This window comes from Trichogramma pretiosum, unplaced genomic scaffold (genome assembly GCF_000599845.2).
Source record: "Trichogramma pretiosum strain Unisexual culture from Peru unplaced genomic scaffold, Tpre_2.0 scaffold39, whole genome shotgun sequence".
In the NCBI taxonomy this organism is placed as follows: domain Eukaryota; kingdom Metazoa; phylum Arthropoda; class Insecta; order Hymenoptera; family Trichogrammatidae; genus Trichogramma; species Trichogramma pretiosum.
The window spans coordinates 1,027,046-1,315,403 of record NW_019640828.1 but is presented as its reverse complement, the minus strand read 5'-3'; the positions used below and the strand labels follow the sequence as shown (position 1 = coordinate 1,315,403).

General features: G+C 40.2%; 14 protein-coding genes, 1 long non-coding RNA gene and 2 other non-coding genes across 21 annotated transcripts; 7 read left to right on the top strand and 10 right to left on the bottom strand.

Moving 5' to 3' along the window:
- Nucleotides 1-1,530: 1,530 nt before the first annotated feature.
- Nucleotides 1,531-2,602, bottom strand: LOC106659506 (ES1 protein homolog, mitochondrial-like). The gene is made up of 3 exons (XM_014382081.1): nt 2,582-2,602; nt 2,236-2,518; nt 1,531-1,769 (listed from the first exon to the last, which is right to left on the bottom strand). Exons 1-3 carry the CDS (start codon nt 2,600-2,602, stop codon nt 1,531-1,533), a joined length of 543 nt encoding a protein of 180 aa, XP_014237567.1.
- A 37,926-nt stretch (nt 2,603-40,528) lies between these two features.
- On the bottom strand, nt 40,529-42,963 carry LOC106659505 (ankyrin-2-like). Its single transcript, XM_014382080.2, has one exon. The coding sequence runs from the start codon at nt 42,961-42,963 to the stop codon at nt 40,819-40,821; it is 2,145 nt and encodes a 714-aa protein (XP_014237566.1). The 3' UTR covers nt 40,529-40,818.
- Nucleotides 42,964-44,159: 1,196 nt separating this feature from the next.
- LOC106659589 lies at nt 44,160-45,064 on the top strand. The gene is made up of 3 exons (XR_001339563.1): nt 44,160-44,247; nt 44,516-44,608; nt 44,701-45,064. It is a non-coding gene; the product is annotated as an uncharacterized LOC106659589 (long non-coding RNA).
- Nucleotides 45,065-71,852: 26,788 nt separating this feature from the next.
- LOC106659631 lies at nt 71,853-89,209 on the bottom strand. 2 transcript variants are annotated; one of them, XR_002763668.1, is made up of 3 exons: nt 89,170-89,209; nt 85,833-86,541; nt 71,853-72,306 (listed from the first exon to the last, which is right to left on the bottom strand). XR_002763668.1 is itself a non-coding variant. In XM_014382271.2 (2 exons), the coding sequence occupies exons 1-2, from the start codon at nt 89,193-89,195 to the stop codon at nt 86,106-86,108; spliced, it is 462 nt and encodes a 153-aa protein (XP_014237757.1). In that variant the 5' UTR covers nt 89,196-89,209; the 3' UTR covers nt 84,836-86,105. The 2 variants fall into 2 exon arrangements, 1 of the variants encoding a protein (XP_014237757.1); XM_014382271.2 differs by lacking the exon at nt 71,853-72,306 and having other exon boundaries at nt 84,836-86,541.
- LOC106659630 (transcription factor jun-D) lies at nt 80,216-84,720 on the bottom strand. The gene has a single exon (XM_014382270.2). The coding sequence runs from the start codon at nt 84,049-84,051 to the stop codon at nt 83,101-83,103; it is 951 nt and encodes a 316-aa protein (XP_014237756.1). The 5' UTR covers nt 84,052-84,720; the 3' UTR covers nt 80,216-83,100.
- Nucleotides 89,210-89,824: 615 nt separating the features above from the next.
- On the top strand, nt 89,825-92,045 carry LOC106659557. Its single transcript, XM_014382155.1, has 3 exons — nt 89,825-90,187; nt 90,263-90,419; nt 90,489-92,045. The coding sequence occupies exons 1-3, from the start codon at nt 89,947-89,949 to the stop codon at nt 91,822-91,824; spliced, it is 1,734 nt and encodes a 577-aa protein (XP_014237641.1). The 5' UTR covers nt 89,825-89,946; the 3' UTR covers nt 91,825-92,045.
- A 3,016-nt stretch (nt 92,046-95,061) lies between these two features.
- LOC106659611 (myb-like protein Q) lies at nt 95,062-98,265 on the bottom strand. Its single transcript, XM_014382226.2, has one exon. It carries the CDS (start codon nt 98,247-98,249, stop codon nt 95,325-95,327), a length of 2,925 nt encoding a protein of 974 aa, XP_014237712.1. The 5' UTR covers nt 98,250-98,265; the 3' UTR covers nt 95,062-95,324.
- Nucleotides 98,266-98,573: 308 nt separating this feature from the next.
- LOC106659613 (receptor-type tyrosine-protein phosphatase kappa) lies at nt 98,574-194,175 on the bottom strand. 3 transcript variants are annotated; one of them, XM_014382229.2, is made up of 15 exons: nt 193,535-194,175; nt 177,212-177,629; nt 163,981-163,995; nt 114,741-114,856; nt 106,390-106,477; nt 105,860-105,936; nt 105,625-105,759; nt 103,173-103,316; nt 102,845-103,002; nt 102,628-102,763; nt 102,295-102,544; nt 101,057-101,133; nt 100,726-100,971; nt 99,995-100,339; nt 98,574-98,675 (listed from the first exon to the last, which is right to left on the bottom strand). In XM_014382229.2, exons 2-15 carry the CDS (start codon nt 177,549-177,551, stop codon nt 98,595-98,597), a joined length of 2,208 nt encoding a protein of 735 aa, XP_014237715.1. In that variant the 5' UTR covers nt 177,552-177,629; nt 193,535-194,175; the 3' UTR covers nt 98,574-98,594. The 3 variants fall into 3 exon arrangements, with proteins under 3 accessions (XP_014237715.1, XP_023319121.1, XP_023319122.1); XM_023463353.1 differs by lacking the exon at nt 163,981-163,995 and having other exon boundaries at nt 98,595-98,675; nt 114,741-114,859; XM_023463354.1 differs by lacking the exon at nt 163,981-163,995 and having other exon boundaries at nt 98,595-98,675.
- On the top strand, nt 130,409-131,591 carry LOC106659614. The gene is made up of 2 exons (XM_014382230.1): nt 130,409-130,478; nt 130,557-131,591. The coding sequence occupies exon 2, from the start codon at nt 130,570-130,572 to the stop codon at nt 131,452-131,454; it is 885 nt and encodes a 294-aa protein (XP_014237716.1). The 5' UTR covers nt 130,409-130,478; nt 130,557-130,569; the 3' UTR covers nt 131,455-131,591.
- Trnah-gug lies at nt 160,340-160,411 on the top strand. The gene has a single exon. It is a non-coding gene; the product is annotated as a tRNA-His (tRNA).
- Nucleotides 160,562-160,633, top strand: Trnah-gug. Its single transcript has one exon. It is a non-coding gene; the product is annotated as a tRNA-His (tRNA).
- An 8,023-nt stretch (nt 194,176-202,198) lies between the features above and the next one.
- LOC106659503 lies at nt 202,199-203,362 on the bottom strand. Its single transcript, XM_014382079.2, has one exon. It carries the CDS (start codon nt 203,360-203,362, stop codon nt 202,199-202,201), a length of 1,164 nt encoding a protein of 387 aa, XP_014237565.1.
- A 10,868-nt stretch (nt 203,363-214,230) lies between these two features.
- On the bottom strand, nt 214,231-215,100 carry LOC106659501 (26S proteasome non-ATPase regulatory subunit 10-like). The gene has a single exon (XM_014382077.1). The coding sequence runs from the start codon at nt 215,098-215,100 to the stop codon at nt 214,231-214,233; it is 870 nt and encodes a 289-aa protein (XP_014237563.1).
- Nucleotides 215,101-222,132: 7,032 nt separating this feature from the next.
- LOC106659645 (GILT-like protein 1) lies at nt 222,133-223,824 on the bottom strand. 2 transcript variants are annotated; one of them, XM_023463349.1, is made up of 2 exons: nt 223,573-223,824; nt 222,133-223,488 (listed from the first exon to the last, which is right to left on the bottom strand). In XM_023463349.1, the coding sequence occupies exon 2, from the start codon at nt 223,178-223,180 to the stop codon at nt 222,497-222,499; it is 684 nt and encodes a 227-aa protein (XP_023319117.1). In that variant the 5' UTR covers nt 223,181-223,488; nt 223,573-223,824; the 3' UTR covers nt 222,133-222,496. The 2 variants fall into 2 exon arrangements, with proteins under 2 accessions (XP_023319117.1, XP_014237794.1); XM_014382308.2 differs by having other exon boundaries at nt 223,603-223,824.
- A 1,979-nt stretch (nt 223,825-225,803) lies between these two features.
- On the bottom strand, nt 225,804-232,082 carry LOC106659500 (protein bicaudal D). Its single transcript, XM_014382076.2, has 9 exons — nt 231,207-232,082; nt 230,722-230,862; nt 230,070-230,645; nt 229,736-229,990; nt 229,519-229,665; nt 228,478-228,657; nt 228,163-228,412; nt 227,819-228,070; nt 225,804-227,225 (listed from the first exon to the last, which is right to left on the bottom strand). Exons 1-9 carry the CDS (start codon nt 231,408-231,410, stop codon nt 226,846-226,848), a joined length of 2,385 nt encoding a protein of 794 aa, XP_014237562.1. The 5' UTR covers nt 231,411-232,082; the 3' UTR covers nt 225,804-226,845.
- A 21,698-nt stretch (nt 232,083-253,780) lies between these two features.
- LOC106659616 (peroxisomal multifunctional enzyme type 2-like) lies at nt 253,781-258,484 on the top strand. Its single transcript, XM_014382231.2, has 14 exons — nt 253,781-254,282; nt 254,351-254,488; nt 254,564-254,716; nt 254,795-255,067; nt 255,140-255,256; nt 255,318-255,448; nt 255,515-255,583; nt 255,667-255,724; nt 255,793-255,956; nt 256,026-256,149; nt 256,218-256,393; nt 256,466-256,642; nt 257,589-257,904; nt 258,002-258,484. The coding sequence occupies exons 1-14, from the start codon at nt 254,225-254,227 to the stop codon at nt 258,214-258,216; spliced, it is 2,169 nt and encodes a 722-aa protein (XP_014237717.1). The 5' UTR covers nt 253,781-254,224; the 3' UTR covers nt 258,217-258,484.
- Nucleotides 258,485-262,359: 3,875 nt separating this feature from the next.
- LOC106659499 (transcription factor SOX-21-like) lies at nt 262,360-264,327 on the top strand. The gene has a single exon (XM_023463363.1). It carries the CDS (start codon nt 262,635-262,637, stop codon nt 263,736-263,738), a length of 1,104 nt encoding a protein of 367 aa, XP_023319131.1. The 5' UTR covers nt 262,360-262,634; the 3' UTR covers nt 263,739-264,327.
- The last annotated feature ends 24,031 nt before the right edge of the window (nt 264,328-288,358 follow it).

Sequence of the window (288,358 nt, the reverse complement as noted above, 5' to 3'; positions counted from 1 at the left end):
CAAAGTGGCAGAAAAGCAACACTCAGATTCGCGTCGGACAGTTATGCGTGATTCGATCGGAATTGGCACCGTCGTGCAAATGGGCCCTAACTCAAAGTGGGCATAACTCAAGTTCACCCTGGAAAAGATGGCCTGATACGAGTGGTATCAGTGAAAACTGCCACGTCTGTATTCAAAAGACCCGTCACCAAACTAAGCATTCTACCACCAGCAGATGATGATTCGCCCAATATCGGAGAAGGCGGGCGGAATGTTCCGGAATGTAAATAAATCTAAGCGACAAACACCGTTGAAATTGTGAATATTGTAGATAGTTTTCTTAGCTTTAAGTCTTGTTATTGTACTGTGTAAATTAGTCTTGAAAAGCACGCTCAGCGGGCAACATTCAAAGCCTAGCAATACTCTCTTGCTCAAATCTCAATAAAGTTTAAACTGACTTATCCTCAACACAGAGTTGTTCAAATTTGGGATTCATTCTCTCCTCATCTCCTCTCATCATCTCGGACATGATTGAAAGTACTTTCCCGTGAAATATCTTAATTATTTACGATAAAAAGTAAGGGAGATATGCATTTTCGAAAGATTATGGTTTTTTTTCGGTTTTTCGTGAATAGCTCGATAAAAATGGTTTTTTTAACTACATTATTTTAAAGATCTTGCTATTACCTACAACTTGCTCATTGCACTCACAACGGTCCATCGACTACGTTTCGCTAAAAACCAAAAACCACATTTTTTTTGTTTTTTTTTTTCAGTTTCCCGGACTCCATTTTTTTGTTAACAATAATCAGTTGGTACATTTTCACCACAATGGAACAATTTCATTACTTTATACATCTACCGAGTTCGCTTGCAGCAATTTTCTTAGTCACCATAAAAAATCTCTATTCCCTGGACTAGAGAGTACGGTAGACGGACGAATTAATTCAAAGAGCGGATAACTTTTATTCATTTTTATGTCTAGGAACCAAATATTATTCATGAAGATTGATATAGGGTACTTATACCAGTGATTGACCGCTTTCGACCAGTAAATGACCACTTTTGGATGTGCAATAATTATCGTTTTTCCTTATTAAATTATGATCAAACATAGAAAACAAGATGCATCGTTCACTAAAGAATTGAATTACGTGCATAGAAATATATTTTTAATTGTTTTTCATATGATATTTTCTAAAATGGTCATTCACTGGTACCCGGTCATTGATTGGTCTGACTACCCTAATGAACGTAACGTATTGGACATGAGTAATACGGATGCTAAAATTGGAGTTTCCACGTGTGACACTCGTAAACCGCGGGTCTTTTCTTCCATTAGTTCCGATGGCTAGCTGCGTACTTGTCTTATTATTTATCTTTTTGATTGCACAACAAACAAGTTCAAACCACGAGTTTATATCATTTTTATTTACCATTACGAGCGACATCTGGACAAGCTTCGAGTTAGCGCGTGGCGATTGCGAAAAATCGGACGCGCATCGTTGCGAATTCGTGCAAAGGTGAGAAAAAAAAAGCGAATACATATCATCACTCATTATCACCGAGTGACTGTACCATTTGGTCGACGAGATTGCCGATGCCCTGACTTATGTTGTAATAGATTCTTTCGGGCGGAGATGCCATTGTCAGGACGCTGGGTGAACTGTAAATGTGGTAATTCGTGTCGTGCAAGACTCGGAAAATGTTCTGATACACAAGTGTCGCTCCCATTCTCTCCCCAGCAACTAAAAAGCGATTCATGCGTACCAGATCGCTTTGCCTTTTAGCTGTAAAAAAATATTCATGTCAAATTGTCACGATTTACGATTGTTATTTATAAGATTATTATTGAATTTTTAGATTTTGTCATTTTTATGACTATGCCAAATTGTAATTTTTTCTCACAACGAAGCAAAAACATTCATACAAAAACTAGACAATCCTAAAATTCTTACCTTCGTCACAACAAGTAATACGTACTCCCTGAAATACTCTAGCCGCCAAAAGAGAAGCGAGACTTAAAAAACCCATCGGCTTTCTATGCTGATAGAATCTAAGCAGCGTACGGTTCAGCGTCTCGTCCATCCTAAACGCGTGCATATCATCCTCTGCTCTTGTCATCAAATCGGTACTACGCATTGAGACGCAGTAAAAAAAGGAAAGAGAGAAATATCGATTTCAATCAACAAAACAAAAAGCTCGAATTATAATCCTGTAAAGTTGTTAGGGGGCGAAATAAAAAGTACAGATTACGAAATATGCCGATGCCACCGGGAATGATAAGTCCCTGGTGATCTTCGACTCTCAGATTGTCGAAAGGTTGGACTCGATCCCAGGTCAAGCGCGCGGACTCGTTTAGCATGAAGCGAGGAGCAACATTTTCCAATTCCCATCCCGTCATAGCATCGTACAATCGCTCTATTCTGGCAGCGGGCGCGAATAACGAAGCATTCGTATTACGCCTGTGTAAATGCATCATCGTGTGGACGGCTTCGTGTACTTGGGCCCCGTCTCGCCGTCCGCAGCCGGTCAATATCTGTGCGGGATACAACATTACACAGATCAAGAGATTACATTATTTTAGAGCTATGCGCGCGACCTGACGTTGAAATGTCGCCATTGTCAAAGGTTGAATTGAAATTTGTATTTTTGAGTATTTAGTAACGTTACCACTGCTATTGACGGTACAGCGTCTGGATTATTACGACACGAGTCGTTCGGATTCCTTTCCGGCGGCGGGTTTGTGTTAAAATTGACGACTTCAGGCTCAACCAGATTTACCCCCAATGCTTGGCCGAGAGAGAAGTGCCGCACCAGGTTAGACCCTGATCCCGTTGCCGCTGCTGCTCTTATTCTTGTTACAGCTCGTGATTTGGACCCGTCGATCGCGAGCACTTTTAACGATAAAAAACGCGACATTTTCGTGCAGTCGATGGAAAAACTATCGAGTCGACGACTGGGTTATCCCTGATTAAATCCGACCGAGACAAGTGTACGAAGTTGGCTGCGCTTTGATCGCGGCTCGCAACGATCATTTGCGAGTTGATCGTTCAAAATCAACTGGGAAAATTTTCTATATATTTTTGATTGAATTTTTGCTTTGGTGGTAGGAAATCTCGACATTTAGGGCTAAAACATAAGAGGGTCTTGTTAGAATTGGACACGTTTTTAATAACTCATTGGAATGTTCCAAGTTTTTTCAGTAACCATTTTTCGACTGTATGAAATTCGGAAGAATCACCATTTCAACACACTTTCAGTGGTTATTTTTATTTTGACACATTTGTAATGAATTATCTTAGTTCGTGTAAATTTGATATTACGGTTACTAGCTTTTTTTGTACAATTGAAATAGAAAACCTTACTTACTTTGACACTTGCACACGTCTAGATAAAGTTACTCCTCATCCAGTGGCAGAGGCTTAAATTGGTATTATTGTATAAAAGAGGTTGAAAACTGGTTTAAATTTTTTGAAACGGTTAAATTGTCATTTCCAAATAATTCAAAATGCACTTGATATTTCTAACATAATTTTATCGGCAATATGCCGAAAAACAAGCCATTCAATGACAATATAGTTTAAAACATTTCTAAATTTCAATTTGTTTTTAATTAATCCATCATTAATGTCAACTAATTCTACCAGGAATCTGAAATTTATTCTAGCATTTTCGGATTTTTCAATGTTTTTAATTAAATTTTTATTTTTTAATACAACAGTTTTAATTTTTTTTGTGGAAATTTCGTGAATTGTTTACTTTCCACTGCTGTTATCGAACCATTCATTGATTGAATAATTGAATTAGAATGTACTTGAAATTGAATTTATTTCTTCATTTTAATACATTGCAATCGCAACAATCGGTAATAAAAAGCCAAAGTCAAACGAAGTACGCGCGTGCACCACTTCTTACTATGTATATAAAAAAAACAAAAACCAAATGAAACACAAAAATGTTTATGCATCGCGAATCTATCTGTAATAATAAAATGTCCAACGTATACAGCACATAATAGTCCTTGGAAGATCCCCTCGTAGCGATAGCTCATGCAGTACGTATACATACAGAGCCAGAGCTTAATTGGTCGCTTACCTATCCGCCCTCGATTCTTTATCACAACATTTGGGTAATGTCAGCGCGCACTTTGATTGCCGAGAGGGCAGCGCAACGCCGTCGTTCCTCGTCCGCGGCCCATTTGGCATTATTAACGCGCCGATGAAAAGGGGGATGTAGCACGGAGACAGCCGAGTAAAGCTCGATGAGACGCGAAATTTTGCGCTCGTGGCTGCACTATACATCATAGTCGTCGATCCCATAGATATCGCGCGCTTTTTCGAGTATATCACATTGGAGGGGGCTCGTGGTATGGAAACGAAACAAAAAAAAAAGAAAAGAGCCGTATGCATTTATATAAATAAATAAATAAATGAACGACCGAAGCGAAAAGCCGCGCCCACGAGCTTGCTCTAGTGTGCATAACGGACGTGGGACCGTGTCGCGCGTGGAGACTGTCAATGCGCGCTTCGACGGTGCGATGCATGGCGTTATACTATTAATATACATATATATCGAACCCGCGATCGGACGTCGTCGGGCGAAGCGAGAGATGAAATGAAATGAATAAAAATTCAAAAATAAAGCAAAAAAAAAAAAAAAAAAAGAATGCGCAACGCGTCTCTCCGCGATACAGTCTATATATCGATCCAAGCCGCGCGTGGGTCGATCTCTCCGCCGTCGCCGCGTGTTCTCCAATATATATATGTACGATACACGCTGCGGCCGCCTGCGATGCACAGAGACAGCGCACCAGGGCGGGGGTGGGCGCGCGCGCTCGCCAGGTGCGCCTCATGGTGAACCCCCTCGCTCGTGCAAATATCGCACGCATGGCGGCAGTTGGTCCGATAACGCGCCCTTGCGTTTACAAACGCGCGCCGCACGACAATATAAACATACGACGCGTATTATAAGACACGAGGGCCCAACATACGTACGCTTGTGTGTGTTTGTGTATGTGTATACTGTATAATGTAAGGTACGGGCTACATCGCATATGTATGCGGGGTGTTGTTGGCACCGTTGCTTTTTCGCTTTTATGTGTGTGTGTGTGTATTAATGCGGCTCGGGGATAGAGAGAAACAGGGCATTTCGACCGATCGCAGCCGCTATATACAATACGCATATGATAATATAATATACGTACTATTTATTCTTGTACACGATTGTCCGCCCGTCCGTAATGGGCTGTTTGGGTGAGCGTGTGCGTGTTTATACGTGTACGATACAGCGCTGACCCATTACTTTTGTATGATTGATTTTTCCTTTATATGCACGTTGTTGAAAAAAAAGCTTGAAATCGATGCAGATTTAATGTAAAATTGAACATCAAAATTTAAGAATCTGATACGGATTTTTATTCTAAGGTACTTTTATGTGAAACTGAGGTTGAAAATTCTAGTACACCTACTGATTTATATTTTTACAGTGACCAAAGAAAATAAAGAAATATTTCACGATAAGCCTTATTTTTAATGCACAGTTAATGAAAACAAGTAACTTTGTACTACGTTACAAATCCTTTAATTGAAATTTAGCTTTTCACATCACACGTGAAGTGTATAAAAAGTCAATCATAATTAAAGTCACTTACACGTAAAGCTGCAAGTGGCAAAGTCAAAATGAATTTGCAAGTAATAGTAATAATCAAATAAATGGTTAGGTTTTGTTCAAATTATTGATCTTGGAGCACTTGCAGTGGCAATAATGTCATTCAATTCGAATTCGTCAATTCTCCTTTTACATTATAGAAATGTAAAGAATTGAAAAAAATAAAAAAGCAACCCGCAAAATTAAATTTACAAGTACTTCGCGTTAAATTCAATTTCAATACGATTCACGGAAAAATCTTTGATTATATTCATATACGTTTTTCGCGGTACATCGTATAATATTGAGAATCGCTCGTGTTCATTTCACATCTAAATCGGTAAATATACTGGCAACAGCTATCGAACTCAACGAGCGAAATAAAAAAAAAATAAACGGCTCGTGCAGTAAATTATACATAAATTCAAATCGAACCTCCATATGAAATTCAATCGTTATACCGACTACATAGAGGCGTGTGTGTATTGTTGATAAAAAGCACACTCGGACAAAAAAAAAATTGAAGCGGGCGCACACATCAAACATCGCGCACTCGGTATAATACCCATATCTATCTAGCCGATATATATTGTAATAACTCTGTGTGTGCCCCCTCGAAGCGCGACAAATCCGTGCGTACATACATGGATAAATCGATGTACTTTTTTTTCGTTGTTGTTGTCCAACTGAATTACCCAGATACATCCCACTCGAATGCCGAGAACGAGCGATAATCCCGTGTATACGCGTAACGGCGCATAAATACGCGCGTACACGCATTTGTACACCAAATGGATGAGAATCGAGTCTCCAGTCGGATTCCCGCGCTCATGTATAGATTGAACCCCCCTCTTACTTCTTCTCCGTCGTCGTCGTTAGATCGATTGATCGACTCGTTCACGTCCTGCAACGGAGTGGAAGTGGACTGCCATTGCTACAACTACTGCCTACTATATAGCCGCGCGTGAAAAATGACGTTTTAATTGGCACGTGGCAGCGGCGTAACGCGCGCGAGGGATGAATTGCTCATTGATTTTCATTCGCGCTGGCACGACGCTCGTCGGAGATCGACAATTATTCAGCCCCTAAGTAGTATTCGAGCGCATTCGCGTGTACGTATTTATGTACGGGGAGCTATTAGCTTCGCCTGTGTACTATATATAACGCGATGTACGCAGTGATTTATAATACACGAAGCGTTTGAGTTATAAGTGAAGACGCTTCGCTTTTCTTCTCTCCGTGCAAAAAAAAATAAGTTCAAGCTCGCCTTGTTATTCGTTTCGGATCGAGACTAAATATTGACATTGGACGGATATGCCTCTTTTCGCGCGCTTTTGTATAAATATAGTACGTCGCGCGCGCGCGCTCCAGACACGACTCCGAAAGAGTATCGAAGGCCGCTCTGCGTGTTTCACAATTGCGCGCTCGTAGATTGCAATTATATATGAGCGTGAAGATTTCAAACCACCGAAGGAAAAAGGTTCAAACATCGATACATGTAAAAAAAAGTAGAGCAAGTAAATCCAAAAGTAAAAAAAATCCAAAATTAAAGTTCAATTGAAAAAGTAAGTAATAAATAAGTAAAAGTAAGGATTTACTTACTTTACTTTTTTTTGATTTGTTCAGACTTTTTTGAATTTACTTACTTTTTCAATTGAACTTTAATTTTGGATTTTTTTTTTTTTTACTTTTTAAAGTAGGGTCAACAGCTGGGCCTGTTCTATTGGTCTTATTGCCACGTATGTAAAACCCATACGAAAGGCCCCGACTTCGCTAGACATACAGATTTCCCTCTCTCATTGTAGATATTTTTTCAAAGCCCCCACTGTGTATGTAATTTTTTTCCCGGGGGATTTTGTCTCCGGAGATTTTGTCTTGCGGAGATTTTGTCTCCGGAAATTTTGTCTCCGGAGATTTTGTCGCGGAGATTGTGTCGCGGAGATTTTGGCAGCGGAGATTATGTCGGTAACCCATGTAAATGGTAGCGCGAGTACAAGTCAATACACTTTGAGAAACCAAAGCGACCACATCTTCAAATAGCAGATTTATCTCGTTAAGTGATTTTTCGAAAAAAGTAAAGTTCGACCACGTGTTCTATATAGTCTCTATATAAATTGTAGTGCATTTACAGTAAATACACTTTAAATCACCGAAGTGAGAACATCTTTCAATTCCGGATTTATATCATCAAGTGATTTTCCAGAAAAAGTGAAAGTATAATAGCTTCCTCCACATGTTCTATACAGTTTCTGTATATAGATCGTACTGCATTCAAAGTCCGTAGCAGTTGTGACGTCGTAGTGAGAGAACATCTTCCAGCATCGCATCAACCACGCCACGTGTTTTTCGTGAGAAGGAAAAATATCTTCAATTAGGAGTGATTGTGAATTGCGTTTGAGTGCACAAAAAAATGATCACCTCCGTCCATTTGCGTATTATATTGAAGAGATTACGAAATAATGTAAAATGGAACGTCGAACAAGAGCGATGTGAATTTATCCGTCGACTCGACGGTGTCATCGAAAACTGGAGGCAAAACCTTCCTAACCTTCAGAACATTTTTCGACCAGTAGAAATTGAGTGTCTTATCATGGATTCCGTCAATTTTTCGGACCCGCCCAAATTTGAAGGGGCAAACTTCATTGCCATCAATGCGTCGTACCACACCTCTACATCACGCGACTCGCAAGAATCGAGGATACTTGATTCCTGACCTTTTTAAAATCATGACATTTTTAAAATTGACGACAGATATGACGTGAGCTATGCCGACGATGATGGCTTGACGCATTTCCACGTGGCCTGTAGGCATGGCTGTGCCGACGTCGCCAAACTTCTCTTGCCAAAAACAGGTGACTCACCGCTGCTTTTGGCCTATGGGAGGGAAGTGATCGAATTACTATTGAAAAAAAGGCCTCGATCCGAATTGGGCTAACAAGGAAAGATTGACACCTCTACATAGTATTTGCCAGAAGGAAAACGCTGGTGAATTGGCGATAATATTCTTAGAAATCAACGACGAAATTGGGCAGACGGTGCAGATCGATGTCCGCGACAAGGTGATAGAATCACTGCTGTCAGTGCTGTCACGCTGACAGTGCCTATCAATGCCAAGAATAAGTTCGGCAACTACTCTCCATTACATTTGGCCGTAGCATTCCAAAACCAAAAGGCAGTCCAATACTAGGTCAACTTCGGTAAAATTTTCCATCCAGTTTTCGACCACCAGTTTGTATATAAATTTACGACTGTTCTCGCGCTGGCAGTTATATATTATTGTCTCTGCAGTCGGTGGCAAAATTTGAATTCCACGAATTTTCAAAAATTGTATCAAAAAAAGATTTAATTTCTGCAAAATACATAATCTTACATTTTTTAACAGCTTGCTTTCCACAAAAAAATAATATTGTTATAAATTGAAAAAAAATATATTTTTTTAATTAAGACAAGAGTCTTTTCGACGAAAAAACAACAAAGTATTATTATAATATTATAAATTTATTCGTTTCTGTTAGGTACACGGCGAACCATTTGTGATCGTGTAGGTCTACGCACCATGGGCGCACCCTCTTTATAAAGTACATTTTGTCTCTCTTCTATTTCCCTTCTCTAAAATACATGAAAATCGATCAACAAAATTCTAAACAATGATAAAATAAAAAGTCTCATATTACCTGTTCTTCTCGTTCTCTGAATCTTTTATCGCATTGCTCTGTGTTTTCCACAAATTGTTGCAAAGAAGATGTTAACTCCGATCTCAATTAAGTTAAATTTGAAAAATTTTCATCTTCAACTGAAAAATATTATAAATTTATAGCAAAAAAGTTCGTGGAACCGTGTACAATGTATTGTTGTATGTATTGTAGTGAGCCGCGTCGCCGCTAGGTGGCACAAAGTGAAAGTGCGGTTCACGCGAATGAGTTTGTCAAGTCTGGGCGTTAAATATCGAATATCGTGTTAATCGCTGCCTCTTTCCGACTCCTTTCTCCCCTTTTGATCATCGATAATTCAGTAATAATATTTTAATTGAGAAAATTTATCGACAAAAGAATTCTTCTTAAAACTCACCCACGCATAGAAGATTTAATAATGCAAAAGGATCTTTTCTCATATCATCTTGGGGATAACAGTTAACTACACTGATAGAAATTTACGAACTCCCCCAGTTGAAAAAAATTGCATGGATATCCGCGTTGATTATCCACGTGGATTAGCTATTTACAAGAATTAGACATGGATACCACGCAGATCTGACAACGATTTCACGTGGATCATACATAGATACCACGTGCATCATACATGGATGGAAAAAAATTTTAAGTTGGTGGTTTTTCAACTCTTCGAGGATCTTGGACTTATTTCTCGAGCTCGCTGCAAGTATCCACGAGGTTTTGTCGGTGAATCGTTGTGGATTTTAACTTCTCCACGTTGATAATAGATTAATCCACGAGGATTTTTCGAGAAATCTTCGCGGATTTTTCTACTTCTACGAGGATTTCAGCGAAAATCGTCGTGGGTTGATCAAAAATCTGCGTAGATTTCTAGCCAATTCACGAGGGGTTTCGTGGAAATCCACGCTGATTGTTTAAAAATCATCGCGGAGGTTCAAAAGTCTACAAGGATTTTAGCAAAAATTGTCGTGGGTTGATCGAAAATATGCGTAAGTATTATGTCAATCCACGCGACTTAGTTACGTAGAAAATTTCATAAGCTTTTGCCATATAAAAAAGTGAAAATAGCATAACAGTCAAAAAATAAATGTGTTCGTATCCATCGATCTGGCCAATATTGTAATATGTTCATCGATACATCAAAATACAACTTCTGATCAATTTTGGTCATCGGTTAAAAATCAAAACTAATTTTTTAGCTGTCGGAAGACCTAAAAACATAGTTTTTTATGAATCTTACATGTTTTTAGGTCTTTCGACAGCTGAAAAATTAGTTCTGGTTATCAACCTATGGTCAACAGCGCCCCAACGCTGCAAACACACCTCGACTGTATCCACACCGCTATCAGCCCTTGATGTGTAAATAACTAATATTCCCGCGATTATCGCGCTCGATCTCCACTCGCTCGTACGCTCGGTTTTTACAGTATTACCCCTCATACCTAACACGACTAAAATCGTTTCACTTCAATAACGGCGAATTTATATTTTAGAAATTATTCATGCAGTTAGTTTTACAATTACACGCGAGCTAACGAGAAGACACGAGAGCGAATGTAACATATAATTGCCGCGAGAGAATTTTTCATACGAGAGAAAAAGAAAAAAGCGAAACATTCCACAGTAGTCGTCATGATATCTTCCTTTCGATAGGTCGTGATTATTATTTTATATTATAAGAGTGGACGATTCAATCAGGAACCGCTATTTTTGACCCTTCTTCCTACCCCCGTGATAAGTTTGTAGAATTTCGTTGCAGTTTCGCTCTTAACAATAATTCTCATGCAACTGATTATTAATTGAAAAATCGAGTTATACTTATTTAGAAGAACGTAAGGATTGATATTCACAAAGATGTCACACTTGATTATGAACTTTTCGATTCCACCAATAGATGGAGCATTATCAATCCACAAGTGGTAAAAACATTTTCAATCATTATATATACCGTCGCGGCAGTTGACCCAGCCAATCCGTGTGGGGCCGTATTTCAGCGCCCTGGCGGCCAGATCATCCGGCAGCGCTGCGACAGCCGTCTGCGTTCCCGCGTACGCTTTTCTCGGCGTCTTGACTACCTCTTCGTTGAGGTGTGGTGCACCCAGCGATTTGACCAGCTCTTCGGTGATCTCCGTCTTGGTGGCACACTCGTCGAGGTCCCTAATCTCGATCATGGTTATGTGCTGTATGGCACTGGCAGTGGCCACGTCACCGAGAATCTTGCCCACCTCCGCGACGAGGGAGGGGGCGTTTTCTACGCCTTTTTGAAAAGTTGCAGCACCAGGGCACCAGCTGGTAGAATAGCAAAACATCATTTTTCCATTTTTGGCGCGTGGTAGAGTGAAAAAAGGCGAATTTGAGCAAAAAACAGCGGAAAAAATATTAATCGACGTTGAGAAGACAGAAAGAATCATTTGTACGCACCTGCCTTGAACGAGCTTTCATTTTATACATGAAACTAACAGAAAATCACTATTACAAATTGATTCTTGAAAAAAGCCTAAAAACGGCCCACCCTACTACACATTTATATACAAACAAATGTACAAAGACATATGTAATACACATATGTACAAACTATTTTATTTCGAACTTGATTCGTTGGCATTATCAAGGTACCGATACACCTCATGCACTCGAAAGTATACAGGCGTAATATTGGCGCAGAATCGTTTGTACCACTGTATATACGGCGCACGTTCCTATAATATAATATACAATACCTGTACATACACACACGCGTGCCGCAGACCGAGAGAGAGACTGTGTCAAGGCAACCTCTCCGGCTTATACACACACATATATAGGCCAGCCCGAAGGATGTGTATCTTATATGTACGTGTGTATTCGCCGCGACTGCGACTCACACACGTGTGTGCGCCGCATGTGTGTAATGCACGTTCGATCGCGATAATGAATCAATTTATCGCGCGCTCGTAAAAAAAAAGAAGAAGAGGGAGAGAAAAAAAGCGCGGAGGAAAAATATCTCGGCTCCTTTTCCTCACGACAGCGGCGGAATGGAAGTTGCGAAAAAATCCTCGCACGGCGAATATACAATTCCTTATTATTTTTTTTCTTCATAAGAGTATATCAATGCGCGCTCGAGATTGAATAAGGCATTGTTTGCAAAACGAGTCGTGGCTTGTATATATGAAGGATGACATTTCACGGCGTCAAAAATCATTAAATATATGTAATATCGCCGATGATCGATGAAGCTTTTGTTTGTTACATATATTATTGTAATAATATACGAAAGAAAGAAAAAAAATTGCGTCGAGACGAGTCGTCGCAAGCTCGCATGGCTGATTCTTATATATAATATACATTGCATTCCTCAATGACATCCATCGCGACTCGTTATTATCATAATACACATCGTATCGTAAGTTGGAGAGGCGATTGGAAGATTTAGCGCCTCTAAATCATATCACACAAACACTCACACACACATACGACCTCGACGAGTGCATAATATAATATAATAACGTTCGAGTTATTATTCCCACTTCTCGACTTAGTTCGTCTGTATACGTGTGTGTCTGTGGCGCTATATTATATTTTTTTCGGGCGCTCGAGTCGACTATTGTTACATTCGTAATTGATTACGTCGCTGGCGTTTATATCTTACGAGGCTTATAACAATGGCTGCTCGCACGCGCGCTAAATCATCGTACAAAGTGTGTGTATAGATCGTTGGTACATTATACGTTCGAAAGACGACGAGATGAATCACGGAAATTATTGCAATGAAAATTTCGATTTTTATCGAAAATGAGATTTTTCGCCGCAAACGTACGTATATACAAGCACTTATAATTAGCACTCAGCTAAGACGACGACGACGACGACAAAACAACGCAACCCGGAAAGTCAAGAAGTGTACGTTGCACAATCGCGACCAAACTTGGACTTGTAATGTATAATAACGCTTGGAGCGACTCTTCGACCGCGCGATTTGTGTAGCAGCTGCGCGCGCGCGATGATATTTATTTTTGCGATTGTATATCGATATTGTTAACAAAAGGCAATATACACTTACACTTTCTAATGCGTCTTGGTATATCATTGTTCAACTTTCGCCACATACACACACATCGAGCAGCCCTTCGAGATCCATGAAAAAAAAAAATATATCGATACGATTTTACCGGCGTACATGCGAGCACGTGCGCGAGCAATTAGCATAGTCTATGTAAAGGAAAAAAAGGCGCGTCTCGCGCGAGTTTACACGTGTATAATACACCAAACCTTATACGATGTTTGAGTGGGTGCAATTTTTTTTGTACATGCATATATGCCCTTTTGTTCGGCATAATAACCGTTAAAATTTCTCGTGCTCGAAATTCAAGAATAATAAAAAAAAGCACGAGTACGAGAGACAACGCGAACGATAAATTTTATGCAACGCCGGCATAATATTATATTTTGTACACTTTATAATGTATAATAAAAGGTCGAGCTGCGCCTCAAAGGGTTAACTCTCTTGTAACACGCTTATATAGTGCACCAAAGGAGGGGTGGGTGGCAACAAAAAATAAGCTCTTCGGCTTTGAGCGTATTACTTTTTTCGTTTTTTCTTTTTTTATTCTCCGCTGGCTGTTTGTTCCGAGAACCCGGCTTTTAGCCGCATTTCGCTGGAAGTACATAAGTAACGTTTCGAAGACGATAAATTTACACTCTTTATGGATATTAATTTTTCGTGCCCGTATATATATACAACTATATAGGGACGCGACTCTCGAGGGTCGACGACTGTACGCGTGTAAGACGGCGGCACGCAGCAGCAGCAGCAGCGCAACGAGATTCCTTTTGCCGCTGCACAGAATCGATTAGAATAAATTCAAACCTTCTCCGTCTGTCTGTCTCGTGATTTTTATCCTTCCTATGCACGCGGCGACGATACGATATATATTATTAATAACGCACGGAGCAGCAGCTGAATTGATTTGCATAAGAAAAAAAAAGACTACGTACGTATATCGTATGTATACGTATACATAAGTACGCATTTCGCTCCGAGCGACTCTTGCAGCGCAGCGACGGCGGCGGCGGCGGCGCGAGCCCGCAAAAGAACAATCGAGTTGGTTAATACGGTATGCAGGTATCGCACGTAGAGAGAGAGAGAGAGTTTATAACTTGAGTTAATACGGCGGTACGGAATTTGTTGTACTGCCGCTGCCGCTGCGTTATGTGTGTTACATAGCTGCGCCGCAGCAGTACCCGAGGTTAAATGACTTCATGCGCGCAGCGCGGCATCGAGCTCGAGCGATCGAAAGATCGGAATAAGTAATTGCCGTTTTATTTATTTATTTATTTTTTAGCTGTATATACAGACATTATATTTTCAATTATTATATTATACGTTTATATCGTAGCGGCGATTCCGAGTATCGGGAGAGAACGCGTGGTATAGCGGCAAAACCGTCTTGATTTTTTTTTTATTTTCACGAGTCGAGCTATCGTTGAGAATAATTATATTCGCACGAGCATAAAAAACTTTTGTCGTCGTCCGGGGCCAATAAAAAATTGGAGTAGTTATAGTGACACCCTCGAACTGCATAATACGCGCGCGAGATAATATTTCATAATTTTAATGGGCTCGTCGACGACGATACGACCGCGCGTCGTACAATCCCCACAATACTCGTTACGTCTGTATTACATACACACACACACACACAAACGACGCGGACGAACGTCCTCGTGTCGTTTAACCGAAGCGATCCGGCAATTAAAACCCCTTGAACTTGACACTGGGCTTGCATCCGTCCCGTGAATGTACATGGCCCCGCGTCACAATCGTCCGTCGCGTTTTTTTCTTTTATCTTTTTCGTAAACGAGCCTATGTATACGCGCAAAGAGTTATGTCAACCGAGCAGCAGCGACTCAATCGCGCGAAATAGATAATGGGCCGCAAGGGTGACATATCACGATGGCGTGGATCGGCATCATTGCCCGCGGCTTTTGGAGAAAATTTAAATGCTCGCACCCTCCCGTAAGTATAATGGATGCGCGTATAGCGACAATTAAAAGCCATGTGCGCGCGGAATTGAGAGATCGTGTGGGGGCCTCCATCACCCATACCGGTGTTATGCCGAATTTTTCCGAAACCTGTGCTCTGTCTTATACAAATATTATTACTTTGACACTTTCAGTTTTGGAAATAAAGGTACTCGACATCTAGTGGCGAAAGGTCGAAGCAATATTATGATATTCAAATTGATTTGAGGCTGATCTAAATTTTGTCAAACAATTGAATTATCTTTTTCAGGTCATTTAAAATGTGTTTAATATTTGATAAATAATTGTAACCATTTCTAAAAATTTTAAAGAGTGTAGAAAACACTTATTGGTTTCCCATGGCACAAATAATTAGCGTCTATCTGCAATTTCATCGAAATCTTTCACTACAGCGTGTTCGATCAATTCAGGATCGCTTATCTGTATATGACGCTTGTGAAAATTCCGGTAGTCAAAAAAACCCGTTGTGAGAAAAATTGGCGACTAATCGTCGCATGAGCCAAAAAATAAAAGTAGTTAGAAGTTTGGTTAAAAAATAAAGCAACAGTCACCGTAGTTAACAAAGGTGCAATGATAATTGACAGCACTAGGTTTAGGTAAGACACGATCATTTAATAAGTAACACTTTTTTAAGGAACTATTCCATGTAATTCATAAAAGTAATAAATTGTACATACGAACGGATTATCGTCTTTCGTAATATTGAATGCAATTGTGTACATTTTCGAACACATAGGTCGTCAAACTATGTAAATTAAAATTAGTTCCAATAAAAATTGCCTGAACTTGATCCAGAATATTCCGGAGTCAGTATATTCTAGAAATTACTATCAGTACTCACTAATTGAGAAACCTCGTACTTTTCGATAAGTTTGAGTCTCACAATCTTCTGAAATTTTTGCATGACAAATCTCAGTAATTATTATGGACTGTTATTTGGTGCCTAAACAGATGCCCTTTTCGTCCGAATACTTTCTCGCACTTATCGCATGCGAAATCATTGCGACCTTCTTGTGCTATTGTTTGGTGGGAGAGCAAATTCGATTGTTGTCCAAATTTTTTCTCGCATTTTTCGTTTGCGTAATCTTTGCGATCCTCGTGGACTGTCATTTGGTGCATGAGCAAATACACTTTTTGACCAAATAGTTTCTCGCACTTGTCGCATGCGAAATCTTTGCGATGGTCGTGTACTGCCTTTTGGTGTCTAATTAATTTTGACTTATCTGCAAATTTCTTTTCGCATTTTTCGCATTGGAAATCTTTACGACCTTCGTGTACAAACCTTTGGTGTTTCAACAACTCTGGTTTAGTTACAAATGTCCTCTTGCACTCAATGCATGCATAATCTTTGCGACCTTCGTGTACTGCTATTTGGTGTCTGAGCAACTGCAGTTTTTGTCCAAATTTTTTCTCGCACTCGTCGCATACATGATCTTTACGACCTTCGTGAACTGTCCTTTGGTGCTGAATCATAATCCATTTTTTTCCAAATCTCTTCTCGCACTTGTCGCATGCGTAATCCTTGCGACCTTCGTGCACTGTCTTTTTGTGTAAGAGCAAACTTACTTTCTGTCCAAACTTCTTTTCGCACTTGTCGCATGCGTAGTCTTTGTGACCTTCGTGAACTGTCCTTTGATGCCTCAACAAATCTGCTTTTATTCCAAATTTCTGCTGGCACTTGTCGCATTCGTAATCTTTACGACCTTCGTGGACCTTCATCTGGTGTTTTATCAAATTGCCTCGTTCCCCGAATTTCTTTTGGCATTTTTCACATGCGTAATCCTTGCGACCTTCGTGAACCGTCTTCTGATGTATGACCAATTGATATTTTTGTCCAAATTTGCTCTCGCAATTGTCGCATGCGTAATCTTTGCGACCTTCGTGTACGGTCCTTTGGTGCTGAATCATAATCCATTTATTGGCAAATTTTTTCTCACAGTTGTCGCATACGTGATCTTTGCGATCTTCATGTACTATTCTTTGATGCCTCAACAACTCTGATTTTTGTCCAAATTTCTTGTCGCACTTGTCGCATGCGTAATCCTTGCGACCTTCGTGCACTGTCTTTTGGTGAAAAAGCAAATGCCCTCTTCGACCAAATGTCCTCTCACACTTGTCGCATGCGAAATCTTTGCGATGGTCGTGTACTGCCTTTTGGTGTCTAATCGGGTCGTAATCTTTGCGACCCTCATGGCTTTCTTTTTGGTTTTTAATCACATTTCTTTGATCACTAATTTCTTTTTGGCATTGGCCCCATGCGAATTTTTTTTTACCTTCATGAACTGCCTTTATGTGCAAGAGTAAATTCCGCTTATTTCCAAATCTTTTTGCACACTTTTCACATAGGTAATCTTTGAAAACTTCGTGGAATATTCTTTTGTGCTTGAGTAAAATTGATTTGTTTTCAAAATTTTTCTCGCATTTGTTGCACTTGAAATCTTCACGATCCTTGTGTACTAATTTTTGGTGCGTAAGCAAACTCGATTTTTTCACAAATTTTTTCTCACATTGGTCGCATGGAAAATTTTTATGGATTCTGTGTACCGATATTTGGTGTCTACTCAGATGACTTCGGAATTCAAATTTCTTCTCGCACTTGTCACATGCGTAATCTTTTCGTTCATTTTGAATTATGTCGCGGTGTGCTATCATGCTTGATTCTAGTGTAAATGTCTCTTGATAAATATCACTAACGTACTTTTTGTCGTCTGAAACAACAACGTCTTGTTCACTTGAATTATTTTCCAAGACATCATCCTCGGATTCCTTATTATTTTTATCCATGCTGGTGCCTAAATTAAACGTTGAATTCTTCCAATTAGTGCCACGAAAATTAAATGAGTGATATGTATCTTTTTGGTATAATTGCTTGCTTCGATGAGAAAGACAACATTCAAACTAGTTTGTTTTTACTCTAAGCATAATCAGTGTGTCGAGAGTCGATGGCGAAGTCGTTTCATGATCGTATTGTTTACAGTTATACATTCTCCTTCCAAATTTCAGCTAGTTTAAAATTTTCACTTGGCGACGCTTTCTTTGGGAAATTTTATCAGCCTTCTAAAACTAAGTACCTGAAAATACCCTCTCTGTAACATCGAGAGAATAGATCTTATTTTACAAATTATCATAAAAGATTTTCACATTCATTCTCTTTTTACAGATCGTTTCTATGCTCGTTTCGTGCAGGACACAACACAAATGAATACAATACTTGGGAGTTATCTTTGCGTATTCGCAAAGTTTGGCCAAAAATATCGCAATAGCTGCGATATACAAAAAAGTTTCAACCGCAACTCGTGTTCCTTAAATTATAAAGCACGCATACGATGCTCGAGTAGACGAGTCTAGAATTATGGTGCTACACACAAAACATATGCGTCGCAGAAAGAGTATATCGTAGATAATGATAAAGGCAAATGAACGTACGCTATAATCTTTTCACACTGCAGCACACGCACACACTTACGCATCTCGAAGCTGCGCACAGTGCACCAACATGTGCAACGAGGGTTAAAGTGGCCGAGGTATAACACATAGGTACACGCGGGGGGCATACATATACAAGGGGGAAGAGAGAGAAAGAGAAACAGAGGTGTTACTGCCCCGCTCTCCAATATACTATCGCCTAAATACAAAGACACAACCGTGTTTGAAAGGCTGGAAAGAAAGAGTATACAAATGCGCGTGTATACTGCATATATAGTATATAGAGGGGCCGAGGCTTGCGCGCGCTAATGCAGGTTCAACGGCACGCGTGTACACAGCTCGTGTGTGTGCTTTCGGATACAATTTTAGAATCGGCCGCGCGCTCCCTAATACACTTATACGCTCACGCCTCGACATTATGTGCGTGTGTGTATGTGTGCACACAAGCTGCAGCTGAGCCGAGAGATAATGAAAGTAAAAAAAGGAAGAAAAAAAAAGACAAGCACTCGGCGCACGTGCACGAGACGCTATTTACGATGCACGCGTAGTAGTAGGTATCGCGGGGCACCACCGAGGAACCGAGTGCTCGCGCGTGTCGACACATATAGCATATAGCATATATATATGTAGCTGCTTTTAAAACCTTGACCATATCGTCCGTCTGTCTGTCCATCCTATACACATGCGTTTGAAGAGAAAAAAAAATTAAGATCATCGCATGAATAAAAAATTCGCGCGATGCGAAGAAAAAAATCATCGATCCATCGTATAACGAGTCTCGCGAGTACAGTTAACAACTATATAGACACGATAAAATACCAGAGAGCAGAGTAGAGCTCGTTATGTAGTACGTTTATAATCCAGACGATGGAGTCAAGTCGAGGCACGCACGGGGGGCGGGCGGGGGGGGGGGGTATGATACACACAACACACCCCGCATATTATAAACGACGACGACGACCGTCGTTATTATTATTATCATAGGCACGCGGTAATTTTCGTCGCTTTATTAAAGCGTAATTTAATGTCGCTCTCGCGAGTTATATGTTCTGTCTCTCCATTGTCGGTGCGATTCAAACGTGGAGACGAATCATGAGGGCAGCTCGCTTCTATATAAAAAAAAAAGTCTCTCGATTTGTATATACGTGTGTTATATAGGCCTGCGGGATATGTGTTTCAAAGACGTTGACGTATATATTACATAAACGTTTTTCTTGTAAAATCGGACACACGCTACACACGATATTACGTAAAAATACACATATATCGCCGGCTTAACTTCGATCTCCGCATCGGATCTTTTTCTCTCTCTCGCTCTCTCTGTCTCTCGGAAACAGAGAAACGGAGAATTTCGTTTTTGCTATTCTCGTCTCGCTGTGCGACGAGCGGCGCGCGAGCTTTTTGCCGAGCCGTGAAAATTCGGCCTGATAAATATATCAACGCGCGCGCGCGGGCTCGCGGGGCAGGGCGAGGTGACGTTGTTATATTTAGCGCGATATATTTCATAACGCAATTATAAAAAAGCGCAACGAATTTTTTGGCGCGCCACCGAGTTGATTTCCTTCCGATATTTATTCCTCGTCTTTGTCTTCGTAAAATTAAGCACGCATATAATATAAACGAATTACAAGCTCGACACAACTGGTCAGATCGAAAATGTATGCATTGTGCTTATGCGCGCGAGTATATAATGCTCGTGTACCGTTTCAAGCCCACGCTTTATAACGCGCAGCAAGTGAAATATAAGCCTTCGACAACATCACGCAATTCCTTCTTCCTTTTATTTAATTTTTTTTTTTTTCACGCTCCCTACGTATATATACAACGCACCAGCCCGAGGGTAAAATTGCGTGTGCTACTAGGTATTGTACGTGTTTTTGGGTCGAGGCGAGAGAGAGAGAGAGAATTCGGCGTATGCGCGAGGCGCGCAAGTCCACCCACACACACACGCACACACACACAAACTGGAAAGAGCTGCGCAGAGGCTCAAATTTAATAATAGACGGATAATAGGCACCATTTACCCGGTGGACGTTTCGGGCCATCTGCGTTTTGTGTATATGTGTGTGTGTGTGTTAAAACACCGGCGGCCCCCGAGTGAAAAGCTCCTACCCAAATGAATTTTTGACGTACCGTTTCAATTTTCCGTTTTATTGCTGCGTGTGAGCGCGCATAATTCACTCTCGGACTCGTTTTATCAAAGGAAAACCCGAAAAATTGATATGCGCGCGGATGATTTGTTTTTTATTCGCTCTTTTCTCTCTTTTTTACTGTCTTCTTCTTCTTCTCCTTCGTCTGGAAGAAGAAAGACGGGGGAGAGAGAATATATGTGGCGATAACGAGCGGCGATTTTGAAGACTCATAAAGTAAAAGCGGAGGCAAAACGAAGTGCTTTTAACGCAAAAATGGTTCGCTTCGGTTTTATATCGCTCTCTCTCTCTCTCGCGTAATTGACTCGTCTCTTCTAGAAGCCGAAGAAGAAGAAGCTTTTTTCTCTCTCTCCGCTTTTGGCAATGAACTGGTCTCTCTCTCTGCGAGGAGATTTTTCTTACTCCCGGGATAATAAATGTGCGCTATATACCTCGGAGCTTTTACTCGATGAGCTGATAAATATCTTCGGCTCTCATTTGTACTTGGGCTCACATGTATAGCACATTGATTTTTATTCGACAAAAAAGTTTGCCTAAATGCTCTCGGTCACTGCGCTGCGTTTATATAAATGAATATGGAACAAAAAAAAAAGAAGAAGAAGCAGAGGAAGGGGATTTCATCACGGAGAAAGGCCAGCGCAAAACAATGAGCGGAGAAGAATTCCTGTATATGTGTGTGTGTGTGCACGCGAGTGTGGCAGCAGCAGTAGCAATTTGATTAGATTCGTTTCACGCGCAGCGTTTATGCATCCGGCCGGTCGCGCGCTTGCAAACGCGACGCGATCGTGTCTTGTCTTTCCTGCGCGGCCTCTCTGCAAGCTCATACAGCAGCTGTCCTCCCTTTCTATTTAATGAATTTCGACGCGGAATTTTTTCAATCTTATATAAATATACGACTTTGTGTAATGGATCGGGGGGTGACTTTGAGGTAAACTCGTCCGAGAGTAGACACACGCGCGTGCTCTCGTCGCGATTTTTCAAAAAGTAAATTCTAATGATCTTTGGACTGGTCGAAGGATAATAGTTATAGGTGGGATTAGATTTGCTGTAAACATTTTCTTCTTTGCAATCCTAGCAAAATACCGGAAGAATTTTCAAAACTTGAAAATAATGAGATTTTCAGTAAATCTTGAATTTTACTGCTCTTCGTGAAATATTTATAATAATTAATCAGAAAGTTATTAAAGGAAACGACTTACGAGTGATTTTAATGCTGAAACTTTGCTTTTTCTCTTATGGGTTCCGAAAATTCGGCTATACGCCATCTCGTGATAACTATAATGAACAACTGCGTACTTGAGCACAAAAATGAACAAATGTGGAATTTGCAATACGCTTGCTTTAGTATAAAATGCTTTAGTTGAAAATTCGATTATTCGAGTTTTTTGGGATACCCGCTTTTTTTTCGAGCTTTTGAACTTTTTCAATCGCATAATGATATGATTTTTTCAATATATGCACATAGATAACTTGGTTCGCGATAAAAAAATAACAAATAAATCCAGACTTATTTTCTTCATTTATTTATTTAATTGATATAAAAAATATACAACTCTAACGAATAGCATCAGAAGCATTAAAAATACTGCCAAATGTGCCAATGACCATCACGAGTTTCGACCATCATCCGCTGCCAAGCATATCCGCAACAAATCTTCGTTCTTCAGCTGCTCGATGATCATTTCGCAGCAGAGAATCGGCAGTCGATAGCGTATCAACTCCAGGAAAGGATCCAGAGCCCATCGCCGGAAAAATCCTCTCGATAATCGTTCGCACAGATACACGGAGCAAGCCTCCCGATGCTTCTCGCGCAGATCCCGCAATTTACTCGAGCGCCCGAACTCGTAGTAGTCCTCGTATCTGAGTTCTTTCGCTCGTTCGGCTCGCGATCGGATCAGATCGTAGAGCGACAGACCCGCTTTTATCGTTATCTCTCTGGCTTCGCTGGCGAACTCCTCGTCGTCGATCCAAGATCCATGATCGAGATCCACCGACTTGGCCATCAATCCGTGATGGGCGAAAAATTTCATGATCGTCGTCGCGTCGCTTCGGGCCAGCTCGTAGCCTCTCTTCTCGAGGCGCTCGACGACCATCAGCGCCAGAGACGCCAGTCTCAGTTTCAGCCTCAGCCGATCCCCCTCGTCCCAGTCGCGCGGCGTCGCGATCGCCTCGGCGAAGTAGCTCTCGGTGGGAAAACGAAAGTCGGCGAGATCGGCGCCGTGCGCCAGTAGATCGTCCACCACGTCCGGCAGCAGATGCGCCACGGCCAGCTGCAGCGGTGTCCTGCCACGATTGTCCCGTGCGTCCACCCGCACCAGCTGATGTCTTTCCCGGTTGATCTCGAAGAACAGCGCCGACAGGCCGTTGTCGTGCTCGCTCTTGCATACGACGTGCAGCGGCGTCTCACCTTGGTCGTTGGCCAGATTCGGATTGGCGTTGCGTCTCAGCAGCAGCTCCGTCAGCCTCTTGTGCTCGTTGAACAGGGCCCAGTGTAGCGGGGTGTCGCCCTGCTCGTCCCGGGCGTCGATCTGCGCAAACCGATTCAATTCGTCGTTAACGCGAAAAAACGCCACCAGCAACTCGTCGTACTCCGCGTCGTCTACCTGGCACAGTACGTGCAGCGGCGTCTCGCCGTCGTTGTTGGCCGCGTTCGGGTCGGCGCCGCGTCTCAGCAGCGCCTTGGCCACCTCCTTGCGGCCGTTGTCCATGGCCATGTGCAGCGGCGTGTTGCCCCAGTTCGATCGGGCGTCGATCCGTAGCCGATGATCGAGCTCGTCGTTGATCTCGAAGAACGTCCTCAGCAGGTTGTCCTCGTCGTCGTCGCTGTCTCGGTGACAGACGAAGTGCAGACAGGTCCATCCTTCCGCGTTGGCGCAATTGGGATCGGCGCCTCTGCGCAGCAGCAGTCTGATCAAGTTCTTGTGGCCGTAGCTCATGGCCAAGTGCAACGGTGTATTGCCCTTGTTGTCCCGAGCGTCGACCTCGACCCTCCGACGTTGTTTGTCGGCGATCTTGAACAACATCCTCGCCGAGTCGTCGTCGTCGTTTTCCTTCTGGCAGATGACGTGCAGACAAGTCAATCCCATGTAATTGGCCAGATTCGGATTAGCGCCCCGCTTCAGCAGAAATTTGGCCACCGCCGCGTTATCCTCCATCAGGGCCAAGTGCAACGGCGTGTGGCCCAACCTATCCCGGGCATCGACTCGTACCGGCTGACTCAATTTCTCGTTGATCCGCAAGAATTTCTTCGCCAATTTTTCCGCGTCCCCTTGTCTCTGGCAAACGACGTGCAGCGGAGTCTGTCCCTGCTCGTTGGTCGAATTCGGATCCGCGCCTCGTTCGAGCAGCAACTTCGTCACCCTCTCGTTGTCGTTCAGCAGCGCCAAGTTCAACGCCGTCCGACCCGACTTGTCCCAAGCGTCGACTTGCACCGGCCGATACTTTTCGTCGCTCAGCTCGAGCAACGTCTTTGCCAATTTTCTCTCGTCGCTCTCCATCTGGCACACGGAGTGCAGAGGAGTCGATCCCTCTCTGTTGGCTAAATTTGGACTGGCGCCGCGTTCCAGCAGCAGTCTCGTCAACTGCCGGTTCTTGCTCGCCACCGCCAGATGCAACGGTGTGTTACCCACCCTGTCCTGCGCGTTGACCAGCACCGGCTGATTGTGCCTCTCGCAGATATCGAACAGGATCTTCGCTAAAACTTTGGCTCGGTCGCTTCCGAACCACGAAACGGACGACGGCTCCATGTGGCAAACGACGTGCAGAGGCGTCCATCCGATCGCGTTGGCCACGTTCGGGTCGGCGCCTCGGCTCAGCAGCATCTTGGCCACGCCCTTTCTGGCGTGCATCAGAGCCAGGTGCAGCGGCGAGTCGCCGGTCTTCGGCACGAGGCAATAGTTCGGATCCTGGCCGAGCTCGAGATACCTCTCGACGATCTCGTCGTAGCCGTGCTCGCAGGCCGCGTGGAAGTGCGTGTATCCGTCCTTGCGGTTGGCCGGGTGGAATCTGTCCACCACGTCCGGGACTCGGTGCAGTTCGGTGTCGGTTTCGGCCAAGAAGTCGAGCACGAAATCGATGTCCTCGCACTTGGCTAGGAGCCAATTCATCTCCTCGCGACGAAACATTTTACGAAGATCCGGATGGTCGAGGGCGAGCTCGACGACGAGCTCGCGTCGTTGCTGCTCGTCCCAATCCTTCAAGACCGCGGGATACTCGTGACGAGGATCGTCCGTTCGAGCGACGATTTCGCGCATCCGCATCAATTTTCGTAGGGTCGAGATTATGTTCAAGTAATTCGTACTTTTGGCATCGAAGTCGTACCGGCCTGTGGTTGCCCCAACTTTGAGATATACATCGAACGCATCGATGGGCATGTTGTTTTTTACGCACTCGCACATCACAAAACACTTTCTTCGCGAGAATCACTTGTCGCGATCGATACGATATATTTTTTTTTTTCTGGTCGATGTTCACGTCGGCGCGTCCTAACGCGTACTGATCGCCGATACACTAAAAATATACGTAGATGGTAATTAACGCATTATCGAAGCTACTCGAGTCCAGTTCTTTATCGTGTCGTAAAACTAAGTATAGCATACGTTGCAATAGCATAAGACAAAAGGTATCTCTCCCTACTTCGTTGGATCAAGACTTTCTAATCGTTTGTTTCTTTGTAAACACTGATAATTAGCATCGATTACGGAGCTTACTTACTTTCACCAAGGACAAGTGTGTATACACTATTTTTTTTATCGAATATACCATTAAAAAGAGTGACGACAAATTTTTATTTGATTGCGCGAGCATTTTATTTTTTCAATTTTGACTTTGCTTTAAACAATGATACAAATTATATTTTTAAGGGTCTGCTCTACAGATCAATGCATAAGTTAGTTTTGCATAATTCATTCTAAAGGGATCCCGGTATAAGAAAATAAAGTAAGTGTAAAAATATACTGAGTCATCGAATGTTATAAATTTAGTTTTCACCTGTGTGTGGAAATAATGTACGACGAAATTTCCAGAGGTAATTATCGTTAAATAATTACGTTAATTTTTGATTTATGGTTTTGGATAAAAAGATTATCGTGTAAGGTTGTTCGAATTGGTTTCGAATCGAGTAGAAGAAATTCGAGTACTGTTTCAGGTACCTAATTTTTTTCAATTGCATAGTAGTTTTTTTTATTTTTATTTATATTCTTGACGTGTGTATAGATAAGTTTGATGTCGATAAAGTAATGAATACATCGATATCTTTTACTTCAAAATGATCATGTGCCTATATCAATAGAAAAATTAAGACTCATTTCCTCAATTTATTTATTTGACTGATATGGGAAATATGCTACATAAATTAATAAAATATACAAGAGCTCAACAATCGATCTACACCGTTTGAACATAGTGCATCAGCTGATCGACTTGTTTGTTGATCTTGAAAAATAACTTCACCACGTCGTCGTCGACATGAAGTTGTTCTCTCTTCAAAATAATGTGCAAAAGACTTCATTCTTTGTCATCGGCTAAATTCGCATTGCTCCTCTTCTCAGTAGTAGTTCGGCTATATTTTTATTACCATTATCTAAGGACATCGAATTCAACCGTCTTTTTGAAAAGTAACTCCACCAAGCTCTTGTCATTGAATTTTTCTTCGTCTCTTTTAGCAAAGACGCAGAGATCGTGCATCCGATGTTGCCGATCAAGGTATCGAGTTCGTCGCAAAGATCGTCTCGGTCATTCTCGATTTTTCAAATGACGATTTGAGGAATCAAGGTCGTACTGGCCTTCGTCTCCGCCATCGCTGCGATGTACATCGAATTCGTCTTTGAGCATATTGTTTTTTGCGCCCTCACACATCACAACACAGCCGCTTATAATTTAAGATATTTTTTTCAATTTTTTTACAAGAGTCACTTGTTGCAGTCGATATGATATTTTTTCGTTGTTCACACCGCGGCGTCGTATCGTGGACTGACTTCTCACATCGTTGCAACCTAGAAAATATAAAAAAATATGTGGTTGCAGTTATCAGAGGAAGCCATCTGCTATGCATAACGTACCTAACAATATCATACAGCTAAGACCCTATTTCGCTAGATTTAGGCTTTCTAATTGGTACTGAATTAGGCGACTCCGATTGTACGCGACGTTTGACCGGGCAAATGAAAAAATTTGAAAACCCTCAAAGTATCCGACTTGAATGATTCGAGTTTTTTCGAGTAGTTATATCAATCGTATGAAAAACTTCAAACACCTACGGCGAAATTTTCTTAAGGCAAGAAGAGCTTTTTCGAATTTTCTTCCCACTCATTAAACATTCCATGTGCCAAGCGGGGCTTGATGCAGTACTTATTCATTTTCTCTATAATTATCTAAAATTTGTTATGCAGTGTACTACTAATGCTTGATTAATATTGAAATACTCAGATAAGCTGAATTATGTACGGCAGATTATGATCCAAAGTATATTTTCTTAATTATTTATAGACATTGATTAGTACGATTATAATATACAGTTTGAGCGATGTAGTAATATAATGGATTAGCGCTTTGACAATTGACTACACAGATTGATGAAGCAGTTGAGTAGTTAAAATTGAAAATATTTCACAATTGTGGATTAAAAATTTGAAGGACACTGTTTACAGAGCTTTCGACGTACCTCGCCTTAGCCTATCTCACAGTAAAAAATCGAATATCTAGCGAATTTTGTGCCTTAATTATTGAATAATGAATCTTCTACGTCTCTTCTTCTCCTTGATTCAATGACCCACACAATAAAGCTGAGCTTTTAATGAGAGATGTTTTAGAACTTTACAAGGCTGCTTATAATAAAATAAAACTTATTATCGCCATTTAATTCAATCACACATTATAATATGCATCGACTACAGTCACATTATGTACATTGAAATTGATGAAGCTTATTTCTAGAATTAACCGAGTAGATAAGTGACAATTGAAAAGACTTAACAGTTTATGGAAATTCGCAAGAAACAAGAAATTTTCATCGACAGACAGTCCAGACCATCGAAACTCCCTATGCTGTTAAATTGTTTGGCTCGTAATAAATCATTTGAAAGATAAAAGATGCTTGAATGAACAAAAATCCATCGTAACTGCTAGCAGAAAATTTCAAATGATCACCGACTTGTATCCTTAAAAGTGATTTCCCACTTGCGAGAGCGACCTTTCCGTGGTGCGCGCCACCTACCGGCGCAGTGACAAAGCTCGAAGTGTAAAAAGGCGTTTCGCTGTTATCCTACGCTTGATTTATGCTCTGGCTTTTGAGCGTTGGGTCACTTGTTTCTCAAAAATTCGCTTCGGTAGATGCGCGAGAGACGAATGCATTGCGTCGCTTCTCGGTAGAAATCCGGAAATCGACTGTCCCGGTGTAAGTGTCAAAGCTTCTACGCTCACCCGAAAAATGTTCTTCTTCCGTTCGTAACTAATGAATTACAGCTTGCGAGTAATACACATTTTTTATTTCGCATACACAAAGAAATTAAAAACGTCGTTGAACGGTCTTTTTTTACGGCCAGCGATCAGTAACTAATTTTTTTTCTGTACTTCGAAGTTTTCATAAATCCCCTTTGACGCGCGTTGGGCGTTTTTTATCGGTGTTTTAAGAGCGACGCGCAATAACGTTCGAAGATACAACGTGAGCCAATGTATTATATACATATATGCATGTGTATAGGTTAAAGTGTTAATGTCGTGTGATTGCCCTGATGGCTCCAGCCGGTCGCCGCCGCCGAGCTCGAGCTCCTACACATACGCCGTACTTACTTTACCATGTGTCCGTGTCCGTGTGTGTGTTCTGCAGCTCGCCGCCGCCGCCCACACGCAAACATCACACGGACAGCAGTTATAAAAGTGTAAAGTAGCTTTTATGCCGGAGGCGTAGGTGAAAAATATATAATATCGTATGGCGAGCGAGAGTCCATACGCAGCCCGGCAGCAGCAGCAGATGTCGAGAATTATTGTTTTAACTTTTAATATCCGACTGTTTATTATTATTATTATTATTTTTGTTACGTTTGTACGTGTAATTCAATCAAAAATCGTATTTCAACGTTTGTGCAATCCTTTATCAATTAACAAAAAAGTGTACATCATTTAAATGCAAAACGACGTTTGCACGCGCGATATAAATATATACCGAAACGGCGGCATAGATTACGTCGACTGCGCTCTGTATATACAATTTATATATTTACCGAGCGTGATTCCAAAAATAACTTTTTGAAGTTCACGGTAGATTAAGCCTCGACTCGATTCGACGCGAGGCTCGTCTTTCCCGATTAAAAATCACATAACGAAATGTAATTTCACGAAATAATTTCCAACCGGCGGCAGGTACAATTTTTTTTTTAACGAGCGGCAGTCCTCGTGTACATGTGCTTTATATATTTCTATTCTAGCGCATTGAAAAATTGATTCTCTCCCTCTCTCTAATTTGTTATCAGCGCGATCGAGTTTTGATTAATTTTTATATAATTTCGCGACGTTGGGATTGAAATCGAGCGAACACAAAGCTCGAGCGGAGATGTTTTCTTTTATTTCGTAATACGTTAGATTAAAAATAGATTTTCGCTGAATTTTTTCACGGCGCGCGATTGCGAATAATGGAGCGACCTTGAAACGAAATAGGCCTTTTTACGCGCCTCGGCATGAAAGTCGAACTAAGAAAAAGCAAAAAAAAAAAAACATTCGTACATATATTTTTCTCTCTTTACCTTTGTCTCGAGTTACTGCCTATTTTGTGTTATAACGACTGGCGCGTAAATCAGTCACGTTATAAGTTTGCGCGCGGCAATTAAAAAACGTATATATACTTGAGCTTTTGTGAAAATCAACTTTTTTTATTATTATCGACTCGACAAAATGCGCGCTGCGGTTTTTCCGTCGCATGCATAAACCTAATAGAGATTTTTAAGGAGTGCTTTCGATACCAGAGAGAGAGAGACGCATTTCGAAACGGTGCGGTTCAAAATGATTTAAGGTATAGGCGCGAGGTTATACGAGCTGGAACAAAAATAAGAAAATAAATTAATAGCGATTTCTTCTCTGTGTGTTTTTAAAAGCAACAACGACCGGCGCACAGATTGTTTATTTTTGTCGCCATCGTTTCTGCCGTTGCTTTTTGGCTGAGAGCGAAGAAAATAAAATCATGTATACATACACAGTGTGTCGGAGTGGCGTTGAACCAAAATATCAAATTTTCATAAATTAATTAATTAATTTTAATAGCCGAATGTGAAAACAAGTCTCAATTTTAGATGCTTTAATATATTAATTGTACATCAAAATAAAAACTTATCTTTATTCTCAAGGTGTTCAGATTTATGATATACGATGAATATTCAACTTTATTAAACGAGACAAGGAAAAGTGATTAACTAGCGCGATCATATTTTAGAAAAGTCTTATCAGTGCTCAATCGGTTTTTCTATCGACACACACATATGGCGCTCCGTTTATCTTGATCAATCTCGATAATAATATAATATCCGTACAATATACGAAAAAAAAAAAAAAATGGGAGATACTATGAGTGCGCCGCGACGAAGGTGTACGACGCAACGACGGCAAAAAAAGCTCGACTCGGCGCTTTAATCCTCTCCCCGACTCGAGCTAGAGTCCCTTTTTTTGCGCGCGAATCCCGAGGCCTTCCCCGCTGCGCGACGATATAGAGTGTAGTAGCGTCGAGGATTTGCCTCGGCGGACTAGAGAGGCGTCGTCGCGACGGCGACACCCCGACCCCGGGGTCCGCGCGACGACTTCGGCTTTTATTATACCTATATATCCGAGGGTAGTATACCTATAGGCGTCTCGCTGTCGGGACGTCCTGGCGCCATTTTTCGCTTTCCTACCTCGCCGAGGGTGTACAATCGTAAATCGCCATACGACGACGACGACGACGACGTAAAGGGGGAGGTTTGTTAGTTTACCTTATCGTTTGGCGCGTCGTCTACTATATACAGCTACGTACATGACAAGAAAGGTAGTTTTAGTAGTAGTATAGTTGGTTAGCTACAAGAAAGGCTGATGATATCCCCAATCGGTACATATAGGTATGGAAATTTTATACATCATTTAAAAATATATACACGACGGTAGTGGCACTTTCCAGACGAGGATCCTATCGCTAAATTTTGTTTTCCTGACTCTTGCATACGCGCGCGCGAGATCACACGCGCTCGAGCTTACATAAAAGCGAAGACAAAAAAAAAATTTCCATTCTCGATGCAGCAGCAAGAAGCACACACGCGCGAATCGTACAAAAGTACGTAAATCACGAAAGTTATCTCGAAAATATATCGAGAAAGAAGAGAGAGAAATTGAATGAAAATTTTATCACAACGCGGGGATTCGGTTATTATATTTCGGGATAGAGATAATAAAATTACGGCCGCGTGGCACGCGCTCACAAAAATGGAGAGAGAAAAAAAATTGTTACAATAACGTGACCGAGCGAAATCCGTGTGTGTCTCGCCCGCGTGTAATATGTGTATATATCGACGTATTTCCACCGAGAGATTACCATGTATACGAGTTCGTAATGCATTATATTAGTACGATATTTTGTGTTTGTCGTCGGATCAACGTTCGTAATTATCACGTACATTTATGCGTGGAAACGATTAAAATATTATTAAGGCTCTCCGAAAAACAAAGTTAAAGTCATCGTGTGCGCGCATCGATGAGCTCTACGCGAGTACAGTAGAATCAATTCATCATCCTATTCTACGCGAAGCTCCTTATACACCACTGCGGCACCCCTTTCATCCCCTCGAATGATAATCGTTCCTTGCGCTCGCGTATACGAAAAAAAACCTTCTCAATAAAATAACCATTAAGGAGAGCGATATCTCGTTCTCTCCTTTGCTCTTTCGAGCTCAAAAATCGCGCGCGCGTCGATCGTAAATCATCCTCGTCGCGGATAAGGGTCTCCCACGACTCGAATCCCGCGGAGTAATATATTATAATATACGAAACAAATTTTGTAGCAGTTCGGAATTCTGTATACACATCGGTTGGTTTATAGGTATACATACTCCATAAACGCATACAAAAGGAGAAGAAGTTTTTCGTATTATATATACGCGTGCTGTCGCAGATATATCTCTCTCTTTGCGCGCAGGGCGAAATAATGAAATCAAAGCACTAGTTTTCGGCCGTTCTCTATCTCTCTAACTTACTCGGGATAGTAGTAGGTATATAAGAAAAAACGTCGATGCAGAAAACTACTACTGCTACTACCAGGCGACGCGAACGTCGGACGCCACGTGTGGGTCACGTATGTACGCAGGGGGGAGATCTCCGGCAGGGTTGTGTGTGTGCGGGGCACGGATGGACGCAGCCTCGCCTCTCGCGTATCCCGCAGTGCGTCTTCTTTTCCGGGAAATATCCCAAAGTCGATCGTCGCTGCTGCTGCTGCTGCTGCTGCTGCTGCGATTGTACATAAGGCATTCTGCAGTTAAAGTGGCTGTATATGGAACTGATTCTGCGATAATTCGGAACGAGCCTCGTATAGTAGGGCAGAGGCGAGTGCGCAGATCGAATCCCGCCTATTACTTGGATAAATAAATCGAGCGTACGTAAAGTACGAAAATAAAGTAAGACTCGATTGCTTTGAAAAGCTTTCAATCATTTTTGCAGGACGATTGAAAAATTAGAAGTCTAAATCTTCGTCGAATCAACGCAAAATGTTCTGTAATCATATATACAAAATGGAAATTTTTTTGCCACTTACGAGTTTACAATACTCCATCTGTTGGTGAAATAAAAAAGGTCATCATCAAGTATGACACCTTGTATTCTGATAGATCTCATCGCTATACAAGCAACACGTAAATGTAACTTATTATTATTTTTCAAATTTAATCAACAACCATAAGTCAAAAGCATCAAATATAGAAATGAAAATTCAACAAAATTCTCAGTCGCAAAATTCTAGACAATCCAACGCGCGCAAAGTTCAAGTTTTGCTTTAAAGTAATCGATCCCAAGAATTTTTCATCGAGATTTCCACGCGCTCACACTTATATACACAAGAAATCTAATACGATTGACCGAGGGTCGTTTGGATACACGATAATTTTCGTATAGTTCGCGACGTGTGATGCGCGTGTGCGGCCTAGCTGGTACATTGACCCGCGCGCATCACACGTAACGATGTAGTCCGAGACGCACCCGGCTAAGAAGCTTTGTTAATAATCATAATACACACGGAGTAAGAAAGAGACAGATCGTCTTTCAAGAATTTATCGCTCGATATTTTCCTTGTGATATAGGACGTTGCGCGCATCGCACCGCCGAGAGTCATAATAATTAACCATCGTACTTTATAACGCGGAGTCGCGGTCATTTATAGGATTTGTAATTGCTGGTCATTCGAGGTGTAGATTCGGGGCTATCGTCCCAGCAGCAGCAGCAGCTTGCCTCTCTGTTTACTCGCGTATTATATATAAATAAAATTGGGGAAATACGATCGATGAGGGGGGGAGAGAAATCGTGCGAGGGGGAAAAGAAGGTAAGATACGCGAAGGGTTTCGTCCACGCAGATACACACAGACAGACGGAGAAATTAAGAATTCTCGTATACACACCGCGTGGAAAGTATAGCTCTTATCTCGACTCTCGCATCTCGATATATACTTGTTTTTCCCGTTTACAAAAGAAAAGTTTTATATACGCCCGAGACGGATAGATACGTGGAGTCGAGCTTAATTATCCGCTCTCGCTTCGATTCGGTCGAACGATATCGAGCTCTCCGATACATAATACGGTACGAATGTATACCTATATACAGCTGTAACTCCTGAAACACACGTGGCTCTCATTGTTGTCCATACATTTATATACATACATCGAAGTTCTGCATTATCATCGAATCGTATCTTTCCGCGCGTGCAGATAGATACACGCACACACACTTACATACCCTCGTTATAGGTCCAGCGTGGAAAAGTATATATAAAATATAATACAACGGTCGCAAGCTCGATCGTCGTCGCGGAAGTCAAGTTCACAAAAGGCCTGCTATGCGTATATACGGGATCCGGCGCGGCTTCTTCCGTATTGTACGCGGCCGTCGGTGGAAAACGATCGGTACTCATTGTGTACCGCTGCTGCGTATATAGACAGATACATCGTCGTATATATACACTTACTTACGGGCAAAGCACTGCGTGATTAATGAATTTTCTGCTGCTCGCTTCCTTTTTCTTCCCTGTGATGTGATCTTTCTCTGCGAGGCTCTCAAGGGATGATAATGATGATGACGATGTACCCTGCTCGTTGCTCTCTGGCTCTCTGTCTTTTGCGCGTATATGCACACGGACAACGGACGAAAAAAAAAATTAATTACCGAAATCGCTTGTAGAATATTTTTCGGCCCTGCGCAAGGAAATCATCGACTACGACGATGATTGATAATATTTTTGTATGTATGTACATGGCTTTTTGATTTACCGACTCGATATAGATGAGAGAGCTTGCGAGAGCTTTTTCGGCCCGTCTCGGTGCATTAAAGCTCGTTGGCGTCGAGTCATTGCTACGGTTGCACGCTCTTTTCGGCACGGAATATAGATTGATGTAGGCTGTCTGCGAGACTAGAGAGAGAGAGACGAAAAGAAAGAGGCAGAGAATCGTCGACGGACGCGGGCTTTTGTGTATATCATAATAATGCGCTTGAATACGTATTCCTCTAAGTTTCGCTGCACACGTTTTCAGGCCGCCACAGCCGACCGTCTATTTTTCCGCTATTATTAATTGTTTTACGAGCGACCTTGACGTACCGCAGCGCCTCGAGTAAAGTCTCTCTCTCTCTCTTTCATATACAAGCCCGCGCGTTTACTTAAGCGCACGATGTTCGTATATATATATAGTACAAGTGCCGGGCAGCAAAAGAGACGACGCGACTACACGACGACGTTTGACGAGTGAGCAAATATCGAGAGCGCGCGCGAACGAGCAATTGTTAAGCCGTTGATCTGCGAGTCTCGAGAAAGGAGAGAGAGAGAGAGAGAGAGAGAGAGGGATTAAAAACGGTGATTCAGGCATATTTTTTTTTTTTTTTTGCAAACAATTAGCGCGACGGTCTTGATAATAATTGAAAAAATTTTTTTTGTCTAAGAAACTCTAGACGCGCGCGGACAATGAGTCAATTTTACGGCACTACTAAATATGCGACAAAAACGTCTACGAGCCGTTTCAATTTTTTTTTCTACTCGAGGAGTTGTCTCGAGCTGGATGCGAGATATTTAGGGCGCGCCGCAAGTGGTATATGGAGTATAGACGAAGAGCTATATTATAATGTATACTCGCGAGCTCGTGTGTGCAGCAGCAGCAGCAGCAGCGACAGCGGCAGAAGGGCAGGGATTGAAATTTCATCTGTAGCGAATGGTCAATTACACACGCACGTAGAAGAACACCCTTCGGATCTACACATGCGTATGTGTGTGTGTGTGTGTGTGTGTGTGTACGGCGTTAACCTGCCGAGCATAAATCTTTGACCCCGGCGACGTTTACGAAATTTTGCGGTTGCACGCATACAAGCATATATTGACTTTTTTACTTATAATGTATGAAATATGTAACGTTGTTATATAGGGTACGAGCAAAAGTTCATGCGTAGATATATGGATTTTGTATGTTCGAACGTTATTAGATATACGCGGGTGTACACACACACATGTATGTATCGAGATGAATGATCGTGTGAACGTACCATCTAGACGATCGTTTTGTTTTTAGAGAGAGAGAGAGAGAGAAAAAAAATCGATAAAGCAGCTCTTTGTATGTAGAGTATAAAGTACGCACATTTACACACGCAGAGGCCAAATTACGTCTGTGTGCGAGCTTTGAAAAATGAACTCTCGAGATGTCCCGGCGCACATGCTCGTGTGGCCAGGCATGGCTCTACATATATATTTGAATAATAAAGAACAAGACGAAGAAGAGACAGAGAGAGAGAAAAGAAGAAGGAATAACTTTGAAAGCAGTTTTTCTGTCGTGTATCTATCGCGTTCGCTCTTTGCTCAAATATTTGCGAGCGAGGCAGGATGGACGTGTGCGTATGCGCGTGAACGACACGTTCGTCGTCGTTCGCGAAATGGCACACGCGTTTGAGAAAAAAAAAATTATACGATCGCGCTGTGCGATGGGCTGTGCGGGTGTCGTGAATTTTTATACTCGACACGAAAAAGAAGAGGACTTTACGAAGCTACCGATTTTTCAAATGCCTTTGTAAATTAATATAACGAACAAGTTGATTCTCCTTGATTTATTATTATTTGTAACACTCTAACCTAAAAATCGCAACTTTGCCGCTAGTTTTAGACTCTTATGCTGTAAAATATTAAGGAAGTTATTTCAACATATTTTGAGAAATGATACCAACCCTATTTGATAGATTAAATCACGCTGAATTCAATGGTATAATTATTTATGTGGCTTACGCTTCAAAATCTCAAGCTATTTTATCTCAAAGTATGGCATTTTTAATATTAGCCTTATGGAACGACCACATTCATCAATTATTTATAAACTAATAACTTTCAGGCACGCTTCGCGCGCGTACATTTTTCAGTCGGTTCCGAAAAAGTTGCTATTTTGACCGTAGATGTCACTTTATTACGTTTCGACTCGAGTCAAAAGTCAGTCGAATAATCAGAGGCCGAATAGATTGGCTTCACTTTTAGGATCATCATTATTTTAAGAGAGGAAAACATTAATTTGTTAGGGTATCGGAGTGTACAGGGTTTATAGAAAAAACCCTCATCTTTCTGCCTAGACATATAAACAGGGCTTACGCTGCAAAAAATCAAGATTTTTCTCGTCAAAGTGAAAACAACGATGTTTTTGTTGTGAATTGGCCGATGCCAGACTACGCAGTGCGTACTGCGCAAATAAAATTTACAGCTCTAGGCAAGAGGTCACTATAGAAAAAACTTGAACTGAAAGAACCTCCTTGAATTTAATTGAAAAAAATCATTACAAGACCAATAGTGCATGAAAAATGAGCATTTGTTCATCAATTAATGTAAACATTTTTTTTTTTCATTTGAGTGTATTTACCTCGTAAGAAGTATTTACACTAACTTTATTTAAATGAGAATTAACGATCACAGAAAATTACATACGTGTTTTACAATTATTAAAAGTACTTACAAGCCTAAAATATGATTATTTTTTACGTATACAACACGCATGAGTTGTTTTAAATTACAAAAAATTCGTTTGCCAATTAAGTTTTCATGGAACTGATTTTGTTTTTGTTTTTTAACTTTTCATTTCAGATTAAAATTTTCAATGTGCTTGAAATATATTAATTATTAATTGTATTATTCTTTTAAAACTTATATATTATTTTAAAAGTTATATAATACTTGCACAAATATGGTTATTGCCATCACTCAATTTTGGCTGACAGCCGCCAAGCAAATATTACATAAATCTTCGTTTTTTAAATTATCCAGAATCATATCACAGCATTCGATCGGCAGTCGATAGTGAATTAGTTTCCAGAAAGGATCCAGTGCCCATCGATAGAAAAATCGTCTCGTCGCTTTCTCGCACAGATGCATGACGCAGGCCTTTTGCTGCCTTTCGGGAAGCTCGCGAAAACCTTCGAAGGTATTCGCCACGTCGCAGTAGTTCGTGTGCTCGAGTCGTACCGCCGCCTCTCTGGGTGGTAACTGGATCGTGTCGTAGAAAGACAAGTCCGGTTTTACCATTATGTTCCTCGCCATGGCCAAAAACTCCTCGTCTTCGAGCCAATTGTATTCTTCGAAATCTCGCCACTTCTCGAACATTTCGTATTGGGCGAAAAATTTCATAATCATCAGGGCGTCTTCTCGATCCAGCTTGTATCCTCCTTTCTCGAGACGATTGATAATGGGCAGAAGACGAGTAACATCATCCAATTTAAATTGGAATTTAGTTTGTAAGCAATCGGCTGTTGAAATAGTTTCACCCAATTGCTTGCCAAAGTAGCTCTCGTTGGGGAAAACGAAGTTCGACAGATCGGCACCGTGATCCAAGAGTACATCAACGGCTTTTGGTCTGATATACGCCACAGCCAATTGAAGTGGAGTGAGGCCCTCGCTATTCTTTGCATCTATCAGCACCGGCCGATTGAATGCATTGCAAATATCGAAGTATAACTGCACCCTTTCCCCATCATTTTCGAAGTCATCCTTGGAAATAATGTGTAGAGGTGTAAATCCCTTCTTGTTGGCAAAATTTTGATTGGCACCTCGTTTTAGCAGACATTTGGCCACCTCCGGCCTGCCGTTCAACACAGCTAAGGTAAACGGAGCGTCACCCTCCCCGTTCTCAGCATCGATTTGCACCGGTCGATACTTGTCGTGGCAGGCCTCGAATATCATCTCCACCGAGTCAGGGTCGTCTTGTACCTGGCATAACAAGTGCAGAGCTGTCTCTCCTTTATCGTTGGCCGAGTTCGGGTCGGCGCCTTTTTGCAGCAACAGTCTGGCACATTCAATGTTGTCATTTTCTAGAGCCGAGAGCAGTGGTGTTTTACCCTCTATGTTCCGGGCGTCTACCTGCACTTCTACATGTTTTTCATCACTGATCTCGAACAACATCATGACCAAATCATCTTCGTCACCTTCCACTTCGCATATCGAGTGTAGAGGTGTGAATAATGCATTATCATAATGGGCAGAATTTGGATTTGCACCTCCTCTTAGCAATAATTCGAACACTTCGGTATGTTCGTTGTCCAAAGCTATATGTAGCGGCGAACGACCTGTACATGTGTGGAGAAGATTGGGATCCTGCCCAAGTTCGAGAAATTTCTTGACGATGTCTGTAGATTCATGCCGGCAAGCGACGTGAAAGTGTGTTGATCCATTGTCGGCAGTGTAATTCACATCAAATCGATCGTAAATTTTGAAAAGAGTAGGGATGACTGTATCTTCACCTCTTAAAAGAGCTTCATGTACTGCAGTGGTGCGACGCAAAATTGGCTTGCCGTCTTGGTCGAGGTCAGGCTCGTCTTTGTAGCCGCTGCGAGCCACGAATTCAATGAACCGTGGACTTTCATCGTCTTCGCAAATGTCAATTACAGACTGCCTCAGAAGCCAATCAATTTCTTCTTTCCGGAAAATATCTCGAAGGTTGGGAAGTTGGTCCTGCCAATCGCTGATTAAAGGATCAAGTTGGCGTAGAAATTTGTGTCGATCACTGGCAATCTCCCAATTGATCTTTGAGTACAAGCTCTTCAATATTTCCAATTTTTCTTGGTTAGTACCAGCCTCGTGTTTGCATTTAGAGTCGCTGTTGGACATTTTGATTTTTTTACACTGACGAACGCACGCACATACACACACAATATGTTATTTTTTCACTAAAATCACTTGCAACAGTCGACGCGATCTTCTCGCGTTTTTTTTTACGCTGCTGCGTGGTTAAATGTATAATGATACTCACAATGAGAGACAATTAGAGTCACTAGTAGTACGTCTAGTAAGTGTCCTTTTTAAGCATTGAAAAAACCAAACATTATACTATGAAAGATTGTGCACATAGGAGCGTCCGTCTATGATGTTAGTGGCTCCACCAATTTCAGGGCGTCTGTACGTAGGTCTTACGCGCCGCGACGCGTCGATCAGGGTTTCCACTGCGAAATAAAATATGAGCCCATCCGATTAATGTAGAGGAAATATTAACCTTTAAGTATTCGCATCGCATCGTTGAAACCCTGATTTACGCATCGACGCGTAAGAGCTATGCAGAGACGCCCTCAATGTATAGGTAACTCGTTGATCATTGTACGCACGGCGATTTCCAGTGCAGAGCACACACAGCACATCTGCGCGCGCATCTCTATAGATACAGTACGCAGTATGCCTGCGTGTAAACGCGTCTAAAAGGCGAGTGATTAACGCACGACTTTAACTCACGATTTTTCAGCTCGTTTTGAATACTTTGATTTAAATTTTTACGCATTTGACTTAAATTATTGAGCAAAAAAAGTCATTGCGAGCTCTCAATATTAATAATAAACAAAGTGGCGAATTTTTCGGAAAAAAACGTCTAGTACTGATTTTTTTCCGAATTAAAAAAATGTTTTATGAATTTTCAAATTTAATATTTTTAACTATACCATGTTGAAGAACAATATCTAAAAATGATTTGTGAATTTTTCAGATTTTTTTAATCAGCAAGTAAAAAGTTTAAACTACACTTATGCGACCCTCGTGCGCCCGCACCGGCTCGTGAAGTGTATTATCACGGCGAAACTGTATGAGTTTATTTATCCTTTTTTTTTTTTTACCCTTTTATGTTTTTATCTTATTTTTTTAATTTTGTATATTTCAGAATGCTTTTGATCATTATTAAGTTACAAAATGATGAATTTAAATAGTTCTGCTTAACTCTTTGAAGAAATAGTTGATCAATATAATGTTGAATCACCGGATAAGCATATAGAATTTTTTTTTAAAACACCCCACGAGTGCTGAGCAGCCAAGCTTTAATTTAGGATCAAAAACGTTAGGATTAATCAATTATTTCAAAAATTACACAGTAAAGAAAAAAAAGGTTTTTGTTTTTATTTTTTGAAAATTTTAGTTTCTTTCATAGGGTTAAATTTTTTATTGATTGTTTTTTAATTTGAGATGTGGTTTTGAACGATGAGTAGGCAAGCTTGAGTTTTAGATAGATAACGTTGGCATTCATAAATTATTTTAAAAATTACATCGCGAAGAAGAAATTTTCTTTTTTTTCAGATGGTTTCAGTGTGAATAATTGCTTCATTAGCATTTATAAATAAAATAGGAATAACACTTTTTGCATGAGGTTCAGTGGTTTTTTTATTTTAGATTGGATTTTTTAATTTTCTAGATTTTTTAAAATTTTTTATTTCATTTTCTTATTGACATCACTCAACTTTGGCCAACACCCGCTAAGAAAATATTACATAAATCTTCGTTTTTCAAATTATCCAGAATCATTTCACAGCATTCGATTGGCAATCTATGGTGAATTAGTTTCCAGAAAGGATCCAGTGCCCATCGCTGGAAAAGTCGTCTCATCGCTTTCTCGCACAGATGCATGACGCAGGCCTTTTGCTGCCTTTCGGGAAGCTCGCGAAAATCTTCGAAGGTATACTCCATGTAGTCGTAGTCCGCATGCTCGAGTCGTACCACTGCCTCTCTGGGTGGTAACTGGATCGTGTCGTAGAGAGACAAGTCCGCTTTTACCATTATGTTCCTCGCCATGGCCAAAAACTCCTCGTCGTCGAGCCAATTGTATTCTTCGAGATCCCGCGATTTCTCGAACACTTCGTACTTGGCGAAAAATGTCACAATCGTCAGCTTGCAGTTGTCCCAGTCCGGCTCGTATCCTGCTTCCACGAGTCGATCGATAATGGGCAGAAGTTGAGTAGCAGCTCTCAATTTAGCAACCAAAATATTTATAAAGTGATTCTTGCATGAGTCCATTCTCGATGCCTTGGCAAAGCAGCTCACGTTGGGGAAAACGAAGTTCGACGGATCGGCACCGTGATTCAAGAGTTCGTCGACCGCATCGAAAAAGAAACTCGCCACGGCCCAGTGAAGAGGAGTGAGGCCCTCGTTATCCTTTGCATCTACCAGCACCGGCAGATTCAATTCGTCGCACGTTTCGAAATATCCTTTCACCCTTTCCCTATCCCTTCCGAAGACATCCTTGGAAAGAATATGTAGAGGTGTAAATCCCTCCTTGTTGGCCAAATTTAGATTGGCTCCATTTTTCAGCAGCCAGTCGATCACGTTACAATCACCAGCCCACACAGCCAAGTGCAGCGGCGTGTCACCCTCCTTGTTCTGGGCATTGATTTGCAGCGGTCCATGCTCGTAACGGACCTCCATGAGAATCTCCATCAATTCAGGGTCGGCGGTGTCGTCGTCGTCGTAAATATTCATGCAAAACATGTGCAGAGATGTGTTATATTCATCATTCTCGGCCAAGTTTGGATTGGCGCCTTTGCGCAGTAACAGTCCGGCAATCTCGTAGTTCTCCTTTTCCATAGCCCAGTGCAACGCTGTCCTACCCGTCACGGGTGACCGGGCGTTGATCTCGACCGGTTTACCGAATCGATCACACATCTCGAACAACAAACTTATCGTGTCAATGTCGACGTCGTTCTCTCTCATGCATAAGATGTGCAGAGCTGTAACTTCTTTAAACCCGCCCAAGTTCGGATCGGCGCCTCTTTGCAGTAATAGTTTGGCAATTTCAATGTTGTAATTTGCTAGAGCCAAGTACAATGGTGTGTAGCCGAACACGTCCTGTACGTCGATCTGCAACTGACGTTGTTTTTCCTCACTGATCTCGAATAATATCTTTACAAAATCACCGTCATCGTCTACATCGTGGCATATCAAGTGCAGAAATGTTCTTCCATCTTCGTTGCGGGCCCAAGTCGGATCAGCCCCGTATTTCAGAAGCAGTAGCATAATTTCCCTCTCACCCATTCGCCAAGCAAAATACAGCGGCGAAAACTCTGGTCCTGTCCAGAGGCAATTGGGATCCTGTCCGAGCTCAAGAAATTTCTCGACGACGTACAAACAGCAGCGATGCTCGCAGGCGATGTGAAAGTGCGTCAATCCATCGTCATCGGTGTAATTCACATCAAATCGATCGTAAATTTTGAAAAGAGTAGGGATGACTTTATCCACATCTCTTGAAAAAGCTTCATGTACTGCAGTGGTGCGACGCAAAATTGGCTTGCCGTCTTGGTCGAGGTCGGGCTCGTCTTTGTAGCCGCTGCGAGCCACGAATTCAATGAACCGTGGACTTTCATCGTCTTCGCAAATGTCAATTACAGACTGCCTCAGAAGCCAATCAATTTCTTCTTTTCGGAAAATATCTCGCAGGTTGGGAAGTTGGTCCTGCCAATCGCTGATTAAAGGATCAAGTTGGTGTAGAAATTTGTATCGCTCAATGGCAATCTCCCAATTGATCTTTGAGTACAAGCTCTTCAATATTTCCAATTTTTCTTGGTTAATACCAGCCTCGTGTTTGCATTCAGAGTCGCTGCTGGACATTTTGATTTTTTTACACTGACGAACGCACACACATACACACACAATATGTTACTTTTTCACTAAAGTCACTTGCAACACTTGACGCGATCTTCTCGCGTTATTTTACACTGTGGCGTGGTAAACTGTATACTGGCTCTATAATATAGAATAATATATAATATAGAAATTATAGAACACATGGAAGGCACGATGAAAGCCACGAGTATCTATGTATAGTAACAGTAGGTATGTACAACTACGTTCAACTATGTACAGTAACAGTACGTGTCGTTTTTTTACAGCTGGACTCACGAGCATTCGCACATGCGCATGAAATAGAAAGAGAAAGAGAAAGTGAAAGAAAAAGAGAGAGAGAGACAGTTTCGAAAAGATATACGTACGGATAGATGGGTATCATCTACAAAGATGTTACGATTAATCTGCTTTCATCTACAACTTTGGTATTGGCCATGATTAAAAAAATAATACTGCAGTGTACTGCTGACGTCCCTTTAGAGGATATGTTTATCTTTCAAATTATGAGAGTTGATACGGTCGATGTTTAGTGTAGTAAAAACTATGTAGTAAAAAATGTAATAAGTAAAGTAAAAAAATATAATTAATCTATTATTTAGAGGAAATCAAAAATTTCTTTTTTTTACGCTGCTGCGTGGTTAAGTGTATACTGATATGTACGATGAGACACAATAAGATTCACGAGTAGCTAGGTCTAGTACGTGTTCTTTTTACGCACTGAAAAACTAAACATTATACTATGAAAGATCGTGCGGATAAGAACGTCCGTATATGATGTCAGTGGCTCCACTAATTTCAATGTACAACTCATTGATCATCGTGCTACGCACGCCTATTTCCAATGCGGAACACACGCAGCACATCTGCGCGCGCATCTTCATATAGTACGCGAGATACAGTCTTATGCCTACGATATAAACGTGTCTAATAGGCGAGTGATTAACGCAGGTCTTTATCTCACGATTTTTCAGCTCGTTTTGAATACTTTGATTTAAATTTTTAAATAATTGACTGAAAGTTATCGAGCGAAAATGTCATTGCACGGTGTTCACGTGTAACGGTTGAGGACATGAGGCGAGAGTGAGGGGAGAGCTTGGTGGGGCGACTACCGATTTCCGTGGCTTACGTGTAGTTGCTGTTGTTCAAATCAGTTCAGTAATTAGCCAGCTCAGAGCTAATAAGCACACATTTCCTCTGCTCAGAGTCGCCCTCGCAAGCTCTCGTCTCAGTCTCGGCTCACCGCTTTGGGGCCCAACTAGACGCAGACACGTAGTTATATTTTATTAGTTTCAATAAAGTTACAGTTGTTACAATAAAAGCTAATCACGAGTACGAAACTTGATTTTTACGCAACACCCAAGTCCGACTCGTCGAGTTAATTATAAACAAAAACACACGGTCTCTCAATATTAATAATAAACATAATGTACTGAATTTTTTCCGAATTAAAGAAATGTTTTATGAATTTCCGAATTTTATATTTTTAACTAAATCACGTTTAAGAACAATATCTAAAGAAGATTTGTGAATTTTTCAGATTTTTTTGATCAGCAAGTAAAAAGTTAAACGACATTTATGCGACACTTGGGCGACCGCTCCAGCTCGGAAAGTGTATTGTCGCGGCGAAATCGTATAAGTTTATTTTTATTTACCCTTTTTTAATCCTTTTACCCTTTTATGTTATAATTTTATCCTTATATTTTTTAACTTTGTATATTTCAGACAGTTTTAGATCATTATTAAGTTCCAAATGATGAATTTAAATAGTTGTGCTCAACTCTTAGAAGAAATAGTACAACCGATGATTGATGAGCAGCTAAGCTTCAATTTAGGATCAAAAACGCCAGGATTAATCAATTATTTTAAAAATTACATTATAAAGAAAAAAAAGGTTTTTGCTTTTATTTTTCTGAAATTTTAGTTTCTCTCATAGGGTTAAATTTTTTATTGATTGTTTTTTCATATGAGATGTGGTTTTGAACGATGAGTGGGCAAGCTTGAGTTTTAGATAGGTAACGTCAGCATTCATAAATTATTTTAAAAAAAAATAATCAGTATTATAATATTCATTCAAAAACAAAGTAATGTAAAATAATTTTACAAAAATGAATAATAATGCGCACTGATACCTTAAAAAAATTCAGAATTGATTCAATGAGAAATGCAGACATTAAAATTGAAAAATATTTTAAACAGTGTAATGAATAATACTTTTACGAATATCTTTCTGAAAATGTGTTTCTCTCTCCGCTTACTTTTTTCCAATCGAGCTCATTTCCAATCGATAATAAATCCAAGCGCAGTATATACGTGATATTTTATGCACACGTTGCTCGCACGTGAGACAGTCTCGCGGGGAAGGGAAGGGGGCGAACGAATATAAAAAAATAATCCAGTCAAATATGCCACGCGATTATCGATAAAAATTAAACGCTCTGCGATCGTCTGCTCTATCGACGATTGATATACGCTCTTTACCGCGTCTCCTTCGAATTCCGATTCCCATTTTTTTTACTACACTATATACTCTGCGCCTTTCTCTCGATGCAGAGAGACAAAAAAAAGGTGTCCACCGCAGCAGCAGCAGCGACGCGCGCGTGTCACTTATCACCGAGAGACAGCAGCAGTCAGCGCGCGTGATAATAAAAATGCTGCGACGTCGGGCGTTTTTTCGTTTCTTCGAACGGTGCAACAACCTCTCGCGGACGCGCGCGTGTGTGTGCTCGAGAAAGACACTCGAGAGCGAGAGAGAGAGAGGGTCGTATACATAAAGAAAGGAAGGAAGAGAAGAAGAGAGAGAGAGAAACGATTGTCGTTTAAAAGGTAAATTTGAAAAAATGTCAAAGCCTTTTAGATAAGCATCGATGTATACACACACACACACACACACATGAAAGTTTCCGGGCAGGTATTATAATTTCCTCGAACTTTATCAATAGAGGCGCGTATACCACAAGGCGCATGAAAAGCTGCCGCCCGACGTTAAATGTACATACACGCAGTTTCTGTTTTTCAAGCTACATATACGTACGTACACAGGCGCAAAGTCGCAGGAAGTGCTCTTAAAGGCTCTCTGGAAAGAAAAATAGCCCGATGCTGCTGCTGCTGCTGTGGCTTTTGCGCGTTGTGCTTTGTTTTCAAGCGTATATACGAGGCACGTGTGCGCATGGCAAGACGACGCATCGTCCTCTCTCTCTATTTGAACGTAATATAATATAATACACGGGTAGACACACGTGGTATTGTGTAATTATTTTACAAGTGAGAGCTAGTCTCAAGTATATTTGCTTTGTCGTGCGCGTCTCGCGAACTTTTCACCGGAATCGTCCTCTCTTTACGATAATTGAGCTTAAATCTCTATTATCGTTGTTGTTATTATTGTTATTATCGTTATTCTTGCGCAGGTGTGAAAAATCTTTATCCGTACTGCTGAGGGAAAACTTGACGAAACACGAGCAAAGCTCGTAAAATCATGAAAGACAAAGTAAAGAGAGACATTTTGTAAATACAGATACATTGTGTACTTTCGAGAGCTACGGACTACTCGAGTTGCATCACCGCCGCTGCAGTTTTTAGTCGCTATTGCCCGAAAATACGATGCCGCGATGCTTATTAACGATTCGTGAATCATCCGCCAAGTTTTATCAACGATCGCGACTACGTTACGCGCTACTTAATTAAAATATTTGCAATTAATAATAGATGGTTAAAAAAAAACACGCACAGAGAATAAAGAGAAAAAAAAATATTCTAGTGGAATTTTCTTTATTTTTAGATCGCAGCCGCGTGTGCTCTTTGCTGCCGGCGCTGCTTTGAATTCGAGATGACGTTCGGCCAAACGTGCAACGAACTAAAACACAGAGAGCGAGAGAGAGCGAAGCTTTTATAACAAAGTTCTATATTACGCGTCGCAGCGTATAATACACGCGCGCGTGGATACGTACGATGCATACGTAAAATATATCTTCGTTTTTTCTTCTAAAAACACGCGAGAAAAAAAAATCATCGCGAGTCGACTACTTGTACTTTTGTTTCTCGCTCTCGCAGCGCGACGACATTGTGCAATAATTATAAGCGTGTCGTATCGAACCGTGTGTGTGTGTGTGTGTGTGTCCGCGCTGCAGAAGACTAACGCGCGCGATCGTCCTAAATATTTGCCTCTTTTTCCTCGTCTTTTATGAAACCGCGAGAGTCGAGTCCGATCTCCTACATACACACACACACACAAATGCGCGATATATACAACACACGGCTGGAACGCTTCCAACTGGGCCGAGGCGGAAATCTTGTATGCATGGAATGCTACGTATATACATATACACAACTGCGCGGAGCTCGCTCGAGCATTTGCACGTACGCAGCGGCAGTGAGCTAGTTTTCTGAAACGCGACGTGCGATGCACACACAGCTATATACGATATATATGTAAACCTTTGCACTCTCGTTTTTCTTGATACACTCTTGTTTTTTTTCCGCGATGCATTATTATGAAGAAACGGAAAAAATAATAATAATCAATAGCCTTCGAGACGTCTGCGATCGTCTACGTCTATATTAGCCATTCGGAAATGACAAAAATCTCGATATTTTTCTCATCGTAGCGCCGACGGGCGAAAAATCGCAACGCAAACACCAATGCCGCGATGCTAATCGATCGATTAATAAATGCGCACGGAAGTCTAATAATACGATCATTGCAAAGCTCGAAATAGGAAAATCATTCGACGATCTTAACTCCGCCAGTGATTAGGAATTCACACGGTGCATTATTAATGTCTGTGCCGCGCGACACGCACCGAGTTGTAAAATAATAACCATATATGCTATGTACACACGATTCGCGGACGTGAGAACTCGCCGAGATCCGAAGGTCCTCCGCGACTGCATAATATACAACGAGCGGTACACTATATAATATACTTGTCGCGCGCACTGCTATACGCGTCTGCGTGTATTACACGTGTGTATTTGCGCGCGCGCGATATTACGATGTCGCTGGGCGTGTACTTATACGTATATGCGTGCGCTGATATAATAACATTACGCAGGCGCGCGCGACCGAGTTTGCGTTCGATATTTTTTTCTTTTTTTCTTTTTTAATTTTATTTAATAAATACACGTGTACAATATATGCCTGGGAACTCGTATAAATAAATCGACTATTTTTTTTTCCTTGCTTCTGTTATTCAGAACGCGCATTCACGGCTTGGTGGGGTTTGGAAAATTATTTTAAATAAAAATAAAAATACTGCGAACGCGTCGATCATTATTATCATTATTATTATTGCTATTTCGCTCGTGCTCGTTGCGGGATGGACATTCTCTCGACATCGAAATTAGCAAACAATAGGCGCTCGCGGCGGAAAAATCAACGGCACGGCCGAGAGGCGCACGTGTCGCGCGCGCGAGCGCCAGTAAGTCGATGTCTGTTTTTGCTTCGCATCGCGCACACATATATATCTAAGCTCTCCGTTGCTGCGATCGAAGCTCGAAGCGAGTGGAAAAGTGGGTAAAAAAAAAAGAAGACAATTTAGAGTCGATGTGTCTTATTGTACGCGGAACGCTCGGGGGATATTTATATACGCTGTAAAAAGGCACCTGAACCAACACGCGCGAGCCTACTTTTTTTTTTATTGCATTTCACTCCTTTCTTTGTGCGCGATCGGGCTCTCGACTTCGTCTCTATACATCTCCGTTTCAAAGCTGCGATTTATTATCGTGCGTATTTTTTCCCCTCGTAATCGCGCGAGCTTGCGCGCAAGCACGGTAAAGACGTAGATGTATAAAATAAAAAATTAACGATTGTTAAAAAAAAAAAATCTCGATCGCGCGATCACGTGTACGATCGCTGACAAATATAGCTCGCATGATCAAGGGGTGTGTGTGTGTATGTGCGTGCGTACGTGCGCAGACGCTAGCGCACACGTGCCTTACAAAGCACACACACCTGTTGCCGGTGTGTCGCGCGCGGATAATGATACAACGCGCGCACAAAAATCGTACTCGCAGGTACGATGTTTGATACGAGAGAAGCTTTCGAGGCGCATCGGAGCTTGGGCTATCGACTTTTTTTTCTGAATAAAAATTTGCAAAACAAGCGGGAGAGCTCGCGAGAAACGATCGTATATATATATTTTTGTAAACAAGATCCGACAAGTCAACGAAAGAAAGTGAGAGAGGGGAGAAAAAATTATCCGCGAGTATACTCGTGGCTGATTCGGATATGATATTATCGATCGGTGGCCGTCGAGGCTCAATGAAAGATTGGCTAGTTGAAACAACAGTACACACACACGGACACGCGCGTTATATATATCGAGCAGAGAGAAAGAACAAACATCAGCTGACGATCTGAAAATATCCGATTTCAGCTTCGCGAGGCTCTCTTTCTTTCTCTCCTTCGCAGTGGCTCGGTCTTGAAAAACGCACTCGCTCGCACACGCGGCTTATAAACAAATATTTCGAAAGTCGTCGTTCGTTGATCGCGAGGCGAAGAATAAAAAGGCCGCGAATGAATTATCTCTCGGCATAATGAAAGTCATCGTTTATTATTTTTTTTCTGTCGTTATTATTATATCCGATTACGCTTTTTTACGCGATAAGGACGTGGTCCGTCCGTATCAATTAGAACGCGAGCTTGCGTCGTCGTAGCTGTGGCGAAAAGCGTACAAAAAGCTCGACGTTTATGGAGTGGAGATAGATATAGTAAGAAGATCTACCAGAGAAAGTGTACCATTCAAAATAATCCACATTGTTCTTTTATATCCAAGTTGAACTTAACCGCTTGCGGGTTCGCGATGCGACATCTACCGGCGATCAGTGGCGGATTAGAAAAAGTGTCGTACTCGTTCTAATTATTATTTGCCGCACCGTTATAAGACAGTTGATTTTTGAAAACTTGAAAAATTAAAAACGAAGTATTGAAATAATAAGATGGCGGAATAGAAGTATTAAGTAAGAGGATTTATTAATTAGGAGAGCTTCTAAAAATTTTAAAGAATGTAGAAAACGCTTATTGGCTTCCCTTGGCAGAAAAAATTAGTGTCCATCTGCAATTTCATTAAAATCGTTCACTAACGCGTGTTCTATCAATTCGGGGTCACTTATCCTTATCCTGTGAAAATTCCAGTAGTCGAAAAAACGCTTGCCCTACTCACACTTATCCCAATTCACAGTTCCAAGCAAGACGTGAAAATAATTTTCAGCTGATCGTTGACACGACAGCCAAAGGTACAATGATAATTCATATCACAATCATATTGGCAAATATTTATTGAAATTTTAGAAAACATAAGTAGGGTACTTATACCAGTGATTGACCGCTTTCGACCAGTAAATGACCACTTTTGGATGAGCAATAATTATTGTTTTTCCTTGTTAAATTATGTTCGAACATAGAAAACCAGATGCATCATTCACTAAAGAATTATATAACGTCCATACAAATGTATTTTTAATTGTTTTTCATATGATTATTCTAAAATGGTCATTCACTGGTACCCGGTCATTGATTGGTGTGACTACCCGATTTCAGTATCCATACATATTTACAATTGTCAATCATCATTTCTTCTCGCAATTGTAACATGCTTAATCTTTGCAACCTTCGTGATTTTTTATTTGGTGCCTGAGCAATTGCACTTTTACTCCAAATTTTCTCTCGCATTTCTCGCACGTAAAATCTTTTCGACTGTCGTGTACTAATTTTTTATGTTTTAGCAAATTGCATTGAACCCCAAATGCCTGTTCGCATTTGTCACATGCATAATCTTTACGACCTTCATGTACTGTCTTTTGGTGAATTAGCAAACTTGATTTATGTCCAAATTTTTTCTGGCACTTGTCGCATGCATAATCTTTGCGACCTTCGTGGACCGTCTTGTGGTGCCTAATCAAATTACACTGATCCCAGAATTTTATTTTACACTCGTCGCACGCGTGATCTTTGATACCCTGATGGACTGTTCTTTTGTGTCTAATCAATTTCGATTTTTCACCAAAATTCTTTTCACATTTTTCGCAAGCATAATCCTTGCGACCTTCGTGGACTGTCTTTTGATGTCTAATCAAAAGGCTTTGATTTACAAATTTTTTTCCGCAATTGTCACATGCTGAATCCTCGCAACCTTCGTGTATTGTCCTTTGGTGACTGCGCAAATACGAGCTTCGTCCAAATTTCTTCTCGCACTTGTCGCATGCATAATCTTTGCGAACATCATGGACTGACCTTTGGTGCTTCATCAAATCTGATTTATATCCGAATTTCTTCTCGCATTTGTCACACGCGTAATCTTTGCGACCTTCGTGTACTATCTTTTGGTGTCTGATCAAATCTGATCTTTCTCCGAATTTTTCCTTGCACTTGTCGCATTCGTGATCTTTATGATCCCCGTGGACTGCCCTTTGGTGTCTAGTCAGTTTCGATTTTTCTCCAAACTTTCTCTCACAATTATTGCATGCGAAATGATTCCGATTTTCATGCACTACCTGACGGTGCCTGATCAAATTAAATTTTTTCCCAAATTTCTTTTCGCACCTGTCGCATCCGTAATCTTTGCGATTTTCGTGGACTATCTTTTGGTGTCGAAGCAATTGTTGTTTATCTCCGAATTTCTTCTCGCATTTGTCGCATGCATAATCTTTGCGATCTTCGCGTACTTTCTTTCGATAGGTGAGCAATTGATGCTGTTGTCCAAATTTCTTTTCGCACTTATCGTGTACAGTCTTTATGTGCAAGAGCAAACTCTGTTTATTTCCAAATCTCTTGGCACACTTTTCACATAAATAATCTTTGAAAACTTCGTGGAATATTTTGTTGTGCTTGAGTAAAGATGATTTATTTTCAAATTTCTTCTCGCACTTGTTGCAAGTGAAACCTTCAGGATCTTTATGCACTAATTTTTGGTGCGTAAGCAAACTCGATTTTTTCACAAATTTTCTCACGCACGTGTCGCATGCAAAATATTTACGGCTTTTGTGTTCTGATATTTGGTGTCTACTCAGATGACTTCGGAATTCAAATTTTTTCTCACATTTGTCACATCCATAATTCTTCTCTTCATTGTGAATTGTGTCGCGGTGTGCTATCATGCTTGATTCCAGTGTAAATGCCTCCTGAGAAATATCACAAACGTATTTTTTTCCGTCTGAAACAACATTATCGTGTCCACTTAAATTATCTTGTGCGACAACTTTCTCTTTTACTAGAGGTTTCTTATCACTTTCATCCATTTTAGTGTTAACAATTCGTCCTTCTATTTATTGCCACGTAAATTTAATGAGTAAAATTTATTTTTCGTTATTACGACTTATTTCGTTGGTAAAGACAAAATTCAAACTGATATTTCTTCACAGAAAACACGATCAATGTAACGAAGCAAAACGTCAAAATAGTTTATAGTCACATTGTTTACAATTGAATAACCAATTTATTCGTTTATACATTGATTTCTAAATAGAACCAGCTTAAATAATCCACATTGGTTTTATACCCAATTTGAACTTAATCGCTTGCGGGTTCGCGATGCGACATCTACCAGCGATCAGTGGCGGATTAGAAAAAGTGTCGTACTCGCTCTAATTATTATATGCCACACCGTTTTAAGACAGTTGATTTTTGAAAACTTGAAAATTTAAAATCGAAGCATTGAAACAATAAGATGGGGATCGATAAAAGTATTAAGTAGGAGGACTCATTAATGAGTAGAGCTTCTAAAAATTTTAAAGAATGTAGAAAACACTTATTGGCTTCCCTTGGCAGAAATAATTAGTGTCCATCTACAATTTCATCAAAATCGTTCACTAACTTGTGTTCGATGAGTTCGGGGTCGCGTATCATTACTCTGTAAGAATTCCAGGAGTCGAAAAAATGCTTGCCCTACTCACAGTTATCCCTATTCACAGTTCCAAGCAAGGCACGAAAAAAGTTTTCGACTGATCGGTGCTTGACCAGTGGCAGATAACTAAGTAGCCAGTAATAAAACACCGTCATGACAGCCAAAGTTACAATGATAGTTGATATTACAAACATATTGGCAAATTTTCATTAAAATTTCAAAAAATATGTGTTTCAGTATTTATATATATTTACAATTGTCAATCATCATTTCTTCTCGAAATTGTAGCATGCTTAATCTTTGCAACTTTCGTGATTTTTTATTTGGTGCCTGAGCAATTGCACTTTTACTCCAAATTTTCTCTCGCATTTCTCGCACGTAAAATCTTTTCGACCGTCGTGTACCAATTTTTTATGTTTTAGCAAATTGCTTTGAACCCCAAATGCCTTTTCGCATTTGTCACATGCATAATCTTTGCGACCCTCATGTACTGTCTTTTGGTGGATTAGCAAACTTGATTTATGTCCAAATTTTTTCTGGCACTTGCCGCATGCATAATCTTTGCGACCTTCGTGGACCGTCTTGCGGTGCTTAATCAAATTACATTGATCCCAGAATTTTATTTTACACTCGTCGCACGCGTAATCTTTGACACCCTGATGGACTGATCTTTTGTGCCTAATCAATTTCGATTTTTCACCAAAATTCTTTTCACACATTTCGCAAGCATAATCCTTGCGACCTTCGTGGACTGTCTTTTGATGTCTAATCAAAAGGCTTTGATTTACAAATCTTTTTCCGCAATTGTCGCATGCAGAATTCTTGCAACCTTCGTGTATTGTCCTTTGGTGTCTGCGCAAATACGAGCTTCGTCCAAATTTCTTCTCGCACTTGTCGCATGCATAATCTTTGCGACCATCATGGACTGACCTTTGGTGCTTCAACAAATCTGATTGATATCTGAATTTTTTCTCACATTTGTGACACGTATAATCTTTGCGACCTTCGTGTACCATCTCTTGGTGTCTGATCAAATCTGATTTTTGTCCGAATTTTTTCTTGCACTTCTCGCATTCGTGATCTTTATGATCCCTGTGCACTGTCCTTTGGTGTCTAGTCAGATTCGATTTTTCTCCAAATTTCCTCTCGCACTTGTCACATGTGAAATCTCTCCGACCTTGATGGACTACCTTTTGATGGTAGAACAAATGTGCTTTTTTCCCAAATTTCTTTTCGCACCTGTCGCATCCGTAATCTTTGCGATTTTCGTGGACTATCTTTTGGTGTCCAAGCAATTGTTGTTTATCTCCGAATTTCTTCTCGCAATTATCGCATGCGTAGTCTTTGCGACCTTCATGCACCATTTTTCGGTGTCTAGTCAAATTGCTTTTAATTCCGAATTTCTTCTCGCAATTGTCGCATGCGTAATATTTGTGACCCTCGTGAACTGTCTTTTGATGTATGAGCAAAGTCAATTTTCGTCCAAATTTCTTTTCGCACCTGTCACATCCGTAATCTATGCGATCTACGAGTACTTTCTTTTGATTGGTGAGCAATTGATGCTGTTGTCCAAATTTCTTCTCGCACTTATCGTGTACTGTCTTTATGTGCCAGAGCAAAGTAAATTTGTGTCCAAATCTCTTGGCGCACCTTTCGCATAAGTAATCTTTGAAAACTTCGTGGAATATTTTGGTGTGCTTGAGTAAAGTTGATTTATTTTCAAATTTCTTCTCGCACTTTTTGCATGCATAATCTTTACGATCTTTGTGTACCAATTTCTTGTGTGTAGTCAAACTTGATTTTTGCACAAATTTTCTCTCGCACATGTCGCATGCAAAATCTTTACGGCTTTTGTGTTCGGATATTTGGTGTCTACTCAAATGACTTCGGAATTCAAATTTTTTCTCGCACTTGTCACATGCATAATCTTTTCGTTCATTGTGAATTGTGTCGCGGTGTGTAATCATGCTTGATTCCAGTGTAAATGCCTCCTGAGAAATATCACAAACGTATTTTTTTTCGTCTGAAACAACATTATCGTGTCCACTTAAATTATCTTGTGCGACAACTTTCTCTTTTACTAGAGGTTTCTTATCACTTTCATCCATTTTAGTGTTAACAATTCGTCCTTCTATTTATTGCCACGTAAATTTAATGAGTAAAATTTATTTTTCGTTATTACGACTTATTTCGTTGGTAAAGACAAAATTCAAACTGATATTTATTCACAGAAAACACGATCAATGTAACGAAGCAAAACGTCAAAATAGTTTACAGTCTCATTGTTTACAATTGAATAACCAATTTATTCGTTTATACATTGACTTTCTAATTGGAACCAGCCTAAATAATCCACATTGCCTTTATATCTAAGTTGAACTTAATTTGATTAATTTGATAGTTTTTTATTGGGGTTACACAAATTTTACATAGCCACGTTGAACTTAATCGCTTGCGGGTTCGCGATGCGACATCTACCGGCGATCAGTGGCGGATTAGAAAAAGTGTCGTACTCGCTCTAATTATTATTTGCCGCACCGTTATAAGACAGTTGATTTTTGAAAACTTGAAAAATTAAAATCGAAGCATTGAAACAATAATATTTATTAATGAGTAGAGCTTCTAAAAATTTTAAAGAATGTAGAAAACACTTATTGGCTTCCCTTGGCAGAAATAATTAGTGTCAATCTGCAATTTCATCAAAATCGTTCACTAACTTGTGTTCGATGAGTTCGGGGTCGCGTATCATTACTCTGTAAGAATTCCAGGAGTCGAAAAAACGCTGGCCCTACTCACACTTATCCCTATTCACAGATCCAAGCAAAACATGAAAAAAATTTTCGGCTGACCGTTGCTTGTCCAGTTGCAGATAACCAAGTAGCCAATAATAAAACACCGTTATGACAGCCAAAGGTACAATAATAGTTGATATCACAATCATATTGACGAATTTTTATTAAAATTTTTAAAAATATGTGTTTAAGTATACATATATATTTACAATTGTCAATCATCATTTCTTCCCTAAAATGTGGTATGTTTAATCTTTGCTACCTTCATGAATTTTTATTCGGTGCCTGAGCAATTGTAGTTTTACTGCAAATTTTTTTTCGCAATTCTCGCACGTAAAATTTTTTTTTACCGTTGTGTACTAATTTTTTATGTTGTAGCAAATTGCTTCGAACCCCAAATGCCTTTTCGCATTTGTCGCATGCATAATTTTTGCGATCTACGCGTACTTTCTTTTGGTAGGTGAGCAATTGATGCTTTTGTCCAAATTTCTGTTCGCACATGTGTACTGTTTTTATGTGCAAGAGTAGACTTTTTTATTTCCAAATCTCTTCGCGTACTTTTCACATAAATAATCTTTGAAAGCTTCGTGGCATATTTTGTTGTGCTTGAGTAAAGTTGATTTATTTTCTTTCTTTCTTCTGACCTTCGTGTACTGTCTTTCGGTGAACAAACAAAGTCCGTTTATGTCTAAATTTCTTCTCGCACTTATTGCATGCGTAGTCTCTGTTACCTTCATGGATTGTTTCTTGGTGCTCGAGCAAACTTGATTTGTGCGCAAAGACCTTCTCGCACTGGTCACACGAGTAATCTTTTCGTCCTTCGTGAACTGTCCTTTGGTGCTTTAAGAAGTTTTGCTTAATTCCAAATTTTTTCTCGCAATTTTCGCATGCGTAATCTTTGCGACCTTGGTGAACAGTCGTTTGGTGCTTCAACATATCTGCTTTTAGTCCAAATTTTTTCTCGCAATTATCACATGAGTAATCTTTACGACCTTCATGGATTATCCTTTGGTGTTTCAACAAATTGGGTTTAGTTCCAAATTTCCTGTCGCATCGGTCGCATACGTGATCTTTATGACCTTCGTGGACTGTTTTTGTGTGCACGATCCAATAATTTTTACTTCCAAAATTCTTCCCGCAATCGTCGCATGCGTAATCTTTGCAACCTTCATGTACTGTCCTTTGATGCTTCAACAAATCCGATTTTTTTTTAAAGTTTTTCTCACACTCGTCGCATGCGTAATCTTTTCGACCTTCGTGGACGGTTTTTTTGTGTACGACCAAATTCGATTTTTGTCCAAATTTTTTCTCGCACTGATCACATGAGTAATCTTTTCGACCTTCGTGCACGTTCCTTTGGTGCGATAATAAGTTTCGGTTAGTTCCAAATTTTTTCTCGCAATGTTCGCATGCGTAATCTTTGCGACCTTCGTGGACAGTTCTTTGGTGCTTCAACAAATCAAATTTATCTCCAAATTTCTTTTGGCAACTGTCGCATGCGTAACCTTTACAACTTTCATGGATTATCCTTTGGTGCTTCAACAAATTTGATTTATTTCCAAATTTTCTGTCGCATCGATCGCATACGTGATCTTTATGGCCTTTGTGGTCTGTTTTTTTGTGCAAGAGCCAATAATTTTTACTTTCAAATTTCTTTCCGCAATTGTCGCATGAGTAATCATTACAACCGTCATGGACTGTTTTTTGATTCTTGATCAAATCTGATTTTATTCCAAATTTTTCTTCGCGCTTATTGCATGCATAATTTTTGCGATCCTCGTGGACTGACTTTATATGTATGAGCAAACTTTGTTTACTACCAAATCTCTTGGCACACCTTTCGCATAAGTAATCTTTGAAAACTTCGTGGAATATTTTGTTGTGCTTGAGTAAAGTTGATTTATTTTCAAATTTCTTCTCGCACTTGTTGCAAGTGAAACCTTCAGGATCTTTATGCACTAATTTTTGGTGCGCAAGCAAACTCGATTTTTTCACAAATTTTCTCTCGCACATGTCGCATGCAAAATCTTTACGGCTTTTGTGTTCGGATATTTGGTGTCTACTCAAATGACTCCGGAATTCAAATTTTTTCTCGCACTTGTCACATGCATAATCTTTTCGTTCATTGTGAATTGTGTCGCGGTGTGTAATCATGCTTGATTCCAGTGTAAATGCCTCCTGAGAAATATCACAAACGTATTTTTTTCCGTCTGAAACAACATTATCGTGTCCACTTAAATTATCTTGTGCGAAAACTTTCTCTTTTACTAGAGGTTTCTTATCACTTTCATCCATTTTAGTGTTAACAATTCGTCCTTTTATCTAGTGCCACGTAAATTTAATGAGTAAAATTTATTTTTCGTTATTACGACTTATTTCGTTGGTAAAGACAAAATTCAAACTGATATTTATTCACAGAAAACACGATCAATGTAACGAAGCAAAACGTCAAAATAGTTTATAGTCACATTGTTTACAATTGAATAACCAATTTATTCGTTTATACATTGATTTCTAAATAGAACCAGCTTAAATAATCTACATTGGTTTTATACCCAAGTTGAACTTAATCGCTTGCGGGTTCGCGATGCGACATCTACCGGCGATCAGTGGCGGATTAGAAAAAGTGTCGTACTCGTTCTAATTATTATAAGGCGCACCGTTATAAGACAGTTGATTTTTGAAAACTTGAAAAATTAAAATCGAAGCATTGAAAGAATAAGATGGCGGATCAATAGAAGTATTAAGTAAGAGGATTTATTAATTGGGAGAGCTTTTAAAAATTTTAAAGAATGTATAGAAAACGCTTATTGGCTCCCCTTGGCAGAAAAAATTAGTGTCCATCTGTAATTTCATTAAAATCGTTTACTAACGTGTGTTCTATCAATTCGGGGTCACTTATCCTTATCCTGTGAAAATTCCAGTAGTCGAAAAAACGCTTTCCCTACTCACAGTTATCCCAATTCACAGTTTCAAGCAAGACATGAAAAAAGTTTTCGACTGATCGGTGCTTGACCAGTTGCAGATAAGTAGCCAATAATAAAACACCGTTATGACAGCCAAAGGTACAATGATAGTTGATATCACGATGATATTGGCTAATTTTTATTAAAATTTAAAAAAATATGTGTTTCAGCATCCATATATATTTACAATTGTCAATCATCATTTCTTCCCTAAAATTTGGTACGTTTAATCTTTGCTACCTTCGTGAATTTTTATTTGGTGCCTGAGCAATTGCTGTTTTTGTCCAAATTTTTTCTCGCACTTCTCGCACGTAAAATCTTTTCGACCGTCGTGTACTACTTTTTTATGTTGTAGCAAATTGCTTTGAACCCCAAATGCCTTTTCGCATTTGTCACATACATAATCTTTGCGACCTTCATGTACTATCTTTTGGTGGATTAGCAAACTTGATTTATGTCCAAATTTTTTCTGGCACTTGTCGCATACATAGTCTTTGCGACCATCATGCATTATTTTTTTGTGTCTGATTAAAGTGCCTCGTTCCTCGAATTTCTTTTCGCACAAATCGCATACGGAGTCTTCGCCACCTTCGTGGACTATCTTTTGGTGTAAGAGCAAACTTACTTTTTGTCCAAACTTCTTTTCGCACTTGTCACATGTGAAATCTCTCCGACCTTCGTGTACAATTTTTTGATGGAAGAACAAACTCGTTTTTTGTCTGAAATTTTTCTCGCACTTATCACAAGCATAATCTTTTCGATTTCGGTGGACTGTCTTTAGGTGATTGAGCAAATTAAATTTATGTCCAAATTTCTTCTCGCACTTGTCGCATGCGTGGTCTTTGCGATTTTCGTGGATTGTTTTTTTGTGTCTGATCAAACTACTTGGATCTCCAAATTTCTTCTCGCACTTAACGCATACATACATTTTGTACGCTTTATGTACTCCCATTTGGTGTCTACGCAAATACGAGTTTAGTCCAAATTTCTTCTCGCATTTGTCGCATGCATAATCTTTGCGACCTTCATGGACTGATCTTTGGTGCTTCAACAAATCTGATTTATATCCGAATTTCTTCTCACATTTATCACACGCGTAATCTTTACGACCTTCGTGTACTATCTTTTGGTGTCTGATCAAATCTGATTTTTCTCCGAATTTTTTCTCGCACTTGTAGCATTCGTGATCTTTATGATCTCCATGGGTTGTCATTTGGTGTCTAGTCAGTTTCGATTTTTCTCCAAATTTCCTCTCGCACTTGTCACATGTGAAATCTTTCCGACCTTCGTGGACTATCTTTTGGTGGTAGAGCAACTGCCGTCTTTGGCCAAATTTCCTCTCACAGTTGTCGCATTCATAATCTTTACGACCTTCGTGGATTATCATCTGGTGTTTTATCAAATTGCCTCGTTCCCCGAATTTCTTTTGGCATTTTTCACATGCGTAATCCTTGCGACCTTCGTGAACCGTCTTCTGATGTATGAACAATTGATATTTTTGTCCAAATTTCTTCTCGCAATTGTCGCATGGATACTTTTTGCGATCTACGCATACTTTCTTTTGGTAGGTGAGCAATTGATGCTTTTGTTCAAATTTCTTTGCGCACTTGTGTACTGTTTTTATGTGCATGAGCAAACTCTTTTTATTTTCAAATCTTTTGGCGCACTTTTCACATAAATAATCTTTGAAAACTTCGTGGAATATTTTGTTGTGCTTGAGTAAAGTTGATTTATTCTCAAATTTCCTCTTGCATTTGTTGCATGAGAAATCGTCCCGATTTTTATGTGCCAATTTTTGGTGCGCAAGCAAACTCGATTTTTTCACAAATTTTCTCTCGCACATGTCGCATGCAAAATCTTTACGGCTTTTGTGTTCTGATATTTGGTGTCTACTCAAATGACTCCGGAATTCAAATTTTTTCTCACATTTGTCACATGCATAATCTTTTCGTTCATTGTGAATTGTGTCGCGGTGTGTAATCATGCTTGATTCTAGTGTAAATGCCTCCTGAGAAATATCACAAACTTTTTTTTTTCCGTCTGAAACAACATTATCGTGTCCACTTAAATTATCTTGTGCGACAACTTTCTCTTTTACTAGAGGTTTCTTATCACTTTCATCCATTTTAGTGTTAACAATTCGTCCTTTTATCTAGTGCCACGTAAATTTAATGAGTAAAATTTATTTTTCGTTATTATGACTTATTTCGTTGTTAAAGACAAAATTCAAACTGATGTTTATTTACAGAAAACACGATCAATGTAACAAAGCAGAAGGTCAAAATAATTTATAGTCACATTGTTTACAATTGAATAACCAGTTTATTCGTTTATACATTGCCTTTCTGATTGGAACATGCTTAGAATATCCACTTGCTGACTATTTCTTCGAGAAATTTTTTTTGGCTTTCTAATACTAACAAAAGCGTCCAGTAATACCGAGTCAATCGATCTGTATACAATATATTATAAATTATAATAAATCTAAATATTAATATTAATTTTAATATAGACCTTCTCCATAATCCGCTAACGGCCGCTCATGAGCTAACTACATAAAATTTTATGATTCAAGCAATCATCGAACACGACAAGCTGCACGCACACACGCGCGATTCCTCAAAACGCAACGGTTTTATCTTCCTATCGATTAAAATTCGAGCTTGCGTCGAGTAAGCTCGCTTTTTTTCTCGAACGAGATAGTGTATCATCAATTCTGGTCTGTCCGTAAGAGACAATTTTTGTTTATTATCATTTCGCAAACGCGCCTTGCAGTAAACACTCGGCCTCCTTCGACTCGTCGCATTGTTATCGGAGACGGGCAAGTATTATAGTTTATAAGCCAGAGAGAGACCACGAGTAAGCATCAAAGTGACATTAAAAAGACATTATTAGCGTGACGGCTTATTTTATGGGTCTCCGAAGTGCCCCGCAGCACGTATACAAACCCATACAATATACAAGAGAGAGAGAGAGCATCCCTGGAAAAAGGCGGGGGAGAATTCGCGCGCATAAATGGCACCCCTTTTTCTTAAATATATACACACACACACAGCAGACGCGAAGCTCGAGCAGTGAAATTCGAGCTATGGGTAAACCACCAGCGCAGCCCTTTATTTATATAAAAAAAAAAAAAAAAAACGCCGAGCTATACTACGTGCGATGAGTATGTATGTACAAGGATTGGCCCCTTTAAAAAAAAACACCTCGTGGCGCAAAAAGGCTGCAGCGCACACGCCGACGATCGCGTACACGACAAAAACCACACGTACGCACACGCTTTCACGCGATGTATATTTGTTAAAAAGAGCATTTTAAGCTTTCCGTGCCACAGAAAAGACGGTGCGCGCGCTCGGCAGAACTCGCACGTATACACGAAAAATACGAATATAATACATTTGAATGTACACGATATGTGTGTATGCGTGCGCGTGTGTGTGTGTAAGACAAAATTCTTCCAGAAGCTACTGAACCGGTTGGCCGATCGTTTCGAAATTTCGTGAATACGTGCGTGTGTATGTGTATCTCGAGTGGCCTGCGCATTGGCGCCTGGCCAAATTTCGCGCCGTTTCTCTGTGTGTCCGTGTTTGTCTGTTTTGTCGCAAAAGCTGAAATGTGCTGCTGCTGTTGCGCCCGAGTTTTCCCTACTTTGTGCTCTTTTTCTTTCTCTCTTGATGTAAGCTTTTATGCGTTATATTGTATTCTCATTCTTCTCTGTTTCTTTCTTTTTTTTCGACACGCGGTTAGAGGAAAGAACGAAATGCTGTTTTTCCCCGCGCCGAGAGGGAGCGCCGATCAAAAATCCCCAAGAAAATAAATACATCGTTTGTATTAATTGCGAAATAAGCGCGAAAAATAAAAAAAACACTTTCGCAACGAGACATTCTCACTATTATAATGTCGTTAAGAAAAAATTTAATAATTATATATAAATCGAGAGTGAGAGAGAGAGAAAAAAAGAACTAACGGACACAGAAGAGCGCGTGAAAAAAAAGCGTCTTTCTCTCGGGCTCTCGCGACCGCTCCACGTGCACTCGAGCCGGGCCACTGCTCTCTCTCTCTCTCTCTCTCTCTCTCTGTATAAGTACTCTGCGCGCGGCTCTCGACCTTGTAGGACTTTTAGCGTGTTCTCCTCTCCTCGAGTGAAAGACAGAGAGAGAGAGAGAGAAAGAAAAAAACCGCACACACACGCGCGCGCGAATATCATTATAATACGAGGAGTAGCGGACAATGAGCGCGATTCGAGCTACGTCTTGAACGTACTGCGTAGATTAATTTCGTGTATTTCTTTCGTATTGTTATAAACAACGGCCCGGTTTGCATAGAGTCGAATTGTCGAGATCGAGACTTTTTTTCGCGTGGGCCGCGCATCCTACGAGGCAAAAAAAAAGGAGCTTTCTTTCAAATGTTTTTTCGGTTTCTATACACGTTGGCTCGACGAATTAGCCGCGAGACGCGCGCTAATTTTGCGTAGGAGTCGAACGTGTATACCAGCGTTTACAATTATGATGATTATTATAATGTACAAGTTATAAAATACAGATAGATTTTTTTCTTTTTATTACACCGAGCGCTCGCGCCGCTGTCGGATGAATAAATTATTATAATTATTACACAGCGGCGCGACAATGTACAACAAACAAAAAAAGAAATAGTTACGCTCACGTATTTCCTCGCTAGATTATAATAATACGCGCGACGTTGTGTGTGTGTATAACGTACATAAACGTACGTGACTGGCGTACGCGACTCTTCTTTCTTTCTTCTTCTTTCTTTTCGCGGAGCTCTCTTCCTTTGCTTTGTTTTTCCTTCCTATACGTATCGCGGCGACGTTTATGATATTTCATTTTTTTTTTTTTTCACGCGGCCGCGCGATTTTCAAGTCTCTATATCTGTATCTCTCTGCGTGTACGCGAACCGATGTGAGCCAAGGTCAATTTTTTTGGGCGGAGGAGTGAAGGGAGGGGGGGATACAAATAATTATCATTATAAGTACAAGTGCGAACGACGTAATGTAACGACTCGGAGCGAAGCTCGTTTGATGTATGCTCGTCTGCAACGAGAGGATGTGTTACAAGAGTTTTGCAGGTGTGGCCTGAACCGCGTCGCCTATTGAAATGTGCTTTATTATTCGTAAATATTACTTTTAGGACAGCGTACGTGTCAAAATATATAATATATATGTTTACGCGAGATGCGCGGTTTTTATTACACACGGTACAACCTTCAATTGCAATTATTAATTGTAGAGAGAGAAAAAAACATTCTCGATCGCGCGTTGCCATGATTTATGAACGACACCGAAAGTTGGTACTGATTCGGTCTTGAATCCGCGGAAAAATAAAGATTCGTATTCCATAATAAACGAAATCACGATCGCTTTTAAAGGTGTGCTTTGACTTATTTGGACTTATATGTAATCATTTTCATTTTGTCACTAGCGCGATTCACAGATTATGGTACTCGCCATCTAGCGGTCGAGACTTTAAACAATTTTATGAATCGGTTAAATTGGCAATTTGAATGTCCATGTTTTTCCTGTTTATAATACCTTCTAAAAAATTAATCGATAAGCTTGAAATTTAAAGTTGTATGTTCATAAAAAAAAAAAAATAAATTTATAAGATTGCATCGTGCAAGCTTTTGTTATTATGCCAGAGTCTGACACTCCAGCGCAAAAAGTGTGTCTCTAACCAAAATTATTAGTAAATCCACTCTATTCAACTTGCAATTTTCAATTTTAAATATTATTTCCTAAAAATAAGTTGGCATTAATATAATTTGTTTCAGTTTTATTATAATAAGCTGGATATTGATATCATTATTAATATACCTTAAATCGTGAAGTAGCGATCACTTATGTACCGTTAGTCAATTCACGGATTGCGGATTCCAAATTGTCATTAAAAACCGCCTAGTGGTGAACATGAAAATTAATTGTCATCAATATTTTTCAACGTGAATTCCATAACTCAAAACGCAGACCAGACAAGAATACTTACAATTCATGTTGCGTTGAAAAAAAATCTTTATCAAACGCATTCTTTTCAGGTGATCAGAAATGTTTAAATTCATTCAATCCAACGAATCGCGCGCGTTAATTTTCGTCAGTCCGAATGCACGTCGGTCCGAAACGTTTTATAATCGTGAAATCAGGCATCGTCGTGCAAAAGAATCATCGCGTGCATCATTTTTCAATCAGCGGTCACGTACGTATCGGTGTCGGAATTTCATCTCGTCGTACATTATACACGGGGCGCAATGTTATTCGATATCTCCGAAACTGCCGCGAAGGGGGAGCTGTATACAACAAAAGGTGTGTACAGACAGCACATCTCGTTCTTGATAAATAGATACGCATTTAAAGTAACAATACGCATTATAGCACGAATTTAAAGAGCTCGTCGGAATGAAGCTGCGCCCGTCAAAAAAAAATAGTAATAATAATGATAGTAACGAAGAGAGCAACGGATGTGTTATAAACGCACAGACAGAGACACGATGGCAAAATGCTAAATGAAACGAACTTGTGTGTGTGTGTGTGTGTGCGGTGGCTATGGCCTGGCCTGTGTTTTGTGTTTAAGGAAAAAGAAAAGGAGCGGATGGCGTAGGTGGGTGTATAAGGTCGGAGAGGCAGAGAGACAGAGACATAGAGAGAGAGAGAGAGAGAGAGAGAGAGAGAAAGGGAAGGCACACACTAGCGCGAGACAGCTCGCAAACGCCAGGGAAACGCAACGAATTACTATACACTCGAACGAATTCCGTCTGAAATCTTCAAATTTAATTCCCAAATGAACGTGTAAAAACGGACGTACGAAAAAAAATGTTAATACGTTTTAGAAGAAGGTCGCGATTATTACGTACAATAATCGATGTGTGTAAAGTCGGAAGGAGAGCTTAGAAGAGGTGAAAGTGTGAGTGTATGTGTGTGTGTGTGTGTGTAAGGAGGAGGCGAGCGAAGGAGGTGTAAAGTGCTCCATAATAATAGCTCGCGTATATACATAGTGAAAGTGAGCAGCGACGAGCAGCACACATTATAACTGTACATTATGATATACCCGCGAATCGGAAATCAACGATACACGAGGAGGAGGATCGAGCGAAAGGGCGAGATTTGGAATCAAGGCTATAAGAGATGTTGCCAAATGTTTCAGCACAAAAAAAAAAACTCGTACACGCGCATATCTCAATAAATTATAGCTCGGATCGTCGCAGCGTCGTTAAGAAAAAAAAAATCTATGCATCTATCAACGTTAATATTATCGGGCGAATTTTTTCTTATTAATATTATGCAAAAGCGTATATCGTGCGCATTTATACATACTCTGCGGGGCTTTCAACGAAATATATTATACATCCATACAAACGTATAATATTCGCGCGTCCATTAGCGGGGACACACACACACACGAACACTTATTTATACGACTTGACCGTTAAAATACCTCCCGCGCAGTTCAAGAAGAAGAAGAAGAAGAGACACACACGCGCGGGGGCAGCGCGCAGGAAAGGGGCTGCTGCTGCTGATAACTGCGGCATGCGTATATTATATTATTATGCTCGCGCGCGAACGAGAATTGCTTTATGCAAAAATGAAGACGAGCAGCAGCAGAAGCAGCTCTCTCGAGGAGTTATAAGTGTGTGATCTTCTTTTTATACCTCCTGACTGACTGCGGCATTCCGAGCATTCCTCGAGATCCGATGGGCCGACTCTTCTTCTTCGTTCTTCGTCTCTTCGTTCATCGTATCATCGTGGGTTACAAAAGGGTCCTCTCCGGGCTCTTTCATATATACATTCTCAGGGGGGCTTGACCTTCGTCACACACATACTCATACACGCACAATATTATCATTGTATTACGGGCGGCGCTTTATGTAACGTTAATGCGTCGTCGCGCGCGTCCGGATGTATAAATAGAAAGTTTCGTATAGCAGCGCGAGTCGCGCATATTTACAGTGATTTATCGCGTAATGCGCCCTGTTAATTAACGACGTTCGAGCCCACCTGAAGGTCGCGCGAAAACGAGGAAGTAGTCGTTGTACCTGTCTTGAGTTGGTATCTTCGAAAAAATTAGAAAATTCGATCTCGAAAATCTTCCGAGCTTTACATACATATGATTTACGTACGTTACGACGTGTGCTATATCAAATTTGACCTTCTACGCGTTATATCGGAGATTAATGATCGATTCTCGTCCCGCGCAGTCCCCAGACGTTATTATCGTTAATTTTATAATTCGCTCTCCCGTTGTACATGTGTACAGGCGCGCACGAGTTCGCTAATTGCGTTAACGCGCGGCGCGGCGCGAAACAATGAAAACACAGCGCACGAGAGAACGTCGAGGACGCGACGACGATCGTCGAGACTCTCGTATATTTTACATAGTTTCGGCACATTATTTTACCCGCTAGTCGATAATCTTGCAATCACGTATATATGTACGATAAACAATTATATTATTGCGTCCGTCCTTGCACCGTACGAAGAAGTAAAAAAAAAAAAAAAAACTCCCACATACGTACACGATCTCTCGGTCGAGATAATGTACGTGTGCAATAATAATAAAAAGCGGAAACGAGCGCTAAGCGCGATTTATATATCCTTGGCCGGTTACAAATAGCAATACAACAAAACACAATATCGCGCGCGCGGCAAAGCAAAGTATATATATATATATATAATAATAATGAGTGCGCCCGCGACTAATGAGAACAAAGCGACTCGCGCGGAGAGTCACGTGGGTCCTTTTTCTCTCTCTCTCTCTCTTTATGCTGCCGCGGAGTTTGCAGTCCGGCATTGTCGCTGCTGCGAGAAAACTGCCTTATCTAACACTAACACATGCACACGTGCGCACGTCCATATGTGTATATATGCATCGCGTACATAGCTTAACTTTGTCTTTGTCGCGAGCGTTTTCTCGCTCGCAGTTTATTGTTTTTATATATATTATACACGATTGCGGCAAGACGCAAGAGAAAATGCGATCTTGCGCTGATTTTTTTCTCCTTCGGCTGTTGGCGATGAAAAACTATTTGTAGATCGATGAGTATATGCATACACACGAAGTAGAAGTGATTTTAGTACACTCCGGCCACAATGAGAGAGGCTTCAACGCACGAGATCGGTCACCCTTTATTCCGCTTAAAACAGAGCTGTTTCTCTCTCTCTCTCACTCGTCTATACCCCGTCTCCTCTCATTTTCCAGATCAGTGCGCGACTCTCTCTCTCGCTTCCAAGGGTGTCCCGTCCGTGTATCCATACATCCGCACCCACCCACCCAGCGAGAAACAGCATCGGTACCGTGACGAGCTTCTGCATCTTCTCTCTTTCTTTTGCTCGCTCGCTCGCTTCCCCCTTCGCTATGGGGTCGAGCGCGCTTAAGTGTCAACGATGTTGACGACAAATCGCCCCGCGCTCGCATATACAGATATCGTTTCGTCTCTTTACTCGGACCAAGGGTTGGTATAGCTTTTGTTTCTTTTTTGCTCGAGATTTTCCATACACACAGACGCACTTATAATGTATATAATATCGATCGAATTCCATCCTTCTCTACTCGCACTCTCAACTGTGGGAAAATAAACATCTTAAGGCGAGAAAGTTATTTCAATATGTATATTATGTACGGAGATCGCACCTCTTCAAACAAAACCCACTACCTATGTCTTTTTTATTTTAAAGGCACTCACCTCTCTCTCTATTCGAGCCCATTAAACCCGTACATTTTTGACTTTCTAATAATCATCCGCGCATTATCATAACACACGGTAAAAACTCCGTGTACAGTCCATATTCCAGGATCGTAGATCCTACATATTTCATCTTCTTTTTTTCCAACAAAACAAAAACAAAACCCAGACGCAGGACCTCATCCGTTCAAGTGTTTGTGTGTATGTGTGTTCAACTATATCATTATGAAGAACTCATCTCGCGCCCAACGAATATATAAACATCGAAATTATCGCTGCGCGCGCCACGTGCTGCCACACGCGCGGGATATAATTTTATTTTAAATGCGACGCGTTTACTGTATACGGGGGAACAACTCGACTCGATCGTTTAATATTATGCATAATGTAATAATTATCCAGGCAGGCGCGTCGGCGGCGGCGGCGATCGAAGGGTAGGATAAACGCGCGCGCGCGACGCTGATCCGAGGCGACGGCATGGAAAATCTCTGTACGTTGCTTGTGTTTTAGGCGGCGACTGCGGCGAACGAGCCTGAGTGGGGTCTTACAAGACCTTTGGTGCGAGCTTTTGAAAAAAAAGCTCATAAAGCAAGCGGCTCCTCGTTACGTATACGATATGAATAATAATTCGATCGGATAAGGAGATGAGATTTGAATGTGTCACTTGTGGGGCTGCTGCTGCTGGTGCTGCTTTATCGAGTGTCAACTACGACGTTTAATTGCTCTCGCAGACAGAGTTATATAGCTATATAAAGATACAACGATGCTAAAGCGTCGAGTCCAATAGTCTCTTGATATACACATTTTTCATTCGCTGGAAAAATTTTCGGCACCAAACCACAACAACGCGTGGCGCGAAATAATCGCGCGCGCGAGAGTAGCAGTGCGAGAGGGGCGTGTATATATTCATACGATTAATGTGTGTATGTGTGTTTGTGTGTGTGTGTTTGCGTACACACATTACTGCTACGAGCTGCGCGCGCGTGCGGTATGCCATGCTGCGCTAACTTTTTTCAATGCAGATAGCGCGCGGCGATCCTTTGTTTGAAAATTGCATACGTCTGTGGCTCTGTGTTTGTGTGTATTATGCATTCCAGCTCGAGATGTATATATGCGCGCGCGTGAACACACACACGTGTATCGTATAAATATACGCACGAAAAACAATGTGTAGTCGCGCGAGTGTGTATAGTGAATTACATCGCGAAGAAATAATGATGTTCTCTCTCTCTCTCTCACTCGTTCTTGGGTTTTTCAAATGCGATTTGTGTAGTAGTAGTAGTAGTAGTAGTGGTAGTAAGCGCTGCCGATTACATCGATCATTGAATAAATAAACTCTTGTATACATGCGGCCGTGCGCGATATCAAACGTAGAAAATATCTGAACGCGTATGAAAGAGAGAATGGATGATGCGTGCGATGCGTTCCTTTCGTTTCTAATGCTGCATTTTACGATGATAGTTCTATATTTATATAACTGCGAGAGATTCGCGTGAAAAGTCGTAATTATGGGCCACGATAACGAGAGAATATCGACAATCGCAGACTTGAAGGTACACGAATGGGTATACATTAAGAGCGTAACTTGAAAAATGTCTAAATGTGATAGAGACAAAATGCTATGAACAAAAGGTCCATTGAGAATTTATAATTTTTTAAAAATTATATATTCAATCATTGAACATCAATAAATTATGACTGCCTTATATATCTTGAGTGAATTTTGCCGTTTAGAGGTTACAGCGATGCGACATCTACAGTCAACGAGCTAACTATAAGAAATGTATGATTTCTATCAAGCATATGCGACAAGCTGCAAGCATACGAGGTTCTCGAAAATTTTTCATTTTTTTTGATTCTTTGATCCTATAAAATTGTGTCTATTAACTTTTTACTTACTAAGTTTGAAAAAAAATTAAAGGTCTTCGAAACAATGTTTTACAGTATTGGTCAAATTTTTGGACTTCTAATCATCGTTCAATAACATTTTCATCCTCAACCTCATAAAAGCCGACTAAAATTAATAAAACATAGATGCAACTACAAGCCTCTGTAGTACCTATCTGTAGGGAGAAATAGACCTCAAGGGCTAAGATCTTTCGCATTTTTATTCTGCAATGTACTCTTTAAGAGCACACCTAATTGGATTAAATAACACATACTTTTTGCTTCTATACTTCGCGCGTAATAATAATACATGAAACGTTCAAGAAGTTCGAGTGCAGATCACGAGAAAATACGCACGTATACACTATACCATATAGTACACAAGCCTGACCTATATATGCGTTTATATTCGCATTTTGTACACGCGCCACATGCAGCAGCAGCAGCAGCAGCAGTAGCGTATCTTTTTCTTATGCTACTACAACTATACTCTTGTGTGGCGCGCTGCAGCTGTAGCTCAAAGGCCAGAGAGACTCCGTAATACATAATCGGCGCGGATAATCGGCAGCTGCATACGCCCGGGCCTGCATACCACACCCACGCGTATTTATGCTATACACACACGCACGCAGCGCTATAATATGCGAGATGATCGCGCAAAACGCACGCGTAATAATGATCTCGAAGAGGGAAAATTGACCGCGATTACACGATTTTACCTGCCTTTTAAAATTCCCTCCGAGCTCTCGCGAGTACCGGCTTGCCATACTTACATATCGTGGCCGTTGTTGCTGTTGTTCTTACGCAATTTATATATATTATACACATATCGTGCGTCGGTTATTCATTATATGCACGCGCCGCGAGGCGCGCACGAAATAACGATGTATTTACATATATACGCATTTAAGACGGGGCGCGAGCACTGCGCACGTATATGGTTAGAAAAATAAATAAGTGATCGAATACCGATTTTGCTCGCAGAAAGAGTTTCGAACGGAAAAAGCGAGCAGAACTCGAGTATTTGTCGATCTACTTTTGCGGGAATGAGAATTTGGTGTATCACAGTTGAACTTGTCCCGTGGTTGCCGAAAGAAATTCGAGAATACAAGACCGATAAGAGAACATGGGATCGTCGGTCATTTATGCTCGTCTACTCGCTTCATCGATTGCAGATTTCATTATTGACGTCGGAAGCCACGTAGCGCCGAAAACGAAAACTAAACATCGTCGATATTGTCCAAGCACGAATTCGATAGTTTAAAACGCACAATAGGTATGGTATAGAAAATCATACAAGTCGTGATATGAAAAAAAAATCCTTATCGTGCCCATTATTATCAGTCGAACTGAAATCTCTCTGACAAACCTAACAATGTGAATTTCGTGTGTAATTGATCTCATTAACTTGTCGATGTCATTTACCATTTCTTCTCGTTTTGGGCACCTGAAACTTTTGGGAATAACTGCAGACTTGTGCGTAGTGTTGCACAACGCCTAATAATATTTTCAACTATCGGCCCGCGTTCGGTATAACGTTACTATATTGTACAACGCTCGTAGCAGCCATCGTATGATGTATTGTAAACGACTGTTTTTTCTCTGTTCGGTACATAAAACACGCCTATAATATGCACGATGCATAAAAAAAGCCACCGATAATTTTACTACTGTGTCGTTTTGACCTAGATTTGCTGGGGTAATACGGATTTTTATTTTGATCCCGCAAACTCATTACGAAAATCAATCTAAGATCGGGATGGTATTAAAAAAAGGTTTTTTTGAATGTTGTTAAATTTTTTCAAAATTTTTTATTGGTAGTACATCAAACTTTTTCCGGAAAGAGTAGCTCTCATTATAACGAATTGACTAAAAAATGTGAGACATAACTTAAAATATCTTCTAAACTAATATTAATTTTAAAATCTCTTAAACTACCAATTAAACTTATCTTTTATATACTAGTATTAAAGTATTACAAGGATTGAATAAATTATATTATAATTATAATCACAACAAAAGATTATGGCAGGAACATTTTCACCAGTTGGGTTAAAAAAAATCTAAAAAAAGTCTAAAAACGAACCTATTTACAGTATTCCATTGAATGACTAAAACACATCTACACTCTCACTGTCTTGATCACACATAGACGACCTGCAAAACAAATTACATACACATTAATAAAAATAATCTTGAATCTCGCTTTATGATATATTTTTGGCAAAAAATATTTGACAACCTAGTTATAATGATAAGAAAGTCGATTGATGAACTTGAAGAGGAAAAAAAAACTATACGGGAAAAGATTGGCAGTTAGTTTTGCGTATCTTGTAAAAAGATTTCAACGATAAGGGTATTTCGCCTTACTTGACATGGGTGTGCCCTTTGTATGCTTTATTCAGCACCGCGTGGATTATTTTCAATCTGTAAATAATAAACGGGTGTGCCTGTAAGATATATTTTTGAACCCAAAAACGTATTGCAAATATAAAAAAAAACATAATCGATAGTAATTTCTACCCTGAAACCCGAGGGGGTCGATGAGAATAAAGTAACAAATTTCTGAATTCTATCTCAAGCCGTTTCTTTGGTTTATTCGATGTGATTTCCATCGAAGGATATTTCGATCTCTACTTGTAACGGCCTCACGACGTCGTATTATACACACAAACACTCGAGAGCATCTCTCTGCATCGGACGCACGCGTCCTTGCGCATTTTTTCCTATACATGTATACATCGTATACACGCGCGGGATGACACTTTTGCGCAAATCGACGCGCGACCTTGGCTGTTGCTATTACTCGCTGAAATCGTCCTGAACGTGTATTATGCGGCTTATAAGATATAGAGAGAGAGAGAGAGAGAAAGAGACTCGTCGAGGTTGCACCGATCACTCGCCATTAGCTGATTATTTTTCGGAGAATCCATACACACACACACGTTTTTCCATTTTCTTTTTATGCCCACTACTACTCTTTCTCTCTATGTCTATCTCAAGGACACGTCGAGTCCGTAAAGAAATTATCTACTTTTTTTTCTCCTTCTAACGCTGCTTCTGTGCAGCGGCTTTTATATCTTTTTACGCCGCGCGGATGATAAATTTTAAATCCGATGCTTTTGGACTCGAGATGCGATTATAAAATGTTTTATGCTGTATGCACTTATATACGCGCTCGCGCGTCTGTGTCTCAGCTCCAATATCGTATATATCGAAGGATAAAAATAAACGTTTAACAATTTGCGCGATTCGGATTTGGAATTTTTATATATAATGTATAAAACGTATATAAACGCGAAGAAGATGTACAGCGGTCGTGTTGTGTGTGTACGCGCGAGCGTCGGTGATAATATTTTCATAATGGAAAACAGAGACGAAGGAATGTTAACGAGTATTATTATATATACGTGTGTGCAGCAGCGAGCTTCTTCTTCTTCTTCATCTTCGATGTGGCCTCGATTCTTCTCTCTCTTTCTTAACGCTTTAAAACCACGAGGATATCCAGCCGTTAATTAATACAAATCAAATGAAATATTAGATAAATCATCGTCGAGTTGATGCTGCTGCTGCTGCGTTGCCTCTTAGAGCAAATAAATGTCGTCTCAATGATAATTCAACCATAATTTTTCATCTCTCTCTGTCGAGCGCCGATCGTTGGCCATAAATTGCGATCGCGTAGACTTGGACGCGCAGCAAGCTGCACACGATCATTCCAGATTCGTAATTCGACGCTTCGATTTTGAATCGTTGCAAAATGCAGATGTACTCGGGACACTCGCGTATATATATATGATGTACGAGCGAATCGATGACAATCTTCGTACAAGCGAGACGACGAGGGGGAGATCTTGATTCGTTTCGGCGAAGGGTGCATATAGCGCCTCCTAAATACCCCGTCGAGAGATTTCTCTCGCTTTTTTTTTCTAATAACGTATAGATGGCACGGCACAGTAGCTGGAGTAGTCGTTGTACCAAGAGATGTTTTCGTTATCTTCGTTTCCTTTTTTTTCTCTCTCTCTCTCTCGTATTTCGTGAGAGAGACGGAGAAATATTGATTTTATTAAGTGCTGCCGATTTTGATTTATTTTTTTTTCATTTTATGGCCGAGACAATACGATCAATTGTATCAAGGACATCCCCCGTGCAAGGAATAAAAGCAAAACCGTATAACGTGTATAATCTAGTCGGTGATTCAAGTCTACGATGCACAAAGTAAAAAGTAGAAAATAAACTTTTCCTCGTCGACAGAGGAAAAAAGAAAGAAAGAACGGCTTATAGAACACGGCTGGCACACGCTGTTTGGACAAATCGCTTATTCTGCTTCTGTCACTCGATTCTTTCTCTCTCTCTTTTTTTTCAGGGTTCCAATTCGAATTCGTGTCCGCGAGTAAGTGTAGTATAATGTATGCGCGTTTGTGTGTGCGCGAGCATGTCTATACCTGCGAGCGATGTTGGAACATTACGACGTATTACGAGAGCTCTAGTCTTCTGTAAGAAAAAAAAAAAGGAGTCGAACAAAACAACTGGAGTGTGTGTGTGTGTGTGTGCACGTTGAGGCCGAATAGCCTTTCGCGGGCCATTTACAATATGTATAACAAGAATGCTTGACCTCTTCCGAGACAGCGAAGGAATGTTGCGCGATCGTTTTGAATTTTGACGCTGATTTTTTTTTTTTTCAATATTCATCGCCATAGAGAATCGATTGTTAATACAATCGGAACAAACAATTAATTGTTTAAACGAATTCGGCCAATTTTTTGTTTTTCGTTTCATCGTCGATCTGTGCAAAATATATCGACACAATGGGAGAGACGCAACGATACAATGTATCGGACGATATCTTCGCGCTAATTTATAATCGCAGATAATAAAAGAGCCGCAATTACAATCGGCGCTACTCTATTCGATCTCATTATACTCGTGCTTATCGACGAGGGTTTTTTTTGATTTTTTTTTGTTTTTTTATGGACCACTCGAGCGAGTAAGTTTGGAAAAAAACAAGTTAATTTTTTTTTTTGCAATAAAATCAATGTAAAAAAAAAATTCACTAAGGTCCGCAGAAGCCGTCTCGCTCGGCCAAAAGATTACAATCCCAACTCTGTTTGCAATATAGCGTGCAAGTAAAGGCATCGAAATTGGCACGAGGCCAGTGTTAGTAGTGCGGCTCGCGCGCGATAGCCGCCACTGCCGAAATTCCACGTGCATCGTCGTCGTCTCTTTCCGGTTATAATATCGGATGTTGTGTGTTCCCGAAAAAAACGGCCAGATAAAACGTTTCTTTTTTATTTTTGTTTGATCTATGGAGCTAGACATACCTTTGATAATGCAAAGTTCCATTTACGTTGCAAAACCTTTTTAATCTCTCGCGGGCGCAGGAGAGAAAAATACACATAAAGGCTTTGGCCGATATATCGCGGTTTATTCCTCGTATAGATTAGGGCTTTGGAAGTGTGTGTGTGTGTGTGTGTGTATGATGTTGTGAAACGCGTATTATAGTTGCACGAGCTCGAGTTAAACGAATCGCGTTCCCCCGGGTAAAAACCGGGGAGAGAGATACGTAATTTTCATAAACACTCGAATGCATTAACAGTTACGTTGTTTAACCATATATCGAAGATATAGAAAGAGAGAGAGAGAGAGAGAGGGAGATAATGTCAAGTACATTGTTCTCGGTGCGGCGCAACATTTGTAAACTAGGCTGATTATTGGAATGTTTCGCGATAAAAGAAGAAGAAGTAAAAAAGAGTACGTAAGAACAGCGAAATATTTGAAATTGCTTCTTTTTTTTTTGCTATCGTGTCGCGAGATGGAATTTAAATAATTGTACAATTATATTTGCAAGGTGTCGCACGGTTCACACTTGGTTCGCACGTATACACGGCTCGATTTTTCGTTCCCCTCTCGCTCGATGACAATCTATCGTCGACGATTTTCGAATCGATTCTTTTCTCCGTATAATATCTCGAAGTTTCAATTGGTATTTCGTAATTGATAGAGCGAGAGCGCGCGATAACGATTTTTCCTCATTGCATCGGGACAGACCACTACACTATGTTATACTACTATAATACTACGCGTGGCTTATCGCACGTTTCTTTTATGTTTTTTTCTTTTTTCTTTTGCAGAAAGAAAAATAAACGAAAGCAAAAAAAGATTAAACAGCGTTTTCGAGAACGAGACGTAGATGGTATATAATATTTTTTACGACAAAAAAAAAAGAAGAAGAAACTATCGATACACAAATTCGCCAAATCGTCGATTATTAATTTTTTTTCTCTTCGCTTTTATTTGTATTAGCAGCCTGTGCAGCGATACGCGGCCGCTCTCGAGGCCGCGCTCGTCGCCGCGGCGGAGTTTTGTTTTTCCATACCGACAAATAGTTGGAGCGTGATTCACCTATATATGCACAACGTCGACAACTGTTGCATCTTCGCGCGTTGCGCGAGCCATAATATTTCATCGGTTCAAAACACACACAATCGTAGTATATATGGCAGCGACGTGTCGTTTTTCTCCGCCATCAACAACGGAGCACGACTCCGGGTGTTTGGCTTTTTTTTTTAAATTATTATTATTATTATTGCAAATATAAAATATTCCGTTTACACTTTATACGTTCTACATACGTATGCATGTGTGTGTGACACTAAAAATAATTTGGCAATGAACTTGAGCTCTCGCTCGTGCATGTGCGTTATTATTATTGCTATTATATATAGAGAGGAGAGTCAACGCGGAGCTTTTAATTTATAATCCTGCGCGCGAGAAAATCCCGCCAAAAATAGACATCTCGGATTCGTGTGTACATCTCGATACATTCTTGAAAGTTCGTCGTAACTTTTTAACCCACCCTCGGAGTACCGACAGTGTGAAAATTCACTTATTGAAAAATCTATTACGTCGTTATATAGTTCCCGAAAAAGACGAATCGTAAAATTTTTTTCTTCAGTATCGACTCTCGGCTTCGCCGGACGTGAAAAGTGGAAGTAAATTCGAGAATATATTCATCGTTCGCATTCGCAGCGATTGCTCGGTATAGGAATGTGTATCACACATACGTACGGTAAACGAATTTATTTTCTAGATAGCGACTAATTACCCGTAAGTTTACACGATGTAATATTGTAATATTGTACTTTTTTGGAGAACGCGTCGTGTATACAGTGTACACACAACTGTACTATCATTCCATAAATTCCTTTTTGCATGAAAGAGCAATTGTGTGTTTATGCGACGACGGCGGAAACAAAACACAAACGCGAAGAATTAAATACCGCCGCACTATATATATTGTACCATCTATCGTAGCCACGCGCAGCACGTGTGCGTGTCAAAAAAAACCCGATCAGCGATCAGCTGAGAGGTACCGAGCGATAGACGACGAGTGTCCACGAGGTGTACACGTTTTGTGCTGCGCGAGTCGCGCGTGCCGAACTCGATCTATATACAGGTACGCACATACAAAATAAAGACGTTAGATACACATCGCGTACTAAAAAAATGAAAAAACGAAAAATTACAATCGGGTATGGGATCGATTGTAATACAGCACGTAGTATACAGAGGCGCCCGCGATACTTTAAATCACGATGATAAAACGCGATCGCACACGATATATTGCACGTGCGCGCCTATGTACTAACTTCGCCCAAAGTTTTTCTGCAATTTCGAGTCCACGCGAATTGCATAAACGCCGCTGTATTGTTACATTTCAAGTTCGTTGACTCGCGATGCTTCTCTCACTTCTTCCTCTTTTTTTTCTCGTCTCTCGATGGACGCACCGCGAACACCTATATAACACACATCGTACACAGTATGTGCGTGTGCGTGCCACTCGTCGCATGGCACATCGATAAAATTCGGGTTCAATCCGCTTTTTATCTCGTTCGTACATAAGCTCGACTACTGTACGTATTGAATGAATCTTTTCCAATGCTTCTCGTTCGATCGATCTCGAAGTTCCCGCGCTGTGTGTTTGTTGCACGAATCGCTCATCGAGCGGAATAATGTCGTATATGAATTCATAAAACGCCCTTCCTGTTATTATGATCGAAATGCAAAAGAGAAAAGACGATGATTACGATGCTGCTGCTGCGCGCCACACACATCGTTGACCAAAAGTAAAAGCGTTTGTATACGCGGGTACATGTAATAATAATACAAAACGTGTGCACACGCGCGCGCAGCCGGACGAAAGCCACCCATCATCAGTACTGCGTGTGTGTGTGTGTTTGTATCTACAAATCCTGATCTCAATTCCTACCGGGAACTTTTCTCTCAATTGAGTCAATTAACCAATTGCACAACGGGGGTAATTAACGACCCGAGAGAGGTCAGCTACATGAAATATATTTATATCCCTTTTGGAAGTACTCTCGAGCCTCCTCTCTCTCTACTTCTTCTTCTTCTTTCTTTTTTTCGCGAAATTCCACGAGTGGATAAAAATAAAATTTTATACACATTTGCGCGCGGTACGTGTACGTAACGAGAGTATAAGATACACAAACACACATACACACAGCGTCATTGTGTGCTTCTGCTGCCCGCAAATCAGCAGCTGTGCGTATCGCATCAACAGCTGAAAAATTTTTAGCGAGAGCTTTCAAAAGTGTGGTAATTAATATATACACACGAGGGGTGTGTGTGTGTGTGTACGCTACTCGGCGAATTGAACGAAGTGCGCGCGGCGCCGAATACTAAAAATAGCCACACTCGTTAAGGACAAGAGAGATGTGAGTTGATATAGGATATGGTTAAGTGAAAGAGTATTGAAGGTTTTGCGAAAGAACAAAATTGCAGATTTTAGCATATATAATACGTAGTAAATTTTATTTAGAATAAATTTTTCTCGCTTTTCATTTTTATTAAAAAATAAAACTATTTTGTATAAAAAAAAAAGACGAAGATGGTTAGCGCGTCCATCTTATATCTCTTCGCGGGCGGCTGTCTTGGCATACAATACACAATATATCCGTTGTATATAAATAATATATATATCGCTCTTCTGTACATATCATCATTGCAATAAAAGTTCAATGCTTCTGTGGTTTATCTATTACTGTTTTGTGTTTTTTTTTTAGTCGTTGTCAATATTCACAATTTTTTTTTCGTCTTTGTGTCACGTCAAAAAATGGATGGTATCGCAATTTATTACATCTGTGTTTTAAAAAAATATATAATATACGTTCGCACGCACACACGAGTGAGTGTTTATTACCACCTTCTTTGTATTTTTGTTTTCGGTTTCTTTTTTTTTTTTTTTTTCGTGACTTTGTTTGCGCATGTATATATCGACAAAGGTAACATTCAGTGGAACTTTACAAGATACCTCTTTGAATGTCCGAGACGCGCGAAGGCGTTTTTGGACGTACAGCGTTGTATATAGTAAATTATATTATTACATCTTATATTTTTTGCTTTCGGTTTAATTGATTTTTTTTTCTGTCTTCGTGAAATTTCGAAACTTCGCAATTTTATTTTCAGCGCTAAAAAATATATTTTTATACAATATTAAAAACACTTGTATATAAAAATGATTGATATTGTATATTATATATATTTTTATCGTAAATATTATCTATCGGTTTTTCGTTCTCTTACATGCTAAATCACATATTGTTTCAATTACTTTCGTACGTTTTATTTTTTTGTGCAGTCGCTTTTCACTTGCTCGGATTGATTTTTTTTTGTTGTTTTCGCTTTTTGAGTATAAAATTTTTTAGTAAAAAAAAAAGAGATAAATTTACATGATTACAAAGATTCTCGTCGCAATGTTTTTTAGCGTCCATATTCGGAGAAGAGTCTCGAATTGTACATTTAAAAAATCTTATCTATTCACAATAGAGTAAAGCTTTTTTTTCGCAGCTCGTGTAATTTACATCTCGTGCATACAAGCAGAGTCTAAAGTATTATAAATTTATAGGACGTTTATAGATAATTCATTATACAATTAATGCGTGATAATATTTTTACAAAGCCTTTCGAAAACGGTAGTACAAACAATAGGAAAGCAACTTTGTTATTCATTATTTATAAAAAGCATCTTGAGTTTTTGTTTCTCGTCTTATTTTTTTTTTTTCTGTTTCTTTACATGCACACGTTACTATACAGTTGGGATGCAAATGATATTGTAAAAAGAGAGAGATAGAGAGATTAGAGAGATAAAGAGAAACACGGCGGAGGACGAAAACGTCGAGCGATCGGTTGAGATCGTCGCTCGATGGATCCTTTTGCAACACCTCGCCCGAATTTTACACATTGTTACGTTTTTTTTCCATCAAAAAGGCACACTGTCCAGTGAATTGATTGCCCAGAAAGTCTGCACTTCGTAAGCACGCGTATAATATATAATACCACTACTTCGCAGACCTTCGTGAAAAAAAGGAAAAAAAGAAAATACTTTCACGTTTAAATATACGAATTTTTCTTTCTACACCGAAAATCGACGGAACGAAAATTATTTTTTCTTTTACTTTATTCTACGACTACTACGTTATACGTTTATGATTTATTTATATGCCGATTATTTGTTCCTCTTCGCGGGCACCACAACAAGCTTGTGGGCGCGCGCGTTTACTCTACGTTTATTGTTCTCGAGAATTAGCAGTTTTTTTTTTGTATCGTTATCAACTATCGATTTGCCAAGTATAATTCGTTAAAAGTACATTCGCATCTGTCTTGTACACACATGCACACGACGCAGCAGCGATCACATTACAGCGTGAACACGATGAGTTTTTTGTTGTTGTTGTTGTTGTTGTTGCAAATATGTCAGGAATTATTTTATTTTTCTTCTTTCTTTCTCATTATATACTTATTAGACTTCAGAACATCGTACACATATTACGTTTATATGGCGGAAAGCTTTGGACTGTCAAGTTGCAAGACATGGAAATTATGAGGCGAGATCAAAATGACTACTTTGCTCTCTCACGTTACACACTAGATGCTATTGCAATGGCTCATCATTTAATTAATATTATTGCTAGGCTATAATGTTAGTTTACTTTAAAACGTAGAAAAAGTTACACTTACGTGAGTTGTAATTCTGTTATTATTATTACTTTTTTTTTCATTTCGTTTAAACGTTTTTAATTAAAAGGCAATGCTGAATAGCCATGAGTTAACTTTGCGTATATAATAATGTAAACAATTGTGATTTGAAGCAACATTGAAATCAAATATTCCATTCGTTTTTTATAATATAATCTCTTTATACAATTTATTTATTTTATACTTTCATCATCGCAATAAATAAAATATATTTCATTTATGTATAATTTATATATAAGTTTATACTTTTTTTGTTACAATCGTATATATTTGGCTTGTTGGAGTAACGAAAAAATCATCAAATGAAAGAGAAAAAATGATCGCCGACGGCCTTTAACGGCTCGAGCGTCGTTTTTATTTATCTACAAATATATAATAATAATTCTTGAGTAGGTATGTATATATTACATATATATATGATTTTTTTGTCTTTAATACAAAATACGCAACGCGAATTCTCTGGAATGAGAGTTTTTTTGATTCTTCCTCTTCTTGTCTGAATTTTCAAGCGAGATTCTTTTTTTATTTCTTCAAAAAGAAAAAAAGGCAATCAAATGCAAAAGCAGCAAATATTTTACTTATATTCTTGTCTATAAAACCACGCGTTACAGCACAGAGATATAAATTTACAGCTTTTTTTTTCTTTCTTTCTTTTATTTATTCATAAATATAAACAAAGAAACATAATGCGTCGGGCTCGCTCTCGCTCTCGCGCAGAACAAGGAAAAAAAAAGCTTTTTCCTTTGTTCCTGGACTCCGGCCTGACTGACGACTGCCCCACTATTCCTACGCTCTCCGTCACTCTCTGTTTTCCGTTGCTCCTGCACTGTTTTTTTCATTATTATTTATGTACACTTATTCAATTTTTTTTTTTTTGTTTTTCATCATCATCAACAAGCAACCGACACGACCGATAGACACGCGCGCTGGACGGCAACGTATGTAAGACGACAAGAGAGACGCACACACGAGGATTACAAAAAATTTATACAATTTTCCGCTTATTTAGCGTGAAAGCACACACCATACATACACATCATGATCATACACAGCCACACGCATACGCAGAGAGAAAGAGAGACGAAACTCTCTCTCTCGCTCTCCTCTTCAAGACTAGACACGCGACACCTCGTTCAACTGTAAGGTCGATTCTTATTTTTATTTAATTTTTTTTGTCATCTTGTTTCTTTCAATTCAGCACAGCGATCGGTCATTTTGTATACGGCGGTTGTCGATAATGATAATGATAATTCGGAGCGAGTGCACGGAGAAAAACACAGAGAAAAAGAAGCGTATACAGTGGGCAGCCCCGGCTACCGGTCCTCGTTATACATAAAACTCGCTCTCTATGTACAAGCTAATATTTATTATATAGAACATAATTGTATATATGCAACGACGGCCTTCGGGAGAAAAGCACACACTCACACACGTAAGCACGAATTTTTTCCACATTGTTCGCACACACACGCACCCACGCAGCACGCAATCGTTCCACTCAGTCTCGAATTTGTATAATAAAATCCATGTTTTATAAGAGAGAAACTTATACACAGCGACGATCGGGGCCCCACGACACACGATGTATGGATGATAATACAATAAACAACAAACGGATGCGGCGGCGGCGGCGGCGACGACGACGACGTCGGGCGGTAGTTAGTTGCGTAGCTTACCGACAGCACACACGAGCACGACACGCCGTTGTTGTTGTTGTTGTTGTTGTCGTTGTCGCCGATGCTCCGTTGTCTCCGTCGTGGTATCTCGATTCGCAGCGGCAACCGGTCAGCTGATATCCTCGTGTTGCTGCTCATCCTGCTCCTCTTGCTTCAGTATAAATTGCTCGATGAGGTGCAGACAATCGTCGTCGTCGTCGTTGTCCGCCTCCTCCCAATCTCAGACGACCGTGCCCAACTGTCCCAGCTGGCCGATACCGCCGATGCCGCCGTTGTGCGTCGGCAGGTGGCAGCCCGAGTGCAGATGCGAGATCACTTGCTCCTTCAGCTTGCTCACCGTCTCCCTGAGCTTTAACAGGGCCGCGCTCAGCTCCGTGTTCTCGCCCTTCAACACCTTGACGCGCTCCTCGAGCTTGGATATGCGCTCGAGCTTGCGTTTGCGACATTTGGACGCGGCGACGCGATTCCTCTGCCTCTTGCGCTCCAGCTTGATCCTCTCCTGGTTCTCCATGTCGATGGGCGACACGGGCGGCGACGAGTTCACGCTTGGCACGGTCTGTGGCTCGTCCTTGATCGACACGGCCAGACCGTTGTTGCCGCAACCGCTGTTACCGGACGAGCCGCCGCCCAGCAGCGAGGAGGACTCGGTGCTCTGTACCGATCCGGGCGGCTCGAGGTTCGTGTAGGTCGCGCCGTGCATGGCGCCCGTCTCCTGCGAGCTGTCGCTGTGATGCAGCGCCTCCAAAGCGTCCACGAATCCACGCGCGTAATGCTCCTGCTCCTCCGTCACCAGGGACTTGTTCTCGAAGCTGTACATCTGCGAGGTGGGCGTGTTGATGTTGATGCCGCCCGCGTTCAGGGCGTTGAGATTGTCCGCGGTGATGCCCTGCGACAGCAGCAGCTTCTCGAACTCGGGCGAGGCGATCTTGAACATGTCCGGCGAGTTCAGGGTGATGTTGCTCAGCAGATTGGGCGTGAGCGGGACGATCTTTTGACGCTTGCCGCCGGACTGGTGGAGCTGGTGCTGCTGGTGCCGATTCAGATCGAGCGTGAGATTGCTGCGCTTCATGGCGGCGCCCACGAGGTTGCCGCCGTTGGACATGCGGCCGCCGTAGATCTGGGGCTGCTCCTCGTAGAACGTCGGCTCCATCGGAGTCAGGTTGCGCACCATCGGGCGTTCGGTTCGTATTATTTATTTATGCCAAAGAAAAAACTAATAAAGACGATCGCCGCACAAGCACGAGCTAGTGGAGGCGAGCCTTTATGTATGTATATTATATATAGCACTGAGACAGACACGTTAGGGTGCGCGCACACGACTCTCGACTACGATGTATAACAACACTTGTGCGCTCGGTGTATCGTATATATCTATAGATATAAAATAGCAGCAGCAGAAGAGAGACACACTCCACTATATATACTGCACAAGGCAGAATATATAACACACGACGACGATGTTTACGTGCAGCGGAGCACCACGGAATTTCTTTTTGCACACTGCACACTTGCACCAATTGATAATACAGTCGTGTATCGAATAGAACGAATTAACGATCACTTGTTTTTTTTTTATTATTGTAACGCACCTCGTTGTTTTTTTTTTTGTAACTAAAACCCACTCACTCGTCTCTCTCTCTCTCTCTCTCTCTATTATATTATCGCTTTTGCAACAAACGAGAGGTCTGTAAAATACATATATAGAATAAATTGTCTGCGCACACAACAGCACAGCACAGCACAACAACAGCACGAGAGAGATTATATATATATCAGATATATATATAATATCGTAAAAAGTCTAGCGCGCCGTACGATAAGATACAACCGCGCGAGCGAGCTGGCGTTCGTTAACTGAGTGCTCGACCGTAGCTCGCGCTGTGCCTTATATCCAGTGAGTCACGGCGCGGACTAAAAATAGCCGGTGGCGTCAGACCGGGACTCCGGGATTGGTCGACGCTGACGACAGCAGCGGCGCAGTACGCGGAGAACCGCTTCTGCGACGACGTCGGGAAGGTAGGTGGGGAGAAGAGAGCTTTTGGACGTGTGTGCTGCAAGCGTGTGTATATCATACATATCTCGCGAATAATAAAAGGCGAAAAACACAGCAGCAGCGAGCGGATCGGAGCGGAGTGTGGACTGACTGAGGAGAGACACTTGTGCGAGCTTGTGTGCTGCCGGTATGGACGTGCCCCGCGAGCATTGAGAGCCCGAAGCGCGCGGACTTTTTAACTCGTGGGTTTTACCCGCGTCGTATAAAGCGCGGCGGCTGCGGCAGCGGCAAAATATATATGTCGAAGAGAGCCGCTGTTCCAGCTACAACGCGTCTTTATTATTATTTTTCTTGCTTTTCGCGTTATTTCTCTCTTTTCCTCTCTCTGGTGAGCCGAACGAAGGTTTTAAACAACGATTTATCTAAATAAACGAGCTCCGAATATAATATCGCCCTCGTGTAATGATGTTGTTTGCGAGAAAATTTGTTGAGAAAACTCTTGCGCCTCCGCCGACACGGACGATCGGAGTTTCACCGCGTGTGTATACGCTTCACATGCATAAAATGTGCAATGCCGCGCGCGCGCGCGGTGGCTACTGCACATTGCAGCAGCTTGCATACATGAATGTACCTATGTGTGTGTATGCGCGAGTCGAGACTCGAGCGCGACAAGAAATTCTACGTGCTTTATCGGTCACGTTATCTTTTATTATTATTATAATTTTTTTTTTCTTCTTTTCATTTTAACGTTCTCGATTACTGCGTATAAACGTGCGAATGCGCGCCAAGTGCGTTGAATTTTTTTTTTCTGCTCTCTGTTCTTTTTTGTGTGCAATCGTTCTCGACCTTATCTTTTTCCATTAGCTTGGACACATATTAGCGGTTCATTGTATAAATTGTATATTTTCGATTGTTATATGTTTTACGTTTGTATCAAAAATGAAATTGTCGATGCTCACCTCAAGTATAATCTTGACTCCTACTCTTCGTCGGAACCTTCTGTTCCGAAACCTGGTTCCTCCTTGATTTGGACTGTAACCATCGATCCTAAGGAATGATTTTCGGAGAATTGAGATAGCCTAACCATATCATCTTGAAAATCATGACCCTAAAGTAGACAGTAATGTTTTATACTTAAAAATTGCTTAGACTAGATTTTAAAAATCCATGCTACAATACAAAGTAAAACTGTCTCGACATATCTATTATTTAAAATAATAAATATTTTATTCTTAAGTTAAAATGTAAAAAACTATGCTTACCTCGGTGTCCTCCTCGATATCAAACGGAGTGTTTAGCCTTCCCTTCTCGCCTTTATTTAACAAGTAATGCCGCAGGTACCGCATCGAAATATTAAACGCGGGCCACTCAGGACGAGTCTCATCGACCCACCTGGATCTCTTTAAACCGGTCAAGGCGATCCACGCCCTGAGCTCTCTCTTAGGTCGAAGGAGCTTTTGAGCACGAAGCTTCAGATCATTCCAATGGATCCTGGGTAGCAGCAAGAAATGTTCCTCTTTTAAACGTTCCCAGACTCGGTGTCCGCGGAGGCTTCCCTCCCAGTCCGGATTCATAATGAACTCCAAGATTTTTTTGTCGTCTTCGATGAAATAAAGACCATCCCTGGATCCTTTCAAACGCAAATATTTCGCCAATTTCTCCATCGGCCTGAAAAATAAAAAAAATAAATAAATATAAATTATCCTAGGTTTAAGACAGTTGCAACGCGTTATATCATAGAAACGCGCACACACACACACAAGCTCTCTCGATATTAAAGTTGCACTTTTACTTTTGTCTCATTCACGCACACAACAACGCGACACATCTTTATAAGGCAGAGACCGCATCGAGCAATAAAAAATACGTTTGTGCCTTGCACACACACAACAACAACAACAACTTTTAATGTATGTAAGTATATGTGTACGCGCGAGAGTGTATTATATGGGCCGCTGCTGCTATGCTGCGCTGTGCAGACGTGCTGCAACCTTGAAAATTGCACACATACACACACAAACACTCATACTGGTATACGAGCAGCGCGACCGACTCGCGAGCGCGATTATCGAGGCAAAGAGAAAAAACGTGTTCGTTCGTGTTGTTATATAGACATACACACACGCACGCACGATTTCCGATTTGTAGGTAGAGCAGCCAAGATTATATTATATATATTTCCAACGAATTCGCCGAGTTCTAATATTACAAAAGGTCATTTAAAATCTATAAATATACACACATTAGAGAAGCTGTAAGCCCCCCCGCGTAAAATTGCGTAACGCAGAACTCAGAGATTTTTTTCTCGCGAAAAGCAGCGCGAAATTTCCCCACGCGGCGGCGGCGTTAAAAGACCGGCGCATCGTCGCTGATCAGTATGTGCGCGCGTGCCTGCAGTATAGTGTACCGCAGCCGCACACAAATCGTTTTATTTCCTGTCTCGCGGATCTTATCGCAGGAAGGAGCAATTCGTACATATATAAACACACACATATAAGATGTGCAGCAAAAAACTAGCTGTCAGACATGCCGCTATAGTATTATTATAATATGGAAGTTGACGCCTGTTACGTAGTGATCGATTGATACGTTTTTTTCCGGACTTCCGAGAGAGAGACAGGCGCAAGTAAAAGAGCGTCACGAGTTCTCGCGCGCGAGCTTACGCGAGTTCGCAGATTATTGCGATATCATTACTTTTATACGATGATGATGATACGATTGATGTTTCTTACGCGCGCACATCGCGGCGATTCGATCGAGCGTATATAAAGTAAGTAAAGCGCGAGGCAAATATTAATTCGTGCCTCCAAAATCGCGACTCGTGCGTAACGCCTACTGATCTCGATTTAATTTTTTTTTTTGTACATCAATCGAGAGACGCGTGTATCGTACATATACGCAAATTACACTCGAAAATGTACAAGGAGAAAGAAAGAAAGAGAATGAGAAGTGTAGCGCGCGCGCGTCGAGTCTTATCGGAGTTCGCGATCGGGGATTTGCCCATATCCTCTTTTCTTAGAAACAAGAGAGAGAGAGACGCGCGCGACACGATGAGTAACTTTACGTATATCGCGCGCACTTGCACCAACACACACACACACACACGGACGCATCGGCAGTGTGCATATAATACGCATGTACGAATCTGTCTCTCTTTTTGTTCTCGAAAAATGAAAAATAATAACAAGGCGCGCGCAAGCGAGAAACGACGATAATGCTCGTCGTCGGGCTCGGTGTGCAGTCGCGGCGATAAACACACAGCAGCAGCAGCAGCAGCAGCAAGTTAGCTTCATGATCGATGACTCATCGCGACAACGTCCATCTCTCTCTCTCACTCTCTATGCAGTTTTTTGCTTCGTTCTTTTTTTAATTCGATAGATAAAAATCCAATGCCTAAGATGGCAGTTAAAGGATCGATGATTCCTTACGAACTTTGGATATATCTTTTCTCGCGCGAGCTGCGGCGATTAAAAAAAAAAAAAAAAACGAGACACGCATATACATTGCGTAATGAGACGACTGCTGCGTCTGGCAAAAGCCGCGCGCTAGCGAGAGAGGCGTGTGTGCGCGCGCGAAAAAAAAGTCTCGCGATTATTTGGCATTGAATTGGGCGTTTGCGTCAATGAGTGTGTTCCGAGAGTTCACGCGAGATCGACTCGTATGACCGTTAACACAGTTATTTAATATAATAATATTAAAAATCTAAGAGAGTGAGGAGTCGGGGTCTCTCGTCTCGTTTATTTACTTATAAAATTTCTCAGATAACTATTGGACATGCGTAAAGATGGAATACACACATGTACGTGGGATCATCGATTGCACAACGACAATTCGCGCGATTCGTAGGCTGAACCGTGCCGTATATCTGTATCTATCTATAAGACTTTTGGGTTCGTCGTGCCTTCTTGACGTAATTACATACGTGCGAGAGAAAAACACATCGAAACTAAATTATCCCGGCGCGCGCGCGAGCGTATTTACCCTAACCGGTAACCTTGACCTTATTCGCGATTTTTTTTCTCTTTCTCTAGATCTATTCGATCTCTCCGCTGAAATTGGCCGTGGAATGTCTCCTAACGTTCGTTATCTGATTTTTTTTCATATACAGCGTGCGTACAAGGCGTTTAGCGAGAGAGAGAGAAAAAAAAGGAATTGCGAACAACGACATCGAGAGCCGCCGAGACAAAAGAGACTAGTTTAAACACACGTTGCAACCTGCAAACACGACCGCATTGAACAACGGTTTTTGTTATAAGGCCATTTTCGATGACCAAAGAGAAAGCGAAATCGACTTACGAATTTGCACGTCTACGATCACCCATGATCGTCGTCGACAGATACACTCAATTATGGATGCGTCACTCGAAGATAGCTGCAGCGAATCGGCGAAAACCACGTTTCCAGTTGTTGGTTGGTTATAGGACAGTACGAAATTCGTTGGAGATGAACAACTAATGCGATCTTTCGAGCGAATTCGTCGTTACACACAGACAAAATGTAAAACTCTGGCACTCGATTTTAGAGAAATCTATCACACATCACACACAGTTACTGGCTACAGGCTATGTAGAGCACGCACTGCTGCGGGCACAGGCTGTAACGGTCGGTGAAGAGTTTTTTCGACGCGGCGGCACCGGGCAGCGACACAAGTAGAGCCATCTATCGATGAATCGACCAACGTTCCAGTTTCGAAATACGCGGAGCCGTTACGACGATAGTTTATTGAAAGAATCGTGTCGGATAGCATCGCTATTTCATTAGATACAGCGTATGTGACTGTAATTAAATTTTTCACGTTTTCTTCGCATAAATATACCAACGCGGAGACGTTTCGTTTTGCGAAAGTTCTTACGGGAAGTCCGCATTGAATTTATAGAGGGCGGCACGCGTCGATGAAATTACCCGCGAACAGAGAGCCGCGTCGTCGTTGTCGTCCGCTGCTAGTTGCTACTTCTTGGTAGCATCATAATATGGCATCGGATGTCATACACACAACAAATCGCTGCACGTAGGTTACGCGCAAGAATATAATAATTGACGTTTGATCAAACAGTTCAGAAAACCCCGTCGATCATGTACAATCAATGCTGCGTGCCCGGCTGCGACAGCAGCACGAGATTCAAAACGGATAATCTGTCGTTTCACAGCTTTCCCAAGCTCGACAGGTTCATCTTCGTGAAGACGAATCTCGGTAACATCAAGAAAATCAGTGCGCGCAAACTCTGGGCCAAGCGACTGAGGCTGTCGGCTGATGTAGCCAATTCCTGGCGTGTCTGCTCGAAGCACTTCAAGGCGGACGATTACTTATCCAGCAGTATGTTATGGAACTATTTTGACATCTTGTGGAATCAAGAATTTGTCTTTAATGAATGTTTTCGTTGTTGCACAGGTCTAGATAAAAAAGTCAAACGATTGAAGAATATTGCAATACCCTCGGTTGAACTGCCTGAACCAAGCGTTGCCAGAAAAGTACCACTAGCGAAGCAGAAAAAAAATAAAGCTAGAGCAGCCAGAGCTGCAGCGCGTTTGTCCAGAGTGACTCCAGCGTAAGTTGTGTTATCGTTGGTGATTTTGGTTTGTTTTTAAAATAAACTCTATGCTTATTTTCATTTTAGAATACTCAAAAAACCACAAGCTGTAAATGTGAAAGAAACAGAAAATGAGAAAGAAGATCAGCATAACTCTGATTCTGAAGTAAATGCACTTTTTGAAGAATGGATTCCAGACGGTGAAGAAACTTACGACCAAAGTGCTTCAGCACAGATTGACAGTAACATAGATCAAGTGGATCAAATTCCAGAATTGATATCTGTAGGCACCCAAACAGAATGTACTTGCTCAGAAAATAACACAAAGAATCTCAGTTATCAAGTTAAAGCTGCGCAATTACTCGTGGAAATGAATGAAATTCTAGGCAATGGTGTGGAAGATAAAGATGTAGATAATTACATGCATAATGTTATTTTAAAAGTAACAGAAGAATTTTATTCTGCAGCCCGTAGGTATTATAGAATAGTTATATTCAATCTCATAAAAAATGACGCTCAATTAAGAGCTTTTACTGGTATATGCTTCGATACCCTGGGAGCATTAGCTAAATCATTGGTTATAGATGAAAGTGAGCGGTTTCCTAGAATCGAAATAAGTGTTGAAGCTAGAATTGTTTTATGTTTGATTAAGATGAAATTAAATTTGTCTTTCAAGACGCTTTCATATTTATTTTATATAACTGAGCAAGAATGTAAAACTGCGTTTTTTTCATCCGTGACTGCTTTGAAAAATGTTCTTAAAGCTGCTATATTTTGGCCAACGATAAACAATGTTTCAGAGTCACTTGAGGACAATTTGAATGATATTTATAAACCTACTAGTGTTGTGGATAATGTAGAACTATTGGTACAAGTTAAACCAGTGTGTCTAAATTGTGAAAGATTAGTATCAGGCAGTTCCATTAAAAAAGGTAATTCTCTTGTTGGCTATTCGCAAGCATATGGGAGTCTGAAAAAAATGAAAATATTGCTTGGTTTCTCCACAAGTGGCCTTATTCGTTATGTTGGTAGAGTATTTACTGGTAAAGCTGCAGGAATTGTTGTAACTGATCAGAATCAAATTTCCAAATTACTAACAGTTCAAAAAAATGCAATAATGCAGAATGGCATATTGAGCATTAAAAACAGCACCAATAATTTTCTTGAATTCCTCACATCTTCAAAAGATATAAAATTTCCTTCTGAAAATGACATTAGTAGCAAAGGCAAAAAAACATCAAAAAAAGTAGAAAAGCCACTCGATGTAGTTATTAAAAAGTTTAGGCAGTTTAAAATCTTTCAAAATGAAATACCATCTGAAATAGTGCCCTATATAGATGATATAAGTGTAATAATTTGTGGAGTACTAAACTTGAGTAACTCTGTAATAGTCGATAAGACTAAGACAGCTCAAGTCAATTGATTCATTCCCTTGTTCCAGTTGTTATAGATAAGTTTGTAAATAGAAAGTGTCAAATAAAATTTCTGATTTTAGAAATATATTTTTCACGTAGACGCTTTTTACTCAAGTATATGTATAGAACTAAATATAAAAACTGGTTGTGATAACATGATACGCTTGTACAATGATGAAAATTTTATACAAAAAAAAAAATAATAAAATATTTTTTTACACAAGGATGTGAATAGTAAAAGTTAAAAAAGACGACACTTTGGCAATCTATGCATATTTTTATTTTATTTACAATATATACCAATTTGATTTATCATAACGTTCTTATTAAATTTGCAATGTTTATAAAAATTCACTTTTAAAATTTATAGGTACCAAATATACTGAAAATGATTTATTGATTTTTTTTTTATCAATTTGATTTACAAATCAGTACCAGATGTGCTGCACGTTTTGCACTACACGTCGAGAGATTAAATCACGCCCGGAGATTGACGCATAGTGGGTTATGTACATTTAAATTTTAAAAATTCAATATCTTTTCTTCAAAGCATATTATAATAATAAATCGGCACGCATCGGCAATCCAATCGAAAAATCAATAAGCTTCCTCCGAACGCAATAGACACTGTATTCGAGGAAATGATAACTCAACACAATGATTGAACAATGAAAAAAAAACAACAAAACTATAATAAAAATCAACGCGGCCAACTTTAATTTTTTTCAACGCACACACACATGCACCCACATAAATACGTAATCCGCAAACCATCATTGCGCATAATAAATAGATTTTTTTACCTTTTTCAAATAACATTTCATAGATTCACGTTCATAGAATAATCTGATAAATAATATAATAATGGTAATTGTTTATTTAGGTCAAACTTCAAATATATTTTTTTTTTATCATAGTTATCGTACTTTTTATACATATTATCACGATCAACGTGCGCGCACAGAGCCTCTCTTCGGAATTCCCACGAACAACGTCACACGTAAACTTTACTCTAGTTTTTTTTCGTGGGTTTAATCTATTAATTATATATTTATTATGTATATTTTTTAATCCACCTTAAGGTATTTTTTATGATTCTGCTTTTTTTTTATTATCTTTCGTGCGTAAACGTGGGCTTGGAAAACAACAAATTTACAGATATCACGTTTTATTCAGGAAGGTAAGGGATCGGAGAGAAACATCGTATTGTGTTATAATACTATAGTCGCCGTTTGTTGTACGTCAATGTCTTCTCGAAGGGAAAATAAGTAATAAAAACAAAAAACAACTGCACTTGATACGCATATTTATTACAAACAAACAAACGAAAGAAAACAAGGAAATTCGACAACGAGCAAAATTGACTCCACAGAACCATATATACGATATCTCGCCAGCGAGTAAAATAAAAGTGCCATCCACCTATATATAATACCACTCTGAAATTTTCTCTATAATGGACGCAAAAAAGAAACTCGCGCCTGTGTGCGTGTGTATACGGGACAGCCCGAAGATTTGAGCGATGGACGGATAGCTGTCGCGTAACATACAGATTCCACCCTTTCGATTTTTGAACTTTCGTTTCCAGTTTTTTTTTTTTTTTGTTTTTTTTACAATTAAATTAGAGTCGAGCGCGGCCCGAATATAATCTGCACTTATAATAAGTTGCACGAAAATTACGATACGGGAAAAACGACACGTTCTACGTATCTCCGATATAATATATTTGTGTACATAGATATCGCAATAATGTATATATCATTCATACAAACGTAACGCACAATATATAATAATAATAATAATAATATAATATTTTTGTATTCATTATACTCTCAGAGTTAACGTGGTATTTTTTTATTTTAATTTTACTTTAACACAGAGCAGAGCAGACCTTACACGCTAAGTACGGAGTTTTTTTTGTCTCACACTTTGGCACATCTCGTCCTAAATAATGAAAATACGTTGGAAATAAAAATCCTCACTCTATGTATATATTATTATAACGTGTATCGCCCTATTTACTTTTTTTTTTATAGTCCTGTATTCGCTGCTTCATTTTAATATATTATTTTCGTATATTCTTTATACGCGTATACCATTATTTTTTTAACACATTCAGAAATATGCTTTTTAGGCTCTCAGAGATTGACAAACAATAAAAGAAGAAAAAGAGTAAAATATCAAACGATGTGACACACGCACACGCGTCTCGTCAAACCTTTTCAATTACGTAACTATATCGTATAGAATATAAGTGACTATGTAGAATGTATATTTTTAATGTATATAATGTAGTAACTGTAGTATCAGTAACATTCGAGTTACAGTTTTGTTCATTCGTGACTCTCTTTTCTTTTTTCGTACAACAAAAAAAGAGCGTCGATCGGAGAAAATCACACATCGACTTTGTTGAGACGATCGACACACATTACAATTGTAAACGGCTAATCTCTACATGACGATGTATTATACCCTACGCATGACATGGAATTGTTTTTATTCATCTATTTTTTTTTTACAGTATACAACCGTTTAATTCTTTCTCTAATTAACGTTGACGCGTCGACTCGCGATACACACGTGTTTTTGCCGATCTTTCTTTTTTCCTCTCTCTTTCTTTTGTCGCCGTATACTCAAATACATTCAAAGGCACTGCGCAAGAAAATGTAGTTATAGTCGCCGAAACCACATACGTATATATAATATAATATATTTTGTTATAAACTCAAACGGCATTTAGTAAACGCATCGTCGTCGTCGTCGTCGCCGTCATCGTCGTTGCATATCGCACACACGTACAACACACACACGCACACATAACGAATGGAAATATTTTATTTTCTACATCGTCTCTTATAAATTTGATTTTTTTTCTTTTCACCCTTTTTTTACAAATATTTGACTAAAAAAAAACTATTCTCACGTTACATCGTACAGTTATGTAATATCCTGTTTTGGAAAACTTTGGAAACATTATCAAATTTTATTTTTTTTTGTCAGTATTAGAATCAACGCGCTCGTTATATCCTACGTAGTTGTTGTTTTGTATATAATAATAATAATAATTAATCAATTAATTGAAATTGAGAGTACAGCGCCACCATGAAATCGACAATTACATCATGTATAACAATAATAATGATAATATTTTTACTTTTTTTTGTTGTTTTAATTTTCTTCACCTTTATATTTTATATATTATATAATATATTATTATATAGATTAACGAGTTATTATGGTAAAATATAAAAAACTGGTCCGCAAGCTTATGCTTTCATTTTTCATTTTATGTTATTAATAGTATTATAGTAGTAGTACACTAGTAGTAATAGAGTGTATAACTTATGTACGTGTGTGTGCGTGGGACTTTCAATATACAATACATATCTACCATCCTAATAATAATAATAATAATAATATTCGCTCGTCATTTCTTGCTACCACCATCAGCCGCAGCAGCAGCAGCAGCAGCAGATGCAGCGCCACTGCTCGACTTGTTTCTCGTCTGTTATAACGGCAGACACTTGGCCCTCTTCTGTCCCCCGACGACGACGACGTTGGCAGCGACGGCGGCGGCGGCGGCGGCGACGTTGGTACTCGTGGTCGTGGTCGTGGTCGTGGTCATGGTCATGGTAGTCGTGGTCGTCGTTTGCTGCTGCTGCTGCTGCTGCTGCTGCTGTTCCTTATCGGCGTTAACGTCGGCTGCGAAGCTCTGCTCCTGCTTGAGGGTCTTGTCCTTGTCCTCGACCGAGACGCGGCCCAGCCGCTTCTTCACCCGGAAGGCGGTGGCCTTGGGCGAGGTGGACTCGCTCTGGTTGCGACGCTTCGGGCTCAATTGATTGTTGCCGTTTCCGTTGTTGTTGGTCGCGTCGCTATCGGAATGACGCTGCTGACGACGATTATTACTATTACTATTACTATTACTATTGTTACTAGGCGGCTTCGGTAGCAGCAGCTGATCCTTGGGCGGATCCGGGGCGCGATCCTTCTTGTGCTTGGCTTTGGCGGGTACCACAGTCGTCTTCTCCGTCGTCGGTGTCTCAAACACGTTCGACGGCGACGTCTCTTCCAGCAGCAGCAGCGGTTCCTCGGACTTTTTCGCTCTCCGCTCGTTGGCCGTCGAGGATTTGTCGTCGTCCGCGTAGTCCAGCGACAGGCATCGTTTCTCGAAAAACGACGTCGACGACGACGCATCGACAACCTCTTCTTTCTTCGGTGCCGGTCTTCTCACGCTGTTCTCGCGCTCGATCGACAGGCAGAATTCCTGATCGGTGAGCAGGACGCGCTTGGGAAAGGCCTTGAGCGGCGGCTCCGTCGTCGTCGGGTCGTTGGCGCCGCTGCCGTCCTCGATCGACTTCTCGTCCAACGAGCCGGGGCTCTTCAGCGAGCTCTTGACCTTCTGCAGCTCCTGCAGAAGGTTCAGGGTCTCCTGCGACGGCTCGTGCACCAATTTTCTCTTACCGGTCTGCTCCGGGTTGTCGTCGTCGTCCTCCAATTTTTTACCGTTATCCGGCTCGTAGTTGGCCTTCTCCACGCGCTTCTGCTTCCTCAGCACGGACTTGGTTCTCGTCTGTTGCTTGCTACTACTGCTACTGCTACCAACGCCATTATCCACGGGCTGCTGCTGCTTTTTGCGATCGTCCTTGAGCCTGTCCGTCTCCACCGACTTGGATCTGATCTTGGGCGAGTCCTCGGACGTCCGCTTCTCCAGCGCGGCCTCCTTCGACGAGAAGCCCATGTCGAACGAGGGCGGCATGTTGCTCTGCCTGGCCTGGTGGCTCATCATCAGTCTCCTCAGGGCGTGCTGGCCCTGCTGCGTCCTCAGCTTGTAATCCGCGTAGCTCTCCGTGAACTGATCCTGCCTGGTGATGCTCGAGCTCGAGAAGACCGAGCTGCAGCTGCCCTTGCTGTTGTTGTTGGCCTCGTTGCTGGTGCTCCTGACGCCGATCTCGGCGAACACGGGTGTGGCCACGCGCTCCCTGGCGCAGCTGCTGCTCCTTCCGCTCCAGTTATCGAAAGACGAAGAGGCACCACCCCAACGATCCATGCGACTCTTGCGCCTCTCCAGGGTGCCCTCGGCCGACGACGTAGTCGCCGTCGTCTTGGTCGTCTGCTTCGGCTCGTCCAGATCCTTGTAGACGGCGACGACGCGCTCGGGCGCCGCGCGCTTCGACGGCGAGCACGGGGTATTGGCGCCGGCGCGTCGTTTGGGCGACGCGCCCCAGCTGGCGATCTCCATGGGCGAGTTGAGACTCGCGCGACTCGACGAGGACAGCTGCAGGATGATCTCCTCGCTGGTGGTGACTTTGCAGCGCACCAGCTCGGGGGCAGCGGCAGCGTCGCGACTCGTGACAGGACTCGTCGATTCGCAGCCGGACTCGAGGACGTCGTCTAGCGAGGCGCCACGCAGAGGATCCCGACGCGGTGCCGGTGCCCTGTTATCGCCCTCCACTAGATCCTCCGTCTCGAACGAGTACATCTTCAGCAGGAAGTTCTTGCCGGACTTGCGACGCTCGCCCGTGCTGAATCCGCGAATCTCGTCGCGCCTCTCCCTAGCCATCTTCCTCTCCAGCTCCTCCTTGGCTGCTGCTGCTGCTGCTTTGCTGCTTTTGGATCTACTACTCGGCGTAGCGGCGTCGAAGGTGAACTTGTCCAGAGTCCCGGACGAGCCCGTATTGGTCTCCTCGATGAAGGACTTGTCCACCGCCCGACTGTGGCCGATCTTCTCCAGGTAGGGCTTACCGCCACCCCCTAAAATTCGCGGCGCTATCTTGGCCAGCAGCGGCCTGTCCTCCGTCATCGATATACCGATCTTCTTGAGGAAGGGACGGATGCGCTCCCTCGGCGTCTCGGCTTGGCCGGCCGACTTGTCGTTCAGCCTCTCGCTGCTGTAGTTGGACGAGTTGTCGCTGCTCTTGGATCGGGCCCTCTTGTTTCTCGAGTGCGGCGTCAGGGGTGTGCGGGGGGTGCGAGGCGTCATGACCGGACTGACGTCGGGATTGGGACAGGTCTCGTCGAGCAGGGCTATGGCGTCCTGGAGATCCATGCAGGCCTTGCGCGGCACCGAGGGCGGCCTCTGGTACACGTACTGATGGTGTTGGTGCTGTTGCTGCTGGGAATGAGGATGATGCTCGCTCTCCATGCTGCTGGTACGGGTCGAGCTGGCGGCGTCGTTGTTGTTACCTCCTCCTCCTCGATGATCGAGATTGTGATGATTGTTGTTGTTGGTGCCGCTGCTGGTGTTGCTGCCGTCCTGGTTCAGTGGGTCTGTGCCCAGCGGCTCGATCGTCGACACGGGACTGTCCTGGGAGGGCTCCTCGTACCAGGCACGCACGCGCAGATCCTCCGGGCGCGAGGGCAACGACTGCGAGCCGATCACCGTCTGGCTGCGCATCAACGCGCTGGACTTGGGACTACTGATACTCGTTGTCATTGTTGTTGCTGCTGCTGCTGCGGAAGACGTCGTCGTACTGTTGTGCTGCTGCTGCTGCTGATGCTTCTGTAGACCCACGAGCAAGGCCGCCTCCAACTCGCTGAACTGCTGCTGCTGCTGCTGCTGCTCCTGCTGGGGAGTCGAGGCCTCGCCACGAGGATGATAAGTCGAGCAGGTGGCGAAGGCCGGCTGGGGCGCGGGCCTGCAGGTCTCGGAGACGACGCGGCCCTGGGCGCAGGGCACGGCGGGCTCGCCGCCGTTGCTGGGCGCCTCCTCCGGGGTCAGCGGCAGCGCCGCGCCCCGGCCGAACTCGATGAACCACAGCTCGTCCCGCAACTCGTGTTCTCACTTCTTCTCCGACATGTCCTTGCTGAGGTAGTGCAGCACGTAATGTAGGACCAGATCGTAGCAATACTTGTACTCCGTCTGTGCATGAGAGAGGGAGAGAAAACGAAGAAAGAGGAAGAGATTAGATGCGATGCAGAAGATTCGATGTTTGAATGAAATGACATTTTCGATGAAAATTAATTATTAAATGACTGCACACAAGAACAAAGCGATTTATTTGTAGCGTTAAATATGTACAATACATGCATGACAATTCTAACAAAAATTAGTGCCAGCCTCCGCCGCTACGTGGCGTGGCGCCTTTATCGGTGAATCTGCAAGTGTCAAAGTATAAATAAGCGTATAAATCAAAGCGTATAAACAAAAACAATATGGAATCTTTATGTAAGGATGGCGTGTTTTTTCCTTAACCCGCATGAACCTAACATGCGAAAGAATTGAAATCGATGTGATCTGAATCAAGTTTAAAGAATTTTACATTGAACTCAATGAATTTTATGATTCATGAAAAAGTATTTATATTTATGCACTCAATTGAAATTATTCTACTATTGCTCCGTTTCTTTATTTTTTTTAATACAAATAGAAATCATTGGAAGAATTGTCATCAATTTTTCTATCGAACGAGTGAGTTTTAAAATCTGTTAATTTCAACTAGATAAAAGGTTAGTATTTAAAAAAAAAATCAATACACCGTTCCAAATTCGATCGGGCCAAAATAAAATTTTATCCTCGAATTCTACCATCGGCGAAGTCCTCTCTCGATCAAACGTAATAAGATATAGAAATACAAAAAAAGTAAAAATAAAAACAAAATACGAGTACAAGCGAGACAGTAATCGAGCTCTACGTATGAAACGTAATCTCTAATTTTCAAAAAAAAAAAAACAAAAACAGGCCGATTACTGTTTCGCCGCAAAAATACTCGTTTTCTCCAAAAATTACTGAAACGTTGCCGTATAATATCCCATCGGCTCTCATTACTTTTTCCATTTCGAAGCTTTTTTTGAGCTATTCGTAGCTGTTTGGGAGCTATTCGTAGTTCTTTGGGAGCTATTCCTGCTTTCCATGACGGGCCACGCGCTCATCGGCGGACTAGTGTAACTCACGTCGGGTTTCGGCACTTTGTGATTTGAACCGTCGATGGGGTAGGCCGCCAGGTAATGCGCTAAGACGTGATAAGTGTACGTGTACTCCAGCTACGAAAAAAAAAGAACAACGACGACAACGGCGACGACATGCAAATGAATATAATGATTACGATAAACATGCTGAAAAAAATTGCGTTATCCTCTCTTGCGATAATTGCGCAAGCGTGCCATTAATCAGCCATCGATCGCGCCGTGCAATTTTACATTATATATATATGCTAGTGTATCGGTCGACGCTTATCTTACCGGACTCTGTATGAGCTGGGGCCGATGCCTGCGCACCGTCTTGACGGCCTGGAACACGTCCACCTCGCCGTGCTGTATGACCTGCTCGATGCAGGCGTTGGCGGCGCAGTAGACGCCGCAGCGACTCCGGCCGTCGGGCGACACCACCGCGACGGGCCCGTACGAGGTGTGCTGTCGCCAGCGCTCCACCATGTTCATCATCTCGACGAGGCTGTTGGTCGACGTGGGCACCATCTGGCCCATCGGCCAGCAGATCAGCTGGAACAGCTGGACCGTCTTCGGGGGCGCCTTTATGCCTGCCATTAACTCGGTAAGAGAAACGATTTTCTTGTTTATCCGAAAGACCTTTTGATTCGGTTTGGTTGGTTGGTTGATTGGTTGGTTGTTGCAGCGCAGTAGTTGTTATCCAGTCGAAAGTTGGAAGAAGTTTTTATTGAAGCGAGGCAGCAGCGCCGGGCAGCCATGTATAAGGGTTGTCGACACCGCCGCCCACCACCAAACACACGCCAGCGCCAAGTGGTGGTAGTATTTTTTTTTTGGTTGGTTTTGGTTTGTTTTGGTTAGCGTAGAGCGGAGAAGAGCGTAGAGCGTAGAGAAGAAGACAGAGGAGGCGGAAGAAGGCGCGCAAATCCCAAAAAACAGAAGAGAAAAAAACCCAAGAGAGTTTTTTTTTTGTTCACGAATTCGATACTTACTTCGCCGTCAAGGAATTGTTTGTGTATGTTAACTACCCAAGTTTTGATGTTGGAGTAATGATTGTGGCTGATGTGCTCGATGGTGAATACGGGCCCGTACTTCTTGGTCTTGCAGTGGCGGCCGTCGGGCCAGAAGGACGGATAGCTGGTGGAGTCGGCGGGCGGCACGCAGAGCACGACGACCGCCGAGCACTCGTAGTCGTAGACGAGGGACCAGAACTCGCCGAGGCAGCGCGACATCGGCCACTCGGTCACGATGTACTCCCGGGGTTTCGTGTAGCCCTGAGGACATTGGAAAGAGCTTTGGTTTACGGAGAGAGATGGACAAAATTTAACCTGAATTAAATCGGGTTCGTGGTATAATTACGTCAACGAAGACGGCGTTGATGTAGTCCGTGAAGGTGTTGCCCTGGAAGCTCGTCAGGTAAGGTCGGAAGTTGTCCGCTGGACAGAAAAAAATGTCGGTGAGATAAATATGATATTTAATGAGATTTATACATTTTCAGAAAAAACTGCGTGAATTATTTCGTTGGATTTCAGACATTCACGTTGTTGTTGTTTTTATAGGATGACGATTAAAAAATTGCCATTCAAAGTTTTTTGAAATACATCACGATTGATTAGGTCTTTTATAAGGACTTTTCTATTACAATAATATCTATGGTTGAAAGGGAGAACCGACCAACTCCATTTATTTCGAAATCGCGTTTATGACATAAAAAAACTATGTTTAGTGTAAACTTTGATGTGCAAATGCCAGAAAGTCCGAAAATTTGATCTACAGCTTGGTACAGCAGAATGCCAAACCGACCAAGTCCACCTGTGCGAGCTCCAAAACGCGATATCTATTTAGTATTTTTTACTGAATATTTGATATTACTTGCTTGAACTTCGTACTTAGTTACTTCCAACTTGCTTGAAGCACAGTTTGAAGAAAAAGTTTTTTGCGACATATGTACACAACTTATACTTCAAACATATTTCTTAAAACGCTACAATAAAATTTTTTACTGAATATTTGATATTACTTGCTTGAACTTATAAATTGATTTTCGCCCTGTCACTTGCAGATTTCATCTGCAAGAGGTACCTGCCATCTAGATTTTGTTAGAAATCTTAATCCCGGATTCCGAAAGGGCATTAAATTTTACGTCAAATTATATATGTGCGAAGCATTTTCAATGTCTAAAACATAGAAAAAGTTGCATTTACAAGGGAAATTTCGTCATTCTGAAAAGTAATGGGTTAATGTTGCTGCATTTACTTAGGTTTAAACTTTCACCTCAAGATTCGTAAATATTATCAAATTCAAGTTAGTTAATTCAATGTGCAATATTATCAGATAGTCGCTAACGAAATTCCAAGTGAGTAAGATGGAGATTCTCTTTTGAGAAACCTTGGGTGTACTTATACAGATATGTTGACTTTGCCACTTGCAGATTTATAAATAATGGTACACTCGCCCTCTAGCGGTGGAGACTCAAACTGGTGTTCACGTATTCACAGTACTTACAGAAAAGTCAACATTTTCAATCCAAGAGTCACGTAAGTGTAACAAAACCAACATAAAAATCAACATAGAAGGTATTGGAATATGTCACTCACGCGGCACGACGAGGACGTCGCGATTCTTCTCGCGATTGTCGGCCCTGTGGCCGCCGGCGCAGTCGCCGATGGTGAAGCGCGGCGTCTGCTTGCAGACCTTGTTGTACTCGCGCACGTACTCGTTGTTGCGCGTGCGCGGATCCTTGATGCTCTTGCTCTTGAGGCGTTCCGAGAGCTCGCCCACCGGGAACCAGGTGATGCCGCAGCTGATGAACTCCTCGAGGGTGTCGTAGACGAATCTGTACTGGTCCTGTTTTCGGGCGCACACACATATAGATACACGTGTATGCGTAGACTTTTCTTTCGTTTGATTTAGTTTTTCACGCTGCTTACCATATTTTCAATGAGACCCCGCCTGGCGTCTCTCAGTTTGTTGAAGTAGCCGAATATGTCGAAGGCGTCCTGCTCCTCGCCGAGCTCGAGGTTCGCGTCGATCATCAGGAACACTCCCGTCCTGCCACCTCCGTCGCTGCAAATATTGGAAAAAAAAAAATAATTTATCATAACGATCGTTCACTCGATTTCTTGCGCCCCCGCGCGAAACACTCACTTGCAATGAACGACCATAGGTCCATCGTTGGTGGGCATCGAGTTGAGCATCGATCGGACGCGCCGGCGAAACTCCAGCACGGCGTTGCTGAAGGGATTCGTGTGGCAGTGCCACTCGGTGTAGTGGAACTGAAAAATCTTGCGCTCCTCCGTGATCGTCTGAAAAAGTTCATTTGGATACTTTAAATATTTTCTCTCTCGTGCGCGCGCCAAGTCGCTATCGGAGAGTGGCATTTACTCGCATTGAAAAACGATAAATTGAAAAGTTTCGCGTCGTAAAACATGTCGCATAATGCATCGGGTGTAATTTACGTGTATTAAGCACTTACGGTCCTCGTCGGGTCCATTTTGTACATCCTCAGCGTCCTGATGCGAAAGTTGGCCAGCTCCTCCTCGTCCAGGACGCGCACCGTGATCTCGCCGTAGGTCTCCTCCTTGTCGCGGTCCACCGGCCAATACTGCGTGCACATCACCTGCGTGACGTACAAAATCGATTAATTATCGTGTAGAGATGACACGTCGACTCGTTCATTTTTGAGAAAAAGAAAAAAAAACGATGACGATGAAAAATGTCCGGCACCAACTGTGCGCATCGCTGCTATACACTATACGTGTTTATTACTTATCAGCGCGTGAAAAATATTTCTTTTTTTTCTTTTGGCGCGCGAAAATTCATTAGTCAACTTCGCGAAAAGCGTTTACGCGTGTATCGACGAGAGAGAGAGAGACGTTGAAATATTACCACCCGTCGTCGGCGCCTCGCCTCGCCTCGCGGAACGTTTGATTCCCTTCGATTTGTCATACAGCGTTGAAATAACAGAAGCTGCGACGGCCCCAACGTCGGCAAAAGTAAATAGACAGTACTAAAAGCCGCTACGGAAGCTTTACTGTATACGTCTGACCTCTCGCTTTTATTTATATTATTATTATTATTATATATAGTTGGCCGTTGTAATAATATATAAGCGCGTCCAGAGAGAGGACGAGTGTCTGCGCCCGAGAGATATTAAACTCGTTACGTAACGTACCTTATATACTGCTGGGTCAGACTGCGCGGAGATACATATACGTATACGCATATATGCATAATACGTTACGACCCCTCGTGTAACATCAAGAGCTGGTGTAGCGGTAATTTCGCGCGTTCCAAGTTTCGCCCCCGCTACGGAGGCTATAAAAGGATATGCGCGCGCGCGATATGCAGATGTATGTAAAACTATATATCCACTGCAAAACATTTCCCGTTATCCATTGTATCGAAGTCCGAGATTTTTGAGACAAGAAAAACAGCTCTTACGATCCGAAGGAAATGTTTTGACAAAAAAGCCGCGCGTATACTGGATGAGAGAGAGAGAGAGACTTTTTAATATGTAGGTCAGCTCGAACCGATCTAGTCTCTTTTTTTTCTCTCTCTCTCTCTCCATCTCTCTCTCTCTCTCTCTCTCTCACGGACGAGTCGTGGAAAAAGATAGTTTACGACGAGCGAGCTTGCGGGGTCGGATAAGAGGCTTGAAAAATGTCAAAGTCTCTCTCTCTCTCTCTGTCTCTCTTTCTCATTAATGCCTTCAGCCGCACCGTTAATCGCGCCTGCTGCACTGCTGCTGCTTGACCTAATACTTAGCCATTGTAACATTTGCGCGACATTTTCGTCGTAGCTTCTCTTCTCTCTCTTTCTCTCTCCGCTTTTATTGTACATGGTAAATGAATTACTCCGAGCTCTCTGGACTGTCTCTCTCTCTCTCGGGCTAGTAAATTGAAATTCCTTGCGCACGATTCGACAATGCGTATATAATGCGCTCGCTGGGACGAGCTACGAGAGTATAAGAGAGGTCATTAATTTTCGACGGAGAAAAAGATGCTCTTTCCGCGCGCAAGCTCGCAAAATGCAATTTTACGTTGTGCGTCTCTTCTCTCGCGTACAGCTATATATACGTGCGTGGGTGTGTTCGCGCGCGTTGTAGTTTATATACCATGCTTTTACAACGATATACGTCGAGAGAGTAAAGTATAACGAAAGTAGAGGAAAAAAAAATAACAATAACGGCGATTGATCGATCGTTTCGAGTCTCGCGTTAGGACTGTGTATTTTTAAATATATTTGTTGTGAAATATATTTACATCGAATGTATACCTCTCTTACGAAAAAAGTGATGGATAGTAGAGTTAAAGAATACTTTGACAATTTCGAAACCGTGGCTTTACTTATGCAAGTATGTTTACTTCGTCAATTGCAGATTTTAACGGATAAAAGTACTCGCCATCTAGTGGCAGAGACCAGCTTAATTATGAGCGAATTTTACACTGCATCAGTATGTAACGTTAACCATTACTAAAACCGTACTTATACAATGACTTCTACTGTTCGACTCGCGGGTTTGTAGGTGATTATGTATTCGCCATCCAGCGGCGAAGACTGACATATAATACCGGTACTTTTACATTAAATTTTAACAAAGATTTGATTAAAGTTCGGTATCGTTTATTGCAATTTTTAACATCTGATTTTAAATAATAGTGTTCATTATGTACGAACGATTAGAATCATTATCGAAACGAAGAACTATTTTTCTTTTCGCCTCTCGCTCGCGACGTATATAAAACATTTCGATAAATTTTTTTTTCTACTTTCCGAAGCAGCCGGCTTTTCATTCGGCAAAGGGTAGATTGATTCGTCGCAACGTTCGGAAATCCGCGAGTGGATTCGTGATAAAAAAAACGGAAAATAGTGCGTGAACGAGTGATCCGAGGAAACTTATTTGTACTGCACTGTGCTATACGTACCTTGATGAAATCGAACGTTTTGGTGAGCATGACGATGCAGCTGGCGTTCTGCTCCCAGACGAGCCGCCAAAAATCGCAGACCGTATAGTCGTTGGGTCCCTGGGTTACGATGTAGGCATTCGGTTTCAGTATACTCTGCGAAGAGGGCCAACAAAAGATTAATTTTCCTTTCGTTCATAATAAAGAGATATCATTATACGAGATACGTATATGTAGAGTTGAGAGGAGCACTTACACTGACGTGCGAGGCATTTATGTAATCCGAGCCTGGTACACCTTCGATCGGCTTCAGCACCACTCGGTTGTAGTCGTCTGCGTAGGAAGAAGAAGAAGAAGAAGAAATTGAGAGCAGCTTCGCTATTAGCTTCCCTTATTTTATTTTATTTTTGTATCGACCGATATAGCATTTCTCTCGTCCCTTTTTTTACTCTATACATATATATATATTGCGCTCGATTGCGAGACGCTGCGCGCCGCGCGAAACTCATTGGCCCCGAGAGTAGAAACGGGGGCGAGTAATAAAATTGTTTTGCGCAAAGATTCAGTCAAGAGCTGCTGTTACGCTACGTCGTCCTAGTCGCGCGGACGTCTGCGCGACGCGGCGCGATGAGAAAATAAACCGACCGAGCGGTTAATTAAAGTAAGCGCGAGGATATATACTTTTTTTTTGTAATAGAGAGAAGTTCATCGACGACGAAGATTGACGGGGCGATAGAAATTTTAATTTTTTTGTTCAAACGGTGATAAATTCTTCAGAAAACTTACATGGAATACATTTTGAATTCGTATTCTTGTGCTTGTTTATCTCCTTGTTGGCGGCCTTGCTCGTGTGAGGCTTGGCCCTCGTTCCCTCCTGCAACAGATAAATACCGACGAAAAAAAAAAAAATGAAGAAAACGAATGATTTAGTGAGAATAAAACAAATTTGCGCGCGCCAGAGCGCGAAAAAAAGCCACGCGCGCGTGACACGTTCTATCCCACTTTTCTTTTATTCATCTCGGCGATGCAGAGGCGGCGACGACGACGACGGTGGCGGCGGCTCTTTCACGCACATGTCGCCCATGCGTTTCTTTCGTTTTCTCTCTACGCTTATATTTTTCATCATTATTATTATTATTTTCTTCCCTTTTTTTTTTTAACTCAAAGTTACAAAAATGACACGCCGATGATACGCTTGATATATACGTTAAAAAAAAAACCTGTCGTTTGCATTCGCTACACGTCCTTTGCAAGAAATATTTTGACGTGTATACGTATGCGCGACGCCGCTGCCCGCCGCCCGTTGCCGCCGCAGTGTCGCCAGCCATGAAGTTCAAGTGGAAAGTTCTGAACGTGACGCGGGGATGATTTTTTTTTCGCTCTATATTTTTTTTTCTATTTTATTTTATTTTTTACAAGATAATAACGCCATCGCATGAATGTATTGCTCATTTCTTTTATGAGAGAGGAAAAAACTTGAGGTAAAATAATAAACGTGGTTTTTTTGTTTGCCACAAAGCTGAATGCGACATGTATATAGCGAAAACGTGATATATTATACGTTGCATCTGTAAATGAATGCCCGCCGAATGAGAATTATTATGTAAGCGTACGCATTCTCATGGAAAAAATGTTTAATTTTAAAAAGTAGTAAATTACATGCGACTTAGCTATATAGGGGGTACCCTACTCGAAAATAAATATCCAAAAAACGGAAAACTCCAATCTCGCGCTGGGCTATAGGGCTCTTTCATAGAGCATAATAATATACCTCGACTCCAAATTTACAATAAAGAAGGAGCAACGAAAAAAAAAATGTTTAATTTCAAAATTTCGCCTCGGCTGTAAAGGCATCCCAACTGTAAGTAATTTATATATACAATATTTTGAATTTCGCCCCGGAGAGCTTATTACACGCGCGTGCCCCAGGAAAGCTCTGCCTCTCTCTCTCTCATATTTATATATATCTGTATAAAATACGTCAGCTTTTTGCAGGCGCGTGCGATTTTCGACCTTCTAATTGGTATATTTACCGGAGAGATCTCCGCAGAACTGGAATTCTCTCTCTCTCTCTCCTTTATATATTTTGCGATTTAATTAAATTCCCCTTTTCGTGTAACCGAAAAATTTCCGAGTACACAAGCGCGCGGCAGCAGAGAGATAGTTTACTTACACGCTTATATTGCCTTCGAAAAAAACCTCCGAAGCCGTACACTTTTCAATCTTGACATATCGGGGGGAAGAAAAAAAAATCAACATTTATGAGCTTTCTCTCATTTTTATTTTTTTTTTTTTTTGGTCCGTAACCGATTCGTATATAAAGAAGAGTAGTGCAGTAACGCAGAAAGATTTCTCTCTCTCTCTCTCTATTTTTGTACAATCTCGAATCTCGACATTAGACGAATGCGTTGCTAGTGCCGCTGCTGCTGCAACTCCCGCGGTACTTTATTAACTTTCTCTTTGGATCCGACTCTTTCTCCTCCTCCTCCTCCCGCGTCCTACGCCCTGACATCGCAGTTTGCTGCTGCTGCTGCTGCCTTTCTGCAGCAAAACTTTTCCCCCGACCACACGCACAGCTGAGCTATTGCTGCCCTCACACGTGTATAAGTGTGTACTACTACTCTCACTACTACTACTACAACGAAGGTATGTATCGGTGAATTTATTTACTCTCTCTCTCTCTCTCTCACGCTGCGCAGTAGCTATATAGTATAGCCCTCGTATATAGCTGTAGTTTTTATTTTTAAAAGCTAGTAAATACTTATTCTATTATCGTCTTGCGAAATAGTTTCGCTGTTTTCGTTAGTTTCTTTTTCCTTCTTCTTACTCTCTTATCCTTCAAAGAATGTATACAAACAAAAGTTAAGACGAAAGTTCACGTTCGTATGTATACAGTGGTGTAGCGTCGTCGTCTTCGCAGTCGAGCTTTCGCACCGAGTTCCATCTCGCCTCTGTGCGTTGTAGCAGAAATCTTTTTGCGGTGATTAAATTCCCGCGGCTAACGGGCAAACAGCATGTTTTTTTGCTTCCTCGCGCGCCACATCCCATGAATTTCCAAATCAGCGTTTCAAATATATATCATTATTATTATTATTATAAAATACGCAATCTCGTCGCCGAGTTTCCCTACTTATTATACCGTACGACTATCACAGCTCGTTTACTCTCCATTTCTAGAAGTACAAGACGCGAAGAAGAAAAGTTCGCGAGAGTCTCTTGAAAACGTATTTCTCCTTTTTTTTTTTAACTTGCACCAGCAGCAGACACTTCATCTCACCCACACACCTACACATACCTGTGTGCGCACTTATTACGCATACGCAGACGTGTAGTACACTGCAAACTGCTTCCGCGCGACGAGACTTGGGCTGCGTAAGAAACTTTACCGTCTTACATGCGGGGGGGGGGGGCGCCCAACCAACCAACCAACTCAACCAACACACAACCCGCCTACCCTGTATAAACTTGTCGGATGCATCTGTGTGACTCTGTGTCTGTGTGCATGACTCCGCTGCTTTGCATTACGCAGCTCTCTCTCTCTCTCTCCAAGCGCATGTAAATGTATTCAACGCGACTAACGTGTGTATAACTCGGCGCGCGCTGGGTGATACAAGCTCTGCGCACGGATGTGTAAAAGTGTGTGTTCGAGATGATTTATTTTGCCGGAGAGAGATTGAATTTTTGTCTTTTACGTTAAAAAAGAAAAAAAGAAAACCCTTTTGCATATATTTTCGATCGAACGAATGAACTCTATATCGTCGCACTGCAAAAGAGAACCGCGCGCGCACATCTGTTTGCTCGAAGAATAGAATTCGTATTATACCCTCTCATTTTTCATTGTCCTTTTGCATTCCGCATCGAGTATGCGCGTACGTACGAATCACAATTGAATGAGAAATATATAGGGCTTCGATGTGTTATTATTATTGTATATATAGCAAACCAGGATGAGACGCGTATAATAATATTCATTCTCGGTTCTCCTTTCACAGAGAGAGAGAGAGAGACTACCACCCGCCGCCGACGTCGCTGATGCGAATTCATTACAATGATCATTTGTACAGCTGCCAAATAATTAAAAGCCATCCATTCAGCGGCAGACGAAGAGAGTCTCGCTTGTGCATTTATAGAAGTCGAAAGGAAGAGAGAGAAGAGTTAAGCGGTAAAAAGTCATACCATATAAATAATGAGTGTCGCGATGAATAAGCGATGTTCTCTCTCTCTCTCTCTTTCTCTACACACTAAAAAGCCCTCGAGTGAGCGAAGAATCTCATTCAATTTGCACTAGGTTGCTGCTTCTCTACGACGAGAGTTCACCACGCTTTTTGTACACACACCAGCTAGAAACCAAGCTCGCTTAAATGGCACAAAACCTTAGCCCCTCTCGTACGTGGAGCGGAGCTACTCTACTGTGCATACACACGTATATGCGACCAAAGAAAGAAGAGACTCTCTTGCTAAAACGCCCGCGCGCTGAAAGAAGCCTTAAAAAGGGCTGGACCTGCTCTAAGCCCCGTTGCGCGGCGCACAGCAGCTCGGATGAATCGTGCAACGAATGGCACATATATTTTTTTCTTTTTCCTACTCGATCTTCTTTCTCTTCCTTGTTTTCTCTCTTTTTCACAGCGTGGAAGACGTAACAGCTATTGCGACCCTCCACTCGAATCCGATGTAATTTGCTCTTTATATCCTGCTGAATCATTGGAGCCTCGTTAAATTTTCATCGCCGGTGACTAATTTTGACCCTCCTTTCTTTTTCTCCTCCTCTCCTAATAGGCTCGTCAATTTCTCATTACGAGTCTAAGTGTATAATAATGCGTAACATACGAGCCTTGACCAAAAACCGGAGAGACAGCTCGGTATAGCGGTATAAAAATGTATATAACGACGCGATTCGTGCCAAGAATGCCCAACTCGAGCAATAATACCCGCTATATACCACTTCCTTTAACGAGAAAATCGATCGCCCTTTTTTTTCTTTTCCGATATGATGAAACGTCGCGCGCGAGAGAGAAGTGGGGTCATTCACGCGCTGCTGCAGCGACAAAAGTGCAGCTTTATAATATACACGTCCGACCGCACGTCGAGCTGAATCACTGGTTTTCGCTGCGTTGTACGTATATATAGCAATTCGAGAGTCTCGAAGTCGGTGTGTGTAATATTATGAATTGAACTTATTTTTATCATTTACCATGAATGAATGTTAAGATTAGCGATAACAACCTTTTTTTTTGTTTTTGAATAAGTCCATTTTTCTTTATAAAATATTCGTATACGAACGATACGAAAAATTTACAGAGTTTACATTTTTTTTAAATGTACGAAAATGTATACAAATCAGATATTAAAAGATATACATGCTAGTCGCTTTCATCCTCGTCTTGCGTGTAATATCCAAACTCTTCTTGCGAGTCGCTCTCATCCTCGTTCGGCGAGTCGTAATAAACATCCTCGTCTTGCGACAACGGCATCACGATATCCGTCCACAATGTTTCGAGGTCCGATTGCTCCACGATCATGGTGCAGGTGATCACCGTGTCCTCCGTCGGTCCCGACTTCCTCATATACAACTCCATCGTCCAATACTCCACGAAGGTTTTCATGCTGTTGGTCAGATACCACATCAGCGGGTCGTTCTCCGGCAAGTAGGATCTTCGGCCGATGAGTCGCATGGGAGCGACTCGCTGCTCGTTGAGCCTGAACGGGTCGGCGTCGTAATCCAGCAGCAGCTGCACGATCAGGTCCCGATTTCTGAGCAGCGCCATGTGCAGCGGCGTGTCCTTGGTCTGTGGCCAGCGACAATTCACGTCGTGACCGAGCTCGAGAAATCGCGCCACGGCGCCGAAACAGCCGGCCATGGTGGCCGCGTGCAGATGGGTCAGGCCGCTGGCGTCGCAGCAGTTCACCCCGAACTGCGTGTAGATCTTGAAGAGGTCCTCGACGAGGTCGTAGAAGCCGAGTTTGGCCGCGTGATGGATCGCCGTGGTGCGACGCAAGATTCGAGGTTCGACCACGTCTGGATTTGCGATATTTTCTGGATCCACGACCTCGTCTCTGTAGCCGGCTCTGATAAAAAATCGGATCAATCGTTTTCTTGCCTTGTGATCGTGGTGAGGGTCGTCGTCGCCGTAGTTGCAGTGTATGGAATCGATAAGAAGACGATCGATCTCCTCGTGACGAAAAATTAATCCGTGGCCGTGAATTTCGTCGGACGAGCCGTCGAATCGTTGAATCGAAAAGTCAAATTCACGGAGAAAACTGTGTCGAATTCCTTTGCTGAGCCCGTCGATGCGTCTCGGAATTTCCATTACATTTTCTGCTTGATCTTGGCCGTTCATCGTGGATATTTTTCTGTGTACCGTCTGTCGCGAAAATCACTCGCACGCGGGTTTACGTAACGTATACGTACTGACTGACTGAACAATAAAACTACGACGTTGAACGTGCGAGCGAGCTATGAGTTTTTGTTTACGTTTTAACTGCTCGAGTTAGGCAGAACGAGTACTCAGACATATTATAAATTCTGAGGTATCGGGGATACTGCCCGTAATTAAAGAATTTTGTATTCTTCGAGTGTAGCGTAAACTTATAAATTCGTTCAAAAATTTTTCTGGTTCACACTCTTGAGCACAAAAGTAATTTTTTACCCTCTTTACAACTTCATGCTTCATACTCGTTTTTAAGAAAGTGAGAGAGAGAAAGAGAGAGAAAGAGACATGGTTAACAATCTTCTTTGCACCTTCATGGTAACTGATCGTTTTTGAGAAAGAAAGAGAAAGAAAAAGACACAATTAGAAAAAAGATGAGATAAAATATAAAAAATTAGTCGATAAACGAAAATTTGAACCATCAAAGTTCGAGTGACCATCTCGTTTATCAAGTATAGAACGTGCAATGTGATTTCAGTTGGTTGGACAATTTTGAGAATGACATTTCCGCGTTAAAAAACTTTCATTTAGAAAAAATAATCAAGACTTTTCCAATCAGTTAGCAGCCGTGGAAGAATAGCTTCAAATTATAAAACTTCTTCATGATTTTTGTGAACGTAACTGAAATAAAATTGAAATCAAAGAATCAAAGGTCAAGCAAATTAATGAATTAATTTTTTCTGATTTATTCATATACAAACGATACGAAAAATTTACACAGTTTATTTACATCCGAACATTAAAAGTATAAGTCCGAGTGGAACGGTGTACTGTCCGTTTTCCCCCAAACACAATTTACTTCGTGGCGAAGAGCGAGGAATAAAAAAATTTCTCCCCGACGTCAACTAATCCGTCGATTAAGCCGTGCTGGCCGTGTGGAGCCGGTCGGGCTCATCCCCCGGTGCAATATATGCAATCGATGAGAAGACGATCGATCTGTCCGCGTCAAAAAATTGTTTTATAACAGTCAATTTCGTTGAAAGAATCGATCGAAGAGTCGAATTCGCAGAGAAATTTGTGTCGGCTTTCCTCGCTGTTCCAGTCGACGCGCCTCAACATTGCTTGTAAACTTTCCACCTGATTTTTGGCCATTGTGAATATTTTTCTGCGCCTTTTCGAACTCTGTACTCCACAAAAACTGTTCCAGAATTATGGTAGAATTTCGGGGACTGTCTTTTTACTCAGTACGAATATATTGAAAAAATGCTTCGCTCAGTATAGAGTGACAATTGAACAAAAAATCGTCCAAATGTTCAAAAAAAATATTCCGAAGTGATCCGAGTCCTTGACGATTCGCACCTTCTCCTATACGAAAATTTTTTCGATCTTTTTCTCAAAGCGTCAATTACTGTACCCCCCTAAATTTATGCAATTAAATAATACCAAACACGGAGCTTTTCGGGACTAATTCTCAAACCCTTAACCTTTGAGCTTAATCAATGTGTAAAAAAACAAGAAACATTAGCCGTACGCTTTTCTATCTCTCGAACTGCGAAAATCGTACTATACACACACATACACACACACTATATGCAGAGCTACGGGGATTAGACTCGAGATCATGCGCAGCAGCATCAGCAGCCCCACCCCTCCCCGAAGTAATTGGCTCTTTACATAGTTGAATGTAACCGATAATTTGTCCTACATAAATCCAATTAATTCCCCCCATCGAACGCAGAGCGAGCGTCTTATACGATTATAATCCGCAAGCATCTCATTACACACACACACATACACACACACAGATGCGTTCTTGATCAAACGGGCACAGTCCCATGCGCAGGAAAAGTTTTGTATATCATCCACCCCCCTTCTGCCGCGCGTTATATTAATTGCCTGCGCCGCATGAATATTATCCTTTAAACTCGCTAGTGCAGTGCGCGCAAGAGAGATAGAGAGAGAGAGAGAGAGAGAGAGAGAAAGCTCTCGTGTATGATTAACACGCTCTCTCCTATATATATAACGCAATGTATATATCATTTCAGCCATATACGAGAACTTTCCTAATCTCGAACTTTGAAGCCGGAGCAAATATAATAGTTGCGAGCCCCGTGTACGCTGCTGCTGCTGCTGCTGCTGCCGCTGCACTCAAAGCTAACGAACGGATAAATATTTCATTCTGTTTTTCAACCCCCGAACTTTTCGTGAGAGCGCATAGGTACACGTGTGTCGAATTGGAAAAAAAAGAGAGAAAAAAAACGATAGATAAAGACGACGACGTTGCAGCAGCAGCGGCTCCGAACTCGTGAAAATTTCAGACTATATAATGCAGCAGCAGCAGCGCAACAGAGGGTCTCTTGATGTGTATATACGTTAACTACGAGTTGCGCCGTGCGAAATATTCAATGCGCGGAAAATTATGATGCCGTAATATCGTGGATATATAAAGGGAATCGGGGTGCGCTTCGAGGGCTCGTTACAGAAAGAAATGTTTAATGTAGCGATTTTAATGTGCTTCCTCGTTTTGCGCATGATTATTAATGAAAATTTGAGATTGAAACGATCAAACGTTTACGACGATGATTATTAATATATTTACGTGTATCTTTGAAGATTTCTCGAGGACTCTCTATAATGTATACACCCTTCAGGGTGTACACATAATTATTATTATTATTATTATTAACAAAAATAATATATAAAACCGAGGATGTACTGAATGAGAAATGAAAGGAGCTTGCGATGACTTACCTTTCTCAAGCGACTAACCTGATATTCGACTCTGTAAAGTACGGGAAACTTTCTTCGAATATCACAGATCGTCAAGAAACTGTCCAGCGGTATGGGGGTCATCGGTAGCGTCGGTCCCAGCTTCATCTCCTCGACTGCTGAAACAAACGACACGATTGCATAAGATCACTGCTGAACGTTTTTTTTTTTTTTTTAATTGTTGTCTTTAAGTTATAAGGTTAAAAAACGATTTAAAATTAATGCACGTAAAATCATGAGGCATTAAAAATCAAGCAAGTTTATCGAGAATAGTTTTACATGAAATCTTTCTTAAAATTTACGTGTACGTATTTATTACCCACATGTATTGAAAAACATTAATTTTAATACAAATAAAAATTGAAAAAAAAGATTTTAATTCTATACTCAAATTTAAACATTTTGATTGAAAATTAATATTTTAATACTGATGTATTTTTCGTATTGGTGGCTCCAAACATGTATGAAAATTCAAGCATAATTAGTACCAGTCTCTGCCACGAGATGGCGAGTACCTCTATTTCTTTAAATCTGCAAGTGACAAAGTCAAAATAATTGTATAAATCAAGTTACAGTTTTCAGGCAAATTTATCAATTTCTTTTACCATCCGCCGTACGCGTAGCCTAGAAAAAGAAGGACTTTTGCCCACTTCTGCGCGCCCGGCAGATGCAGCGGTTGCTATGGCCAGTTCAGCCTAGCAACGTAATATTTATAATTTTATTGTTCATATTACTTGGCCAACAATTTGTCGAAGACACATCAATACGTAGAGACGTTATAATAATTACGCGATAAAAATTATGCACATGTTACTGATTGTATAAAAGTCAGTAATAACCAAAACCGCTTTGTTTTCTGCACAATCTAACGACAAGTCAGGACCTCGATGCGAAAGAAAAAACAAATGCAAGTCCTTATGTGCATTGAAATCTTGGATTTATTTTTTTATTTTTAATTTATTTGGATAATTTCATGAAAACTTTTGCTCGGGGATGGAAAAAAATATTATTTCTCACACGGGCGAAAAATGAAACACCCTCATATCACGTGCATGCGGAAGTTTCATTTCTCCCCCTTGTAAGAAAATCTACTATTATTGAACTATGATTCTAATACTTTTAAGTTTTAAGATTCAAATTTATAAATTTAAATTTGATCGATAATTTATTTTCAATGGTAGAAAGTTAATAATTACATATAAAAATTGATTTAACTTGAATTAATTTGAAAAATTTTCATGAAATTTATTTTAATACTATTAAAAACACTTTAAATCAAATCACGTTGATTGTAATGCTTTTACATGAATTTTTCTTCGTGTAGGAAAAAAACTCTTTTCACTTTTACATTAATTTAAAGGATATAATTTTGCCATTCCTTGCCATATGTAGTTATGGCGTAAAATCTTCCATTATTCTCAAACGACACATGCTAAATTATTCACAGCTACCTCGCGTCACAATTCGACGCGCCAATCGTAAATTGTTATCACTAATGCTCAAAACTATTAAGAAAGCTTTCGAATCACCGCTGAATAATTTGCTCGTGGCGCGCGTGACGCGTAAAAGCCCGTAGACACACGAGTGCTTAACTTGGTAATCGGGATAAAGGATTCGGGATTGTCGCGCGCACGCGACTGAATCAAGTCATTCGAATTCATAGGACAATCTGTTCGCATCGTCGAACTAGCTCAATCTTTCCCTCCTCCTCCTCCTCATCCTCCTTCCTCGAGCTGCGCTGCACAGTGCACTGTCGCACATGCACGTGCATATTCCGCGCGTGTATGCGAAAATACGAGCCGAGCTTTTAATGAGGGAGAAAAGAGGAGGCGGGGGGAGGATATAGCTGTGTGCCGCAGTAATTGTTCGCCGCCGCCAACGCCAACGCAGAGAATTTAATGGAGATGCCTCAGCGCGATTAACTCCCAAAATTCTCTCTCCGAGGATACGAGCATGTGTGTGTGTGTGTGTGTGCGTGATATAACGTACGCGCAGCTCGTATCGGGCGGCGAAGAGTGAGAATTTTCCAGCGACGAGGCCAATAATAATAATGCCTTCGCGAATAATACGATGTTGTCCCCTCGAAATGTGATCAACTTTATACGCGGCAATGAGTTTATCGTTACGATATATGGTGCAGCGGCACTGAAATAATGACCAAAAAGCGACCACCGTTTAATTGCTGGTTTTTGGGGGATTTTTTTCGTTACAATTATTGAGCGCATTTGAAATGACCTGAAAATGACGATTCAACGGTTTCAAAGAATTTAATTATTTGGAATACCACTTTGAGCATCCACCGTTAGATGGAGAGTAGCTTTGTTAGCAAATCTGCAAGTAGCAAAGTCAAAATATTTGTACAAGTCAATACGTCAATACGTCATCTCGTTGCTTATGGATTGACTTCGATTTCTTCTACTTTTGGGATCTCACTAGGATCAACGGTCAGGACCCTGAGTAGAGCAGTACCCAACGTCACCCATCCAGCGCATATCCACCATCCTACTTCGAGGGCTGACTACTTCGGGCCCGAGTTCAAATCAGGCGAGAAATCAGACGCCTTTGCTCGCTCGGCCAACGAGGGCTATACTTCAGTGGTTACTTTTGACGATGAATTTTAAGAGGACGGACGAAGCTTACGAATGAAGGACAACATAGTCAGTGTCGATGTATCAGAGATTTCTGACGAAGATGCCGATGAAATTGAAGGAATTATTCAATTGAAATTCAATTAAAAGCTATTGAATAAATTTCACTACAGTCAACGTAGTTGAATATAGCGTAATGAGTTTATTGTTACGATGTATCGTACGATAGTCCCGATAGAAATGCTCAACTTTAATAATAACAAAAAAATGACCACTTGAGTATATATGTTTTAAAATCAATAACCATTTATTGGCTCGTTTCGGGCGATATTTCTGTTACGTACGTTCACATCGAGCGCACTTTAAGTGACAATTAAACTGTTTGTAAAAATTGAGACCAGTTTTCAAACACTTCGAATACGATAATACCACTTCGAGCTCTCACCGCTAGATGGCGAGTACTATTTATCTATAAATCTGCAAGTGATAAAGCAAAAATTATTGTATAATTTAAAGCACAGTTTGACGAAATTTTCATGTCTAGTCCCATGTCTGATGTACTGAACAATTAAGCTCGACTTAACAATTAAGAGTATATACAGCATTACACAACTGGTCGCTTGAAAAATGTACAACAAAAAAAGAAAAATAATCGCGCAATTGCGTACAAAAGAATTTCGATGAAATAAAATCCAATAAATCGATCCCCGACAGCGAACAACGGCTTATTTCACCGGATACATAATCGTATTATTTGCGCGCGAATGAAAATGTGAATTTTCGCGTCTTGAAAATTTCAAGCTGTGAAAACACGCGCACACAAGCACACAGCAACAGCAGTAGCTCGCGCCCGTTGTTTCAATTTTAACTTTGAATTCCTTCTCTTTTTTTATCCTCGATCTACATTAATATAGCGACCTTTATTCTACGCCCCTTTTTTTCTCTCCCTCTCTCTCTCTCTCTCGGCGTTGAAAAATGTTTCGCATTCGCGCCGATGGGATATTGTACGTATTAAGCGCTTTATTCGCGCAAAATTGATTTTCGACGAGAGAAAATATTAAAAAAAAAAAAAAAAAAAAAAAGAAAGGAACACGTCGAAAATCATTATTTACATTGAAATTTCGATCGAGCCGAAGATTTTAATTTTTCGCTCGCCGACGAAGCTGACGTGCATTAAAATCGACGCGCACGCATCCCAATGTAATAATTTTCCGGCCGATGGAGTCGCTTTTGTTATCGTCAGCTCATCGCATATTCAAACGAAAACTTTGCCGGCTATTACACCCCGTGTGCAGGCTTGACCCCGCTCGGGTAGCCGCATGGTCCAGTATACGTGCTATTATATATACTACGACGGTGTCGGTCTGCGTGTAATGTGGAAGTTTGGCCTTTCTCCGTTCGGCCCCTCGATTGTATATAACACTGATAATGTGCCCGACAGGAGATGAAGTTCTCCTCGTTTACCTCGTGTGTATATATAGACGCGTCAAAGGATCAATTTCGATCCCATTACTTGTACGCCCTTCGTCACGATGCGAATCTCGTGCTCTCGAAATTTTCTAAGAGTATTCTTAATGGTCTTGGATTGAACAATTAGTAAAAACTATTACATATATCGTGGTTTCAATGATTCATTAATAGTAGATTTATACATAAAGTTTATTTTAAAAAGCATTTTACTGTTGGCCAAAGTGGACTTGAGTAAAATTTAAATAAACAAAACTCATACATATATTTAGAATAAATACACAATTTAAACATGTGTAAATTCGAGTGTTTCTGCAAATGATGGAAGTTGAAAAATCGCTCGCGTCTTTATTTATTTTTTTTTACGCCTCAGAGAATTCGCTTCACCTTCAATGATTCAACGCTAGATGGCTATATCCTTGTCCTCTAGAAACCTGCATAAGGATAAATGAGGATCGGTAATTATATGTCCCTAAAGCTGCTGAGACTGCCGTTTTAATTTTTTAAGTTGTTTAATATACAGTATACACAGTACGTATAAATAATGTATATATGTGCACAAGCGGTTCACACATACCATCGAGAGTAGCCCGAGTTCACGTTTATAAAGACACTCGAGGCGCGAGATTCAGCTATATACGCTGCAAATGCAATACTCTTGTCGTATATAGATTACGTATTATTCGCGTATATATACACTCACACACGTGTGCAGACGATGATCGTTTGTGTGTATAATACACACAAACACACACGTAGAAACGGAGCTTCTCATCGGTTATTATAATCTCGCTAGGCTACAGCTTCGGCACGTATTACCCCCTTTTCCACACACACACACACGCATACGTAGATATAGAAGTTCAGAAAATCCAAGTAGCGGCAATGGTATATGGAATAGCTCGACGATCATTTTTGGCTTATCGAAGCTGCTACTGCTGCTGCTGCTCTCCGAGCTTAATGTTTACTTTGGCTCTCGTCGCATCGACACCGCGTACGCGAGTGTACGCAAATATATATATATTTTTTTCTCTTCTCTTGTACGAACGAAAAATTTATATTATATATGTATGCGAACTTTTTTTACGACAGTTGCGGAATATAAAATGCGAAATCATGGCGATGATTTCCAGTGGGAAATCGGTTGCTTTGTTTCGTGCGCATCTTTTTCCGATGCATCTCTCTTTCTTTCTTCGTTATGGAGTTCTCCGCCATTGAAAATCGGGAAATTCCTCTTCTCAAAGAAGTCGACCGACGCTTTTATCGCGCGACTCGAGTATATTCGAGAGGTACTTCGAGAGAGGAATTATTATACACCCACCCGCATCTTATGTTATATCGGATTTCGGCGACATTGCCCCGTATTTATAATAAACGCGTACACGTATTATTACACCCTTCGAAAAATTCGATACTTCCTAAGCTCGTATAGCATACGAGCATTATGTTGATGCGCGTGTGCACATCTCTCTCTTTCTCTACGTTGACTTAACCTTAGCCCAAATACTAACGTCGTTTTTACGATGATCGTCGTTATTATGCGAGCGCCCAAAAGTCAAAATGCACCGACGACGATGTGCACACACACATGCGTGCGCGTCATTACGTCCAATTAGCGAAAATTTATATCCACCGCTGCCTCGTAATATTAACGCTGTACAAGAGGCGTGACGGATGATATTACCTACTACAATGCGACAAGGTTCAACAATCGATGTTTGCGTATGTAAATGTTCGCGTTATAGCGACGGTATTTTTTTTTTTTTTTAAGAAAATATCGTTAAAACTATCTCATGCGTGATCTCTCTCTTTCTCTGGTTTCCCGCTTGGTTGTGTACGCGCCCTGACCCACTTGGCACAGCTTATAGCGTACGTACGTGCATTGTGTGCGTGTGTTTGGTAAAAAACCTCCCGTACGCACACTATCGCATTATAAAACTCGAAGATCGCCTATCTTTGTGTACAATATACGCAATAATATTGCTACGATATAAGCGCCAAGAAAATTATGTATTTTATATACTGCACAGCCGCGTCGTCTTTCTCTATAGCGCATCCATCGGCTAATTTAGCGCGAGAGCCATAATAATAATTTCTCTCTCTCTCTCTCGGTATGTCTGTCTCTCGCGAAAGACACGTAACACGCGAGGAAAGAAGCGAATCGAGCGTGACGAGTTTTACGAGCTGCTTTAGCTCGTGCGCTATGACTGAGCCTTATTTTTCATGTTCTGTGCGTATTATTGTGGGAGGAGGGCAGATCGCTCGTTTTCGATGCTACGCGTGCGATTCGTGGATGATTCGATCCGAGAAACAAGTACCACGGCGTGAAAATCAATTTGAGCACCAGATTAGATTTATATGCCACTTTGACTTATACTCAAACTTTGCGTTTCGTTTATGGGTATTGCCACAGTCCCGTGCTCAAAACAGTCTTGCGCCACCCAACGGCCGATTGCGATACTTGTCGTATGTATACGTATTAGTTCGAGGATGATCGATATAATTCAGATTGACTTATGTAGTCCCCTCGCTAGTATATAATGTTTAGTAACTAGCCTCCACGAATGACTCGTTTTTCAACCTCAAATGAATAAATAAATTACATTCATAATTTTTGTTTGTAAATTTTTTTTTTCGTGTAAATAATTAACGCGCTAAATACTTTACACGGAGTTCTTATTAACTCCTACAACGTGTAACGTGTATACACTGCCGAGTACGTGTGCGTGTGTCATGTCTGTGACACATATACTTCAAAACGCGTCTTATGTACTCGAGGCAATAATAACGTATATAAAAGCTCGAGAGAAGAAAATTGAATAAATAAGTTAAACGATTCGGTCATTACGACTTTGCGTGCCCATAATCGAGTGGGGGAATTTTAATCAGTCCCGGTAGACTCGCCACCTCGCGACCCTCCCCTATCAAGTATATAACCCGCAAACCTTATATGTATGGTAGAGAATATGTGTCGCGATGATGCACACGTCGTTGTCTTCGCTGTACCCAGATAGTCCGTAACGAAGTTCAAAATCCAATTAAAGCAATTTCTCATCCTCTCTCTCCTCTTCTCTCGCCGTATCGTCTCATTAGTCGAACTAGTCGCTGCCGCTGCTGCGGCGACCGATAAGTGGCACATTTTTTTCGATTTTTTATTTCCACATCTTCGAGCTTTCGCTCGACCAGCCGCCATGACTTTGAAAAGGATTTTATACATTTCGTATATATTATATATGCCTTGACACGGTTGCCTGATGCGCCAATTGGGACGAATCCAACTTATACGCACACGCCCAGAGAGAGAGAGATATAACACATGTACATGAACGACGCGTATGCCGATATAAGGAATATCTTTTCCGGCCACGCCCGAAAGCTCGCGACAGCGCGAAAGCTTTATATTGGCTCACTCGTATACGATACGATGCAAATGACGTAGAGAAAAATCACTGCTCATCGAGCTACATTCATTCAATTTCGATAGTACGATGAGTATTCGTCGCGTCGTAATTGAGCGTCAGCCTCCCACCGCTAGATGGCGAGGTGCCTTTATCCGCTGAAATCTACAAGTGGTAAAGCCGAAATAATTGTACAAGTCAAAAGATCTCATCAAAAAAATTCCAGAGAATCCAATTTGCTATAATATTTCATCTATAGGCACATTACAACGAATCGAAAGCATACGGAATATTACAATAAATGTATACAACGCGAAGCTAGCTCGATGGCTAATCGCTCGCTAATGGCGCGTATCCCGTTCTTATTTCCCGCCGTGCCATTATCATCGTCTAGTTAGAGCTCATTTTATACCCGTACACTTAATCGACTGCACTGTGTGATATACGTATGTACGTACGTGTGTGCGTGTGCGTGGGTGTCCACGCAGCCATTATCACCGAATATACATGTACGAGGAAAATCAATACGGCCGACACGCCGTGTAATTAACGCGTGTGTGCGTGTGCCGTCATCGCATTAAGCACGAGGGAGGTAACGAAGAAAAAAAACAAACAAAAACAAACAGCGTGTACACTCGCATAATGACATTTTCAACTTTTCGCGAGGCTTTTATTCGATTGCCCGAGCGATGTCGTATAAACACGACAGTGCGTGTGTGTGTGTGAGAGAGAGAGGCAAAGCGTAAAAGTTTCACACAGCCCCCCCTCCGATAGGCGATTGAATTATCCGCGGCGATATAACGCAATATTGTTATTAAACGACTCGATGGAAGGATCCAGCTTGTTGTCGTCGTCGTCGTTGTTGTTGTTGTTGTTATGTATACATACGGATCCGATCTGTTAATAATTAACGCAACTTGATCGATCGAAATTGATTCTAAAAATTGAACTATCCGAGTCGTATACGTTCACATAAACAAGGAATAAACGATCGTATAATATCGAATTTATTATATCCCCGAGTCGAGCTGTCGATCAAATTTTTATTGTTATTATTATTATTTTTCATTCGCAACTGTAGACACGGCACGACGTCGTGAATTTGTCTCGACTCTCCAGTATATAATATGTACATTTCATCGAGAGATAGAATTGTATATAATACGCGAAGGCTCACGCGCGGCACAAAAGCTTTCGCAAGCTCTGATATTTTATGTACACGCTCTCGCGTATGGGCTGTATAAAGCGAAGCGTGTGACACATCGATATATAGTATTGCATCCGTAAAGATGTATGGAGATGCAATACGCGATGTATTTATAAATTGACAGCATAGTATATAACGTATTGAAAAAATTTGAGACTTCTAGGTGCGTCGTCGTCAAGCTCGTATTATATACATCCGCAAGCTCGCGACGAGATTTTTCATTTGCTAAATTTAGTCGCACGATTGGAAGATATATATCTTTTCTGCACTCGATAACTCAAACTAAGAGTCAATAGACTCTCGCAAATCGATAATCCGCTCGCATTCGAAGACCAAAAGTATACACAACTTTTTACCTTTACTCAAAGATAAGTCGGTAATATACGACGAATTCACACGTCATTTTACGAGCCGACTCGGTCGTGTAAACATACACAACGGTAGCCCATCGACGGCCGGCCGTTCGTTCGGCCGGTCGCGTATATATCCTCGTGAGCTCGCTTGCTTTATCTTGGTTTAATCAACACCACCGCCGCCGCCAACGCCATCGCCGTCGCGCGAACAGCTCTCGGGTCATTATGTATTACTCCCTGACCTGAATCCGTTGCCGCGTTAGTTCCTTCGTTCGCGCGCGCGCGCGCATATATACGAAGAGAGCAGCGGCAGCAACAGGACATTTGCATGTATTAATATACCTGGGCTGTATGGCAATCAACCGCTGCTGCTGTGTGTGCGGATACGACATTGCCCCGGCTATTGTGCCCATATGCGCCTCCCACGTATTCCATTATTTACCGTGTTATACACTTGTGCGCGGACAGTCCATGATGTGTGGGTACACATATTTACACCCACACACAAACGCATACTTGGAGTCGATGAAAGGAGAGCGAGAGAGGAAAAAAAGAATACGCCGAGAAGCTATGTTAATTTTTGTGATGGAAGAGTCGAAGCGAGTTTATGGATGCGCGAGGTTTTACGGCGTATGCCGTTATTGTTGTGGAGGAGAAGGTAATTCATGTATTAGCATTGTTGAATTCTATTCAAAATGAAAATCGAAATGAATACTTGCTCTTACTTAGAGAAATACAAAAACGATTTGCTAAGCATTTGAGAAATGAGAATAGTTGATACTAACGTTGATATTCCTTACAATTCTTTTACAGATTTATACAATTATTTTGACTTTGCCACTTGCGGATTTATTGATGACGGTACTCGCCATCTATTGTTAGAGTTTGGCATTAAATATCATTGAATTTTCATCAATTTTTCGAGCAATTAACGCAAACATTTAAAAAAACCAACAAAGCGACAATGCATTTACAATCTAAAAGTATAAATTTCCATAAAGAATTAAATTTCCATTAATATTTGCATCAAAATTAATGCGGGCTCTTGCAGTTTTAATGTTTTTTTTTGTTCAGTTTACACAAAAAAAATGAATCAATACCGATAAATTAATTTTCAACAAACATTTCAAGTGAAGGCACCTTCAATTTTAAAGTCCGACTTTACGTTAAATCCGCACTAAATTCAAGATTTCAGTATACGACACAAAGGAAAATGATTTCTTCCAAAGGCTACGCTCGTATATACGATACATAATTGGATTTTCATTCTGCAACGCGCATCGCGCATAAAAGACGCGCGCTGTATTTGAAATTGGAGCGGATATATGTACCAGAGAGCTAGCTTGAAAATTCGGCATTATTATCGCGTGTGTACAACATTATATGGCTCTGACAAAATAAGCTACTTTTGCCATTTGGAAATGTACATTTCCAGCAAAATTACCTTCTGCTTCTATCTGTGGCACTCTCACTCTCTTACCTGTCTCGCACTGTCTGTCGACCCCCGGCCGGCCGCAAGACATATTTAGTTACGTCGGAAGCTTAAATGAAAAAAATACTCGACTCTCGGGCTATATAGAGAAAAAAAAAAGTTGGACAGAGATAAACCGAGAGACAGACAGAACGGAGAGATCGCGGAGAAAATCCTCCGTCGCCGTAAGATTCAATTAAAAAATCTCTCGGATCCACCTTCGCCCGAGCGTGATATATATATAAGCTAATTCAAACATTGCCTCCCATGTATACACAGCTCTACACACGGCTTATCAAAACCTTCTCTGTGTATATAAATGTGTGTGTGTGTGCTACGTGTTCGTCTCGACCTCACCTTGACGACGAAACAGAACAACGCGTAAAAAAAAAAAACAAAATAGAAGAAGAAAAAGAAGAAAAACGAGATCTTTTATAAGAGCATAGATGTGGTGTAGGTGTAAGCACCAAGAGAAATGAAAGGAGTCCCGTACATCCTATATAGGTACTAGGGGCTCCTTATAATCTAGTTGATTGAAATTGCCACTGGTAATCCGAAACGTTAAGAGCTGCGAGCACGTACTACATATCTATATACGTGTAAGTCTCAATTTGATGCATAGGATCTAGCTGACATAATGATAATAACAATGACGTACAATAACGCGAATGCACGTATTACAGTAGATTTTAGTCCTGCCTGATTGAAACCAATACATGATACGTCTTATTTTGAGCCGTATAACCTCGCAAGCATCGACGAGTGAATTTTTTTTGAAACGAGACTTCTTTCTATATAGGGCGTTTTCAGATTGTCACGAAGTGGTCACTTTACCGACCAGCTGATTTGCCTGGAGGAATAACAAACCGCGCGCCCCTATACTTCCCGTGTTAAATTAGCTTGTTAAAAGTAGTTGTAATTAGTTTATAATCAAGTAAAAAAATAAAAACAAAAAATATCTGGAGAAAGCCGAAATCCTCGTGTATCGAAATATCGAAGCGGTTTTTAATTAAAGTCTTTAGTTTGTAAATGAAAAAATATTGAAATTTCAGTTTTTTTGTCTGAGATATTGTCAATAATCTGTATTAAAATGGTTATTAAATTTGCTTTTTCGGGTTGCAATACAAACTCTCAAGCAGGGAAATTTGATTCTTTAAAGTTACCGACGAAAAACTAAGAAACAATCGTATTTAAGAATATTATCTTTCCACCAACAGCAGATTTGGGTTGGAAGACGATTGCGAGATGATTTTCATAATTGTTGGTAATTTGAAAGAATAATAACTTCCCCGCTTGAGATTTTGTATTACAGCCTAAAAAACCACTTTTTAATAACTTTTTTATTAGAGTTTATTGACAATATCACAGACAAAAAAAAACTGAAATTTCAATATTTTTTCATTTACAAACTAAAGACTTTAATTAAAAACCGCTTCGATATTTCGATACACGAGGATTTCGGCTTTCTCCAGATATTTTTTGTTTTTATTTTTTTACTTGATTATAAACTAATTACAACTACTTTTAACAAGCTAATTTAACACGGGAAGTATAGGGGCGCGCGGTTTGTTATTCCTCCAGGCAAATCAGCTGGTCGGTAAAGTGACCACTTCGTGACAATCTGAAAACGCTTTATAGACACGTCGGGACTTGTACTCGCGTATTCGGACCGAGAGTTAGCATGGTGGGGGTATATGACGTCAGCGCTGCTTTCTCGTGGTGGCAGACTCAAGAAAAAAAAACAGGACGCTTTTACATGCTTATACATGCTTATACATGAGTTAAACAATACAAGTGATTTAAAAAATGTCTTCTCATGTAAATTGTTGCGTTATCAACTGCGGTAATACGTGGAGAAACACTGATATTAAATTTTATTAATTTCCTTATTCCCAAAATAGACTTAACACCGGAATGAGTGGATCAAAGCCGTTAGAAGGAATAAGTATGACATAACCTCATTTTCATAAGTTTGAGTGCTGTCAAATAGAATAGAGTAACTGTACCAATATCCGGCCACCCCCCAATACCCGGACACTTTTATTCAAGTCATATAAACATTTAAACAAATAATAAAATGATACGAATGGTATGATCGAGTTAAGTATTATTCATGAGGTGAAATTATCGTTTTATATAGTAATTTTCAATTAAATTAATGGAATCATATAGTATTAAAAAGTGGACCGATATTGGCGCAAAGTGATTTTTCTTAAGACCAATTACCGGCCACTTTTTAATTTAAATTTACGACGTTTACAGTTTTTTTTTTCAAACTCTCTTTGTGAATTTCGACATATTTGAGGGTAGAAAATGGTCGGCCAAAGAACATCACTTCTTAGCTGTCCGGGTATTGGTATAGTCACCCTATATGCAGACTTACGCTCACAGAAATCGTTCGTGCAGTTTCAAACTCAAGATTGACATAACCTTTTTCGAAAACTTTCAGCGCAACTTTTTCACAAAAGAAACGGCTGATACTGTTTTAAACTAAAATGTAGCTTCGAGTTTAATCATAAATAATTTGAAATGATGTTTTGTTTGTACGAAAAGATAATTTTATTTGTTTGTTACATAAAATTGAACTCATGTTCTACTTGACTCAATGTATAAGCGTCCTGTTTTTTCTGCTAGGTACCACGTGACCAATAATCATAATCGACGCTCGAGACGAATAGGCTCTTTTCGAGAGCTTTGGTTGGTCGGTGTTTGTAACGTCCGAAGTAGTCTCGCTCTTTCTTTCTCTCTATCTCGCTGGCAGTTATACACGTTGCCTCGCTGCTGCAGTGCGTGTTCGTTCGTGTTGCTCGATCGAACGTCCACGCGAGTAAACGGTCGGTTATACTCAGTACACGTTACGACGCTGCAACGTAAACAGCCAAGTGAAATCGCATATCGTATCGACTGTAGCGAGTGATTCTCGCCAAAATAGAGCGAAAAATATTCAATTTTGTGCTGTGTGTTTTTGTGAATAAGTAGAACAGTATGGCCCCATCCAAACAAGGAAAATTAGACGTATTGAAGAGCATGCGTGAAAAGGTCAATTGCGAGATAGAAGATGAACGACACGAATTCCTCTCTCAACTTGAGCCCTTGATCAAATACTGGAACCACCGACTACCCGATCTTAGAGACGTTTTTCGAAAGGAAGAAATCGATCTGCTTCTGAGGGATTCCGTCGATGTCAGCAAAAGCGATGAATGGCACCGACATTATTACGAAGGAGAACAATTCATCGATTTCGTGATCCGCTGCGGTTACAAGGACGAGCCCGACCTCGACGAAGACGGCGAGCCACTGCTGCGTCGCACCACAGCAGTTCATCGTGTGGCCAGACGCAAGGACCCGATTTACTCGAGAAACGTCAACGTCAACTACCGTGAGATTTTGGTTATAGGATCTGAACTGGTCCGTAAGCTTTTTAAAATATACGAAAGGTTCGATGTGAACTACAGCGACGAAGATGGATTGACGCATTTTCACGCGGCCTGTCTCTATGGTTGTTACGACGAGCTCGAGAAATTTCTCGAGCTCGGTCAGGATCCAAATTGCCTTCCCCGAGAATCTGACGCGAGCTCAGTCGATCCACCGTTACATACGGCTATAAAAAACGACAGCGAGATGTTCGAATTTCTGCTGAAAAATGGCGCCGATCCGACAGTGGTCAACGCAAGGGGTCTGCCGCTTCTGCACTCTTTGTGCACGTCAGACTGCAACATCCACTCATTAAGGAAATTTTTTGAGTTAACCGACGATGCTCAGAAGAAGGTGTCGATCGATCTCCTTGACAAATTCGGTCGGACCCCGTTGCAATGGGCCGTGTCGAACCTTGCCATGAAAATTGTCGATGTACTCTTGGATCGCGGTGCCGATCTGTCTAAACTCATTTTTCCCAGTGAAATTAACGTTGAAGTGAACCCGGAGTATAGAGTTTGGTCGCCAGAATCTAATAAATTAGGATTAGCATCTCGGGCCCTTATCGTCATTGAGCGCCTCGAGAAAAGAGGATACCAACTGAACCGAAGCGGTGTCCTGACAGTCATAAAATTTTTCTCCAAATACGAATTGTTTGAGAAGTCGACGGATCTCGAAAACTATAATTTGTTCGACGACGAGGAGTTTGTGATAATAGCGAAAAAGATGATGATAAATTCGAATCTGTCACTGTATGATCTGATCCGATTGCGACCCGAACAAGCGAAACAACTCAAATATGAGGACTACTACAAATTAGCACGGCCGTACCAATTGCGAATGCTCACCAAAGAGTATAAAATGGCTTGTTGTGTACATCTGAGCGAGAAAATATTCAGAGGATTTTTTCGCCAATGGGCACTCGATCTTTTCTTGGAGTTGACACGCTATCAACTTCCGATTCTTTGTTCTGAAATTATCATCAAGCAGCTAAACAATCAAGATCTATCCAATATGTGCTTGGCAGTTGTAGGTCAAAGCTAATGATGGTGATCAACATATTTGTACTTATTTTTCACTGTCTGATTTCATATAATTTTTGCTTATTTTCTATATCATTTGAATAAAATAGTTTTAAAATAAGCAGTTTTGATTTTATTCTTGTTACACACACACCCAATCATTTTAAGAAAAAAATCAAATTCAGTACGCGTTTACAAGGTACCTAAGTCTTTTATCTACATAATATTCATATAGAAGTTTCACACCACCGTGCAGCTTGTTCTTATACAGCTGCTTACTGCATTTAAAAATCAGTCATAATTTTTAAATTGAATTTTTTTTTTAACGAGGAAATGGCATCCTCAAAAGTTTCCAAGAAACAAAAATTATATTGCACGTTTTATACATTATAAACGCGACAGTCATACGAGCTTTGATAGTTTAAATTTTTCTTCGTCAACTAATTTTTGGTATTTTGTCTTATCTTTTTTGTAACTGTACCCTTTTTCTGTCTTAATTACTTTTGTGCGATAATAAAAGTATACACAAGCAAAACTAAGACCTCCCCAACTATTAGGCATATTCGATGTTGTATTCCAAGCGATGAATTTTTTATTACCGTCAAAAGATCTTTAATAAGTATCCCCGATATTTAGCACTCGTAATATGTCTATGTAATTGTGTCTCGTTCGAGCTGTATAAACATGTACGTTATAAACGTGTGAGCGAGCTATGAATTTTTGTTTATGTTAATATCGTAGTTCATGGTAGAGTCAGTTGCGTATACGTTACGCACGTCGCAGGCTCGAATCGAGAAGGATCGCACACATCGACCGAGGCAAGTGATTCTCGCGAAAAAAATCCATACGCCTTAAATTTTATAAACCGCTTGATACCACGTTATTTTTCACGTTAGAAAAATATTCACAATGGCCCAAAATCAGGTGGAAAGTTTACAAGCAATGTTGAGGCGCGTCGACTGGAAAAGCGAGGAAAGCCGACACGAATTTCTCTGCCAATTCGACTCTTCGATCGATTCGTTCAACGAAATTGACAGTTATAAAACAATTTTTCGACGCGGACAGATCGATCGTCTTCTCATCGATTGCATGTATTGCCCCTACGGAGGCACGGCTGTAGCTCCGTACGACGACGCTTACGAAGAAAGAGAACGATTCATCCAATTTGTGATCAGGATCGGCTACAGGGATGAGCCCGAAATTCAATTAGGCGGACCTCGAACGATGCGTCGCACCACGGCGATACATCACGCGGCCACGCGCGGCTACTACGACGACGTCGAGGAGCTGTTTAAAATATACGTACGGTTCGATGCGAACTACACGGACGATTCGGGCCTGACTCATCTGCACGCGGCCAGCATGGCAGGTGCCATGCTGGCCGTACGCGATTTTATTCTGCACAAGCACGACATCGAACGCGTCTGGCCGGAAACCGGCGAGACGCCGCTGCTCCTGGCTCTGAACAGGCGTCACGACGAGGCGGCCGTGTTACTGATACTGAACAAGGCCAAAATGCAGGAGCCCGTTGTGCGGGGAGTGTCAGCCGTGGAGCTCGTCGTTGCGAGAAACTACGAAGATCGCTTGGTGCAGTATCTATTCGATTACTCGAAGACGTTTATGCGGACATGGACTAGGGACGCACTCGAGTTCATGGCGAAATTCGAGCTATCGGAGGAAAGTTGCGAAATAGTCGTGCGGAATCTAAAACATGAGGATTGGTGGAATATTTGCGTGGCGGCTCATGGATTGTACGAAGAATTGTACGCTGAACTAGCCCGCTTAGTGAAGTAACATTAATTGAATAATGCGAAAAAATTCTGATATAATGAGCATATTTGTGATACTTTTTAATGTCTGGATGAAAATAAATTATGTCAATATTTCGTATCGTATTTATATGAAAAAAAAAAAACAAAACAAATAAATTCATTAATTAGCTTGGACTCTGGAAGTTATATTTTTTTCAATGTTATCATCAAATGTGAAAAGTTTTTATGCACACGGTCCATGTGAAAGCTGACAATGAGAAGTATTCAACACGAACGGATTGAAGAACTGCAAACAGCTCTTATGTGTAATTTAACAATAGCCCAATGTTGAAGGGCTTCAGTGCATAGTCCAACAACTTCTTTACGCCAACATGCATTGTTTTCAAGAAGCGGGTGTCCAGAAAATTTACCCAAATAGAACGAAGATAGATAATAAGTATTTAATACGCTTTATTGATTAATTTTCATTATTTTAACGTATTTACATTATCTATGCCTCATAGAACCTATTAACACTAACTAATGTAATAGAGCCTGATTTCTAAGTTGCCCAATAAATTTTTAGGAAAGATCTACGTGCATATAATTATGTCTCGCTCCGTGCGAAAACTTAAATTATGTCTCAAATTCTCATTCATCGACTGAATTGTTGGTATTTTATCTTATCTCTTTTTCAACAAAGTCTATTCCTCTCCCTCTTTCTTAAAAATTATTATTTATTGTGAAAATCCAATAAGATTTTTTCCGTCCCTTCAGCAAAATTGTTTTCTTTCGTCAGATGCAGGGATTACAAAGTAACGTTTAGCATTTTATCGTTTTAATTACTTAGCCTACAACTTTACAAAAAGTTTTCAATCAATAAATAATTAAGTTTCTCGAGCACGTGGTAATGACGGAAAACTCGATGCTTTCGGAAGTTTTATTTGTCAGCTTCGTAAGGAAATCTACCATAATACGAAGCTTCGTGTAATTCCGAGCTGTGCCAGTCGCTCGATCAAACGTAAACAAAAATTCATAGCTCGTCTCGCGCGCTCGACATCTCGCAACATCGTGCTTCGATGTACATTCAGTCGGTGCGTATCGAGAAGGATCGCAGCAGCACATCGACCGGTTCTCGCCCGAGCGATTTTCGCGAAAAATAAAGTGAGCGCGCGCGTGTAAAACTTTTCCCCCCCACGATGATGTACGAAGATCACCTGTCGTATCTGATGGGTATGCTGCATCCCGCCGACGAGGCGTGGGAGAGCGAAGAGTGGCGACACGGATTCCTCTGCAGATTCGACGCCTCGATGCCCGTGTACGCCGACCCGACGACGATCAAAATCTGTCCCACCGAATGGATCGATCGGCTTCTCATCGATTGCGTGCACTGCGCGTACGAGGGCAAGGCCGACGCTCACGAGGCGAGAAAGCGATTCATCCGATTCGCGATCGGGATCGATCACAGAAACCTCGCGCCGAACGACGACGACGACCATCGGCACGAGCCGCGAACTATCAAACGCGCCACGGCGGTGCATCACGCGGTCAGGCGCGGCTACCTCGACCTCGTCGACGACCTCTTTCGCGTCTACGACATCCGGCTGAACTACGTCGACGAGACGGGCCTGACTCATCTGCACGCGGCCAGCATGGCCGGCTGTCACCGGGTCGTGCGTTACCTGTGCATGTTCGGCCACGACGTCAATGCCGTCTGGCGGGAGACGGGCGACACCGCGCTGCACCTGGCGCTGGCCGCGGATCACGGCAGGACGGCGGCGCTGCTGCTGGAGGCCAAGGCCGACGTGACGAGAGCCAACAAGGAGGGAATCATTCCCGTGCAGCTCGTCGCCGCGAAAGAGTACGACAGAGCCGACGAGCTGGTGTGGTATCTGACGGAAATTCGGCAAGGATTTTTCCAGAATTGGACGAGGGAGTCGTTGATGCGCGTGTCGAGGAAACGCTTGTCCTTGGAGATCTGCGACATGATCTTGAGCAGTCTGAGCGAAGAAGATTTGTGGAATATGTGCGTGACGGCTACTCAATATATACGATGAGAATATTTGTGGTATTTTTTAATGTCTGATGTGTATAAATTCTGTAGATATTTTGTAAAAAAAAATTGACGAAAAAATATTTTACAATGTCCGGATGTAAATAAATTTAGTAAATTTTTCGTATCTTTCTTATGTACGAATATATTAAAAAATAAAATAAGATTCGTTGATTCGCTTGGACTTTAATTTTTTTGTGCTTCAATTTTCATTTTAGTTACATTCGCAAAAATGATAAAGAAGTTTCATAACTTGCAGCTATTCTTATACGGTTGCTCATACATTTAAAAAAGCAGTTAAAGTGCACGTTCTATACTTGATAAACGAGATGGTCACTCGAACTTTGACGGTTCCAATTTCCGTTCATCGACTAATTTTCCATATTTTATCTTATCTTTTTTCTAACTGTATCTTTTTCTTTCTCTCTCTTTCTCAAAAACGAGTAGTTCAGCTCAAGGTGAACAACAGCGAAGAGTCCGGCTTGACGCTTTTCTAAGCGGCCAGCTTTGTCGGATGCGAAGGAGTCTTTTTTGATTTTCAATTGCACGGCCATGACATTACCGCTGGTTAAAAACTGGCTATCTACTGGAAGACATTCAATTACTTTCGAAACTAGTTCAATTTTTTCAATATCATCGTAAGCAAAGATAAGTTTCAGTCGTCAGGCGTTATTTACTCGAAGCGATGGTATACGAAAAAATAACTCAATCATATATTATTATTGCACACGAGCTTTTAGGCCTCAAATTTTTTCTCCTCGACCAATCGCTGGTAACTTCTTTTTTCCATATCCGATGTCTTTATCTCTCTATCTCTCCCTCTCACTCGAAAAAAGAGCACAAGTAAGAAGAAGATGTAAAGAAGTGGAAAAAAATTACACTCGTGCCAAAAAGTTGCAAGAATGCTACCCAGCCATCGAAATTTTTTTTCCCCCTACAAATTGAAACGCTTATAAACTTACTACTGCTACACGTGCGCCAGCTCGGATGGATCGATCGACACGTGTGCGAGCAGCGCGCGTCAAACTTGGCTTTTATCCAATGATACATTGTTCACGTTTAATACCTACGGCTTCCGATTCTCAAATTTATTGTACATCGATACATTTAATATACAAATATTACATCATCCCCCACCGCGGACTTTTCCTCGCTTATAATCAACGCACACACAGGTACGCACCATTGAAAACGTAAAGCTTTTCCGCTTCGAACGCAATCAGCCAAAGTAATTACCGGCCCGTCGTCGCGACACGCGTCCACCGCACGCGCGCGGCGCAAACTACGGCTTCTCTCGAACGCTCTTGCAGGTGTTTCTCTCTCTCTCCGTCCTCCTCTGTTTGCATATACACCCATTCCTGTGTATACAGGACGACTGCAGCATCTCTCGGCGTACAAAGGGCACATAATTACTCGCCGAGCAAATATACACGCGGACAGAGAGAGAGAGAGAGAGAGAGAGAGATGAAGGATTTCCCCGGAGCGATCAACACGCGCACTTAGATACAGACGCTGTACGGAATTTGGTATACACGTTTTCGAGGACGAACTATAGGTTGATCGTTCGTCGACGATTCGATCAGTATACACGTGTGTGACCCAGTCCAGAGAGAGATAAATTTTTAATTTTCGGATTCATCTTATATACGCGCGGGCGCGCATGTAAAATGTAATAAAGAGAGGGAGAGAAACGCGTGTGCCAGCTGCTGCTGCTGCTTGTATGCACACATACACGAAGGGCGTCCGACCAAAGAGCCGCTTTTTCACTGCGAATCTCGCGCACGTGTGCAGCAGCGGATTTATTAATACGCGTATACGCGTGCATGTACCGTATACTTTTCATTCAAAATCAATCGTAGCAGGCGGCGCGACGCACGCGAGTCGATGCCATTGATGTTTTTGCGCCCGCGTGCATATGTAAATTGCGCGCCTGAGATTCTATTTATACATATTGTACGTATTTATAGGTACGGAAAATTTCGATTGTGCGCTGTACGGGATTATTGTTGTCGTTCGTCGGCGTTGTTGTTATTATTACGTAAAAGTCGAAGCGTGGAAACAAAACTTTGCGTCGATGATCGAAAATGACGGCGCTGAATCGCCCGTATTTAGCACGATGTTATTCAATCGGTACGTTATTGTGACGAAGAATTAAAAATACGTACGAATTCGTGAAAGAAATTGGGCAGTCCGCGCCGTTTAACGAATATAAAATTGAATTTAATGTATAGATTTTACATGAAATTCAGGCTTCAAAATTCAAGCGATCGATAATGAATTTTCATTCAAAGGAAAATTCAGTCGTGTACATTATTTTTGTTGAAAAAATTAACAAGAAAAAATTAATATCGAATGCTCAAATTCGATTGAAAACGAATGTTCTACTATCGATTTATTTTGGAAAAGAATTTATGAAAATACAATCATAATTAGTGCCAGCCTCTGCCGCTAGATAGCGAGTATACCTTTATTTGTAAATCTGCAAGTGGCAAAGGTAAAATAATTGTATAAGTCGAAAAAGCGAGGTTTACCAGATAGTCCAAGACTGTATTCTGGGTCTCTCATAAAAAAATGATTGTAAAATCTGAAAATCTTTTTACCCCTCTGCCTACGTGAATCTACTTCCGCGTAAAAGGATCAAATGCTATCCGAATCCGATTTACAAAGTTCTACATCAAATTCAAAAGCAAAAAAAAAATTTAATTTCAATTCGAATCGCATCGACTCATAATGCAAATATATATCCCGCCACGGTGTAGCGGTCCGTCGAAACAAAGGCGCCTCGATGAATGAGTGACTTATTAGCTTTTTTCATTGCTATTAGCCTGTCATCGAACGAGCGCGCCTTGCTCGTTCACGACGACGAGCTGCGAGAAAAGCGGAGAGAAAATGAAAGGCCGTGTCTACTTATATGCGATCGATAAATCGATCTCTCGATGTGCGGCGGCAGTTCTTATCGCGTTAACTCGATGATCTCGGCGCGTCGCGAGCTTTTAATATAGCTCATAGTATATAGCGAAGTAACTCCCTCTGGACCTCCCCGTTTACGTTTTGTAATTTTAAAATTTATCGATACGTAATATAAAGCTGAATTAACCGCGATGATGAGAGTCAGCCGCGAAGATTCATAAAGTATAACGATCAAAATTAAGCCTGACAAGTGTAAAAACAAGCCGCGAATCATGATTCATCTCTCTCTCGCACCGAGCCCGTAAATTTATCTTTATAAACGACGAGCGAGCGAGAGAAAGGCCACTCGACTGTATGCGCTCGCGAGAGAGAAAGAGAGACTATAAATTTACGGAACGTTCTCAAATCGTCGACGACATCAATTCGTTTCCTTTTTTTTTTTATTTTGGAGTTGATGTACTATACTGCGCATCGTGTGCTGCTGCTGACGAACGAGCGATGATATATCAGGTACACGAGCTCTCATTTGAAAATCACGATTACTCCGCTGTCGACTGTGCGGTCGATGAATTGTATAACTTACAAACACACACACTTCATCGGATATTCTCGTTGTCGCGTATTTTATCGAAGCTGCACCTGTGTATAGAAGCGCAGGGCGACAAATTTGCCTTTGTTCGCGTTCTGTGCGCTCCTTATCAGCTTACTTCGGACGTGGTATATAGTTTTATAACGTCCGACGTCGGTACGTGCCGCGTCCTCGATTTTCCCGCGCGCGCAGCTGCAGCTGCTCTTATCTGATATCTCGTTCGTCCGTATGTGTGCGAGTGTGTGTCTACTTTTATGTATACACCGCGACGCGATATATATACACTTAAGGCGATGTGTGTGCTCTATACAAAGGATCGTTATCGCGGCGAATTGAAAAAGAAAAACGTGCGGTTGGCTTTATCGAAGCATCGACACTTTTTCGGATTGACCAGCCCTCGCGGCGTATATGAGTATAAGATCGTCAGCGAGAAGTCGAAGAATTTTGGTGTCACATTGTCGATACCAAAAAACGGAAGATTCTCAACTAGAACTAATATACAATTTCCGAAACTATATACACTGTTTACATCAGACTTTGATATTTTAAAATAAAACCGTACGAAAAATTCATAAAAATTTAATCATCATTGATGTCGATCTTCACCGCTAGATGGCGAGTACTTGTATCTGTCGATCTGCAAGTGGCAAAGTAAAAATCACTGTATAAGTCACAGAACCTCAAAAGAGTAATCGATGTAGTTTAATTGTATTATTAAGCATCAATTTAAATGCCAAATTGAAATCCTCCTCGCAATGGAAAAATTTCCTCCATTCTTTCATTGATTTTAGTTCAGAAAATATTTTTAACGCTGGACATTGAATACACTGGAAAATAGTCGATCGAATTCGTACAAATTTTGCCAGGCTCGCGCAAAATATTTCGAGTGGCATACGCGCACACGTACCCACGCATTATCGTGCGCGCATTTTCGATCATACCCAAGGCAAAGTCAAGTGCGAATTCGCGCATGAGGTGTATCGTATCGTAGCGATATACAAGTGTATCGAGCTGCGCCGAGATTATAATTCGGTATATTTATCGAGGCTCCTGCCCGTATTATTTTATATTTTAATGAATTTCGAGAGCTCGCGAGCGAGCTATAACGGGGCGCAGTCAATGAGAAATCGAGTACTTTATGAAAATTATCGTGCGCTCTGGCCTACATTATGATATATCGAAGCGCGCGCATGTGTGTGTGTGTGCGTGTGAAAACGAATTGATACTCCTGCAACGGGAGAGGAGCTTTAAATCTTCGGATCCTGCGCGTAGAAAAAGGATCTCTTCCACTATCTTTCCAACTCCTTCAGACACAATGACTCGCTCTTTGCTACTACTACTATACGTAGCAAGTCCATTTCATTGGTAAAAGCGATGTGTACGATAAAATTTTATCCTATCTCTCCTTACCCTCGATTCTCCGTCGACGAGGCGCAGATATTTCTCCCTCTCTCTATTTACCCGATGGTTATTGGCCGATTGCCATTCGCCGCATTTTGCACACTCTGTGCTGTGCTCGTGTGTCTGCGATGCACACACGACAGCGGCTCCCCCGAAGTCGAAGAAGAAAAAAGAGCGAAGAATAAAAAACAAAAATGAAAAACTAGCTTATATGGCGTGTGGAGCCGAGAGAGAGAGAGAGAGAGAGAAAGAAGATCCATCACGAGTCGAGTAGAGTGCAAAAAAAAAAAAAAATTCAAAAAAGAAACGAGGTTGCCAGCCGCGACTATACTCGATCGACTATATGTGTGTGATAGAAACAAAGCGTTATATACAGTGCCGATGTCGGTACATTAATTATACATTCGTCTCGTCGTCGACGCGATGGGAGAAAAGAGAGGTTCATCACAAGGGAACTTGGGTCGCGCGATCGAGTCGTCGAAGCTATCTCGAGATCTATATAGATATTTTTTGGGGATAATATGTAATCGGGTCGAGCGCTCGAGAAAGCTCTTTAACGAAATGAAAGCGTCGAAGATTTTTGCCATATTTTTTTTTATATATAACCACCCTATATACATACGGATCATATATTACACGATAAAAATGAGGACTGCGTGCGATGCGCGACTGCGGACGCGTGGGTGGATGCACAGAGAGAGAGAGGGAGAGAGAGTACCAGCAGCATCAGCAGTAGCAGTAGCGGCGACCGAGAGGCGCCACTCCGACCATGAATCTCTCTATCTCTCTCTTTCTTTCTCGTACACACACATACACACACAGAGCCATGCATAGTCGTCCTGAACGAGGCAGCCGAGCTAGAGTGCGTGGCGCGTATATATATTTCGTTATCTTTCCTCTCGGTGGAAAATGCGAAAATTGATACTCGCCCGTTTCTGTATGTGTGTGTGCGCGCGCGTGTGCGAAAAGACAATGGATTCGACCAATTGATTTTGTTATATGTACCTTGTGTGTGCGTTTTTTTTGCTTCCTTTTTTATATCGAATATCGTAGGGTTCTTCCTGATCTTATTGATTTTCGTGAACAATTTTTCAATTAGGGAGGATAAAAGAGAAAAGGTTTTCCGTTGTAATTTTTTGATTAAATCGTGTGTAACTCTCCCTGTTGAGGATGCCTAACAATAATTATTGAGCCTAATGACCAAGGAATGATCACTATAGATAAATTTTTTCTTCTAATTGGTAAATTCAATACAAATGGAAAAACCCGATGTCGATACCTAAAGAAAGTAATAAACTAATGATGAACTTTTCGATTTGGATGATTCTGCGAAAAATTATGAATCTCACGTAGAATTTTGCATGATTTTTCCTCTCAATAGGTCGATTAAAATAATTTTTGGATTAAATTTTCTCACGATACTCTTGAAATCATGCCTTTTTGCATGTATTTTTCAGTAGTAAGTTAGTTCTTGCAGTAGTAAAATAAAATATTTAAAAAAATTGATAATCCTGAACCATACCTCTCCCCCCACCTTAAATGATATAATATAACACAGTCTTCGCCACCAGATGGCGAGTACCTTTTATTTGTAAATCTGCAAGTGGAAAAGTCAAAATGATTGTTATGTATACGGTTTGCAGATCGTACCGTGAAATAATTTTCGTGTGTTTCATTTCAATTTCATATACTTCCAAGGGAAAAATCGACCACTAATCTCGAAATTGTGATCTATCCAGCTACAAGCAGCCCTGCCATCGAATGATTTCGATTGATCTATCGCTACACAAAAAACGACGCAAAAAGCCTCCTTCCTTCCCTCCTTCCTCGCGCGTTTTATACTTTTCCGATTTTTTTATTTATGCTGCTGCTGCTGTTGCTGCTACTACTGCGCTACAAAAAAAAAGAAACATCGCAGCAACAACGGATAGCTCTCGCGAATACTTATGCACGCGTCGCGTATGTCAGCATCCATAAAATATTCAATAATCGTAAAAAAAAACGTACACACCTCGAGTCACGTATAAAAAAAATTTACAATCGTGCATGGCGTATATATATATCTGTTCGATGTTGTACATATAACATACACACTCGACGAACGCGCCTATATAACGCGGCAAAAAAAAACAAGATGCGCGCCTCGCGTGCAGCACACACACACACACAGTTTTATTATCGCGTTGACCGAGATAAAATGTATATTTTGCGCTAATAAAATACTCCCTCCCGTGTTCGATGTCCTCGATGAGGGGGCGAGACATGGTTTTCTTCGCACGCAGCTGCCTCGCCGCAGCACGAATTACATGCACGTTTGTATATTACCGCGTATAAAAACCGCGAACGCGTTGCGCGACTGCTGACAATAATTATTATAATTCGTCGAAAGTTTTCATCGACGAATATTAAAAGTTCGAAACTTTCCGCGACGATCGCTGGGGATAGGGTTGCCTTTTGTATCGATGCTTTCAATTAGTTTATTTGATAGATCCATTCGAGTCATCTTTATCGACGCTTCGTTTTACGTTCTTGCTTCCTTCATATGCGTTCGGATTTTATTTCAATCTTTTTATTTGGATTTTCGCATAATACCGTTTCAAGGCGACATTTTTATTAATCGTTTGATTGTCGTTGAACAACGATGTAGAGAATGTTATAGGAGCTTCTCGTTTCGTGCCTTTTTTAATGCCAGTAACCAAGGTCTATCGAACGGATTGAACAATTATCCAGTAAGCGTTGAATTTTCGTTTTTCGCTATTAACATTGATTAATTAACAACAACAAAAAAAGAAATAAACACCTCGGTAAAAATTCTTAACAGTAATAATTATTGCATGATAACTGCAAAATTAGCATCTAAAATGTTTTAAAATACGCGGCCATGGATTGGCTTATTCTTGACAATTTTTATGTTAAGATTATGTAAATAATATTGAGCGCACTCAAAAGACCTGAAAATGACTATGAACCATTTCAAAACCAGTTTTTAATCGATTTCAATACGATAATATTACTTTAAATTTCCACCACTAGATGGCGAGTACCTTTATCTGTAAGTCTGCAAGTGGTAAAGTAAAAAGAATGGCAAGGTATCATACTTACACATGAAACTTGTACACGGGCATTTCTGTACACAAGTAAAATGTGTACAAATATTGGACATATTTTACTTGTGTACAGAAATGCCCGCGAACAAATTTCATGCGTACGAATGATACCTTGCCAAAAGAATTGTATATAAGTTCGTGTAATTGTTGTTGTAGTTAGTTTCCTGGGGTCACAACGAAATCGTATTAATAAATCGTTGCCTTTTAGAGGTTAGAAGTTAGAATTTTAAACTGATTCAAACAATGTAAAACAATATATCAACAGATCCATCGATAGTATAATTGTAAACAATAATATCATAAACAATTTTGACATCGTCTCTCGTACAATGATCATGTTTAAAGTAAAATCAAATTAATTTGAAAATCAATCCATAATATCAAAAGATAAATTTTACTCATTCAAGTTCCGTGATACTAAATAGACTTAACCATCGTTTGATTTAGACATCAAAATGGATAAAGATGAGAAGAAACTCGAAGAAGTTGTCTTGGTAAATAATTTAAGTGAACACGGCATTACTGAATCAGACGACAAACAATACGTTTGTGATATTTGTCAGGAGTCATTTACACTGGAATCAAGCATGATAACACACCGAGACACAATTCACGATGTAAAAAAAGATTTTGCTTGTGACAGCTGCAAAAAGAAATTTAATTTCCGAAGTCATTTGAGTAGACACCAAATATTGGTACACAGAATCCATAAAGATTTTTCATGCGACCAGCGTAAAAAGATATTTTTAAAAGAAGCGAGTTTGAATACGCACCAAAAATTAGCACACAAAGATAGTAAAGATTTCACATGCAACAAGTGCAAGAGAAAATTTGAAAATGAATCAACTTTACATAAACACAAAAGAATATTTCACGAAGTCTTCAAAGATTATTTATGTGAAAAGTGCGCCAAGAGATTTGGAAATAAACGGAGTTTGCTCTTGCACATAAAAAAAATACATGATGGTCGCAAAGACTTCACATGGAATAAGCACGAAGAAAAAGATGGAACAAAATCAGACTTGATCAAGAATCAAAAAACAGTCCATGACGGTTGTAATAATTACTCATGTGACAATTGCGGGAAGAAATTTGGAAGTAAAAATTATTGGCTCTTGCACACAAAAACAGTCCACGAAGGTCATAAAGATCACATATGCGACCGGTGCGACAGAAAATTTGGAACTAAATCCAATTTGTTGAAGCACCAAAGGGTAATCCACGAAGGTCGTAAAGATCACGTATGCGACTGGTGCGACAGGAAATTTGGAACTAAATCCTATTTGTTGAGACATCGAAGGACCGTCCACGAAGGTCGCAAAGATCACGCATGCGACAATTGCGGGAAGAAATTTGGAAGTAAAAGTTCTTGGCTCTTGCACACAAATACAGTCCACAAAGGCCATAAAGATCACGTATGCGACCAGTGCGACAGGAAATTTGGAACTAAATTCAATTTGTTGAAGCACCAAAAGATAATCCATGAAGGTCGCAAAGACTACGCATGCGATAAGTGCGAAAAAAAATATGGAGATAAGTCAGATTTGTTGAAGCACCAAAAGACTGTCCACGAAGGACGCAAAGATTACGCATGCGAATATTGCGAGAAAAAATTTGGAATCAAGCAAAACTTGTTAACGCACCAAAGGAACGTACACGAAGGTCGAAAAGATTACTCATGTGACCAGTGCGAGAAAAAATTTGGACAAAAAACGAGTTTAGTCGTACACAAAAAAACCGTCCACGAAGGTCGAAAAGACTACGCATGCGACAAGTGTAAGAAGAAATTTGGAGAAAAATGGAAATTGATTAAACACCAAAGGCTAGTCCATGAGGGTCGCAAAGATTATGCATGCCACTATTGTGAGAAGAAATTTGGACAGAAACCGTATCTACGTTTGCACCAGAAGACAGTACACGAAGGTCGTAAAGATTACGCGTGTGACAAATGTGAGAAGAAATTCGGATATAAATCAGATTTGAATAAGCATCAGAAGATAGTCCACGAAGGTCGCAAAGATTTCGCATGTCACAAATGCGAGAGTAAATTTGGGCACAAATCGTCTCTACTATCACACTAAAAGACAGTACATGAAAGTCACAACGATTTTGTATGCAACAAATGCGAGAAGAAATTTGGAGATCGAAGAAATTTTTCAAAACACCAAAAGACAGTCCATGATGGTTATAAAGACCACGAATGCGACAAGTGTTAGAAGAAATTTGGACGAAAATCGCATTTGGTTAAGCATCAAATCACGGTCCATGAACGTCAAAAAGATCATGAAGGCGACAAGTGTAAAAAAATTCAAACTTAGAAATTATTTGCTTTTGCACACAAGAACAGTCCATGAAAATCGTAAAAATTACGCGTGTGACTAATGCCAGAAGAAATTCGAGGATTAAGGCAACTTAATAAAACACAAGAAGACGGTCCATGGAGGTTGCAAAAATTATGCATGCTACCTTTGGACCTTTGGAAATGAGATGGAAAAAGTGCAACTGCTTAGGACATCGAATAATAGTACGTAAAGGACCCAAAGTTTACGGATGCTATGAGTGTGAAGGAAAATTTAGACAAAATGCACATTTGCTCAATCACCAAAAAATAGTCCATGAAAGTTGCAAAGATTAATCGTGCCACAATTTTGAGAATAAATGATTATGTAAATATTTATTGTAGACATTTGTACATTTTTTTGAAAATTTCAATAAAAATTATACCGAATTGTTTTAACTGAACTTCGTGTGTATGAACTATAATTACACCTTTGTTCAATGCCACGGCGGTGTTTTTTTTTGGCTACTAAAAGTTTCGTGCAGTTGTTTAAGCAACGATCAGCCGAGAGTGTTTTTCACGTTTTTTTTTGGAATTATATTTTTGAAGAATCCTCACCTAATAATATCGCGACCCTGAATTAATAAATCATGCACTAATGAAAGATTTTGATGATTTCTTTTATTAGGGACGTAATCGGTATATAAAAATTCACTAAAAAATTTTACGCGAAGGTCATTCAATAATTTGAATAGATAAAAAAATTTTTTTATATTTCTGTAAGGGGCAACCTTAAGAACATCAAAATAAAAAAAAATTAAAAAAAAAAACCGTATCTTTGAATTTTGAACTGGTTGAAAAAATGTAGTACAATATATCTACAGATCCATCGGTAACACAGTTTTAAACAATAATAAACAATAATTCTAAACGATTTTGACATCGTCTCTCGTAACCTGATCATGTTTATATTAAAATCAAATTAATTTGAAAATCAAGCCATAATAACAAAAGATAAATTTTACTCATTCAAGTTCCGTGATACTAAATAGACTTAACCATCGTTTGATTTAGACATCAAAATGGATAAAAATGAGAAGAAACTCGAAGAAGCTGTGTCGGTAAATAATTTAAGTGAACACGGCATTACTGAATCAGACGACAAACAACACGTTTGTGATATTTATCAGGAGACATTTAAACTTGAATCAAGTATGATAAAACACCAAGGCACAATTCACAAACTTCAAAATGACTACGCTTGCGATAAGTGCGAAGAGAAATTTGAGTTCCGAAGTCATTTGAGTAGGCACCAAATATCAAAACACAAAGGCCACAAAGATTATGCATGTGACAGCTGCGAGAAGAAATTTGTGAAAAAATCGAGTTTGACTACGCACCAGAAATTAGTACACAAAAATCGCGAAGATTATGTATGCAACAAGTGCGAGAGGAAATTTGAAAATAAACCAACATTACTAAAACACAAAAAAATTTTCCACGAAGTCTTCAAAGATTTTTTATGTGAAAAGTGTGCGAAGAGATTTAGAAATAAACAAAGTTTGCTCATACATGTTAAGACAGTCCACGAGGGTCGCAAAAATTATGCATGTGATAAGAGCGAAGAAAAATTTAGAATAAAATCAGATTTGATCAGGCACCAAAAAACAGTCCATGAGGGTCGTAAGGATTTCGTATGCGACAAGTGCGAGAGAAAATTTGGCCAAAAATCGCATTTACTTTTTCATCAAAGGACAGTTCACGAAGGTCGCAAAGACTACGCATGCGCCGATTGCGGGAAGAAATTTGGAAGTAAAAATTATTGGCTTTTGCACACAAAAACAGTCCACGAAGGTCATAAAGATCACGTATGCGACCGGTGCGACAGGAAATTTGGAACTAAACCCAATTTGTTGAAGCACCAAAGAATTGTCCACGAAGGTCGCAAAGATTACTTGTGTGCAAATTGCGAGAAGAAATTTTGTAGTAAATCTGATTTGTTGAAGCATCGAATGACAGTTCACGAAGGTCGAAAAGACTACTCGTGTGACCAGTGCGAGAAGGTATTTGCGTACAAATCAAGTTTGCTCATGCATCAAGAATCAATCCATGAAGGTAACAGAGACTACGCATGCGACAAATGTGACAAGGCATATGTAAAAAAATCGTATTTAATCATACACCAAAACACAATCCACGATGGTCGGAAAGATTTCGCATGCGACAAGTGCGAAAAGAATTTTGGACAAAAAAGGCATTTGGTGAAGCATCAAAACATAGTCCATAAACCTCAAAAAAGTCATGAATGTGACAAGTGTAAAAAACAATTCAAACTTAGTAGTTATTTGCTTTGGCACAAAAGAATAGTCCATGAGGGCCGCAAAGATCACGCATGCGATAGGTGCGAGAGAAAATTTGGACAAAAATCAAGTTTGCTCGTACACCAAAAGACGGTTCACGAAGGTCGTAAGGATTACCGATGCGACAAATGCGAGAAGAAATTTGGGGATCGAAGCAATTTGATTAAACACCAGATGATAATCCACGAAGGTCGTAAAGATTACGTATGCGACAAATGCGAGAAAAAATTTGGACAAAAGATAACACTGCTCAGGCACCAAAGGACAGTCCACGAAGGTCGGAAAATTTCGCATGCGACAAGTGCGAGCAGAAATTTGGAGGAAAATCGAATTTGATCAGACACCAAAGGATAGTCCAAGAGGGTTGCAAAGATTACGCACGCGACAAATGCGAAAAAAAATTCGGGGATAAAAGTGATTTGACCAAGCATCAGAAGAGAGTCCACAAAAGAGCAAAGGTTACGGATGCGACGAAAACGATTTGAACAAAAAGCGCATTTACTCAATCGTCTAAAAACAGTCCATGAAGGTTGTACAGATTGATCATGCCACGATTTTGGGAAGAAATGATAGCTGAATTTTGTAAATGTGTATTACAGATATTTTGACATATGTTTTCCAAAAATTTTAATAAAAATTGTCTTGAAATGATTGTCAACCGTCTACTATCATTACACCTTTGTTCACTGCCACGGTAGTGTTTTATGATTGGCTACTAACCGTTCCCTGGAGTTGTTCAAGAAACGATCAACCAAGATTTTTTTTGCCTTTTTTGGAATTGTATTTTTGAATAAACCTCACCTAATAATATCGCGATCCTGTATTAATCAAACGAGCATTAATGAAAAATCTTGATAAATTTGCTGATAAAATGATTATTCCTGTCATGAGGGACGTGATCGCTAGTAAATGTAAGTTCACTCAAAATGCAATGCAAAAGTCATTCAACAATTTAAATTTGAATAAAAATTTTTTTATATTTCTTTAAAATCATTAAAAGCTCTCATAATTGGTAGCTAAGTGGCTGCTAGATGGCGCATATCCGATTTATCAGTAATCGAAAGTGAAAAATCAGTTTTTCGAATATATATCGAGCACACGCTGAATTTCCCAATCCCACTTTTTGCGTGAAAAATTTTCCTTCGATTCTTTCGATGATCCGGAGACTTGCTGCTGAAACGCTGTATCAAGATGAGTGATTTCGGCATACTATTCAAACTTCATTGGACACCATTCACAACACAGGTTGTTAACAACACACCTTATACGCATAGCAGCGAAGTGAAGAGAACATCTTTCATGCGAGAAGAGTCCGAAAAAATTTGGAACAAAAGTGTAATTGAAATCGGCACGGCCGCCGATATTATGATTTTTCGTCGTTGAGTAATTTGATTAATTCATCAATAGTATCACTATATTACATTGCATACTAATTTTTTTCTTCCGAGACTATCAGTTTATTTACAAGCTAGTACAAGTTTTATATATTTTAAAATTATTTAAAACACTGATTGAAATTTCCATCAATAAGTTTGCTTTTGATGATTTTTTTGTTACACTTACATTAAAAATATCGAGCGTATTTTAAAATGAACTGAAAGTGACAGTATGACTCTTTCAAAAAATTTAGACCAATATTACTTAATCATTGTAAATACGGTAGTTTGAGTCCTCGTCGCTAGATGGCGAGTATCTTTATCTGTAAATCTGCAAGTGAAAAAGTCAAAATAACAGTATAACCCGCGTGCTTGTTAAACCGCCACAAGCATTGTTGTTCATCACTACTCGCGTACGCACTGTACTACACTACGCGTATATCCCTCGGTACGTTTGTAATCTACGCATACCGACAGCGTACCGCTGGCTTACCAATATGTAGCGACGTACAGTCGCCGTCAGAGCGCCAAGAGCAAAGGTCCGCTCCTCTCTCAAATAAAGCCTATACTACTTTCACAACATATATCAACATAGTATACAAACAAAATATATACTTAGGTACCTTGATTGTAAACAATATGATCATAAACGATTTTGAAATAGTTACTCGAACACTAACCACGTTTATAGTAAAAACAAATCAGTTCGAATGTTGTGTTTTCCGACGAAACAAGTCATAGTAGTACTAAAAGATACATTTTACTTATTTAGGTTTCGTGGCACCAAATAGAAAGATTCAACGTTTATTTTAGGCACAGAAATGGATAAAAGTGACGAGAAATCCGAAGATGTTGTGTCTAAAGAAAATTTAGATGAATACAACGTTTTTGTCACAGGCGACAAAAAATACATTTGTGATAATTGTCACGAGACATTTAAATTAGAATCAAGCATGATAACACATCAAGACACATTTCACAATCAACAAAGAAATTACACATGTGACAAGTGCGAAGAGAAATTCGAGTTTCGTAGTCATTTGAGTAGACATCAAGTATTAGTACACAAAAGCAGCAAAGATTTTGCATGTGACCAATGTGAAAAGAAATTTGTGAAAAAATCGAGTTTGTTGACGCACCGAAAATTGGTTCACAAAGATCTTGAAAATTTCATGTGCAATAAGTGCGAGAAGAAATTTGAAAATAAATCAACTTTACTCAAACACAAAAAAATATTCCACGAAGTTTTCAAAGATTACTTATGCGAAAAGTGCGCGAAAAGATTTGTAAACAAAAAGAGTTTGCTCTTGCACATAAAGACAGTACACGATAAGAGCGAAAAGAAATTTGGACAAAAGCATCAATTGCTCAACCAACAAAAAACTGTTCACGAAGGTCGTAAAGATTACGCATGCGACAAGTGTGAGCAGAAATTTGGATATAAAAAGACTTTGCTTGTTCACCAAAAGACAGTACACGAAGGTCAGAAAGATTTCGCATGCGACAAGTGCGAACAGAAATTTGGAGAGAAAACGACATTGATTAGACACCGAAGGACAGTCCACGAAAGTCAAAAAGATTTCACATGCGACAAATGTGATAACAAATTTGGACTTAAACATCACTTGCTTGCTCACCAAATGGTAGTTCACGAAGGTCGCAAAGACTACGCATGCGATAAGTGTGAGAAAAAATTTGGACAAAAATCAAGTTTGCTTTTCCACCAAAAAGCAATCCATGAAGGTATCAGAGACTACGTATGCGACAAATGTGACAAGGCATTTGTAAAAAAATCGTATTTAAACGTACACCAAAACACCATCCACGAAGGTCGCAAGGGTATCGCGTGCGAAAAGTGCGAGAGAAACTTTGGAAAAAAATCAGATTTGTTGAAGCATCAAAGGACAGTACATGAAGGCCGCAAAGATTACGCATGCGACAAGTGTGAAAAGAAATTTGGTCAAAAATCGACTTTGTACTCACATCAGAGGACGATCCACGAAGGTCGTAAAAAGTTGTCATGCAATTATTGCGAAAAGAAATTAGGATGCCAATCAAAATTGATTAGACACCAAAAGATAGTGCACAACGGTGACCGAGATTTCGCATGCGACAAGTGCGAAAGAAAATTTGGACTAAAAGAGCATTTGCTCAGGCACCAAGAAACAATCCACGAGGGTCGCAAATATTTTGCGTGCGACAAGTGCGAGTATAAATTTGGAACTAAATTTGATTTGCTGAAGCACCAAAGGACTGTACATGAAGGTCGCAAAGATTTCTCATGTAACAACTGTGAGAGGAAATTTGGACACAAATGTAATTTGCTCAGACACCAAAAAATAGTTCATGATCTTAATAGAGATTCACAATCTTAAATATGTATAGATACTTGTATTGACATAAAGTTATCTGAAACTTCAATAAAAATTGTGCGAGTACAATTGTGTCTTACCTAAACTTTGCGTGCTATCGACTATCATTATACATTTGTTCACTGCCGTTGGTACCAATTAAAGATTAAACGTTTTACATTTGAAATGTAGACGATAAAAAGTGACTATCGAAAGTGTGCTTAAATTTTATTTTTTACGAATCTAATATTGACGAAGAATAATCATTAAATAGTCATAAAATTTTGAAAAAACTTGACACTTTTATGCATTTCTATCAGCTTCACCTATACAAACATAATCATTTCATCGATTTCGATATCTCTGCATTTCCGCGTGGTTGCATTTCTCTCTCTCTCACACACTTGGATCCGTGTTATCCAGTACCTCTACATACGCGCTTGTTGTTGCAACGATCACGCGTGGCTCGCATTATTAATACATCTCCCCGCGTATGCGCGCAACGCAACTTCAACATTAAACCGATATCACGTCCCATCCCCGCCCCACACCAAAGCCACGTTCGCGTATACTTATTATATAATATGTATATATCTACGCACATATATATACGCGTTATTATAGTACAGTCACGATCCTTCACGCGCGCGCCACCACCCGTAAAAGAGAGAGAGAGAGAGAGAGAGACGTGCGAGAAAATACGATATCATTGTAATGAGCACACTATACTCGCGGAGCATGCGAATTATACGCGTATCTCGCCTTTTTTTTTTAATATTATTTTTAAGTATTCGTAGCCGGATGTGTGCAGTAGTTTTTCATTTTTACGTCGATATACATTGTCGTCGTTTAATTTATTATATACACTATCGCCGACGCGTATATGAAAAAAAGGAACGAAGAATTTATACAATTAACGGGGGACACATGCCACAGTAGCCGCGGCGCCTAGAGCCTCGGGCGTAGTTCGCACGCGCGCTCGTTCGAGAGTGAGAGTCGCCGACGTTAATTGTAGTCTCTCTCTCTCTCCCTCTATCTTCTCCGGGGGGCAAGAACAAGAAAAAGAAGAAGAGATAGATAGAGAGAAAAAGTTATTGCGCTCGACAATACCACCACCACCACCAACGACGACGACGACGACAATAATTGCATCCTATATTCTCTCTTTATTTTTTAAATGATATAAAATAAGATAAGATATAAGCCCGAGAGATATGTATATAGTCGACGTTTAGAGAAAAAAAAACAATAAAATCGCGCGCGCGTGCTTACGAGAGAAAACGTCCTTTGTGTCAGAGACTTGACGAGCCAATCGGCAAAAATTGCCAAACTTTTTTAGCGAGAGAAACCTGAAATCGGTTGCCTCGCTAAACACAGCAAAGAGCAGCAGTTTTCTCGTGCGCGAAGAAGTAGGAGTAGCTGTAGAAGAAAAGAGAGAAAGAGAGAGAGAGAGAAACGGCGTACACACATGCACACACACTTTTCGTGCTTCCTCCTCCTCCTCGCGCTTCGTTTACTCATGAAAAATCCAAAGAGCAGCAGCAGCAGCAGCTTCCCTCGCGCGGAAAGTAGGGCAGAAACAGAAGAGAAGAGAGGTAAAAGCGAGGGCCACATAGATATACATACGCACACACGCGAAAGTCGGCCATCAACTTTTTCAACCCCCCCGCAGTGTGTGTGAGATATATAGCGTGTGTATATAAACCCATCTGCACCCCGCAGCCACCACCACCACCACCACTACTGCCCGCGACGCTTTTCCCTATTATAAATACGATCTAGGGAGTAGTCGCGCAACTATATACGAATTGTGTCCCTCCGCCTTCGCCGCGCGCAAATATGCAGTACGTGAGTTTATGAAGAGTTCGCCAATGCGCGAAGGGTGGATGATCTTTTTATTACTGCGCAAGTCGCCCAACTCTTTGCCGCTTTTCTCCGTCTCGTGTTTATTAAAATATCGTACGCGAACGGCAAGAGGATGTGTAATATAATACTTTTATCATCCGGAAAATGTGTAATTTGTCGCACGAATCCCCTTTATATATTAACAAAATCGGCCTCGCGGGATGAGCTTTTTGATGTCGTACTCCCTGTTATCGTGCAGAAAGATCCATGGATGAAAACTTTGAGTCTAGTTAATAAATGCATCGATGCAGCGGTGAAGAGAGAACTTGTTTAGAAGCCAACCTCCGACAAGATCGAAATGGAATTCGAGATCAAAGACATATCTCTCTCTCTCTCTCTCGATGTCAAGTTAAAGGCGATTCTTGACTAACGAACTCCATTCGAGAGCAGCGATCTGTGCGCAGCGCGAGCAGAGATCATCGTTATTATTATTATTATTATGATTTGTATACATCCAAGTTTGCTTACCGCAAGTTCGTCTCTCGAGTTTCTTTTTTTTTCCACTTTGTTGCTGATACGCAACAAGTGACGACGCATTATGATGCTTAATGTATAATGGGATTTGTACGTTTTCTAAAAAAAAAGTGACTGCGCGCGATGTTTGATTGAACAAAGAGAGAGAGAAGCCATAAAGGGATTTTGGTACACAAAAAGGAGGCCAGAAAATAAAGCATCCATCGAATCTGAATAAAACATGAAAGTTCTCCTTTATAAGCTCGACGCAGTGTGACCAACGTTGAGAAATAGTCATTTGAATACAAACTTGATAAGAGGAAATTGCGCTCGCCAACGATCTCGTCTAATATATGTCGCGCGTCGATACACCTCTATACACATTTTATACAAAAAAATTACTGCGACGCAGTTTTGACTTAACGAGGTCTGCTGCTGCCGCATGTGTGCGACCTACATCTAGATTTTCGCGCGCGCGTTAGAAACCGGAAAATTTCCAAAGTTCCGAAATTTTTTTAATTACAACGTCGGTTGAACATATTTTTGAGGGGGGAAATAAGTTGAAGACTCTGCGAGCGCGTGTTTCCGTACGAAGGCGGGTTAAAAAACTGTCGATATCTTAATGAAGCAAAGTTTAATCGAAAAGGAGCTTTTCTACGTTAATTTAAACAAACGTTAATAATTCCTCGATCATATTGAAAGTTACCGATTGTAAATAAATGTTTTGAACATGACGTCTATTTTATTTTTAAAATTAGCGGAAGGATGGCGAATGGTGAAATTCATAATGGGGTACTTGGGAACAACATTTCTAAGGAGACCATAAAAAATTGATTCAATATTCCAAACTTTAAATAGCTACTATGAATTTTATAAACATTTAGACATAAAAATAGAAATGATCAATTTTCACAAGGAAGCTTTTATCAATACATTATCGGTGTTTTTTTTTTTTGTTATTGACAAACATGACAAAACATGACAAACAAGACCTTCTTCATTTGTATAACTCGCTATTTTAAATTCATATGCATTAAAAACATTAAAATTTGAAAAAATCGTTTAGCACGAAACTTTTCTCTCCAGTCTAGAGATTTTGCATGAAAAATAGCCTAAACTACATCGACCTGCGTAACTTTTCGTTCCCACGCATCGCGTCAAATTTTTGCTGTTTTCCGCCTCGAGAATTTGAAAAACTCGCTTTAAAAAAAAAACTTTCGAGACGCTCAAAAACTTTCGAAACAAAATCCATTATATATCACTGCTCGCATCAAGTAGAGAGAAAGAGAGAGAGAAAATAAGTACATAATTCAAAACGAGATGAAAAAAAAAGAGAAAAAAGTCCATGCAAAATGTAACGCGACGAGAGAGAAGAAAATTTTCTTCAGTCACGTTCCTTTCGAGCTTACTACGCGCGCGCGAAAGCATCCAGAGGCAGATTATTTCACACCTTACTACTCCCTCTCTCGGAACTCGGAATATCCCGGTGCTCGCGCGCGGCGCGTTAAATTTTACGAGCCTAAATCGGCGCCTAGGTATATATCCGTAATACGTGGGGGAAAAAAAATTATCGCGCATTTTTTCCTCTTTACGATATCGCGCTGTGTGTGCGTTGATTCGCAATTACGCCGGCGTATACTGCCTCCGAAATAATAATATGCGTAAATCTTTCACGCGATAAACTGCCGCTGTCTCGGGAAATATAACAGCTTATATACATGCAGAAAAGCGACGCCTGATTAATTTCATTCGAATTCTCAAAACATATACGTTCAAAGTATTTTCAGAGCTCTCTCGGCTCCGCTGCTCGTTGCGCGCACACGCCATTGTGTATTCGCCCGATATAATAATTGCAGCGTGCGAAAATCTCGGCGCCGCTTTTAAAGCCGCGTAAGTGCCTCCTGTACCTGCGGTGGTGGCGCGCACGCAATTTCGTAACGAGAGAAAGAGAGAGAGAGAGAATATTGGTGTACGTCAGCTTTGCAGCAGCAGCAGCTAGCCTGATAATTGAATGTCATTGGAAAGTCATTAGGGTCCAATTGATTTCTGCGAATGCGGTTACACGCTGTACGTATATATATACGCGTGGCTTTTTGCACGAAACGAATTCGTTGCGCGCGGGATTGTTCGAAAGTCGTCATCCGCGAGATGTGCGCGTGGAGAAGGAGGGGATTGATTTTTTAAAAATTTTGAATAAAATCAAATTTGAGCAAATCACAGAGTTTCAATTTGTTACTTGTGCTTTTTTTACGCATTCGATTACGTACATTCAATATTAGAGAGATTTATGATGATTATCAAAAAGCCGTAAATGTTATATTTTCGACAATAAATGTGTCTAAGGGGCAAAATTACAAATTAATTCACAGACTTTTGATCGTGACGCGAGAATCACTTTTGGGATGTGAAAATATTCATAGGATTTAATCCATTAAGATCGCGTTTCGTGGCGGTGATTTTCCGGCTTTAATGGTCAGGAAAGAATTAAAAAATTATTTAAAAAGTATATACAATTAGAGAAAACCGAATGCACTGTACATAAGAAATGAACATTCGTAGTGAAAAATAGTCAATACAATAAAACTAATCTCGATTTTTATACTAATCGGAAGTTGTATTGTCACTTGCGAGTTTGTAGTACTCCATCTGTTAATGGAATTAAGAAGCTCATAATCAAATGATACCTTTGATTATCATAAATTTTGTCACAATTAAAAACGAATCTTTTCATATAATTTCTGACGCGTTCTTGCAAAAATACAACCTACGTTTAAAGTCCAAGAGTAGCCGTGTAAAAAACAGCGTTAAAAGTGAAACTTGAACAAAATTTTATATAAATAATGAAAGTTCACTCAAATCAATAAATTTAATTTAAAGCATTAAAATTAAAAAATGGGTCAAAAAAATCAAGTAACGGGTTACAGGACCATACATTTTTACTTATGGTTCACTTCTGAATTTGATAATTTAAAATCAATTGATTCAAATTAAATGTATTGATTTTTGTTTAAAATTTAATCACTAAGCGAACTTGCGTTAAAATTTACAAAGTTCCAACAGCTCTGAATGATTTTAAAAATGTGTACATTTTTCAAATTTAATTTTTATACAATACGAGTTTGAATTTAAGATGTTTGAATCGAATTTGTCGATATACCGAAATTTTTCTTCTGCTTCGTTCTCTAGGTAGTTCGCTGCCGATAGACTCGAAAACAAGTTTTTGAACCAGAGAGTAGAATAATTTTGTTTGCACACTCGTAAACTAGATCGAATTCTCGAAAAATCACTGTACGTCTGTAAAGCGTCACGAAAACTCCTCCGATCGATGAATAAATGCATACGAGATGCGCGACAGAGAGAGCTTGTACAGCGCTTTGCCAACCTTCGAATGTAATGCGCCGCCGCAGCCGCAGCGAGCCTCGTTACAGACAATACCTTAAGTAATTACTTTTGTATGCCCTGTGGCTTCTGCCGCGCGTCGGCGTGTAAAACTCCTCCTACGCGTATTAAATATTACATGCAATCCGCGCTCGAGAAACGTGCCGTTTACGTTTGCGCGGGGCCATTTGATCGTCGTTCCGCGAGCTGCAGCAGCAGCAGCACGCCGAGAGTAATTTCGTTCCGCGCGCGGATTGTTTATTCCGCTCTCGCGCGAGTGCCGCTAGAAGTTTTCGCAATTTTGACGAACGGTATCGCAAACGATTGTGCGAGTTTGCGTTTCGCGCGCAGCTTTCTGCTTTCGTTACGAGAGTAACGAAAATTCGAATTGCGCGATACGACGCCTGAAGTGCGTCCATAATGAGCGGATATGTATATGGTTATACGAATTTTTAACTAAGATATCGTCTGATTGTGCAAAAATGAATAAAAAACCGCTGCCAATTCATTGACAAAGAGCTTCCTCATAGAAAAACGCTCGTTTTATTTATGACCACAACTATTATTAACTAACTTAACTATTATTATTGATAAACTAATTATAAATTTTCAATTTAAGCTAATAAAAAGTGGGTATGAAAAGTGTATGAGAAAGCAAGAGTACAACTTTTCATTTTGAGTCTGTAAATTTCATAATATTCGGTGAATCTCTACGTTTTTGGTCTCGAATTAAAGCTTGACTGCTCTGCTTACACGATAAATGAAAAATTCTAAAAATTACTTTATTTATTAGAAAAAAAAAACATTTTGAAAACGATAAAAAAATTCATAACTTTGTAACTTTTCAATGGATTCTAAAATAAGAATTTGACGCTTCTTGTGACACACAAATCCTTCAAAACAAGCCTAATCATGTCTCGCTGTCCATGTCCCATGCCCATGTCCCATACCAGCGGACATACACACAGACAGACATCTACGAGGAAGCAAAAGTTTAATCGTTTACTCAAATTTAAACATTAAAACATTGAAATTGGTAAAAAAAATGTGCGTAATTAAAATATAATTAAAGCCAGCTTCCACCGCTGGATGGCGAGTACCTTAAAGTCTGTAAATCTGCAAGTAGCAAAGTAAAAATAGTTGTATATAAGTACAGCGGGGTAAACAATTTACCACCAGTGTCATGAAAAATACGGGGGGGGGGNGGGGGGGGGGGGGGGGGGGAAATATCCCAGGTACTCCATCTTAATTTCGGCATTGAGCTCTAAAATAATCACTGCCACCTCGACCTAGCTTTGCAGTGCAGCGGGGCCAAAATCAAACTCACTCGCGATTCGTTGGGATGAAAAACCAAAAACCTTCGTTCGTTCGCTTGGCTCGCAGAAATAAGAGAAAACATCGAAAGACGACGGGATTTTTCTTACACGCACGTAGGTATATGATAGCGCGAGAGCGCGGATTCCATTTCCGGATGCAGCAGCAGCAGCAGCAGCAGCAGCGGAGTCACGACTCGCGATCAGCTTCTCCGGCGCTGTAATAATACCGAGACGTCTCGCACCCCCCGAAGATCGATAGTCATCCCGTTTTCTTTTCTTGCTCTAGCTCGCTCACCCATTTGTTTTTATACTTCGAAAAAATTTTCATGAATTCGAGTGTCTTTATAGCCCAGCTTCGCGATATACACTTTTATATAATCGTACGAAAATCTTTGTCGGATCAAGCCGCTGTATTATATTACATATTACGAGCGCCGTTCAAGGGTCACCACCACCACCACCACCAACATCGGCAGGCACGAGCGCAGCTTATTTTCTTCTCAGCTGCCTCATGCGGTACCTATATACATAAAGGTAGAGATGGCTGTCAGTTTCGCCGCGCCCGCAGCTCTATATATATTCAGCAGGCTACACACCTCGGCTTGTTACTACAAGCTGCCTTAACTCGCTCATCCCTCTTTGCTCTGCTCTGCCTCTTCCTTTACGACTAAACCGCGCGTACCCTACATTTCACCTCTCTCTCTCGCGCGATAGGACGAACGCTGCGAAATTTCCTTCCGACGCGAGCGAGAAAAAGAATGAATCTCATTTTTGCCGGATAGGAACGGCCGCCTCGCAACTCTTCATTTATTTTCGTTGAAAGGAGGCGAACTTTGAGTGTAAATTTTCTTTTTAACTTCGACGAGAGACTCGAGTCCTCCTTTGAAGTTGTACGATAATAAAAAGAAGGAGAAGAAGTAGAAGAAGGAACAGATTGTCGAAGCTTAATTGGCTTACTTGACAAATACGAAGTTAATTGACCGCGAGCTACAAGACGGAGATTGAGAAACAAAAGGTCAATACTGCGGACGTTACACGTGCGAGACTGTGTTCAAGAAATAATGGGATTGGTTACAAGCGGCACAACTGCCCCAGCTTCGCCGTTAAAGGACGTACTTTAATAAGCTTAAGGGCCAACGCGGGTGAAATGGAATTTACAGTAGATTTGCTCTTTCTCCAAGTCTATATCGATCCAACGTCACACAACACGAAGTTTCGAAATTGTTTCGGGCTCGAAATTTCTGCAGACGAGATCAGATGTCGAGGAACTACAAACTTTTTCTTTTTCGATGATGAATCGCGCGAGCTTTTTAAAATCTTGTATATTATCGGGCATATAGCGGGCTGGTATTTTTCAATTTTTTTTTTCTCTCTCTCTCTCTCTCTCTCTCTCTCTCCTCTCTCTTAATAAACACAAGAGATTCATCGACGTTTTTTTTTCTGCAACGTGTAAAAAATTAATCATAAATTCCGATATTAATAAAGCGCCGTGGAAAATTTTTCCGCTTATTTATGGTCGATGGGAGGGCGATTTCCGGCCCGGGCGCACGATCTATATATCTCGCTGCACGGTAAAGACCTATAAATTCATAGACTTGTAGTTAAATTTCTTATGCATCATCGGAGCGTATCGCAGTTCATCATTCGTCTGATAATTTTTTTTACTTTTTTTTTTTGCTCGAGTTTTGTCGCTCAAAGGCTGGAAGCGGGAAAAAAATATGTACGTATATTATAATGCATGTAAAAAAAAAAGTAGAAAGAAGCCGTCGCGCGGGCCTCTATTGGTTATATATACTCGAGGAATTTTCTCCTTTGCAGTTTTCCGACGCTTGAGTAAATATATATATGTGTATGTGTGTGTATAAACCCTTGCGCGCGAACTTTCCTTGACGACTACGACGTCGGCGACTTTTTCTGCTACGGCAGACCCATAATTGAATAGCGCGCGCCGCCCGTCAAGTCACTGTCTCCCAAGAACCGAACTCCTCTTTCGCTCGCTCGCGCGGCGCTTGACCCAATTTTCAACGACGGTTTACTTCTCTCTCTCTCTCTTCTTTTGGTAGTAAGAGGCGAAGGGGCTGATTTTACGTTGAGAGAGAGAAAAAAAAACTTACTTATACGCGCGTGAACTTAGTCTATATCCTCTCTGTCTCTCTCTCTCTTTCTCTGAGACGTCGGACTCGAGTTTACCCGATTTTCGAGTTTTGATTCGCGAAAGCTTTTCGCTCGACTTTTTGAAGGAAATTGGAGAGTTTTAATTGTACGAAAGAAAAGAAAAAATTATTGAGTTTTGAGCAAGAACAATTCGTTGAAGAGGCGTCGTCGTGTGTGATGATTTTCAAGACTGTATATATACAATTATTTTCACATGCCACTTGCAGATTTACTTAAGAAAATACTTGGATAGATAGATACAATTTTTTAAGATCATACTTCGACTTATAGAATTATTTTTACTTTGTCAGTTGCAGATTAACAGTGATATAGGTACTCGCCATCTAGTAGTAGATCATTGAAATTATAATTTAATTTTCATATTTCTAGCAATTTCAATCAAAATGTTTACCTAAAATACCTAATTGGATCTCATTCATTTTCGCTTAAAAAATAATGTATGTGATTGCATTTGGATGACTTTCTGTAAAGTTAATACATATAAAAAATTCATCAGTACTGTTACAGTGATTTTCAGTATCAATTATTATTACAATTTTCATGTCAGATTTAATTTTTAATCATCGTTCAAATGAAGGATTTTTAACAGTTTATATTGTAAACAAACGCGTACAAACGAATAGACAATTTGTAGATAGTATTGTGCTTATATAATTAGTATTTTCAAAAAATTATTTCCGCAAACTCCGACCCAATGAAGACACGATAATGAATAAATAAAAAAAACGAAAAGTATAAGCAGCCACCGAAAAATAGATAAGCCGCTCTCACTCATTATCGAAGTAAAAAAGACGCTCAACGTATAATTCGTCAAAATTCTCCGCTATATCCAGGCTGTAAATTAAACCGCGCAATTTACATTAGCATCGTAAAAACGATCCACTTCTTGTTCTGTAATTCCGGCAAGTTACATATATACTGTAGTACATACAGCCGCGCGCGAGAACTCATTTCTTTTTTAAGCCTCGGCGCGCGCATGCCTATTCATTTCGTAATTATATACAATTACGGCTCTCGCTATAGTTTCGAGCAAAACCAGTCCCCTCCCTCCACTTCCCCCTGCTGCCCGGGCGATCGCGTAAACGGGCAGAAAACTGTTTTACCTTATTTTTTTTTTTTTTTTTTTTCGTCGCGTAAACTCGTTCTTACGCTCGCTCGCATTAATCGTACGCATATCGATAATCTCTCGGTGAAAGTACGTACGATTGAAACCGGTTTCGCGCGCTAAAAGCGTTCATATCGACTAGCTAAGCCATTGAAAGTATCTCCTCCAGTAGCCGTGATCGTCTAGTGGTTAGGACCCTACGTTGTGGCCGTAGTAACCCAGGTTCGAATCCTGGTCACGGCAACGTTCCCCAGTGGAACGTTGTCACGGTGGAGGACTTCTTTTTTTTTGTTTTTTTGACTTTGATATTTCTGTAATTGTTTCTTTTAACGCTACGCTTTACGTGGCCGATTGAGTCGAAAAATTTCGGCTTCCCCGGTATCTTCTCCAGTAGCCGTGATCGTCTAGTGGTTAGGACCCTACGTTGTGGCCGTAGTAACCCAGGTTCGAATCCTGGTCACGGCAACGTTCCCGCGGGAACGTTGTCACGGTGGAGGACTTCTTTTTTTTCTCGTTTTAGAATTTTTCTCATCGTTCGTTGGCAACTCTCATCGACTCGAGAGAATTTTTTTAATGTATATATATTTTTTTTTATAATTGTAAGTGCACTTCCGACAGCTTACTGATAATACTTTTTTCTGTATCGTTCTCTTGCGAGAGGGCCTATTTGCAAAATATTAATCAACATAAATGGCAAATTAGCAAATGAGCATTTCTTTCTCTCTCGTTTTTATTATGTATACCGTGCACAAACTCCGATTAAATGCCGCGTGTACGTCAAAATATGATAATCTTTCTAAGTAAATGTATACTATGTACGCCGCGTGAAAATCGATGAAAAAAAGCCATGACAGCTCGGCTGGTTTTACATTTATTAACTGCTCTCTCTCTCTCTACCTCTCTACATCGCTTACATTTTTTTGCCTCGAAGATAAGCTCACGGCGCGCTCGGAATACTTTTCTATATTTTTTTTTTCATCCGCCCTCTCTGAAACTCTCCCTCTGAAAATTAATTTCCCTCCATTTAACAAGTTCATTGGAGCGCCGGTTTTCACGTATTATTCACGGAGCAGCGGCGCATGTTTCAAAACGTACTGTAAGAGAGAGAAAGAGCGACACGCGGTACAGTTGTGCTGTATGTAGTGTTAGGTATGTTGGTAGACGTCAACGGCAGCCCTACCGCTGGCAGCGAATAGAGCTAATAAAGAGGGAATAATTCCCGTGCAACTCGTCGCTGCAAAAGATTACGACAGATCCGACGAGTTGGTGTGGTATCCAATGGAAATTCGGCAAGGATTTTTCCAGAATTGGACGAGGGAATCGTTGATGCGTTTGTCGACCAATAATCTCAAATCATCGATATCAATGACTTCAATAAATTCAGATAAGTATTTAGACAAACTAAAATCTTTCTTTTTCAAAAACTATAAATGCATCAAAAAGTTTCCAATAGTTCAAAAATTAATTACATGATTTTTAACTATCAATTGAAATACACATTGTTGAAATCGAAACGATTAGCGCGTACGATCGTGCAAAATTGTCTGTTGTTTAGATAGAAAAAAATCACGTCAAGTGTCACACAAGTCGAAAAAAGGAATACAATGTTGTATGCGCTCCTCGAAAGTACGCGCGTCAACTCCTTTTTGGAAAACACGTAAGCAACAAGAGGGGTCATATTCCAGGACGATCGCAGGGTCAAAAACCGCATAGAGACGTCGCTGGGGCTGGGTTCAAAGAACGTATTAACCCTCCTCCCACACTAAGCTTGTTAAGATAAAACTCGCGTACAGCGTGAACTATACGTGTATCGCGTGATATTTTAATTTTCATAAAAAATAAATATAATTTTCACGTGCAAGGACAGTCGCGCGCTATACGCGCGTGATAAATCGTTTTCACTCGATGCGCTATGTAGAGCCGGAGCTTTTCCAAAGCTCATATATGTGCGCGCGCATCCATGCGAAATTAATTACATACATATATATATATATATATATATATATATATATATATTCTATACGTAGTAGGTGTGCGTTTGGCAAAGAACGTCGATGATGCGCTAAAGGCGAGGGAGTGAGAGCAATTTGCTAAGTGCTCTCGCGCGAAATTCGTCGCTATTTTTTTTTTCTTTTTTTTTTTCGATACACGTGCGCGCGCTGCATATTATAAACGCGCAGCAGCAGCGGCTGATACGATTATTATAATAATGGAACTCGTGCGCGGGGGGTGAGGGAGGGAATTTCGTTTGATGTTGATAATTTTCCGTTCGCGCATTAATTCATCCGTTTGTGTGTGCGTGTGCCATGCTGTGCAGTGTATCAATCGAAGGATGCGTCCAGAAAATCGAGGGGCATTTTCTTCTCATAGGCTACGAATTAATTATACGAAAATTTGACGATCGAACTATGGCCAGCAATTATCGGTCAAATTGTTTCTTTGTATGCATACTTGCTGGCCGCTTTGGACTAAAGCTTACTTTGCACATAGAAACACACACACACATCCTTGCTACGCGCTCTATTCATCGAGTCGAGATAGATAGAGAAGATATATATATCGAGCTGCGAAATCCATTTCCTTTATATGCGTGTGTTTGTATGTAGCGATTTGAGCTTTGCGGTACACCACTCGGCTTGCGGTACATATATACAGGTAGGTAGATGTATACGTATGTACCGAGCGGGTCTTCAATCGAACTTTCTGGGTGGTTTTTTTCTTCTTTCTTTTTTTTTTCGGCACTTCTCTCTTTTAACGCTAAAAAGGGAGTCGAGCGCGGCGCCGTTAGAAAGAGGAGGATATAGATTTGTCAAGTCTGACGTCGGAGACAACTGATTTTCTTTCGTGTGAGCATGAATTAATTTTTTTAGTCCTCCTTACGGATTATGAAGATACATTACGAAATTTTTTATGGACAATTTTTTGTGCACAAAAGTTAACTTTTGATGTTGCGTCGCGTCGACGGTAAGGGATCTCGCAAACTTGATTTACATGCAAATGTTTTTTGAGGACGAAAAACAAATTAAGAGAGAGAAAGGATTTCTCGTTCTCGCACGCAAGAGTGAAATTGTCTTACACTGCGCGCGCGCGCACCGTTAATGATGAGGCTCATCAAATCCGGCTAATTAACGATGTTAATTAGACATTTGTATACGCGAAATGGTAGTATTTACGAAAAAAAATTATCTACCGAAATTACCATTGAAATTAACTTTCGCTGCGAGTAACGCAGAGAAATAAGTTTGAAACAAGTACTTACCGATAATTACAAGCATGTTTATTATAAAGAGTACATATAGTTGACTATTTTTGACAGACCCTAAATTTCTAGAATTGCTATCTAAAAGTGCACTATTGCAATGTTCGCTAATGCTAAGTAATCTTTATAATTTTACCTATCATTTCACACGACTTACCTGTACGTATTACATTTCATAATTATTATTCAACTAAATTAATTTCAACAAAACACACCTATAATGAATTCTAAGAATTAATATCTATGTCGATGATGCTATTCGAATCGAAACCACTGTTAATGATGATTACGAACTACGTAATGATTTAAAAATGGAAATAAATAACCTGATGCATTGGTTGTTAGTGTCACACGTAAAAACAGAAAAAAAACGAACCTACAGAACTATCTTTTTTAGTTTACACAAACGCACACGGATTAGAAAATTTATGGCCAACCTTATTTCTTTTTTTTCATAAAAATTGCGCGTTTTTGCTCGATATCAACATCGAAATGCTCTTCCGCAACGCAATTTACTCAAATACAAACTCGAGGGTCTCGCATTCGAACTCACCGTTTCTGTATTTATCTGGAAGAGAAAAAGTAAACAAATATCGATGAAAAATACAGAATGGTAAATTTTTGCACACATAGTTTTAGTTATCTCTAACGAAATTTTTTCTAATTATTTTCGCAATTCGTATATATGTATGTAAAATTCTACGCTATACGTGGTATACAGGGAGTTGAAAAAATTTTTTCTCTATCGAATAATGCTCGGAATGAAGTTCGCGCTAAAGGCAACCTGATATTCCTTTGTGTGTGTGCGTATATAGCTCGTAGCAAAACAAGCTCAACTCTGCTGCTACCGCTACTATATACCCCATGACTTTCATTCAAAATTGTCGCACGCAGCATATATAGCAACGAAACACACAGCTGCCGAGAGAGAATCGATAGACATCCGCGCGGATGAAAAGGACTGCGTCTCTCTTTCTGCGAAAAAGGATTATTCAAATGTTGCAACTCCGAATTAAACTAAAAGGGTTTTTACAAAGGGATCACACTCCGCGTTCCATACTATATACGAAATCCAATTAGATAAAACAACGTTGCTAGCGTAGCTGCGTTGAAAAATTGTCGAACACTCGAAGTCGCGCGAGGCTCGCATTTTTCAATTTAATTCGCATGACGTTGGTAATATTTTTCGAAACTTTTCAATACTATGAAAATCCGACGCTTTCGCGATGTAATACAAAACGACAAGTATTCATCGTAAATCCCAAAGAGGTGTGTAACGCATGCGAGCTCGAGAACAATTCGGTAAAAGTAAAAAAAAAGAGAGGGCTGGAGGGGAGGGCTTAGAGGGCGGGAAAAAACAGATGTACGCGACGGACGCACACGTGAGAAGGTCGTGCTGCAGCGGCCGCAGCAGCAGCAGCAACAGCAGTAGTCGAACGGCATAACAGGTCAGCCACCTCGAGCGGCGACATCGAAGCTAAAGAGGAAAATCAATGGGTATACATTTTTAATGAACGCGCCCCGCACGACTCGACGCTCGTTCTTACGCTTGCATCTTTGCGTTTTGTTTTTTTTTTTTCACCTCTTTTTCTCGGAAAAAGAACCGAGTCTCTTACAATTTTTCGCGAAAGAGTTCTTATTTTTTTATTTTTTTCACAAGGCGACACGCTGTGTAAATTGAATAAAATTCAGGTAGACTTTCAATTAAGCAACTAAATTATAGTCGACGTCGACTTTAATCACGAGTATCGGACGCAAATTAAATAGAACAAATTACTGTTTCGAAACAACTTCCGGGACTCGCGACGTTAACGAACGAAAGCGCGGCAAGATCGAAAATTGAAAAAAAAGAAGAAGAAGGTTTTACCGTCGTTGCTGCGCTAGGCGTGGTAAATTTTCTGGACGAGAGACTGCGAGGACGAAAAAAAAAAATCGTTTCCATCTTAGCCCTCGAGAAAAATAGCCGCCGTCGCCGCCGATCGCAACGAGGCGTGTGAAATACCGAGCCCTCCCGGCCGTGATTTCTCAAGAGACACTTTGTCAAGTATATAGCGGTGGTATTTTTTTTTTTTTTGCACCCTCGTTTTACGAGATAGCGAATGGCGCACACAGCCGTACAGATACAATTATTCAGAAACACATTTTTTTCTTGTTACGAGCGCCAGAGAGAGAGAGAGAGAGAGAGAGAGAGAAAGATGCATTATCCGCGCGACGGATCGTCAAATAATGCGGAATCTTTTGAAAATGACGAATATTCGATTTGAGGCAGCTGGAGGAGGGTAAAAAAGATTCGATATTGATGAATGGTAGTAATATATTTCTCGCTCTCTGAAAATACGAATTTGCTGGCCGAGTTCTCCATCCGTCGGCCATTTTTCTGGCAAAGATTTTATCATTTTTTGCTTCTTTTTTTCCGCGCCGAGATCGCGCGATTACATATATATAATTGTCATTGCTCTTATAGAAACGAATATCTTTTTGATCTTCCGCGAGGCATAAAGCATTAATAGATAAATTTATCTCTTACGAATGGACTTTAGTTTTTAAATATTCCAAAAGCCAGCGGCTCAACGATTTAAAATTTTTAAATGTGATTTTTAAGGATATTTAAAATATCACAATGCATGAACTCGTGGAAATTACGAACCGTATACCCGCTCGCGTTGTAAATATCGCGCTTATCTCGAATCGCGCGCGCAACGCGTAATCGTTTAATTCACGTTCGAACGGGTTTGCTCTCGGGCACGGATCCTCTTTTTAACCTTGATGCAAAGTAATTCCACATTCTCCCCTCCTTTTTTTCTTCATTATCTCGCGTGTAAAGTCGCGAAACAAAAAGGGGATATTCCTCTCGGTGCAAATCGTTGCAAATCCTCGGGAAACTGCTTGCTTAGCACGTGCGAGAGAGAGAGAGAGAGAGATAGAGATAATTATAATGGGAACGTAGCCACAAACGGTGGCAGGTGCGTTTCGCGAACGTGGGCGTGTATACGTAACATTATCAAAGAAGACACGCGTGTAAAGCGTTAACTCGGTTTAAAGCTTTAATTAAGAAAAAGGCGCTTTTGCCCCGAAAAGTCTTTGTTTGCGGGCAGAGCAAAAGCACACGCGCGCGCGAGAGAAGTCGAGAAAATTCGTTATTTTATCGTTCAGCGCGATCAAAGGAGCTTTCTTCGTATTAGTGTAAGATGAAAGATTCGCGAGGTTTACTGGTGTTTTGTGGTTTTTGGCGTTGAAATGGCGTCTCTGGTGCCTGATCAAGTATTGAGAAGAATCGACTGCATTGAGTATTATGACGAGGTAGTTCGAATACGATTTACGCTCTAAAATTTTAACTAAAATAATTTAGATATGATGAAGCACCTAATGATGAAGGATTCGCCCGCTCAAAGTTTAAAGAATCGTGAAGTGAAAATATGAAAAATTTTCATGCGAGTTCTTAAATTTCATAAAGGTTCATGATAGAAGCATTTATGAAATAATGATTAAATCAGCCCCAGAAACAAGATTTTTTCAAAAAAATTACATAGAATTAATGTTGATAGTAAAGACTGTCTGTTTCAAGAATGTGCTTTGACTTATACAATTATATTGTCTTTGCCACTTGCGGATTCACAGATAAAGATACTAGCCATCTAGTGGTGGATTCTGACTTTAATTATGATCGAGTTCCCATAATTTTTTTCAAAAATAAATCAGTTACATTAAAATATTTTCTATGTTTATTTTTACATTAAAAATAATCTGTGTGATTGTATTTTTTATGAAAAAATCAGTAATTATATATTCATTTTCATCGATGAATTTATGCTAAAGCATCTCAAATATAATTCAGTATCGTTTACTTTATAATTTCAATTTCTGATTTCAAAGTTTTGTTTATCTAACGACGCACAGAACGGTGTCTTATCAGTCCGATGAACGCGAAAAAATATCAAGAAATAGTTCCGAGCATAAATTAACCCTCATCACAGGCATCCTGTGTAACTTGTTGAAAAAGCTTCTCAGCTGCTCTATGATTCACGCCGACTCGCCGCGCGAAAAAGTTTGTAAATTAACGGGCAAGAAATTCCACGTGATAACGGACAATATTTATACGCTCCGCGGGCGCGCGATGATATCTCGAAAAACTAAACTCCGTATATAAAAGTACCTCGGAATTCGTAACCTTCTTTTTTTATTCCCTTCCACCGCTCCAAAGTCATTTATCTTTATACGCGTCGCGCGCTCGCGCGATCATCCCGGGGCTATATATGAACGCGACTCGGTGCAGCGCATCTCAAGCAGAAGACTCTCCGGAAAATTGACACTGTGTCTGTATGTGTGTGCGCGATGTTGTACCGTTACATAAAAGCCGAGTACTCGCGGTATTTTTACACGAGTTGGAACACGTATCGCATTTCTCGCGCTCTCGTTATTCTCCTTCTTCTCTATCTTCTCTATATATAAAAAAAAAGTATAGACGAGACTGAGAGCAGATGTCGAATGGATGCATGCATAAGTAGTGGAATCGATCAAAAAAATGCGATAGTAAAAAAATTTCCTTTTCTTTGCAGTAATCATTATTGCTGAAATTTAAACCCTATAGTAAAAACTTGGTTTCTTAATTGATACGGCAGGAAGTAGGGAAACATTAAGATAAAACTCGCGGGGGTGCGCGCACAGACAGCGCGTGGAATATCGAAGTCGCGCGCGATAAAATAACGCAAGCCCCGGGACATTTTCTTGCGCTGCATGGATGTGACCTGCTTTTCCCCTCGTTCGTTCGTGCGTGCGTGCGCGCAAAAAAAAAACGAAGACCCGGTACTTGGTACTCGCAGCTCCACCGAGTACACGTAGTACACATCCCTTTATATTATTTTTCTTCCTTATGAGATCTCGTTTCTTTTTCTTCTTACTTCGCGTGTTATACTTTTTCGCCTCGGCAAGACATTTTCTTGTTTTTCTTTTTCTCTCGCGGATTACGAGAGGAGAGAGAGAGAGGGAGAGAAAAACTGGCACTTGGCTTTTTTTTTGTACACCACTTGTGTAGGTGAGGGTGAGTGAGAGAAAGAGTCTGCTTTTCAACTCGACTCCCTCTCGCAGCTTTGATTCGAGTTCTCGCACCTCGGCACTCACCCCCCGTCTACATTTATATGTAGGTATATAACATTCGAAGTGGGTTTACGAGAGTCATTTAAGCGCCTTTATTATTATAAAACTATTTTCGTAATGATGCCGAGCCGCGGCAAGTACTCGCTTGGCGCGCCAACGAGTGCAGCAAAAAAAAAACATAAATATAACATTAGTACGGTACTAAAGGAGTCCTAGAACAATCGCGGCCGCAGGTACATATAGTGTGTCAACGATGCTCGAAAAATCAAGCGGCTGCAACTACGAGGAGGAGCTCGATGATATAATAACAGCCGAAAGAGTACTCGGGGCGTTCGGGAAAACTTGATTAGTGACACTGTTTGCGTGTGCGTGTGTGTGTGTGTACACGAGAGTGTATTTCGAATATGACATCTGCTACTATACTCTCGTGTAGGTTCGAGTAGCTGGTGCAAAAAAAAAAATAATAATTGAAGTTGCGTTCGAGATGTCGCGTACGCACGTGAGCGGGTTTCATTAAACGAGCCGATCTAAACCTGATAGAAATACTTCATGTACTGATTTTTGATTCGAACAGTTTATTTACCAAGGTCGAAAGACCGAATGGCAATCAGCAGTAAAGTTACAATAATACATATTTGCAAATAAAATAAGCAGATAATAGGCTAAGTAGTACAAAAAGATGCAAAAATTAAGCCAGAAAAAAAAACTTAGACCCGTAATGTGAGTATAAGTAAAATCTGTGATTTTACTTATGCATTTATGTTTACTTTGTCACTTGCAGATTTATAGATAAAGGTCCCCTCGACATCTAGTTGTGAAAACTTGAAGTAATATCATGCTATTTAAAGTTGTTGAAAACTGATCTAAATTTTTGAAATAATTAATTTATCATTTTTCAATGGCAGCGGAAAATTCGCTAGAAGCAAGCCAATTAATGACGACGTATTCCAAAACATTTTAAATAGTCATTTTTTCATCATCAGGCCATAATTAACGTTGAAAATTTCTACCTGGATAATTTACACTTCCTTTCGTGGCCACGCGCAAAAGGGCTGCGAGGTTGAAAGAACCATTTTCCCTTTGATATCCCCCCGGCCGATGCTATTTTTCCTGGCACTTCGACGGCGCAGCGCGCGCGCAGGAGAGGCGACACAGAATGAAAAGCTATATATAATGTGGCGCTGCTTGGCCGCAGAGCTTTGCTTCAAAGAATGAGTGGCGATCGCTAGAGATTTTTTTTACCCCTCCTTCCCTTACTTTTTTTCTCCCCTTTTTTTTTAGTAAAATGTTCGAAATTGCCTGATAGCGTTGCGGAAAAAAGGGGGTCACGCGCGCTTGTACATCGATATACCCGAGAGAATCAATGCAAATTAGGAGAAAAACCGGCGCGTAAAAAAGTTTCAACGGAGAATAAAAACGAGCTATAGGTTATATGTGTGTGTGTGTGTGTGTGTGTGTGTGTGTGTGTGTGTGTGTGTGTGTGACAGTGTGGGCGCGTCCTTTTACATGTCGTTACAAAGGTCGCTTGCCACTTTTTCCCCCTTCGTTTTTTCTCTTCATCTTCTTCTTCTTTTTTCACCTATAAGCATATCCACAAAAGTAGCTATGATGCCGGCGCGATGATAAAAAAAAAGGAAAAAGAAAAGAAAAACAAGAGAGAAAAAAAATTATCGCTCGCAAAAGTCAAGCGAGCTTTTGACGCGGCGAAAAAAGCTTTTCTTTCTTTTCTCCTCTTCTTCTTCTCCTTCTTTCTGTCTCTTTTTCTCCCCGTATATGTATGTACTTTTTTCGTTTGTGCGTGGAAAAAAATAACAATAATAATAATAAAAATAAAGAACAACATTGTACGTGCGCGCGACAGCACATCTCGAGAAGCTTTCAAAAAATGCACACACACACAGACACACATGCCTGGATCTCTCTTTCTCTCTCTCAGTGAGCTCACAATCGTCTCAGGGTTGTTTCCTTCTTTACTTTTTTTCCCTCCTCTATTTTCTGCGTTCTTCATCGAGGGAAACAAAATAAAACTTCGATGTTGCGCGCGAGCTCGGGAATTGGAAATAGGAAAGCGCTATATATGGCCCGAAACATCATGTCAGGTCTGAGCTAGGAATTTCATTAAAATTAGCAATAATTCGGGTTTGCGTAAAAGGAGTACAGACAGTCTCGAAAATTTGTATTTAAATTAGATACAAGTTTTTCCATGTCAAAGGAAAAATAAATTGTTATAGACTATTCGATTTCGCGGAGAATCGATCATACGTACATTTTAATCTGTTACTCTGTTTGCCCATACGCATAGCTCGATCCTTTTTTTACACTATTTTAGCGTTAGCTTTGAGCGATATACGGATAAAGGAAGAAAAACATTCGATATTCTCAAAATATAATATTTTGCCTATTTGAACGATTCGCATGCAAACATATTTTTTTACAATAAACGTGAAGTATTCAAGTGAAAAAGTTCTCGTGATAACTTTATCGAACTTTGCTGACTTGGAAAAAAAACTTCAGTTTGACTTTTTTGTCCAATAAAACTCGAGTAAGATTAAAACTAAAATTCATGATTTAAATTTTTCCTAAAATGTATTCATTCGAACGATGACGTTAAAAAGTACAAGAAAAAAGTACGATCATCGCGATCATTCGCGAGCTTCGGCTAGCTGCGCAACCGCCAAGCAGATGCGCCACAGATCTTCGTTCGTCGAGTTCTCGACGACGATTTCGCAGCAGAGTATCGGCAGCTCGAAGCGCGTCAGCAACGATAAGCACCGAGCAACCTCCTTTGCTCTGGTATTTCCGGTTGAAGTGGCTGATCTCGGCGGGAAAAACTAAGTCGGTCGGATCGGCGCCACGATCCAAGAGCACGCCGACGTTTTTCGGCGCGAGATTCGCCACGGCCAGTTGCGCTGCAGTGTTCGACCCGACTCGTCCTTGGCATCTATCCGCACCGTCCGATCGAATTCGTCGCTGATCTCGAAAAATCTCCTCACCGAGTCGTCGTCGTCGTAACTCTGCTGTCTCTTGCTGATCAGGTGCAGAGGCGTCCATCCCTCCTCGTTGGCCGCGTTCGGATCGATGCCTGATCGCCTCAGCAGCGACTTCACCAGGTACCAGTAGCCGAGCTCCGTCGGCTGGTCCAGCGGCGTATCGCCCAACTTGTCCCGGGCGTCGATCCTCAACGTCCGCCGCATCTCGTCGCTCGTCCCGAAGAACGAATCCGCGATCTCGTCGTAAAAGAAATCGCCTCTGCGGGCAACGACGTGCAGAGCCGTCGATCCCTCGGCATCGGCCAGATTCGGATCGGCGCCCTTTCTCAGCAGCAATTTCACCGTCTCCTCGTATTTCTGCAGCAGAGCCGACACAATCGGGATCCTGACCGAGTTCTACAAATTTCTCGACGACGTCGTTGAAGCCGTACTCGCAGGCCACGTGCAAATGCGTGTATCCGGCTTCGTCGGTGTAGTTCGCGTCGAACCCGTCGCGTCGAAAAGCCTCCGTTTCTATAATACAACACTAGCTAGATTTTTTTTTACTTCGTGGATTAACATATCTCATGCTATAAAATATGTTGGTTTCCCGGACTTACACCATGGGCGCTGCACGGAACATTCGACACGGACCTAATAAAGACTGGTTATTTTCACTTCATGCTCCCTTTTTCATATACAACTTTACGATCCAACCGCAAGATGGCCCCTTGCGTGAAAATCGCTCCCGCAATAGGCTTACTCGTGGCAATGTATATAATGATTCAATTCCAATTTTTTTTATGAAATAGGTTAACCACGTTAGAGAATACTAATTGGAAAAGAGACGTAAAGTTAAAGTTTGAGGCGTCAAGACGTAAACAGACATTTTTTTAATAATGACTTTCATATGTTTACTCTGGTCAGACCTGGCAGCGGAATTCGCCCAAGAAGCGAGACAAAACACCGAGGCAGCAAACAAGACCGACAGTCAATCAAAAGGAAAAATCTACTTCGACTTTTACCATAGCGAGGGCGCGGCGCCGTGGTTCAGGGAGTCCAAGCTCCCCCGGCGGACTATCACGAGGGTGAACAGGATGAGGGCCAACCACACCAGTCTCGCGGAATCTTTGGAGAGGAAAAATATAATCTCGGACCCCGGCTGCAGGTGTGGCCGCGAGGAGGAGAGCCTCAATCACGTCCTGTGGAACTGCGGACTACTAGAGGCTCAGAGGAAGAAAATGATCAGGGAGCTTTGTAAGATCAAACTGTTTCCCCCGTACAACGTGGAAAGCTTGCTGGCGCGGCCGAACATCTGGGCCTGTCAGATCATTTGCAGCTTCTTCGACGAGTGCGGGATTAAAGTGTAACAAGAACCATCCGTTTCTCCTTTTCTTGGCTCATTGAATTGTTGCACTTTTTGATATACTTGTCTGTACTTGTTATACTTGTCTTGGCACACCTGTAAGGTTTTTCTGTAATTTCTAAATAAGATTATGATTAAAGTAAGTGCAATGCCTTAACGGGCGCAAGCACTATAAATATAAAAAAAATATGTTTACAAAAATCTCATCTGTATCATATTGCATCTGTATAAGGATGAAATGAAATAACCGCACAGCCGGCGCGATGTAAATGCATTCGTGCACTGCAACGACACGAGGCGAGAACTGAACATTATATTATATATTCTATGTGCACAGGAGGCAGAACTGGCGGAGCCGTGAGCACTGAATTCAGCTGCAAGAGATCGATGCGCAAGGCGGAAAGGATTTTCTTCTGATTCACATTACACCACCCTAGTTTTTGTTAATGAAAATTTTGCTTATTTTTGAGAAATAATTTACTTTACAATTACAAAGTTATAATTATCTCGTGCACTTCATTGTAATCCTCCGAGTGTCGCTTATAGGTTCAATCGAGCTCGACTCTGATATTTTTATTGTAAAATATAAATCTCGTTGGAACGCAATGCTGCTCCAATTTTTCGTCTTGTTTCGGTCGTGCGATTGTTTATTCAATTCTTATTTCTTTCTCACTGTTTCAGAGATTTCATTTCAATTACATGGACGATGCGCATCGTCTAACGAGCGTGTCATTTTTATTAAATAGTCGCAAAAAAGTCGTAAACCGTCGTAAACCGTCGTATACCGTCGCGATGAAAAGGGTATGAAAAAAAACAAATTGATCGTGCGACACGTGCTCCTGCACCCACTCGTCGTAACGACAACAACAATAACGCATTAAAAGTGAAGCAATTGAAATCCAAAGTGCCTGCAAAAATAGAATTTCTTACAACTGTACGAGACGCGAAACTTTGTTACTAAATACCCTTCGGTACACGGCACCTGTCGATTCATCGAGTATCGTCGAAATTTTATTAATAAATAACAATCGATCGACGTGGATGAATTACCCTCTGAAATAATAATAAAAAAGAAGGCTAAGGGCAAATTAACAAGCTCTCTCGCGCATGGTCTCGAAATGTCAATAACACGTAGTACGTACGCGTGTAACCGGGCAATTATTTCATTAAATTTATGAATAAAAAAGTCAAGGGTGATTATCGAATCCGATATACATACACACGGATATATAATAGAAATGTCGTATCGTCGATAATTCTATACCAGAGAATAATTATATACCCGTTGGTGTGTGCCATACAGCGGCCCCTTTAATTACGAATAACAATTAGATGTAATTAAATTATATCGAAAAGGGCAGTCCTCTGCTGCTCTTTCGAATTTTCGCTACCCTGCAGAGAGAGAGAGAATAATTTTCTTGCCTCCCGAGCACGTGTGTGAGAGAAAGAGAGAGAGAGAGAGAGAGAGAGAGATTGGATCGAAGGGTGTGGCGCCGTGCAGCCACCACTACCACTACTACTACTACTATACGATCTGCTACTACTGACACAGTTTGGGTGGATGTGTATATAGATCGAAACGCGCTGCGTCTCGTGAATTTTGCTCACTTCTCTCTCTCTCTATCTCTGTTGCAGGAAGTTTCGTTGCTCTGCCCACACACGTACACACACACACACACACACACACACATACGTATACATACAAACACATACGTGTGATATATATAAACGAAGTGGACGGAGAGTTACACGATCGATGAAAACGGACCACGTACACGTGGGTATGTGTGTGTATATAAGTGTGCACAGTACTCGACCAGACTCTCTATCTCAGGCTTATGACTTTTTTATTCGCAGAAAAATCTCTCGAAGGAAAGAGAGAGAGAGAGAGAGGGAAAGACGACAAAAGTAAACATGGATAAAAGTTTAGACCATAAAGCATCGGCGCAGTAATAATTCGTGTAATTTTCTTTACACACCGATAAAAACTTTTTATTTTTCACTTTCGTATCGCGAGATCTGCCCTCGCGTCGAATGTAACTAATATATTATACGACCAATCGTTTACGCAGACTTAGCATAAACAATGCCCGTTATTGGTGCTGCATCTCCGCGTCCGAATTCAATCGCGTACGGCTATTTTTTCGTTTTTGTTTTCTTCCTTTTTTTGCTCTAATCCGAATTCTTCCATTAAAATACAATTGAAAGACGTATAAATAGAATCGATTCTCTTTTTGTGTGTGTGTGTGTGTGTGTGTGTGTGTGTGTGTGTGTGTGTGTGTTTGGATAACAAAAAAAAACTTTAGCACCGAGCTATTAAAAAAGAGTAAGGTTTTTTTTTACGAGAGCTCGAAGAGAGAAGAATTTACGAAGAGTCGAGGGAATTTTTTTTCGTCCGTTTCTCGCAACAAATATAGAGATAAAAATTGTTGAAGAAACTTTTTGGACCGTTTGTAAAATACACACATATACCAAACGAGGCGAAACTTCGTACAGTTTCCATCGTACAAATACAGACGCGCGTATGCATAATTTCCCAATATGTACATTTTAACCACAATACAGAGCTGCGAGATTACTGATTTTTCGATCCGTGTCTCAAACCCGACTGAATTCGATGCGTAAAAATAGACAGAAAAAGAGTCGAAACAATATGAAAAAAGAAAAAAATTCCACGCTCGAATTAACAGAGCTGCAAACAAAGTCGTCGAGCGAGTTGTCATCGCGGATCAACTGTTATGCGATTGAATTAAAAAAAAAAAATAAATAAATAAATAATACACCCACGCAAACGGTCGTCGTTCGACCGAGACACATATATAGTAGTGCACGAAGAGAAGTACACGGATAAGGAAATAAAAAAACAAAAAGGGAGAGTTTTGTCGTGTATGGATATCGTCGACACATTTTCACACGAAACATCAAGGGCGCGACATATTGGTTATGAGTATAAGGTGCGAACCGATATTTTCACAATGTATACACACACACACACATGTAACGTATATAAACACGATGCGCAGATAGGCGCGCGCGCGCGAAAGAGGAGAAGAGAGAAGAGTTTTGAGGGTCAAAGTCCCATATATGTTCCTATATATAAAAGTGCTTCTCCATCGGCACAGTAGCAGCGAGAGCTTGTGTGCATTTAGCTCTCTCTGTATCCCCCATCTGTGTCAAGATCAGTCGGCCAGAACCGGCCTATATAGACACACACACACATGTGTGTGTACATGCATCGAACGCTGTACAAATACGTATATAGCACACGCAGACACACACACATGTGTAGGCGCCTCCGCCAATGTATTTACGGCGTTCGTGACGAGCAAGAGCAAAATTTCTCTCTTATACACACACGCATACATAGATACACGGGCGGGCTCGAAAGCTCTGTCGCTCGCGGTGAAAGAAAACACGTGCACAGCAGCTCGAGGCTCGAAGACTATATAGGACGGATTACGTGTAGCTATACTATTACCATTGCTGCTGCTGCTGCTGCTGCTGCTGCTGCTGCTGCGTTCAAAATATTTACGAAAATTCACCTAGCGCGCTTAGGTGTACGTATACTAAAATTACGTTGTGCACATAGAGTGCCGCTGGGGCGCGATTGAATTTCGAATCATACGCATGGCACGCGCTTCGAGCTTTATATTATGCCTGTATTACAATAAAATCGATACACGCGCTCCGACCTATATATATATGGATATACGATTGTAACGACGACAAAAAACGAGAGTAAAGTGAAATATTTACCGAGTGGCGTTTGCCTGTGTGTGTGTGTGTGTGTGAGGGAAGGGGTGTGGGTAAAGCTCCGCCGATATCGATGAAATTCATTGTGGTCAGCAGTGTGTGCGACTGATATCGCGTTATTATATACACTTTTATATAGATGTGTATGTATCCGTATATATCGACACTGCACAACTGCGGTTCGCAGTTTGTTTCCTTTTTTTTTCTCCTCCTCCCTTTTTATTTTATTTCATTTTATTTTATTTTATTTTATTATCTCATCCCCCTTTGCTCGCGCAGAGAGAGAGAGAGAGAGAGAGCTGTTACGTGGTTAAAAATATCGATATAGAGAGTGGAGTGCAACAGCGGCAACCACTAACTACACAAAATCAATTTCTCAATTGCTCGAGATCGCGCGGAGCGATGAATATAAAAAATAATCATCGTCGGGTCAAAGGTAAAAAGATTTTCCTTGCCAAGTAGTCGAGAACGATGTTTCATCGACGTGGACTTGGGAAGGGTTGAGATATAGATAATCTCAAGAGCTTTGCGTCGGGGACAAAGCATACAGATACGTTCTACGGTAATTTTCAATTTTTATCATTGTCTTTTTTTTCTCTTACCGAAGCTGAGCAGGCCGCTGTTGAGCATGGTCAGCCTGATGTGGGCCGGTATCGAGGCCAGACTGATGCCCGACTTGAGCGTGCCGCTGTTGGCCCGCTTGCGGGCCGGCTTCTCCGGCTGGCGGGGCGCGCTACGACTGCGATGATGATGACGTTGCTGCGCGGTGCTCCGATGATGATGATGATGTTGATGATGATGGGCGCCGGATGAGGTCAGGTGCTCGGCCTGGCCCGTCGTAGTGCCCGTCGTCATCATCGTCGTCTGGCTGCCGGCGGACGCGGCGCCGCCCAGCGTCTGCAGCTCCATCGGCGTCGACTGGGCCCTCGCCGAGGAATTCATGTTGACGCCGATGTCGTCTCTGCCTCTCTCTTGTTACGTTGTTGCGTAATTTTTTTTTTCCTTTCTTTCTTAATTATACTGCAACACGATCGTCGTGTAAGAAGTTGTGATACACGTATATATGCGTGGACGCATGCAGATGAGATGGTGATGTCCATGAGCTCTACTCGTGCAAAATTTTCAAGCTCGCGCACGTGTCTACAGCCTACTAATACTACCACTACTAGTACGACTACGACTATAAAAACACCAACACACAAACACATATATATATAAAAGACGAGCTCTCGTCGGACTCGGTTGCCAGCTGGCACGACAACGCGGCTACACACACAATATTATAATGCGTTTAAGGTGTGCGTTATTTAGGCATGAGGGGGAAAGAGAGAGAGAGATGAGAAACTCGAGCGTGCACACGAGCGTTCGTTTAACCTCAGAGCTTGCAAGCTCGTCGTCGTCGTCGTCGTGTGCTTTATATACGAGTATATTTTATCATTATTATTATTATTATTATTATACACTACTACCGCTACACACGCGAGCTCTCTCTCTCTTTTTCTCGTCGCGGCCGAGGTCGCGACAATGAGGTGCGATAACCTTTTGGCTGCGGCGGCGACACACCCGACGACTCGAGCTTTTTTCGTCGTTTAACCGTTGGTACGTATTATATATAGAGAGAGCGGCTATTAACATTATAACGTTTTAACTAGGAAGTAATTTTCGACCGACTAGAGTATTTTATTGTATATTATGTAGTAGGCTCGACACTTTTTTTTTCTTCCTTTTTATTTGGTAATAAATTGCTTTGCGAATTGTAACAAATTTATACAGTGAATACAGCGAGGAAAAGCTCGACTCGATTTGTCTCGATCGCGGCGGGTGGTTGAGCGATAACGAGTAGCAAAAAAAAAAAATTACTTAGTGCCTGGGGATAAGGGAATGAAAAACGGGATAGTTTTATTTTTTTTGTTTTTATAATGATTAAATCGTTAACGTGCGTACAAACAACATGCGTATTAATGTTATCACATGCGCGCAAGCTACTATAATAAAACGGCTTGTCGAAGATTCACAGAGAGAGAGAGAGAGAGAAGAGGATTCGAAATTTTACTCGGTATATAAGGATTATATACTTATGAGAGGCAGGGAAAACTTTAATACGGCGAGCGAGTGTGTTCGCAGCTCGTTCTTGCGCCCATCCATCCACCCACCCACTGCTGCTGCTGCTGCTGCTGCAGTTTTACACGCGAAGACGTGGGTCGGTAAATATTCGCTCTCTCACTGACTTTCTCTCTCTCTCTCTCGGTAAATTTATAGAATCAACTAATGGGGCAACGCCGTAAAAGACGCGTTTAATCAGTTCAAGTGCGCGCGCACACAAGACGGATCGTTTGAATATTTTCATGACTAAGTAGGGCTTATGATTTTCAATTTTGTTTCATTCTTTTTTTTTATTATTTTATCGGCGAAACTTTGAATTCAGAATTCATGAATTAGTTATTATACTTTGAAACTTTGTTAAGAAAATCGATTCGTTTAGTAGAGCACAAAGAAGAAAATCGGGTTTTCAACACCTTGCTTCGACTTATACGATTATTTCGACGTTACCACTTGCAGAATTTTAAGAATGAAGGTACACGCCATCTAGTGGCAGAAACTCAAAGTGGGATAACGAGTGGTTGAAAACTGGTCTACATTCTTTGAAACGATAAAACTGTAATTGTCAGGTCAATTTAAAAATACGCATAAGTGTAGCCAATCCAACCAATTTTTGACCTTATATACTCTCAAATTCTTCATCATTTGTATCAAATGCGTATCGCACGAGGAAAAACATGACAACGAAAATCGACGATTCGCTACATCGATGTAATCCCATACTCGCGGACACGAGGGCTCAGTACCTGCGCGCGATTCATAAACTTTATCAATTATTCAATCCGACGATACGTGCGTCTGCATTATGTACTCGCGCGGTATATAGATGACATGCATAACGCAACACACATCATACGCGCAAGCTCAATTATGCAGATTCAAGCAGCTCTCCGTATTAACATCGGCTCCTATGTATTATTATTATTATTATCATTATTATCGTTATCATTACGTGCCTGGCGCGCTCGAATATATAAACGAACAACCTTGACCGGCCTCGGGGATGGCAGCTGCGTAAATCGAAAACCGAGGTGGACCCTATACTTTTTGCGAAAAAAATTTTTGCGCATCGAAAATCGATCGTCGAAGCCGATGCGATTCCAGTGCTGTGCTGGGCACGCACATATGCATTCGATCCGCGTCGTCTCGTTTTTCCTCGATACGTAAAGTGTAAGAGAAAACCTCCGTTTAATGAATTACACGATGCGATGCAATGTGCGTAGTCGAAATCGCGTAATTCAAAATTCAAATTTAGCAGCCACGTAATATTGATACTCGATTTAAGGGGAAAAATGTGCTCTTTGTTAAGGGGACCAACCTGTGTTGAAAGCTTAAATTCAGCTTCAGCTAAAAATAGCTATATGAATCGAAATAGTGGAAATTTTTTTTTTGTGATAGTAAAATATGTTCATTCTACACCAGATTGACCAAAAATAACTTCTACCCTAGCTCTGAAATACCAATTACATCACTTTTTTCATAAGACGAAATATTGTGTTATAAATCACTTGCCGCACGATCTTGAAAAGAGTTTTTCATCAATATTGATCTATGGGGTCTCAAAATCTTCAGAAAAGTACTCTCGTCCACCTAAGCGGAGCAGAATTTTGAAAAATTGCGTACAACTTTATATACACGTCAAAATGTGCCAATTTTTGAGAAAATTAGTATTTTATCAACACTAGAAGCCATATTAAAGCTCTTGGAAGGAAAACAAACTTTTTTTTTCAAACTCTGCTCCGCTTAAGTGGATGAGGGTACTTTTCTGAAGATTTTGAAACCCCATAGATCAATATTGATGAAAAGCTCACGTCAGAATCGCGTGGCAAGTGAATCCTATTATAATATTAAGTATTATGAAAAAATAAGCGTAATTGGCATTTCAGAGCTTGGATAGAATTTTTTTTTTTGGTCAATCAGGTGTCTAATAAACATATTTACGATTACAAAAAAAAAATTTCCACTGTTTCGATTTATATAGCTATTTTTTGAATCTAAGCTTTTAACACAGGTCGGTCCCCTTAAGAAAAATCAGAAAAACTATACCACTATTGAGATTTTTTTTAAATGCGATTTTTTTCTCAAATACGCTGCTTTCGAGACGGTCGAATTTCAAAGTTTGCGTCATGTTTTTTCGGTGAAAATATAAACAATATTGGATAATTCTGAGGGTAGCATCAGATAGCCTTTTAAATAAAAATCAAGGTCTCATTTGTTCCATTTGTTTAATATATAGTTATAGATACATAAATTATTGCTATAACTTTGCTGTTTCTCTTGTGATTTTCGCGACTTCGAGCATCTTGCCGTCCAGCGGCAACTTTAGGTACCATTATACGATGTCACGCTCGCTATAATAACAAGGCTTATCAAGACGCCTCAAAAAAGATTTGCAACTTTATAAAGTATTTCGATCTCATACTTCAAAAAGAAATTGTATTTTGGCGACATTTTCTTCGAGTTATCTGATTTTCACTGTATTAAACGCCTACGTTCATCACAAGCGTAATGAATCGGACCAAAAAAAAATAAATAAATAAATAAAAATAACGAAGTAAAGCGTTATGAGGAGCACGAGCGAAGGACGAATTCCAAGCGAAATAATTCAGCTGCATTCGCTGCAGCTCCGATAGTTACTATGTATTATATATGTGTGTGCGCGCTAAATGCATATATACATGTATGTGTATGGGAGAATTTCAAGTATCCCCTTCGTGATCGTGTGTGCGTGTGTGTGTGTGCCTCATATACATACGTATTATACACGATGCTGATGATGATGTATATATTATTACGCGACGCTTCAGACATCAAATGGAGAGAGAGAAGCGCCCGCCACAAAGGAATAGCCCATTGCATAATCTATATCCGTTTTGTGCGAGTGTGCGTCTGTGTGGATAATATATGAAACGGAACACATTTCGTTCTGGCCTTAATTGCGATGTAATTCGCGCGGGGGCCGCGCGCGCGGCTCGTGAATTATTATATAGATTTTCATTATATATCCGCTGATCGCCGTATATATACACATCCGTCCAGCGATCGTGACGCAATCGATCCGAATGTTACATGTTATATTCGGCATTTTCGACATGATTAATCGTCGTTATCGTCGTCGTCTCGAAATCGAGCCTCGGAAAAGTTCATGGCTCGATTAAAAGCCAATATATGTGTGTGTGTGCGGTCGTAATTTCATGCCGCAGTTTGACACGACGACGACGACGACGACGGGGCTTCGTTAGTGGCGCGATTCACGTATAAAATAATAGCAGAGAGAAGCTGTAGAAAGGATATATACCGAAAAATCGATCGGATATGCCCCGCTGCGAGCTGTATTATTAAATAATATATTCTAGAGCAAACAGAAAAAATCGCTAATTATACACGAGGCGAGATCGCGCTCGGAGCGGAAGAAAAAACACGCGCGTATCCGAATGAACGAAATAAATTTAGAATCATTTTCTATCGTCGCGCCTTGTTTTTGCTCTCTCTCTCTCTCTCTCACTCTCTCGAGCGGAGCTTTCATTGTCGAGCGCAATGATTAATTTTATTTTCCTTTTTCTTTCTTTACAAAACACTGCGCCCACCAAAGTACTGTTGTACATTTAAATATTTGATAATATCGTGAGCGCAGTCCACCGGCTCGCTCGACCGAACGAGATTCGAAAAATATATAACTACACGCGAAACGGCGCGTAGTGCTTCGAAAATAACATTTAAATAGCATTTATGTGTGCTGTATGTGTGTGTATGCGAACCTTGACGGCTCACAGTGTCGCCTTGACTCTCGCGTGGCTCTCATTCTCTCTCACTCTTGGCTTTGCCATCAGAAAATGCGACACAAACGCGTGCGAGATAGATCGAGCTTGCGGTGCGTAGAGATTCTTCGATTACAGAATCGAACTAATCGCTGAAATCGAGCATTTTTTCAGGAGAAGATAACAAAAAAAAAAAACAACAGATAGTTTCTGACGTTCGATCGAGTCGCACACCATTAAGAGCTTTTTTTGTTGTAAATATATCGTACATACACATACATAAGGCACAGATGAAAAATCAAAGCGAACCGAGGAGTGAACATCGTGCTGCTGCTGCTATTATAAACAAGTGGCCGATTGTAAAAGAAAAAACTTGAAAAAGCTCGCTAAGAATAATATATCGATGCCGCCGCGCGCGTGGCCTAGCGCAGTTGAATAGGCCACACACACACAATATAACGCTGTGTATACGTGTGCAAGTGTGTGTACCAGCCCGAGTTTTTCTTCTTCCTTTTTTTTTCTCCTTTTGCTGCTGCTGCGCTACATACACATCTGCGCACGATTTTACAGGTGAATGGCCAGCTTGTGTGTATGTGTGAAAGGCGCCGAAGGGCTTTTACTTTTCAGGCGCACACGAGGCGCTACATACCTACATACAGCGCGTACAAGTGCCGTTGGGCGCGCGCGATTCTTTTATTTAAACGCTCTCCGGGAATCAACGAGCCGCGAGCTTTTTTTCCTATGTGTGTGTGTGTGTGTACCGTGTGTGAAAAGGTTAAAACGTTAACACTTATTTTTTTCGTTTTTACTTCGTGCACCTCGTCGCGTCTTGTGTTTCAAAACGATCGTATAATTTTTTCGGTGGTTTCGCGAATGGTCACCAGAACACACGATTATCGCTTCGTTCACACCGTAGTAGTATTATTATTATTATTATCGTCGTCAACTTTGGAAAACTTCACCCGTGATTTATTATCGCTCGGAGGTCTTTGAATCGCAAATAAAAAAAAAAAAAAAAAGAAAGAGAGAAGAAGAAAATTCAATCTCTGGGTCAATGGCCACGCGCGCGATCTCTCTGGCATTGAGAGCGACGATCAGTGCAGCGCGAATTTTTGCCGCGCGTATACACTGCTACTCTCAGGCATTTGTATATAATTATACGCGTGTGTGTGGGGCCACTCTTGCTATCCGCCGTTTATAACCAAGAGATAAACGAAAAAAGATGGTCGATGAGGTACGTTGAACCGCTATTAAAAGAAGATGATCTAGCACGAGCTTTCGCGTCAGCGAAAATCAGTAAAAGGGCCGGGGCACGTGTATACACCGGCGCTAAATTACGATTACCATTACACCCCTCTTAACTTTGATACGTTCTAAATAATCTCGAATTTTCTGTTGACGCAGCTATATCGTATAGAGCCGATCCATATAGGCGTGCACACACAGATCGAAGGAAGAGTCGTATTATATATAATACGTACGTACGCGATGAGCTTTCGCTCGCAAGCTCCAGAGATATATATCTAGAACGCACACGTCGTGTGTATACATCAAATACGTGTTATGTATACATGGAGGGGTTTTCGCGCAGCGGCAGCTCATCGCGCTCCACAGACACACACAGAGACACGACGCTAATTGGGTCAAGATGATGGGCTCGATTGAAATCTCATCTCTCTCTCTAGCAGAGTCGAGCTACATAGAGCGCGATTGATCTGGATTTCTGGGCTCGAAATATACACCGCATACATACATACGTACGTACGTACGTATCATGCATGCATGATAAAATAATTTATCGAAACGTCGATACGTACACTACTCGAGCGTGTGTATACGCAGGGCGTAGGGTAGAGATTAGTGCAGTTCGCGTATATACGTGTATATATGCGTTTATATATCCATGTAAACCGCACAGAGCCCCGTGTATAAATCGACGGATCGGCGTATGATAATTAAGGCAGCATCTACGACAGCTGGCCAGCAGTACATATACACGCATGATGTACGCGCGTGAAATTGAAATTTCAATATTATTATTATTATTATTATTTATGCATCGCGCAAGTGCACAATAATATTTACCCGCGTGGGATTATATTTTACTCAGCGTCCTTCGATCCGCGCGCGTATTATTATTATTATTTTCGCGCGAGACGCGATCTTTCTCTCTCTCGCGAGGAGGAGAGTGGAAAATTATTGTGCGTATATATATAGTACGTATGGCAGCACATAGCCGAGAGCGAGCGAGTGAGTGACGCGGCCTCGTCGCGCTTACCCTATACAACAACGTCGCGGGCGCCGCGGTGCTCGCGTTCGGTTTATTAGACACGCGCCACGCGCTTTTCTCTCTAAACGATCGTCGCACGCACACACACACATTGTACAGCGTGTGGTTCGAAGCAAAAATACTACAAAAAAAAAAAAATAGAATAAAAGACAGAGAGACAGAGAGACAGAGATAGAGGAGACTAGAAATCCGTTGCGTAAACGATATAGACGAGAAACGGAAAGAAAATAAAAAAGTACGCGCGTCCCGCTTTCCGCTCTCTGTTTTTCTTTTTTTTTTTTTACTTTTATCTATCTCGGGCGTGACGAACCGCGCGCGCGCCCTTAGTATAGTACAGCGCGCGATATATAGACCCTAAAGCTCGCGTAGTCCGTCTAATTTTTTTTTTTTTTTCACTCTCCGCTCTTGCTTTATTTTATTTTACTTTCTTTTTTTTTTTTTTTTTGCTTCGTATACCTCGCGCGTAAATCTTGGCCGTTATACGAGCTTTTTTTGTAGTTGCAGCAGCAGTGGTAGCAGCGAGACAGGCGCGGCAGGTAGCTAGAGCTACGCCTGCCGAGTTAACAACCACCCAGAGCGTTCCGGATTTTTATATATAAGGAAGAATCTGCACAGGGCAATACGTTCTGTATAATCTTCGCCTGAGACTACTCGCGTATCGATTTTTTCCCTTCTCTCTCTCACTTGCCATTCCTTACTCAAAGTTGCGGAGAATCCTCGTTTATTTTTTTTTTTGAGAAACGAAATGTAGACGCAAAAATTGTTATACGTTACAGCGCGTCCCTCGACTTTTAACGATGCATCATTAAGAGAAACGAATTGTATGTGCGGAAAGTTCATCGAACGCGCGAGCAGCGCAGCGCGGATAAGAAATTATGCGTACACGTTTCCGTTCGCGCAGGGCCAATTACAGTTTATGCGCGGCGTTGGCGAGAAATTTTTTCTTTTTTTCGTGCCCTCGAGGTGCGAAACTCGAGCGACGATACCTTCGTTATGTATACGAAAGCAAAGCTTCCCTGTCGCTCACGTTTACGTTCGTTTTCAGCATTAACGAAATCAAAAAAAAAGCAGAAGAAATCTCGAGCTTCGCCCTTGAAAAACTACGTATACATAGGTGCATTCGGACGCTGCAGTTCTCGCGCGTCGATATAGTAAACGCCGAAACACACAGGTGTATTCGTTCGCGGATTCGAGCGCGTGAAAGAGCTTCTTCGCTGGGCGCTGCATGTATAGTACACACGAGCCACCGCCTCGCGTCTTCCGGTTTTACGTCAGAATTGGCAGAGTCAAGAAAGAGAGAGAGAGGCATTAGCCGCTTTTGCTACCGACTTGTGTTAGTTCTACTACTGTTGCTGCTCGATGCCAATTGCTGCGGCTGCCGTCGACGCCGCATATTATTACAATATTATATGGGCCGTATATCATGAGAGAGTTGATAGGTCGAAAAATAAAATTCTGACCAACCATGTAATCTTAAAGAGTACTTATAGAAAAGGAAAAATAAACATTTAAAAATTAAAAATTCATACACCTCATTTCGTTTATAGTTCTGTTATGCACGGACTTATGCAATCATATTTACTTAACCACTTACAGATTTGCAGATAAAGGCACCTTGCCACCTATGGGTGCAGGTTTAAATTAAGGAGACTGTAGCGACGCAAGGTGGTTCTGTATTACAGCGCCTACATGCGCAAGCCTATATGCGTTACGCAGCGCACGGCGTTAGCATGACAGAATATAGGGTAAATTCGAACAAGCTCGATAAAATTTATTCTTGGCTGTACATCAACAAATTAATACTAAATATGGACAAGACAGTATACATAGCGTTCGGAAAGACACGTGATGCAGTGCCAGAGAACCTGGACATTCGTATAAATGAATGTAAACTGGATAAAGTGTCCAGTGCAAGGTATCTCGGCGTGACTTTTGATGAACATATGAGATGGAAGGTGCATGTGGATAGCTTGACCAGAAGATTAAAATACTCGCTGTATATATTTTACAGATTGAAGAACGTATTATCGAAGAATCAACTAATACAAATNGGGGGGGGTGGTGGTGTTTATGATACCCACTTAAAACCACTACTTATCATTGAAAAGAAACTACGCAAAATAATTGACATTCAACATGAAGACAGCGACAGCCCTTTGGGAATTAGAAAGTTGTTTATGTGGAAATCATTGATCAGGCAATATGGTCACCTACAATCTGAATACAGTATGAGTTCTTCGAATACCAGAAATAGGAGTCTGCAGCTACCGCTGCATTCAACGGAGATGGGCCACAGAACGTACAAATACGTCGCAATCAAGTGCTTCAATGAGCTACCTGTGATGCTTAAGAATGAAGATTGTGTAAAACCGCTCAAAGTAAAGTTAAAAAGAGAAATACATAAACTTACTTCGTGGCTATGAATTTGAATTGTAATATATCTATGATCTAGTCACATATATTGTTATTGTTAAATGTTGATATATTGATTGTTTATTAGTTGTAAGTGCCGTCCTGCGCACGGGCGTTTGCCCCCTGCAGGCCTTTGTAAAAAAGGAAGGTAAATAAATAAATAAATGTGTTGGACTCTTAATATCTTTTTTATTTGCCTGGAAACACCTATTTATAATTATATCATTCGAAAGCTAATGAAATTTCCTATAACATATGTTAATTTTATTAACTTGTAAAGAGATTTGAGCTCACAGTACACTAACAACAGCCACTTCCCATTTGATTCAATGTTAAATGACCAACACTTTGAATTTCATTATTTACCCAAGTTTGCATGGAAACCCCCAATTTTTTTTTTTTACCAAAAATCTTGTAATTTTATAAACTATTGGTTAAAATTTCACTTCGATTTAGAGTTTTTTTCATTTTTGCTACAGCCTCATTAATATTATGATTTTTTAAAATGTAATGTAAGATACGATATAAGATACTATGAAGTGATTAACATCTGTGGATTCTTGTGGGAAAAGAGCCTATTTTTGAAAAAATCTCAAAAATGACTGAAGAAATATTAATGAAATTTTTCATACACGCAGGAATAAAAATTTGATAACGAATAAAAAACTCTCTCCCTTCTTTGTGTGCCGTGAGGCACACATGTCTACAGACATAACCTCATTATTCAAATTTCTTATGTTGCACGAGATAATCTCCGATGAGCGATGACAGGTAATCAAACAACGAGCAAGATATAAACATAATTTTCTATTCTCTTGGCTGTAGACGCATCGACAACAGTTTGAACGTCATATGGTTTACTACAATAAAGGCACTCAACATATTTTTTTTGTCTCTAAGAAGTACACCGGTTCGACATGAATAATTGACATGAATACTGACACGAGGAGAAAAACTAAGCATAGCGAAGTAGGGGCCGCCTGTGTGTATAGCGCATGTAGAAAGTTAACAATAGTACACGGAGCTAGGGTAAACCGCCCATATTCTGAACACAGTCCAACAATTACCCTATATGAGCTAGGTATCTCTTAATGTAATATTATATAATAGTTTCCTCATGTTTCGAAATTTAAAAATACCTAGTCAGCAGTCAACTAGTGACAACGATTACCTGTCATTTTCCCGAATACATTTTCCTGAACGACCATTTTCCCGAATGGTCTTTTTTGCCTTTTCCGAATGGACTTTTTCCCGAATGGCTTATTTACCGAAAAGCCATTTTCCCGAATACCTTTTTTCCCGAATACTTTTTTTTCCGAATAATTCAATTTGGAGGCATTTTTTTTAAAAAAGTTTTATTGAGGCAGGGATAGTGGTGTTATGATATTTTTATGTTGCTGCTTATATCTGAGAGGTATTGTACGATGTTCTTCTCCAGCTTGTGTCTCGGGTATTCATTTGTGACGCTTCGCAAACGTTGTTGATGCTGCACCCACTTTGCCTTGGGGGCATTTTTCACCGCAAATAAACGCGGACGATGCTCGCGTCGCGACTAATTTGACAGATCACGCAGAGTCGTCACGGTAAACAATCAATATACATGCGCGATGTATATGACAAGCGCTCGATACATGGGATATGCGTTCGATACATAGCTCTGGCTATTTTTTTTTTTTTTTTTTTTCGGTAAAATAGGCCGTTTGGGAAAAAAGTTACTCGAGAACGAGAAATCTTCGCAACACGTGCTCTCGTCAGACTTTCACTTAATTTTCTCTTGTTTCGTCAACTCCCACATAGAAGGTTCTCGCGTGTTTAATTGCGCGCGCATGCACTGGCATCGGTCTAATTCAAATGACGCAGCTACCACGAGCTTGTGCCATGTGCTCGTGCTCCGTCAGTCGTTTCAAAGCGTCCGAGACGTTCGCTACTCTCTCGACGTTCTAAGCGTTCAGTGTTCAGTGCATATACCAGTGTGTCCAGTGAGCAGTTCTATCATCCCCACACAATTCAAAATGTGTTCTACCGAATTCCAGCAAGTGATTCTTAGCAGCGACTCGGCCTCTTCTCTGCTCGCCGAATTGACGAAGCATCTGCAAGGTATACAGAATTTGATCGAGCGAACGAAAAGATTCATCCAGATCTACCGCGACTGGCCTCAACAAAAGCAAGATCTCAAGAATCAAGTCGCTCTCGACCTGCTGCGCACGAAGCTCCTATTCCCAAACCCCAAGTACGAAATTAACTTCCTCGCTCTCTCGCTGGAGTGTCACGACTTGAGCCTGATACAGCTGCTTCAGCGGACCTCCGAATTGAACGTGCACCGCGCGCTGAGCCGTAACGGAACCGGTGCGGCTTTTCTCATATACAAGTACCACGAGAAGCCTGAACACGACACTTTTATGGACGAGCAGAGGGAGATCGCCAGATACTTTCTGACGACGGCGAGCGAGAACCACGGCGACAGGCACGGTTTCACGTACTTCCATCTGGCCTGTCAGATGGGCCACCTGGATACGGTGGAGCGTTTCCTAGCGGACGGCCTGGTGACCGACGTCGATTTGGTGGACGCCGACTCGACGCGACTGCACGGCTCGCCGCTCCATCTCGCCGCGCGCAACAGGCACGCGGAGGTGGTGAGGATCCTGCTGGGGCGCGGAGCCAACCCTCGCCGGGTCGATCGCCGGGGCTCGACACCGCTGCACGAGCTCGCCAAGGCCTGTCACTGCCGCTGCCCCCGGGGCGGGTACTACTGCCACTGGCGACGACCCACCGGGGCGATAATTCAGCTGCTGTTGGATCATGGTGCCGAGCTGGAGGCGCTTAACGACCGGGGACACACGCCTTTGGCCGCGGCGGCCGCGCGCTTCGACGCCGAGCTCACGCACCAGTTGCTCGAGCGCAAGGCGAGCCTGGACGCGCTCGACGACGCCAAGCTGTTCGCGGGAGGCGAGTTCTCGCGACACGAGCTGAGGAATTACCCATTGGCGCTGAACGCCATCGACACGGTGAACGAGCTGAAACGTGCCGGCTACGAGATGAGCATGCGTTCGAGATTCTTAATGACCAAGTGCCTGATCAGAGTGCACGGAAGAGCCGGCGGTGGCGAGCAGCTCGACTATCTCATTCCGGAACGCTGCTCCGACGGCAAAATCTGCTGGAACGTCAAGATCTACAAGTACTTTCAGAGGGAGCTGGGCTGCTACTGGAAGCCGGAAGTCGAGGAGAGCATGCGAAAGGCCTACGAGGCGGCGGAGCGGAGACTCGCGGCGAGAAACGAGGCACCGCCGTGCTTGAGCGAGAGCCTCGTGGCTGTACTCGAGAAACACATGGAACACGCGAGGGAATGGAAAGTGTCGGATAACTTGACGCTCGTAGACCTGTTGCGAGCCAGTCCCCGCGAGGCACTCGCGCTGATCAAACGGGCCAAGAAGATCAAGCGCCCGGGGACGATAGCCGCACTGAGCCACGGCCATCTGCTGGTCTTGGTGCAGAGACACCTCGGCGAGGTACTGGCGCGAAGGCGACTCGAGTGCTTCGCCGAGGAGCTGTACATGAGCAAGCGCTGCGTCGCGAGGCTGGAGCGCGCCAAGTGTCGCCGACTGCTGGAGGAGACGAGCGACGACGAGCTGTGGCGCTTCTGCGCCCAGATCAAGGAGGAGACTCTGTACGAGGAGTGCCGCTGCGACCCTTGCCAGGTCAGCGCGAGGCTGGAAGGTCTCCAGCTCGAGGCGGCGAGCGAAGAAATGGAGTGCGTGTGACACAGTCTCGTCGATCTCGATTGTATTATATAGTGTAAATAGTTTGTGTATCGTGATTAATTTTATTTGAATAAAGATGATAAAAAATAAAAATTCAACGATCTTCTCTAACATTTTTCTATGAATATAACCTCTACTGTTTTAAATTGTGCAAGTACATTCACAAAAATGATCTTCTATAGAGATACATTTTTTCTTTCTTTTGTAAACCAAGTTGACTAGATGTTTTAAAATTTGAAACGTGAAGTAGCAACCATTTAGATAAATTTTCCAACAGAATTTATCAGACTAGCCAATTTTATTCAAATATGATTTTGTTTCATTCGTAGGTAACGTCTCTTATTTTATTCATTCAAGAGCAGTCATTCGACAGAAACGTTTTAATTTCATTCTATTAGGTTGAAATGCAGACAAAAGTACAGTGTTTCGCTCTAACTCAGACTCATTATTGCCCAGACATTGAATGTTGGAAGCTTGTACAAATGTAGTCCCGGACGATTTCGGATTGATTTCATTTCAAGTTTGAAACGCAGTGCCCTCAATGTTTCTACGCATAAATTGTGACGTGGTACGGACGAGCTTGAAGTTCCTTATGCTGAGCATTATTATCAACTTATTGAACAAAAACGACCACTTGAACGTTTTCAAATGCACTACGATTAATCGACACGTTTACGACGATTTTTTTATTACGATGCAAGCTTGTACGAGCATTGTTAATGACACGGATTTAAACCAATTTAAAAATCATAATATTATTTCACGACTGTCGCGCTAGGTGGCGGTATGCCTTTATTTGTAAATCTGCAAGTAGCAAAGTCAAAATGATTGTATATATTGAAACAAGGTACACACAAATCGCATATGACTAGTGAACGAGGAATTTATTAAATTAAAATTAACTATAATTTGATTAAACTCGCATTTTACTTTAAAAATGTAATTTAATTAAATATAACCATAAAAAGTGTATATGGGCTATATCGCGTCAACTATTCCCCCTCTGTTTGTTTTGATTTTTCATATTTTATTCTGCTTCCCAAAGGTGAATATGAAAAAAAATTATTGAAACATGGTTTTTTATGTAATATTTGATGAGGAATTCAAATTTGATGTAAAAAATCATATTCATAAACTCCAAGTACCTTAATTCCCAAAAATCAGCTTAAATGGCAAAAATAAACATGTTCGTATCCAGCGATATGGCCAATATTGTAATATGTTCATCGATACACCAAAATACAACTTCTGATAAATTTTGGTAGTTGGCAGACAAACAGACTTCATTATTGAACATGATATGAGTCAAGAATAGAGGAAATCTAGAGAAAAAGCATGTTTTATTGGCACATATGAAGGTCAATAATGAAGTCTGTTTGTCTGCAGATGAAAAAAATTTATCAGAATTTGTATCTTGGTGTATCGATGAACATATTACAATATTGGCCATATCGCTGGATACAATCATGTTTATTTTTGCCACTGAGGCTGAAATTTAGAAATTAAGGTACTATGAAGTTTATGAATATGATTTTTGACATCAAATTTGAATTCCTCATCAAACTTTACATAAAAAATCACGTTTCAATCATTTTTTCATATTCACCCTTGGAAAGCAGAATAAAATATGAAAAATCAAATTACAACTCTAATCCAAGAAGGGGGACACAGTTGACGCGATATGGCCCATATACTAAATGTCGATTTGCGTGAAATCATCAAGTCATTATTATCCAGACCACAAAATGTTGGAAAAAGCGTTACTCTCTTCGTTTAACATATATCCCCAGCTCTAAAAGCTCTCTTTTCTACCAAAGAAAATTAGACCTCAAACAATGAACATTTCTATACACTATACAGCTAAAAACGGCCTGCGCGACGATCGTCAATTTTTTCAAATATTTTTAGCCGCAGCCGCAACAGCCGCTGTATTCTTCGCAATGTTATTGTAAGTCTATTATAACGCCGAGTGCTAGCTAGCGCACAAGATGATGCATATATATTATATATGAGTATAATTGCAGTTCCGCCGATAAATAACCGAGGAATATAAGCGCAGCCACGACGAGTGCCAATAATTATAAGGCGCATTATTATTATTATTATTATTATCATACAGCGGCGCATTATTGCCTTCGATCTCTCTCTCTTCGAAGCTCTAAAGCTCAGTATCATTATTACGTCTCGAAACGACGCGAGAAATCGTCGTCGTCGATGGATTACTATTTTTTACCCAATATAATATATTACACTACAACGAGGTAAAGTTCAGTTCGTCGATTGTAACGAGCTCCATTACGATGTTTATGCGCGCGGCAAGTTCTCCCGCGTTGGCCATATAATACATGCATTAGCCTCTCCGATATCATTAGGAAAGTTGGGTCGTACACCGGCTCCTCTCTTTATCATCTCTCGCTCGACGAAATCGTGTTACACGGCTCGTGTGTAGTACGGATAATGATAAACAAAAAAAGTTTTGGGCGCAGAGCACAGCGTTGCTTTTGACACACGCGTTATACTATACACTAACACGCATCATGCAGCTATGTAATACAGCACACGGCACACGCATGCATCGACGAAGAACAAAAAAAAAGAGTTAATTACCTTGTCAGTCGATGTGTATTTTTCTACTGAATATAGGCGACTGCAGTACAGTACGCGACGACGTCCCTCCGGTGCGACGCGGCAGAGAGAGAGAGAACGACGAGTGACACACTGACACACACTCACTCACGCGCACAAACACAGAATAGAGAGAGCGAGAGAGAGAGAGGCAGAAGAGAGAAAAAGCCGGGTCGGGTCCGCGCCCTTGCTCTCCGCGTTCACTCGCTTTTTTTACACCGAAGCACGCACTGCGTGGGAAGAGCTTTCCCGCTGACGATGGGAAAACCGCGATTTGCGCACTTTTTTTCTTTCTTTCTTTTTTCAACACACGCACTCGTTGTTTTTGAACGATTGGGACGATGTGCCGTAGATTTTTTTCTTCTTCCGCAATTCGATGCAGGATGAAATCTTCTTCTTTCTTCGCACTTTTATACACACGAACACTAGAAACAAAATCACCAACACCGGCAGCAAAAAAAAGGGGGGAAAGAAAACCCAAAGAAAGAAAAGACGATGTGTGACAACTCTCGGATTATAATATCTGCTCGGAGATTCACTTCCGATTCGGCGTGGCGCGCGCGAATAATAAACTATTTTGGCTCGAGTCGCACAACGACGACGACGACGACGACAAGTCTCTCCTCGAGTATATCGTATATATATTCACAAAATTTATATATACGACAAATACGCGCACATATTATTTTTCTTTCCTGTTTCTTCTTTTATATATACACACACTCGCGCGCGCGTCAGAGGTTGTAGAGAAACAAGAGATATACAGATAAAGACAGGGGGGAGAATAGGATATTTTTCTTCTATCTCGTGCCTTTTTTTCGTTCGTTCGTTCGTCGAGAGAAAAACGTCGTAATTTATTTATATTTTTATAATAATACGTGAAAAAAAAGCTCGTCGGTCGGTCGTGGTGTCGGCGGGTTGTGGTCGATCGCGCGGCGGCGGCGTTTGGTGCGGCGGGTGATTATTGTTGCTGTCGTAGCCTCGACGGGGCTCGGCCAGAGACTGCTGCTGCTGGTGGCTTTGGCATATTACATACTCTCTCTCGCGCTCGAGAGAGAAAACACGCAGCGCGGCGGCGGCGCTCGGCGCTCGTCGTCGGGGCTTGGTCGTCGCATGCGCGTTTCGCTCCCCTCTCTCTCTCTCTGCTCCGAGCCAAGCCAAAGCCAAAGCCAGCTGATATCTCTCAAAAGCTCGCGAGAGAGCTTGGCTGGCTGGCGGCTGAGCTTTTACCACTATTTATATATCTATGTATAATATGTACGTTGTAGCAAGTCGCTGCTGCTGGTGCTGCTGCTGAGCGGCAGTAGCATACATACACACACCGAGTCGACGCGCGAGGCACTGATGAATGGAAGTTGAATGACTTGGATAACACACCTATAATATGCCCGTGATATATGAACGGGCAACACACGTATATAGCGCGGCGAGCGAGGCATAGCTGCTGTATGTTATGTAGCATAATATAATAAGTAAGTGTACACACTTTGTTTCCTGAATTATTTTATAAAGGCTTGTTGTCGCTTGCAAAACGAACAACATAATATATAGGAATCGACGTGACGGGCGAAAAATCTGCACTGCGCGAGCTTTCGAAGTTTAATGTGCTTTGGCTAAATCACGACGTTTTACCTAAAGGATAAAACTTCAGAAATAATCAGATCTTTTTTTAAACGAAATCTAAAGCTCTACCTTGATGGACTCTGGTCGAAAACTGGAGTATTCGGTGAAATAGGCTATCTGGTATTTGATCAGATGCAATAAACTTTCATAATTTCCAAGGTAATGTTGCATTACAACTTTTTGAGAACACAAATGTTTCTCGTGTATTTCAAGACACGTGCTTTCAGCCTTCGAAAATATAAATATAGCTCAAAACATTTTTTTAGAAATATTACAAGTTTCGAAAGGTTTTTTTTACTATCCGAAGGTATTTATAGAAAAACTTCTTAAAGATGTGGATAATTTATCCGAGTGAACAAGCTAAAAATGTTTTTTAAGCGATCGAGTACTCGCAGTTTTACCCTATAAACGTAAGAGATGAGTCGTCGATTGTTTTCGTGTGTCGAGCTTGCGAACTCGTACCCGCAGTGTAACGTGATGTGTCATTAATACAATAATATAAAACGCACCAACGTCGAAACGTTCTTGCCCCCACGTGTGTTAAACGCGTACATCGATCGCCGCAGATAATACGCAACGATTAATCAATCGAGCGCAATCGACATTTTCGCTCTCTCTCTCTCTCTCTCTCTCTCTCTCTCTCTCTCTCTCTCTCTCTCTCACGCTCGCCGCCGCTTTCAAACGGAATAGAGAAATCAATTAACTTTCGTCTCGCAGCTACTGTATATGTACCATAGGGAGGACATTACAAAGCTTTACAACCCACGCGTCAAATAGGTCGGTTAACGAGCGCGTAAAAGCTCGAAGCAGCAGCTGTATAGCTAGCCCCGGTCGTCGCGGTTTTACAATTCATCCGCGAGAACGCGAAATTCGCGCGAGGAATACGATATTATGTAACGCGTGGGTAAAGGATCGAATATTCGAATGTAATGTAATGTAATGTGTAATATGCGCGCGCGCAAAAAGTTACGCGTTAGCTATATCGAGGGCGTGGTCGCGACGATCCGTGCATAATACCCCGCTGGTTGAAGACATTATTCCTCGAAAAGAGGAGCTTATTTTATGCGTGGTGCTCTGTAGAACAGCGAAATAAAGATCGTCGCGAATGGAAGCTTTTAGGAGAAATATTCAAGTATAGAAGTTTCAGTGAGCGAGATCGAAAATTTGACTTTTCGATTGGATTCGAAGTCCCATTATACCGGGCAAGAAACAAACATCCAATTATATAGTTAAAATTGATTCCCTATCTGTATTCTCGCAAGTGGTTTCCCACTTGCGAGAGCGATTTTTGTACGGGACACGCCATGGCTTTTCTTTCTGCATTTGAAAAAATTTAAAATTTTCTACTTAAGAAGAATTACAATCCGAAAATGCACAAATGAAAGCCATTTTATTCGATATTATTGTCAATACCATGTACGAAAAAGCCGAAACTGCAATTTTTTTTCATTTAAAAATTAAGACTTCAACTTAAAATTACTATAATAATTCGCAATACGACGATTTCCACTTTATCTAGATATTTTTTCTTAATTTTATTTCTCCACTGTAAACTAATTGCAAGTAATTTTAGCAAACTAATTTAACAACGCAAAAAAGTTAAATAAAGAAAAAAATAACAACTGAGAGCTTCGAAGTTTGTTAGCTAGTCCTCCACCATAATCATTCCACGAGTATCCAAGAAAATTTCTTAGTGTCAGAAAAAAAGAAAATAATTTTCCAAAAAAAATGGTTTATGATATAAAATTTAAAATCAATTTAGAAAAACTAATTACAAGTGATGAAATAAAACATGTGATGCTGTAGCAGCAACGGAGCTTTAATTTTTAAAATTGTTAATCAAAAAATACAGAATTATATGGTAAAAAAAGGAAACAAATAATTTCATTCCTTAGTTTACTATAACTAAGATGAAAAATTTTAATAAAAACATTACTTTTTTTATGATTATGATCAAATCAGTGAATGTTTTGGCCTGTAGCCGTCAAACAGATATGCCACAAATCTTCGTTCTTCAACTGTTTGATGATCATTTCGCAGCAAAGAATCGGCAGGTGTTGACGTGTAAGGTCCATGAAAGGATCCAGTGCCCAACGACGGAAAAATCTTTTCGTTAGTTTCTCGTGTAAATGCCTACAACAATTCTCCTCCTGATCGACTGAATCAAAACCAAGCATTACCCATGATTGCGCAAACTTGTAGTAATCTTCATATGTAACTAGCTTCGCCGCCTCTTCGGGTCGTAACCGAATCAAATCGTAGAGCGACAGACTCGGAATTACCACAAACTCTTTCGCTTTGACGGCGAACTCTTCGTCGTCAAACCAAGCGTCGTCGATATTTTCAGACTTTCCCGGCCATCCATACTTGTTGAACACTTTCATGATTGTCATTGCGTCGCTTCGATCCAACTCGTAGCCTCTTTTTTCCAGGCGCTCGACAACGGCTAGAATGCCAGACGCCAGAATCACGAGAAAATAAGAATCAATATCATCGATCTCCAGTTTCTCATCGAAGTCGTCTTCAGAGGGAAAAACGAAGTCGGACAGATCAGCGCCATGGTCCAAGAGAACATCGATCACATCCGGAAAGAAATTCACCACTGCTAATTCCAACGGTGTCAAGTCCCAATCGTTACGGACATCGACCTCTACGACCTGATCGACTTCTTTGGTGATCTCGAAGAATATATCCAAGAAGTCATCATCGTGGTACTTCTGATAGATAATAAGATCGTGCAGAATAGTATATCCACTATGACCGACCAGGTTCGGATCGGCGCCTCTTCTTAGCAGTAGTTTGAACACTTCTTCATTGCTGTTGCTCAGAGCCAAGTACAGCGGCGAGTCACGCGTTTTTGTCACAAGGAGATTCGGATCCTGTCCGAGATCGAGGAATTTTTCGACAACTTCGTCACAGCCATTCTGACAGGCTGCATGAAAATGCGTTAATCCATCTTCGTCGGTGTAATTCACATCGAATTTGTCGTATATTTTAAAAAGATTATCGACGAAGTAACTTTTTGAATAATTTCTATTCGCATAATGAATTGGTGTGGTGCGACGCGATAGTGGCTTGCCGTCTTCACCAACCTCGGGTTCGTCTTTGTAGCCGCTGTTGAATACAAAGTCTATGAATGATTCTGCACTCCTCCGGTCGTTCTTGACAGACTCGGTGAGGAGCCACTCGATAGCTTCGGGACGAAAAATGTCTCTGAGGTTAGGAAGTTGGCCGTGGTAATCTCTGATAGAAGAATAAAGATGACGAAGAAATTCGTGATTCTTTTCTTCGATGTTTCCATGGACTTGGGCCATTGTCTTACACACTCGCACAAAACACAGTGAAATATAATTTATCTTCAAAAACTATTGCGTTTTCACAATAATCACTTTTTGCGGTCAAGACGATCTTGCCCAGTGTATCCTCAGCGGCGTTGTCACGTATACTGACTATAAACAATACTCTTAAATATCTATAGCGAGGAAGCACCGGTGGGCTGATCGATTTCACTTGCACTGCAGCACGAGCGAGCCAAACGAGAGCGAGAGAAAGTCAGAGAAACACTAAAACGACGCTTCGTTGTTCGTAGTTCCTAGAGGTTACATACGCAATGACATGAGCGTCGGCGGCAGCAGAAGTGACTTATCACAGCGCGCGAAAGATTGTTCGTATGTAATGTAAGTTGTAACGATTCTCGCAAGATATTCCACTTGAAAAATAAAGAAAAAATAATATCGGGGGGCTTCGAAGCTTTAGCAGCTCTTTCTTCATAATCAGTGCGCAGATTCAACAAAACTATCTTTGATTTTGAAAAAAACGAAAAGTCAAAAACATTTCGAAAAAAAGTATTTTTTTAATCCACATCGCGAAATTAATTCTCCGGGTCTATAAATGCAGTTCTATACGATACAACTTACTTCTATTATATGTTACTTTCAGATTATTGCTAACGACAGGCATACACATTAGCATTGAATTATTCATGAAAGCTACAAATGATTTAAAATAGGCGTTATTACAAGAACGTAGAGTAGGACTTGGTGCCTTTTTGGGGCGACGGACATCGACGGACAGCATCAGCTGGTACAAGTTAGACCGTATTCGCTGCACTACTGGGGAATATCCCTTCCGAATTGACTAAATTCAGACCGGCACCTCCTCTCAAAGACGTAGGTGCCGATCCGAATTTAGGCGACTCAGAAGGATTGACTCCTTTGAACCTTTCCTGCGAGATAGACGACGTGATGACGTTGTCAGGAATATCCCTTCCAAGTGGACCAAATTTGGGATGGCGCTTTCTCTCAATGACGAAAGCGCAAATCCAAATTCGAGGCGACTCAGAAGGATTGACTCCTTTGAACCTTTCCTGCGAGATGAAAAGCTTGACTTGGGCCGGGCTCGAACCAGCGACAATATACCTTCAACCGGCGAATGCTCTATCCACTGAGCTATCAAGGAACTTCGATAAATCGATCGTTACTTGTATACAAGAGTGAAAGATGTTATTTACTCTCATTGTTTATATTATTTCAGGCGCCTACCTACCAGGCGCCTGACTCTCTTCATCGACAAGTGATTTAATCGACATTTTTAACGTATTTTGATATTACCGTGTTCCAACTCTGTTCTGAATGAAATCATGGACTGTCAATGATTTTGTAAAAAGTGATAAAACAGTTATTTAGTGCAATTGTAACGATTGTGAACTAAAAAATAAATAGTCATATTTATGATTTTGAAAGATGAAAGGGAGCATGAATATACTGACCTATCTTAAAGATAAACTTCCGAATTTTTTATTTAAACGTGACGAGAAAAAAGTAAACTAAAAAATTCTAATGCTATACGATGGTTTGATTAAAAAGATCAAATGAACACACAAGAGATTTTTTTCAAATCTGTTTAATTATTTATTTATTTATTTGGTTGTCTTGGAAAATAAGAAAAATTTAATAACGTAAGACATTTGAAAATACATCGAATAAATTTATCATAAACTTTAGCCTGCAACTGCCAGGCTAATTTTCCACAAATCTTCGTTCTTCAGCTGTTCGATGATCATTTCAGAACAGAGAATCGGCAGTTTATAGTGTGTCAGCTCCATGAAACTATCCACTGCCCAGCGCCGGAAAAATCCTCTTGATATTTTCTCAGACAAGTGCACAATACAAGCGTCACTAGTAGGTCCGTCGGAGACCTCCCACAATTCACTCGAGCGCCAAAATTTGAAGTAGTCTTCAGTTGTGAGTATTTTTGGCATCTCTTTGGATCCTAACCAGATCAAATCGTAGAGCGAAAGGCTCGAACTAATCATTATTTTTTTTGCTTTTATCAAAAACTCCTCATCGTCGAATAAATATTCTTCAAAATCCTCCGACTTCTCGAACAACCCGTACTTATCGAATAATGTCATAATCGATAAGGCTTCGTTTCGTTTCAATTTGTAATTTCTTTTTTCGAGTTGCCTAACGACACCCAAAGCGCCAGACGCTATGCTCAATTTATAATTAAGCGAAATTTTACAGTTCTTCATCCAATTTAGTTTCTTGTCTACTTTGAGTGAGAAGACATTTTCGGTAGGAAAAGCGAAGCTGGTCAGATCAGCGCCACGATTCAAAAGTATATCGACTTCATCTGCCAAGAGATTCGCCACAGCCAATTGCAGCGGTGTCCGGCCCATCTTGTCCCGGGCGTCGACTCGCAACGTCTGCTGCATGTCATCGTTGATCTCGAAAAATTTTTTCAACAAGTCATGGCACTCGTCGACTTTGTTATCGTATTTGTCTCTGGTGCAAATAATATGGAGGGGAGTCAATCCTTCTTCGTTGGCTGCGTTCGAGTCGGCGCCTCGTCTAAGCAGCGATTCGACCGTCTTGTGACATTCGGCCACAGCCAAGTGCAATGGGGTATCGCCCGACTTGTCCACGGCACCAACGTTTATCGGATGATATTTTTCGTGGCTCATTTCGAACAACCAAATCGCATACTCATCGCAGTATTCATTCCGACAAATCATGTGCAGAGGAGTCGATCCCTCTGCATTAGCTAGATTCGGATCTGCGCCGCTTCTCAGCAGCAATTTAAACACTCGTTCGCTATCGTTGATCAGAGCCAAATGCAGCGGCGAATAATCCATTCCTTGCTCGAAAAAATTGGGATCTACTCCGTGTTCGAGAAATTTCTCGACGATGTCGTCACAGTCGTTCTCGCAGGCTATGTGAAAATGTGTGTACCCATCGTCGTCGGTGTAATTCACATCACATCTATCGTATCGGCCTCGAGCCGCTACCGCAGCGCCTAGCGCGCGGTGGCGGCTCAAAAAACTTTGAGGGCATCAAAACATAAGCCTTTAACATGTAATATAATGGAGACTTCGTTATAGTGATATACTATTTATGTGTTTTTATTAATTAATAACAATAGTTACCGCAAAAATTTGAAATCATACACGTATTAATATCATCTGAACTAAATCACAACATTGAAAAGGACATTATATCAACAATATGGATATATTATCAATAACGCATGACCTATCATTTTGGCCCGAGGCTGTAAAGCACGGAAAAAATTTGGCAATTTCAGGTCATATAAACAATGTTTCAGAAGAAACAACGTTTAATGATTGTAAAGTGATAAGAGCCTTTTGCATTAAAACGAAAAAAATTAGGGAAACGCCGTATAATATAGAAGTATGGGTAAGCTAAAGAGTTACATATTCTTTTTTTCTCAATGATTCTTTGCATTAGACTTATATCGTTTTTTATTGCAGATCAATAATTTACGACACCTGACAAATGCAAAATGTAATTGTTTAGCGGGGATAACCTCCGATTGCAAGCATATTTATGCTACTATTTATTTCATAAACAATCATTAGATATGTGAGTGCATAATAATGTTTCATTTTTAACATGAGTTTTAGTGTATTGAAATAAAAAATTAAAGTTTTATTATTTTATGAATCTATGTTGTACTTTTATTTTGGTAATTTACATTATGTATGTCACTTGGGATACAAACTTATTTTATGATAGTTGGCTGTAAATTTACTAAAACACAACACATGAAGATGATTTCATCAATGTATGGAAGCATCTTAATTGAAATCATGTCTAATATTTTGTAAATTCTTAGTCTCTGCATTATTCGTTCAATGTGTATCCTCACTCTTGCAATGTGACGTTGCTCTTCTCGTTGTTCTCCTGTAAGATGGTGGTTTTCAACGAATGGGGGCATGACAACTAAAACATTTTTTCCATTTTCCATTAGCTTGGATTGTATACTGGGAAATCCCTTATCAGCCAATATGGTATCTCCACTTTCTAACAATTTTAACAATTCAGAACCAGCAGTTATTTGCACATCACTTGCTCGACCACCATATGCACAACTCACAAAAGTAACTAATCCAGCAGGTGAACATCCTACGACAACTTTAATTCTGTATCCACCTTTATACGAAGACCAAGATTGTATTTGTTCATCGGTGCGAGGTGGCTCTTCCATCCTAAATTCTGTGGCATCTATGATAATTCTGAAGTTACTATAATTAGGCTTAAAACAGTCTGGTGTAGTTCCTCGTACCTCTTCTTGAGATGGCCAGGGAACAAATTCTTTACAGGCTGCTGCTAGATAACTTAATGTGACATAGAAAATTTTGGATATTGTAGTTCTGTGTACGCCAAAGAAGACACCAATTACGCTAAATGACAATCCAGTTTTCATCTTTAGTAGAAATATTACTAATCTATTTTCAATGCTGATACTTTTTTTTTCAGTGGAATAATCTCTTGATAAGACTTTCAACAATAACTGAAATGTCTTTGAGTTAATGCCACATACTTGGAGCATCTTCTCATTGTTATCCTTGATGCAATCATAACCCTTGAATCCACCAATGTCACTTTTTATTGGTAATTCATTAAGTTGACATTTTTTTATCGATGAATTAGGTGCTGCAGTATAAGTCTCTGCATCCCACTTATTTATTTGATTATTGTAGGAAGGCATTCGACTGCAAATAAATGCTGGTAATAGAATATCCTCTTCTACTTTATGAGCCACTTTATGGGGAAATAACTTATTATCAGTTGGGAAATGATACAAATTAATATTCTCACTAGTCGATTTGCTGTTGCAATTATAAACACAACACTTTTTAGCTACAGGCCTTTTATTTGTCATTTTAATTTTAGTTTAATGTACTTGCTTTAGAGCAGAAGCTATATCAATACTAGTATGCGACTGCCCTCAAAGTTCGATAGTCTACCGTTCGAGCGCTGACTACCAGAAGCTCGAGGCCGATATTTTGAAAAGATCAGGAATTATGTAATTTTCATCAATTCTATACGCATGATGAATTGGCGTAGTACGACGCAATAATAGCTTGCCATCTTCATCAACTTTGGGCTCATCTTTGTAGCCGCTGTTGATCACAAAGTCGACGAGTGTTGACGGATTCGTCCTGTCGGATTCGACAGAATCCATAAGAAGCCAATCGATAGCTTCGGGACGAAAAATGTCTCGGAGGTTAGGAAGTTGGCCCTCATAATTACAGATAAAGGAATGAAGTTTACGAAGAAATTCGTGACTCCTTTCTTCGATCTCCCGATCGACCTTCTCATTCAATTCATTCGAACAGTTTTGATTTTCTTGAGACATTATTTCAACGCAGTCACTCAGCAAACACAATAGATTATAACTTCAATTATGTCATTTATTATTCACTACAGTTAACACGTAAAGAATCACTACAGCTGCAGTCGGCGATATTTTTTTTGTTGTTCACGCTGCGTCATGGTAACGTGTACTGATCATTTATAGTCTCTTGACCGAATAACTCGAACGATCACTCACTGCAGCGTTAAGTCGTCAAGCGAGTCAAGCGAGCAGAAGCAAGAGAGACAAAATTTATATGAGTTATATGACGCTACTAAAACGTTACACAGGAATGAGCCTGCCGACAGCCGAGCAGTAGCAGTCGCTCGTGACGCATTCAACTCTCCGCAGCAGAGTTACTTTGCCGAATGATTGACTGACCGTCTCTCGACTAGAAAATGGACACTTGTATACGCACTAATTATACTTTCACGCGTAACATACTAATTGGGCATGGACAATTTTTGTTGGTTTTTCATAAAATTTTTTACAAGTCGGTAAATTACTAATACCCACTGACTGCCAGAAAGAAAATTGCAAGATATAAAAAAGATATACGAGTAGCTTTATTAATTTTTTGAAATTCTTGCGAATTTATTACAGAATTGTGTGACATGAAAAAAAAACTGAAAGATTGTATTGCTATACGATGAAGTTCAAATATAAAATAAAAATATGACACACTACAAAATACAGCCAACATATTTATCATGAATTTTTGCCAGTAACCGCTGAGCAAATACCCCATAAATCTTTATTCATGAGCTGCTTAATGATAATTTCAGAACAGAGAATCGGCAGGCGATAGCGCGTCAGCTCCATGAAATCATTCAGTGCCCATCGTCGAAAAAATCCTCTGGATATTTTCTCACAAAAATGCAAAGCACAAACCGTTTGATACTTTTCGGGCAACCCCCACAAAAAATTGTCCGATTTCGCCAAGTTGTAGTAATCCATGCAAGTGAGTATTTTTGCCGACTCTTCGGGCTTTAATAGGATCAAATCGTACAGCGACAAGCTCGGTTTTACCAATAATTTTTTCGCTTTTTTCGTGAAACGTTTGCTGTTGTACCAACGTTTTGCATTATCCTTTGACTTTTCGAACAATAGGTACTTCTCGAATAATGCCATGATCGTCAAGGCGTCGCTTCGTTCCAATTCGTATCCTCTTTTCTCCAGTTGTTCGACGACGGCCATGGCTCCAGACGCTAGACGATATTGAGAATTAAACTCAAATTCTTCATGCTGCAGTTCCTTATCGACATCGTCCTCGGTGGGAAAAACGAAGCTGGACAGGTCAGCGCCATAATTTAACAGAACATCCACGGTATTCGGTAACATATTCGCTGCAGCCAATTGCAACGGCGTCCGGTTATCCTTGTCCCGGGCGTCGACTTTCACAGATAGATGTTGTTCGTCGCAGATCTCAAAGAGTATCTTCGTGAATTCCTCGTGGCGGTATCTCTGAAAAAAAACACTTTTGTGCAGAGGAGTCTCTCCTTCGTCGTTAGCCAAATTCGGATTTGCGCCTCTTTTCAGCAGCAGTTTAAACTCATCCGTAGAGTCCCCGATCGCAGCCAAGTGTAGCGGCGAATTACCAGTATTTTCCACAGGGACATTGGGATCCTGTCCGAGATCGAGGAAATTTTTAACGACTTCAAGACAGCCATACTCACAGGCTACATGAAAATGTGTCAATCCATCCTTGTTGGTGTAATTTACGTCAAATCTGTTATATATTTGAAAAAGATCGATGATTATGGATCTTTGACCTGCTATACTTGTACTTATAGCCACATGATGAATGGGCGTAGTACGACGCAATAATAGCTTGCCATCTTCATCAACTTTGGGCTCGTCTTTGTAGCCGCTGTTGATAACAAAGTCAACGAATGTTGCTCTATTAAATTCTTTGGATATAATCGACTCTATGAGAAGCCAATCAATAGCTTCGGGACGAAATATATCTCGGAGGTTAGGAAATTGGCCGTGGTAATCCATGATAGAAGAATGAAGATGACGAAGAAATTCGTGATTCTTTTGATCGATTTCCCGAATGACCTTTTCATTCAATTTATTCGAACAGTTTTGATTTTCTTGGGACATTATTTTAACACAGTCACTCAGCAAACACAATCGCTTATTACGTCTAATATTGGTTTCTTTTTCACTAGAGCTAACACGCAAATCACTATAGCTGTCTTTTTTCTTTCGTTGTTCACGCCTCGTCGTGGCAATAGCGTGTACTGATCATTTATTGCCTTTCGATGGAGTACCTCGTACATGAACACCCACTGCAGCGTCGATTCAAGTGAGCAGAAACAACTAGAGAGACAAAGATTATGACGCTTATACCTATAGACGTTTATACTGACTACTGCGACAGTATATACCACTTCGAGTTCGACCCGAGTGCGAGCGAGCAGACTGAGACTCTGGTTCTTGAGTAGTGTGCCTTATTCACCCTCGCTTGTTTTTCACGGGCTAATTCCTCTACCAAACTCCATGGACGTTTTACTTCAGAATAAAAATAATATATAAATGTTATCGAGAGCTTCAAAGTAATTGTTAGCGGCTACTCTTTCGTAGCGCAAATATTCCACGAAACTAATTCAAGTTTGGAAAAAAACGAAAAAAATGTAATTTAGACAACAGGGTGTGAGTGATCGTTAGCGGATATATATATATGTATGAGTTTGTAATAAATTTAATTCGTCCTTCGAGACATGATTCAGTGAAGCTCGTTTACATTACTTCAAAGTCTTGATATAAAGTGTTACTCATATTTAAGAATTGAATGAATATTTTTTAGAATAGCACAGGTACAATTTAACTTTTTATTATTTTCAATGTACAGCCGACGACAAGCATACTCACACATATATTGAAAGGTTCATCAAAGCTACAAGTGCTCAAAAACTAGCGTTATTAGAAAAAAAAATACATCAATACACAAATTTTCGACTTGTCAATTCCAAAAAATATATTGATGTTATCTCGTTCGAGCTTTGCTCTGCATGGAATTAAAAGAACTGGCAATGCTTTTATGGTGAGCGATTACAAGAGATAAAAGAATACAATTGATGCAGCACAAATGGACACTTAGCTTTTTCAACCACTTGCGAATTTTCAATTCGAACGTGACTGAAAAAGAAAAAACCTAACTACTTTATTCGCATACGGCTTGAGTAAAAATTTAAAATAAAAACACAAACTTTTTTTAAACTCACTCAATGAATTCATTTTTTTTTAATTTATTTATTTAGTTGTCTTGGAAAATAAGCAAAATTGAATAAAATAAGACATTTGAAAATACATCAAATAAATTTATCATAAACTTTGGCCTGCAGCTGCCAGGCTAATTTTCCACAAATCTTCGTTCTTCAGCTGCTCGATGATCATTTTAGAACAGAGAATCGGCAGTTTATAGTGTGTCAGCTCCATGAAACTATCCACTGCCCAGCGCCGGAAAAATCCTCTCGACATTTTCTCAGACAAGTGCACAATACAAGCGTCACTGGTAGGTCCGTCGGAGACCTCCCACAATTCTTTCGAGCGCCAAAATTTGAAGTATTTTTCGGTTATGAGTATTTTCGACATCTCTTTGGATCCTAACCAGATCAAATCGTAGAGCGAAAGACTCGAGCTAATCATTATTTTTTTTGCTTTTATCAAAAACTCCTCATCGTCGAACAAATGTTCTTCAAAGTCCTCTGACTTCTCGAACAACCCGTACTTATCGAATAATGTCATAATCGATAAGGCTTCGTCTCGTTTCAATTTGTAATCTCTTTTTTCGAGTTGCCTGACGACACCCAAAGCGCCAGACGCTATGCTCAATTTATAATTAAGCGAAATTTTACAGTCCTTCATCCAATTTAGTGTCTTGTCTGAATCGACTGAAAAGGAATTTTCAGTAGGAAAAACAAAGCTGGACAGATCAGCCCCACGATTCAAGAGTATATCGACTTCATCCGGCAAAAGATTCATCACGGCCAATTGCAGCGGTGTTCGGCCCAATTTGTCCTTTGCATCGATCTTTACAAGTAGATTTAATTTGTCGTTTATCTCGAAAAAAAGCTTGGCCAGGTCGTGACACTCGTCGACTTCCATGCTGTATTTGTCATTCTGGGAAATAATATGGAGAGGAGTTAATCCATTCGCGTCTGTTGCGTTTGGATCGGCGCCTGCTCTCAGCAGCGATTCGATCACCTTGCAGTGACCTTCGGTCACCGCCAAGTGCAATGGAGTGTCACCCGACTTGTCCACGGCACCAACGTGTATCGGATGATTTTTTTCGTGGCTAATATCGAAAAATAAAGTGGCATACTCATTATAGTATGGATTTCGACAAATAATGTGCAGAGGAGTCGACCCGTTGAAATTGGCCAAGTTGGGGTTGGCCCCGTGTCTAAGCAGCAATTCGAACACCCGTTCATTATCGTTGATCAGAGCCAAATGCAGCGGCGAATTATCTGTTCCTTGCCGGAGACAGTTGGGGGATCCTGACCGAGATCGAGGTATTTTTTGACGACGTCGTCACAGTCGTTCTCGCAGGCTATGTGAAAATGTGTGTAGTCATCTTCGTCGGTGTAATTAACATCAAATCTGTCGTAAATTTTGAAAAGATCAGAAATTATCCAGGGACCGTGGATCTGTTCAGCCGCATGATGAATTGGTGTGGTGCGATGCGATGATGGTTTGCCGTCTTCGCCAACGACAGGTTCGTCTTTGTATCCGGTGTCAATCACAAAGTTAATAAATGCTTTTCGATGGATGGGCAAATCTTTGGGTGTGGGGACGACACACTCCGTAAGAAGCCATTCGATAGCTTCGGGACGAAAAATATCTCGGAGGTTAGGAAGTTGGCCCTCATAATCTCTCATAGAATGATAAATATGACGAAGAAATTCGTGACTCTTTTCGTCGATCTTTCCACTGTCTTTTTCATTTAATTTGTTCGAACAGTTTTGATTTTCTTGGGACATTATTTTATACAGTCACACACAAACACAATCAATTATAATTTCAAATATTTATTTATTTTCACTCGAGTTCACACGTAAAGAATCACTAGCTGCAGTTTCTTGCTGTTCACGCCGCGTCGTGGTAACGTGTACTAACTATATTCACTAACTTTCGATCGAGCAACTCGATAGACGAACACACACTGCAGCGTCGAAGCAAACGAAATAAGCGAGCGTAAGGAAGGGAAACAAAGATTATGACGTAACATAGACGTTGCGAAGGAATGAGCCTGCCGGGCACTACTCGGAAGAGAATTAAAAGAGATACAATGGACATATCATGCAGCACACAAGGGACTTTACTGACTCTTTCAAACTTTTGCGAATTTATTATCAATTGTGTAACGAAACAAGAAATCCAAGAAAAATGTATTGCCATTAGATAAAGTAAAAAAACAAAATAAACGCAGAATTTCTTTTTTAATCTTATCAAATTCGTTTATTAAATTTTTTTCAATTGATTTATTCGATTGACATGAAGAATCTATAATATTGAATAAAGTAAGAAATATATTGAAAATACAGAAAATATAGTCGTCATGAGCTTTGGCCCATAGTCGCTAAGCAGATGCGCCACAAATCTTCGTTTTCTAGCTGCTTGATGATCATGTCGCATCAAAGATTTGGCAGTTGACTTATGATTTTTTTCGTTATACAACACCATCACAATATTTTTCACTATTTTTACAAAAATCACCTGCTATGGTCGATATGATCTTTCTCTGTTTAGATGGCGGCGTCGGAGTGGAAAAATAAGCACGAAACTGTATGTACATTTAATAGCGAGTGAGCTGTGATTGAATTCGTTTAACATTTGACTGAGAAACCCGCGCAGGAACACGCAATGCAGCGCAGCAGAGCTGTATAAAAGATAGGGCGCGCGGCGTTTAAGACAATCAGCTCATGTTAAAGAGTATATCGTGGCCTGCGACTGTCACTTAAGATCATGACCTACCTATTCACATCTCTGGCTGTACTGCATGTGAAGCGCGAGAGAGACAGATGAGTGCCGGCTGCGCCAGGCCTTGATTACCACTCTTATGGAACTTCGGTCAAACACAGTACTCGAAACACTTGGTTAAGTTCATATTTTGCCTCGCTTTTTTCACGGTTCAACTTCTCACAAGCCCAACGCGCAGAAACGAGTTTTGCATACATTAAAAAAAAAATCTACAATCGAGAGCTTCGAAGCACGTTGGCTGCTACGCATGCTTCTCTTTTATAATCACTGCACAAGTATTCCTCAAAACTATCTTCAAGTTCGTAAAAATTCAAATATAAAAAAAAATTGAAAAAAATTTATTTTTTTTTATCTAAATCGCGAAATCGATTCATCTAAGCAAAAACCACTTTTAGGGGAGACATCTGCTTCGCGCATTTATTGCATATTATAATGTACTCATTCAAGAAGAAAACGAAAGAAGTTTTACAAAAGCTATCAAAGTATGTAAATTGTAACTATATAATAAAGATTTAAAGTAATGTTTTTTTCCAAATTTATTTAATTGAATTCAATGAAAAATCTGTAATATGAAATCACACTGAAAATCGCAAAATACTTCAAATATATGTTCATATAGCTATCGCGAGCTTTGGTCAGTAGCCGCCAAACAAATGTGATATAAATCCTTGTCCATAAGTTGCTTAATGATCATTTCACAACAAAGAATCGGAAGTTGATAGCTCGTCAGCTCCAAGAAAGGATCCAGGGCCCAACGAAGGAAAAATCTTCTCGTCAATTTTTCGGCCAGGTGCCCAAAAAAAGGCTCAGGCGGACCCTCGGGAAGCTCCCACAATGTGCTCGATTTCGCCAAGTCGTAGTAATCCACGTAAGTGAGTATTTTTGCCGCCTCTTCGGGTCGTAACCGGGTGAAATCGTACAGCGACAGACTCGGTTTTAACATTACATTTTTGGATTCTACCACGAACTCTTCATCGTCATACCAATCCTCGTCAAATTCGTCGTACCTCCCAATCCATCCGTATGTATCGAATATTTTCATGATCGTTAAGGCGTCCCTTCAGGTCAGTTCGTATCCTTTATCCTCTAGTTGTTCAACGGCGACCATTGCTCCAGCCAGTAGATTCAGTGAAAAATCCAAATCAAATTCATTATCTTCCAGGGCCTCGACGAAGTCACTCTCAGAGGGAAAAACGAAACTAGACAGACCGGCACCATTATTTAACAGTGTGCTAACTTTGAGTGGTAAAATTTTTGTCACAGCTAACTGCAGAGGTGTCTGGCCTTTCTTGTCTCGGACATCGATCTCTACCCGCTGATCAACTTCTTCGTTGATTTTAAAGAATATATCCAAGAATTTATGATCGTGATAACTCTCATGTATAACAATATCATGCAGAATGGTGTATCCTTTATGAATTATGCCTCTTCTTAGTAGTAATTCGAACACTTCTTTCCTGTCGTTTCTCAGAGCCAAGTATGACGGCGAATCACTTGTTTTTGGCACCAGAAAATTAGGATCTTGCCCGAAATCGAGAAATTTTTCGACCACGTCAGTACAGCCATTCTGACAGGCTGAATGAAAATGCGTTAATCCATCTTCGTCGGTGTAATTCACATCGAATTTGTCGTATATTTTAAAAAGATTATAGACGAAGTAACTTTTTGAATAATTTCTATTCGCATGATGAATTGGTGTGGTGCGACGCATTGATGGTTTGCCGTCTTCATCGAGGTTGGGTTCGTCTTTGTATCCGGTCAATCACAAAGTTAATAAATGCTTTTCGATGGAACAGAAAGTCTTTGGAGTTGACAACACAGTCCGTAAGAAGCCATTCGATAGCTTCGGGACGAAAAATGTCTCTGAGGTTAGGAAGTTGGCCCTCATAATCTCTCATAGAAGAATAAAGATGACGGAGAAATTCGTGATTCTTTTCTTCGATGTTTCCATGGACTTGGGCCATTGTCTTACACACTCGCACAAAACAAAGTGAAAAATAATTTATCTTTAAAAACTATTGCGTTTTCACAATAATCACTTTTTGCGGTCAAGACGATCTTGCCCAGTGTATCCTCAGCGGCGTTGTCACGTATACTGACTATAAACAATACTCTTAAATATCTGTAGCGAGGAAGCACCGGTGAGCTGATCGATTTAACTTGCACTGCAGCACGAGCGAGCCAAACGAGCGCGAGAGAAAGTCAGAGAAACACTAAAACGACGCTTCGTTGTTCGTAATTCCTAGAGGTTACATACGCAATGACATGAGCGTCGGCGGCAGCAGAAGTGACTTATCACAGCGCGCGAAAGAGTGTTCGTATGTAATGTAAGTTGTAACGATTCTCGCAAGATATTCCACTTGAAAAATAAAGAAAAAATAATATCGGGAGGCTTCGAAGCTTTAGCAGCTCTTTCTTCATAATCAGTGCGCAGGTATTCCACAAAACTATCTTTGATTTTTAAAAAAACGAAAAGTCAAAAACATTTCGAAAAAAAGTATTTTTTTTAATCCACATCGCGAAATTAATTCTCCGGGTCTATAAATGCAGTTCTATACGATACAACTTACTTCTATTATATGTTACTTTCAGATTATTGCTAACGACAGGCATACACATTAGCATTGAATTATTCATCAAAGCTACAAATGATTTAAAATTAGCGTTATTACAATAACGTAGAGTAGGACTTGGTGCCTTTTTGGGGCGACGGACATCGACAGACAGCATCAGCTGGTACAAGTTAGACCGTATTCGCTGCACTACTGGGGAATATCCCTTCCGAATTGACTAAATTCAGACCGGCACCTCCTCTCAAAGACGTAGGTACCGATCCAAATTTAGGCGACTCAGAAGGATTGACTCCTTTGAACCTTTCCTGCGAGATAGACGACGTGATGACGTTGTCAGGAATATCCCTTCCAAATGGACCAAATTTGGGATGGCGCTTTCTCTCAATGACGAAAGCGCCGATCCAAATTTGAGGCGACTCAGAAGGATTGACTCCTTTGAACCTTTCCTGCGAGATGAAAAGCTTGACTTGGGCCGGGCTCGAACCAGCGACAATATACCTTCAACCGGCGAATGCTCTATCCACTGAGCTATCAAGGAACTTTGATAAATCGATCGTTACTTGTATACAAGAGTGAAAGATGTTATTCACTCTCATTGTTTATATTATTTCAGGCGCCTACCTACCAGGCGCCTGACTCTCTTCATCGACAAGTGATTTAATCGACATTTTTAACGTATTTTGATATTACCGTGTTCCAACTCTGCTCTGAATGAAATCATAGACTGTCAATGATTTTGTAAAAAGTGATAAAACAGTTATTTAGTGCAATTGTAACGATTGTGAACTAAAAAATAAATAGTCATATTTATGATTATGAAAGATGAAAGGGAGCATTAATATACTGACCTATCTTAAAGATAAACTTCCGAATTTTTGATTTAAGCGTGACGAGAAAAAAGTCAACTGAAAAATTCTAATGCTATACGATGGTTTGATTAAAAAGATCAAATAAACACACAAGAGACTTTTTTCAAATCTGTTTAATTATTTATTTATTTATTTGATCGCCTAGGAAAATAAGCGAAATTCAATAAAATATAAGACATTTGAAAATACATCGAATAAATTTATCATAAACTTTGGCCTGCAGCTGCCAGGCTAATTTTCCACAAATCTTCGTTCTTCAGCTGCTCGATGATCATTTTAGAACAGAGAATCGGCAGTTTATAGTGTGTCAGCTCCATGAAACTATCCACTGCCCAGCGCCGGAAAAATCCTCTCGATATTTTCTCAGACAAGTGCACAATACAAGCGTCACTGGTAGGTCCGTCGGAGACCTCCCACAATTCTTTCGAGCGCCAAAATTTGAAGTAGTCTTCAGTTGTGAGTATTTTTGGCATCTCTTTGGATCCTAACCAGATCAAATCGTAGAGCGAAAGGCTCGAACTAATCATTATTTTTTTTGCTTTTATCAAAAACTCCTCATCGTCGAATAAATATTCTTCAAAATCCTCCGACTTCTCGAACAAACCGTACTTATCGAATAATGTCATAAACGATAAGGCTTCTTTTCGTTTCAATTTGTAATCTCTTTTTTCGAGTTGCCTGACGACACCCAAAGCGCCAGACGTATATGCTCAATTTATAATTAAGCGAAATTTTACAGTCCTTCATCCAATTTAGTGTCTTGTCTGAATCGACTGAAAAGGAATTTTCAGTAGGAAAAACGAAGCTGGACAGATCAGCCCCACGATTCAAAAGTATATCGACTTCATCCGGCAAAAGATTCATCACGGCCAATTGCAACGGAGTCCGGCCCTTCTGGTCTTTTGCATCGATCTTTACAAGTAGATTTAATTTGTCGTTTATCTCGAAAAAAAGCTCGGCCAAGTCATGGCACTCGTCGACATTGTTGTCGTATTTGTCTCTGTTGCAAATAACATGCAGTGGAGTCGATCCTTCCGCGTCTGTTGCGGCCTGCTTTCAGTAGAAATTCGATCGCCTTGCAGTGACCTTCGGCCACAGCCAAGTGCAATGGGGTATCACCCGACTTGTCCACGGCACCAACGTTTATCGGATGATATTTTTCGTGGCTCATTTCGAACAACCAAATCGCATACTCATCGTAGTGTTTATTCCGACAAATCATATGCAGAGGAGTACATCCCTCTGCATTAGCTAGATTCGGATCTGCGCCGCTTCTCAGCAGCAATTTAAACACTTGTTCGCTATCGTTGATCAGAGCCAAGTGCAGCGGAGAATAATCTGTTCCTTGCTCGAGAAAATTGGGATCTACTCCGTGTTCGAGAAATTTCTCGACGATGTCGTCACAGCCATACTCGCAGACCACGTGAAAATGCGTCAATCCATCTTCGTCTGTGTAATTGACATCACATCTGTCGTAAATTTTGAAAAGATCAGGAGTCAAGTATCCTCGATTCTTCCGAGTCGCATGATGTATCGGTGTGGTGCGACGCATTGATGGCTTGGCGTCTTCGCCAACGTCAGGCTCGTCTTTGTAGCCGGTGTTGACCACAAAGTTGACGAGAGGTCTTGGCACCAACGTATCAGATTTGACAGATTCCGTGAGAAGCCACTCGACAGCTTCGGGCCGAAAAATGTCTCTGAGGTTAGGAAGTTGACCTTCATAATTTCCTATAAAATAATAAAGTTTACGAAGAAATTCGTGACTCTTTTCGTCGATCTTTCCACTATCTTTTTCATTTAATTTGTTCGAACAGTTTGGATTTTCTTGCGCCATTGTTCTACACACTAACACAAACACAATATTGCTTTTAATATGAACTATTTTTCACTATTTTCACAAAAATCTGTAAAAGTCTGCAGTCGATGTGATCTTTCTCTGTCAACGCAGTGGTGTCATAAACTTGCACTGACCATACGTATTTATTACAACGTAGGCTTATATAGTGTAAAAACGTGCGAGTGAGTTGAGGATTGGTGGACGTTTGATGGGGCAACCCGCACGAACACGCACTGCAGAGCGAGAGAGACAAACGAATGATGACTAATGGGTCTATACTCGTTGCTGTGAGTCATCTGCTTCACGCACTTGTTGCGTATTATACACTTTTTTTTTAGACGAAAACGAGAGAAGTAAAGAAGCTATAAAAAATTGTAAATAATGAATCAATAGATGGAAAAGATTCTTGAGTCGTCAAGATAATAATGAGCGTTAAAGAAAAGCGATGACGGAAATTAAGATCCGAAGCATTATTTGAAAAATAAAAACGCATTCATTCATGATTTTCAAGACTTTAATTGCTTACCGATACATGCTCAATTTTTCGTAAGATTAAAAGTGATTTAAAAGTGATCATTTACATACTTGCGAATTTTTAATTCGAAAATATAGAATTGTGTTACAAAGATAGAAAGAACAATTTTATATTGAAATTTTTATTAGATTTTATTGAAAAAAATTGTATTACTGTCTGTACATACATGGAATGATACAAAGAGTCTGTAACATGGAATAACCAGACATTTAAAATTATTCTGCGCAATTCCCAATGACCATGACGAGGTTTTAGCCTGTAGCCGTCAAGCAAATACGCCACAAATCGTCGTTCTTCAACTGTTTGATGATCAAATCACAACAAAGAATGGGCAGTCGGTAGCTCGTCAGCTCCAAGAAAGGATCCAACGACCAACGTCGGAAAAATCTTCTCGATACTTGCTCGTACAAATGCCTGCAACAAGCCTCGGGTGGCAAATCGTCGACGCCGAGCCACCACAATTTTCTCGATCTCGCAAACTCGTAGTAGTCATCGTACGTCATTAGTTTCGCGGCTTCCTCGGGTCGTAACCGAATCAAATCGTAGAGCGACAGACTCGGACGTTTCAGTGAATTTTCGGCTTCTGTCGCTACCTTCTTCTCATCATCATTTTGAATCACTATTAATTTTTTGGCTTCTATCGCGAACTCTTTGTCGTCAAACCAACCGTCGTCGATATCTTCAGGCTGTCCCAGCCATCCATACTTGTTGAACACTTTCATGATTGTCATTGCGTCGCTTCGATCAAACTCGTATCCTCTTTTTTCCAGGCGCTCGACAACGGCTAGAATGCCAGACGCTAGAGTCAAGAGAAAATTAGAATTCAATTCGAGATAGTTCAGTTCCTCATCGAAGTCGCTCTCGGTAGGAAAAACGAAGTCGGACAGATCAGCGCCATGATCCAAAAGAACATCGAACACATCTGGCAAAAAATTCAACACAGCTAATTCCAGCGGTGTCAAGTCCCCTTCGTTACGGGCATCGACCTCTACCACCTGATCGACTTCTTTGGTGATTTTGAATAATATATCCAAGAAGTCATCATTGTGATATCTCTGATAATCAACGACATCGTGCAGAATAGTACATCCTCTATGGTCGACCAAGTTTGGATTGGCTCCTCTTCTGAGGAGTAATTCGAACACTTTTTCATTGCTGTTGTAAAGAGCCAAGTATAGAGGCGAGGAACTCGTTTCTGACTTGCGATAATTGGGATCTTGCCCAAGATCGAGGAATTTTTCGACTACGTCTTTCGACCATATTTGATCGCAGGCCGTTTCAAAATATGACGATTCATCATAATTACGGTAAGATTTAACAGGATTAGACTTGGCATATTCCAAGCGAAGCCATTCGAGCGCTTCGGGCTGAAAAATGCCACGGAGATTTGGTAGTTGGCCCTCATAATCTATGACGAAGGGATAAAGTTGACGAAGAAATTCGTGACTCTTTTCATCGAAGTCTCGATTAACCTTCTCATTCAATTCGTTCAAACAGTTTTGATTTTCTTGAGTCATATTTGTTCTTAATATACACAAGCACAAACACAAACACTTATTTAAAAATGAATGTTACTTTTTTCACGAGAGTCGATTGCCGTGTGGTTGTTTACACTTCGACGTCGTAACGTGTACCGAGGAGCGAGAACTATGAGGAGTGGACTGTCTTTGTATCACGCTTCGATCCGCAGAGTGTATAAATTGGCGCGTAACTAAGTATCGTCGCGATGCAGTGCGTGTTCGCACAGGTTATAGGCTTGGGTTCAGAACCAATGTGGAAGCTCGAAAATCATGACCCACGAAAAACTCTAGTTTCTGCGGAGGGAATCTATAATTCTCCAATGAAATCAACAATGTCGGCGGTCTATTGAAACTAAATAATCTGAATAATTGTAGTCATGAAAAAATTATTTTTTTCTCGTATTTTTAATAGAAAAAAAGAATCAAAGAATTTAGAAAATAAAACTGAAGTGAAATCGAGACAAGGAATTTTTTTAAGATTCTATAATCGTTAAGATGATAATGAGTGACAAAAAAAGCGATGACAAAATTATCAAGATCCGAAGCAATAATTTTAAAAAACATAAAGGAAATAGTTGTTATTTTTCAAAGACTGTGGTTGCATTTTGTAATAGAGAGAAAAAATTTTACCGAAATCTTTATTGGATTTTATTTAAAAAAAATTGTATAATTGTATTACCATGCGATGATTGAAGTTAAAAAAACTTTTTATTTTTAATCTAGGCCAATTTATGAATTCAATTTTTTTTCAAATTTATGTATCTGAATGACATGAAAAATCTGCTACAATTAGAATGCAATTAGACATTAAAAAGTACTACAAATATTTTTGTCACCATCACAAGTTGGGGCTAGCAGCTGCCAAGCAAATATTACATAAATTTCGGTTCTTTAGTTTATCAATGATTATTTCACAGCAAAGAATCGGCAACTGGTAGCCCGTCAGCTCCAAGAAAGAATCCAGGGCCCAACGACGAAAAAATCCCCTCGATAATTTCTCGCACAGACAGCGGACACAAGCGTCGGTAGTCGATTCTCTCGCGGAAAGCTTCCACAATGTGATCGATTTCGCCAAGTCGTAGTAATCCATGTAAGTGAGTATTTTTGCCGCCTCTTCGGGTTTTAATCGGATCAAATCGTACAGCGACAAGCTCGGTTTTATTAATACTTTTTTCGCTTCTATCACGAAACGTTTGCTGTTGTGCCAATGTTTTACATTATCCTTCGACTTTTCGAACAAATTGTACTTCTTAAATAATGTCATGATCGTCAAGGCGTCGCTTCGGGATAGTTCGTATCCTCTCTTCTCTAGTTGTTCGACAATGGCCATGGCTCCAGACAGTTGACCCAATATAGAATTAAGATCGTATTTAAGATTATCCAGTTCCTTGACAAAGTCAGTCTTGGAGGGAAAAATGAAGCTGGACAGATCAGCACCATTATCCAAAAGTATGCTTACTTGATGAAGTGGTAACACTGTTGTCACAGCTAACTGCAGTGGTGTCTGGCCCTCCTTGTCCCGGGAGTCAACCTCTATCAGCTGATTTATTTCTTTATTGATCTTGAAGAATACATCCAAAAAGTCACGCTTGTTGCTACTCTGAAAAGTAACAATACAGTGCAGAGGAGTCAATCCATTCTTGTTGGCTCGATTCGGATTGGCGTTGCGTCTCAGCAGCAGTTTAAACACATCCATACGGTCATTAACCACGGCTAAATGTAGCGGCGAATCACCCATTTCTGGCGCGGGACAATTGGGATCTTGCCCGAAATCGAGAAATTTTTTGACCACGTCTGTACAGCCTAACATGCAGGCCGCATGAAAATGCGTGAATCCATTCTCGTCGGTGTAGTTCACGTCGAATCTGTTGTATATTTTAAAAAGATCAGGTAGAAAAGCCGGGATGATGTACATCCAATTGTTTTCAGACACAAGATGTACTGCTGTGGGGCGACGCAATCGTGGATTTCCATGTTCATCGACTTTGGGCTCGTCTTTGTAGCCGCTGTTGATCACAAAGTCGACGATGGGGTTGGGTTCATCGTGTTGGTTTTCGTAAGAGTCTTTCACGGACCGCGTGACGAGCCAATCGACAGCTTCGGGCCGAAAGATGTCTCGGAGGTTAGGAAGTTGGCCCTCGTAATCGCTGATAAAGGAATAAAGTTGACGAAGAAATTCGTGACTCTTTCCGTCGATTTGGTTTTCTTGAGCCATTGTTCTACGCGCTCACGCACAAACGCAATCGTTCATAATATAAACTATTTTTCACAATTTTGCAGAAAAATCACTTGCTGCAGTTCACGCGATGTTTCTTTGTTTTCTGCTGTGTGTACGGGCGAAACTATATTCTCTAAAGAAATGTCGAGTAACTCGCTCGAACATGCACAACAAGCGAGCGAGTAGATTGAGACTCCGTCTATTGTGATTCTGTGGAATTTGTCATTCTAGTATTTGCGCTCGCTCGTTTTCCACGGGCTTCTTCTACTACCCAACACTTCTGACGTTTTACTTTAAAATGAAGAAAAAAATAAATGAATGAAATCGAGAGCTTCAATGCAATTTTTAGCGGCTCGTCCTTTATAATCGATGCGCGAGTATTCCACAAAATTTTAATATAAATTACAAATTTTAATGATATAATTTTACGTCCAATTTTGAAGAGACCACCGCAACGAAATTCATCAAAGCTAAAAAGGCTCAAAAATTAGCTTTGCTAGACGAAAACCAGGCACGATCGATAATTTTCGACAATTCAGCCCCAAAAACATTTAATACTTCGATCGTTAATTGATGTTCGCGGAATCTCGGCAACACATCCTCTACTTATCAAGTTTCTCGCCTCAACTATACGCACGTGTCAAGGTGAAAATCATCGCCTTATAAGATCGCCGTTACATAGGGGCGAACGAAAAGTTATGAAAAACGCGCGTATATAGAAAATCTCTCACGATCGGATCGATATATATACGTTATACTGGCATCAAAGGTTCAAGAAAAAAAAAGAAATATTCGATTGAGAGAGTTTTTAAGGGTCTCTTATGGAGCTGATTGGACTTTCTTTCTTTCCTTTTCCTTCTCTTTCTTTCGTTTCGAGATGCCACTCGAATAGGTCAATTGAGAATTTAATTTACACACCCGGGCGAGATAATCGTTGTAAAAATAAAAGTATACACATTTTCACGAGTAGAATGTAAAAATGAAAAGGAAATGTCGCAAATTTAATGACAACGGGGCAAATTCGAAAGTAGATCGCAGACACATAGGAAAGTAAAATATAGAGCGTGTAAGCTCCACAATGGGCAAGATCTGCGCAACCTTGAACGTATCTCTCTCTCTCTCTCTCTCTGATTGATGATTAGACGACGCGTAAAAATATAACGCGTAACACGGCGTTAGAATATTACAAGCTTACGCAACTTTATACGCGCGACTCGAGCTTTCTCATCATCATCATCATCGTGAACACACACACATTTCTCCCGCGCGGAAATTTCGGTATGGCTATATAAGTCAAAGCTGACCGTGATTTCTCGCGTTCCAGTTTTTACGACGCTCGGAACGTAAATATACAAGCATATATATACTTATACGAGCGAGCTTATTCATTCGAGCTTCTACGTCGTACGATTCATCCTGTAATTGAAAAAATCGGGGACTGATTGAGCGTCTCTTGCAGGCCGACCCAATTATGCTCGAAAAAGTATATAAGAAATTTGAAACGGCGTCCGTACACGATATAAAAGCTCACGACTTTCGAATCTATGCCGCGTGCGAGATCGGTAGAAGCGCATATTACTTCGTACGAGTAAATAATATACGTACGCGCGGGAGGAGGGGGCAAGGTTAAAAGCGCGTACGCGTATACGGTACACACATACCTCGAGCTTTTTTTAAAAATAACTTCGCGCGCTGTGCGCTACGTGTGCGGAGCTCTCTCGAGAGAGCTTGCACACACCATGTGGCACGTCGGAGAATTTCGATACGACGTCGAGTGATTTTCGATTCATTTATATATAATAATTATAATCTTTTAAGCGGTGCTAACTCGCGGGCGAGATAATCGATGAACGATCGAAGATATTCCGTCTCGTATTCAAGCCGAATCTTCGCGAGATCCAGGGCTATTGAAGCACACAGCCCACAGCGCAGAGATTGTTATAATCTGAACTTGAGCTTCGCGGAAACGTGTACACGCGCGCCGCTATTACACTGGCTCGGGGCCAAGAAATCTCGACGATTCCCTCGACAAAACGTCTCGAGGTATTCGCGCGACTACACCGAAAATTTTATTATGCAGAGAGAGAGAGAGAGAGAGAGAGAGAAAGACGGAGATAGATGGATGCATCTCGCGAGCGATTATCCGAGACTCTTTGTGAGGCGATCTCGGACACGTTTGTTTATTACACGATATGTATATTATCGATTTGGCCGTGCTACGCAGAGAGCGCGGAAATTTCGCGGCAAAAAATCATTGTACTCGTTTATATATAGCTGCGTGCTGTGCAGCTGCCGCGCCGCTTTCGGGCACGATTTATTTATTGCGCTTAAAAGACGCGCGCGTATGATAAGATGCGATTGTCTTCGATTTTCCTCGATATAGGTATAGGTAAATTATTGAACAAACTCTACGAAGCCATTGCTCTCGTATATTATTGGTTTCGTTTTTGAGATGTATAAAAATATTACGTGGAAAAAATTGTCAAGGGACGAGAGCGTAACGTTTCCAAACGGATCGTCGATCCCCGGCAATATATCCGCGCGCGACACTGCACCGAGACCGATGTAACACGCATAAATCCATCCGCATACGTGTATCGGACGACGTGATCTGGAACGCGATTACAGCGAATAAATTCAAACTCCATGCCGGGGCAAATGGCCCGAGACCCGACTCGACGCATGGAGGATCATTTTTATATCTTCGACGTGTGGATTCGTGGATGAAGAAAAGAACAAATGCGTTTTTATTTTTCTTTAACATTTGTGAAATTTATTCGTCAAAATGATAACGAGTTTGATTAGCTTTAAATTTTACCAATATACACTTGTAGTTGGTGAGAGAATTGATTTGTTTATGTACATTTTTTTAGCTGCGATTTGTTGTTAGCTGCACAACGACGACTTTGAAGAAATTTTTAAATCTTCGGTATAAAATAGAATATAATAGTTTAAGTTTTGTGGCGATTACCTTGATCAAGGATTTTTTTTTTTCATATAAAAGTAAAAATTACTTATTACATTGACAACTCGAAGAAAAACAAAAGTAGATCATTAAAAAAATATAAAAATGGATCGGTTTTCTGAGGAAGTTACAGTGGAATGTTGGAGTGAAAATCTTTAGCTCACGCACTCTCTTGGCGGCTCCTTAATTCTCTGACAAACTTGTCTCATCAAATTTTTCAATATGAGAATTTGATTGTCGTGATCGTTATCGAGAGTAATTGTAGGTATAAAGTCAACCTTGGGACTCAATTCATTTGTCATCTCTCCGTACTTCATCAGCAATCTTCTACCTTCTATTGAAATCGAGCAGTCCAATATGGCCTTGTATTCTTTCATGTGTTCGGCGCAACTCTTCAGAATGGACATTGGATACATGTTGTTTTTGATCATGCATGATATCAGTTCCAACTGCTTTCTGGGATCGTGGACAAAATGAATTGAGCAGGCATGAATTATATTAGCTTGGCATTCGGGCTCTCCGTGTTGACACTTGAACACATAATCGTCATTGGTAACAATTGTTTCTGCTTTACCGTAGGGAATTAACTGTACATCCATGTAATTTTCAATTGTGTTATAAGTTGGAAGCAATTGCTTAATAATAAAGTTTCTTGAATCTGAGCACAAAGCTTCATAATAAACCTTCACAAGAACTTTCTGCGTCTTGATCCTTTCATATACTCTTTCTGCTTCTACTTTTTCATGGTAAAATGACCATAGTTTGAAAATTTGTAAACAGAATATTATAGCAAACACTAAAGCTAATAATTTGATTTTTAAATTAGTTACTTTGACCATGTTGAAACAATTCTATACAACAAGTAACTATCATGAAAGAGCACTTTGACTAGACACTAAACACTAACAATAAACTAGTTTTAATAGTAATATACTTCTTCAAAACATTCAATTGTTTGATCTTAGAATTAATCAATAATAAATTAACTTATTCTATTTGGTTGATCTTTCAAGATGACATATACTTTTCTGACAAATTAACCTTGTACTTCTCAGTAGCATATTTCATCCAATATCCTTTCTGCTGCCTCAAACACAGTAGGGTAGCGAGATATCGTCGAACACAATTTACTTTGGTGTCATCCAGCCTGTAAGAAATAAAAACACAGAGAAAAAATTTAAAAGTCTCTAACACTCATTGTTGTGTACACACAACGCAATTTTAAGCTAACCAACTGTGTCAATATTTTGACGACTCTTACGGTATGAAACTTCGTCGTGATTATTGTGCCTCGGCGACACTTGAATTTTATCACCGAGAAAAATAGAGTTATTCCGATTGTGCACACGTCCACCGCTCACGGTAACTAATTCAGTGTGCAGCGGTAGAAAAAAAATAGTCGAGCTGTCACGATCGTCGGCACATCATAGTTGACTCCTTTTTCACATATATAGTGTTGCTAACCTATAATAAGTCGTGTAGTAGCAGATGACGTTCGTACTCTTATGATTATAATATTTTCCAGCGTGACAGCCAATAGGCGGTACATACAACGCCCGATGCAAAGTGGATCGATCATGGCTTTATAATGCTATTCAACTTTCGAAATGAGCTTTCACTTGCCTTGAAATTTAATAAAAAAAAAAAACACTGCGGCATTGACTTGACCGAATTAGGAAATGTGAATGAATGACGCTTGATTTAATAAGTTGCGTATTATTATTAATTTTTTTTTTTTCAATTTACAAAATCAATAATCGTATCATTATAATAACATCGTTTTGTAATTTCATCATTTTGATTTTTTCGATTACGTTAAATAACAAAAAATCGTGCGATTATTAGAAAACGCTCAAAAATACACATGGATTTACAAAATATCGTCGATAATTTTCGTATTTACACATGTACCAGTGAACATTTTCTAAAAAGATCATCGTTGTTAATGAAAAATTAAAATTCATTATAAATTCATTACTAACAAAAACAAGTTATACACAAGTCAAAGTATCGTAGATTGCAATAGATACATTATGCATTGTTTAATTAAATATATTTTTTTTTTCAGTTTTTTTTTCAGTCATTCTTACATGGACAAAAATCTTCTAGTCAATATGATACTAGCTAGGTCATTGACGTAGCTCATTTACATTATTTACAATTTTTCTCCAATAGTTGTACACTAAACAATCTTTTTTTTTCATTGCAAAGCTCTTGTTGCTTCAAAAAAAAAATTTTCTTACACATACTAATTCTCTTTTATAAAATTGCATTCGTTATTGCCGATAATATATAAAGCTAGAAAAAAGTGATTGGAATTATCACGTTTTGCAGTGTATATTTTTCTTAACATAAATAATAGATATTTTTAATTTAACAGAATTGCACTTAATAAAATCACACGAAAACGTACAGAACAATTATACAATTAGTATAGAACTATACGATAAATTTTCCAAAAACGTAGATGTGATGCGAAAAAAATTCTTTTGCTCGTAAATGCTACTTACATTAACTGAAACTGAAGTTAGTTATAAATAACAGTCATAAAGAAGCGAGAAATTCTTTTGATACATATAGTTCTGCCACTAATAACTAAAAATTTTTTTTTGTAAATATATTATATATTTTTTGTCGAAGAATTTGTAGTATATCCTAATTATATAAACTAAACCGCACACCATCGTCGGAGCTAATGAGAACGTCAAGTTATCCGAATTCAACCATATACGGAGCATTGCATGCATGAACATGCATAATAAAGTGTAAAAATCATCATATATTTAAGATTTGCTCAAAGGAACATCGTTATGGACGTAATCAGAGTTACTTTGATTAACATTCAACAATTTTGGACATTGACTTAAAAGTAGAACCAATAGAACAATATAACAAAGCCTAAGCTTATACAAGAATGGACGAATATCACTGCTCACACTTATACAAAGTAATTCGTTTTACGAACATTCAACATTCAGATCATCGTCAATAACATTATCAAGAGAAAACGTGAGTTAACAATATATTAGGAAAAAACGAATGACATAGTTGAATTTTAGCTCCAGGCTCATGTACGATGATATACGAAGGAAGGACAAGGGACGGTGCTTATGCAAGAGGCTCGGTTTTTTTTTTCAAAATGGACAAAAAGCATATCTCCGCCTACCGTTTTCATCACCTAAATCGAAGTTATTTCGGGACGTCACTAAATCTATCATGATTTCTATTCTTCGCTACAATCGTTATACATACTATATAAAAAATGTTTCGTTGGCTACAGAGTACCGTAGGAGCGGAGATATCTCGATATTATACATCGTAGAAAAGAGTTATTCCTCGTCAATATATAAACATACTCAACAGTTAAATATTGGCATCGATGAAAAATAATTCTGCGCGATTTCTTTTAACGATCGGCAGTCGATTCGCTTATTCTCTTTTATAATTCTCTTTATGTACTGGTCTCTCACTCGCTATCGATTAGCCCTGACATTTGGCAAATTTCGCGTGCAGAGGGACCATTCGGATGTCTCGTGTATTAACATGTATACAAGTATACTTTTGCACTAATCAAAATCATTATCGTGATCGATTGAAACTTAATGCGTAAAAATTATAACATACTTAAAATTGATTATACAATGTTAGTGTAGCTGCCAGCCTTATGTATAAATAAAATATTTTACAAGGCAGATTTAATGAATTCATTTGATAATTTATAAAAAATATATGTGTGTATATCTGAGTTTTTCATTGGTATAATCGAATCGAATAAGAGCACAAATCGCAACTTGCGAATACTTTGCGGTAAGATTTCATTGCCCAATTTCGCTCGCAGCTAATTCTTTAATTGACAGATTCGTATTATTACGTCACTCGAAACTGAAACAATGAATCTCTAATCGAAAAGTAGACACAAGAAAGTATAAAAATAAAAAAGTTTCATAGAAAAAAAAAAAAAAATACAACTGGAACGGAATACTATCTCTCTTTGATTTCATAACTGTAAATAAATAACATAATAATCGCTGCGTAATCATACATAATAAGAGCATAAGTTTTTAAAAATTTCTCGTTTCAATTCATTTCTACCGCACAGTCATCGTGTTTAAAAAATCTCACATTCGCGCAGAGTGCACTTCAAAACGATCTAAAAAAATGTTTCACATCGCACGTCCGACACCCACGTGGGCGCTCGCGAAACTATTTTTATTATATATAATATGTAATATATAAATAAGTATATAATATTATTTCGAGTAAATGGACTTGGGCATCGGAGAAATTCCCTCCCCGATGCCATCGTATTTAACAAGAGGCAGAGAGAAAGAGAGAGTGAGAGAGAGAAAAAAGTGTGATATTGCACGACGTGGAGCAGAGAGACGATATCGTGTTATTTATATTAATATCTCTCTGGCTGGGGCGCCGCGTCCGGCTTACCGGATCGTTGCTGCTGCTGCTGCTGTCGGTAGTACATCGTCTTGCTCCACATCTTGATTATTTTCTAGAAAAAGTCTCTACCCTGATTGGGACGGTTCTGATAGTGATTGAGGCGGCCGCCTCGGCCACGGCTGCCGTTGCCCACGGCGTTGCCACCGCCGCCTCCGCCTCCGCCTGCTCCTCCGACTCCGACTCCTCCGCCGCCGCCACCACCCGCGCCACCGCCTCCGGTGCCGCTGTTCGGGTGGCGTCTCGTGCTGCGCATCTCCCGGTCGACCTCCAGCTCCTCGACCTTCATCGTCAGGTGGAGCTTCTGCTCGACCGCGAGTCGCAGCAGCTGGTTCAGGGTCTTGCGGTCCTCCTCGGCGACGGCCAGCTGGTGCTGCAGCTCGAGCTCGCGGGTCGCGTTCTCCTCGCAGCGCGCCGCGAACATGGCTCGCAGACCTGTGTAAGACATACATAGGGGGGTTTTCGTTTGGTTTTAATTTGTTAAGACAGAGATAAGAATTAACGAATGATGATAACGATGAATTTTTGATTTTATATTATTTTATTTTATAGTCAGACTAGATGAAGGATTTAGCGATGGCAAGGAGAGATATTATTTTTCTACTTTAGACTAGTGAGACTAGTGATGAGAATACATAAGTTATAGGGCAGTTGGATAATATATCTATGGATAATACTTTGAGCGAGGAAAAATGTAAATAGATCGAGAACAAGCTGATTAGTAGCAAAAAGAAGTGAACAAATGTTAATCGGACGTTTTTAACTACTGATGACAAGGGAACTAATCGTGTGATGGATGGTGTTAGAGTGAAAGAAGGGAGAAAAATAAAAATAATCAATTAGAATGTGCATGAATGAAAAAAACTTTCTGTATGCTTGCTAGCTCCGATTCAAATAAAATGTTTCCAAAAGTTGAACGAAGATTTTATATTCATTCTTAACGATGGTGAAGCAAATAGGGACAAGACTGATTTTCAATTTTAAAATTTTGATATGATTCAAAGAGTTGAAAGAAACATAATACTCACTCGAAAAGGTGGCTGCGTTCTCTTTCAATGTCCTAAGCTCGTTTCTCAACTTGACCATCGTCTCGTTCACAATGGTCTTTTCATTTTCGTATTTGCTCTTGAGATTGCTTAACGCCACTTCGGCGGTATTCTTATTGGATTTCAATACTGTTCTCAGAGTTGCTATTTGTTCTCGTTTCGCAGATAGCAACGATTTCAATCGGATGACTTGCTCTTGAAGATCTGCTATTTCCTTATTGCCATTCTCAGAAGCTGCAACGAAAACATTATACATTAAAAATATGATCTTCAAGCTTAAGAGTAAATTTTCCCGCAGAAATAAAATAAAAAAATTATTCCTATACCTTCACAAGTGCTGCACATTCCAGTTCTAATACCATTAGCTTTAGATAGCTCAATAGTGTGCTCTACAGCTTTTTTCAAGTACTTGATTTGATCTGTAGTTGTTGCGATGCTCTTATTAATTTCATTTGCTTTACTAAGACTCTCGAGATCTTTAATTTTGATATCTGTTTTGAACAAAGTTCTGCACCATTCAATTTGATTGTTTTCTTCTCCAGATCCAGGGATAGTTTTTTCATGATCCAGTATGACCTTTTAAAATGAAAAGAACGTTAAAACAGAGCTCAATATTGAAAACTGATAGTCTCATCACATACCTGTGCTGGTGTTTTTCCATTTACTGTACAAACGTGGTGATAAAGCTGTGATATTTCATCTGAAATGTTTTGAAGATCATTTTGTGCTGATTCAAGAGAACTTCCAGCTTCTGCAGCGAGTTTTGACAATGTATTGACATCTGATTCTAGCAGCATACTTCTTTGTTCTGTGTCCAGAAGCTGGAATAATGCAAGATTGTTAAAAAAGTTGTTTACATTGGTATTACAAAAGTTGAGTAGCCTTTTGGTAATAAATATTTTATATTATTAATTGGCTTGAAAGGCTACAATTTTACACGAAAAATAATTATCGTGAAGTATTCAGATACTTGGTACATATATGATTAAACTTTTGAAGCACTGCACTGGGCACGTATATAATATGTTAATTATAATTGTTGAATATTTAATAAATATATTTATATATTTTACCATGCAAGTTTTATCACAACTCATCATGCTTTTTTGAAAAAAAAGTGAGATCAATGATCGTTTACTGATGAAGAGGAACCCAAATTTTACTGACACAAGTTACATTTATTACAATTAAATTAATTTGATCTCATTTTCTGTATCGTTAATTTGAAATTAAGTCAAGTTAGTCAAAGCATCGTAGGATATTTCAAATGTCATCAGTACATTAATCATTCTGATTATTTTGAAATAACCCATTTGTGGAGGCTTTATTACAATATTATTAAGCTGCAAGAGTTCTTAATAAAGGGATAAAGTCATATTAACAAATCAGTAAATACGTAAACAAGACCATACGCCCCAACCTTTTCCTGAAGACTCTTCTTAGTTACAGGTATCTGAAAATGTCACAATTCTATTCAACTTTTGCGTCAACATATGTATGTTGCTCCAAAAATTGTGACTTTCATTAAATTTAACATAGTATGCTAATGTAAAACATTGCTACTTATTTTGTATATTTCGTTAAATTACTAATGATTCCTCAAAGAATCAACAAAAGTAATTTTAAAACAATTAGATCTTTCACCTTAAAATTCGTGCAAAAAATAAAATTTCATAATTTACCTTGTTACGTAAATTAGTGAGTTCTGTTTTCAAATGTTGAGTAGAATCGGAAATTCTAAGCCCTTTTTCAATATCATTCAAATTGTTCTGAAGTTCTTGGACTTCTTGAGCAGACATCTCACTCCATTGGCGATATTGTACAATAGCCTTTTAAACATAAAAATGGAATTTATTTTTAAGAAGGAAAACATATTAAATATAAAGATAAGTTTTTTACCAAGTCAAGTTTTTCCAAAGTATTACTCTTTTGCTGTTCAGGCAATTTTGAGTAAATATGTTGTAAAGTTTTCACATGAGAATCTAATTGAATAATACGCGCTGTAAAATTTTCTAATTCTGCTTGACTCTTATCAACAGATGACTGTGACTCTTTCAAGTTTTGAGAGAGTATAAGTTTTTCTGCTTCTGCAGCTTCAAGTTGTTTTTCAAGTTTTTTCAATTCATTCAAATGGATCTCAGAGAATAAATCAACCTACATAATTAAAAGTTAATTTCAATAAACATTTTTCAAATAACATTAAAAAAAAGTTTTCTACAAATAATTATTTTACCGGTTTAGAAGGTGCTGACGTTCCAGGTTCATGTGATTTTAAATCTTCTTCTATTCTTCTCAAAACTGAAGAATCATCTTCACAGTCACTGCCCATGGTATTATCATTGGGCATACCATGAATTGAGAGAAGATTGCTTAAGTTGTAGTGCGATTCACTATTCATTTTGTGATCAAGTTCTTTTTTGAGCATATTTTTGGCTTCTCTTTCAGCTTGTAAAGATTCTATTGCTTCTTCCATTTGCCTATCAGCGATTTGCTTCAAGTTTGTCAACTCTTCTACTTGGCTGTTGAGATATTCAACTTCCTCTGTCAATCTTCCAACTTCATGTTTGGCAACCTCAAATTCTGACAAACTCTGTTGCATAGTTGATAATGTCTTGTGAAGAGATGTATAATCCTCATCGAGTTCATGCAATTCTCCTAATAATCGTTGCTCCCTAGCAACAGTTTCTTTCAGCTCACTCGATAAATGAAGGCGGTCAGTTTTTGCTTTTGAGCACTCATCGCTTAATTTGTCCTTCTCTCTGAATGCAAGATCTCGTTCAGAAGTCACCCGTTCCAACTCTTGGTGAAGCTACAGGAAATGAATTAATTTAATTTAGGGGTTGTACATATTTGTAAAACCTGTATAAAATTAAGCAATCGCTTACCTGTTTAACTTCATTCTCCAAGTCAATGATTTGTGTTTGTAAACTTGTTTCTCTCGCTGCACTTTCACTGAGCAAACTTTCCTCCTGTTCAATGCCACTGCGCGTTGTCAATTTTGTAGTTGTTTGAAATTTTGCCAATGCCTGAAACAAATTATTTTCATTTTGATTATCATTGAGCAACGCAACATGTTTTGCAAAGCGAGTGTAATTGTGAAACTTTGTTTGTCTTTGGTAATTAAAGAAAAAAACGAGGAAAAAAACTATGATACTTTTTTATGTCTGAAACACGTAGAACAATTAAACATTTGAACCAAATTGTCAATTACAACTATCTATGCGATGTTTTACTTCTCTTGTCTCTCTCTGTCTTTACTTTTTATTTAATTTTTTTTTCTGTTAAATTGCAGCAGCGACACCAAATGTCATCAGAGCAGAAAAAAAGTACAACAACAACAACAACAACAACAGGTATATGGAAAACTCACCTCCTGCGTGATGTCGAGCTCGTGCTTGGTGCTCTCGTAGAGGTGCTCGAGCTCGTTGCACCTCTCCTGCAGTATGCCCTTCTCGGAGAGCAGGGCCAGGCCGTACTGGGCCGACTGGACCTTCTCCGTGGAGGTGACATCGAGCTCGCGCGTCAACCGCTCGATCTCGGATCTCAGCAGGGCGATCGTCTCTACCTCGCCCATTTCCGCTGCTGCTGTTGCTGTTGCTGCTGTTCCGGGCGACACTCGCGACTATTACAGCACTGATACTCGCGATATTTATATTTTTATTACGTATATATATCTATATACAGCTTGTATATTGCACCCAAAAATTCCTGCCGTGTGATCGTGTGTCTATCCAGGCACGTACACGAATGCCTTATCTGTCGTTTTCTGGCTCACCGGGATAGCATAATTGCCTCTTCGCTGTACAGATATTACAGACACTTATACAGATACGTGCGTATGTATATATGTGGAGTTACACCTGGGGGCAATGCGAGCTGTTGTAATTCACTGTGTATTGTCGCGTCGTTATCGTCGCGGCGGCACTGCTGGAAAATCGTCGCTTAGCGTTGATGACGATGACGACGATGGGTCGGCCGAGCAGACAGCAACAGCAGGAGCAACGACGACGAGGCTGCTCATCTCGCGCAGCTCCGAGAAACTTTTACAAGATATATGTTATTACAGGTGCACAGTACAGCGGCGCAGGTATATCATGGTTGGAGCGGAGCTGCTGCTGCTGCTGCTGCTCTGCTGCGTGTGTGTGACTGTGTATATTACTGTAGAGGTGCTGCAAAAAGTCGCGCGAGGTATGCGTGCGCCGCGGCGTGTGTCGCTGCTGCCGACGCTCGGCTCTACTCCGCGCGACTTTATACGTGTTATTATTATGCTGGACTGTGTATATATAGGTGTGGGTATGTACGGGGGCATATGTATACATGACAGCGCATGCGACAGTCTCGCGCAAAAGACTCGCCGAAGATATACTTGTTAAAAAAAAAAGTCTACTTCCCTCTCCCCGCGCCGCTCATCTTACTTTTTCGATGATTTACTCTCGCGATGTAGTTTGCCCTCGATTCGAGTCTTCTTCCTTTTTTCTTCTTTTTTTTTTTTTTTAATTCCGCGAGTCCCCGAAGAAGAGGAAGGAAAAGGAGAACGGCGCATAACGCGCGAACCAATTCCATTTTTAGCGCGAGTTCGCACGATCTCATCGCTTCGCAAGTGTGTGTGGTCGACGACCTCACGCACACCGCCGCCTTTTACTATTTAAAACTATTTGAAATAATAGTACGGCGAGTATCGCATCGACTTTTGCTTGTTTTTTTTTTTTACATACCTGCTACTCAAGAAAGCGGTGATTAAATTTCACTCGAAGAGTTAGGAATTCGTCGCCGAGTAAAAAGCTTGCGCGCAGAGATTTGTCGCGTTTTTTATAGCGATTCTCGATTGGGCTTGGGCATGACAAACTAAATCTAAGATTTACCATTTGAACTTCTTTTGTGCACACCGATGAGTCGAATAGTGGGGCCAAACAAAAAAACATGGAAAAGTTTTCTAATTTCACATTATATTGAAGGGATCTAAACTAATTTTAATATTTTTTCCCTAAATTTTCTAAACCCTTTTTTCAATCATTTATAGTTATTACTTGTTGGCGATAGACTTTAGTTTTTGAATGATTTTACTTTTATTTAAATTATTATGCCTGATTAAGATTAATTCAATAATTATTGAAATTTTTTGTTATATTTTTGTTGCAGAGTTTTCACTTCCTAGTAGTGACGTTCTATTCCAGTTTATATATTAACTCACAATAGTATGTCCCGAGACACACGTGAAATACTCAATGCTCTCTTTTCGATCAGTAGTATGGAACTTATTCCTAGGTGGCGTAGTAAGAACTCGCAAGTAATAAAACTTAGCCCAATGTAATATAAAAAGAAGACTGAACTTATAAATCTCGAACAAATTTTTTAAACAAGTTACTAAAGAAAGATAAGATTCCAACTAATGAACTTGATGAAGGTTATCTTTCACGTCTTCTAGCCACTTTTTATATTTCTCATCATTTTTCCAAGAAGGCATAAATTTCCCAATCTCTTTTTGCAGATGAAGGTTTCTTCATGATAACATGATTTTCTTGATCTAATTTTTCGATTTTTTCAATTCCAAGTAGAAGTTCATTGATTTTACATATGTTTTCTTTCATAAAAACATCATCTTTTTTAGAATTGGAAATATTTAAATCGCCATAACCATTTGGTGATTTATCTTCCACTTTCATGGTCGTTTCATCACCGATTATTTCATTATTCGTTATTAGCGACCAGTTAGTTATTTTTGTTTTATGGAAGTGTGTCTACAGAGCCTGAAGAATACACTTCTCTCGTTGGCTAAAATTTCCTCCTCTCGAACGTTTTCGCGAATTCTTTGATGCCTGTAAATTGAACCTGTCATATTCGGGGAAATTAGGAGAAACTTTTTATAGCGTAAATAAAGTAATAATCAATTTTTTTTTTAACTTGAAGGGGAGCTTTGCTTTTCAATTCCTTTTGAATCGCAACGGCTTTTTTGTGCCATTCATCCAACTTTGTATACTAAGAAAAAAAAATTCTCGAGTGAAATTACTATATTCAATTTTTGTCAAATTAACCAAGAAACTTAAGTAACCCAAGTAAACTACATTTTTTAATTAATTATACAAATTTATTATTACAATTAATTTACTTAATTTGTCGCTGCTTCTTTTTTGGTGGTTTCGGTGTTCGTGGACGCATTTGGGTGGAGCTTGTTGATCGCTGTTTCTTTCTTTGCGGTGATGGTGTTTGTGGACTCGTTGTGTAAGCCAAAATTGGTGACGGGCATGAAAAATTTAAATCTTCACTCACCGATGCTCTTACTTTTTCGCCTGACTGCAGAATGCTTGATTGTCTAGTTAAAAAAAAGAATTAAAATAATTGAATAAAATTTTGAAAATCTTGGATGAAAGCGTGAAAAAATTTAACCTCGTTTCATTCGTTGGGTTTAGTATTGATGGTATCTCTGTAATCGTTGCACTCTGATCCTGTGTCCGTCGCAAAAACGGATTTATTCGTTTAAGTTGGTTCGATGGTTTAGGATCGATTTGCTGGTACGTGCCATCAATGTTTTGGAACTCCTCGTACGCTCTTCTTACGTCCTCCGGCCAATTATCCAAACCTCGCTCGTGGATCTTCATTTTCATTTCGAGTTCCCTTAATTTTATTTCTTTTTCTCGTAATACCATTTCTTTTTTTCGAAACATAAACTCTTTGTTTCCATTTGAAACGACAATTCGCACCGGTTTGTGAATGTCGACGATGTTTTCGAGCTCCACATCTTCGACAGCGATAGTTGTTGGAAGCTTTTTGTCGGAATATTGATTGAGATTCTGACGACTTTTTACATTCCCAGTCAAGTCTTTATCAGAATCTTTCATCTTTTCTGATAGTAGAATTTCTGTCCACTGCTTCGGATTTGCCTTTTCAGTCAAAAATATAGATGGCCAGTACAACGCGTGAGCCTTCACAAAGTTTCTTAACTCGCCTATATGATTGACTCGTTCGGTTTCGGTGCCAAACGCATGGTCCCTTGCAAGCCTGATACTAATCTGAAACGGAGAAATAATAATAAAAATGAATCAATGATCGATCGAAGATTGCAAAAATGCAGAGTACTCACTTTTTGAGAAGCTGGCTTCTGTGCACAGAGAGAAATGTTCTCTATCTTCAGGTTTTTACATGTATCTCTTAAAAAAGGAGTTTGTAATTGAAAGGCCAATAAATATTATTATTATTATTACGATGTAAGAAATTTTGATCTCTAGGTTTATTTGGAGTTTCGTATACGAACATAAAAAGGTCGTATATTTTCCCAAACTATTTTTCCTAAAATATTTTTAGCCAAACCCTTTCAATAATAGAATTGTTCATATGGAAGCTCTTTGCCAATGAATTGGCAGCGGTTTCATATTTTAACAATGACATTGTTACTTACATGAATTTTTTATAAAAAAAAGAAAAAAAATGTATAAAGTATTTATTATTTGTAAACAGTTTTTTTTTCAAATAATTTTATTTTGACCAAAATTTTTTCTTTAAATAATTTTTTTATAATTTATTTTTATACTTAGCCAGATTTTTTTCAACGAAGGCTCTCAACAAACCATGTACTGCAGTGGTAAAAACACGTTTTTGTAAATCTGCCTCGCCGAATAAATGAACGGGAACGTTGATGTCATAAAAGAAAATCGATTAGGTATACCCGAAAACATTTCTTTTCAAATCAAAGGTAACTCTTACATTTATAAATAAAGTAAACTTTCGTTTGAATCAGAATAAACCTATCGCGATTATTTTATTTTTGGTACAACTAAAATTAACATATCAAATGAATACATCGTACAATTTTTAGTGAAAACATTTTCACGAGAGTATAACGTTTATTACATGTTCAAAACTTTCATTATATTTATCGTAATAGTACTTTATGCAAAAGGTGGGGATATAATTTTTCTGCAAAACGAGGGGGTTGCAGCACTAACCGAAGGCAAGTAGATTTGGAACATAATATTCTGTAAAATTTCATTTGAGTTTTAGGTACATGGTCTCAATTTGTTCAGAAGACCAAGGTCGAAAAAGACTGTTGCCTGTTTACTAAAAAAATTTTTTTCATTTTTTTAGCCTAGTAGTATGAATAGAAATATAGAAACATTTAAGCTCTCTACTGGCCATTAACCTTTATCATTTTATACTCGTTGACAATAATGTATAGCATTATTTTAAATTATAAATATAAATATAAATATAAATATAAATATAAATATTCTTCTATCCGAATAATCGTAGTTCTTACAATTTCTTCAGTCGTAAAACTTTAGTAGAATTCAAAAGACATTGTTTGTATAATTGATGAAAACTAGAGGACGGTCATTCAATGCCCTGGAAAGTTCAACAATACCTATAATACTATTCATTTATTATTTGCGATGGTTTAATATTTAATACATTTCGTAAGTTCCCATTATTATTGATTTTTTTCATGAATGTAGAGCGAAATTCAAGAACGAAAATCATCGAATTTTACGAAAAAAATTGTTATTTTCTTGCAAACTTAATAAGGCCTAGTGAAAATAAAATTCAAGTCTATAGGTAGAATGGGGTTTTTAGCTACCATATTTTATAGAATATAAGCTACTGTTATTATTATAATTCTTAAATAAAATTATTGTACTTGAAAAAAAGTATATTCAATAATATTCATTATTATAAGTAGTCAATATTTTTGAATAATTTTCGCACAAATGGAAGGCATGGAAACTGCTTCTCAATTGGAGGATTTTATTTCTAAAAATGTGTACTGGATTGGAGTCATTTTTAAAACACTTTTTTTCTGGCCCTACAGTAGTTATAAATTTTATTTGGTGGCTTTAATTTCAATCTATGTTAATTTGATTGCAATTTTAGTCTTAACGGTGAAGATTTATTACTGTTCAATATAAAATAATTCATATTACTAAACCTCTGTATTATCTCACAATCGCTTTAAAGATTTACTGCTGTTATCAAGAAATTAATAATTCAGTAAAAACAGACTTACTTATTTTAGCCGAGATGCTGCTTCAAATAGCTACAGGAGCAGCAACGTTGTTGCATCATATATCTTCCACATATATCTGCCACTTATTACAAACAAAGGGTAAAAGTATCAACAATTCGCATTAATTAAATGATTTTATGCATCATATAATCCAAAAACCGATATAAGTTAAGTAACATTTTTATTTATTCTCATCAAGCTTAAAGTCTGCTTGGAAACTGTTTCCCATCTATATAAAACAGAAAAAAATGAAGTAGAAAAGAATATGTGGTTGAAATTCATGAAAACTAGTTACAGACTTGGACTAATGGGATTCTGTACATAACAATATTCAGTAATTTGTTCGATTTCATCAAAAATTTTATACTACATTTGAATTTTTTTCAGGTTTTATTTTCGCTCTTTTTATTAGTATTCTTTATGCTCCAGTTATTTGGAATTTTGCTGTTTATAATACGAAAACTCCGATTTTGTATGCGAAATTTTCCAACGATGACGGTGTGTATTACGGCTATATATTCATGTACGAGACCATAGTCATAATTTTTGTAACAAATCTTGTTGGAGGCATTTTGTGTGGATACGTATTTTATAGTTGCTTAATATTTTTAAAAGTTCAACGTACAAGGTAATCATAAGAAAACAAATTAGCTGCATAATAGCTTTGATTTTATGCATTTCAAGAAATATTTTATCCATTCGATTTCAGAAAAACTATCAAAAATTTGAAACTTTACCGTCATTACAGTTTTAATAGTGATTTGGACTGTAGTATTGAAAATAAGTTAGTTGAAAGTATTAAAATTCATAAAAAAGTTAAGTGTTTGATTGATGGACAACAGAAATTTGATAAAAACAATACATCTTCATCGTTTAAAATTTTAAATTATTTAACGCTGCAGACAGTTTTTGCCGACCAATGTTGTTCATCTTTTTGATTCACATCCTGATCTGTTTTACTATGCTGGGATTTCTTGTATTGAATCATAAGCATTTTTCATACTGACTTGAAAATTTCCATGAAGTTGAAATTTTCATATGAATTTTTTAGATGGTGGCTCAATTAAAAAAAGGATCAGTGATGGATGCTTCAAAGATGGCTGTTGGTTTTATGGGGTGTATCGCAATTTTATCATTTGTGTCTTATCCGAGTCAATTATTAATTAACCTTGGAGATGAAGTTCGATTTACATGGTATGAATTAATTTAACGTTACAGAGACCCTCGAATTTTATATTTTATTTTTACGCAGCTACTCTTGTAGTTGGTATAGATGGAATTCTACAAGTAGATTAACTTTACTTATGATCATGATTAGAACATCGAAGCCTTTCAGTTGGATTGCTGGTCCTGGTATTATCTTAAATTTTCGAACCGTAGCTTTTGTAAGTTTTAACATGTTAATTCGTTTCAACTAAAAACTAATAATACGTTTTTCATTGAAGGTCGTGAAAACAGGACTATCATACATAATGACAATGATATCTCTTTATTCATAAAAAATTAGTTATAATAATAAAATCAACATACACATAGATAATTTTCATAAAACTTTTATAGTCCTTTAATCTAAAAATCGCAATTTCGGCGCTACCTTTAGGTTATTGTAATATATAATATGGTATGCAACTTGCTGCTGCAACCCTACCATAACGTCGCTTAATTAGACAGCTGTAGCAGCCGAAATAAACGTCAGATTGAATGATTACAGGCGAAGGTAAAGAAGTTTTTTAACAAAAATTTTTGTACACGAACATATTTAAATGAAGATGATTTTGACCGGATCGGATACTCGTGAAAATATTTCATTCGTTTACAAAAATTATTAATTCGCGGCTCCCATACATGTCCGTGTTAACGACTGGTATAAATCGGCCATCTTTGCATTTCACGGTAGCTATATATGTATCGCTTACGATTCCCCACTAACTTCATTGACGCGTTTTCTTACTCATAAAGTCAGTAGACGTTAAAATGCGGCAGCGTACACATCTACGAATATCGGATAATTCTCATCGAGTCATTGGATTGAAAAAAATGAAAGCGTGTAGCTTCTATCGCGTGTTCTATATATAGCCTCTATATAGATCTACTTTGTGTATGTGCAATCAGTAGACGTCACGACGCTACAGCTGAAACAGCTATAGAAAGGTCTCATCGGCCACGTGTTTTTGTAAAAAAAAAAGAACAAATTTCTAAAATTATAAACGATTGTGTTTTGTGATTGTGTAGAACAATGGCTCGAGACCACCAAACCTGTTTGAACGAATTGAAGAGAATTCATGAAAAAGTCGATTGGACGATTGAAAAAGAACGACGTGAATTTCTCTGTCAAGTCAAGCCTTTGATAATCAATTGGGAGGGCCAACTTCCCAATCTTCTGGACGTTTTTCAAACGGAGGAAATCGAGCGTCTTCTCTTTGATTCCGCAAACCAGAGTCACGATGCAGGAGACCAATTCGTCGACTTTGCTGTTAGAACAGGCTACAGAGACGAGCCTAGAATCGACGAGAACGGCAAACTCTCGTTGCGTCGTACAACACCACTGCATCTCGCGAGTAGGCATTCGAGTCGCGGCCTCGTCCGTGATCTCTTTCAATTGTACAACAGATTTGACGCGAATTACATCGACCTGCTCGGATCGACCCATTTTCACGTGGCCTGCCGGTTTGGCTGCGAATACGCGGTCGAGCAATTCTTAGAGGCCGGCGTGGACCCCGATCTCCGGGTGGAAAAAACGGGTAATTCGCCGCTACATTTGGCCGTCAGCAACGAAAACAGGGAGGTGATGAAATTGCTGCTGATGAAAGGCGCCAGTCCGAATTTGACCGATGCCAACGGGTGGACGCCGCTACTCATGATTTGCCTCTTGCGACGCGACGCTGGCTTGGCGCAGATGTTCTTGGAGATCAACGAAGAAGGCGATCGCAAAGTCGAAATCGATGCCCGAGACAACGAGGGTCAGACGGCGCTGCAATTGGCCGTGGCAAATTTTTTGCCTGACATGATCGATGTACTCTTGGATTATGGTGCCGATCTATCCAACTTCGTTTTTCCCGCTGCGGAACAGTTCGACAATGACTTCGATGTGGATAGCCTGTTGGATCTTCCGTCCGGGGCTATAGCAGTCGTCGAGAAACTCGAGAAAAGAGGATACGAAATGGCCCGAAGCGATGTCCTGAAGATCATGTCGTTATTCTTGGAGCACGGATTGTTTAGGAAGTTGGCGGATCTCGACGAGAGTTGGCTGAACGACGAGGAGTTCGGCAGACAGGCCCGAGAGATCGCGATAAAACCAACCCTGACGCTGTACGATTTCGTTCGCTTACGTCCCGAGGAGGCTGAAAAAGTAGTCACGTACACGGACTACTACGAATTCGCTCGCTCGGGAAAGTTGGCCGTCCTAGGCGAAGAATCCAGAGAGGCTTGCGCTTTGCGCCTGTGCGAGTTGATGTGCAGAGGATTTTTCTTGCGTTGGGCGCGATATTTCCTGCGAGATTACGATTGCATACGGACTAGCGACTCTTTGCTGAATTTGTATAATATTTGTCTGGCTTCGGGCACATACTACAGCGATTACAGCGATGACGACTCGAGTGACGACGAATCTAGTTCAAGTGATTCTAGTGTTTCTAGTGACACCTCTAGTGATGATGACTCTAGTGATTCTAGTCTCTTTAGTTCTGGCTCTAGCTCTAGCTCTAGCTCTAGCTCTAGCGACGACGAAGCATATTAGCGATTTTCTTAAATATTCAATGTTATTTAATTTATGTATACTTTTGATACCGAACAAATAAATAAATAAATTTAAAAAAATGAGTTTCCATTTTTCTATCGATTAGATCAAAGATATCTAACCACATGTCAAAAATATAAATCTAAAGAAAATTGTACTACAGTAAAAACTACATAGATCACGAGAGTAATAATCCGAATTTTTTGGTAATCTTCATGGCTATCTGCATTAATTACAGGTACTCAGAAAAAAGGCGATTCCGACAAAAGTTGACAGCTGGATCAAAAAAAGATATTTTGCTGCATTTTTAGCTGTGATAGCAGCTAATTTTTTTCTGATCCAGCTATCCACTTTTGTTGGAATTGCCTCTAAAATGTTTTCAGTGTATTTCTTCAAATTTAACATTTCTGTTAATGCTTCAGCTGGTTTAATAATTTTGATAAACATCGAGGAAGCGATAAATAATATATTATATCAAAGAGTACGCGTACTATTTGTACATTCACAAAAATGGCGTTGATTAGCATTATAGACCATTCCATTTGGAAAATATTCAATAAAACAATTGTATGTTCTTGATTTGATGTTTCTTGACCGAATTCGAATTTTTAATACCGAGGAAGGAGGTGGAATTTGAGTTGATGAAGGACCAGCAATTTTATTGAAAATTTCGGTTCTCTCTGCTATAGAAAATGCTAAATAGCCTTGTGCAACAGTATCAGAACTTCATCCACCCTGTTTTTTAACCATGTTCAAGTTGGCGCCTGTATTTGAAAGTATCGTAGCTGAGCTGCGTCTGAAACAATGCCCCGTGTACGAATCTGGATCTGGTAAATTTAATTGTTGAGCAATTATTTTTGGGATGCCGCTTAAGGTATTTTTTCCTTTGAATGGTCAAGTGCATTTTCCCTTGTTATAGCCGATTGCTTGGCATATCTGAAGGTCTCAGATCTAAGTATGCTTTGATGATACCATAATACTGTTGCCCAATGACGAAATTTCGATCAATTCCAGTTTTTGTATCTCTGATTAAAAAAAGATTCTTCATCGCTTAATTAATCGATTATTATAGCCATTTTTTATTGCAAAAATGATAATCTGTATAGTTAGGTGCGTTTATGTAACTACACGTGAAAAGCAAGCTGGGAGAAAAAACAATGCAATAGTATTCATGTAAAGCAAGCCGGGAGCAAAATGCTACGTGAAGTTGGCGCGATGCAAAAGTCGCTTTTGCTCCCGGAAAGGGAGGAGCAAAGTCCAGTTTTGCACTAGGGTACGTGAAAAAATAATAAAAATAGTACAAGTTAGAGAGGAAAGAAGTTAAGATGAACTGTAAAAAGATTTGCAGGCTGCTGTATATGACAAAGAAGATTTGATTACCTAGAAACAATTATTGGAATTAAAATCGTCACAAGAAAATGGAACAAAGAAAAAAAGTCTCACGGTGTTGCAAGTTTCTAAATTTAATTCAATGGTTGGCCCAGCAGTGAAAACGAAAGGTTTCATTGTCCTTACCATTATGAATAGTAGCATTTTCCGAACTTGAACAGGATAACTTTGAAGATTCATTTCATAGCTTAAAATTGAAAATTATTTGCTGAATTTAAATTTCATGACCGTTAGTTATGTGTAAAAGTTACCAAGTATAAGACAGAACTTCACTTGCATTCTTCAACATTTGACTTGGAAAACAGGCAAAAATTATAATACACATAACAACACAGAACGCAAATAACATTTTGGCTGCCCCTGCTAAATCTGTTTCCATTAAAATTACCATCTAAAAACAATATGTACTTTCTCTATTTTAGATTCTATTCTTATAGTACAATTACTCAAATCTAAAAAATGACTCAAAACATACCGAGGTAGATGTCAAGATAAGAATACAACTTGCTCCAAATAATATAATAAATATTGAAATATCGCTTATATCATGACCGATATTGAAAAACCTAAAATATAACTTATTAATTTATTAGAGTCGTTTCATATAACTGTACTTACTCAATACACATTTGATGCGAATTAACCAAATATTGGAGCTGTTCATAAATCCATGTGTTATCTTTGTTATCATCAATCAAAATTTTAGTTTTTTGCTTCGATTCCATTTTATGTAAAATATATCTGTAAAAAATGCATCATGAAAACCTTATTCAACCGAAATCAATTTTTCAAGCTTTTGCGTACTCCAATAGACGAATTTCGCCAATTATGAACGCTACACTAATACATAGAAAAGAATTCATTGAGCATATCAATAAACCAAAAATAAATAATGAGATGAGCTGGACTGTGAAAATTTGATAACAAAATTTATCTTCGCTGATAAATAATTCTGTGTGAAGCGGTAGAGTTTTTTGATAAATCTGATTGCCAGGAAGTAACCAGTTTAAAATGGATGGAAGAATAATCGGTGACACTCCAAAGCTAATGCATAAAACAACTATGGACACAAAAAATTTTCCAAATTGATAAATCAATTCTAAACACAAAGTTAAAAATCTTGATGTTTACCTGCTAGAAAATTGGAAATATTATTAAAAATTAGATTGCGTTATTTTTACTGAAGCTCAATCTATTTGCTTTAGAAATAAACATGTTACTTACTTTTTTTTTGCATACTATCATGCGCAAGTAACTAAGAATCATAATAAAGTAACATGTTAGTTGAAATATACATTCAACCATGTTTGAGCTAAACATTTGATTTTTTCGTGAGATTCCGTCGATTTTCAACATCTTAAATAATGATAATTATTTCAACTTATCATAAATCAACGAAATCCTTCAATCACTTACTGTGACAGTAAATAAGGTCAATAAATATAAAGTAAGAAAAATATTTCCAATTATTTGTATGCTGTTTTTTTGAAAAGGGTATAAAAAAGTAATCTTCATAATTCTGGTTGTCCAGGTAAAATTTGTTTCCCATACAGCCATTCCTGACGTAGGAACGAGGTCGATTCAAACTTGTCGCAAGTCACAACTGTCACACTAAACAACACCCACAGGTGCGCGCGCGCTGCAAGCTCGCCGCTGCGACTTACATACGCAAAACTTATAGAACTTAAATTGGGAATTAAATCTAATTTATAAATGTATCAACGAAATTTTTGTTCTGCGACGCCTGATATTCTTGTATCATTCACAAAGCATGGAAACTGGATCATTCAACGTTGCTTCAACCTTTATTCAACCCTTCTCTTAAACGTTTAAAGGTTGCAAATTAAACATTTAAAAAACGTTTAGACAACGTTGAATGTTAATAGGGTTATTAATTATTTTCCATCTCATAAGCAAAACACCAATTCATTTTTATTTTAAGTTAATTCTGCTTGTTTTGTTTTCTGTTGGACCTTGGATTAGTTTGCGAGATGAACTCCAGCTTGTCCCAGCTAGGTTTTATACAAATTGAACATTTACAATTTTACATCGACTTATATTTGCGTAAATTTTCTATGCCAGTCTCTACTTTCACGTTCAGGCACCACCACCAACACACCACGAGGCAACGGCAGTCAGTCGAAATTATCTTTAGTGTAAAGTAGCTTTGCTAAGTTTTTTACAAACTGTTCAAGTGTCTGCTTTTGACAGTCGTTTTTTTTTTTAAGTGTTAAGTACATAATTTTTGCTGAGCGCAGCGAAGTCGTACACGTTCGATATTGCTAATTTTCGATGTTTTACTCTAACTGCGATAACTCATGAAGGGATAAACCAATCGATCTAAAAATTTTACGTAGCATTGTTTAGGTGCTGATGGAGTGCTGTATACTTTTTTAGCAACATCCGTGAATCCTAATAATATATAATAAAGGCACGCGAATTACGAAAACCTGTGTTCATATATACCTATACTAATGTACGTGTAGGTAACATCAAACGCTAAACATACTCCCTATTTTTGTACGCTACTGCCGATTATCCTAATAATAATTTGGACGACTCCACAAAAAACTCATAGGTTTTTTCACTAGCACTGCTTTAAAGTCAATAATGCTTGAAACTCGCAATAAAAAAAGGAATAGTATGAATACTTAAACAATGATATCATTTGTATACACCATGCATGTACACATATAATAGTATATTTTGTAACAAGTGCGCGAAGCAGTTGACTCATCCAGGAGTTGTTTTCACCCGAGCGTAGCGAGGGTGCAAAGACTCCTGGGTGAGTCAACTTCCTCGCGGACTAGTTGCAAACGATATTTTTTAACTCTGCTTGCGAGAAACTAAGGTTTTCTGATGCTTTAAGGTTAGAAAACCCGTGTTTCGCAGACGCAGTGTTAAAAAATATATTAGATGCAAAAAACTTGCGACTTAGAAATTGTGAAGTTGTTTTTTAAATAAGTACTGCACGAAAAAAAAGATGAATGTTTTTTACAGTTATTAAATATTTACTTTCACACATTTTTTAGAAAATAAATTTTGCTTACAAAACGTCTTACTCGCGCTCCTTTTCTTGGAATAGCGCATATAATGATCGAAAAGCTGCTACGAATGACATTGATCGTTTCATGACATATAAAAAAAATATCTTAAAAAGTAGTTCTTAGATTTTTTTACAATGCAAATAATCTACTTACTTCGCTGAACGATTCAAAATTCAAATCTACTATCGGTCCAGCTCGGATTATCAGAGTTTTCATTGCTTTCGTAATCATCAACATCAACATGAGCCTGGATTTTGGGGGATAATTGTTCCAATTGATACAATAACTAAGTTATATATTGAAAAATAATTAGCATTTTTTTCTGATCATTTGTCCATTGATTTTGTAACGGCTCTTTTACCTCTTAATGAACAAATCATAACTAGCATTACTAATTAATTGACTTGGAATACAAATACAAAGGAGTATGATCATCGTGAATGAATAAGCACAAAACATTCTCGCAGCTCCATATTTATCCAAATCAAATAAAATGACCATCTTCATTTACATATTGGAAATTAATCAAATGAAAATTTTTCTTTTTTCGAGATATATTTGTATGTGATCCAAATATAAATAATAAAAGATGTATTTCTAGATTTAAGGGGGTTACATACACCTTTAAATCAAAATTTTTTTATTTTATTTTTAAATGAGGTTTTTCTTTTTCTTCCCATTGTTTTTTAAATACAAAATTTTTGATAATTTACTGAAATACAGCTGGGGCAAAATTCCTGAACTGTCCTAGCGACCCGGCCGAGCGGCCTTTTTAAGCAAAATCACTCAATTTCTAACTCGCCAGAAAAGCCACTAAACATCCTTAGAAAAAATATGTGACGTAGGTTTTCGATGGGAAATTACCTCAGCTTTCCGATGGTGGGGTCCAATTTTACGAAATTTTCCCGGAAAAAAACTGAAAAATATATTTCAAAGTTGATTATCTCAAAAAACAACGTTTTTTTCCCCTTTTTTATGTTTCCAATCGAAAGAACATGTCTTTTTACGTCGAAAACACTATTTTTCAGCGTGTGCAACAACTGAAAATTTCGAGCTACAAGAGAGGTTTTAGTCGGCGCTCGACCGCCCGGCCGCGGGCAGCGCGCGCCGTAGCCGCTACGTTCGCGTTTTGTGCCAATAACAGTAACCAATTTATCTCAAAAAATTTAACAAAAATATGTTTTCGATGTAGTTTTTTCTCACCTTTCCAATGGTGCTATCCAATTTTCCGAAATTTTCCATTTTCATCGGAAAAATGCTCACTTTATTCGAATTTCTAGATTTTTCCGATGAAAATGGAAAATTTCGGAAAATTGGATAGCACCATTGGAAAGGTGAGAAAAAACTACATCGAAAACATATTTTTGTTAAATTTTTTGAGATAAATTGGTTACTGTTATTGGCACAAAACGCGAACGTAGCGGCTACGGCGCGCGCTGCCCGCGGCCGGGCGGTCGAGCGCCGACTAAAACCTCTCTTGTAGCTCGAAATTTTCAGTTGTTGCACACGCTGAAAAATAGTGTTTTCGACGTAAAAAGACATGTTCTTTCGATTGGAAACATAAAAAAGGGGAAAAAAACGTTGTTTTTTGAGATAATCAACTTTGAAATATATTTTTCAGTTTTTTTCCGGGAAAATTTCGTAAAATTGGACCCCACCATCGGAAAGCTGAGGTAATTTCCCATCGAAAACCTACGTCACATATTTTTTCTAAGGATGTTTAGTGGCTTTTCTGGCGAGTTAGAAATTGAGTGATTTTGCTTAAAAAGGCCGCTCGGCCGGGTCGCTAGGACAGTTCAGGAATTTTGCCCCATATACTTTTATTACAGTTGATTTTCAGCAGTAACACGTGCAGATTATTGTCTTGAAATTTCGATATTGTATATAGCACAACGACTTCCGGTAGCGAAAGTTTCATCAAAACACGTTGTTCTATTCTATCAAAAAAGTAACTGTTTAGAAGAATCATCTTTTTTCAAATTTAATGCATGATGAATCGACGATGATAAACGTGCCTGAGTGTAAAGAAAAAAAGTCGAAAAATGGGTTTCTTTCATCGATATGTAAATGATGAGCTTACAATATGCTTTATATCCGAATCAAATGTGATGATTGATGGGATTTACTTGAATAGAGTGGTGATATGTAAATGATTCTCGGAAAATAAAGTAGGCGCCCCCCACGTGGGGCTTTATTTATGAAAATGAAAAAATAGGCGCGGAAAAATAATAATCATTATTTCATTTGATTTGATTTTCATTTTTCAATATAAGTACTTCTTATGTTTTAATCTTTTTGGCTATCACAGGTGACGTGATAGAATAACCCATATATTATACATTTAATTTAATCGGTAACTGCAATTTTCAATTACTCTTGTGATATGTATGCTGTTTTTACTATAGTACATTTTTTTTTATTTATATTTTCGACGTGTGTTTAGATATTTATGATCTAATGGTTAGGAAAATAGAAACTTATTTTTTAAAATTTATTTATTTATCTATTCAGTGTGAAACATATACATAAATTGAATAATAACATTGTATATTGAAGAAAATCGCTAATATACGCTTAGTCGTCGCTACATCCTGCAGGCATTAGTACACTTACAATCACTTAAATGTCATCCACGTCTCTCGGAGTCTCTATTACAATACTTCGGTGTTCAATATTTCGATCGGTCGTGCACAGAGCTTCGCCGTTCTCGACTGTAAAGAATGATCTGCCCAGAGGCCTAATTTTTATGCTCGTTGTATACTAATTTAATCATGCATCTTTTCGGCGGGGGCAACTCTTGGTGGTTTTTCCCTCAATACCTAAACTACTTGTTTTTTTGTTGCTAGTTGATCCGTGTCGCCGGGTCGAGCATGCATCGTTCTATTTATTCATATTTGGGCAAATTTTTTTGGAGCTTCGGTCACGCTGTGATTCTAAAGTGACCGTCAGGTCAAACCCTCGGTGATAAGGGAACCTGCGAGTGCGCGTACGACTATGTTTCTTTCTTTGTATCATTTTGAAGTAGGCCACGGGTTTCACCCCCTGTGCGTGTGTCGTGCCTTCTCTGTATTCGGCTCGCACACACGCGAGTGCATATCCGCGAAATACATACGTGTGTTAGTGTATATCTTGACATTGGTATGTAACAATATCATGTTCACAATTTAAAAAAAGACATAGAATATGCAAAATAAAATACTCATACTCTAGAATGAAAGAAAAATTAGATATATGTGAATTATACAAGTTATATTAAAATATTATTGCTAACAAAGCGCATTTCAGGGTCATTTATTATAATAGAAATGAAATTATTTTCATTTTTTTTTGGTAGAATCATTTAAAAGCTACAAACAATAATGCTATGAAATCCATCAGATTTGTTCAATTTAATAGAAAAAAAATATAAAAGACATAATTAATTAACAAATGCACACAAACGAAAAAAGATGCCTTCGCTCTATAATTAACAGAGGTTGATAAATCATCGCAAGATGTTTTCAGCTCTGGTTTTCATTGTCACTTTGGCAATAAAAAGGTAAGGAAAATATATATCGCGATTATTAAGGAAAAAAGGGTGTGTAATTATCCAGTAATCGTTGAGTATAATAAATATCGGCTCTCGATATAGGCTTGTCCTGTGAGAAGTATCATTGTTGGTATAGAACTCAATATTTAGAATTTAATAAGGGTTCGCGTTCTACAGCCGGCAACATAAAAAGTAGAGTTTTTAACTAACAATTAGCCTTGAGCTAGTGTATAAAAAATCAAAAACCTGAAAATTTAATTTTGATCCACTCAGTCGTTTACTTTTACGTGACGATTGACATTAAAGCAGTGATATAAGACATTGTCAAGCGTATAATCTGAAAAAATTCAAACGTTAAGTCGATAAAAAAAACAAAGAACAAATATTGTCAAAAAAAAAGTCTGACCAAGAGAGAAGCATTGAAAATCTGTAATACTTTATAAGAATTGACAATCATAATAGATAATTGAGATGGAAATATTTAAGCACATTTAAAATATCAACTCTCAAAAGTACATAAAATGTAACTTGTCTGACAATTTTTTTTATCAATCATGCAGCTGGCTGATTTTTCACAAAGATTTACTACTGTATATTAACATATTTGATTAACTTTAACTTACATTAGTGTATGTGTATATCATTGTATTGTATTTCAAGGAATTTGGAGCTCAATAAAAGAGAATGAAAGACTGATATATAAAAAATATTTCATTTTTTAGTAAACTTGACAGCATCAGCTATAAGAAAAAGATGAAGACATTCAATTTTCGTGTTGATTTATTTAACGAGTGAATAATTATGATATATTTATAAAATGATATAGTTAATATAAAAATTGCTCATTAATACTAAGAACACTCATTCAGCAGATACGACATTTTCATTCATCGATCGATACGTATTTCAGCTAGACTTGCACTCGAAAGTAAATAAAATTATGCTTTTACAATTACATCATGATACGCTCGCGAGCAATCGTACATTTTTCTCTGTAAGTACAAACAGATATGACAATACATGTATACGGAATTTACATCGAGTATGAAACGTCTTTGCAACAGCCGCACAAACATTCATCAAATCTTCATTCGCTAGGCGGCTGATGAGTCTGGTCAATTCATAAGTCTAATATAGATAGTCAAAAGATAGGCGTGGGGATAACTCCTCTACCACCACTACTTCTTCAAGAATGCTACGTTCGAATTACTTTCTCACGTGCTCTCTCCTATAAATAGATCGTATAGTGAAGTTCATCGACAGTACACATTCGGAGTCTGCCGATTAAAGAGCTCGAAAGATAGCACCCTCTCGCAATTAAACGTAAAAAATATTTCATATTACAAGTGTCTGTGTGTGAATGCTAGTGCGTGAAACAATGTTACATTCAGGGCAGATTTACTTTTATAAACGCTCGCAATTGGAGTATTTACGATCAAAAATGTACGATTGGCAAATCGAAGACGAGCGACGGGATTTTTTCCACGAGGCTTGTATCATAATCGAAGGTTGGCATAGTGAACTTCCAGATCTCAGAGATATTTTTCAAGCCGAAGAAATTGAATGGCTACTAATAGAGTCTCAGAAGCCCAATGCCTATAGTTACACATTGGACTCACAAGAATTCACCGCATTTGTGGCCAGGACCGGTTACAAGGATGAGATCAAAGTTTATAAAGACGGCAAGTTATCGTTGCGTCGCACCACACCACTGCATCATGCAGTGAGACACAAGCGCAATTTGTTTGTTAAGGACCTTTTTAAAATTTATACCAGGTTTGACTTGAACTACACCGATGAATTTGGTTTGACACATTTTCACGTGGCTTGTATGTGGGACTTATCTGGAATAGCTGTAAAGAAGTTTCTCGAACACGGACAAGATCCCAATTTCTTTCTTCAAAAAGAAATCGATCCTCCTCTGCACATGGCTCTAGCCTATCGCAACAAGAGAGCGATCGAATTGCTTCTGGCAAATGGTGCTAATCCTAATTTGTCCAACAGCGATGGATCTACTCCGCTGCACATTCTTTGTCAGAGGGACGATTATTTTGAAGATGGTGAATTGGTGCATTTATTGTTCGATATCTGCGAAAACATCCAGCAGACGGTGCAAGTCGATGCCCAGGACAGTAAAGGCCGGACCCCGCTGCAATTAGCTGTATCAAATCTTTTGCCAACTATGGTTGATATACTTTTGGATCACGGTGCTGATTTGTCTAGCTTCGCTTTCCCTACTGAGTTGGGCGAGATATTTAATCCAGATTATTATAATTGTAAAATGAAACTCGCATGTGGTGTCGTACACGTCGTCGAGATCCTTGAGAGAAGAGGGTACGAGCTGACCCAAAGCGACGCTTTAACGGTCATGGAATTTTTCGATAAACACAGATTGTTTGGGAACCTGAAGAAACTCGAAAAATATTTGTGTACCGATCAAGATTTCGTGAGAAGAGCGAAAAATATAAAACTATTTCTGATTAAAGATTGTGAGAAGAAATCGCTGTACGACTTGCTCCAGTCACCACCTAAAGAGGCAGCAAAACTAATACTAACTTATAGTAACTACTTCACGGTCGCGCGATTATCTACCGCGATGCTCTACGAATTTGAAGAAGCTAATTGCTCTTTGTATCTGTGTGAGATATTGTCCAGAAGGTTTTTCCTTAGCTGGGCACTGGATTCATTTTGCCAACTGATACACTATCGGCTACCAGTTGAGATGTGTGAACTGATCATCAACCGACTAGCGAATAAAGATTTGATGAATATTTGTGTCGCTGTTGCAGAACCTAGTTACAATGAAAATAAAAAACGAAAAACACATGTAATAAAATGTAGCAATCGAAGATCTAAGAGGGCTAAAAAAGCTCCAGAATGGCTGCAAATTCGATGGTAAAGATTATGTATGAAGAAGAAGCAGAAAAGTAATGATTTGCTTAGCAAAAAGTATGTCTTAATGTCTAATGTTATTTGTTTTTGAAGATTTTCGACATCATTCAAATAAATAAATTCAAAAATGAGCATTGATTTTTCTATCGATAGCTCACAACTAAAATATCTCAAATTGTGTCTTCATCGCCATGTATATCGAAATCAAATTCGTTTGTACATTTTATACGTAAAAAACATAAAAATAAAAATAAAAAAATATTTAAAAAAAGGTGAACTGAATTTTTCTTGCAAATAATTGTCCATTTCCACATTTGTAGCGTAAAAATCTTGGTAAATATTTTCTTAGGATTCATATTTTTGGTTTAAAACCAGAGCTGAAAACATCTTGCGATGATTTATCAACCTCTGTTAATTATAGAGCGAAGGCATCTTTTTTCGTTTGTGTGCATTTGTTAATTAATTATGTCTTTTACAGTTTTTTTCTATTAAATTGAACAAATCTGATGGATTTCATAGCATTTTTGTTTGTAGCTTTTAAATGATTCTACAAAAAAAATGAAAATAATTTCATTTCTATTATAATAAATGACCCTGAAATGCGCTTTGTTAGCAATAATATTTTAATGTAACTTGTATAATTCACATATATCTAATTTTTCTTTCATTCTAGAGTATGAGTATTTTATTTTGCATATTCTATGTCTTTTTTTAAATTCTGAACATTATATTGTTACATACCAATGTCAAGATATACACTAAGCTACGCGAGGCTGGTATAGGCATACGACAGCGCACACAGGCCCAATGGTCGCGTGAATGTATGTGTGAGTGTAAGCGGCCAACGCACACCGGCCCGTTAGATCAGGCCTGCACACGTATGTATTTCGCGGATATGCACTCGCGTGTGTGCGAGCCGAATACAGAGAAGGTGCGACACACGCACAGGGGGTGAAACCCGTGGCCTACTTCAAAATGATACAAAGAAAGAAACATAGTCGTACGCGCACTCGCAGGTTCCCTTATCACCGAGGGTTTGACCTGACGGTCACTTTAGAATCACAGCGTGACCGAAGCTCCGAAAAAATTTGCCCAAATATGGATAAATAGAACGATGCATGCTCGACCCGGCGACACGGATCAACTAGCAACAAAAAAACAAGTAGTTTAGGTATTGAGGGAAAAACCACCAAGAGTTGCCCCCGCCGAAAAGATGCATGATTAAATTAGTATATAACGAGCATAAAAATTAGGCCTCTGGGCAGATCATTCTTTACAGTCGAGAACGGCGAAGCTCTGTGCACGACCGATCGAAATATTGAACACCGAAGTATTGCAATAGAGACTCCGAGAGACGTGGATGACATTTAAGTGATTGTAAGTGTACTAATGCCTGCAGGATGTAGCGACGACTAAGCGTATTAGCGATTTTCTTCAATATACAATGTTATTATTCAATTTATGTATATGTTTCACACTGAATAGATAAATAAATAAATTTTAATATTATTTTTCCGCGCCTATTTTTTCATTTTCATAAATAAAGCCCCACGTGGGGGGCGCCTACTTTATTTTCCGAGAATCATTTACATATCACCACTCTATTCAAGTAAATCCCATCAATCATCACATTTGATTCGGATATAAAGCATATTGTAAGCTCATCATTTACATATTGATGAAGAAACACATTTTTCGACTTTTTTTCTTTACACTCAGGCACGTTTATCATCGCCGATTCATCATGCATTTAAGGGCATTTTCAAATTGGAAAAAAGATGATTCTTCTAAACAGTTACTTTTTTGATAGAATAGAACAACGTGTTTTAATGAAACTTTCGTTACCGGAAGTCGTTGTGCTGTGTACAATATCGAAATTTCAAGTCAATAATCTACACGTGTTACTGCTGAAGATCAACTGGAATAGAAGTATGTACTCTTGAAGAGCACATTGAAAAATGAAAATCCTGAAAAATTTCATCCCTCTAGATCCAGTCCTCGTGAATCTACACGAGTTCAAATTTGGAATTTCATTTTTCAAATTTTAATCTACTTCCCAAAAGGGAATATGAAAAAATGGCTGAAATATAATTTTTGATGTAAAATTTAATGATGAACATTTTCAGATTTTTCATTTTTTAATGTACTTTACTTTTTTTCAATTCACTTTTTTTTTAACTACGTGATGTAGCACATGTGATAATATTGAAAAATTGAATACTTACAAGATTTACCATCCGCGGATAAGTATTGTGACATTTCAACGCATTGTATACATACGAAATTCGCGCGTGGTGGCGCAGTTGCAGTTTGTTGTTGACTTGACGTACGTCAGTGTACTACATCGGCGAATGCCAACAGGTTTTTTTGCAATCGTGATTCGCAACACACGTATAAATATTCACACACACACACGATACATTGAAACTACATTTGTCGAGCAAAAAACCTCGTACGTTTAACGAACGTATATCAGTTGAGACGATAGCCCATATAATACATCGATAAAATAAAACGTCAGTTCTGTGCGCCTGCCGCACTGAATCGCAAACGCGAGAGCGCTCGGATCAACAAGTCTGCATAGCAGCGATTTCGACGTCGTCGTATTTCTGCAATATCACTCACTCGCTCTCTTTCTATCTCTCCGTCTTTTGACAATCGACTCTCGCACGTCGAGCGGACGGCGAAACAGTTCGAGATTTTTTCCGAGTAACTTTTCACCCAGTGTTTCCGAATTTTTTCTCACTGCTGTTATAAAGAAGACTTGTTATTGTTGTTGTTGTTGTTATTGTTGTTCAGAATGGCTGATGAATTGAGATTCGATGGCCGGGTCGTTGTTGTTACCGGAGCTGGGGCAGGTATTTATCGACGGTTAACGCACTTTCTATTAAGGACCAATTGCATTTTTTTGTTTATGTTTTCACAGGACTCGGAAGAGCTTATGCACTTTTATTCGGATCGCGAGGAGCGAGCGTCGTTGTCAATGACTTAGGCGGTGGCAGACACGGCGATGGTAGCAGTACCAAAGTCGCAGATACCGTTGTCGATGAAATACGCAGAGCAGGTAATAAATTATATCTTTGACAGGACTCTGTGTGTATTTCACGTATAGATGCTGATGCACTTTTTTGAAGTATAGGTGGCAAAGCCGTAGCCAATTATGACAATGTTTTGGATGGTGACAAAATCATTCAAACTGCTCTGGATGCCTTTGGACGTATTGACATTGTGATAAATAATGCCGGTATCTTGAGGGACAAATCTTTCCAGAAAATGACAGAAACAGATTGGGGTATAAATCAATGAAAACCTTTGACATAGATGAAAATTATGAAACTTTGTTATTAATTGCAAATCCACTGGTTTACAGATTTAATTCATGACGTTCACTTGAAAGGAGCAATGCGCGTGACAAGAGCTGCTTGGCCACATTTGAAAAAACAAGGATACGGCAGAATCATCATGACATCTAGCAACAGTGGTCTTTATGGTAATTTTGGCCAACCCAATTACAGTGCAGCTAAAATGGGTCTTGTTGGATTAGCAAGTACTTTGGCTCTTGAAGGAGTGAAAAGTAATGTTTTGACAAATGTAATAGTCCCAACTGCTGGTTCAAGATTAACAGAAGACATTGTGCCTCCAGGTAGAAATGCAATTTTTGATATTGTTATACCAAATTATAAGACTCCTAATACTAAAAATTTTCTGTATATAGACTTTTTTGAACAATTAAAACCTGAATTTATTGCTCCCACTGTAATGTGGTTGTGTCATGAAGATTGTTCTGAAAATGGTTCAATCATAGAGTCTGCTATTGGATGGACTGGAAAATGTAAGTAAAAATGGCTTTTTCATCATTTTTAAAATGCTAATTCAATCATTGGCATTTATAGGTCGCCTTTATAGATCAAACGGAATGATGCTTAGAAAAAATTTAAATGATATGGTAACACCTGAAGATGTCAGAAACAATTGGGATGCTATTACAAGCATGTCTGGTGCAAAGGCTTACGATTCAATTCAAGTAGGTCTATATGCTATTATATATATGCAATTTTTTCAAATAATATTGTAAAATTATATTTTAAAGGAAGTTACTGGTGAAATTATGACTACACTTGAAAATTTAAAATCAGCCAGCTCATCTGTGTCAAACAAAGTAAGTTTTTAATCTAAAACAGGAATCTAAATTACACACCTAAACAGAGACAAAACTATTAATCTATTTTATTTACATTTTAGGAGCTTGTTCTGCACACGAATTACACTATTCGTGATTCTATTCTTTATGCTTTGGGTGGTGAGCATCTTTCTGGTGATTTATTTACAGCTCTGCAAATAGAATTTTTATTTGAATTATACTTTTAGTGGGTGCCACTAGGCGAGAACCTAGTGATATGCAATATTTATATGAAAATCATGAGAATTTCTCACTGGTGCCAACATTTTATGTAACTTTTGGACCAATTGGTTGTATGACTTCTTCTCTTCTCCAAGATGGACTTCCTGATTTACAATTAGATCCTACACGAGTAAGTTTTCAAGTTCTAATCTTCTTTTATTTTAGAATATAATTAACAAATGCATAATTTCTTCTAAAGATTTTGCATGGAGAGCAGTATTTAGAAATTCATAAGCCTATGCCTACAGAAGCTAAAGTGGAAAGTAGATTCACAATACAAGATGTTATGGACAAAGGAAAAGGAGCTGTGATACTTGTGAAATGTAGATATTATTATATTCATTCCAATTCTATTAGTAATGAGCAATTTTTAACTATAATTCTTCCTTAGATGAAACTTTTGATGTAGAAACTGGAGAAAAGCTTGCAACGAACCAAATGTCAGCATTTGCAGTAGGAGCTGGAGGCTTTGGAGGTCCAAGAAACTCGCCTCATGTTATACCTTGCATAGATGCACCAAAAAAGAAACCATGTGCCTCTGTTACACAGAAAACAAATTCTGATCAGGTAAGTTATTAAAAATTTCTTCCTTGAAATGATCAAGCATTGATAATTTATTTCCAAATAATTTTGATTTAGGCTGCCTTATATAGACTAAGCGGTGATTACAATCCACTGCACATGGACGATAATATGGCTATTATGTCCGGCTACAAAGAACCAATTTTACACGGTCTATGCTCGCTAGGATTTTCAGCTAGACATGTTTTGCAAACTTTCGCAGATGGAAATCCAAATGCGTTAAAAGCATTAAAGGTAAGACTTTGATCTCAACATTATCTTATGAAAAACATTCTTCCAAAGCTAACTATCATAGAAGCTTAATTTGTTATTGTACATTACTTATCATTCAATAGATTTTTATCTCTTCATTTTAAAATCAGTATCGTTAGTACCATCCCTACGCTTTTGAATTATCTATTTGCATTGTTTTGTTCATTATCAAAATTGATCATTGTCCTATCAACATTAATCGCAAGATAAATAAAATGCATCGAAACAAACAAAAAAATAAAACATTAAGGGGGACTTGAGAAATCGAATTTAATAATCAAACTTGTGGCGCTGATAAGTGCCGATCAATCAGTCGCAAAATGCACAAACGTCGCGATTATATAAGCGTGACATTCGCCTGTGACCCCGTCGTTTGAGATTTTATATATGCAGATATTTTTTTGTTGCCCTCCTCGCACGAGCGCAACATTGCAATTCGCCGCGCTGACATTTTATTATTATTCTCGCTGCGAATTATCTGCGCGCGCGCAATAAGATCGCGTGCTCGCGCGTCTGTGTGTGTACAACATAGTTTTGCACGCGCGGAGGAGGAGAAAGACTCTAGAATCTGCCAATGTACACATAGGCGTGAATAAGCGATTCCTCATAACCTGGATAATAGCTCGACTAATAGAATTTTGCACGCGTTGTAACACACATCGATATACATCGGTCGGCTGTACTCGCGAGCACGCAGTGTGTGTCGTGGTGGTGTCGCTCGACGGTACGACTCTTCGTTCCAAAAACCTTTTCGGGTAAGACGAGGTATCATTAATTTATTTTATACATGAGAAAGAACAAAAGACGGTCTGCTCGTGTAGCGCACTACTCGTCGATCGTTGAATTATTCATCGATCGTTTTACGTTCGACTTCGTTTCTTGTGCATTACAATAATTAATTCATCTCGTGTATAATGTGTGTATATAGGTACGATTCGCTGCGCCCGTGAAGCCGGGAGAGACACTGCGAACCGATATGTGGCGCAACGGCAACAGGATTCACTTTCAAACGACCGTGCTGGAGAACAATTCGAACGTCATTACGGGCGCCTACATGGATCTGCACGAAGCCAAGAGTCCGGCCAGCATGAGCCGCAACCTGTGCTCGACCCAGAACTGCGAGAGCGACGGCGTCTTCGGCCAGATGGCCGACTACTGCAAGAGCCACCCGGAGCAAGTGAAGAAGATCAACGGAGTGTTTCATTACATCATCACGCAGAACGGCAAACCGGTATCCGAGTGGAGTGAGTACACACACACATATGCATTCACATACACGACTGTTTCGACGTCGTTGTTGCGACATTGAACGAATATCGCTTTCTGTGTATTTTCATACAGCCTTGGACTTGAAGAAAGGAGTCGTGTGCCGAGGCAAACCCGAGGGTAAGATCGACACGACCCTGACCATCGACGACAAAGACATGGTGCTGATGGCCCTCGGCAAGATCAATCCCCAGCTGGCTTTCATGAAGGGAAAGCTGAAGATCAAGGGCAACATCATGCTCACCCAGAAACTGAAGAGTCTGATCGACGCCAACAAGCCGAAATTGTAAATGTGTTTTGTATCCGATAGGGCAAACTCTTTTATATTTATTTTTTTTTGTCATGTTGTATACATATTTTTTTGTTACTTCTATGTTGTTATACCAGTGGTAATCATTCCTCTCTCTCTCTAAATGTATAGTATTAGTTATTGCGCTGGGGGTATATGGAATTTTTTTTTTTTGGGACGAACGGGGTTTATATGTATGTGAACGTGTATATTCGATCGAATTTTTTGACACTGAAATGAAATTACACGTTGCATTTGTTTACTATAAATCATTGTTCTCGCCTTCATTGAAACACCCAAATAACCTGCGAACGTCATCAATCATTTTTTCGATGACATTTAATGATGATCGATCGTAGTGAAATGATGCTGCTATTACGCAACACATATAGAAAAGAAAGGGGATAATTGGAAGAGATCATTGACCATTCTGTAACCATAATTAAAATTCATTATTTTTGACGGATGCACTCAGGAATAAATCAGCACGTGCTTAAGACATTTAAAGGCTACTGTAACGAAGTGAAGGTCACTTTACCGACCCTTTTTAATCGAGTCATTGTAATTCCAATAAAATATCATTAATTCATGACCGGTCAAGTGTATATAATGCGGTAATCGAGTAAAGAATTGATTATATAATATTGGGCCACTCTTTAAAATTACATGGATGGATCCTCTGGATTAAAAAATTATCATTTTCCCACAAACGATCTATTTCACTTTCTAAAATGAATTTCTCAGCAAGCAATTATAGGATCATACCTTTTTCGTTTTTCACGTTCATTTATAATTCGAATAATAAATTCTTTCGTAAAGTTAGGGCTATTTATGTACGAATCGAGCAACGATAATGTCGGTAAAATTTCTACCGTACCGGCACTGATTTAAGTCATGACCTCTCGCGATAAGTAACCGATCAAGGCAATTAAGAATCAACTGTTGTTACAACATTCGTAACTGCAGCCGGACAAAAGATTTTTTTATTTTTCCGCGGCTATTTTTTCATTTTCATAAATAAAACCCCACATGGTGGAGCCTATTTCATTTTCCGAGAATTAGTCACACCTCACTGCGCTGTTAAAGTATTCCGAGTCCTTTTTCGAGAAAACATGTGCATTCCATCAATCGTGACATTTGATTCAGATATAAAGCATAATTTACATATCGATGGGAAAAACCCCGTGTCCCAACTCTTGTTCCATACACTCGGGCACGTTTATCATCGTAGATTCATTTTTGATGATTCATGCATTAAAGGGCACTTTGAAATTGAAAAATAAGATGATTCTTCAGAGTTATTTTTTTTGATAGAATGGAACAACGTGTTTTGATGAAACTTTTTACACGTATACTCTAACAACTTTTTTAGCTACCGGTTTTTTTCAAGACGATACATCTACACGTGTTAATGCGGAAAATCAACTGAAATAAAAAAAAAAAAGGATCGAAATGAATAACTTCAACAATAAGGTAGATATGCCTGTTACCGACCACCCTCCAGATTTCGGCCACCCAAGGATATTATTTAAACCAACAGAAATATATATATATCAAATTTTGACGTAATAAAATATTTTTTTAATTCTCTAAATATTATACTTTCAGAGAAAATTTATAGCTACCTACCCTAGGAAATTATTAAATCTGTTTCGTAGCTCAATTTTTAATTCTGACTTGGTCGATAATTGGACGATTCGATAAAATTGCCCATCCAGTTTTCGACCACCTGTAATAATTCTAAATAATTTTTATTCAAACGTTTTTTATTCAATTTGAAGCTCATCAGTAGGTTTCTCATGTACTTTTAGACACGTATGTCCATTTATGATGCTTTCAGAGCTCGAAAATAAAAATTTAACCGAGTTCCAACTTCAGGGTCATTGGCGGCTCAGTGAGGTGGTCGAAAACCGGACGATTCGCATTTTTTGGCTTCATCCATTTTTTTAGAAGTATCATCAGCTTTTTTGGTCAAGTGTACGTACTTATTCGAAAGGTTACTTTTTTTCTATCAAAAGGTATCTTTTTAGAAACATTTTAGATACGCAAGCTCTGTAAATGAGCATAGAACGATTTTTTTTTAACTGTCCGAAAACTGGCGCATTCACCCTATTATGTCAATCGTGTGCAGTAGCATCGTTCAAACGTTGTTTCGAGAAAACAATTGCAGCACGACAACACGGGGTCGCCAAAAAACTAGAAAAATTGTCTTCCAATACCGGCAAAAGGCCAATTAAGTGTATATTTTTAAAGCGTATCATCGAGACGTGTCTTTTCAATTGCATTCAATTAAAATCAAGAAGGTGTAAAGTCCGCTTAAATTAATCAAGGTCGATTATTAATAATTACGCCGCATCCTATTTATACAATAAACACGTACTTATGCGTCGTTTATTATTGAATTCGTCGAATCGACGAGTTTTTCACACCAGTTCGAAAATCTCGAAGCTTCCATTCGGGCCTTCCATTCACTTCATCGATGTCCATTGTTTCACGAAAGAAAAAATTTAAAACACGCTTACGCAGGGTAATGATTGATTCTCATTGTCGTTCCATCGGGGTAAGTCATTAGCTCGAGGTGCTAACGAATTTACCGCACGTTTTTCTTCCGAACATAACCTTTTGTATTTATTATATTAAAAAAAAGAGAATGTACTAATCGACGTTTCCGGTTTCAGTTTCTGATCGTCATTTTTCATCCAGCACGTGCTGCTCTCACACCTGCTCACGGCAATTTCTTCTCATGCTCATTCTTATAATACGTCTTGCTCGCTCGCTTATAATCAAGTATAAACGAAATGTTATACGCAAAGTACATCGTTTCGATGATCTTTTCTTTTTTTTTTCTTCGGTGTTCGATTGGAGAACGTTAATAGCCTTAAACGCATATATGCATTCACTCGTGTGTGTGCCTGTATCCTTACATACATGGCTCTATAAACGTTGTATTATTGAACGCGCATACAGAGTACAGAGAGGGACGACATTTGCATTCGCAGTATATACTACCTACACACGCACACGCACACAATCGATATTATCGAATTTCTCCTACCCTCTTTATATCACGGTACACATTGCAACGTCTCGCCGTGAATGGACGACGTCTCTGTGCTTGCTGCTGTTGCGCAGCGCCACACAGAGACTTCGGCGGCGTTCGATGCCGTATTATTAAGTGACAGAGAGAGAGAGGAGTGCGTCGAAGTCGTCGCGGGCGGGCCTCCACGACTCCGCCTTTTTCTCTCTTACATATACACAGTGCACACATACAGCAGTTATACAGCCCAGAGTCTCCTCTCTCTCTCTCCCCCACTCCCGTACGACCAATACCAGTACCGCCGCCGCCACCGCGCGTGTAAACTCGTACTACTACAGTAATCCCTGGCCGTCGCTGCCTGGAAGCATTCAGTCGTCGATCGCACGCGATCCGTGTAGCACACACCGTAATAAGAGTATATTACTACGAGATACACACACACAGGCAGTTCAACTCGCGTGCCACACTCGTGTGTCTTTTATTTTAATTTCGTTGTAACGATTCGCCGAAGCGGCGTGTTACGAGCGCCCAGCATCGTCGAGTTCAGTGCGTGATATTGTTGTTTTTTTGTTTGTTTTTCGTCCTCGTCGTGTTCGACTTCGACGGACGAGATTCGTTCGCATATATTGTTGTTACCTCGTGAAGAGAGACATGATACACGCGTGAATATATTACATAATATATAAACAAGCTCTCTATCTGTGCTACACACTCGAAGAACGAGAACGATCAACGAGAGTCGCACAATATAATACAATAACTCAGTGTCGTGTGCGTGTGACCACGAGAAAAAAAAATTAGAAATCATGATGGGTCCGATCGGTCAGCAGTCGCAGCAGCAGCAGCAGCAGCAGCAGCAAGAACTCACCAGCCCAACGACGCCCAACGCCTCGACGAGTCTGAATCTCTTCAGCAACGCGGCGGAGCTGCAGCATCGCATGGACCTGATGGCGGCGGCCAATGCCGCGCATCACGCTCTGCCGAGCTATCACCATCATCCGGGATTTCATCAGCAGTCGTCGTCGCCCTCGCCGACGAGTAGCAGCTACCATCAACAGCAACAACAACAGCTGCAGCTTCAGCAGCAGCAGCAGCAGCAGCAACAGCAGCAGCAGCAACAACAGCAGCAACAGCAACAACAGCAACAGCAACAACAGCAACAGCAACAGCTTCAACAGCAGCACCATCAGTTTCAGCTTCATCAGGCGGCTGTAGCCGCTGCCGCCGCCGCTCACGCTGCTCAAGCTAGTCAATCGCCGAGTCCCGTTGCCAGTAGCGCTAACTCGGCCCTGGCCGCCGCCGCCGCAGCAGCAGCCGCCGCGGCTTCGTCGACACCCTCTTCTACGAGTGGTGGCGCCGCCGAGCCACACGTCAAGCGACCCATGAACGCCTTCATGGTCTGGTCGCGCATACAGCGCAAAAAGATCGCCGTGGACAACCCGAAGATGCACAACAGCGAGATCTCGAAGAAGCTCGGCCTCGAGTGGAAGCAGCTCAGCGCCGAGCAGAAGCAGCCCTTCATCGACGAGGCCAAGCGTCTGCGCAGCAATCACATGAAGGAGCACCCGGACTACAAGTACCGCCCCAGGCGCAAGGTCAAGAACCCCACCGCCGCTGCAGCCGCCGCTGCCGGCATGGCAGGACATCATCATCATCACGCCGCCGTGGCGCATCATTTCGGCTCGCCGTCCGCTGCGGGTCTCGTCGGCAAGCATCACGTGGTGGGTGGCGCGGGTGGCGGACACCATCATCATCAGGTCGCGGCGTCGCAGGCCGCCGCCGCGCCCTACCCGAGCTTCCCGCTGTCCTACATGGCGAATTTCAGCGCCGCCGCCGCCGCCACGAATCATCATCAGTTCGCCGCGGCCGCCGCGCATCACGCCTACACTCCGTTCGCGGCCGCGAACTACTTCAATCCCCAGCTCGAGCGCATGAGCCATCTGAGCAAGCTGGCCCAGCAGCAGGCCGCGGCCGCCCTGGCCGCGGACGCCAGCAACAACAACGCCGCCGCCGCGATGTTCAACAGCGTCTACTCGAGCCTCTATCCCACGGCCGCCGGCGGGCCGACCAATGTGCCACCACAGGTGACGCAAGCAGCCGCGGCGGCGGCAGCAGCCACGGGCCTCAATCATCATCTGAATCATCAGCTGCCGACGACGACGCAGCTGTCCTCCGTCTCGCCGTCGCATCATCTCAATCATCATCCGCTGAGCTCGATCTTCCCGGCCCATCCGCGCCCCATACACCCGGCCTTCGCCAGTCCCGGCATCGCCGCGAGCCCCGGAGCGGCGAGCAGCGTCGTTAGCGGCGGCGGTAGCGCGGGCAACGGCAGCATCGCCGCGCTGACGCCCGAGTCGTCGCCCTCGGTGTCTGCCTCGCCGCCCGGCACCACGACGACGCCCAACGGCAGCCAAGGCAGCAGCGTCGTCAGCCACTACGAGACCAATGCCGATCACCTGAGGCGCTCGCTGCAGACGATCTATTGAGTGCAGCAGGAGGAGGGTGAGGAGGGAATATAGACTGATCTAGAGCGTCGTTCCAAATAGTTGTATAAAAAAAAAATTATGTGTGCGTGGGTGGGTGTGTGTCTTGCGTGTTGAGAATGAATCTCATTGTACAAAAAAAAATTATTATTATTATTACGTAATAAGTCCTTGTTTTAATTATGATGAATAAATTGTAATTGTTTAGCCTGCTAAGTAGGGAACAAAGAAGAAGAAAGAAATTGTCATTGTACCGATAGAGCCCACTGCTCTTTTACTGATAATGTAGTAGATTCGCTGCGTCGTTGTAATAATAAGATACAATTATAAACTTGTAGAGATTATGAGAATTAAGGATTGTAGCATACTGAGTTCCTTTCGTCTGTGATTTTCTATTTTGTATTTTGTATGAATCCATAATACGCGAACTCAGAGTAACAACAGCAGCAGAAGCAGAAGCAGAAGCATCATTGTAAATTGTAAATTGTACATTGTACAGGTTTTTAGGTTTAATTGATGATTATAAAAAAAAAGAAAGAACCTAGCCATTATGTTTAAATCAATAAAATATATAAACTGGTTCAAACCCGAATTTTTCGATCAATGTTTTTTTTTCATTACGCCATCATCTTATCTTCTATAACTCTTGATATTTACAGGCAACTGAATTCTTCAAGTCAAAGAAATTTTAATTCATTCGCGAGATAGATCCCAAAAAATTATTAATACTCTCGCTAGGAAAAATTATCTAAAATGATTTCAATTCGGTCGCTCACGTTATCTAACTTACATAGAAATTTTGATGAGACGGATCGCAGCTAATTTTAAATGTTTAATGAAAATATAATCAATAAAAAGCAAATGATTCTCCAAAAAGAATATCCCATTTACATGAAGGACGAGGAAATACAGCGGATAATCACTAGCGTTGCGCATTAAATTTCAAGTTTGTATCAATGATTACGACTGAACGCGTGATCAGGTTTTAATTAATTAATTATTTTATTTAATTCATTTAATTAATTGAGCTTAATTAATTATTTTTCAATCATATCACATTTTTAAGAATAAAATCTCTGTACATATCACGATTAAACCTTTTCTTAATGAGATGAATTACGAAAGATAATACGATGTGTGTGATTAGTGCAACGATGCATTCGACGATTTTTTAATTGGATTTCGATTTTCTTAAATGATGAATTAAGAATTTTCTGCCACATAATTGCATATCTTTTTAATCGAATTTCATGGGGTTTTTTTATCACAAAATAATTAGTAGACGTAATGTTGTGTCATTATTGGTAAGTATGAAAATACACACCACGTATACATAAGAGATGTAACGGATACAATAAATATATTGGGAATCGAGAATGAAAAACAATATCAACGAAAGGCTTGATTTAAACATTTCATTTCATTTCGTAAAAGGATCATAATCGTCGAAATTAATTCATACGAATCGAACGACGCTGCACTTGCGAGACTCACTCACGGTTTAATCAAATTTTTCAAACCACCAGTCACATACACCCCCTACATACATTTACGAATCGAATCGCTCGCTATACGCACGCCGAAAAACCTTTCGTAGCGTAAAATTCGCGCATCGAACGTAACATACAAACGACGACGAGGAGGTTGAAAAGATAAATGATGGCTAAAAGTCATCGCCTGCGTATACGCTCACCTTGCACGCAGCACTCGGCATGAGCTCTCTCTGTCTCTCTCTACGAAAATCATAAATTAGCCACTCATTCTTCACGAGCGCCGCGCGCACGGCGCACTTGAAAATTCGTGGGCTTAAATAGTTAATAAATCAACGGCTGCTATATATGCATGTGTGTGTACCGTGTGTCTATGCCCTTTTGCTCGCGTGCAATATATATACGTTCGCGAAACATCAATCCTTCCTCTCTACGTTATATGTGTATAATATGGACAAAAAGTTGGCCTACGACGACGATGACAAAAAAAAAAGTTGCCTCTTCAACTGCTGCTTCACCTCTAATTCAATATTACATCAAACCAACGTTAAGGTTCTTCTCTCTCTCTCTCTCTCTCTCTCTCTCTCTTATAAGGAAACTTCCGGTCGCGCACACGCTGGGCTCGTGGTGTATAGCAAAAACCGAGGAACCGAACCGAAGTATAAGTAAGTAAGTTTGCAGAAGGGTGGACGCGCGTGAAATGACGCGCAGCGTGTATATCCTAGGCGAAAAGGGTTGATCGCGCGCAAATGGTTATTTTTCGTCTCTTTCGGCGTCCGACGACGACGACGACAAAAAAGGAAAGGAAAAGAAGGGGATACGTATAGAGAAAGGGGTAAATAAAGGATTGATTTGATTGTTTAGAGTGTGTACGCGCGGGGCTTCGATGCGGTTATATACCTAAAAGTGGAAGTTAATCGATAAAATGATTTTCTGAATCGCAGCGCACTTTGATTTTACAATTATGTTGCATAAACTTTGCAACGCAGTGCGATTCGTTAATTGATATTACAACACTCGGTTGAATTCTCCCTCATAATAGGTCCACACACAGTTGCATACAATGTATAATACTTATACGTACATTATGTATTACGGGGGAGCACTTGATGTGCTTGTTTTCTCGCTGTGCGTATAGGGCTTCGTTTTTCTTCATCCCACGTGCTGCCAATAAATAATGGGCACCAACTAAACTGCGAACACCTGAAAAAGTCCCCGACTAGCATAGAGCAGCAGCAGATTATCCACCAACCGTCCGCTCGTTGTACACTTTTCGTATACAACACACACACGTATATATAAATATAATATAGCACCTTGTACACATACATATAATAAAAGAAAAGTACAGTGCAGCGAGAGAAGAAAAAAATCGCCTTCTAAAATAGGGCCTCTGTAGCTGCTGCTTTTTTGATTACATACAATGCGAGAAACATCGCGCGCTTGTATACCACTGTACTACCATATAACATTTTGAAGAATATATCAGCGCGAAGAAAGGGGTGGTCACCGCCGTGCGTGCACCGTGCACCAGTGCTGCGCGCGTTATAAATATAATGAAAGGGGTTGTTCTCTCTGCTGCTGCTGCTGCTGTTGCCTCGCGAATTTTTTGACGAAAGTAAAATAGGCAGTGCCAGCCCAGCCACTGTGCGTCGCGACAAGTCAGCGGGCTTCGGATGTCAGTGAGAGAGAGAAAGAGAGAGAGGAAAATTTGAGGTTATAACCCATCAGGGTGAGAGAAGGCAACCTTTCTTTTAAATGCCTCTCTGGTCGGTGTGAAAACGAACGACGACGACGACGTCCGAGAAAAACACACCCCGTTTTATATATATTTCTCGCGCAGCTCGCGCGGCACCTTCTTTAAATGCCACGCAAAGTGAGAGAGTTTCGACTTTCTCTCTCTCTCTGTTCGCGGGGACTTTTCGCAGGGCACATATATACACACACATACACCACAGGATAGAAAGAGTCATCCGAGAACACCTATATGCACACGCGGGTAATAATGCACCTATAGTATAGACGTGGGAATTCCGTTGAAAAGCCCCGAAGCGATTTTGCGACCTTACCCGCGCGCGGCTTTTCTATTACTGTATATTTATATAAAATAAGAATGTGTATGTATATAGGATCGCAGAGGGTGAGATCCACCCACACCAGCGACCAGATTTTTTTTCTCCTTTTTTTTAGCTTAAAACAATCGCGCAAGTTCGACAATCGTCATTCGTCTGTCGTCACGCTCTCTCTCTCTCTCTCTCTCTTTTCAATATGGCACACTCGCGCGCGACAAAACAAGCCTTTTCCATTTCCGCGCACTGTGTCTGAGTGTCTGAGTGTGTGTGTATTAGTCCAAAGGTCCTCCTAATTGTTCGTGGCTTTTCTCGCGCGGATCGTCGAAAGGGTTCGAAGTTTTCGATCGAGAATAGAGAGAGAGAGAGAGAGAAAGAAAGAAAGTGCTAAAAGTGAGCGTTTGATTTATATATTTTCCTAGCGTAACTGCGAGTAAGAGAGAGAATGGGAATAGAAAGAGCTATACACACAGACCGCCAACGCTATACTTCCATCGTAGAAGGAGTCGTCGTCGCAATGAAAATTAAACTTTAACCGAGTTCATAGACTTTGTCGCTGCTTTTGTGCGCGCGTCTACGAATTGCATAAGGTTATATATATATACGAAGATCCGCACGGCGAGGGTTAAAGGGAAATTCCCTCCGTCTTCGTGTGCATATAAAGCTCGCAAAGTGCCCCACCGAATGTAACCGTAAAGGATTAATATAATTCGAAGCGCGAGCGTACGCGACGCCGCGCGCTTAATTGCGGCGCAGAAACGGAGCAATCATTTTTGTAAATTTCAATTTATTGCTATACGTATAGGCGAGCTGCGAGCAAGATCGATTTGTGCGCGGCGGCCAGACAGACTCTCTCTCTCGATCTCAAAGACTTCCTACCCCCTTCGTATACAAGGTGTGTATGGTATTGCATTAATTAATACACATTCGCGCTTCAAAGCTTTATAATCGCGACGACAACGACGACGACTGTGCAATAATAACGTAAATACCGTAGATATCGAGTGGCGCGGCACAAACGCCAACTGCGTATAATAGAACAATAATATAATAATGTAACGGAAGCCTTTTCAAGGTTCGTTTGTGTCTCGAGATGCGTGTGTGTTTATTTACGTTCGTTACAGCGTCTCGCAGAAGCTCGAGAAACATTATAATAAGGAGTGAACATTCTTGTTATTGTTTTTCACTGAACAAAATTATTCTGAACTTTTTTTCCGTAAGCAATCGTTAATGATGTAAAGAAAAAAATGTAACAATTGACAAACTCGTACGAATTCGGTTGTTTACGATACGTATAAGATTACATTTTCAAAACAAAACATACAAATTCGTTTTCTCAACGCCAGATGGATTTGTATTTATCCATAAGCGACGAAAGGTTCTGTGGGATATATTAAATCCATATCTCAGATATAATTGTATGTGAAGAGGTGTGCTGTTTTGTTCATGCCGCATCGTCCGGTCATCTTCTTCGGCTCTCAGACTTATTATGACTGAGCGGGCGAAGGTGGCTACCGCGAGACAGTTTTTTTTTTGTCCGCTAGCATGAGCTGGACGATATTTTCTGGCCTGGCAACTTCTTGGAGCTGGCGATGAAGCTTCTCGCTTCCCTCCTCAAATCGAGGGCAGTTGAAGAAAACGTGCTCCGCGTTTTCGAGGCCGTGTCGGGACAGGCTGGGCAATCTGCGCTAGCGTTGTGGTCGTAGCGTTTTATTTAAATTACCTATACATGTAATTAAAATAAAAAACTTCAAATATCCTTTTGTTAAATTATCATTGCTATTTTCGAATAATGATAGGTATTTCAGCTTGTAAAAGGTATTTACATTTATAATTTATAGTAAGTCGCTAGTAGAATATAATTTCTTGTCACATCATCGAAGCCAAGTGCTATAAAATTTGTAAAAATATTGTATCGAGTACTCAAATTCATCGACGTCGAATTATGATTATTTATTCGATGACCATAAAAACGAGCGACAAAAGGATGAAACCGAGACTTCGGGTATCATAAGCTAGCATAGTTTAGATTGCGCTGTCGGCTCAGGAGTTACAGGCGACGATCTACTATCAGGCCTATTTTCGTCTCTTAGCTAATGCGTCTGGGTCTTATCTGCGGGCGTCGATTTTTTCTTACGTTATTTTCCTCCTTTCGTAAGACGCACCTGTGTTTTTTTCCTGATAATTAAAAACAATACAAAATGATCAGCTATTATATTTCAATTTTTACTATTCAATAAAAATTATCTCGTATAGCTTACATTAATCGAGGATTTCACACTGCCCGAAATATTCTCATTATTTTTATCAAGTGGAACAGAATCCCAAGTAAACATGTTCCTTCAATCACGATAAATGATTGCACAAATTTTAGAACGACCGTACGAGTTCGTTTTCTCAACGCCAGATGGATTGTCTGTACTACCCACGAGTGGCAAAAGAATCTCCTGGTTATAATATATTATATTGACTTAGAGAATTAGGTTCGGTATTATCATCTCATATCATTCATTTAACTGACAGAAAAAAGGAGTAATGCTTCGAATCGCAAATGTATATTCGTTAGCGAATCTCATCGTTAATTAATAGCGCATAATTGGGTGGGAGACTCGTCGCGAGCACCTGTAATTAGCTCGCGCTTATAATGTAGCGATATCGATGTATAAAACACGCGCAGCACTTTTGTGGCGTTAATCATACGTATTTACATTATACAAATTGGCTAATTGGCCCCTCACAATCGGTGGGGGGATAAAATCAAACGTACATCAACAAAACGCGCATAAATCATCGCGATGACTCGGTGAAAATATACATTCGTATTTCGCGAAAATAGCGAAACGAGCGAGGCGATAATTGCAGTACGCGCAATCATTAAGTGCGACACCATAGAATATTTTTAATTTTCGAATCCTTTCGTATTACGCATGTGTAGTATCATCCGTTCGTTTGGCCAAGCACTCAGCGAGCGAGCGACATAATTATATACCTCGCAGCGCGACTTCTGCGAAAATAAAGTCTATCGGAGTATACGCGCGTGTGTGTGTGTACATATCCTCTATTCACGGCGCAGAAAATGGAAATTAACAAGCCGAGTCAATCAGTAAAATCCACAATAATAAATGCGCGCGGAGAGTTAGAGGCTATGGCTTCTGCTGCCGTTTTTTGTCATTCAAATCGGGAGATACATATAATGTTTGCCGGCACCTGTCCAGTTTTGCTTTTTTTCTCTCTCGAGAGAGAAATTAGCGCGTAACTCGCGCGCACACTTAAACATTATTATGCACTTCCGTTCGTACACAAGGGCGCGCGCAATTTTTGTCTGCGCATGTGTGTGTTCGGAGCTGCTTGACACTTCTCCTCCTATATTTACGTTGAATTTCTCAATTTCTGACGAGATTCCGATGTGTGCATTATGATATTTGCTAAAAAAATGAAGAGAAAAAAAAATTCGGGCACAGCTTCCAGACGATTACCAACAAAAATTCACACACACACACGCCACAAGAATAACACGCGTGGAGTGAATTATAAACCTTTTCTTTTCCGATCGATAGCCACGCAGTAATAAACGAGAGAATAAAGAAAATAGTAGTAGCATTTAAAAATCGCATAATACGCCATTCTTATCCCCGCGAGCTTATTATACGATAATTCAAGCTAAGTCGATGAATTATAGAATAATATAAACGAACAAAACGGTTAATTGCCACGAGGCGCATAATAACACGACCTTTGACATAATCCTCGGCGATATTTTACGCCTCGGGAATTAGTGTATACGTATATAGCGAGTGCCTCGACAGAGAGACGATTTTTACGATCTACTTTGTCCAAAACCAAACTCTTTCCTTTCCGTTCATCTCGCGCAGGCATCCTCCTTTTCTTTATTATTATTTTATGTATACGTTATTATTCGGCGATCGGTTTATACACTCGTATATATACGGCTAATTTGCTTCGATTCTTATAGCCCGGGCGCAATTTGGAGACGATGGCCCGCGCGTACACAAAAATCATCTTCCTCGATCGGTCGCCGCGAAAAATAAAGTTAAGGTTGTTTCAGGGATACGTATATATGTGTACCTGGCTGTATACATCAGCTGCCGAGTCTAATCCACGCATCGTGTGTGTGTACCACCGCTGCAGAGGAATTGTTTCGCGTCTCCTAGGCCCATTGTCCCGCGGCATTGTGTCGGCCGTTTATATATATTGTGTCGTAGTAGTATACCATACACACGACGGTGTGCAGTCATGTCTCTCTCTCTCTGTGTCTCTTCGTCGACTGTCATTGTGTGTCATCAATTGTCTCTCTCTCTATGTGCGTCGGCGATGTGTGCACACAGTTCAGTACAGTTACCTATATACACCCCACATATATGTGTGTGTGTGTGTGTACAGGCGACCGATCAAAAAAGCTGCTAATCTGAGGGGATCTTCCTTTTTTTCTCTCTCTCTCTCTCTCTCTTCAATATGTATGATCTTCACATGAGCGAATCACAATTGATATTAAAAACCAGTGGATGGATCGAGGCTCTGCGGTATAAAATAGTCGCGTAGCTACCGCTGGATATATATATATATACATTATATGTATCCGCTGCTGCTGCTGCTGTGCCTATGGATGCGTTTTATTGGTAAATTAATGCGCGAAACGATCGCGCAGACGAGTGGCAAAAACACCTACGTGCCGGCCTTTTATAATAAAATATATACACGTGTATCGTCGTCGAGTTATTGTCATTGTTATTTTACATTGTATCCTAGTACGGGTAGGCATTATATTAGGCTATACATGGGGCTTAATGCAGCCTAGTATGTGGATCATCGCATGAATGGTATAATGACTGTAGCGGCTCTTCTTAATTATTCGTCGTGGATTTACTTATATTTGTACGCCTGGTGTGAAGTGATGCGCGCAAGTCGATATATTTCTGGGATACGATGACGATGCCTTTATTTCAATTTAATCGATATAATCATATTTTTTATAATCACACAAAAATTATCTTAATCCAATGCGTTCGGTAAAGTGAAATAAAACGATGTAATAACGTTACTACACGCGAGGCTACCAAAAGTAAGATTTCAAGAGTCAAAATACAGCTCCAAACACAGATTAATTTTTATTTTTCAAGTGTCTTTCTTCCTGATTTCCCAAAACTCTTGATCACTTTTCACTTCTGACTCTGCATTCCATCCATCCTTTTTAAAATTTTCATCATCTTCTCTCTCTACACTTTACAGAGTCGGTTACGATCGCGTTCCCAAAACTTGCAAATCTCTCTTTCTCTGACTTTTAGCTTCGACCATATAGCTCGAAATTCCGCGTATATTACATCGTCAACGCTACACACACACACACACACACACGCATATAAACAAAAAGCTCGTTGTGTGCGTGTGCGGTATATAGGTATTACTATGCAGGCCAAACAAAAGCCCCAACAATACGCGCGCGTTGGCAATAGGTTTGTTTGGCCTCGTGCGCGCGCGGGCCGATTGTTGGCCCGTTGTTGTTGTCCGCCGTTTGCTGCTGCTGCTGCTGCATGTGCATACCGTAGGGGACTGCTGCAGTTGGTGCACATACATACACACACGCACAAATGAGAGATAGACAGATAGACGAACCTGTTCATTTCGTCTACAGATGCGTTCGTGTGTGTGTGTGTGTGTATACCCGGTGTATAGCGTATATTGCAGCCCCACAATGGACATTAATACACGCGCTATTGCTCCCCATATATCGCGTATATATACCTACCCCCCTCTATCTCTCTATGCGTTGGGTTGGACGTTGCACCATCGCTACTACTACTACTACTACTACTACTACTACTACAACTAGTACTACAACTACTACTGCGGGGGTGTGTGCTGCAGCTATCTATACGCAGAGACTGTATATCGACGCTGTCTATTCTCTCTCTAACTCACAGGTTCAATGCTGCTGCGATCGAGATGTACACACACGTACACACACGTGCTTTACACGATGGATTTGTGTTGTACCTATATATATGTAGGTGGTTCGACTCTTCGTCCGAACGATGAGTCCTGTATGCGCATATGTAATAATGGTTGCGGTTTGTGTGTATTTGTGTGAGTGTGTGTGTGTACGCGCGTTGTTAACGATTATGACCGACGACGACGACAACGACGAGCGCCTCGTTGTTAAGGATTTATTGCTCGGAGCTTACAGGTGTTTCCGAACACACTCACGCACACATACACACGTGTAGAGGCAGAATTGCTTTTCCGTGCATTTGTTGTGGTGTATTCCTATACGACTCGAGTGTGGTAGAGATTGTGCGCGAATCGATTTTTACGCGTATTTATTATTATGGATAAGTTATGGCAATTTTTGTTGTTTTTTTTTGTAGCGATCGTTTTTTAAAAAATTTTTTGAATTCCAGTTCCAATAAAATTTTAATGAGAATATTTAGAAAAAGGACATTTATAATTTTTTTTCTTCGACCCATCTCGTTTATCAGGCTAACGAATCGTTTAAGATAATATTACCGGTTTTACTGCTTGAATTGACTTTTTTTTGCAATTCTGAAATAATTTTTCATTAATATATTATTAAGATAATATACCAGAAAATTAAACGAAAAAATTTTAAGAATTAATAAGGAAAAGATAATAAAGACTTATAAAAGGGTTATTTTGAAAAAAAATTCCAACTTCTACCATTTTGTTTTTTAAATCAAATGTTCGTTAATAAAAAAATGTGTAAAATTAGATAAAGATCTGCTCGGCTAATTTTTAGATTGACATGTCTGCCATGGAAAAAACGTTTTATGAAGACGATGAGTGCTGCGAGGAAAAAGATTAAAAAAAGATCAAATAAAAATGTTTTTGAATATTTTTTTCTACCGCGGTTAACCCAAAAAATATCATGTAAATTTATAATAAATGACTTGGAAAAAAATGATGATAACAACTTCATTTATTTTTTTTTTTTTCAACCGATAATAGTCCCTTAATCATTAAAAAAAAAAAAAAAAANAAAAAAAAAAAAAAAAAAAAGCAACAAAAGGGTGATTACCGAGACTTCGGGTCTCAGAATCACCCAGATTTGAGTTTGAGGTTGAGGTACATGTTCAGTGTGAGCGGAGATTTGAACCTCCGCTCGCTTTGCGCTGGCGGCTGGTGGCACTTTTTCCTAACTTTGACCACTTAGCCACCGAGCGACGATTTACTGAGGCCTATTTTTTCTTTTAGCTCACAGATTCGGCCCATACACACGTGTGGCGCCTCGATATCTGTTTTTTCTTCGACAAGGAACACTTTGGTTTTTTCCAATAAAGTTAAAAGTATCACTTTTAAATTTTTGCTATCTAACATTAAAATATTTCGCGCGATTCTGACCACAATTTGTCTATCGATCGAATTGTTTGGTGTCTTGAAATCTCTGCTACAGAATCTCCTTTCAATCATGTGGAACAAAACTTCGAGTAAAAATTTTCTTGGTGTATAAGTTTTGAGAGCGATAAAATAAGTTCGTTTTCTCAACGCTAGATGGATTGCTATTAAATCCATAAGCAAAAAAATCTCTGGAATTTATATAATATCTACACATCTGTATGAAAAAGACAAGCTCGCTTTTACAAAACTTTTGAGACCTAAAGGATCACAATTTATTAAATATTACATTCAAAATCATGGGGTCAAGGACTTAAAAATCATTTAACAATCAGTCACAATTAAATATGTATGAATCCTGGATAAATTTTAATAATAAAAGGAACTACAGACATATTTTTTGTTGTAAAAGGATCTGTAAAAATAAATTTTAATAATAAGGTTTGTTTCTACTATTATCAAATAAAAACTAAAAATGTCGAATTATCACATTCATCGTACAAATACTCGCGGGTCTCGCTATCAAAGACCTGCCACAGCTAAAAATTGTATCCACAGGGCATATACACAATTCAATCCTTGTGTAATTAAATAGCCGCCTCCAAATCGCTGCGCGAGTACCACTATACGGATATATGTGTGTGTGTGTGTGTGTATGAGCCACGTTACATTATGCACACATACCCCTTTTGTCTTGAAGCAGCTGTGAAAAGTCTCGCCATAGAGTAACGCGTGCTGCAGAGAGAAAAGAGAGTGAGGGTTGGTCCCGGCCTCGATAATATAATGTCTCTCTCTCGCTGGGCGTCGCGCACACGTGTCGACGCACGACGGAACTTCGCTCTTAATTAGTGCGGCGCGCACATACAGTAGTTAATACACTTTGAAGTAAAAGCAAAAAAATAAATAAAAGAAATAAAATAAAATAAAAGCGCATAGGGTTGGATATTACACACGTACGCGAGCTGCGCGCAAGAGCGAAATAACAACGTGAAAAAAATCTCCGTCTTATTCTTCGGACGCGTGCGTGGATCGCGCTGCCTTTTTTTTCTTTTTTCTTTTTTTTTTGTTGAAAAATTTAGCGAAAATCGTTTGATCTCGGGCACGCGTGAGAGACGAGAGCATCGTCGCAAGTGGCTCGTATGCGGCGACTAATTAAACTCGCGCCTTTTATTCGATATTATTAACATGTGGATCTCTTTTGAAGTCGCTCAGCATTCAGAAAACGATTATGCCCATTATTAAGAAAGAGAAGAAGGATAAAAACAGTCGATTCGGTGATTTCTTTTTGTCGCAATACACAGCCGAAGGCTAATAATGAGAAAAAAAAGGAGTTAATTATCGCGAAAGGAAGCGTGTGTGCGAGGCTATGGCTTTTTTCACAAAATCATTGATACATTAAAAAAAAAATACCCAATATCTGCTGCCGCGCGCGAGCGCGATTCATCGAATTGTGCGTGTAGTCCGCGCGACCATTATCGTCAAAACCAAAGAGTGTCGGTACATAATACGAAAATACCAATCGAGTTATTAGTCGATCGAACCAAACACACGACTATGGAAAAAAAGAAAAAATGAAAAGAAAAAAATCTAAAAGGAAGAAAGAGTTAAATGGAAGTGTAATTATATTCGTTACAAATGTCGCGAGATATTATACGGAGAGAAATCCACAAACGACGCAGTCGATCGTGTCACATATTATACAGTGTCGCGCGCGCGCGCAATTGATTTCCATGAAAATGACAAAATAAAAATCTGTGCTCTATGTGAACTCTTTTTTTTTTTTTACATCTTTTACTAGAAATACGCTTTTGATTGAAACTGGAGTACTTAGCGCGCGCGCATACTGACCGTTCCTTTTACGGGAAAGTATAATGTTAACTGTGAAATAATAAAAAAGAGACTCGATTAAGAGCTTTGGAATATGGTGTAAGATTTATAACTGCCGTCGCTGTCCCCGACGATTTATGGTAGATAATTTCACCGCTTGTTTCGCTTATTTTACATTTTAAACGTTAGAAAGAAGAAAAAAAAACAGAATTAAATCAGTGGCTAATTGTCGCGAGTTGAAACGTCTTTTATATTGTTAAAACGTATCGATCGATCGATCGCTATGTGTGCAAGGTGGACTCCTCTTTGATCGGGCACGTATTCACATCAAAGTCCGAGATACATAAAGTATAAAGTATAGTGTTTGCACATGCAAATGTAGAAAATCAAACCTTTTCATACTCAAATTATTCGTACATTTTTCGGTACCGTATATACCTGCAACTCTTTTCACTGCTCTTTTCAACTTTTTTTTTTGTGCGTCGGAACATAATAACCGAGGAATGCCCGCTCGCGTATGGGCGTATTTTTAGAAAATTCATTCGGCCATTGACGAAAAGAGTTGAAAAAGGTGTTAGATCTCTTTCTCTAACTGTAGTCTCTCGCAGCGGGTGGGCGCGGGATGCACTACACTATACTCCCCGTGATTGATTTCGAGAAAAATCTCAGCACGGTTCGGATACGGGGACATTTAAATTTTTTTCTCTCTCTCTCTTTTATACATTGCTGAACAATTAAGGACGACGTAAAAAAGAGCTTATTTGCCTCGTTTATTCCGGCTCCCTGCCAAAAAATTTACTACACACACGCTTTTCGCAAGACGAAAAAGGATCCCGAGGTGGACAGAGGGCAGTTGAAATAAATAACAAAAAGAGAAAGATAAGACAGAGAAAGAAAGAGAGAGGACAAGTCCCTATGTTTCGGCTGGGGCAGTTGATAGTTGGCCAACATCCAAAATAAAAATGAGCAAAAGATACAAGAGCGAGTGTGTGTGTGTGTGTGTGAGAGGTACAGGGGTACGTCCAGTATAGAGTCAGTTTTTCATTAAAAGCAAAAAAAAAACGGTACATGGGCGCGAGCGACGAAAAAGCGATTGAAAAGTTGTAGCTGCACAAATTGAACGAAAACAGCAGCAGCAGCGGAAGGGTATACGTGTATAACGATTGTCCGTTTTTGCTCTTTTGTGCAAAGGGAAATATATATAAACGGAATGGAGTCGGGGGTGGGGGTGTATTTTGTTTCGCAAGATGTAAAACACAGACCCGGGGCTAGGGCTCGGCTCGAATTAAGAGACGCACGTATGTCGTTATACATACACACAACATGGATTCCGGGACTGGACGAGGCTAAATGGGCTATTTTATTTTTAAAACTAGAGAGAGAGAGAGAGAACGACTCCCGCAGTATAGAAAGGAGTATATTGCACATTGGCCGCAGCGGGCCGGCGCGCGTAGAGGTATTATATATTCGGCAGTGGTAATAGTTACCGCTCGGCAGCAACTCATGTTTTCCTTCCTTTCTTCCGTCTGCTGCTCGTTTCTTTCTTTCTTTTTTTTTTCGGATGCTGCTGCAAATGAATTTCTCCGCATTGCTGAATATCTCCAGTACCAGCAGCACAAATTGACAATTGTGTAAATGGAGGAAAAACTATGGTACACAGAGGGTACATACATCGCGGGTATCCATCCATCTATTATTATTATTATGTGTGTGTGTGTGTGTGTGCTGGCGTACGTCCGATTCTCGAAGGGCTACTTTACAACTGCCGCCAAACGTTTACAATACTAATATACACTCGAATAAAGGCGAGAGGGAGTAAGAGCCGAAAAGCGACAACGAAATGGTTTTCGACGTTTTTCTCTTTCTCTCTCTCTCTCTGCTAAAAAACGGGTATATATATGAGCTCGCGCGCAATCTCCTACACAGAAAGAGAGAGAGAGAGAGAGAAAGACAAGTTAGTCGCTTTTATATATCTATATCTCGGGGTTCGGTGTAGAAAGTATACAACGCACAATGGACACAGACACACACACACATACAGAGCGAAATACATCAGTTCCATTCCATTACATCAATCAATAAGCTGTGCACTAACGTTGCAGGAGAATGAAACCCAGAGCTCCTAGGAAACTTGCCTCCATCCACCCGCAACCAACCACCCCCGCGCTCGCCTCGCGCGCGTTTCTATCATCTTACAACAATCCAGGGCGCGGGGCCGAAACAGTCAAAACCACTTCCATCAGAGATTCTATCGCCACCACCACCCCCTTATAGCCTGAATCGGTAGCAGCAGCAGCAGCAGCAGCAGCAGCGACTGACTGGAGAGAAACTTTAGAGAAAAAGCACTCGACGAATTTTCTTCTTCTTCTTGCTCCACTACGCTATATAATAAAAGCGCGCGCGCGGGACCGTCGTTTTTCGAGTCGTCGTTGCTAGAGGACTGTAAACACAAAACACACACACATACAGAGAGAGCAAAAGCGGGAGCGTAAAAAGTGATTAGAAGGCCTCCTCCTCCTTTACTTTGCTGCGCGTATTGTTGGGTTAAGATCTCTCTGTCTGTCTGTCCAGTCTCCCCCCGCTGTCTGCGCACTGATAGAAAATACAAACAAGCGTTTACTACTACCGCTGCTAGACATCACCATCGAGTTTCTGGGACGCGACGTCGAGTGTCCTTTAAAGTCTCTCTCTCGTTCGCTCGATTAACGATATCTCTCCCCCGTATGTGACAGAGTCCTGGTGGTAGTAAGAAGAGGCTTTTCAGTGTATAGTCGGGCCAATGAGAGAGAGAGAGAGATTCGATTTAGAACCTTAATTACTCGGGTTAACTACACAAGCAACGCGAAGATATCTCTCTGCAGTGTGTGGGTGTATGTCTTGAGTCGCGGTGGCAGCGGCGGCTTTTTACCCCGTTTTCCAGTATTTTATTTGTTATTATATGTAAGAAGCGGCGACTCGCTGCGCCGACGAAGAAGAAGGAAGGAAAACAAACGACCAGAACGATCGACTGCTTCGATTGTTCGGGCCAAATAAGTTTTCTTACGGTGCCCAGCTATGTCAGCAAATTAATTGAAACGATCATCGCGAGGATTCTTGTGGGTTTTTGTTCGTTCGTTCGTTCTTTTCTTTCATTTCCTTTTTTTTTATAATTTATATAAAATATCATCATAAGGTATGGTACCCGATGATGAATCGTATTACACCCACACGTAATGTCATTTTTAATGAAAATGACGCCGGTTCGCCTCAAAGTCGAGTCTTTTATATACGTCCACCGATGCGCGCGTGACCGAGAGAGTCATCGATATCATTTTTCTCGGATCATGAACATTCTGTATTGTATTCGAGGATTGAAAATATTATACTTACGAAAACAAAAAATGACACCCCCATCCACGCGTATGGGGAATCGGTATATAATATAATATACTCGTACGTTGCGCAAATGATGAAATCATCGTCGGGACCGCAGCAGGCAGCATCATCGTCATCGCGTATACACATAGAGAGTACAGTGGCATCGATGTCAATCGCGAGAGACCCGCTGCAGGACCGCGCACATTTTATTACGACTTCGAAGCGGTTATTTTTCCAATTTAAAGTCCCTCCCTGCCTTAATTTCCTGCGACGCGTGTCACGTCGCTCGCGAGGGAGAGGTCCTTTTTTCAGAAACTCGTCCAAGTTTTAGTTAGCCGCGAGCTGGAAAAATGGACCCTAGCTGATGGATCGTTAAGGAAATTGCAAGCGATAGATACAGGAGATACGTAACCACTGCTACCCCCGCGCGGGTCTGTATAGATTTTTCAATTTAACAGCGAGTCGCGTACACGGTGGGAGAGTGAAAAATATAAAAAATAAAAAAGAAGAAAGAAATCATCGATAACGCGATGGCGTTCGCCGCGTGCCCAAGGAAATTACACGATCGACAATCGCGAGCGCGCCTTTTGATTTTTATATAATAATCGATGTATAAAAGTGCGCAAATGAAATAAACGAAATAAATCAAAGTCTCACCAGCGATGCAGTGAGCAATTATTACGTATTTTTTCTCTCTTTTTTTCCCTCATTTTTCCTCAATAACGCGCTTTGTTTTACATGAAACGCGTATCGAGGCGGTATCGACTCGGCGACAGGCCAATATGAAAAATTAGCAATCCATATAATCAACCTGCATTTGTATACGAGTGAAAAATTGTCGCAACGAATCATAAAAGTTTGTATGCGTTTGTAGCAAAATGTTGTGCCTTAAAGAAAGTCAATTACCCCCCGCTTTTTGCCTGCAGCCTGTATACGTAAAGTATACGCGTCTCTCTATAAAGCCAATTATGTAATTGCCTATTTTCACGCTCGACGAAATTCCTTGCCTTAACAGCGACGCGGCGCTATGAAAAATCCTTATATTATATAGTCAAAGCCAAGTCACAGTCGGTAAAGGTGTAGCACGACGTTTTTATATATTATGTATAAAAACATGCGCGCGCTCATACATCTCGTGTATAAGCGTGGCTGCGAAAGAGGCAAATTTTCAACTTCTCTAATTATCCACTCGAATATGTATCGTTCCTTCTGCCTAATTGCGCGCCGCGTTTGATTTTAATTGCCCCCGCGCGCAAAATGGCCCTTTTATACGTGTATTAAGTGCGAAAAAAAAGCCAATCAACGAATGGCGCGCGCGCGTCTTAAAATTTATTTACAAATCTATTGAGAGTTGACTGGGAAATTGCAACATCAAAGCAGCACACACCATGCTCGCGGGGCAAAGTCCAATTACAGATCGTAGAAATGGATAATAAAATAATGAATATCGATCGAAGCGGAAGCTGCAGATCTGCCGTGTGCAGCGGTCGAATCAGGCCTTTTTACGATTCCCTTGATTAGGAGCTGTGTTAGCTTTCACACATCGCCGCGGCAACTTGGTGCATTGTAAAACATCACACACGCATAATCGTATTTATGTCCAAGAGAGCGTATATCAACGTTATACACCCGCGGGGCTGCTATGCAGTGGCTGATTCCTCGACGGCGCGTCGGGGGACACGCGTCGCGGCGCTCGGCGGGCGTTAATTGGCATTGAAATAAGGTGTAGTGCACGCGCACGCCTAAGCGCCAACGCGCGCGACGTCGTTGACGCTATGCACTTTTGACGCTCATATACATTACGAAGAATGAAAGAAAAATCTCCACCGCACCGCCTCGGCCTTTTTTTTCTGATCTTTCGAGCGCAGCAGCAGCAGCCTTTAGCCGTATACATATACAGAGCTCGGGCCGCTTCAAAAAAAAAAAAGTTCTTTCGCATAATAAGACGAACGACGTATAATATATTTCGCGCCCCTTTACAAAGAGATATAAAAAAAAAAGAAGGAAAACGAGATTGCATAAATAGCGTAGCGCGCCGATTTAATTAATTGCAATTTTATATTAATCAAAGCTGTGCCGAGGTGTCGAAGCGTCGCGCGGCTAATTCGCGGGCAATGATCGAATCGTATATAATACACGGATATAAAGAGCCGCCTCCGGAGCGAGAAATTGCCTCCGTCGTCGCAGCCGCCGACGTATATATATAATATATATAATTGTGAAAGATCGCTAATTAACGAGGAGTACAAGCTCGAATTCCTCTCTCTCGTTTCTTTCAGTATATGGCTGGATGGATGCGTAGCAGTACATTTACGCTTTAACGCGCCTCGGATTGATATTGCTGCTTTGCGCGAGCGAGGCATCGATTATCCACGGGCGCAGAAAACACAAGTACGCGTATATCGTATATAATGTACGCCGCAGTCGAATTAGCATAACAAGGCGTACGCGAGGCAGAGTTATATTATTATTGTTGCTACTACTACTAGACGCACCATTGAAGTAGCAGGGCGTATACACTATACAGGCATTGCAGAGATCAAAAAGAGAGCATTACATGCGTCACGCGTGTGTGTATATGTAGAGGTTTCGCGGGGCTTCAACTCCATACGGATTCTCTGCTGCTGCTGCTGTTGCCGACGATGATGGATCGCTTGATTAGATCGAGTGGCTTTCAAAAAAAAAGGACGTAGATGTGCCAAAGGGTAGAGCTTACACGTCGAATTTCACGGAGGATCATCATAACGATAATATATTTCGTGTTGAACTTGATCGAGAGAGAGAGGCGCCCTGCGCGCGTATACCAACGCGTATATAGATATGAATATAAATACGGCATTTTTCATTCTCTCGTGCGTACCAACCACTCGACCTTTAGCTCGCTTCCTCAACGGATAATATGATTATTATGATTATTATGATATAATACTCGGAAGCTAAATTTTGATACGTTTTATGGATACTCGCGTCTCGTATTGCGGATATAAAAGCTATATGTGGTGTTTACGCCGGTGTTTATTACCTTCCGGACTCCGCCGATACATATTATATTGACCACTCGATTCGGTCGGGGGGGTGTCGTAAATCATGAAATTTCCACGGATTCAGCTTAATTTCTCATAATACCGTACGATCCAACGCAGACTCTTACTCTTGTGTAAACACCAGAGAGAGAGATACGATGCATCTGTGTCTGATGTTTACAAGTACTCGAAAAAATTATCTATCGATTAAATCGATTATATCGCGACTATGGCACAAAGTGACAATTTTACGGAGTAGGTGGGACTCAGTAAAGGCGTTTTAATGGCCTTCTTTTACGACCCGCTCATCTCTTTATTATTATAATTCATATATTAAATATATATGGCGATTCCGAGGATTCGTTCTTCTCTAACTCTTATCTTAAGCCTCTCTCTCTCGAGGCACATTTATGAGCTAGGTGACAAATTTCCATGGAAAAGCAGCTCGTGTCGTAAATCACGGCCCGGCAGCACGCGCGTACCGCAACTCTTTCTACTTCTCTCTTTCTTTCGTTTTTACTTCATTTTTCTCTTTCCGTACATACATACATGCGCGCACTAAGCGCCGGTATAACGTGCGGTATCGATCCACAATACAGTCTCTGTGTGTGATTTCATTATACATGTATAATAATGAAAAAAAAAAATTCTCACCGCGCGCATACCGTATTTATATATATACCTATATTATATGTGTATAGCACACACGCGAGTACTCGAATTCCGTAATATGCAGGCCGAAAGTGGCAGATTATCCGGCAATCGATCAAAAAGAATTGCACTGACGTCGTGGTGGTGGTGGTTTTCGCTAGTACGCGACTCTCTCTCTCTCTCCCTTGTATACACGCATTACGGTTTATAACGTTTCGCGCGCGCCTAATGTTACCCGCTGCAAAACTGCACACAGGACGATAAAAACTTCGAGTCGAGTTTGCGTGTGTGTACGTGCGTATATGTGCGTATGGGGCCATCTGCGGCTCGACCGCTAAGAGTTACGTTAGCTACTACTAGTATAGGCCCCTTATACATTCGCTCTCTCACTTAGGTGCGCAACGCAGTGAAGTAATTGAATTTCACGCGAGACTTGGCCGCTAGTAGAGTGCGAGAGTACAGTAGTAGATGCACGATGTACGTACGAAGGTATAGAGGTATAGGTATATATGTACACGTATGTGTAATCGGCGCGATGTTTTTAAGTTACACGCATGCAACACAGCAACAACCCCCTCTCGGAATCATCGAATCAGTCCCGGTGGTATGTGTGTATGTGTGGACGATAATATTGGCCGATATACGAGCCGAGCACAGTGTTTAGAGATGATTTTTCGCGCTCGTATATATATTAATTACAAATCATATATGGAATAGATAACAGATGTAAATGGATGTTCATCGATTTATACAATTATATTTTCACTTTGCCACTTGCGGATTTACCGATAAAGGTAACTGGCCACCTAGCGGTGAAAGATGGCTTCAAGTACGATTGAATTTCACGTAGAATTGTTTGAACGATTCAATTTTCAGTCGAAATGTTCAAAGATGAGAAAAGAATTAAATTTCGTTCCTTTTTTGCATTTTTTGTGTAGTAAAAGAAGTAATTAATCAGTACTTACACATTGATTTCAACGAAAATTTGTGTGTCAAAATGTTCCATAAATAAAATTCAGTATCGATTGCTTTACTTACAATACTTGCTAAATTGAATCTGTCTTAAATCTAGAGTTTTTTTTCCACCGTACACGAAGAATAGGAATATAGCAATAATTGCTTTGAAATTTGAAAAAATTGATATAATAGGTCTTAATAAAAATGTGAAATCTTTGACGGTAAAATTTAATATAAAATTATAAGAAATATAATAAAACTTGAGTGAAATATAGTAAAAATTACAAAGGTCTTTTTTTCCCTCAAATTTTTCCCTAACTTCAAAGATGTCACACTTTTATCAAGACCTATAGCAATTTTTGTCATACATTTTACTCCGTGTAGGCAAACGTAGCAATATGACATTTGTTATGCACATCGCGTGTTTTCCTTTCGGAACACAAAGAGTTGGGAACTAGGGATCGTGCGATTTCAACACATTTTCGCCGTGTAATCGACACGCTCGTACGAAATTAGCCACATAGTATCGCTTCGTAGCTGCAGCAATACATTCGCATGATTATTGCGCCACGCACGCCACGTTTAGACACCGTGACAATAATATATAGATCATCGGCCTCGTACAAGAAGATTAAAAAAAAAAAAAAAAAAAAACAAGGGACGAAGAAAAAGAAGAAGAATAAGTGGAGTCGCTCGTACGTAATAAAAATATAAAATACACGCGTATTAACACGATACTCGAGGATCTTAGCTCTGCCCCTAAACTCGGCCACTGCTACGCTGCTACACCGTATCTCAAAAAGGCATTAACACCCCTAAAAAGTGCGATGCGCCACGCCGAATCATCATTATCATCGCCGTCCCATAAATGTTACCTATATGATCCTCTACAACACTATCGTCAACAAGCTGTGTGCTACTACCCGTCCACGGACGCATTAAAATATCTTTAACCGTGTATACACGTCAGCCGCAAAGTCGCGGCGAAAATTACGACGATGTTGTTTTTTTTTCTCTCTCTCTCTCTCCTCTGCTCTTTTAATAATAACAATGATAATAGTAAAGACGACGATGATGAAAAAAAAGGGCTCTTTTTGTTCGGGCTTAATTACGTAGGCAAGGCAAAGTGAAAAACACCAGCGGCGAATCGTCGCGACTCAGTTAAACCCCGCTGGATACTTTATAGTGTGTGCGCGTACGAGCGCGAGCCCCCTTTTTAGCGACGATTTATGCGGTTCGCGCGGCAGTACATGATATAAATAATAAGAAAAAAAAAATTTTTCGAGAGAAAGACAAAAAAAAAAAGCGTAGAAGGTTATACGTATAAATTGCGCGTGTACACGATCGTTCGTTGTAACCCTTGCTCTCGGACGGTTTTTCGCGAACGCGCGCGCGCCCCTTTAATGCTCTCTCTCTCTCTTTGGAGCAGCAGCAAAAAATGTGGGAGATGCGTCGCGCCGTGCGAATTATATTATACTCTCTCTCTTCTTTCCTCTCGTCTCTCCGAAGGGACGAGCGCGTAAAGTAAATTTATATAAGGTAAGAGATGCGTGTGTATACGTTGTATATTTTCTCAAGCGTCGAGTCGACTTGTATACGTAACAACACCTCGTTTTTCACGGGGTCAAATCTCAGCGGTGCTCGACGGAGGACGGATGGATGGATGGATGGATGATGCAGAAGGATCATCATTTTGGAGTGGTGGCTATCTACGTACGCGGGCAAATATTTGACGAAAATGACTAATGATGATCGACTCTTCGCGCGCGTATGGCACAGAAAAAAACCGCAATGCGTATCAAGTAGCTTTACAAATGCTCTCTCGAGTAATTGAATATTCACTACCTTCTTCTGTGACAAATTTTTCGAGGAAAGGCGTTGATGTCGTCTCAATCCTTTGCTGAGATTCGACGCACACATGCCGCGCCACTATACATACTGTCTCTATTTAGTATAAAAAAAACATGAAACAGAGACGATTGTCGAATATCGATTATGTGTCCGGGTGCTATTGAAGGAAAAAAAAGTAACCGGTGGTCAGTCGATTATCACCCGTTTCCTCCTTGGATTCTTTCTCGGGCCATTTTCCCGGTAATCTCTGATTTGTTTCTATTCTCGAAACACAATCGTAAATTAAATGCCATTATGCACCGGCTGCGCGTGATTCGCTGCGCCCCGAGCAGCCGAGCTTTGATTTATATCGTATCCATTAACCAACGATCGATCGCATCGATACGATCCGTGGCTCAATTACAATTGCTAAATTACAAATTTTTGTTTGTCTTTACGACTTTTCCAGTTACCTTGGGCACAGTGATTTTTCTCTGAATAACATAGACACACAGGTGTATAGCTTGATACACCTCCGTGCAGCAGTGCGACTCGATTGTCTCGAACTCTTTGATTTATAAAACGATCGTAAAACTTCGATTGTCATGCAAAGCATCGAAAAGCTCGTGAGTGTTTACCTTTTTTTCTCAATTCGTCTCTCTTCGAGATTCTCGACCGAGATTTTCGTGTATGGATTTTTTCTTCTTCGTCAATGTCTCCTCATTTGAATAACGAGGTCGTGATTCGAGGAGGCGTATATACACATTATAACGGCCTCTGGTGCGACTCGACGCGTCCCGTCAATCTGTTCTCTCTACTATATATTATAAGGAGGCGCATGTGTGTGTGTATGTGTGGAGTGAGTCTGATTGGATCGTCGAGTCGGTGCGCGTCGATCGATGCTCGATATACTATACATAATTAATGTGTAATATAAAGCACGAAAAAGAGAAGCACATAATTGACTGTAATGAGGTGGCCCCGTCGCGATGGTATTTTTTTTTCTATCTGTTTGAAAATTTGAATGAATCTCGGCGTGACACAGGCGGGTGGTGTTGACGCGAGCGGCTCGAAATGGGCGTTCAAAAAAAAATGAATGAGACTTATCATATTGAAACAAATTATGATTTGTGCATCATTCATTACAAAAATTGAAAGCAAATTATTTCATCACTTTAATTCTAATTTTAATGAAGATGGTTTTGAACTATTACATCGTGTTAAAAGAACCATTCTTTTTCATTCACACATTATTTCGCAATGAAATATCGTCCACAGATAAATTTTTATTATTCATTAGACAATCAGGGTTTTACAAGATATAATGGCTTAGCTTAGCTTTGCTAATATTTATCTGATCAATTGTCTATTAATTGTAATGTCTAAATATTGCATTGCATATGAGCACGTCGGAATTTGTGCACGTATTAGTGCGTGCGGTAGCATCTGTAAATACAATAAATAAATAATATTCATGTTCGACGGGTTCATGAGAGAGAAAAGGTGATAATCGAATCGTTACGTAAAAGTTCGCAAGTGTACGCCGAGACCACAATTGCGTACCTCGACGTTTTTTTCTCGCTCCGGGTCGCGCCAAGACGATCCACGAATCGAGTCTATCGATATCCGATTCTCGATTAATCAAGAATATCCGAGAATATGACATTGCTAACCATAGGAAAGGAATAATAATAATAAGCTTATTTTACGTTACGTTGACGTATTTATAAATCAGTCCTGCAAATTACGCTCTCGCGCCCCCGCTCACGTATGCATTGTGCCGTACCTCATTATTGCAACATCTACGTCTTGTTTCGGGCTATAACCGAAGGCACACATAGCCAGCAGCTGCATTATGTGCGGTTTTTCGAGTTGCTGCTGCTGCTGCACACAGCCCCATAAATAAGCTCGTCGACTTGACTTTTGCGGTACGTGTATTATATATAGATGTGCGAGTGTATATAGGGATGCACTCGGGAGCGAGGTCGTGGCCTCTCCTTCTCGTCCTTTTTCTCTATATGCACTCAATTATATGTTTGTATTGTCCAGCT

What these genes read in the sequence shown, in the direction of transcription:
- LOC106659501 (XM_014382077.1), bottom strand. Translation starts at nt 215,100, where the DNA reads ATGGCGCAAGAAAATCCAAACTGTTCGAACAAATTAAATGAAAAAGAT.
- LOC106659614 (XM_014382230.1), top strand. Translation starts at nt 130,570, where the DNA reads ATGGCCCAAAATCAGGTGGAAAGTTTACAAGCAATGTTGAGGCGCGTC.
- LOC106659631 (XM_014382271.2), bottom strand. Translation starts at nt 89,195, where the DNA reads ATGGGTGATCGTAGACGTGCAAATTC. An exon ending in GATCGTAGACGTGCAAATTC is followed by an intron (nt 86,542 to 89,169) that starts GTAAGTCGATTT and finishes TTTATTTTTCAG; the next exon opens with GCCGATGGAGAAATTGGCGA.
- LOC106659611 (XM_014382226.2), bottom strand. Translation starts at nt 98,249, where the DNA reads ATGACAACGAGTATCAGTAGTCCCAAGTCCAGCGCGTTGATGCGCAGC.
- LOC106659630 (XM_014382270.2), bottom strand. Translation starts at nt 84,051, where the DNA reads ATGGTGCGCAACCTGACTCCGATGGAGCCGACGTTCTACGAGGAGCAG.
- LOC106659616 (XM_014382231.2), top strand. Translation starts at nt 254,225, where the DNA reads ATGGCTGATGAATTGAGATTCGATGGCCGGGTCGTTGTTGTTACCGGA. An exon ending in TATTCTTTATGCTTTGGGTG is followed by an intron (nt 255,725 to 255,792) that starts GTGAGCATCTTT and finishes TTATACTTTTAG; the next exon opens with TGGGTGCCACTAGGCGAGAA. An exon ending in TACAATTAGATCCTACACGA is followed by an intron (nt 255,957 to 256,025) that starts GTAAGTTTTCAA and finishes TTTCTTCTAAAG; the next exon opens with ATTTTGCATGGAGAGCAGTA.
- LOC106659506 (XM_014382081.1), bottom strand. Translation starts at nt 2,602, where the DNA reads ATGGCGACATTTCAACGTCAG. An exon ending in TGGCGACATTTCAACGTCAG is followed by an intron (nt 2,519 to 2,581) that starts GTCGCGCGCATA and finishes TATCCCGCACAG; the next exon opens with ATATTGACCGGCTGCGGACG. An exon ending in CGGTGGCATCGGCATATTTC is followed by an intron (nt 1,770 to 2,235) that starts GTAATCTGTACT and finishes ATTTTTTTACAG; the next exon opens with CTAAAAGGCAAAGCGATCTG.
- LOC106659500 (XM_014382076.2), bottom strand. Translation starts at nt 231,410, where the DNA reads ATGGGCGAGGTAGAGACGATCGCCCTGCTGAGATCCGAGATCGAGCGG. An exon ending in CTTTGGAAAAACTTGACTTG is followed by an intron (nt 229,666 to 229,735) that starts GTAAAAAACTTA and finishes TATGTTTAAAAG; the next exon opens with GCTATTGTACAATATCGCCA. An exon ending in TCACTAATTTACGTAACAAG is followed by an intron (nt 228,658 to 229,518) that starts GTAAATTATGAA and finishes GCATTATTCCAG; the next exon opens with CTTCTGGACACAGAACAAAG.
- LOC106659645 (XM_023463349.1), bottom strand. Translation starts at nt 223,180, where the DNA reads ATGGTCAAAGTAACTAATTTAAAAATCAAATTATTAGCTTTAGTGTTT.
- LOC106659503 (XM_014382079.2), bottom strand. Translation starts at nt 203,362, where the DNA reads ATGACAAATAAAAGGCCTGTAGCTAAAAAGTGTTGTGTTTATAATTGC.
- LOC106659499 (XM_023463363.1), top strand. Translation starts at nt 262,635, where the DNA reads ATGAACGCCTTCATGGTCTGGTCGCGCATACAGCGCAAAAAGATCGCC.
- LOC106659505 (XM_014382080.2), bottom strand. Translation starts at nt 42,963, where the DNA reads ATGTCCAGCAGCGACTCTGAATGCAAACACGAGGCTGGTATTAACCAA.
- LOC106659613 (XM_014382229.2), bottom strand. Translation starts at nt 177,551, where the DNA reads ATGAATTCCTCGGCGAGGGCCCAGTCGACGCCGATGGAGCTGCAGACG. An exon ending in GAATTCAAAATGTATTCCAT is followed by an intron (nt 105,937 to 106,389) that starts GTAAGTTTTCTG and finishes CTTCCTACGCAG; the next exon opens with ACGACTACAACCGAGTGGTG. An exon ending in AAACGTTCGATTTCATCAAG is followed by an intron (nt 103,317 to 105,624) that starts GTACGTATAGCA and finishes TACGTCACGCAG; the next exon opens with GTGATGTGCACGCAGTATTG.
- LOC106659557 (XM_014382155.1), top strand. Translation starts at nt 89,947, where the DNA reads ATGTACAATCAATGCTGCGTGCCCGGCTGCGACAGCAGCACGAGATTC. An exon ending in GGACGATTACTTATCCAGCA is followed by an intron (nt 90,188 to 90,262) that starts GTATGTTATGGA and finishes GTTGTTGCACAG; the next exon opens with GTCTAGATAAAAAAGTCAAA. An exon ending in TTGTCCAGAGTGACTCCAGC is followed by an intron (nt 90,420 to 90,488) that starts GTAAGTTGTGTT and finishes TTTTCATTTTAG; the next exon opens with AATACTCAAAAAACCACAAG.